This window comes from Elgaria multicarinata, chromosome 5 (genome assembly GCF_023053635.1).
Source record: "Elgaria multicarinata webbii isolate HBS135686 ecotype San Diego chromosome 5, rElgMul1.1.pri, whole genome shotgun sequence".
Classification (NCBI taxonomy): Eukaryota; Metazoa; Chordata; class Lepidosauria; order Squamata; family Anguidae; genus Elgaria; species Elgaria multicarinata.
The window spans coordinates 20,122,709-20,411,066 of record NC_086175.1 but is presented as its reverse complement, the minus strand read 5'-3'; the positions used below and the strand labels follow the sequence as shown (position 1 = coordinate 20,411,066).

The 288,358-nt window shown below is 42.3% G+C and overlaps 5 protein-coding genes across 6 annotated transcripts; 2 read left to right on the top strand and 3 right to left on the bottom strand.

Moving 5' to 3' along the window:
• Window positions 1-26,745: 26,745 nt before the first annotated feature.
• KLF5 (KLF transcription factor 5) lies at window positions 26,746-60,633 on the bottom strand. The gene is made up of 4 exons (XM_063126003.1): window positions 60,454-60,633; window positions 54,831-55,701; window positions 52,912-52,971; window positions 26,746-27,316 (listed from the first exon to the last, which is right to left on the bottom strand). The coding sequence occupies exons 1-4, from the start codon at window positions 60,631-60,633 to the stop codon at window positions 27,138-27,140; spliced, it is 1,290 nt and encodes a 429-aa protein (XP_062982073.1). The 3' UTR covers window positions 26,746-27,137.
• Window positions 60,634-100,342: 39,709 nt separating this feature from the next.
• Window positions 100,343-232,552, bottom strand: PIBF1 (progesterone immunomodulatory binding factor 1). The gene is made up of 18 exons (XM_063126002.1): window positions 232,517-232,552; window positions 229,562-229,858; window positions 227,263-227,363; window positions 225,539-225,737; window positions 224,492-224,611; window positions 213,481-213,614; window positions 212,018-212,126; window positions 210,566-210,747; window positions 209,469-209,594; window positions 201,636-201,734; window positions 175,491-175,656; window positions 171,272-171,422; window positions 160,290-160,380; window positions 147,794-147,896; window positions 142,468-142,598; window positions 137,167-137,251; window positions 104,779-104,952; window positions 100,343-100,591 (listed from the first exon to the last, which is right to left on the bottom strand). Exons 2-18 carry the CDS (start codon window positions 229,811-229,813, stop codon window positions 100,535-100,537), a joined length of 2,280 nt encoding a protein of 759 aa, XP_062982072.1. The 5' UTR covers window positions 229,814-229,858; window positions 232,517-232,552; the 3' UTR covers window positions 100,343-100,534.
• Window positions 232,553-233,374: 822 nt separating this feature from the next.
• On the top strand, window positions 233,375-258,085 carry DIS3 (DIS3 homolog, exosome endoribonuclease and 3'-5' exoribonuclease). Of its 2 annotated transcripts, XM_063126000.1 has the most exons (21): window positions 233,375-233,676; window positions 234,781-234,938; window positions 236,857-237,050; window positions 237,977-238,050; window positions 238,522-238,686; window positions 239,896-240,066; window positions 242,528-242,641; window positions 242,725-242,862; window positions 244,129-244,275; window positions 244,730-244,846; window positions 245,569-245,670; window positions 246,283-246,347; window positions 246,654-246,738; window positions 247,257-247,384; window positions 248,083-248,169; window positions 249,929-250,085; window positions 251,413-251,627; window positions 253,701-253,869; window positions 254,882-255,040; window positions 256,016-256,138; window positions 257,776-258,085. In XM_063126000.1, exons 1-21 carry the CDS (start codon window positions 233,410-233,412, stop codon window positions 257,860-257,862), a joined length of 2,922 nt encoding a protein of 973 aa, XP_062982070.1. In that variant the 5' UTR covers window positions 233,375-233,409; the 3' UTR covers window positions 257,863-258,085. The 2 variants fall into 2 exon arrangements, with proteins under 2 accessions (XP_062982070.1, XP_062982071.1); XM_063126001.1 differs by lacking the exon at window positions 257,776-258,085 and having other exon boundaries at window positions 256,016-256,153.
• Window positions 258,086-259,689: 1,604 nt separating this feature from the next.
• Window positions 259,690-278,055, bottom strand: BORA (BORA aurora kinase A activator). The gene is made up of 12 exons (XM_063127431.1): window positions 277,963-278,055; window positions 274,598-274,768; window positions 273,669-273,775; window positions 273,458-273,503; window positions 272,400-272,481; window positions 270,672-270,737; window positions 269,073-269,129; window positions 267,230-267,453; window positions 265,285-265,438; window positions 263,736-264,316; window positions 260,704-260,835; window positions 259,690-260,078 (listed from the first exon to the last, which is right to left on the bottom strand). Exons 2-12 carry the CDS (start codon window positions 274,751-274,753, stop codon window positions 259,989-259,991), a joined length of 1,695 nt encoding a protein of 564 aa, XP_062983501.1. The 5' UTR covers window positions 274,754-274,768; window positions 277,963-278,055; the 3' UTR covers window positions 259,690-259,988.
• A 546-nt stretch (window positions 278,056-278,601) lies between these two features.
• Window positions 278,602-287,788, top strand: MZT1 (mitotic spindle organizing protein 1). Its single transcript, XM_063125999.1, has 3 exons — window positions 278,602-278,710; window positions 282,874-283,019; window positions 284,818-287,788. Exons 1-3 carry the CDS (start codon window positions 278,662-278,664, stop codon window positions 284,839-284,841), a joined length of 219 nt encoding a protein of 72 aa, XP_062982069.1. The 5' UTR covers window positions 278,602-278,661; the 3' UTR covers window positions 284,842-287,788.
• The last annotated feature ends 570 nt before the right edge of the window (window positions 287,789-288,358 follow it).

Genomic DNA, 288,358 nt, shown 5'->3' with positions numbered 1-288,358 from the left:
CCAGCTGTAAAAAGGAAATGGCCCTTTTTTAATGCTTTAACTTATGGCAGAAATACGCATTTTTCTATGCCTAAATTTGTGTAAATTTCTGGAAAGTACAAAAAAAAGTCTGCAAGTCTGCGGAATCCACGTAACTCAGGAAAGGCTGGTTGGCTGTGGAATCCATGGATTGGATTCATAGAGAGCTGAACTCATTTGATTCTGTAGTGGATTCTCAGACTTCTCTTGGCAGATGCAAGAGTCACAGACAGAAATGTTTACAAGCCTTCCCCAGTCCTCCACTGGGCTTCATAATTCTTCTTTAAGGGTCAAATGTGGAGGAAACACTTCACTGATAGTGCAACTGTGTAAACATTTATGTGCTAACATGTTGACATTTGCCAGTAATTCTACAGCAATTGTATCATTTCAGGATATAGCACACCTCTTAGCATACACTTGTGAATTAGTCATTCATTTTATTTGGGAAGAGTAGATGACCTGCCATATCTGCATTATTACATATCCCCAAAGGAAACAGCCTGGTTCATTTTCAAGTATGTCTTTATCTCTCCTTTCTTCCTGCAAGGTTAATCACCTTGCCGCCCTACCCTGTTTCCTCCAGAGTTAATCCCATTGATTTCAATGGGTTTAACTTCCAGCAAAGGCCAAACTATACACTCAGTTGGATCAAGTGGTAGAGCTTTTCCTGGACTGTGCTAACTTGAATTGCAGGGGGGGGGGGGGGTTGCAGGTCTGTTATAGTTCCCTCATGAAGAAAACTGCACATAGACAAAAATTATTCCAGCATGGAAGTTAAACTGAATTTTCTCCCTGACATAAAGACGTTCAATGTGGAAGGTTATTCCCCCGTTTCCCCATGTAAAAAACGTAAACAACAACAATCCTCTGCAGTGTGAAATGATATAGCTCAGGCCCACTCAATTCTGCTGAGGTAAACTGACACTAAGTTTGCTTTGGATTGCAGCCATGGGGTTTCTGTTCATAGAATCGTACTGGCTTCAAGCAGTAAAACGTTGGTTGTATATTTTTGATTTCAGTAAGGAAGTGGGATGTATAATTTGTTGTTTTGGATACATTTCTATAGCAACCTTTTGAGCTTTCTTCCAGAGGTTGGGGTTTTTTGTTTTGGTTTTTGGTTTTTTTTTTACTGGTTATTTTGTGGGTATGTCTGCTTTGAATGGCCCACACAAAAGACATTTCAAGACAATATCCCATTTTGTGTGCATGTATACCTTCAAATGGTAATAACTGCAGGTGTGTGTGTATGTGTGTGTGTTTAACTCTCCAGGGTAAATACATACTTTCTGAAACCTGTTTTAGTCCTTTAAAAAGCTAAGAGCAGCTCTTAAGGCCCTATGACAAGCAAAACATTTGTTAATCAGAAAAATTACAGCCTATTCATCCTTACTGTTTGATTTATTTCCATGCAGGCCTGACTGATTTCCATTGTAAATTGAGCTCATAATAGAAACGTTTATTGATTCTTTTTCAGCCAGACCTTATGAGGGCAACTCTCCTTATCGTCTAGTGATTTATAGGCATAATAAGAAGCTGTTGCTAGGTTTGGAGAAATGCTCCAATCACAATTAGTTATTCTTTATCTGCTAAGAGTTGAGGCCTGGCTGAGATAAGTCCCTAATATTAAGCATGAACTGCAAGTGTGGGTGCTTTCTTTCCTGTTGTAGCTAAGAAGTGGTTCAACAGCTTTGCCATTTCATTACATCGGATTTAGGAAGCTCTTGCCCATTCTTTGCAAGCTGAGTTATCTTGTTAATGCATTTGGAGAGTCATCATCAGATGAGTGTTTTATTGCACACTCGTTGCTGGGCACTCACGGATTTTCCCGGGTCCCTCCCATGACACCGTCTGAATCCCGCCCACCTCCTGCCCCTTTTAGCCTTCTTTGTGCAACAAAAAAACACCCCAGTAAGTCTGAGTTGCTTTTTGAGACGGAAGTTGCCGCTATCTCCAGCTGTGTGCAGGAGAAGCAGCGGATCAAAATGGGCCACTGAATTGACCACATGCACGTTTCCCCCCCCCCCATGTGATGACACTCTGAGAGAAACTTGCAACAGTTGTATATATTTGAACTCAAAACTGTGGCCAGAAACCTATCTGCCTGCTAGCCCACAAAACCTACATTTTCATTTTCTTCTCTGTGTACTTCCCTTCCTTAAGTAAACTTGGAAACACAGGGCTGGATCAACACTTAAAACAGACTACTTTAAAACAATGGAACTTCAGTTAGTCATGCCTAATTTAAGTTCCATGGATTTAAATAGGTTGGATCCAGTCATGCTTACAATAAACCAATCAATGGAAATTAAGCTAGTAATGACCAATTTCGTTCATAGATTTCAGTGCATCTATTCTAAGTATAGATAGGGATAGATAAATATATTGGACTCAACCCAATGTGTCTACTCTAAATTTTGATCTAATCCACAGATTCTAATAAGAATAACTGTTTATTATTATTGTCACCACCATAATCTTTTCTCACCATACACTGGAAATTGAATAAATGTGGAGGAGATATATTCCATACCAATGTTATTGAGGTTTATTATCTCTTGGGGTTTTTTGGTCGTTAGAGGCATCTGTTCCAGCTAGATGATTCACTTTTTGAGATTGGGCCACCAGAAATGGACACAACATTCCCAAAGTAAACGTAACATAATATATGCATTATACTATTGGCTGGTTTATTTTCAATCTCTTTTCTACTAATCTCTTCCAAGAAATTTTTCCTTTCTTATCACCACTGCACACTGAAGTAAAGTTTTCATAGAGTTGTCCGCCACAACCCCAAGATCTCTACAGACTTTTTTTGGTGTACATGTGAAGATGGGTTTGTTTCTTTGTTTGTTTTTGCCCCAGTGTGTATCACTTTACTTGCCTTGCGTTTGTATTTATTTGTTTGTTAAATTTATATTCCATCTTTCTAGCGATTAGTCATCAAGGTGGCATTTCGTTGCCAGTTTGCTAGTTTATTATCCATTCACCAATCTGGAGAGACCCTCCTGGAGTTCTTTATAGACAGCCTGGGTTTTCACCATTCTGAATATTATGGTATCATTTGCTACCACTCTGCTCATACCTGAATTCAGATAATTTATGTAAAAATTAAACAGCACCGATCCTGCCGGTTCCTGGTACTTCTGACAACGAACAGTCCATGGCTAGATCTACATTAGTGCTTTTTTGTCGGTATTGAAATGCACTGATAACTGTTGGGACACATTAAATATTCCATATGCTGCTTTTCTAACATTATTTACTGCTTTTTATTCTGTATTATCTGAAATAATGCAACAGGTGTCATTGTGTGTGCCACACAATGTATAAATGCACAAGAAAGATATAGTGCTACTATGATGGAATTGTATTGAGATGACATGAGGTGTAGATCAGGTCCATCATTACAATATGCTGCTTCCTGTTTCCCCCCAATTACTGATCCATAAAGGAGCCCATTCTCTTATCCCATGAGTTTATTGAGGAACTCTTGGTTAGGAACTTTGACACGAACTTTTTAATGTCTAAACATATAATGTCCCAATCTAATGTCCTAGATTATCCCAAACTAAGTATTTGTTTATTGACACTATTAAAAATATTAAAAAGTTGTGGGGTCAATGTTAGGGATGTAATACTGGAGATTTGGAGGCCATGGAGAAAAAACATGTTTGCCCTCATTTTTTAAAAAAGAGGTATTGCTAAAATTGCTTTTTTACTTTAGGAACAATATATATGTATAACTTGATAACTTGGTTTGCTCACAAAATCATCATAAAAATCAAAAATAATAATGTAAACTGAGGCCTTAGCTAGACCTAAGGTTTATCCCGGGATTATCCCTGTTCATGTAAATGACACACAGGGGATCCCAGGAACAGGCAGGGACAACCCTGGGATAAACCTTAGGTCTAGATAAGGCCTTAGTAAATTTGTGGTTATTGTTGGAATAAACTGCACTTTTAAATTTAATATACTAAATCTGATATTTTTATGAGCAAACCAAGGCCATGGCTAGACCCGGCCTATATCCCAAGATTGTCCCGGGATCATCCCTGTGCATCGAAATGACACACAGGGGATCCCGGGAGCAGGCAGGGACGACCCCTCCATTTGCCTGGGATAATCCTTAGGTCTAGCTAAGGCCCAAGTTATACATGATACATACATTCCTGGTTAAAACAAAAAGGGATTGTGGGGAGCTCCAAAAAGATATATCCAAACTGGAAAAAAAGTGGCATTCAAATGGCAAATGAGATTCAATGTAAGCAAGTGTAAAGTGATGCACTTCGGGGCAAAAAATTCCGATTTCAATTATAACCTGATGGGATCTGAACTAGCGGTCACTGACGAAGAAAGTGATCTTGTGGTTATGGTGGACAGCTCATTGAAAATTCAGGCATCAAAATGTGCTTAAGCACATTGATCCAAATATGTCTATCAACAGGACTTGTCCAAAGGTAATCTAAAAACATGTGAGATGGGCTGATGCACAAAACATGTCATGCTGGCCTTGATGTGATGCAGGCAGACATGAGAGTACAACAAACACATAGAATCTTAGTGTGAGCCCTGCCAATTGACCTAGGGCCTTGCTAGACGAGGCCTTAGCGTGCTTTGAGGCCAGGTTTCCCTGCTGTGCGTCCAGATGACGCACAGGGGAATCCGGGGTCAAGGCGCATTGAAGCCTCCCTTAGCACGCCATAAGCGAAGTCGTTTATGGCACGCCTTTTCCGCAGCCCCGGCCTGAGGCCAGGGCTGCGGAACGTCTAGCAAGGTCCGTGGCTTTTTGCGGCTACTCGCTTACTCGCGAGTAGCCGGGAAAAGCCACGGACTGGGCACAGCGCTCATACGAGCGCTGTGCCCATCGGGCCAGGGGGGGAATCCCAGGGGGGACATAGGGGGGGAAGGCCGGACCGGCAGGAGAGGGGGATGGCGGAGGGCGACACGGGAGACGGGAACGGGGAGGGAGGGCGGGGAAAGAGTGGGCAGGGGGCAGGGGGCTTAATTAAAAAAAGGGTGGGGGCTTAAGTTAAAAAAAAACCTTACCTTCTCCGGAGTCTTCGGGCCGCACGTGGCCCCTTTAACAAAAACCAAAAAAAACAAAAATGGCCAGCGCTGCAGGGCTTCCGTAGTCCCTGCGTGTCGGCCGTCTAGGAGGTGCGGCGGCGCGCGCTAAAGTTAGCGTGCCGTCGCCCCGCCTCCATGCCAGCTTATCCGGCATGGTCTAGCAAGGCCCCTAGTCATCACTAAGACACCTTAAGCAGAAGCCGATAAAACAAAAAGAGGAATTTGAATATTTGCATTTATTTGGTGACATGGCTAAATGTATATTGAAAGGAAATGGGTCATGTAATTTAACATCACCTTTCGTTGAAGCTGAACTTTTGGAGGGGCAAGGCAGTGTCATCCCATGAAAATGAGTATCAGTAGTCTCAGGACAGACAAAAGGAAGTACGGTTTCACTCAGTGCATAATTAACTTATGGTATCTATTGCTATAAGATGTGGCACAGGTTGTGTTTCTTAAGGATTAAGCAAGTCTGTCGGTGCCAAGTAGTCTGAATAGCCAAGTGCACCCTTCATCAACCTGATGGCCTCTAGATGTGCTGGACTGCAGCTCTCATCATTTCCAGCCAGTGTGACAAATGATGGGACTTGTTGTCCAAGATATCAGGAGAAAACCAGTTTGGCTAAATAGAACTTCCATGTGTAGAAAGAAACGGTACATGCTGGATACCAGGAACACACAATGCATTTTACACAAACCAAATCTTACTTAATTTTTATTATTATTAAAAGAAAAACTGCAGCTTCATCCAGGAAAACGATTTCAGGGTGTTATACACAAAAAACAAACATTCCATACAAAAAAAACCACCATTGAACGAAGTAAATTTAAAGGGCATAACCACTATTTCAACCAACTAAAAATACATATTTTTAATATTAAAATGCCTGGGCAATTTTTTTTCAAAATGGTTTTAACCTTTTCTAGGCTCTCTGTGTAAGCTGTTTTTGGTAATGTCAGCTAAGTGGCTTAATTTTTTTCCCCACCAGCGTGGGAAGTTTTATGCTGCATCCTATTGTTTTAAAAATACTTGCAGTCACTATTTTGTATTTTAATATTGTAGATTGTTTTGTTCTGTTCTGTCCTGTAATCTTTCCAGGGAAAATGTGTTGATTGGTAGCCATATAAATGGAGGAGGAGGAGGAGGAGGAGGAGGAGGAGCCGCCGCCGCCGCCGCCCCGGCCATGGCCTTTGTGTAAATTTTCCGAGGGGCATATGGCTGGCCACAGTTAGAGATGAGATGGAGTTTGGATCTGATTCAGCAATGCAGTTCTTATCATCTTATGTTTATTTTTCCTCCCATTATTTATTTGTTTGTACTTTTGTTTATTGTACTTCTGTGCTGCCCATAACCACAGTACTCTGAATGATGTTCCTAAGAAGTAGTTAAAATACAATATGAGCAATAAAGCTACAATTACAATAAAAAACACATCACAAAGTCTAAGCAATAAAGTTAAACACATCTTTAAATTTTTTAAAAAAAAAAACACCCTCAAAATCCAGTAAAGAGCCTTTATTTATTTATTTATTGCAAAAGATTTATGCAAAAAAAATTAATGTACATTGGTCTACTACCCCATAAGGGAGCTCTTAACTTATGCTAATGTGATTCTCCATTTTTATATTCGTGTATTTTTGTTTGCCATTTTTATTTTATGTTAAACTCACTATTGTTATTGTGTTTATATTAGCTCATCTTCTTACTTGTATTCTATCTTTCTAATTATATCAAATTGTGATGGCTTATCGCTTTTAGCAATAAAGATTTCATTCACTCATGTTACCATGAGTGCTGATAGCCCAGCTCATTTTCTGCTTTGTTGCCTCTCAATCCCCTCACCATAGAGGGGCTCATGAATAATAAAAATGTACCTCATGCATAGTGAATCCCCCCCTTTGATATTTGCATGCGGTGCAGTCCCGCCCCCTCTTTCACGTGTCCTGATTGGCTGCCTCTGTCCCCTTCTTGCTGACACTGACAGCCTAACCACATGGCTGTGCCTGGGGCCTGACTTTGCACCACACAAATTGGTTGAGCAGGGCTGTCCATCATCCTGCTGGCTACCCTACCTGTTTGGTGCAGGTAGGGTAGCCATTAATTGCTATTAAAGCTCAAGCTTTGAACATGCTCGAACTTTCAAAGTTTTCTGCAGGTCTACACTGCTCAAACTTCAGTTGAAAACAAAAATGAGCAAACTCAGTCTGGTAGTTCTCAAGTAATAAGCCTTACGGTACCATATTCTTATACAGCTTTTATTTATTTAAAATATTTATATACCACCCTTAGTCAAAACAGGTTCCAAGATGGTTTAAAATAATTTAAAAGTCCACTGAGCACCTTCAGACCTTTTTGAGCTGTTTTCAGAGGGCTCCCTACATCAGAGGTGATTTTTATCTCTGCAAACTTTAGGGTTCCCTGACTCTGCAGATACCTCCTTCTTGTACATGGGTGGTAGGGTTTGGGCTACATAAGCAATGATACTCACACCTGAACATCAGAAATAGAAGGAATAATACCCAAGTGTTTGGGGAACTGTTTGGAGATTTGATTAAATAGCTGTAAACTGCTCCTCAGGGAACTAGGGAAGGCATGATATAAATATTATTATTATTATTATTATTATTATTATTATTATTATTATTATTATTATTATTATTTATTTATATAGCACCATCAATGTACATGGTGCTGTACAGAGTAAAAAAGTAAATAGCAAGACCGTTCCACTGTGGTTATAAACTATAATCTGAATTTCATTTAGCTTCTTTCTGGTGGCAGATTGCAGAGCGCCCAAGTAATATTCCCTTTGGCTATTCTTCTGTAGTGTACATGTTTCCACCGATGGAAAAAGAGCGCAAGCCAGCAACTGCTCTCATGCAACTGGACTAAATATTAAATAATACATCAAAAGAAAACTCTGTATTACTTGATCTCCTTACCAATGCTCAGTTCCTAGAGCAGTAATTTCCAGACTGAGTGCTGTGTGAGAATGAGTATGCTGCAAGAATTAAATTAAATGATTCAAAGCTCCTCTGAGCCCAAAGTCACAACCCATTTAGATGCTGCTTGCCACATCTCTGCATGATTAATTGCTCTGGCCTTGCCGATCAGCTTCCTTTGGGAAGATAATTCTGCTCCATCCCTGAACCAGGTATGACTGGCAGAGTTGCAGCAGAAGTACCAGCCCTCACAAGAGGATGCCTGTTGTGCCTGTGCATGAGCCTATACTGTGGGCTTGCCTCTCAGGGCACATCTACCCCAAGCAGGATATTCCATTATGAAAGTGGTATGAAAGCGGTATATAAAAGGCAGGAGCCACACTACTGCTTTATAGCGGTATTGATTGAAGTGCACTGCAGGATCTACACTACTGCTTGATAGTGGTAATGAAGTGCACTGACAACTGTTGGGGCCCATTGACACATCTACCCCAAGCAGGATATAACACTATGAAAGCGGTATATGGTATGTGTCAGTGGGCCCCAACAGTTGTCAGTGCACTTCAATACATCTATAAAGCAGTAGTGTGGCTCCTGCCTTTTATATACCACTTTCATAATGGAATATTCTTAGCTATGAGCCCTTAGTCAGCCATGCCCAGGATAGTAACGTGTAGAAGCAACAAGGATGGGCTCCTCTGCAGGGAGGACCTTCTTATGTTTACACAGCTTGCTTGCAGAGTAGGCACTTATTGTGGAATTACCATGGTTTAATCATCATCATCATCATCATCATCATCATCATAATTTTATTTATTACCCACCTCGCTCTCTGGATTGAAGCAGGGAACAACACCAAACATAATGTAATACATAAAATTAGTTAAAAGAGCATATAAAACCAATACAATATTAACATGACAATCACAGCATCTTAAAATTCTTAGGTTTAAAATTCATGTGGGGAGGACTGCAGGAAGAGACTAGTCTTTAAAGCTGCCTTAAACTCAGAGAGAGCTTTAAGCTGATGAATCTCCTCCGGCAGGCCGTTCCACAGTCTGGGGGTGGCAGAAGAAAAGGTCCTCTGGGTAACAGTTGCCAGCCTAGTTGTGACTGACCGGAGTAAACCCTTCCCAGAGGACCTGAGTGTGCGCGGCGGATTGTATGGGAGAAGGCGATCCTGCAGGTAACCTGGACCCAAACCATGTAGGGCTTTAAGGGTAATAACCAACACTTTATACTTCGCCGGGAAACTAATTGGCAACCAGTGAAGTGATTTTAAAGTTGGTGTAATACGGTCACCCCTAGGTGTACCCTGGCTGCCATATTTTGAACTAGTTGAAGTCACTATCCCATTTCGGGGGAATCCATTTATAATACTCCTGTGTTTTCCTAGTGCTGCTTTCTTTTTCTTTTTTTACTACCAAACGTCTGGAAGGGTCATGCTATCCCCACAAGTGTAGATGTCCTTAGCACTACTCTTTCATCTTTTCTCGGAGGTGGGATTTTGGGAGTGACCTTTCAAGCAGGTAAACTTGCTGCAGCTCAACACACAATCAGTATGACCTTTGAAGTGGACGCCATATTATCACTAGCTAGGAAAGTGTTTTGGTTCTACTTAAAAGACTAGTTTGTAAAATAATAATAATGGGTGATTAAAAGTGGCACCCTAAAATATGCTTGTGGGGAAGGGTGAATGGTGAATGGGTGCTGAACTGTGAGAGATTCAGCTAACCAATAAGTCACTACCTGCCTCAAAACCACAGTATTTTAAAAAGTTGAAAGGGTAGTGCTAAGGGCAGAACTTAGTGAGATGTTCACACAGAAAAAGCACAATATCCCCCAATAGTGTGGAATGTCAGTTGCAATTCTGCTTGTAACTTACGGCCAAAGAGCAATGATTTATTAACACTGAATGCCCTCCATCTGGAAGCACCCACATTCTAATAGCCAATGATTAGGATGGTAAGAATGCAGCAAGCCAGGGAGAAATGCCCAGTTATCAGAAGTTGGAGAAATAACCCTATGCAGATATTTGAGCAAATGCATGAGGGCTTAAACAGGGACGGGGGTGAGGCCCACACACAATTCCTGCCCCTAATGTCCCTGTGCACAGTGACTCCTCATCCGGCATGAAGGTCTGAATGGAGCTTAGGGGTGGTGCTTGCATGCATGCTCCACCCCTTAGACACTTTAAACACACACACACACACACACCTGCCCAAGGAACCAGGGATTTGGTTATACTGTGCCAAAACATCCTTGGTCTCTTCCAGGGTTATTTTTCAAACTTTTATCTGTCTTTCACCTGATGGATTTCCAAGGACATAAGTAACCAAACAACAGATCTAGCCTACTTTGGGAGTTGGGGGGGACCCTCCCTGTAATACCCGAGACTTCACATTAATATCACCCTGTTAACTTTTAAAAGCACCCAAATCTTCCTATAATAAATAGTTTTCATAGTGACAGGTAAAGCTCAAGTCACACATTGCCTTTGAAGTTTTAATGGCCACTCCAACCTCATGATAAAGCTACTCTCAACCTTTCGTTGGTAGTAATTTTGCAAAGCCTGAAGCGGCTCGAGTCATCTTTACTGTTCAGCTCCCAAGGACGAAGATCTCATAAAACTGTGGGCTTCAAAGAGGCTGCTCCTTTTCTTTCCTCTTTTAAAAAGAAATTCCTCCTGTGTTCTACGCCGAGCTACACAAGTTAACACCCTCCTCCCATTTTCAACCTGTTCTTCAAGTCATCATAGATGTCAGCGGCCACTTACACAGCCCTGCGATTGGCAATTAAAAGGGCTCCTTTTCCAGTCTTTCTCCTGGCAGCAGTCCAGCTTTTGACACCCCTCTCAAATGTTTGAAATAAAATTGCGTTCCCCCCCCCCTCCAAAGTTGCACTGGTCTTCAATTAGTTCAGGGGTGCCATTTGATCAACCTTCTCCAAACAACCTGCACCTTCCAGATGTGTTGGACTGGATGTTTAGTCAGGCAGCTATCTGTTCTAGGAATCCCCACTCTTTGTGGGTGTAATCTACAACCCACTTACTTTACAGGACTCCACACTCCCCCTCTGCACTGCCGCCACCACCACCACCAACAACAACAACAACAGTGGAACAATGTTGTAACAAGACAGGTTGTGCGTGGCAGCCCAGATTCTAATCTTTACTTTTATGTAAAATGGCATTCTGTTAGGCAATCTCTTTGTGCAGTCAAGGGCAGGACAAAAATAGAGGCAGAGGCAGGAAAAGCAGGTCTCTTCATTGCTGAGACTACGAAGGAGTCTTGCCAGGAAGTTGTTATAGGGCGTGCGGGGGGGTGTCTGGGATTATCAACTGAACTGACCTGACCTGGCCTCTCTTTGCAAGGAGGCGGTTTTGGCTGATATGACTAATCTTCCTCCAGGTTCTCAGGAAGCCTGGGTCTGGACCAAGATATTCTGCTGCCTGATGTGAAGAACAAGATGGTGCCCCTTCCATTCCATGTATGAATGGCATCTGGCCAGCCAGATGAATCTGTCGTCAAAATTGACAATGGTACAGCATCCTCCACTGCACCAGAAGGCAGCAGGCTAACTTAGGGGGCACAGAGCAGGCTGCATGGCACACAGGTTTTTCCTCCATCACATTGTTGCTATCTCCCAAGATCTGCTGCCTGAGGCGATTCCCTCTTTCTGCCTAATGGTAGGGCCGGCCCTGTTACTCTAAATCCTGCATGCCACCACTTGTGCAAGGCCTACTATAGGCTTTAGTCTTCCTCATACATTCCCTAGCTTCTATCTCTGCCTCCTGAAGTTCCACAGTAGCTGACTTACATTATTAGTTAATTGACAGAGGCTTTTGCTTATTGCCACCCAATAACTACTACCGAGGCCCTTTCTACACCTAAAGATTATCCCAGGAAAATGGAGGGATCATCCCTGCCTGCTCCTGGGATACCATGTGTGTCTGTAGATGCACAGGGACGATCCCGGGGGGTGGGGGGAAAGGCAGGTGTAGAAGCGGCCCAAGTCACTTGTGCTGCTTGAAAGGGGGGGGAGGGAGAAGAGAGAGATTCTGGGAATTGTAGTCCAGCACATCTGGAGGGCTGATATATGTTCATATGGGGATCCACACCTGTTCCCTTGATTTATATTATCAAACTGACCCAAATCCACATGTATATCTCATCGCATAATCTTGGCTAAAAGATAAGAGAGCAGGCCAAAGGATTACACACTTCCTGCCGCTTCTGTCTTGTCATACTTAGGTATGTTTTAGCATTACATCTGCAGTAAAGTGCACCATGGTTAATGCTAGCTAGGTTCCCTCTTAACCAGGTTTTGCAAATCTGCTTCAAACCCTAGTTTCATGTCTTGGTTAAGTTGGAAATCCTGACTAATATTAGATTGTAAATTGTAACTGCACACTTTTGTGTGTGTAAAATGTTTCTTTAAAAAAATCACAGAATATTACCTGGCCTTATTAAGGACAATAGTGGACAGCTGGGGCAAAACTAATTAGCCCCAGTCCATCCAGACATAATCATGACTAGGGCATTCTGAAATCAATGAAATGGGACTAAATTGTGATTATATGCTATTTTCATTGATGGGAATTAAATTAGTCGCACCACACTTTTGTTGGACTGTGTCCTTTGCCTTTTTATAGTCTCTAGGTGAGTGGTTCTGAATATCTGTGAACTGACATGCAGGGCGTTTCCCCTTCCCCCAAATTACAATTGGAGGTTTACCTTCAGGATGTGTAAGAGTTTAGAATGACTCACACTCAGTGGAGTTCACCCCTTTGGTTTCTGCACGAGTCAAGACCAGAACAGTGAGTCATGCCAAGATACAACAGGCAGCCTCCTGAAAGGGTGAACAACATTGTGGTGCCTGAATATTGAGAAGGATCAAATCATGCATGATGCAGATATATGACCAAGGGCACGTCTACACAAAGGGTTTGCCCCAGGGTGGATTCGTAGCAGCGGTAAGTCATCTACATGATGCAGGTGCCATTGCGAACCCATCCAGGGGCAAATCCTGGAAACTCTGCTCCAAAAAAGTCAGGCACTTACCCCAACTTTTTTTGGCAGCGGAGGCTTGTCACAGCCTATGGCGCCCCCTGATTGGTCGCCATGGGCTGGACAGGGAAGGCGGCAGCCCCACGCCCCTGTAAAAAAAAAAACAGGAAGGAGAAGAACGGGGCTGTTCGTCCTTCACTTTAAAAAAAATTATTATCTGTATCTGTGCAGCTGCACAGATACAGATAATAATAAAAAAACAGAGGGGAGGAACAGGCAGCCAGAAGGAGGTCAGAGAGAGGAGAGGTGGTCCACCCGGTGTCCGGCTCCTCATGACCCCCTCTGGCTGCCTTGTTCCTTCCCCCATCTCCATTTTTTTTAAAAAAATATTATCTATATCTGCGCAATTGTGCAGATACTGATAATAAAATTATAAAAGGGGAGAGGAATGGCCCCGTTCCTCTCCACCCTCCACCCTGTTTTTAATTTTTTTTATTTGTACAGAGTGGGGAAAGTTTGCACTTGCATTCCTTCCCGTGCAGATGCCTGGAAGGAACGCAAGTGCGGAAGCCAGGCGTTTCATGGCACGAAAGCGCTGTCCCCAAGACAGGGGCCAAATGATTTGCCAGGGTGGAGCAGGATTGGATAGAAGCGATGCCAAAGCATGGAATTATGCAGAGAGGGGTAGGCAGCCTCCTCTGTGGGTGAGTATATCTTGGGCTCACCAAATAGCCGTCGGTGGCTTACTACACAGTCCTGTAGATGCTTACTCAAAAGTTGATGCTATGTTTGGACCTTGGGGCTGATGGCCAGGGCCCTGCTACGGAGCCCACCACTACCACCAAATGGCAACCCAGAGAGCAACAGGTGACAAATAGGCCTTACATCAGCATCTGAGCCAACGAGGGTATGCTGCACCCTGCCATGGCTGACACTAGTAAACCGCAGCATCCTTCCTTCCATCATCATCATCATCATCATTATCATTATTATTATTTTAAAAAAAAATAGACAGAGGATGGCCTCCTGGGCATGTAAATGGTTACAGGTGCTCATTTTATTTTATTTTTTTACTTTAAAATATTTATTATTCTTTTCTATAGCAAAATTGTGCTTATTCCAAGGAATTTTGTGAAGCATCGGGGCAGCAGAAATGCTCTCCATTTTATGCCTGTAATCAAGATGGGGGCTATGATTGAAGTGAGCGCTCAGAGTATTTGTTTTTGTTTTATTTTTTGTTTGTCAAGGTTGGAAAACTGGCCTCCCTCCCCCCCCTCTCTCTCCCTCTCTCTCTCTCTCTCTCATATCAGAAATGTGGAAGCATTTGTAAAACATGGGCTGTGTTCAGAAGACACCTTAAACCACAGCTTTAACCACAGTGAATAAAGCAAAAAGTCTTACTAACCATGGTTAAAGCCATGGTTTAAGGTGTCTTCTGAACACGGCCATGGAATGACAGGAGTGGGGGGGTGGGGAAGGGAGAGCAATGGCAGTGGTGTGCTTCACAACAGAAGTAATACCCATAAATGTTTCAAGAGCAGCTCCCATAACACCATTAAGTCTAAATGAAGGGAGAGGGGAGAAGGTGTATCACTCCAGATGTTTTTGGATTGCAATTCCCATCATCCATCACCATTTGCCATGCTTGCTAGGGATGATGGGTCTTGCAGTCCAACACCATCTGGAGGGCCACGCATTCCCCACCCCTGGTCTAAAATTACGTTAGTTGCACCACTGTTGTGCCCCATTGAGTTCAATGAAATTATTCCCAGTTAAACGTTATAGATTATTTGCTTAAGGTGCAATCCTATGCATGCTCAGGCAGAAAAAAGTCCTATAATTCTCAGCATTCCCCAGCCAGTGTGGGACTTGTAGGACTTTTTTCTGTCTGAACGTGCTTAGGATTGCACCCAGAGCTGCTTTGTCTGCTCTTGGTGCAGTTGTGGATACTAATTAGGGGTTCTCATTAGAATCCTTGTAAAGGAAATTAAATCCCACAATTCAAGCGCACGCAAACAGGTTAGGGCCCCAGCCGTTGTCAGGCGTATCCCTAAACATGGGGGTCATGCACAGCGCCTGCCTTTCCACATAGACAAAATAACATTTGCAATCACCATGACTAATGTATTTGCAGATGGTACCAGCTAACATCATTTTATAATCAAGTTTCTCAGCTCTTTATGAGGATTTGCTTCTTTGAGGCTACTGAAAAGCTCTTTTATATCACAGAAATTAGCTGAAACGTCCGGAGGCCTGGTATGTACCCTGCAAAATGCTCACATTTCATTTGATTGCTGCTCTTAATATTTCAAAGATGAAGTCAGGGGTGTGTTTTTTCCCCTCCCCCCCTCCTGCCCTAGAGGCTCTTAGGATTTGTGTGAACTTTTTTTCAAGGACAAGCGGATCTGAGCGCTGTCTTCATAATAGAGATGTGGGAAAGCCTCAGCCCCCCAAGAGTTTAAGAAATAACACTTACATAGGAAAAGCCTATTACTTTGCGTGTAAATTCATATTCATAAGCTGAAGGGGCTGAACTAGGCATGATGTTAAATGCATTTTTAAACATTGCTAATAGAGCCACAGAGTGCGAGTGGCTGATAGTTATCTGAGTGGCAGGAGATGGAGATGGAAGACTCTGATCCGTTCCTTCCCTGTTGTGGCCCCGATGGAAACCATTCTTTTGAAGCTGCTCCCTCCCACTTGCTGGGGTCCCAATAATGATCTGCACCATCTAGCAGCTGCTATTTCTGTCCCCGTAGCCAGCAGGTCACGTTGGGTGGGGATGATGGCAGTTCTTAGCCAAGCCACTTGGAGGGTGCTGAATGGGGAAAGGCATCCTAACCCTGTGCTTCTCACCAAACTAGGATTTTCCTCTTATACATGCAGTGTGGATCTGAATCACTTTGCAACCCTAAGGGGGAGGAGGGAAGCAATTTGGGCCATAGCTGGACAGGGCAATATCCCAGGGATCACCCCCCGGATCGTCCCTGTGCATTCACATGACGCACAGGGCATCCCAGGAGCAGGAAGCAATGATCCCTCCATTTCCCCGGGATTTTGCCCTACCTTTCTAGCCCAATTTTTTCCGCAGTCTCAGACTGATCCCGAAACCGTGGAACGTGTGGCTGGGCATCGCGGGTTGTCCTGGCTCCTCACGAGTAACTGTAAGGAGCTGGGCACGGGGTACAGAGCTCCTCAGGAGCTCTGTGCCCATCGGGGTGGGGGAGGGGGAGGTTTTTTTCAAAAAAATATGTTTTTTGCACAAGCGCTCGTGCGCTTCTTCTCGTTTAAAAATTCAAAATGGCGGTCGCAATGTCACGTGCCGCGTGTAGACCAGGGCGATGATCTGACAATCATAAAATCATGAGATTGTCGCCATACAACCCCCTCATCTAGCCATGGCCTTGGTTGTCGCCCCCCCTCCTTCCCGAAACCTGTTGTGTGTGCGCATGCAGGTGGGGGAAGGGGGATGGCATTTCGTTCCGGAGAGGGTCCCCAATCGCCACCTCTTTTCCTTGTCCCATACAACTGAATGGAGCAAACTGAAAGCTCTGCCGTTGGGAAAACTGTTGGTGGCAGATACATATAGTTTGAAACCTGGAGCTTCAGTATTGCTTATCTATCATCATGGCAAGTAGCCATGATGTCATTTTCCATTCACTGTTAAAAATACAGAGGCTCTCTTTTCTTCTTCAGCTCAGGTGTGCTCCTGCTTTCTAAGCTAAGTGGAATGTATGTATGTTAGGGTAAAACGTAAGGTTAGGATCTACTGATAGATCTTTGATTGATTTTCAATAGATTGGCAAGAGGCTTAGATTCAAAAGTTTTTAACAAATTGCTACAATTAAAAGGCTTCCTTTCCACGCCCCTCTGTGCGATTATATGCATGTTTACTTAGAATTAAGTCCCACTAGTTTCAGTGGGGGGGGGGGTTGCTCCCAGGTAAGTGTGTATAGAATGGCAATGTCAAATTAGGCTACTGAAATGGAGAAGTTCGAAAGAAAACCAGGAGGGGATTTTTGAGTGATAAGATTGTGAGTTCTGTCTTGGGCTGAGCATGTGCTCACAGGCATCTTGTTCCTTAATGCTCTGAGTATGATCTGGTTTGATTTTTTTTGTAAATCCTGGGTAGTTTTGAGTGAGCATGCTGGCTCCCAGCCTTCAGATCTTTCCCAAGCGCTCAAGGATGCTCTGTCCCTGGGTTGTTTAGCTTGATATCTGAATGCAGAAGTCTGGGTTGTTGAGGGAGAAACAACCCAGATATGTAACACATGGGCTGAGTTCGGACGACACACTAATCAACGGTTGTTTCCCATTCTGTTCCTATCCCCCCCCCCAGTTGATTAGCATGTTGTCTGAACTCAGCCATGGTTTGTTCTTGGGTTACAACTCTGGGTTTTCTGCCAATAACCCAGAAGTCTGAATTTGAACACCTTTTTAACCCAGGGATTGGTCATCCCTGGATTGTTTAACTACACCCAGCTGCAGTGGGAGTAATTAGATAGCAAGTATCAGCATGCTCAGTCATTCTTGCTTCTCTCACAGCAACCCGGTTTTTTAAAACCCTGGGTTGTTGTGACATCTGGCCTGGGTCACTATCTGCATGCATCCTGGTCTGGGTCAATGGCTGCACTATTTTGCACCTGTTTTGGGCTGGTGAGTCTCAGGATGCTACTAAAAACAGTTGATCCTGCAAGTCTGAGGTCTGCCCAGCTTTACAGCAAGAAATCTGTTGCATTCCCTACATACAGGCATAGTCTGTGTGTATATCTTGCTGCCTTCTGCTGGGAACATGAAAATCTGGGGAATGTGTAGACTAATCTGTTATAGTGTGTATGCATGGAGGACCTGGCTCAGTGGCCCAAACCCACCACCACCTCCAAATCCCACTAGGCATACCTGAAGTAGCTCCTTGGATCCTGGCCAGTGTCTCCTTTGGGTTAAGAGAACAGAAGTGAGATTCATCCGCCCCAACAAATAACACAAACAGCACAGCTGTTCTATCTTAGCTAAAGTTGAGGAGGCTCTCACATACGGTTGTTTTTCTCATGGGTTGGGATTTGGAAACCGCCAGCCCTTAAAGACAATAAAACCTGGCTGAAAATGGTCAGCTATTACTGAGGTTTCCAAGATATGTTCCGTTATTAGTTAGAGAATGCATAAAAAACATACCAGAGCTCTTTACAGCATTCCTCAATATGGAAAAATCCTTCATCTCTCTAAAGATTGCGTTGAAACAACTGTTGGGAGAAGGCCCATTAAATTAGAAAGGCTAAAATCTTGTGACTCTAGAATGGAAATCCCCTTGGCATCATGTTCTCTCTGTGGGATGAGGAAAACACTCAGCCATCTGGAATCCACGCCTGAAACAAACAACTTGATCCACCTTTACCACAGTATTCCTATACAGAGCCACGAATAGAAGACTGTTCCACAGAAATTATGGCGCATGTGATACAAAATATTCTGTGAGTCAAGCGAGCAAATGGAGCGGTGCAGTTTAAGTGCTGAACACATTCAGTTAACATCACTCCATTCTCACACCTGTCACTTATTACCCAGGCAGTCTGCGAAGCTGCAAATGGAACACTCCATCTAAAGTCAGACTAACGTTATTAGCAAGTATTAGTATAATAAGAAAGGCACAAGCAGAAGCTAACAGCTCTTCAGACACATTCAGAATAATTGTTTAATTATTGAGTAGCACTCCTCATGCTACTTTTGTGAACCGTCCAGAGTGCTTCGGCTATTGGGCGGTATAGAAATGCAATCAATCAATCAATCAATCAATCAATGAATAAATAAATAACATAAGAAGAGCCACACTGGATTAGGCCAAGGATCCATCTAGTTCAGTACTTTGTTCACACAGTGGCCAAGCAGCTAACCATGGTAAACCACAAGCAGGACATGACTGCAGCTGCCCCCTCTATACTACCAGCCTGAGAGCTTTTCAGATATGAAAATGGGTATTTTGGGGTTGTGGAGGTGTCCTTAGCGGAGTTCCATTTACCTGCACAATTAAATCCATGAGGGTATAGAGCTCAACATTTTCAACAGTAGCATTGAATTTATGGAATTCCATCTCAGGGAGGTCCATTCAAGCTCATTTGTTTCTCCGAAATTACCGGCTTCCTAAAAGGGATGCCTTTCAATAAGTCACTGATCTGAATGTGTCTCCTGATTGGAAGGAGTAGGAAGTCACACAGGAATGCAATGGAACACCTCATCTGAGAAATGGTAATTCTGTTCTCTTTGAGGGAAGGAGGCCAGCAGCAATGGAGAAGGCCCTGCCTTCTCCAGAACTCAACAAAGTAGAAAGTCTCACAAGGCTAGAGGGGAAGGCCCTGCCTCCTCCAACAGCTTGGAGGCAACCTCCTTGCAAGTATTTCTAATGGCGTAACACCTCTTGTAGTGTCCCCAGTGATGCTTTCCAACCATGGCCCAGTTCAATCTCCTTATGTTGTATAAGGTTCCAGTACCTCCAGTCTCCAGAGTCTGGGGAGAGAAATACCTAACCTGATAGAAGTATTCCCTGAGGGAGTAGGGCTGGCTTTAGGGTGAGCCTAGCCAGCTTCCTTCATACAAGAGAGAACAGAAATTCACAGGTGAATACAGAATTCAGAGTGGGAATGTGTAAAAGCAGTGCATCCCAGGGTGGACCAGCTGACCTCCGAAGCCAGGCCCTCTCCCTAAGGCTTCTCTGTACGACACACCTGTTGAAGGCATCCTCAGAGGATGCAAAGATCTTGTACTGAGGACCAGGCTGCAGCCCTGTATCTCTTATCCAGGGGAGTCCTTTCTCAGCAGCCATCCCTCTAAGTGAACTATCATCCCCTCTGGGATTACAAGTTGCTAGAGAAGTAAGCAAGAGCGATGCATTCCCTTAGCCAGTGGGATATGGATGAGATCTTCTTGCTCATAGAAGAAGGCTTGAAGGAAACGAAGAGGGTGCGTTTCAAAGCCCTATGAAGAGAGACTGAAAGAACTGGGCATGTTTAGCCTAGAGAAGAGAAGATTGAGGGGAGACATGATAGCACTCATCTAATACTTAAAAGGTTGTCACACAGAGGAGGACCAGAATCTCTTCTCGATCCGCCCAGAGTGCAGGACATGGAATAACAGGTTCAAGTTAAAGGAAGCCAGATTCCAGCTGGACATCAGGAAAAACGTCCTGTTAGAGCAGTACGACAATGGAATCAGTTACCTAGGGAGGTTGTGGGCTCTCCCGCACTAGAGGCCTTCAAGAGACAGCTGGACAACCATCTGCCAGGGATGCTTTAGGGTGGATTCCTGAGCAGGGGGTTGGACTCGATGGCCTTGTAGGCCCCTTTCAGCATCTTCAATTCTGTGATTCTATGATGCTGCCTGTGCAGCCTAGTCCAGTCTAGGCAGGACTTTCTTCCTCCCACTATTGTGTCCCACATGCAAGAGGGGGGCACATCTATAGAGGGGGGGCTTACTCTATGCACAAAGGCTCCTCTCATGAGGTAGAACCTGGACCACAAGTTCTAAACCTCCCCACGATGTAACTGTTAAAGCACATGAGGGAGAACTCAACAAGGAGACTGCCTCCCAGTCCCAGAAGCATGGCTTTCCCCAATCGAGCCAGCCTCCTTCCCTTGAAAGGAGAACAGGCAAAATTCTTCTGTGCATCTGTCCATCAACAGCAATTGGATTAATCATCACACCCAAGGGAGCAGAATTGCTCGCCTCCAGCTTAGCAGCAGAGCATGTGCTTTGCCTGCAAAAGGTCCCAGGTTCAATTCCGACAGCTCCAGGAAGAACAGTCTGAAATCTCGGAAAGCCGCTCTCTGTTAGTGTAGTGGACTAACTCGGTATAAGGAAGCTTCCCATATCCCTGTTATCTGAGGCGGTGCTCCTATTCATGTACTGGAGAAGTGGCTGCAAGAAGCAGGCACTCCACCTGGCCACAGGGGAGGAATCATATTAAAGAGGTATTGGTGAAGAGTTACCTGGAAGGTGGAGAGGAACAGGAATGGCATGAGGTTTACCTCATGTAAGAAGCAAAGAGCAAGCTGGACTTCTGATACGACGTTGGGAGAGTGGGACTTCCTCTTTCACACACTTCATAAATCATTTCAGGGGCAGGGAGAAATTTGCTTTGCCGACAAGAATGCAAATTGGAAAATGTTTACATGCAAGGAAGTGAGGTGGGGCTTTGTATATTGTGCTGGAGATGGCAGGGCAGTGGGGAGAGATTTCCAGGACTGTATCTGGTCTTGCTGAATGTAAGCTCTGTGGGTGGATTCTTTGGGCTCATGGGAACTTTCAATGATTTAAGTAAATCCTTACAGCTAATCTTTGTGCCTCAGCCAAATTTGAACATTCTTGCTTTAAGAGGGTTCTCCTACCTAGTGATCTTCAGATGTGATGGACTACAACACCCATCACACTCAGCCATTCGCCATGCTGGGTGGGACATGCAATCCACCATGTTGGGGAAGGTGGGTTTAGATATGAACATCCACAATGTTAAAGAACTACAGATCTATTGCAGGCTGATGAATCGAGAATGTTGCCAAAATCTTGGAATATATTTTCTCACACACACACACTGCTTTTAGGCACTTTTTTATTGTCAAAAAAAAAAGTTGTCTTTTTATATATAAACCATTTCAATCTCTTTCAACAATGATACAGCTGCTTGCTCGATCATTTGCATAGGATATATTACCATACAAAAATAAGGGGAGGGAGAGAAAAAGAGGGGCTGGGGAGGGGGGGTAAAGCAGCAAAACAGCAACCAGTATATGCTTGAGTTTTTCCATGATTAAACATTTGAAGCCTTACAAAAAAAATATGTACATCTTTTTCCATCATCTATTTACAATTAAAAGCAACACTTTAAAAAAAAAGCTATAACAAACAACTTTAATTTATCAAGTTTATGGAAAATTGTGTTCTAAAAAATTTCTACCATATACCACAAAAATAAATAAAAGACACGAACAATAGTCTGAACAAAGTTTTGCTTTGCGACTTTTTTTTTTTTTTGGCATGTCAGTTAGTTACTTTAATTTCTACCCTTTGGTTGACAGCATATTACAGCTCATTGGCTGTGATACAGAGAATCCCTGTAAGCACATGCAAGGACATTTGAGCACACACCGGGGCTTCTTGACTTGTGCCAATGGCAACTCTGTATGCAGCATTAGAAACAAGTTTGTCCAGTCAATCCCTCACACCCCACTCCAGAAACAAAAAAGCTTGTTCAATCCTCACACCTGCTTCCACCATCCCTGGGTCTGTACCGAAGGTGAGACCCATGAAAGTAGCATTAGATCCCAAGGTGCAGTTCTGATCTTACCCTAGGTACAATCCTGGGAGACGTAAGACTGCAATCCGAAACACACACCTGGAAGTAAACCCATTGAACTCAATGGGAGTTGCTTTTGAGCAGAACTGTAAAGAATTGCATGGGAAGTAACAAAATGAACAAGCTAAATGTTTTGTTTTCTGAACCAGAGTGTCTAAAGCATTTTGTTAGTTAGGAAGCGGGGAGGATTCTGAAACTCTGCAAAGTAAGCAAAGCTCGCCACGCCAGTCAACCCCCAGGATTAGAACTTTATGTGTGCGTGAATTGCTTGCTTATGGTGCAAATCATTTGACCATAAGTGTGCAACTGGAACCTCTCATTTTATACCCTTCATCCATTACTTTAAGTCAAACATTATGGGGGCAAACTCCTAGTTGGCAACAAAGAGACTGGAATTCCCATATTGCTACTCATAGTTTTCTAACTGTTTTCTAAAGAATCCTGGAAATCTATCTGGGGCTCATCAATGATAAGACTAATCATGCACACCCAAGTTTCCCTGGAAGGCAATCTATCTATCATTACTTATCCTCCCCTGTAGGAAGTGTTGGCTGTGCTTCAGAATGCTTGGAGTTCACATGTACAACAATACAAATGGAGTGTGGCCTAGGCAACACTCCATTTGAATTGGCTTTGACCCCCTAAAGCATGCTTCAGAATCCTTTGCAATGTAGCAAGGTTCTGTGAGAGAAGAGCAGCGCTTTTTCAGCAGAAGAGTCAATGTGGAAACTATTCCCTGAAAGCAGGAAGTTTGAAAACCACAACTCTACTCTTTCGACTGTATTTTGACCCTCTGCAAGACTACGATTTCTTCAAACCAGGCTCAGTGAAGGTCTTTGTTACCCTTGCCATGACTAGAGTTCTGTCATGCATGAGTTCCAAAGCCAGGAGTGCTCACAGAGCTGTATCTGCACAGCACACATGTGTACCCACAAGTATACATAGCACATCTTAGTGGTGATCCTCAAACAGGTGGCAACTAGAGAAGCGATTGAATTGTATAAAGAGGATCTGATGGGTTCAGAGAGTGTGCCTTCAACGAAAATAATCCAACACATTCTCCTGGTTTAAGGAAGTGCTCTTTCAGAGTACTGGGCCATAGCTAGACCTAAGGTTTATTCCTGGATTGTCCAGGGGTCAAACCTGTTCATCTAGGTGACACACAGGGGATCCAGTGCTCAGGCAGGGGCGAACCCTGGATGATCCCAGGATAAACCTTAGGTCTAGCTGTGGCCCTGGTTGCCCCAAAGGGTGTTGTGTTGCCTAAAATATCCATTGGCAGTATACATTGGCCAAACAGAAGAGTGCTGGAAATAAATTTGACATAAAAAAAGAGAAATATAGAAGGCATAAAACACCCATGAGTGAGTGGTTTGGCCACCCTGGACATCCCAGAAGATGGTGTCTTCAGAGGGTCCATACTCAAGAAAATAAATTCTGCTGTATATAGAGAATTAGGCAATAAAGCAAGATCTTATACATGATTTGGCTGTGGAAACTGCAGCCTAAATCAGGGCAGGGCAATTTTGGAAAGGTGGGGTGTCTGAAGCACACCGAAGGCATCTGAAGCACTCAGCTATAGAGCACTTAACAAGCGCTCTATAGAGCCCTTTTTGGTGCTCTATAGTGACCTGGATGACTTTGGTAAAAAATTGAGAAACATTTTCCAGGGGCGGGGGTCAGTGGGCTGTGAGGCTAAATAATGATCACGGGTACAACCCACCCTTGTTTTTTTGGTCTTGCTGATTTCAATGTAGGTTGCAATCCTATCTGGGCCTGTGGAGACTGTCAAGTAAATATTCATATACACTATTAAGCACATACATACATAGGATTGTGCAGGGAGTTAACCATTTATTATGTACTGCTTGCTCCCCCAAGAACAAGGACTACCAAAAGTAAACATCACATTAACTGCCTTGTATGGCCTGCTTTCAACTTTTTGAATTTCTGCCTCTAAAGTTGACTGTAACCTATGAAATCTTAGGCTGTGTTAAAATTAGTCTGAAAGGGTACTTTTTGATTTATATTTTAAATAAACAGAACACTGAGATACCATTTTGAAACAGGAGAATGTGTATCACTATTACCCTTGAAGGCAAGCCGTCATAACACAGTAGGCATTTCTATTTGATTCGTGCATTCAAATTTTGGCACTAATTTGTGGTTCACCTCTTTTTGCCTCTTTTGCCGTTTTTGGTGCTGCACTCTTCTCAGTTTTAGCCTGTCCTCGCAAGGTACTATGTGGAGCCTCAAGCATGGATTTTCTTCTGCTCTTCAGATGGTTTGAGATATACATAGGCAGCAGCATTCAAAACAATAGTGTTTCCCCACTAGCTTCAGTAGAAATAAACGGAGGTCCAAGTGTGCAAGTTTGATGAGATTGACAAGAATTTAAGTATGTGCAGAAATCGGCCAATTGGACTCTTGGCCCATCAGCTAAATTCTACCAGCAAAGAACCTTCCCTCTTGGTGTTATAACTCATTTGCACAGCATTTTTTTATATAAAAAAAGTTTACAATTTTCTTTCTTTCTTTTTAAATTACAGTATCCTTTAGCTTTGGAAATCTACACAGACTCCAAGATCTAACTATACATATTACATAGATAAATACACAGAAGGTTTTGACATACATAGCACTAGCTGGGCAGGGAATCACACATGCAAAGCATGTGCTGCACATTTGATTCCCTAACCTGACTCAGCAACCAGGACTGCACATATACACCAAATAAGCTACAATTCACACCAAAGGCCATTTCTCTTCCATTCCCCAAACAGCTGGTCAGTGCAAGTGGAGCTTATTTGCAAGGACAGGGCACACAGCCCTGGTTGCCGCACAGCTGAATCAGGGGCAAAATCCACCCAGAATTAGATTCTGTTGGTGTTGAACCAGCTTAGTGTTTTGATATTCTAAAATCACATTCTAAATCCTTCTTTTTAAAGCAATATTAAGTTTAGCTTATAGTAAGAGGTTTAACATTATGTATTATAGCCACCCTTGTTATTTAAGCTTCTGACAGTTGCTTAACAGTTCATATTTTGCAAATATTTTGTCCTTTTAAACATTTAGAGACAGAAAAAAAAACCTTGATCCTGTTTGGAAAACTCAGTGCATCATATCTGTTTGAACAAGAACAAAGTGTCTGAATGGCTAGCTCATTAAATGAAACTAAGGCGGTACCATTTTGAGAGGTATTTCAGAATGACTGAATAATAGATGTGCCATATTAAACTGTCAAAAGTAAGATGCCCGCTACTTTTCCCAGCTGATTTCTAGAAAATTCTTCTGTAATAAAACATTAAAAGCTGATTTGCATATTTACAAAATCTTTGTCGTAGCAAACATGCAACATACAGAACATTTTGTTCTATGGCTATTTATTAATTTGCCTATATATATTTTTTCATCTCCAGAGGTGGGGAAAACATTTTATAAAAAATATAACACATGTATTAAAACATCCAGTAATATTCTGACAGAAAATAAATTGTGGCTTGTCCTCTAAATTAATTTAGCTGTAAATTCAAATGTAATTAGATCTCCTAAACACTTCTTGCCAGACGAAGAGTGTTTTGGTCAGGACCGTAAAAATATAGATACCAGAGCTGCTTTTGAGACGTAATACTTAAATTTAGGGACTTGCTTCCCACGTTGTATTTTGCAGGCATGAGCTAGGACATATCCTTACAATGAATTTGCATCAGCTTTATATCAATTAAGTGCCAATGTTCTTGTGGTTTAGTCTGTCAGAGATCCTTATCGCAAAGCGACAGTACTCAGAGTTCCCTGGGGAAAGCGAATGAGCTACATCTGTGGTATAGCTGTGTCCACAGTCACTTGAGTGTTCACAGACAAGAAGTAACTTGTCAGAATGTATTGTATGATACACATATTGGCCATCTTCACAAGTCACTTAAAGCCACAAATTATGGCTTAAGAAACGAAGAATATGCTAGCAGACAGAGACCACTCACTCAACCCTCTCTTCACAGAAGTGTGTAAACCAAACCAAGAAAGGAAGAGCTTCATGTGATGTTGGAACCAGTGTTTATGATTTATTGTGTCCAGACATGTTAGAATTCGTGAGCTAACAAGAGAGCCTGGGTTAAAACAGGTTTACAATAATGGCTTGTTTGGGTACAACAAACCATAATTCCTGGTTTGGACATCACAAAAACTTCTCCCTTTACTGATTGATTGCCTGTATCAGCATGCTGCTTGTTTGCATGCTGTTTTATTAAATCATAATTCATGGTCTAAACTTTAAACTGACGTGCAAATGTAGCCGTTAACTGCCAAATCCTGGTTTCTGGACACCTATGGATGGCCCTCAAGTTTGGAAAATTGCTTCATGGGTATGCATTGCAGCTAGAAACACTAAGAACAAATTCGGACAAGGTGTTTTTGCATGTGCATATGTGGAACGGCTCAACTTAGATCTGCAAAATATATATCATGGTAGGCAGCCCCGAGATGAAACCTGTGAGGGATTAAAAGTCACATACATGAAGAATAAGTCACATGGCCTTAAAATGATAAATCAATCCAAGTATTGCAACACAGTGTCTTCCCTGTTTCCTCATAAATATACAAAATATACATTTCCAGTTTCTTTTACAATTTATTCCTGTTTTAAAATGGAGAAGAGTTCATACACAGTCAAATACTTAGCTAATTCTAACTGAATGTATATACTTGAGTCACTTGAAAGTTGCATAGATACCAACAGCCCCACGGACAAGTTCAGCCTAGTTCTGATGCCGCTTCATGTGCAGAGCCAAGTGGTCAGACCGAGAGAAGCTGCGACTGCATACAACGCACTGGAAAGGTTTGGACCCGGTGTGTTTCCTGAAGTGGCGGGTCAACTCATCAGAGCGAGCGAATCTCCAGTCACATGCTTCCCATGTGCATTTGTATGGCTTCTCTCCTAGAAACATAAAAAAGGGCACAAAAATAGTGAGTCAGTCACACCCATCCAAATACCAAAGACAAGATTCCACTCTGTTTAATGAGACATAAAAAGCTCCCTGTACGTCGCAAGCTAGCACACCAGGAACAAGATTTCATTAAGTCTTCCACCTTTATGTAGTACTTTGCCAGATGCAGGGAACTTGTTACATGGCAGAACGTTTGAGAATGCGACACCCCAGTTGCATTGTGATGTGGGGCAATCTACAGTTCTACCACCTTTACCATTTTTGTTGTACTGGTCGAATGTTGTATTTATAGACTTTTGTGAGCTACCTTGAGAGCCTTTTGGTTGAAAGGAAGCACAGAAATAAACACCCCATTTTGCATAATGTGTAGAATCGTTCACAGTGCCTCCTGTGTTACGTTTGCAGCATGTTAGTTACTGTAGCAATCCTTCTTACTATACCTCTTGGGTAATACCAGAAGCCACAAGCCATATGGGGTTGAGGAGCAGATACTGTGGAGGGTCCTTCAACATGGCCTGGACCTTCCAACATTATCCCAAGCGGCAAGAGAAGAAGCCAGGAGCTCCCACACCACTAAAAAGGTCTTTAGGAGTTTCCTCAAGTTTTCCAACTTTTTTTTTTTTAAAAAAAAAAAAACAAGCTGCAATTATGGCCATATTTACTTGCGGTTGTTACACAAAAGAACACAAGAACCACTCTGGTGGATCAAAACAAATGAAAGGCCCATCAGATGCCTCTGAGGAAACTTCAAATCTGGGCCACCCCTTTCAATCGTCAACTGTCATTTTGAAACATAATATCAAGACATCTAGAGGTATCCCAGATGTGCGCTTGTAGAGTTGCCATTTTTTTAAAAAAAAAAATACCATCCTTGACTGTCGAAGGCAAGACAGAAGGAACACTGGCGATTCAGTGACAAAGCCTAGCAGAATTCAATTCCAGTACTGATTACCAGATATAATATGGTTTTGCCTATATTATTTTACACTCACGACTGCCACAAATATGTACGTACACATATGCCAGTTCTATAATCTTATTTCCTAAATGTCCAGGGGGTGGACAAAGGGACCAAACAAAATGTATTGCCTCACACTTTGTATAGTAACCATAACGTCCATGCAAATGACGGTGCCAAAGTAGTGAAGTATAGAGAGGTGATCTGAAGGAACTGGGTTTAAATCCCATTTTATGGGTTCAAGGAAGGGTGAACTACACATTACCCCAGCAATCACAGGCTCAGCCTCCACAATGTATAACAAGTATAGCACTTTTATAGTGTTGCCTCAAAGACAAAAAAAAAATTGTAAAAAGAAAGAAAAAATCTTGCTTCCCAATTCTGGTTTTGTACACAAAACACTGGGGGTGTCCATCATACAATGTTGGCTGAAATTTGCTTTGACATTAGTGACATCATTCCAACAGGAATGTGTTTTATTGCAAAACTCAGAACATTTCAACAAAGGTTGGGGAGATAAAGGCAGGATGCAAGCGTGATACTGTGGTGGGAGGGGACAGAGTTAGGGTCACACTAAAAAAAAAATCAATAGAAAAATACAGAAGTACATCTGCCAGGATGGAGGATATCAACACAAAAGGCCACAATCCAACTAAAATCTGTACTGACTAAATGCCATTGAAACAAGTTAAGTCGCAGCTAACTTTAAGCGCCATTTGTAGCAATGGGACTTAGCTGTAACTGAACTTGTTTCATTGGTGTTTAATTACAATTAATTTTAGCTAGATTGTGGTCATTGTGTTTACATCCTCTGTTCTGGTAGGTGAACATCTGTTGAATATTTCTAGAAAGAAAGGGAGCCAAGAACTGGATCACAAGTAGCAGAGCTTATGTAATTAGAAGCGAAGGGAAAGACCACAGAACTACATTGGCATATAAGCCACACTTTTCATTACTCAAAGGCCTTTGTTTGGCCTAGGACTTTTAAACCACTACTCCCCCACCCACCCCTCATGAGTTCTAGCAACTTCTCTTGGCATGTTCTTACAATGACATTTTTTGTACACATCTTTTAAAGTTTATGATTCACTAACAGACTAAAATCTGGCCAGTATCACCAATATATATAGTATGATCAACAAGAATTATGCTCCAAATGTCTCAGTTTGGTGGAATACAGTTAGCAGCATAACTAGCCAGCTATTCTGAGGTGACAAGTACCTGCAATTCCCAGTGACTTCAACTGGCACGTACGATACTTAACACCTCTGAAATTTTGACCACAGATTTATGTAAGTGCCCAATATAGATTTAATTGCACAGCTTTACACAGTCAGTTTGGTACATGTTGTCACAGATAGCTAAATATATGGTCATTTAATTTAGTACCCTAAGTGGGATATTTTTAAGCATACCTATAAAACTCATAACTGTTTGCTGAAATGATGAGAGGAGTATTCATAGAAAGTTGGGCCAGGGAAAAGGTTTTTTTCCCCTCTTAAGTGCAAAGGAGTCTGTTCAGGAAGATCTGAGAAAGTTTTACTTATGTGGTCAAACTTCATTCATATATAGATATAACTTAGGACCATTTCTACAGCTTATATTTTACATTATACTAAAATCCACACACACACACACACAACCCTGAATCCCTAACCAGTTACGATTGTCAAAAGCTTTTCTTTTTTCTTTTGTTATTTGACTATCATCTTAGACCTAGTTCTACACAAACAGCATGAGATGCTAAATCTCTTTCTAGGCTGTACCTCTGCAGACTGCTGGTGGGAGGCTCACACGTTTGTTTGATCCACGTAGAAAACTAACACGTTAAGGAGAGTGAGAAACGGCAAGGCTAGAACCTAACATACTAACTGTCCAAGTATAGGGAACATGTTTAATGGAAGAGCATGCCGTCACGCAAGGCCCCTACATGCAGTCCAAAGTGGTACCTTCCAGAAACAGACCCACCTCTTCATTTATTGTTTGTGAGGAGTAGGCCTCATCAGCCAAGGAGAAAAGGAGCTTTCCCAAAGTATTCTACTTTCACTGTAGACCCATTCTTTATCCTCATGGCCAACTACTCCAAAACACATTTCCTCTGCTCGCACCGCCTCACCACATCCCCAGGTAATCTGCAGCAAGCATTAATGTACGCAGAAGCCATCTGTATCACACTAAATCATTCACCTCTATCAGCCTTATCCAACCTGGTACCCTACAGGTGTGTTGGACTGGAACTACCATAACAACGGCCATGCTGGTTGGGAATGATGGAAGTTGCAGTTTTATACAGCAGGTTGGAGAAGTACAATAGGAAAGCAACCTTTCAAAGGTATACTTTGGAGGTGGTAGGCATGGTTTATTACAGAATACTATCAACAAGAGAGACAGGTCCCCCAGGGAAAATCAGTGGAAAGTGGATTGAGACGAATATGCACAACCCAGTTGCATATTCGCAGCCCAGTCCTATGTGCATTTTCTCAAAAGTAAATTCCACTATGTTTAATGGGACTTCATTCTACATAACCGTGGCTTCCTTTGGTTGAGAAGCAAGACCAAGGGATAAAAAACAAAAGACTTTACAGAAGAGGTGGGCTTCAAAGAGGGATTGATAATGTCATGCAAAGGGAATGCCATCACCCTGAATGCCTCTATCCTGGACAACTCAATGAAGTTCTTGTGTTCTTCTATAGGGAGGGGGGCTGCTCCTGCTGGTTTCCTAGAACTTTGGGATGCTCAACACGGATGTTCCCACCTGTGGAACCAGCTGCACCAGGTATTTTAAAATGGAAATGCTATTCGACAGCACAAGAAGCATTTTCTTCTTTTTTATAATAAAGCATGAATAGCAAATATCTAATTCAGACAGTTACACACTTAAAACAAAGGCAACATATTGCCATCTCTATATGACATTGCACAAAAAACTGACCCCTGGAGAAAGATCGCTGATTAAGCTTCTATGGCTTGCAGAATATTTAAATTACACCTCAAGCCACTGATGCTGTACAGGTTCTTCCGGGCACAGCAAAGAGTCCTTCTGCATGTTTTATACTGGCGCACTGCCTCCCAAAATTTCCAACAGGCACTCCCATCCAAATGCAGCATTGATTCCTTGTGGTCAGACTCTGTGAAGCAAGGCCAGAGGAGTGACTTATGAAGAGACACTGCAGGAAGCCATGGTAGGCTCAGAGATTAGTTTTAAGTCTCACAGAAAACCAGCGGTTCTCTAGAGCGAGGGTGGGCAAGCTGCGATCCTCCAGATGTTTTGGCCTATAACTCCTGTCATGCCTCACCATTGGCTCTCCTGGCTTGGGCGGATACAGTTTTCCTGTACTCTTTTGCAATGCCATGCAATTTCTGGAACAACCATGAATACTACAGGCAACAGTGTACTGACTGCTTTCTGACCCAAAACAGTAAAATCCATTGAGAAATCAATCTGAGTGGTTGGTAAATGGTTTGTATGTTAAGTGAGTCACTAAGATTGCAATTCTATACCTGCCAACTCAGAAGTAAGTCCCATTGTGTTCACTGGGACTTATTCCAAAGTGACTGTGTGCAGGATTGCAGCCCAAACAAAATAAAACTAAGAACTTGCCTCTCCTCCTTACCATGGTGAATACCAGCCAAAAATATATTATAGAAAATCTTTTCTTGCAGGAAAGTTAATAGTCACAGGAATGGCATTTTCTCCAGTTTTCATGCCCACCCCACCCCCCACTTTTCCAACAATTTTTTTTAAAAAAAATATTTTGGTGAAGGAAAAAAATATGTTCGATATGTTTTTGCTACCTAAGACTCCTGTGGCATACCAGTGGAGGGTTTTTAAATAATGGAATTAATGAGACAAAACCTGAAACATTATAATTTTAAAAAGGGGGTTGGAAGGGTCATATTTTTAAAATATTCGGCTATATTCTGCCGTATAAGGGAGTCATCTCTCTCATTCATTCCCTTCTTCCTATGCCCACAGAAACTCCTTCCTACTGGTCAAAGTACATTTGCTACAGGGTGGGGGGAGCCGATTTTTATTTTGCACATGCACACAGGTTTAATCCTTCACAGCTATAATTTTAGTGATAACCGCTCCCCACACCTACCCCAAACACAGGGCTTAGGGAAAAACCCATTGCCATCATGTAGCTGTTCTGGGGGGTTGAGAAAGTACTGTTGGTAAAATTGCTGCTGGGGAAGTCAAGATTAAATCTCTACATCCCACATGGAAAGCCCAGTAAGAGTGGTGTCTTTAAAGGTGTCTTTAAAGAAACGTGTAATTTGATCCTTGATATTTGGAGATTCTTGGAAGGAGCTACAGACTGAAATGTTAAGAGAAACCACCACTATATGGAACAAATTCATGGATATATAGAAGCTCATAAGGAGCAGCATGACTACAGAATTATAAAATTGAAGGCCTTGAATAAAGGATTCAGCCACACACAAAATTGGGAATGCTTCTTTAGATATCAAGGCCCACTGGCCCTGTTACCTTAAACCATGACGGTTAAGGCTTTTAGGTCAACATGGTTTAAAGTGTCTTCTGAACAGGGCCACTATCAGGACAGGCCAAAAACATTTTGCTATATGAGGCAGAGCTGCAAATGGCGCCCACTTCCCCAAGTCATGCTGCAATCTCAAAAGCTGACATTGAGGCAGAAAAATCCAATAAGCACTTCTCCTACTTCCTGACAGTGAAAGATATAATGATAATAAAGTAAATAATTAGCAATGTGTTGCTCTTTCATAGGATGACCATATGAAAAGGAGGACAGGGCTCCTGTATCTTTAACAGTTGCATAGAAAAGGGAATTTCAGCAGGTGTCATTTGTATATATGGAGAACCTGGTGAAATTCCCTCCTCATCACAGCAGTTAAAACTGCAGGTGACCTGCCCTCTTTTAAATCTGGTCACAGTACAGCTGCAGTATAACTCCTGCAGCTTTAACTGTTGTGATGAAGAGGAAATTTCACCAGGTGTGACATGCATACAAATGACACCTGCTGAAATTCCCTTTTCTATGCAACTGTTAAAGATACGGGAGCCCTATCCTCCTTTTCATATGGTCACCCTATCTTTCATGATACCTAAATCAAGCTGCTTGAGACAGCCGCCTCATTCTGCCATAGTCTGGAAATGGCACCAAAAAATGGATTGAAGTCTGCTTACTCCTTCATTAAGAGCAACATGTAAGATATACAGACTGATGAGTTCTTTGTTTTTAACCTTCATTAACAAGATTATGTTTGCACTGGAATGCAATAGGAAATTAAGCAGAACTGAGTTTGCAGACAGGAGAAGGCCAATTCCACAATGACCTCCAACGTACAAACGGAAGCAGTGGTCACCACATTTTAGAAAAGTATACATTCTACATTCATGGAAGTATTGTGGCCACAAAACATGTATTCCTTTGGATAACCAGGGTTGGTTCTTGCTGAGGGGGTTCTTAAAAGGGCTGAGAAGACCATGATGAATATTAAAGGAAGCAGAAATAAAGAAGGTTGAGATAAAGAAATGAAGAGCATTCTTTGGTATGATCTCTCACACACATTTCCATGTATTTCTCTGTCATTTAGTTTAGGGAAACATTTGGCCCAAGTTCCAACTCAAGAACTGTTTCAAGTTATTTTAAAACTTATTCCAGTTCTTCGTTATGCTGAGCTTTAAGGAGCAGAGGAATCCGAGGTTAACAAGATTTATTTGCTTAAAAAGCAAAGAGACAGTGAACCCTTTATTCACTACTTCTACAAGCTACACAGCAACACAAGAGTCGCTTAGCTTAATGACTGTACAAAATACAGAAGCAGCAAAGTTTCTGAAAAATAGTTGATTCTCCTCCAGAAATTGAGAATGAACATGGAAAGGTCGTGAAACCCAAGAATGCCATCGGTCATCAAATGCTGGAACTCTGCTTCTGGAATATGGTCTCTTTACTAAAACAGATATTTCACTGTAGCATTAAAAAAAAAAAAACCACCAGCAAAACTCCTCCACTTCCACAGGATTTGTTAAAATGTCAACACTGCTCAACTAAAACAGCATGGAGGAAGCTGGTACCAAGTTCTAGCCAAGCAGCAACACTCCAGCCCTTTCTTCCTAAGCCAGAAATATTATACACATCACTTCTGGGAAAACAGAACTGCTTTCCTTTTAAGTTATGTTTCAACAGGACTTCCCCCCCACCCCACTACATAACTTTAATTGGATTTTTGCATCATCCTCATCCAATCTCACAGATTTCAAATATTTTGTTAGGCGTGAATCAATCATGAAATTTATTTTAAGTCCTTGAATTTTCTCATGTGCATCTCTCCTTGCAAGTGGATTTATTTATTTATTTTTCAAAACATTAAAAAAAAAGCGTTTGGAAAGCATGTGGAATTCATTTATGTAAAACTGCTGGTCGAACACCAACATTTAGTTTGGAATGACTTTAGAACAAGACCGCACCATACAAGATAAGAAAAGGAAATTTGGGAAGAAAATAATAATAATCTTCTACATCTATTTATTGAGCAACTATCAGTGCTACAGATAACACAAATCCTTCTTTTGAAGTATCCCCAAGATGAATGCTGCGGAGTAGAGCTGCACATCCCAATCTTCCATCAAGTAGTACCCAATAGTTTAGCCCATAAATACCTTCTTGGTGCCATAGTACTGCCTGTGCTCAGTTTCAGCTTCTGAACCATGCTGAGATAGACTAAAAATATGTCCCATACTTTGCGCCTTGTAAATGATACCCTAATTTCTGATAGGATGTTGTTTTTATCAACAATGGGTGTTGTCATGGGGGCAAGAATCTTACAGTTAGAAAAGGCTGATGGATATTAGTACTATCCGCTTATATCTGAACCCTATATTGTATTTTTTTGGAAAGGCATTTCTAGGAGGAATAGGGTGTGCATGGCGCATGGTTTTGAGGGGTAGGTGTATTTTTGCATTTTTTTTTGCACACATGAAAAATTGTAAGTTGGAACCCAGATACTGGAGGTGGGGGCGATCCGATGACTGGAGGTACAGGAATGCAAAACAAATATTGCAGAGAATAGAAAAAGGCTCCACCTCTGAGCACAATGCCCCCCTCCACTCTCCTCTGCTTTAAAAACATCTATCAAACCTTTGCCACACATGTTCCGTTTCCCTTTCTCCCACCCCTTTGGAATGAGGTGTGCTTTGCAGGATTACACAGTAGGTCCCATTCCATTAACCAACCAACCCCACCCCCGCGCCCCCCGGGCCATTGCATATGGCACGTTAGAGAGCAACATAAACAAGAGACAAGCCCCTCCCCAGAGGAGATTTTAATCTAAATTTAGGCAGTGGCTTGGAATGGGGGTGGGGATGAAAGAGATCGAGAGAGGCAAAGGTAACATGGAAAGAATCCAAGCTAGTGCACTGGTATGTATTTAGGTCAATCTTTCCTAAATGGGTACCCTCCAGGTCCTTTGAACTACAATTCCCATCAGACCCAGCCAGCTTGGCCAATGGTCAGCAATGATGGGAGCTGTTGGCTAAAACATCCAGAGAACACTACATTGGGGAAGACTGAATTAGGCAGTTTCTGAGAGAGGAGCCATAAAAAAAATAATCCCATTTTTTAAAAAGTAGGTGCTGCAGCATTAAAGCCCCGTCTAAACAACAAGAGGCTAGAAGTTCTCGGTTCAATCCCACCCCAGTGATACGTTCACTGCTTGGCCTTTTTGAAGCTGCTACGCTCACAACCTCAGCCCCTCTCCGCCATCACAACTGTAATATGGGGATAGTATTGGCCTGCCTTACAGGGCTGCTACAGGAATTCCTGAAGTAATATATGCCATGCATTTGAAGTGCTTCCCCCCAAAAAGTGCTATATAAACACTTAGTATAGTGTTTATATACTAAGTGTATATAACTAAGTATAGTGTTATATACTCTGCACTTTACAATCCGCCTTGCTGTTTATTTATTACATTTATATCCCACCTTTTTACCTCCAAGGAACCCAAGGTGGCGTACATAATCCTCCTCCTCTCCGTGTTATCCTCACAACAACAACCCTGTGAGGTGGGTTGGGCTGAGAGTCTGTAACTAGCCCAAAGTCACCCAGTGGGTTTCCACGGCCGAGTGGGGACTGGAACCCGGATCTCCTGACACCCAGTCCAACACCTTAGCCACCACACTGGCTATGTCATATGTATGTTGCAAAGTTTAACTTTTTGAAGCCGCACCTGACTGCATTATAATATCAAAAGCTGTGGACTCTTCTGCCTTCCAGTTTGGGTGGGACAGAACACAAACATTTGCTTGTCTTTTCTCTGCTCAGCAACAGCAAAGGTTCAGGCTCCAAGGGACTGCCAACAGACCTTGCCTGCGTCTCTGGGCCAAGATTCAACACCGTTATTCCTAGAGCACGGTTAGTACCATGTTTGTTTTTTAAACTTAAAAAAGGACATGTTTTAAAATAGATTCATAGGGTGGAGGCTTTGTTTTCTGGAGGAATGCGAAAGGAAGATTCAAGCGTTTCAAAACAAAACACATTCATGCACACAAAGCACAGTTCTACAAATAGTCCACCAAAATGATAATTTAGTTGCCTGCATGGAGAACAGGTAAAGAGGAAGTTTATTCTATTGATAAAGGCAAGTTGGTACTTCTCCCAGAACTGTGGATAAAGTACACAAAGTTCTCCACCAAGAGGAAGAGGCGTAGGGCAACCGAGTCACTTGCGTGACCTTCTCTGTATTCTCTTCCTTCGTCTTTGTGTTCTTCTGGCTGGCTGTTCCTCAATTTGCCCCTATTTTATGTCTCTGTACTTTTTCTTATTGCTTACATATGACATTTATTAAGCCAGTCTGTCTCTGTGTGTACACCATACCTATGACACACATTAAGTAACAGTGAATACACCCATGGTGTGAGTATATGTATTCTCTTCTTTTTAAGCACAACTTAAGATTCTTTTTTCAGGTAGCCCATGTCTAACTGCTTTGTCTAAATGCTTTTACTCTTCTCATCTTATAATCCTTAGCTTTTAGTTCTATTGGTATCTAAATTAGTGATTGTAAGCCAATGGTGCAGGTTTGGGGTTTTGTCCAGTGCCTGGATTTTTTAGGTACTTCTGAAATAATAAGTATGTAGTACAGCGCATGGTCATCCTATACACCTTTCAGAATAAATCCAAGACAGCATCGCCTGTCTATTCAACATAAGGTACAGGGAAAAGAGAATTTACTGATTTGCCCCAGCCACATGAGAGGAAGAACAAGAAGGATTGTTCGAAAGTCGTAATTGTCCAGCTTTGTGCTACGGAACCCCACACAGTGAAAAGCCTACCAAAGCATTTGCTAGGGCACATATTGCCCTCAGCCAGGCGTGGGGTGTTTTTCTTTCATACCATGAATGGGCAATACAGCTCTACACACTACCACCCATTTCAGAGGAAAATTTGATAGCTAGGAATCCCAGGATGTCTCAGAACAAACTTGAAAGCTACTGTTCCAGAACAGCAGAAACCCTGTTCCCCTCACATCTAGAATCTAGATGGGACAGATTCCAGGGGGGGGAAACAAAATAACCTTCCTTCGCTTCACACAGAACAGCTCCAGGTTGGTGATACGAGATATCCTGCAGTTAATTGTGTCAGTTTATGGAATGCCATCTAATAATTAGTCAACAGCCCTATCTTACTGAGTAATTTTGGATGCCACTGGGGTTTTTTTTCTGCTACTCCATGAAACCAGCCACTATAAAGGTAGAAGAAAGCGCTTTCTAATGTATTCGTACGAAGCTGCCCCCAAGATAACAATGGAAGCAAGAACCCCCATCTTGTCACATGGTAACAACCCGTTTTCAATCCTAGCTTTACTCCCACAAATAAAACTGGAAGCGATGTTCTTGCTGAGGCTGTAGCACTAAGTCTAATTATGGTTATTGAGAACCGGTGTGATGTAGCAGTTAGAATGTTGGGCTGGAACTCAAGAGATCCAGATTCTAGTCCACACTCAGGCCAGATCTACACCGAGCAGGACATATTTACTTATTTATTTATTTAGAATAAATATATATCACTATGAAAGCGGTATGAAAGCAGTATATAAGAGGCAGGAGCCACACTACAGCTTTATCTGAACTGATCATAAAATAGTGCCACTGAGGCCTCATCTACACCAAGCAGAATATTCCACTATGGAAGTGGTATATAAAAGGCAGGAGCCACACTACTGTTTTATAGCGGTATTGAAGTGCACTGACAAGTGTTGGGGCCCATTGACACATACCATATACTGCTTTCATAGTGCTATATCTTGCTTGGTGTGGCTCCTGCCTCTTATATACCGCTTTCATAGTGCTTATATCCTGCTTGGTGTAGGTCTGGCCTCAGTCATGAAGCTCGCTTAGACAGTCACCGACTCTCAGCCTACCTGACAGTGTTTTCACGAGGAGAAAATGGAAAGGAGGATCATATAAGCAGTCTTGGGTTCCTTGCAAGAAGAAAAAAGGTGGTGTATACATGTAATAAAATAATAAATAAATAAATAATAATAATTATTATTATTTTATTTCTTACCCGCCTCTCCCTCTGGATTGAGGCGGGGAACAACGATGAGTAGGAAGACCTTTCTGCTGCATCTGGCATGTTTTGGATCTGGCTGAAAGCGTACATTTGGGAGACAAAATTATTTGCTTTTTAAAATGGGGCAGGTATCCAAGGCATTAACTGAGGGGTCCCATGGTCACATCAGTAACTTTGCAATTAGAGAGGTGGCATGATCTAGAGGGCAGTGTGTTAACAGAGGAATTTGAGAGACTTATACAGACACCACCACAAAATGGCTCCCATGGATGATGTGGGCTAGTTACATAAAGGCTGTCATCAAAAGTCAAGTAATTCAGCCAAGAAAATGACTAAAAGCAGGGAAAAGTACTGAAAGAAATAGTAAGATAAAGAGGTGCTCCAACATTTTTCAAGGTTTTTAAAAAACATTTGAAATAGAATTTTGAAGGAAGCAGGGGCTGTAGAGCTTTGTGGGCACTGTTAGTGCTACTGGTAGGTGTCATGCATCTGTGGGCGCCATGTTGGGGACTCCTGCACTAGGCAGCCTTGCGCAATTCCCTACCTCTCAGCCCAATTCCCCCTGCAGGATGGCCTCGTGTATGCCAACCTGAATTCCTTGGAGGACAGTCAAGAAGCAAATGTGATAAGTGCATGTCGGATTACTGTAAGCATTTAAGTTGTTAGTACGATGCCCAAGACAGAGAAAAGGGGTCTTATGCATTTTTTCCCCAGGGCCATTTGGTGAAGCAGCGTTCACACCCGGAAAGGGCAGGCAAATAGAAACATCTACTACAGCTATTAGGCAAATGAAAAAACAATAAATCAGAAAATGTTCGCCTGAATAGGATCAGCACAACTGCAAGCTTCTGACCTCAAGAAGGTCCAAGCTTGGTACATGCTAAGCTGTGAGATGCATTTGTGCAGGTACAATCGCTAAGTGGACCTGGAAGGGATCTGCCCTCCTACTGCCACCCTCCCCAGCTCACCCAATCAATATGGTTGCCAACTGGCCCAAAAAAGCCAGGGAAGCCTGCTCCTATAACATTAACAATTTGATCTGCAAGAAGTAGCAGGTGGAGATAAAAAAAATTGTCATCATCAAGTGCCTGAAGATGAAGCTGCCGTTAAAAGTACTAGTCATTTCAGAAGTTGGCAACCTTCCCCATCCCCACTCCCAAAAAGGGCAATTGCTATTCCTCGTAAATAACTCTTAAAAAGTCTGTTTCTCCAAGTGAAAAAAAAATCAACAGTTTGGACTAGCTATGCACAAGTGGTCTTTCCCCACTTCTTTTGGCTGTTAAACTTTAGTAACATTTTTACATATCCTCCATTCTTTGAAGCCAACCATTATTATTTCCATTTTACAAGCGAGGTTCAAAGACCGCAAGGGCACATGGCCAAACACCAAACCACGGGGACTGAGCTGGTGAGAAGTTTTATTTCAAATCTCTTCTCTTCCTCGTTCTCACAATTCAGGTGCATTCTCTTATCTCAAGAACATGTGTGGGCATTTTCTCTCCTCACAAGCAGATGAGGAATCAATCTCACTCTGAAGTCCGCGTTTTATCAGGAGTTGTCCAGTAAAAGCCCAGGATTATTGAAGAATCCCCCAACAGGCAGGAGAATTCTGCGGAGCATAACGTTATAGTGGAAGCAAGTCTTTTCCAGCAGACATGCAAACACAAAAGAGGCTGTCAAATTTTAAAAAGAGGATCTGTAATAAATCCACACCATCTGGCATGTGTATTTATATGTCTGTATACAGGGAGAAGGTTTCCTTGTATATGGTATGGGTTCCACAGCTGCTCAGCTGCGCTCTGCCATTCTCACACTTCAAGCTTCAAAGATGGCACTTCTAGGCTAAAAGCCACCACTGCCCCTTCCCTTTAGTGGTGGCGTTTATATTGTTAGCGTTAGAGACCACTACTCATTAGGCTGGACATAGTGACAATCTAGGCAAATCGAGATCTGCTTCATATGCCTTTGTCAGTTCACCTAATATACATTTCTAAGAAGAGATATGCAACCACCAGATGTTTTTCAACTGCAACTCCTATCAACCCTCACCGTTAGCTATGCTGGCTAGGGCTGATGGGAGTTGCAATCCAAAGCCTAGAGGGCCACATGTTCCCTAGCCCTGAGATAATGCTACCCATTTTGGCTTCTATTAGTGCACCACCTAAAATTAGTCTAAAAGACATCCAGGTTTCTTTTTGCTTCTGCTGTTTGCCTCACAACAGATATATGTGGATTACATGTGGTCTCTGGTTTTGGCTGGAAATCGAACTGATCAACTTATTTTGTCTTTTCAAAAATGGGGGAGCAGCCATTATTGCATTCCCCCCCCCCCAGTAGTCTCAAGTACATACTGAAATTTGTCTTGCACCTAGTGAGGTTAACCTAGGCAGGATCTACACTACTCCTTTAAAGTGCTTTATAACAGTTTTGACAACTGTTGGGGCCCAGGACACACTCCATATACAGTTGTCAAAACTGTTATAAAACTGTTATGATGCAGAAATCAACACTTCAGGCAACAGTATCACTCCCTCATTTTGTTTACTATCCAGTCTGATGAAGAGCACTGGGAAACTTGAAAGCATGCTCATGACGCGGAAACCATTCGCCTGGTCCTAAGATACCACCATTTGAGGCACTGGGATGTTTTCCTAACAGACAAACACAGCTACCTACAATTTGACTTCACTAAACGTTGCCAATTTTTCTTTTGTAGGAGGAGCAGAACAGCAAGCAAAGGCCAAGAACGTTTGCTTTAGAATACGGCCCAGGCAATAAGATCCCAACCATCCAAAATTAGTCACAATTAGGGCGTCTTGAGCAAATAATGGAAAGTGTTAGTCGCTGGCGATTCCTCCTGTGACTCTTAAGGCCAGATTTGCTGTTTTTCTGTGAGGCGCTTTCAGAAGGAACTGTGCTTACAGTCAGCAAGAGCCTTCCTTATCAGGCATCAAAAATCCTGGAACTAGAGCTTACTTAATCCCTCTTAGAGAGCAAGTGACATGCTTTCAAGAGACATATTAGGCATTTAATTAAAAACCATTTTTGTTGGTTGGAAGAACTAAAAAAACAACAACCCACAGACTCAGGAGTTGGCACTGTTGAATGCATGTTGGCAAATAAGAAGGATATACATGCACACCTCAGTAAGCCTCCTACCCCCAAAACAAAAACATTGGTTTCTAAGACAGTAACTGGATACAAATGAAAAAGGAAGATTAACCAAACACTGGGATGGTCCACTTTGAATTCTTGGCAGTCACTTTATCAGCCAAGCCCAGCCTTCCCCAACCAAGTGCCCTCCAGATGTCTTGGGTTGCAATTCCCATCATTCCCAGGCAGTGCAGCCATGCTGACTGGGGATGATGGGAACTGCAATCCAAAACCTCTGGAGGGCATCCAGTTGGGAAGTCCAGGCCAGACAGTAGTCCATGGCTGCAATACACTTTGAAACCCCACCCTGAAAGCAACCTGTGTCCATAATACAGTTGATGCCATCCTGCTGAACAAGAGTAAAAAAGAGACATCGCATTAGACAGCATGGGATCTCTCTTGCTACTTGAAAACTTCACTTGCATGTAAAGTAACTTGTGCTTTGAAGATATAAGAGAGACCATGCTTGGGGCAATGGTACACCATATCTTGAATAAGACTTGGTGGTTTTCTTTTAAAAAAAAAAAAAACACCCTGGGCCCTCCAAATTGGGCCTAGTTAGCCAGATTCCCTGATCTAAAGTAACAAAAAACCCTGCAGTCATTCAGGGAATACATGGAAGAACAAGGTACATTTTTGTCATTTTCACATGTGCTCCACCAATTCCCTCCCACGGAAGGAATAGGTTTACATCAGTCATAAACAAGAACGCCCAAGCCATTTGCCATTATAACACCTACCCACCCACAAGAACTTTTTCAAACATTATTTTGCATTCGTCTCTTGCACGCCCTGTGTCAGTGAAGTTATTTTAAACTTTTGCTCCATTCTTCACTTTGTGATTTTCAGGGAAGTCTTTACAGAAACACATCTAATCGCCATGACTGATGATCTAACAGACAAAAAACTAGAAACCCTTCCCCTTTCACAAGACAAGTCTTTCACTGTTATACCTGGATCCATTTGAATTTACTTCACTAGTGACAGGACAGCATCTTCCACTGGAGCTGAGGGCAGCAGGATAGCTATGGGGTTGTAGGCCGGGCTGCTGACACATGTAGCTCTGTCCGCCGCCACCTTGCTACTGCTCTCCGTCCCCCAATATGTGCTGCCTGAGGCAGGTGCTTCTCCCTGCCTTATGGTAGGACCAGCCCTGACCTCTTTAAAGTGAAGGAATGTTAACTTTGCCATAACACATACACTTGCCGTTTTGTATTCAAGTAGCTAGCACTGTTTAAACATTCACTATTATTTGCAAAACGTATGTTCTCTAGACTAAAAATGACTATTCTGTCTACGAGGGAAGAGTTGCATGAACAGGAAGTTCACAGCCATTTTGTTACCTTATCCCTGAAGTTCAGGGAATGGTTCTCTCCTACAAAGAATCTCTGTGCCTACAACTAGAAAGCATGGCAACCATAACAGTAATTCCTATTCATGTTTTCAGGTTCTTTGGCCACATTCATAAGGTTAGTCCCTTCTATTCAATTGTTTTACCACATTATTTTTTAGCATTGCTGCCTCCCAAGAAGACTGACAAAAGGAGAGATTTGATACTTCTAGTTCCATGCTCTCTATGTATGTCCTTATACAACCCGTAGGTAAGTTCATCAAGACTTTGGTAGAAACAACAGGAATGAAATGAAGATGTCATGGATTTTCTTGCAATGCGCCCAACTCTATGCCACTTCCCTGCCTTATTCGTTATAGTGTGGAAATGGATAAGACAGAGAGAAAAACATCTCTGGAGGATGAGAGGATATCATGACAGGCATTAGGAAACCCCCTTCAAAATTTATTACTTCTGCCTTCTTTGTAGTGGACCACTCAACACACCACAAATGAGTGTTCATAGAGAAGGAAGTCAGCAGAAATGTAGGAAGATAACAGGGGAAGAAGGGTACATATGAAAACAGTTGAGAGAGAAACAGCCAAGTGGGATTAAAGGTGGAAAACAAGAATACTGAACAGAGGGTGGGTGAAAATCAAAATGAGGGATTTTAAAAAATGGCACAGTGTTTAAATTGTACAGTATTTAAATTCATATATCCATTTAGCTCATGAATTCAAGGACTTTGTGGTGTCTTCATCCATAAAATATCCCGTTATATTTATCCAAGTTCAACAACACTATTTATGAGCACATAAGCTTTTGAAACACATGTAAAATGTTTGACTGAGCAAAACCCAGTTTCAAATTGCCATAAACAAATGGACCATAGACACTAGTTTTCCATCTGTCTTACCTTGGAGTTATTACAAGGGGGAAATGTGGGAAGAGCCAAGAACCATGTATGCCTCTGCCCCTCCAAAGAATGGTGGGATAAAAATTAACTAATAAAATAGGTATGATGCAAGAACCTTTCCAAATCTTTTGGATCTATATTAGTTCTTGGCTATAGGTCCCTTTTAAGGTTTTATGAGGGGCTACAAAAAAAAATATGAAAAGCTGGGATGGGGTAAGGGGAGACGGTTTAGATTACCCACCCTTAATTAAAAAAATAACTAGGATCATGCTCATCTTGTTACAGAGATGCCACTTTCTCCTAAAGTATTCAGGGGCTTCCATTTCCCAACAGCAAATACAAGCTATAGCTATAGATAGATGAAAATAGTCTCTAGCAATAACTGCAGGACTATTAATGGCAAAGCAGGCATGTGCTCCGAGAACATGCCTGCTCTGGAGCTCTCTGTGCAGGAAAGCCAACAGGGTGCTCAAGAACATCTTCCATGCAAGCGGTCAATGGGAGTAAGGGCAGGGCGGCCGCTTACACACATTGCCAAAAAAGAGAAAATGTACAACCCGGAGGGGACAGAGTTGCTAAAATTTGTGTATGTTCAATTGTGTGTGTGTCTGGATGCAAATGTAGAAATACTTCCTAGAATTCAAATAGAAATATGATATATTCCACCATGGTGGGGAAGATTTTGACAAGGCAACCTATATGCCTGCCCAGACTGCTGTCCAGGTGCGAACAGCTGATAGTCAATTTCAAGGCCTTTCTGTCCCTTCTTAGGAGATACCTCTTTTGGAACTGGACAGCCCTTCAAAAGGACACCTTCAGATAAAACAGCCTTCCCCAACCTATTGCCCTGCATACGTGCTGGTCGGCAATTTCCATAATTTAGGGTGACCACATGGAAAGGAGGACAGGGCTCCTGTATCTTTAACAGTTCCATAGAAAAGGGATTTTCAGCTGGTGTCATTTGTATATATGCAGAACCTAGTGAAATTCTCTCTTCATCACAACAGTTAAAGCTGCAAGAGCCCTACCCTCTTTTGTATCTGGTCAAGAGGGCACGGATCCTCCAGCTTTAAGTATTGTGATGGAGGGAATTTCACCAGGTTCTGCTGCAATTCCCTTTTCTATGCAATTGTTAAAGATACAGGAGCCCTGTCCTCCTTTTCATATGGTCACCCTACATAATTCCCAGCCAACATGCTGTCTGGGAATATTAGGAGTTGCAGTCCAAAACTTAGGCAGGACAACAGATTAGGGGAAGCTGAGATAGAGGACTGTCCTTTGTAAAGTGGGATGCATGGCCACTGTGTGTGTGTGTGTGTGTGTGTGTGTGTGTGTGTGTGTTTGGGAGGAAGGCAACTGAGAAGTCAGTTCCCCATTACACAACAGTTTACAGTGCAATCATGTACATATCTATTCAGACTTAAGTACCGTTAGGGTTACTCGCAAGTAAATATCTAGAGGATTGTAGCCTTAGTCACGCAGGCTGGGACAGAAGAACAACCTCCTGACACGTCTCTTTTCAGAAATTAAGCACCAGCATAAATGCTGGAGAGCTATTTAGGGGTGCAGCCTTGACTTCACTTAGAATGCTCTGATGGTTGTTTTAAACCCTTCTTGTGCAACTACTTGGTGGAAAAGTTAACTATTTATTTTTGAAAATACAATTAACTTCTTTTTATTGGCTTTCGGCAAACAAGTTCAAGTCAAGTACCCAGCCGACAGTGCCAGAAGATGAAGGTTTATGGCACTGTAGCCTTATAACAGGTATTTCCGTCATGATGGTTGCATAATGCAACTTACGAAACTAAAGTTATACCTATGTCTAATAAGGAAAAAAAGATCTGTGATCAGTGGCTCCTTGTTCTTTTAAAGCAGTTATGGGCAACTTGCAGCCCTCCAGATGTTTTGGCCCACAACACATGTGGAGGGCCACAAGTTGCACAACTCTGCTTTAAAAAGATATCTTGCCGTTAGTTTTACTGTAAAAGGCAAGGCTCAGTCATTTAAAGACAGCACATTGCATATTAGGCATTAATAAGGTGTGCCCAACAAGTCTATGGATGAATGGCGATTTTAACCCCATATGGCAAATTAAAACCTCAGATTTCCTACAATTTTGCAATAACAGGGCTTGCTTATGTTTGAAATATGGTGGCCAGACGCAAGGGCAAATAGGGTAATAGTGGTGCACAAGAGAGCATTTCACTGGGTGAAATTTGCTTGTACACATCTATTAAAGGTGTAGGAGCCTTGTCCTCTTGTGCATCTGGCCACCCTAATCAGAAACAACCTCTGCATCAAACACACTTTTATTAAACCACCTCGGAAGCTCAGGGCATTTTAAAAAATGGGATCATCCCATGTTAGTCTTACAATAACCTCTTTTCCAGGCTTACTCTGAAGCCAACCCCACTGTATTCAGTTGGAGCTTACTAAAAAAACCTGGATTTAAGGCTGCAGTCATGTCCATACAAGTAATAGTGACTGGGCCAAATCCTCAGCAGTGTCATTCGTCACATTTATTTATTTATTTACAATATTTATATACTGCTCCCCATTCAAAATTTCATAGCAGTGTACAAGATAAAATAAAATAATTTTAAAAGAAGCAAAATGTACAGTGAACCATGGCTGGTCATTAAGGAAAGGCTTCCTGGAATAATGACATTTTCAGGAGGCGCCGAAAGGAAGACAAAGTTGGCGCCTACCTGACCTCCAGAGGAATTCCACAGGAGGGGGGCCACCACGCTGAAGGCTCTTTCCCTGGTGGACTCCAATCGGAGGATGGGTCTCTGTGGAACCACCAGGAGCAGGCCCTCGGATGACCTCAGTGACCGGGCAGGTTGGTAGGGGAGAAGGTGCTCTCTCACGTCTCCTGGTCCCAAGTGGTTTAGGGCTTTGTACACAAGTACAAGAACCTTAAACCTGGCCTGGTAGCGAATAGGCAGCCAGTGCAGTTCCCTCAGCAGAAGGAACACGAACCCAGGTCTCCCTGATCGAACACCAATGCTCTATGTGACTCAGTTAAAATGCTCTCTACAGTTGGAAAGTCCAGCTGAATTTGAGAAAGCTAACCATTTCAGAACTGGGAAGAAGCCATCGTTACAGTGTATGTGGGGGGACACAAGGCCACTCGGTGCAGCCCCGCCCACTATTCTCCAAAGCCCATGTGATCAGCCGGGCTACAAACAGCAATCTTCATCAGGATCGCTTGGTGGCGGCGGTGGGGAAACGGGTAGCGGGGAGAAGTTTAAACCATCACCGCTATAGCAATTCCTGCATTCTGATAGGGTGTGTGTGTGTGAGAGAGAGAGAGAGATGGGTGGGTTTGTCCTGGCCCTACGCACCAGCAACTCCACCCAAACATGCAGCCCTCAAAGAGTTCTGCAGCTGCGAGTATGACCCCTCACTCCCCACCCCACCCCCAAGGCTGGCCACCTCTGCATTACAGTACCCTGCTTAAAAATCCTTTTAGAGGAAAGTGATCATTTCAACTCACCAGACCCTGGCATATTACCACTGAAATCCAACCGTCTTTCCCTATTAGGTTTGCCAACTTATCAGGCTTGGCCTGCTCCAATGCCTTTAAAGTGATCTGCAGAATTCAGTGTGATGCTTGTTTCATGGCACCGAGATAAGACATCACCTACTTCATCCCTGCAGATAAAATCTCTGTTAAAGGCACAGCTACAGAAACCAACTGAGAAAGTTAAGCGGCCCTAGACCCACATGCACGACAATGGTATATCTCAGAGAGTCCATTCCTACCACTCCCACACTGCAAGCAAGCTGCACGTTTTTATGGTCCGTTGCCAATTTCCTTTATTTCTTGCAGTTTATAAATCCTGCCAGCTTGTTCCTATCTGAATGGAGACATAGCTTGTTGCTGCTGCTGCTGCCCACATTCCATCTCTCACCACCGCTGCCGCCTTTAAGTTTGCTCTGAAAAGAATGTCATTAAACTCACTGAAAGCCATTCAGGTGGAGACAGGTTGCTAAATACTATGAAAAGGCCCAGGGTTTCTAACACAAAGGAAGAGGTATATGGTCTGTTTTGACTTCTAGAAACGCAGGTTGTTGCAGCAGGGCTTTCTTTCTTTTTAAAATGTATTTTAAAGTGACAGATTACTCGAGAAGGGTGGATAAGAGTTGGTTTAAGACAGATTGTTGGGAACAGAGCAAACAACCAGTGGTCCTCCACAGATACTACAGAACAAGTTGAGCCAGATAAACAGGTCTGTTAAACCCCTAAGGGGATTGGAAAGAGTATCACACAAAACTTTAATAACCTGCATTTCATGACCTACATTTTATTAAAGCTTTCAAGCTAGGTTGTTCATAAATAGCTTTTTTTCCCATAAGAAAAACGTAAGCTAAACGTACTTCGAATGAAAGGATGTTTTTGCAGAAACAGCTAAATTAAGCTTCATAGTTCAATTGTTATTTGGTCATAGGACTCCCATAGCCTTCTTTTGGGAGATTTACCATTACCAAGTCTATATACTTTCAGTTTTGTTTGTTTTTTATTTATGCTATATAAATTACTGGTAGCAGTAAGGAAATATAGGGATTTTTGATATGCAAAAGCTCACATCATACAATTATCTTTTGTGATCAGGATGCCATCCAATTTTTTGTAATTCTGTCAAAAACCTTTAGAAGGCACAGTATTTCAAGATGAGAATTCACCAACTTGGGGTCTTCTGGTTGTGTTGGTCTACAACTCCCCACATCTGGCTGGGGGAATTCTGGGATCTGTAGTCTAGAAAGCACCAAGTTGGTGAAGGCTGGTTGGCAACTGAAAGGCAGCACCTATCACTGACTAACATATCATACAGAAAACTTGCCCTAAGAAATTGGAGCTACCTCTATAAAAAAGGAAAATTTGTCCAAATGAACATTGTGTACATATGCTTAACACCACCCCATTTTACCCAAATTGGGCTTACTTCTATGAGCTTCATTGACTTTCTATGAAGTAGATTCTAGGCCATGTAGAATGTAGTCTTTAACAGTAACACAGGACTTCTTTTTGCAGTAATTTTTAACAGTGCAACCCTATATCTCTCTCTACTCGGAAGCAAGTCCCACTGAGCTCAATTTGGCTTACTCTTAGGTAAGTGAGTCTGTGATGTTACCTTCCTACGGACACATACAAATAGTGTTTCCTGTAGCTCAAAACATCAGTATAAATTCTACTTCCATGTACACAACAGCACACTTTCGTACTGAATAATCAAAGAGAAATGCCTTCAGTGCATTTTTTCGTGGTAGAAACAAATGTACCCATATGTACCTGCCCGGACCCTAAGGTCCTCCTCAGGGGTCCTCCTCCATGAGCCAAAGGAAGTGAGGCAGGTGGTTACCAGGAGGAGGGCCTTCTCTGCTGTGGCAGCCCGGCTGTGGAATGAGCTCCCTAAGGAGGTTCGCTTGGCATCTACACTATATTCTTTCAGACAACAGGTGAAGACCTTTTTATTCTCTCGGTATTTTAACAGTCTATAAATTTAATTTAAACTTTGCTGTTTTAAATTTGTATTTTAAAATTGTATTTCTGCACTGCTGCTGATTTTATCCTGGTTGTGCTTTTATATTGTATTTTATATCATGTTTTTATACGGTTTGTTTTATACTTTGAATGGCTTTAATTTTCGTGAACCGCCCAGGGAGCTTTGGCAAGTGGGCGGTATAAAAACGCAATCAATCAAGCAATAAATTTAAAAAATTAACTTTCTAAATCTTTGTCTTTACTGCCATACAACTACTGCTATGATATATGTCAGGTTAATAAATTTGTATCCTGCTGTTCACACAATAATTTTCATGCTGGCATATACAACTTTCATTACAGTAACTTGAAAGTTATCTGTCACAAATTTAAGAGTTATACTTTTACTTCTCTGCTCCTCCATACATATGTACCTTAGAACAGTATTTCACAAGCATCCATTCTTTTATGGAGGAGGGGGGAATCTGTGGCTGATAATGGACTCCAATGTCCATCAAGCCCCCAGCCAGCATGGCCAATGGTCAGGAAGGATGGGAGTTGTAGCCCAACAACATATGGAGAAGCCATAACCCAGTGGCAGAGCACATGTTTTGTACACAAAAGGTCCCCGGTTGAATCCCTGGGATCTTCAGGCAGAGCTGAGAAAGACCTCTGCCAACAGCAAGTGTAAATGATGTTGAGCCAGATGGACAAATGGTCTGGCTTGGTATATGTTAGCTTCTTTGGCTAGTCAAGGCACACTGAATGAAATACAAAGGTACATTTCACTGTTCTACTCAAGAGGAGGTTACTTTAGATCGGGTAAGGCAGGGTCGGGAAAGTTACCTATTCTCAGAGGTATCTCCTCCTATATTGCTTCATGAGTCACTAATCTGGGCGTACCTGCCAACTGGACGGAAGCAAGCCCAGTGTAGTAGCTTGTGCAAAGACACAAGAAGCATGGTCCTCGGAGGATGGGCAATTCTGCGCTCTCTCTCTCTCTCTCTCTCTCTCTCTCTCTCTCTCTCTCTCGGGAGCAACTGAATGATCCAAATATACTCAACACAAAGAGCTGCAGCAAAATTACCCACCCCTAGCAGAGTCTGACATAGGATGAGGAAAGAGCAAATTGGGCAGCTCTCTCTGTGGGTGGGTACCTTGTACTCTTAACTGTACACAGTTTGGGAATTCTTGGCTTAGAACAACAGCTTTTAAGACTTTTTTTAATTAAACACTGTTCCTTTTAGAGACAACCGCTTCGTTTATCAAAACTGCATTTCCATAGTAACATTTTTGCCTGGAGATACTCAATCTTTCGACAATGAGCAAACACTGAATACAAGCCCTTGTTCCATAGATGAAACGAGCCTCAGATCTTTACTCAATTTAAAAACAGGCTTCTGACTTTTTCTTTTCTTTTTTCTTTTACAATGATGAGGAAGCTACTAATGTGCATAAACTACCAAAAAGAAGCAAGCAGCAGTGCAGTTCTGCAAACTCAAAAGTGCTTTGATGCATACATATGCAGCACTCAGAGCTCATTTGGCATATTCCAAATAAGTGTTTGGCACGACAATTCTAAGGCTCTATAGTAGCATCACAAGGATGCTTGAAGAACACTTTATTTTAAACGTTGTCCATTAATCTAAGTTTACATAGGAAAATCTAAGAAGCTGCCTTACAACAAAATGAGATCATTACTTCATCTTAAGCAGATGGACTAATCCTTGCAGCCCTATACCTGGTGACGTCAGTGGTAGAACCTGGGATGTTTTGCTTGCAAAGCATGTGTACATTCTACCACTGGAGCCATGGCTAGGGTGACCCTATGAAAAGGAGGACAGGACTCCTGTATCTTTAACAGTTGCATAGAAAAGGGAATTTCAGCAGGTGTCATTTGTATGCTTGTCGCACCTGGGGAAATTCCCTCTTCACCACAACAGTTAAAGCTGCAGGAGCTATACTGTGACCACATTTAAAAGAGGGCAGCGCACCTGCAGCTTTAACTGTTGTGATGAGGAGGGAATTTCACCAGGTGCTGCATGCAAAGAAATGACACCTGCTGAAATTCCTTTTTCAATGCAACTGTTAAAGATACAGGAGCCCTGTCCTCCTTTTCATAAGGTCACCCTAGCCATGGCCCTTCCTCCAATGTACTTCTTAACAGAATTCCTCATGCAAACGTTTATTGGTTAGGTTAGACCAGCCTTCCCACCCTGATGCCCTCTGGGTGCTGGACTACAACTTCCAATGCTGCTGGGGGATTATGGGCATTGTACTCAAATATGTCTGGAGGGCACTAGTTTGGGAAGACTGAGTTAGACCAACAGGGCTCAAGAAACTTTAACACTTGAAATTATCTACCCAATTTATTCTACAGATTGGATCAATGAGGGTTTTCTCCCCAGACATGACAGAGAACAAAAATGATAGCAAACAGTGGAGCTGATGAAAACCGCAGTTACAAGTATGAAAGCCAATTTAACTGTGCCTATATATATATATATATATATATATATATATATATATGCTTCAGAGTTGATTTATCAAGTTTATCTCTCTCGCTCACATGCGCACACGCAAGCACACCCCATAATAAAATGTAACTAGTAATCTTAAAGGAATGTACATCTAATTTTTGTAGATGTTTTATAGCTGAGGAAATAGCAAGTTGGGGACCACTCTGGAGGAAAATAAACAACTGTTGGGAAAGTTATTCTTATGAAACAAAATGTCCAAGTTTTACTGTGCAATTTTATGTATTTCTACTCAGACACAGCCCCACTACTTTCCTCCCAGGTAACTGTTATGGGATTGCAGCTTTAATTTAATTAAGCCAAATCAGAGGCAGATTTCATTTTAGGTACATGGATCCAACCCACCCCGCACAGAAAACACAGGGACAGCCTCCACCCAATCATAACATAATTCTGCTGGAAAATGTTTGAGGAGGGGTAGGGGATGATAGGGCTTCAAAGAGAGTATTTATTCACTGCCTAAATTAAACCTCTTTATTTTAAGAAGTTCAAAAGTGTCAGTTTTCATTTTATTAACCACTCTGTTTGGCTGATTTATCACTCTCAGCTTGAAGCAAACCAAGGGAAACCTTTCAACCAAAGCACAGAAAGAAAGATGGCCAATTTATATTTATAGGACATTTAAGAACACAGTAAACACATACCAGTATGAGTTCGCAGGTGCGCTTTTAAGTGAGAAGACTTCGTATACACTTTAGTGCAACCTAAGATAGAAAACCAAGAAGAGACATAAGGGTTGGGAACATTTATGTCTAGAACACATTCAGATTCATCACAATCGTCAAAACACTGCCAGTAGCTCTAATTGATGGCACTGTGTTTTCTTAAGAAAACTGTTCAAAACTCTGTTGTGCCATATAGAATATTCCTCTCCATATTAACAGCAAAAGGACAGCTCCTAGTACTCATAACATATAGTGGATAAGTCCACGTAAGGCACAACTGACCACACCTAGAACTTTTAATTCTATAGCTTTCTAAACATGCATGCTAAATTATATTAGTTCACCTGAATCTTATTACTGTTTTCCTTGTCTATATTTCACCAACTTTTCACATATACTTAAACTATGCTTTTAGCAATAAAACAAAGTAACAGGCACATATAGATCAAATAGTACACTATTATATTGAGGACTATACCAGGAAGTATAGTTCTCAATATAATAGCCTACCGAGTCAGAAATCAGTACAAGTGCATCAACCTCTAGTACTACATTGCTACCAGTGCCAACATGTCAGAAGACAGTTCTATGGTTTTGGGGAGGCAAGTGAGAAAGACATAAATTGGTGAATGCAACTCCAGGAACATGGCTCCTATGTAGACCGCAGAAAGTACCCAAAAATGAATCAAGTACACTTTGCAGAGACTCCCATCCAAAACTACAACCACGTTCTGCTCTGCCTGAACGATCAGCCCATCATGCCTTGTGAAGAAGGCAGGCCTCGTAATCTCATCTGGACCTCCCAAGAAGCACAATGCCACCCTGCCCCAACGTGGTGCCCTCCAGATGTTTTGGACTACAATTCCCATCATTCCTGCCACTGGCCATGCTGGCTGAGGCTGGTGGGAATAGTAGGCCAAAACTTCTGGAGGCCACCATATTGTGGAAAGCTGAGTGGTGCCGTGCTAGCTACCTTGAGCTGAAAGAGGTTGAGCGGCAATAAAAAATGACTTTCCTTAAAAGGCACAATGGAAGCATGCATAGGCCTTCCTGCGAAGGAAGGAGGAGTTGGCAGCAGACAAGGCAGCTTTGCCCCAGGGTATGAAGAGAAGAAACCCTCCTCTCGGAAGCAGCCAGTGGACTACGCCAGCCTTCCCCAACCTGGTGTTTTCCAGATGTGCTGGACTACACCTCCAATCATCCCCAGACAGCATGCTTCCTGGGGCGATGGGAGTCTGGACGGTACCAGTTTGGGGGAAGGCTGGGCTATGCCATTAGCACTTATTGCTCTCACATCAAGTTCATATTAGAACTTTGAGTCTGACTCTTGACTATGTATAAGGGCAGATTTACATAAATTATCCCTGTGGTAGAACTGTTGCTGGACTGTATCACTTCTGATGGCAGAGGAAGGAAGTCAAAGAACTGAAAGCTCCCTCAATATAAAAGAGATGTCAGGGAGGACTTCTAGCCTAGAGTTTTCTGAGCGGTGTTTATTTTTTGACATGGAGGACATTTGTACATGCAATTCCCTATGTGGATAAAATGTACAGTCCGGGAACATTTTTTACTATGTCAACCATTTTACTAGGCACAGCCTAGATCAGTCTACCAAAGTTATCTCCCCACAATAGCCCAACATTTTCTTAAGGGTATGATTTTTTTTAATGGGATTTCATTATGAAGATCGAATGTTCTGGAAGATCCTAAACAGTAATGACAAATCTACCATGATGTTTCTCTTCTATGAAAAGAGTCAGGTAGAACTAGCTGGGTTTGTTGTTATTATTTTCAGTTTTGCTGTGGTACACAACTATCATCCATATTTAATCTATTGCCAACAGAGAGAAGCAGAATCCATAACCGAACCACAGGGTTTTAAATTTCTTTAGGCATACCTGGATAATCACAGTAATGAATACGTCTCTTCTCCAACTCTGGGTTAGTCCTCCTGTTGTATCTGACCGGTGGGACGGGCGGCGAATTCATTGGGATGTTTGTGGGCAAACTGGGATTGTGAATTGCCAACTTGGAGGCAATCGTAGCAGCATAAGATGGCGGAGGGGTTAAATTCTGCATCATTTCGGCTTGTCTGTCCGGACTGCCAGGCTCCGAACTTGGGGGAGAAGGAGGGAAGTAAGTGGCTTGCTGATGCTGAAGGAACTGATTGGGCATGGTGTATGTACACTGGGAGAGCCCATGGAACTGTTTCATGGTGGTCTGCGGCATAGCAGAGGAGAGGGTATTAAGGCCTGCCATGGCCGAGGACATGGACACGTTCAGTGAGTCCATCACTGCAGCTTGTGTCGTGGAGTTGGGCATGTCGAGATCTGGAGAGCTCAGGAGCTGGTATAGTTGGCCCTGCTGGGGCGTGGAGATGGAGAGGTGAAGATCCGGAGAGGGGAGCTCTTGCTTGATGAAGAGGTTGTTGACATCAGGAGTCTGATGGGAGCTGAAGATGCTCGTAAACTCAGGAAGCGCCTGGGTGGGGTTGGGGGCCGGAGGAACCGTCTCGCTCTGGTGGCTGAAGACGGTCACGGGCTCTGTCTTGATGTGGGTCACGGGGGGCCTCTGTGATTTGTACAGGCCTGTCCTCAGCTGGGAAATATCGGGGAGGTAAAGATTCATGTTGACGCTGTAAGGCACCCCGTCGCTGTTGAAGAACTGATCGATGCCTGAGGCACTGTCCCGACGGTACTTTTTATGCTCTGGGACACTGGGGACAGGAGGAAGCTGGGGAGTCAGATACTTCTCCATTTCACACCGTGCCTGAGTGAGAATAAGATTAGCACACACACAAAAGGAAAAGATTATTTCTGAGAACATAGATGAATCTAAATAGATTGTAAAAGGAACTAAACCTAGCATCCTGATCAATTTAGATTCTGTAGACCCCACCCTCAAATGTATTATAATCTGGAAACCATTCTTCCAAATCTCAGCTATGTGGGGATTTTCTCTATTTACTCCGGGATGGGAAGGCACTGTGAAACCTGCCCAAAGGCACTTTCATCTATTCTGAGATTAAGCCCTAGCACTGAAAAACATATCAGGGTTGAACCCCAGCCCAAAATGATCCCCGAGCCTGCCTAAGTACATTTATCTGTTGTTGTTTTTTTTAAAAAAACATTATTTATGAAATGTATATATTTTATTTATTAGTAGTACTTATATGCCACTAAAAATAGCAAAATCTCTATGAGGTTTCAACTGGACTTTATTTCCAAGAATTTTGTTAGGACTGGAATACTGAGCTATGTCAGCCAAGAACACGGGCAAGAAAATTGCGGTTATAATCCAGCCAAAATAAATTACTTTTAGGCCTTATTGATTTCAATGGAAGCAATTTAAGCATGCACTTATCTCTCCCATTGAAATCAATGGGGTTTAGAAACGCTTCACTTTGGATGGATCATGGCACTTCCATTTTTGGCAACTGACACTTTAAAAAAAGGGTGAACTACATCAAAATAAGGCCCTTTATAATAAATATTAAAAGGTAACAGTAGCTTTTTTACCCCAAAATTCCTATTTAATAAAACGTTATCCTCAAAGACTTCAAAGTCTACCAACCACAATAATGCAGCTATACAGAAAAGTGTTTACATCAAATAGAGTATCTCAGGTCAACGCAGCTGCAATTAAAAGCTTAGTGATGTGGTTTTAATAAGGGCTTTCACACATGCAAACCCCATGCTCATTTGGTTAATTAAGAATTAGGCATGTTAAACAATACACTTCTTAGCGCATGAAACATTTCAGAAGGTAAAGCGATTTTATAGGAGCGGGGAGAAGACTAAAGTGAAAATGAGACCTAAAAATTGAAGAGCCAACGGCCTCTGTGCAAGCCCATTCCACCCACCCACCGACCCCCGGGAACTTGTCAGGCAGTTAAGAGTAGATTCACCTTTCATTTTTAAAAATGTTTTTCAACTCTCATGCCTACAGAATGAAAATAACAGAGTGTACAAATACTCTGGAACAAGTTAATTATGAGTTTCCAGTCTCATGACTTCCAAGCTCAATTCCAGAAGAAGAATATCAAGATTTGCATTGGAGCGGCTATTTCCATGCAGCAATCTAGGAAGACTTGACCCTGTGTTTGAGTTGTACTACTTCAGGGTACAGGTGGGGGCTTCCCATGATTGAATGGCTTCTCCATACAAAACAGTTACCTGCACACAGAAAACTAGCATGTGAGGAGAAGGGGAGGCAAGAAACCTCCCCAACATGCTAATTTTCCGTTTGCAAGGAACAATTTTGTCATGTTTAAAACTCCATCCCAAAGCTTTCAGTGGACCTAAAGGCAACCAAAAGCGGCTGGATTTTGCCAAGACTGGGACACAAGGCTACAATTCTAAAGAACCAAAACCTTGCTCATGTGCAAGCCCAACTGAACTTTCAAGACAGGACACAAGCATGTATGGAAAAGTTCTTAAATGCAATAGTTAGATGCTTCTTGGTCATCACCAAATGCATACAAGTAATCAATAAATGGCATTTCCATGTACCTGAAAGGTGTAACTGAGTGACAGCCCTTTGCATTTATAGTGTTCGCCCGCCCCTGAATTGGAGCAATAGTTTTCTAATGTTACAGTGCCTATAAACACAGACCTTATGCATATATTCCTGTCCTAGAAGATAGCTTTCATTACCCTACCGGGGGGCCGGGGGGGGGAATCATTTGACTAGCTTAGCAGTGCTAGGGAATCCGTGGGTGGAAGCAGCCCGATACATTACAAGCAGAGTCATCAGTAAAACATTTATCGTCTGCTTTCCAGTGAGCAAATGCAACATTCCCCTTCACTCTGTAAGGAGCCCATTCATGCCAGAACCCTTCTATACCTCTAGAGCAAGGGTCTGCTGACAAACCAAAGATTGGGTAAATAGTTTATTTTCAGAGCCTCTCCAAAGCCACAGCCACCACCAAAAAAAGCCCTCACCAGAAAGAAGAAACAGCAGCCCTCTTGTCTGCCATCTAGATCTGCCCCAACATGCAAAGCGACTTTTTCCAGCTCTTGTTTACAACCCCAATGTAGCTTGCTTTGATGACAGAAACACTTATTCTTGGGGGGGGGGGAGTCTCACTGAAACCAGACTGCCTTCATTACTCTGTATTTCTCTCCCATTTCCTCTCCCTTTCAGTGACTTGTGATATTCTAATAAGATCCTTCTGCAAATCAATTCAAGCATATATTTCTCCTACATGGTGTGTGGGGGGGGGGGGTTGCAAGGAGGAGAGAAACATGGCTTTGTTTAGGTCCACTACAGGGTTCTCCCCCCCTCATTTTATCCACTGACATTTGTGCCACATAAAAAAAAAATCACCCAAAGGGCTTGCAAACGATAAAACTTACAAGGAAACGTTCAAATGGAACAACCCAGAACTAGAAATAGTTTCAAATTAAAACCGTTTGTGCACTTTAAAAAGCAGAAGAGGGGGGGAAATCACATTGTGGTTTGCGCTTTCCCGTTTTAGCTCTTCCAGCTGTTTGCATGTGGATCTGTTTCCAACCCGTTTTCTGGGGTTGGAAACAGGCAAGAAGTCGCCCTCAGAAGTTTCTCTCCCACCCCACCCCTCGCCCCATCTAAAATGACGGCGCGTGGGCGAGAGGGACAGGCAGTTACTCTAATTCGGCTGCTGAGCAAGTGCATAAGGTAGCAGCTGTAGCTTTCAACAGTCAGAGTGCCATTTTTCCCTCAGCCGCCCACTCCTTTGCCCACTTGCTGCTGGGAATTAACTCAGAGAAGATAAAAAGAAAAATGGTCTGTCTAGTCACAGATGAGAGTGCTGACACTGAAGAAGGGGGAAATGATCGGAGCCACAGTTTAGAGGCCCAAAACTCTGCCAATCCCCACTTTCAAGAATGGTTAAGGATATGGGGTTAGATCCAGATTGGAGTCAATTCTTCAGAGTAGACCCATTCAAATCAAGGCAACTGAAAGTTAGCCGTTCGTAACTTCAGTCTTATCCATCTGAATGGCTCTACTTCCACCTTCTCTGACCCAGGACCCTCCAGATGTGTTGGGCTGCAACTCCCATCATGCCCAGCCACCCTGCTCATTTGGGTAGGTTGGCTGGGGATGATGGGAATTGCAGTCCAACACATCTGGAGGGCCCCATGCTGTGGAAGGCTGCTCCATGACCAAGTCTGGATCCAACCCATTCAGAATCCCACACTGGCATGCTTCTCTACCAGATCAGAGGGAAATGAGGGCTTTTATCCAGTGTTCGTCCTACTTGGGGGAGGCCCATTGAAATGAAGGGAAATTGAGATTTAACACTGGACACAGCCCATAGGCTACAACCCCAGGGTGGCAACTGGTGTGGAATTAAGCAGGGCCAGACTCTATAAGAGGAGCTGGCTCTGTTGTGTGGCGATCCCTAAACACATGTGCTCCAGGGAGGAGGGAGGCGTCCCCTCCGCCGGGCTCTGGAGGAATGGCATGGGGCAACTGTGAAGTCCACGAGTTCCAAACGAACTGCCAAGCTGCTGCTGCTGCTACCGCTGCCGCTGGGATTTGCCCGGGCACCGGGGAGGGCTAGCCGGCCACACGCCCAAGAACAGCGTTCTTTCTCCACACCACTCCGGAGTGAAGAGGGTGGGAAGCATCCCTCTGCTCTATACCGCATGAAAGGTTAGGGAATCATTGCTCCCGCGCTGCCTCTCACGAGGAGCGCAGCCTTCACTTTGCCCATAAACATGCCCTGAAAGGAGCCCGCCTGGTGGGTGTTCAGACCGCTTCTACAGCCACACTGGCCACCACGCGCTGTTGCTGAAAAAGGTAGCTCCGAAATAACCCATGGGCTGGGTCCAGAACGAGCCGTGCTTGGAGCAGACCAAGGGCGAAAGAAGTTAGCCGTGACGAAGTCAAGTCCCACTGATTTCCAATCTAAGCATGACAACGCCTGGCTCCAACCCCTGGAATACTCACGCCGGAGCGATAAGGAACCGCGTCTTCAAACCCCCCCCCACTCACCCCCACATGAAACTGAAATAACGCCTCGAAATATAAAGGGACTTCAGCGTCCGTCTAGGGTGGGGCACTGCCGGCCTGGGAGAGCGAGCGAGAAGGACTCAGCCCTACCCTACCAGGAGGCTAGTAGCGCCCACCTTTCTCCATCGTGGACCAAAGACACGCGATTTGGCTTCCTTCTACTCCCCTTTCCCCACCCCACTCCCCGCAAGCCTCCCCCTGCTGCCAGAGCCCTCTTGCCCGGCCCAACGCAGCCCCACCCAGGGCAAGGCAGAAGCAGAGTAAGGGCGACGGGGGTGGGGTGGGGGAGAACACCCAGGGATTGCCAAAAACAACACAAAAAACGGTCCGGGGACTCCAGATACGTGGAACCCCGACCGCCAGCCCCACACGCGGCGTGGCGCTATGCCCTCTGCCCATGCTCAGAAGCACTCTAATGTTCACATTTAAAAGAGGGGGGGGAAGATGCAAGAGCTTCCCTCGGGCTGCGACCGATCTCGGGACACACCAAGCCAAAGAAGAGTGCGAGGGTTCTCCGTTTACCTGCGCCATTTCCTCCCCGGAAAGCCTGGGTCCTCCACCTGGCTGCTGGTGCTTGATAGCTTCGGGGCCCGGGCCCGGGAAGAGCGTGGCATCTCGGCCTCCCAGCACGGGCTTGAGCTGCGCGAAGACGGGCTCCTCCGGCCCTAAGCGAGCGCTCATGCTCAGCACCCGGGTGGCCATGGGAAAGGCGCGCGGAAAGTCTCCGAACCAGGAGGGGTGGAAAGAGCCTCGCCTCGCCTCGCCCGGCCACGGCTCAGAGCCTCCCGACGACACCGGCACGCTCGCAGCTCGGGGCTTTCTCTACCTGGCCTAAGACGTTCCTGCCGGCCCACCCCGGCGACATGCCCGCCTCTATTTCACCTCCTCCTCCACCCAAGGGGCTGGCGCTGCGAGGCGGCCCCGCCCAGTACAAAAGCCGCCGCGCTTTTTCGGCCGGCTCCGCCCGTGCCAGGCAAGCGGCGCGCTGCTGTGCTGGGCTGCCGACGAGAAGTCCTGCAGGGGCCGAGTCGGCGAGCGGGCAGGCAGGCAGGCAGGCAGGCGAAGAGAGCCCCGCTCCGCCTGATCAAAACAAGCTGGTGAGCACGTTGATCGAGGTCTGCCCAAGATCCCTCCTCCTCCTCCTCCTCCTCCCCTCTCCTCCTCCTGCCTCCGATTCTTTTTCCAGAGCGAGCTGAACGGCCCCTGCGTCCCGACGGGTGACAGCTGGCCTAAAGAGGCTGCGGCGATGAAAGACCAAATCCAGGCTGTACTTTTCTTTGGAAACAGCAGCACTAAATACAGGAATTAAGCGCGGCCAGCAGGAATTAAGCGCGGCAGCACCGTGGAACAGGGAAAGGAGGGCTCTGGGAGCACGTGGGGAAATAACGCGCACGCTGGGACGGAGTGGGACGTTTCAACAAGTCAACGTGCGTAAGAGGAAATAATAATAAAATAATAATAATAATAATAATAATAATAATAATAATAATAATAATAATAATAATAATAATAATAATAATGCCATAAGAAATATTCAAAAATCCAAACAGTGTAAAACCTTAGGCCAACTCAAAGATCACCAACAAATGTGCAAGCTTTCGAGTTCTCCAGATCTCTTTGTCAAAGTTACAACCTGACTTTGCTAAGGTCTTGTCTGATGAAGAGATCTGGAGATCTCAAAAGCTTGCATATTTTGAGGTGATCTTTGAGCTGGCCTAATCAAAGTATTACACTTTGAATTTTGGCATACATAAGGGGGCAGTTACATCTCCCATGGAATCAAGGGGGACTTGCTTCCAAATAGACATATGTCAGCCTTCCCTAACCTGGTACAATCCCATCATCCTCAGTGAATGGTGCAGCTGTGTCATTTCAGACCCTGCATTTAATGGCCTTATGGGGGACTTTCCTTTAAACAACCATGTGTTCAGTTCTGAAGCACAAAACCAACATTTCTGTTTCAACCACCACCATCTCCAGCTGACATCCCATGCTTTACAACTGCTTATTCATTCCTGATATGTTAGAGAGAGAGAAATTAAAAAGTTGTCAATGCTGATTTTAAAAAGGACAAAGACACTCTTGAGCACATGCAGTTTTGCATTTTAAACACACTTAATTCATAGCACCATTGTGAGGAAAGGAATAAAATGGGAGTTTGCTTCTGCTGCCCTCATGCTAAGCACATTTTGTTGTAGAAAAGGATGTTATCTATTTTAAAAGTATTTTAAAAGCCTTGGCCCCAAGTTCCAGCCCTAGCTGCACCACTGTCAGCTGGGAATGATGGGAATTGTAGTCCAATACATCTGGAGAGCACCTCGTTGGGGAAGGCTGATTTATACAGATTGGGTGTTAGAGCAACAGGCCAGGAGGGTTTCGCCCTCCCCACCCCAGTACAGTAACAGGTAGGGCCATGAGACATCAAATGGGCCCCAAATTACATTGTTGTTGTTGTTGTTGTTATTATTATTATTTATATAGCACCATCAGTGCACATGGTGCTGTACAGAGTCCTATATTGATCACTTTTATATTAGCGTTAACATATGTTCAGCTTATTTTCAGTATGGAATAATGAAGATTGGCACTGGAAAGCCAAATGTCAGCTTGCGCTGAGGCTTAATTAGGGCAGCATGCCAAGCCCAAATGCCAACTGTTGCAACTTCTTGGTGCTCCTGTTCCAATGACCTAACATGTCAAAGCACATTTAGCAGCCACTGGATACAGCTAGTGTGGAGAGGACAAAATTAGAGACATACTATTGGATGGCAGTTCTCCCACCACCACCCCGCTCCCCTGCACTATAGTTTTGAGTGGGAGCAGTCTATTTTTGAATTTCTTTGAATTTCAGCACCCATAAAGTTCCACAGGCATTCTTAACACACTCTGGAGTCTGCCCTGGACATAAACATGAATTATAGTCAACATTGTTGGGAGGGGTCTGGTCAGATTGGTTCATTCTTTCGTCTTTGGTGTGAATGCTCAACAGTACAGGGGTTTTGGAACATGGTTGCTCCATGTTAGACCACTGGTAATTACTAAAACCCTTCAAACATTTGATCAAATTCCAACCAAGTACACTCACCTGTATTTCTTCCTAATACACACAAAATAACACACACTCCTTCTATATGTTGTATAAATCGTATTTTTTATTCTCTCATTAGATACTGAGCTCCTACTTAATTTTTTGTGAACCACCCAGAGAGCTTCGGCTATTGGGCGGTATAAAAATGTAATAATAAATAAATAAATACTTAGGCCATTTTACTGTAAATTTTCCACAAGCATATCAGTTACAGACTTAGAACTATAATTATTTACTTTCTTTGTTTCTTTATTGATCCTGCTATATTATTATGTATGTTCTTCTTTGTGTTGCTTTTATTTGGTTAACTTTATTTTGAAATAAAATAAAGTTTCATGAGAAATAAAGGACATGGTTAATTGTGGGACTGGCTGTAGTGTAGAGGTTCATGAGGGGATTTCCAGGAATGTATTTCTGTTGGAATCCAGGATGATATTTCCCCCCTAGAACATAAGAAGAGCTGTGCTGGATCAGACCAAGAGTCCATCGAATCGAATCAACCAGCTGTCAACCAGGAACCCACAAGCAGAACACAATGCAACAGCACCATACCACCCACGTTCCTCAGCAACTGGTGAATATAGGCTTCCTGCCTATGATACTAGAAGTAGCACATAGCCATCAGGACTAGTAGCCATGGATAGCCTCCTCCAGGACTTTATCTAACCCCCTTTCAAAGACATCCAAATTGATGGCCATCACTACATCTTCTGTTAGCAAATTCCATAGTTTAACTATGCGCTGTGTGAAGAAGTACTTCCTTTATCTGTCCCAAATCTCCCACCAATCAGACTTGGTGGTATGGTTATTTATTTATTTATTTAAGGATTTTTATGCCGCCATTCAGCCAAAAAAGGCTCTCACAGCGGCTTACAAAAGTATTTCTTGACAGTCCCTGCCCACAGGCTTACAATCTAAAAGACATGACACAAAAGGAAAGGGGATTGGGAGGGAGGAGGAGGGGGAGGGGGAAAAGGAAAGCAAATTCAGGCACTACAATCTTAGTTGCAAAGTTCAGCAGTTACAGTTGACAGCAGGAGGGAGGGGGCTCTCAGCTGGAGCTGGACCCAGGCACGGTGGAGAGGTGCCCGGCTGCTGCTTCCTCCCTCACTGGTGGCCTCTGCAGTGACAGCTGGTGGCAGGAGGGAGGGGGCTCTGAGCTGGAGCTGGACCCAGGCACGGTGGAGAGGTGCCTGGCTGCTGCTTCCTCCCTCACTGGTGGCCTCTGCAGAGACAGTTGGTAGCAGGAGGGAGGGGGCTCTCAGCTGGAGCTGGACCCAGGCACGGTGGAGAGGTGCCTGGCTGCTGCCTCCTCCCTCACTGGTGGCCTCTGCAGTCTTAACATGGTTAAGGCATGTGTGCTCATTGCATACCATACATACACCCCTCAAAGAAATTAGTGTTTACACCACATACCACCAACTCACTTTTAAAAGCCACCAACTCACTGTTGTCAGTCTCTAGTATGAGAGTGTACATAAATATACCCTTGGTTACACAAATTCTACAATGAATGTAATACTTAGTATATTTCAAGAGTTTGAAGTGGTTCACATGCATCAGCTTTCTCCAACCTGTGTTGGGCTACAACTTCCATCAGCCCCAGCCAGCACATGGGAGTTGTAGCCCAACTAGGGAAGGCTGACATACATTATCAGTCACCATTGGGGGGACTGAGGGAGGAAAGAGGGCAGAGGAACTGTCAAATCAAACGTTGCGATGGATTTTATTCAACTCCACGGTAGCCCATAGTCACACAATGGTGGAGATAGAACATGTGTGGGGAGTACCCCCTAAAAACTCTTTAACTTTTGTAAACTGCCCAGAGAGCTTTGGCTATGGGGCGGTATATAAATGCAATAAATAAATAAATAAATCTTTAACACCTTTAGACTGCACAACATCTGACCCACCCACCCCAAGGTTTGCTCATCACATCTTGACCATCCGCCATCCCATGCACACACTTTGGAGTCCCTGCCCATTGCAGAAATGGTTTTTCTTGACTCCCTTGTAGTAATGCACTTCAATTTAAGAGTGTGCTTCTGCACTTTTTTTTCTTTTTGCAAAATTAAATAGCAAAAAAAGGTGGGGGGAGGAAAAGCACTGGACTTTAAGATGAATCTCAAATAGATATGCATATGCATGGATATAAAGGGGCAAGTAGGTGGTAAAAAGTGGGCCCATGGAATACAGAATAGAAAAAGCTTGTGACAATTCTATGCAAGTGTATGTGAGATAAACATGTGGGACCACTTACAACTTTAATTGCAGTAATTGATGATTTCACAACAGTCATTAATGGTTAACGTTTTGTTATGCTAACTTAGCACCTAACTTTGTTGTGCTAATCCAACACTTGTACTGTTATGTAACAAAACCTTTGCTTCTATTAAGAACTAAACAGATGCCCTCAAATCTCTTTATCAACTCTAGTTTGAATTTTCTTTGTTGAAGAATGACAGGTTTCAGGTGAGCCGGAGATGTCCTGAGGCAGCTGAAATGTCCTCCTATTGCTGTTGTTTATTGGTTCAGTGGCTTCTGACTCTTCGACTCTTAGTGACTTCATGGACCAGCCCACACCAGAGCTTTCTGCTGGCCATCGCTACCCCTAGCTCTCCCAAGGTCGAGTCCGTCACCTCCAGAATATAATCCATCCATCTTGCCCTTGGTCGGCCCCTCTTCCTTTTGCTTTCCACTTTCCCTAGCATCAGCATCTTCTCCAGCGTATCCTGTCTTCTCATTATGTGGCCAAAGTACTTCAGTTTTGCCTTTAATATCATTTGGCAAATGGAGCATTGCATTTTCTGATGATGGGTGCCCATTGATTTGTTTGCGTAGAGACTGGCCATTTTTTCCTCTACAGCAGGCGGAAAGGCAATGTTAGCATGCTTTGCCACTGGGCGACAGGCAAGTGAATGAGCCCCTCGTGTCATGGCTGATGTTATTAGGTACTGTAGTAGCGTTGCCAGAGTAGGTACCAGGAGAGAGCTGGCATCTGGGTTTGTGGCAGGTGTTCTCCCTAAATGTGTGTGAGTCTTGATATGTGGCTTCTTGTTGTTGAATAATTAATACAGTTGAGACCTGCAATAAGATAATTGTTGCATATTCTCACCTGCTTGCAGGAGTATTCCTGTTTGGAGTTCCAATCAGGCAGCGTCTATGGCTTTATCTACACCTACACCTCGTTTTCCAATTTTGTTTTCCGTCTGACCCTCAGTATTCCTTGGCCCCTGAGCAAGCTCGACCCTGTGGTTTTTATACCCCTGAGAATGATGATGACGTCTTAAAGACTGAGCATGTGGAGACCTCCCTCTTTGTTTCTCATTTTAGTTACATTGCCATCGGCACATACCATCTGAGTTGGCTGTTAGAAGGAGTGATAGCCATGGGCCCTGTTCAGAAGACACCTTAAACCATGGCTTTAACCGCAGTGAATACGGCAAAAAACCTTATTCACTGTGGTTAAAGCCATGGTTTAAGGTGTCATCTGAACAGGACCCATGGTATCTATCTGGTTGAACAGCCCTCCATCCCCACCCCTTAATAAATAAATGGACTTGTGCTTTTGAAATACAGAATATAGGCCCGTGTCGCGTGCAAAGAACCAGCAAGTTGGGCAGAAACGTATGAGATCCTGCCCGTTCTCCTGAAATGTTACCAAGAACACTCAATGGGCTATTTATGATTGGTGGGATTGCAGTTAGCTTGACGGAGCAGAAGTGATGGTGTCCTGGCTTAGCGACATGTTGCACAGAACACACACACACCCTCCAGTGTGTAGGAATATGAGCAATTACACATGGGCAGGATCTGTGTTATATCCTGCTTGGTGTAGATCTGGCCATGTACTCCTGCCCAGAAAGGGGCATATATGGCTTTATGTTGACATCAGGTTTAGGTTAATGAGCCTATGCTAGCTCCATTATTATTCCCCTCCCCCATGTGCAGTGTAGGCTCAGCACAGAGTACAGCTGGCTTGTGAGACGTGTTGGCTTCAGGTTTTGAAGGGTGCCCAGGCCAGACACCTTCCTTAAGGCCCTCCTCTCTCAGTGTGGGCTCACTTCTTCCTTGCTGCCAGGAGCTGCTGCTGTTGCTCCTCCTTCCTTGCTTGCTTGCTGAGAGAACTGGTGGGCAAGACGAGCAGCTTGGCACTGGGCCCATTGCAGAAGTGTGGGCCTCATCATGTGCCCAATCAGGCGAACCTCTGGCGCCGGCCCTGCTGCTGAGGCTGCTATGGCTTTTCCCGATGAGGGCATAAAAAACTGGGCATCGGTTTCATTATCCACCAGTTCAGGCTGGACAAATCTGGACATCATTTTGAAACTGGAATCATGGTTTCATAAGTGGGACCAAATGTTGGGGCACAAGCATTTGGGAAATGGACGTTGGCATGCACAAAGAAACGCCTCTTCCACCACACAGAACGACAAGAACAAACTTGCAAGTGATTGGCTGGCTGGAGTGAGTATAAAATAGAACGGAACCACAGGACAAAAGTGGAAAGAAGTGCTGGCTGCTGTCAAAAGGGTGGCAATCTGAATATGTGAAGAATGCCTACCAATGTGTTTAGTCACCAATGACAGTGCACAAAATACTCCACTCTGGGGGAGGAAAGAGAAGGAGAACTACAAATGGAGTGTCAATATTTGAAGATATTTATGTTCCGGGGGGCTAACCCTGAGTGGATGAGTACAGTTCCTTTGGAATTTCTGGTCATTGCATTCCACATTTTCTCCTAACCTACTAGGTGAGATGACACAGCTCTGAAAGAAATGTCAAGTCTTGTCTTCAGCTACTGGGCCTTCTCACTAAAGCTCTCACGCTTGGTTCATTTCTCATCCACAGTCGTCATCCATAAATTGGCAATAAAAACTATCTACCTCACAGGGTTTTTTTGTGAGTGGTGGCCTGATGTACTTACTAGCCATTAGCCAAGATTGGGTGCCATGTGCTAGATATCCCCAGTTCAAATCTCGCCTTGGTTATGAACTTGCATGGTGGCCCTAGACCAGGGGTCCCCAACCCCCGGGTCACGGACCAGTACCGGTCCGTGGCCTGTTAGAAACTGGGCCGTGCAGGTGAGCTGCTTTCGCACCTCCACCCCCACCCCAGCGTACCTGGGCGCAGGGCGCCATCTCACTCACCCAGCCGAAGCAAAGCCAGGATGCTGGAGTGGGGGGGTGGGGGCTTCCCAAAACCATCCCCTCAACCCCACCCCACCCCCCGGTCCATGGAAAAATTGTCTTCCACGAAACCAGTCCCTGGTGCCAAAAAGGTTGGGGACCGCTGCCCTAGACCATGGCTAGGGAACTTCATTCAGCTTGAGGGCCAAATACAATTTCAGAGAGGCTCCTGGGAAGCCGCATTCCAGAGGTGGGTGGAGCTAAAAGCAAAGGGGGTGGAGCCAAAATACAAAAACAAAACAGTAACTTAGCCTTTGGAGAAGCATTTCAACCTTTTTAGAATGAGGGAGGAACTGCACAAAAGATGGAAAACCATTGAATGATTAGTGAATGGGGGCCGGGGGGAGGGGTGTGGCCATCTGGGGAACCCTGAAGGGCTAGAATGGGACCCCAGTTGGGCCGAATTTAGCCCACAGACCTGAGGTTCCCCATCCTTGTCCTAGACAGAATCTTTCAGCCCCAATCCTCCATTTGCATGAGGGGGACAATAATATAGTCCTGCCCTACAGGACTGTTACAATGATGGTTAAAGTAGAATACATGAAATGCTTGAAATCTGTTACATGAACTCCAGTAAGTATTATAAGAAAACGTTGCCCACCCTGAGGCTTTGACATGAGGCTTTCTATGAAATCTAAATGAATAATCCAAGTATCTCAATGGCAGTGAGCTGTAAGACACCCAGCTTGACAGTGCAATCCTGTAATTGTGTACTCAGATGTAAGTCCCTCCAGATTCAGTTGAGCTCCCTCCTGAAGAAGTGGGTCTAGGATTATGGCCTTTATTGGTGAAATTGATAGGTTAATCAACGGAAATTTAATCTGGTGGCATAATCAATAATGATTCATTGAGCTGGTTGATTACTTAACTGAAAATTGACTGATTTTCTCAATCTACTGATTAAAATAATTTGATCAAAGTCTAGTTGATTAATCAGTGCGGGCCAATTTTAAATGGTGTATCTGAAAACTCCAGGCACCTCTTTTATGGAATTGTAATAAGGAACGAAAACAAAAGGATTAAATATGGCCTTCCTTTCTAATAATCAGTGGCAGCTTTTGTGTGATAAACAATATGTGCATCCCCTTCAGTATCTTAAACACACGTATATTGACATTTTGGTAATGTGCCTGTTCATTTAAATTTAAGTGATTTATTTATTTATTTATTTAAAAATGCGCTTTTAGCTCTATGGAATGATAAAAGATTGCGGACTGCTACGGAGTGGTTTGGTGCTGGATTTCAGAGGCAAATTCAATGATTTTTTAAAAAAGCATCAGGACACTCCATGGACTGCACAACACCCTGCACAGTGCAGCCTGCAAGGTGGGGGGGCTGCTCTGGGGGACAGAAATGGCCCCTGGACCTCCCACAGTTCCCCACCCCCCTGATGTAGATGGACAGCGGTAATTTTTTAGATGGTTAGCATATTCATTGACCTACACTGATACATGTAATCCTGCTGAGCAAAGCATTTCTGCGACCTAAAGGGGTGTAAATTTTGAATATCTCCCTTATGCAAAATCAGTTGTCAGGTGGATTTTGGCCTCCCATTTGAATCCACTTGCACTGTACATCTGTAGAAGGGAATGCGAACATGTGAGCAAAGAATGATCCAAGGAGCTGAACAGCAAAATTACTAAAATTGATTTGAGAGATGCACAGATGTGGAATTTGGAACTGGCTTTCTAAAATGGTACCACTGGGAGAGGCAACCACAGATTACACTCATCAAAGGGATCCAGAAGGGACATCATGCGATCATGAAGTACATTTTCCTGCAATAAAAGTCGTGTGTGGTAACATTCCCCCCCACCCCACCCCTCGATTAAAGGAGAGATGTCCAAGGGAGAATTATTAAATGGTAAAACAGAACCAAACAAAAAGCAACAGTCTCCTCCTACTTGATTTGGAGGCTAAAATCCTAAGCAAGCCTACTGGGGAGTTAGACCTGCAAGAACATAAGAAGAACCTTGCTAGATCAGACAAGGGTCCATCAAGTCCAGCATCTTGATAATCACAGTGCTCAGCCAGATCCTGATGGAAATCCCACAAGCTGGATATGTCTGCAACAACACCCTCCCACTTGTTTCCCCCCAGAAATTGGTGTACAGAGTCATAGTGCCCCCGATACTGGAGATAATGTGTAGCCGTCAGAACCAGTAACTACTGATAGCCTTATGCTCCATGAATTTGTCTAATCCCCTTTTTAACCATCCTAGCTGGCAGCCATCATTACATCTTGAGGTAGCTAATTCCACAGTTTAATGGTGTGCCGTGTGAAGAAATATTTCTTTTGACTGCCCTGAATTTCCCAGCATTCAGCGTCATTGATATTCTAGTATTATGGAATAGTTTCTCCACACCATACATAACTGTATGCACTTCAATACTAACACCTTTTTTTCTAAGCTAAAAAGCCCTAAACATTGTACCCTTTCCTCATAGGGGAGTTGCTCCAGCCACCTAATCATTTGGGTTGCTCTTTTCTGCACCTTTTCAAGCTCCACAACATCCTTTTTGAGGTACGGTGGCCAGAACTGTACGCAATACTCCAAGTGTGGTAGCACTGTTGATTTGTATAAAGGTATTACGATTTTGGGAATCTTTTATGTGGTCCCCCCCCCCACCGGTGATTCCTTTCCACACACAAAAGGCAGGCCTAGAATTGGCTTTTTTCAGAGCTGCCACATATGGGGTTGACCTTTTCTTTAAACTGTCTACTACAACCCCAAAAATCACTTCAAATGTTTTCCTGGTCAATCAATGCCAGCTCAGATACCATCAGCTTAAGTGTGCGTCTTGTTTGCGTTGAACTGCTTTTGCTCTTTTAAGGCCCATTCACCCTGTTTGCAGAGAACCTTTTAGAGCTCTTCTGAATCCCTTTTTTATTTTAACCACCCTAAATAATTTGCTGTTGTCAACAAATATGACCACCTCACAGCTCACCCATAACTCCAGATAATTTATGAACAAGTTAAAAATCAGTAGGGATGTGCTCCGCTTCTAATCGGACCGGCGAATTAGAAGCGGAGCGGGGTGCTTCGCCTCCCCTTAAGGCAGAGGCGAAGAAGATTGGGGGGCCGGCGGAGCATGGCGAAGAGGATCGAGGTGAAGGCGGATCCTTCGCCTCGATCCGGAGCTCTGCTGGAAAGGTAAGTGGGGTTTTCCGGGCCCTGCCGCTGTCGCCCATGCGGCGACAGCGGCAGGGCCCGGTAAACCCCCCATCCTCTCCCTTACCTGCCTCCGTCCGCGGTCCCTCGGCTTCTTTAATTGAGCCCGTGGTTCAACCAGGAAGTCTAGGCCGCACTTGCAGCCCAGACTTCCTGGCTGAACCGCGGGCTCAATTGAAGAAGCCGACGGACTGCGGACGGAGGCAGGTAAGGCCCCCCTCCCCCTTGGTCCCTTACCGGGCTCTGCCGCCGTCGCTGCACGGGTGACGGCGGTGGCGGCAGGGCCCGGTAACCCCCCCGCCCTCCTCTGCCGGCCTTACCTGGCACCACTCCCTTCCACTGCGGAGCTCCGATTTGGAGCCGGAGCTCCGCGGCAAAGAGGAGCGGTATGGGTGGAGCGGCGTGGAGCGGAGCGGGCCGATCCAAAATTTTCGGATTGGCCCGCGGGGCGGAGCGGGGGGGTCCGTGCACACCCCTAAAAATCACCAGTCTCAACACAGTTCCTTGAGGGGACCCCAATGTTTACATCCTTCCAGTATGAAAACTATCCCTTAATTTCTACTATCTCCCTTCTGTTCTTAAACTAGTTATTGGTCCATAAAAGGATCTCGCTTCTTGACCGGACCCAGCAACAAGCCCAGTTGCTGACTCTGTCTCCAGATCTACTCCAGCAACACTATTATTGTATTCTGCACTGTAATTCTCTGACAATACTATTATAGTGACATAAATAGTTCATGATTCACCTGCACATCTTTCAATGAGATATGTAATGTCATCTGACAACAATGCCCTTCTGCATTGTACACAGGATAAACAGGCCGGTTGCAATCCAGCAATTGCACAAAAGAATAAATGTACACAAATCTGAGATCAGAAATGGCCATTTTTAGAAACCGGTTGGAGAACATTTCATCCTACCAGGTCACTGTGCTGCTGATTTTATTTATTTAAAGTATTTTTATGAACAAACCCCCCCCCCTAAAAAAAAAGGCTCCCAGAGCAGCTTACAATCAATCAGTTAAACATAGGCCCTGCTATCTAAAAAGACAACACACAAGAAAAAAGGATTGTGGACGGAAAAGGAAGAAACAAGATGTGGAATAGCCCTGCTTCACCTCTTATCTTTTGCTAGGGGCACTCCAACTGCAGCAGCCACTGAGGTTTCCACAGTCTGCTCCTGTCTTCCTCACCATGGTAGAACAAAGGAATTTCAAAGGGAAAATCCAGCCTGAAACTGCTCATTTGCAAGTCATTCAAGACACTGATTTCTATATTGAGTTGGTTTCTTGCCTCACCAAAAGTGTTAATTTATTCAGCAGTGCTTCGATGATTGTGTTATCTCCAGTTACTGCTGTGCTGGGCATTTTGCATAAATGAAAGCTAAGTGATTACAGATGGTAATTCTCACATTCCAGGGCCATAGCACTCCAGCCTTTACACTCCCACCCACCCCCATTCAGACATTGGTAAATTGCATGACAGCTGAGGTTCACATTCCCACGCGTCTAGCCCATGAAGGCGGACTCCAGTCAATGAAAGCTTATGCCATAGTAAAATGTGTGGCAGGGGCCCTTGAACGTCTTTCTGCTTGAGGGCTGAATCCCATTTCAGAGAAGCTCTCAGAGACCCGTTTCCTGTGGTGGGAGGAGCTAAAGCCAAAAGGGGCAGGTACAAAATACCAAAAAAGTGGCAGCACACTTTAGCTTAAAGCTCTTACTGTCAGTAACTAAAAATTAGGGAGGGGCATTTCAACCGTTTAGGTGGGGAAAGCACACAAAAAAGGCTGGAAAATACAAAATGATTAGTGCTAGGAGGAAAGCGGGTGGGTCTGGGAAAGGGGCTAGATTCGTATCTGAGCCCCAAGATTCTGCATCCCTGCTTAAGGCTGTGTACAGAGGACATTTTCCACATAGAATCATAGAATAGTCAAGTTGGAAGGGGCCTATGAGACCATCAAGTCCATCCCCCTGCTCAATGCAGGAATCCACCTTAAAGCATCCCTGACAGATGGTTATTAAGCTGCCTCTTGAAGGCCTCTAGTGTGGGAGAGCCCACAACCTCCCTAGGTCATTGGTTCCATTGTCGTACTGCTCTAACAGTCAGGAAGCTTTTCCTGATGTCCTGCCAGAATCTGGCTTCCTGTAACTTGAGCCATTATTCCGTGTCCTGCACTCTAGGATGGGGTTGGACTCGATGGCCTTATTATTCTATGATTCTATGATCAAGTAGAGATCCTGGCCCTCCTTTGTATGACAACCTTTCAAGTATTTGAAGAGTGCTATCATGTCTCCCCTGTCTTCTCTTTTCCAGGAGCCCTGCTCTTTCACAGTTCCTGACCATGCATAGAAATCCTTACACACACACACACACACACACACACACACACACACACACACACACACACACACACTTACATGTGCAGGAGCACTTTTAAACTTCATCACAAACATGTGGGGTTCAAGTGTACACGGTCCTGCTCCTCGTCCCAAATGTAGAACGTTTAATCTCATGCTGGATCTCACTGTATAGAGCCTTTGCAACTCAAAACAGTTTCAATAGCAACATTTATTATCTGCATTACACAGAGGAATGCAAAAGAAAACATGCATGATGTGTGTGTGTGTGTGTGTGTGTGTGTGCATTTGAACATTTACCAAAATGTCGATCATAAGCATGTGTGTCAGTGTCCATCTCCCCAACTATTCCGAGATTTAACTGCTAAATATCTGGTGGAAAGGATTGTAATCCAAAGATTTTGTCCACAGTAAACTTTGCATTGCACATCACTTTCATTATGGAGTGTGCAACTTAAGTCTTTTTTAAAAAAAATTCTAAGTGCTTCTGCCACTTCTCCCCGCCCCATTGGCATAAGGATCAAGTCTGTGGGAAGGGAAGGGTTAACCATCCCTCCCTAGCCTCAACCCTGACAAAAAAAATCCCTCATCTGCCCACCATGCAAGTATCCTGCTGGTTAACCATGCAGTGTGGATTATTTTACTGGAACAAGCCACCTTGAGAACCCATAGATTGTTGTTGGGTTGTTCAGGATGGTTAACAGGCCACCCTGTGGAAAATGTCCTGGATTCAGACAACACTTTAACCCACAGTTCAACAAGAAACCCACTGAGTGTGGATTTGTGTGTTTTGTGATCAGCCCCACAATGTGGATCTTCTACAGAAGTCTCCACATGTTTTGGACTACAACTCCCAGCATTTCTGACCACTGACTAGGTTTGAGGCGAGTTGAAAACATCTGGAGGGCACCCGGTTGAGGAAGGCATTTCTACACAAAAGCCTTCTTAGTATTCCTTTACAGCACCAGGTAAAGATTTGTCTGACTCAAGCCAAAAGAACTCTAAAGGTACAGCTTGCACTGTACATGACCCAAATATAGATTATTCACATAAACATGTCTTCACAGAGTTCTGTGCACGCATTTTCTCTTGTATCATAAATTCAAGCTGAGTATGTGAGTACATCCCTGCATAATTCTTCGTCAATTTCTGTGACTCAAAGGCAGAGAGTGAGATGATTAAATAACATTTCAACATTATTCCAACTCCTTACCCAGATTCAGATTCTGGAAGGACAAACTGGTTCGGACACAATCAAGGAGCTGGTTCAGCACTCCGAGCCAAATCGTGTTTTGTTTTGATTTTAAGGTCTGAGCAAGTTTTGATTAATTTGACATGAACACATTGTGTTGCAGATTTTAAAGAAAAAAGAAGAAGAAAACAGTTGCCAGTGTGAACTGTGGAGTCCCTTTTGCTGGAAGTTTTATGACACAGTAGCCTGATTTGCATGGCCATGGAGGAGAAATAAGCCATGGTAGCATGGTGCCGGTCACGTGCTGGGTGGATTAGCATAATTACCCTCAGTAGTGTGGCTTGTCATATCCTGTGAACCCAGCCAGGGTGGCTTGTTGCTGTAGCAAGCCACCCACAACCCTACAATAGCTTGGGTGACAGTGTGAACCAAGTCAACAGCTAGATATGCTCCATCAGGAGTATGGGTTAATCATCTATGGTTTAAGTCAAGGAGGATCTATCAGTGTAGATGGTCTGAATGAAGCATGGGTCAAGCTCTTATAGGCTGTTTCTACGCCTGCTTTTTTTTTCCAGGGATCGTCCCGGGATCATCCCTGTGTATCCAAGCCTGGGTCCAGCTCCAGCTGAGAGCCCTCCCTCCTGCTACCAACTGTCTCTGCAGAGGCCACCAGTGAGGGAGGAAGCAGCAGCCAGGCACCTCTCCACCGTGCCTGGGTCCAGCTCCAGCTGAGAGCCCCCTCCCTCCTGCTACCAACTGTAACTGCAGAGGCCACCAGTGAGGGAGGAAGCAGCAGCCAGGCACCTCTCCACCGTGCCTGGGTCCAGCTCCAGCTGAGAGCCCCCTCCCTCCTGCTACCAACTGTAACTGCTGAACTTTCCAACTAAGATTGTAGTGCCTGAATTTGCTTTCCTTTTCCTCCTCCTCCTCCTCCCTCCCAATCCCCTTTCCTTTTGTGTCATGTCTTTTAGATTGTAAGCCTGTGGGCAGGGACTGTCAAGAAATACTTTTGTAAGCCGCCGTGAGAGCCTTTTTTGGCTGAATGGCGGCATAAAAATCCTTAAATAAATAAATAAATAAATAAAATAAATGACACACAGGGGATCCCAGGAGCAGGCAGGGACGATCCCTCCATTTTCCTGGGATAATCCTTAGGTGTAGAAAGGACCATAGATGTGTAGGCCATGAAGAGGAGGCTTCCAGTATCAGTGCACTTATTCAGTTAAATATAAGAAAAAAAGCCAACCAAATTTGGTCTGCAGCTGTCTTGCTCGACTCATCAGGGTTTTTTCAACACTGCTGGCAAGAGATTATGTTATATAAAGCCACCTTTTCCTTTATCTTATCAGTTCATTTTCCTTCTCTTTGTTTGCTAGATAGTCGTTTGGACAATGTGGGTTCAACCTATGCACAGAGCTTCTCCAGGCAAACCCCCAAGAAAGTTTAAGCTAACACCACATGTATGGTGTAGAGAAAATGGATAAAGAGAAGTTTTTCTCCTTCTCTCATAACAGTAGAATCTGGAGTCATCCAATAAAACTGAATGGTGGGAGATCCAGGACAGATAAAAGGATGTCCTTCTGCACAGAGATGGTGAAGCTATCGAATTCACTACCAGAAGATGTAGTGATGGCCACCGTGGTGGTGGCAGGCGGCGGAGCCAGGTAAGCCCCCCTCCCCCCTTACCTGGCTCCGCTGCCGTCACCGCATGGACTGTGGCAGCAGCGGAGCCAGGTATGCTCCCCTCCCCACTTACCTGGCACCAAAGCTTCAGAATGGTCTGAATTGCTTCAGGCCGATCCAGACCTCCCCCGATCCGTTCCAGAAATGGGATTCGGAGGTCCAGATCATCCCGCTCCGCTTCAGATCCGGGGATCCGTAACAGAGCGGAGCACCCCCTTAGATTTAAAGTAATGTCTGTTTTGGCCCAAAGGATAAATTCTCAGGGCCCTGATCAAACTAGGATCCCCAGAATTCTTTGGTGGGAAGCCATGACAGTTAAACTGGTATAAATACTTGTCGCCTAGACACACTATTAAGTACAGGTTGGCGTTTACAGATCAGTAGTTCTTCTGGCTCTTGTTCCACGTCCTCTGCATGTTGTCGTACGAGCTCTCTGGGGAAGGAATCCCCAGGAGCACGTGGTAAGAGATTACACAGCGCCCTGGACACATTAGCCTCTTTTGTACAAATAAAACATTATTTATCACAGTTGCTAGAAAACAAATAGCATGCTGTTTGGCTTGCTTTTGTTAGCTTCTTTCCCACACGGGATGATATCACGCAGCGAATCCACAGCTTGCTGCTGCGGAAAGGAAGAGGGAGCTTTTGCTTGAAACAGACTCTGACTGCAATCAATTGCACACAGTTGTAATCTATTACCTGGGCCAGTGTTAGGAAAGGGTCCTGATCAGAGGAGTCTGTGCAAAAAGACCCTCCCTCCCATTGTCTTATTCCATTTGTGTTTGTTATTAAGAACACCACCACCATACATTTGTTTCACAGTTCATTCTTTCATATCACGTTCATTATTCAACACGTGTGTTTAGGGTGTGTCTGTGTGAACGTGTTAGGGTGGCCATGTGTCTTCTTTTACAGAGGACAGTCCTCTATTTATTTTGAAGGCATCTCTATTTGTAGGGTGACCATATGAAAAGGAGGACAGGGCTCCTGTATCGTTAACAGTTGTACTGAAAAGGAAATTTCAGCAAGGTGTCATTTGTTTGCATGCAGCACCTGGTGAAATTCCCTCTTCATCACAACAGTTAAAGCTGCAAGTGCCCTGCCCTCTTTTGTATCTGGTCAAGAGAGCAGGGCTCCTTCAGCTTTAACCTTTGTGATGAAGAGGGAATTTCACCAGGTGCTGCATGCATACAAATGACACCTGCTGAAATTCCCTTTTCTATGCAACTGTTAAAGATTCAGGAGCCCCGTCCTCCTTTTCATATGGTCACCCTACTATTTGAAGCGCTGTTCAGTCCAAGTCCAGCATAAGGAAGAGCCCAGGAGCCTCGAAGCTGAGCATCATCCACAGCACCTGGACAGCAGATTGAGCAAAGGCACACAGCTCACCTGGTCACAGTCTTCCCCACTATGGTGGGATGTACTGTATTTCTTTATAATTTTGCATCTATACATATACACCAGCATATGGAGATGTTATGTCCATCAGTGTCCTCTTTTGTGTCCGTCCCCCCACCCTCCCTCTCTTGGCAGTTCATAAGTGGCCACACCACCCTTTCACGAGAGTAACTCTGACTGGCCCTATTCTCTCTCCTGAAAGTAAACGCCTCCAAATGAAGTTGAATCTGTGTCAAAACCATTCCCACCACACCCAAATGTCTGTCAGGCCCTCTTCATTTCCGAACACATGAAGGGGCCTCTGGGAAGGCACAGACCTGGCTGCATCCCTCTGGTGATGCCGCATGCACTAGCAATGCTCCTGAGCCAATTGGCTGAGTCTGAAAGGCACACCTTCATTGCGCACATGGCTTCCAGCAAGGGGAGGGGAACGGGAACCTTAGAATCATAGACTAGTCGAGTTGGAAGGGGCCTATAAGGCCATCGAGTCCACTCAGTGCTAGTTCATAGGATGACCAGCTTTTCAACCAGCCACTGCAGCTGCGTAAGGGCTGTTTGGTGTACAGACACTAGCAGGAAATAATGCTGAGCTCCAGGCTGCAAAAAACTTTATATGGAGAAGCCTCCTGATTCAAATGTCAACTCTGCCACAAACATCCAAAGTGGCCTTAGGCAAGCCTGCGCACCCACCCCCACTCTCTGTCTCAGCCTCAGTCTAGATCTCCCCAGACACACTCATCTGCATGGGAGATAATATTAACTTAGCTTATAGGGATATTGTAAAGATTACAACTAGGTAATAGATGTGAGGTGCTTTGAACATCCTAAATCACCATATAAATGCCAAGTATTTCTGCATGTCAAGCTGTTGTTAAAGACAGAGAAGTTTTCTCCTCATCCCTTGGCTACCCTACTCCATACTATTGAAAGAACCTATTCAGTATACGTGTTTTTTGTTCCCATAGGCAACAAAAACGTGTGGCTTTAAGGTTACTGTTTAGCAGAGAGTGAACTGTCCCTATTTGCAGGTACCTGTCCCAGATCAAGAAGATGGAGATGATGGACATGTCTATATCCAGGGATCGTCCCGGGTTCATCCTTGTGCATCTAAATGACTCACAGGGGATCCGGGAGCAGGCAAGGACGATCCCTCCATTTGCCTGGGATAATCCTTAGGTGTAGAAAGGGCCGATGTCTCTGTTGGAGTCAATGGAGGCTTTTCTTTTTTTTTAATCCCCGCATGGTGGTGGTGGTGATGGGAGAATTTCAGGAAGCAAACAGTTGTGGTTGTGGCGTTACACCCCACAAGTCAGTTCCCAAATGTATGTCTGCAGTGTGTAAGTCTGTGGTGCTTAGAATGTTGACCCGAGTGGGTGGAGTTAGAATGTTTTGGGAGGGGGAGGAGTGATATATAAGGGAATGACTGAGGGGATTGAGGGAGACTTTTTAGGTACTCTTAGAGTCTTTAGCCTCTAGTGCTTTAGCTCTCTGTGTGTAGAGTACTTGGGTTCTGGAGAGTTTGAGGTTCAGTGTACAGAGTGGTGTCTTTTGAGTGGGGTGTGCAGATACACAGTTTGTGTAAAATAAACAAAACCGATAATAAAATTCAAGAGTGAATGTGTGGGTGACAGGAAAGCATGTATGTGAATGGGTGAAAGGATTGGATGAGAGGTTTCAAAAAGGGTTTTAACTGTTTTATTTTGAAACAAAGCTTGTGAACTTTTAAAATAAATTTTTAATTATTTTGTTTTAACTACCACAAAAATCCCACGTATCTGTTTGGCATTTAACATCTGAAGTTTATTCATTTAGCACCCACTCTCAATAATTCCCCTCTGCACATATAATTCGCAGCGCATTATTTTATTATTGAAATCCTTCTCCATTTAACCCCTTTCTCCACATAGTTTGGAGAAAGGCGGTGTTTGTCCCTCGCCTCAGGCGTATCAAGCAGTGCCGCTTGGCTTGAGCAGGGAGTAGCCGCGGCCAGGCCTGTTGTTCAGAGCCTGTGTCGTGGCAGTGGGAAGGAAAGGGTTAATCCTCTCCTCCCAGTGCATGTTTATTTATTTTATTTATTGATTACATTTCTATACTGCCAATAGCCGGAGCTCTCTGGGCGGTTCACAAAACCGGTCTTAGTCGGAATTGGGGCCGTGTGCAGTTATTCTAAAGTAGGGAGGAGAATCTCAGATAGGCTGAGCAACATGCTATACAATTAATGTAATATGTAGTTTGACCCCACATGTCAAAAGAGGAAACTTTTATGGTAAGATAACCAGCCCACCAAGGTTGCAATCCTACACACATTTCCATGGCGGTAAGTCCCATCGAACATAGCAGGGCTTGCTTTCCACCCAACACGCATGGGATTCTATGTGTACTTATTAAGGAGTAAGGGGGCTTGACAGCAATGGGGATAGTTCTGATTAAACATGCAAAGGATTACACTGTTAACTGCAGAAGCTAATGCAGGACGGACGATAAGTCTTTATCCAATAGGATGGTGCATGAGTTTATACAGCAGCCTTTCCCAAACAGATGTTTTAGGACTACATGTCCCAGCAGGCTGTGGATGATGGGTATTGCAGTTCAACACATCCATAGGGCATCTGGTTGGGGAAGGCTATGAAAGAGTGATGCTCAGAAGGTAAATAGGAGTGTTATCTGGAATATAAGATCATCCCTGCTTTTCCCCCCTGTGAAATATTGGAGCGTGAAAGCGTGTGAACATAGATGAGTAGTTTCATTGTAACTCAATCAAAGTTAGTGTTCAATGCAGAAGCAGCAGCAGAATTAATAATATCTTGGCTTTCTTAAAATGTCTATGGCTTTTAAAACACTCCAGATTAGGGGGAGAAATCTATGTGTGGTGTCAGGTGTTTTGCCCTGGCTGAGAAGAAGCTGGTTTAATCAGTTTGCCCTCAGGGGAGTTTCGTGGGGGAGAGGACAGACCTGCATTTTGATGAACAAAGCAAGGTAAGCTCCCTCCTGCTGCGGCTTTTGTCTCCTCACCCCTGCCAGCTGGGATGGATACTATTCCCTAAAGTCCTAGGATAATAAAATAAATTCCACTAATTGCAAAGGAATGTCTGTACATTCAAGCAACATTTGGAGCACCTGTCATCGTTCTTCAAGACCTAAAAGGCTTCATCCAAATCTCATCTAATAATATCTTGGGGGAATTTGGCCCTTTGAGACTCAAGGTAGCCCACTGGGTGGAGATTCGGTTGCCACCTTTTTGTTTGTATGTTTCATGGCCCTGTTCTTGTGCCTCAAAAACATCTAGGCTGCAATCATATACACATTTTACCAGGAGAGGGAAGGCATCACCACAGCTTTAGTGTGTAGGACACCAGGTGTGGGTGAACCTGTGGCCATCCAAATGTTGTTGGACTACAACCCCCATCATGGCTGACCAGTGGCATCATTGGAGGCAGCAAGGGACCATCCCTGAAAGTGTAGGCAGAGACGGAACATCTCCGACAGTGTAGGGGCCAGACAAGTGTCTCAGAGGAGGGCATTCCACAACCAGGGTGCCATCACTGAAAAGGCCCTCTCCTTAGTAGCCACCCATTTTGCCTCATTTGGTGCGGGCATCTGGAGTTGAGCCCCAGAAGATTATCTTAAGGTCTGGGTAAATATATGTGGGAAGAGATAAGCTGCCCCCCAAGATGTTTAGGGCTTTAATGGTTAATACAGCACTTTAAATTGGTCCTGGAAATGGACCAGAGAAAATGGCAAAGCCCTGGTGTAATGTGGCCATAGCAGCCAGTCCCAGTTAAGAACCTCACAGCCCTATTTGGGCCTAACTGAAGTTTCTGGGCCATTTTCAAACACAGGCTCATCTAAAGGGGAGGCTACTGTAAGCATGCTTAACATAATGGCCTGGTTCGCACGATCATTGCAGCTTAAACAAGCCATGGTGCATGTCAGCATGTGACAGGTGTTATTTGCCAAATTACCACCCAGGCCTGCTGAGTTACGTGAGAGTTGTTTCTCTCTCAAACAAGCCATGCCACCTGGGTTCAGATGATACAACAAGCTGTGCCCAGGTGGTTAATTGGGCAAATAGCATCTGGTATGTGCTGCATCTTAAACGAGTCACTGTCAGATGATTTTCTTTCAACTTTCTCAAGTAATTAAGGATAGTATTGTGTCCTTGAGCTCTAAAGGGGAACCCACTTCCACCCGGGCCAAAGCCACAGGCATGACTGAAGGTAATGCCAAGATTTTCCGAAGGAAAGAATTTTGAATTGTTTCTAATTTGGCAACTTGAAAATCTCCCCGGTCCCATATTAAAACACCCTATGAGAATGGGCAATAGCTTTACCTTGAAAGGGAATTTTAAAGCCGGATCAATCAGAAAGACCTCTTCTGTATAATTGAAAGACGGCAGAAGAGACTAAACCTGGCAGAACTGAAAGGCCTGGGTAAATGGAAAGTCGAGCCTCCATGGGGAAAGAAGCCCAAGAACTGAGCCATCCCCTCAGATGGCTGGTGGACCTGGAAAGGGCCTCTGAAGGTGGTCTTCTGGATAGGATTGCGTTCTCCTCTAAAGCAGCCTCGCCAACTTGGGACCAGGATTCCCAGCAGACCACCTTCCCTTATATATACACCCAGACGACAACTACTATCCTCAGAGGAGGCCCTACTGGCCATTCCGAGACGAACAGAATGCCGCCATGAAGAACCTCAGCGGGGGGTCTTCTCTGTGGCGGCACCCATCCTCTGGAGGGCCCTGCCTCGTGTGGTTTGGGAGGCGGGAAATGTAATATCTTTTAAACGCCTCCTGAAGACATACCTTTTTACACAGGCTCTCCCTGTTTTATAATGTAGCTGGTTTTATATTGCCTTTTTAACTTTTTAATGTTTTAAATTTGTACTTGTTATATTTCATGGCTTTTGCTTGTGCACTGCATGGAGAGCTTCGGCTGATGGGCAGTATAAAAATGTAATAAATAAATAAATAAATAAATAGAACTATAACTCCCATCATCCCTGACCATTTGCCATGATAGTTAGGACTGATGGGTGTTGTAGTCCAAAACATCTGGAGGTCAACTGGAGCAGGGTTTTTTAAGGCTGCCTTAGAAAGCTTATTCTCCTATGAGCTCGCATGGCCCTTCATACCCCCTTAGGAGGCCATGCTGAGGGCATTAATTTTTTTTTGCCCACAGAGCTTTTGTTTAACAGGCTGTCAAACCACGGCCTTCTCAGCGGTGTTAGCCACATTTTGGAAGTCTCTCCTCCAAGAGATATGCCAAGTGATGTCCTTGTATAAACTTCAGGCAGCTTCTGACTACATTTCTGCTTCAGAAGGCTTTGTGGGTGTATGCTTGATGCTGCTGGTTTTGATATGACTGCTGAAAAAATTGCTATTGGGATTTAAGTGGCATGTATAACTGGCTATTTTACTGTTGCTGCCTTTCTCTTTTTTAAAAAAAACTTCATTTGTTCTTTTCTCTTTTATTGCTTGTATACCTCTTTGTGCATTAGGAGAGAGACCCAATGTAAATATTTGAAATATAAACAATATTATGGTGTTAAGCCCCTCATTTTGGGAAGTATGAATACACCCAAACAGTGTCCACTGCAGAATATTGGGGGCGGGAGCAGGGACAGGGTGGGGTGGGATAGGGATATTTCCAAACTAAAATCTGTAGGGCAGGGCACCATAACCATTTGGTAGCCAAGATTAGGGTAACCATATGAAAAGGAGGACAGGGCTCCTGTAACTTTAACAGTTGTATTGAAAAGAAAATTTCAGCAGGTGTCATTTGTATATATGGGAAACCTGGTGAAATTCCCTCTTCATCACAACAGCTAAAGCTGCAGGTGCCCTGTCCTCTTTTAAATCTGGTCACCCTAGTATAGCTCCTGCAGCTTTAACTGTTGTGATGAAGAGGGAATTTCACCAGGTTCTCCATATATACAAATGACACCTGCTGAAATTCCCTTGTCTATACAACTGGAAAAGATACAGGAGCCCTGTCCTCCTTTTCATATGGTCACCCTAGGTAAGGGTGCTGAGCTGTATAGCTGTGGGGCCAGAGTAGAGAAAGGTGTGTCACAGGGTCGGCTGCAGCACTCCAAACCTCTTGACATCTGCACCTGCGCTGGGTCCTTTGGGTCAGGAAAGGAATAAAGGAGCATAATAATAATAATATATTTATTTCTTACCCTGTGAGGGTCGTCACAGAGGAACACTTCACTCTTACACCCAAGAGGATTTCTTTTCACTATGTGAAAGACTAGCAGCACAATCCTATGCATGCCTTTTACAAGGTAGATTGTTTTTGTTTGCTTTTTAAATATAAAAAAAGCTGACAGGGTTGTTCGTCTCTGCCAGAATACTGGCGGCAAAAAATGGAAGGAAAAAACAACAACTCATATCAATAAGAGGGAGGGAAAGAAATCTATGGCATAGAATATTCATTAATAAGTTATCAAAACATTTGGTAGAAAACTGTTGCCTTCAAAATGTTTTGGCCTACAACTCCCATCAGCCCCAGGCAGCACAGCCAATGTTGAGGGATCATGACAGTATGTTGCCCAACGCTGCATTATGCGAAAGAAATTATATACATGTTTACTCAGAAGACCCATTGAGTTCAATGGAGCTTTCCCCCAGGAATATGGATATAGAATTGGGGCCGAAGAGTTACCCACCCTCACTGGAGACCACTGTGATGGGAAGGCCTCCTGTCTGTGGATAGATTTTTATACAGCACCTGTGTATCCATGTATACTGCCCCCAGACTGGCACAAGAGCATGCTAGATTAGCAGAATGGCCTATTCCCAGTGGAGGATGAGGAAAAGGAGGCCAGGTTCTAGGAACCATGCAGAGGCACAGCAGACCAGCCCTTTCTGTCAGTTGCTACTTTATGCTCACGAGGACTTTGAATTCTAATTCATCTCTTGCTGCGCACCGGGACTTCACCGGCCCTGGCACCCAGCGTGGGAGTTACTGCCGCAGGGGGAAAGAACACTGTAAAATTGTTGTGCAGAAATAACGGGCAGCAGTAAGCACTCGGAGAATCAGCTCTAGCTACCGCACTGAACGATTTTGAATGAATCCTGCATTGTACAGTGAAAGGAAAAATGAACCGATCTCCAGCGAAATGTGGTCACAGATTCCATCCAAGAATTTTCCTGCAATTAAGTTACATTTGCTGATCCAGCCTGCCTTTAAGTGAAGCATTGATAGAAAGGCTTTGATTCTTCACAGTCAAAAGAAAGTGGATTTTTTTGCTTGAAAATCAAAGCATTCTTTTAGAAAGGCTATTCTGGAGTTGTCCTCCTCACACAGGAACCCCTTCCGTGCATGCAAACTATATTATCATCCTCCGTCATGGGACATAGAGCTTTATCACACCAGCATTATACTGTGCAATCACTGCAAATTGCATGCAAAGGACTCTGATGTTTTCTACCTTATAATATGCTCTTACGGCGAAGTACTCTGGTGTGTCCTGCTTTGATGGTGCTTTCCCCCAAAAAATAGCGAAGTATTTTGGACCGTGGAAAATGCGATTCTTTTGTTGTTCTCCAAGCAGCCACTGGGGGTTCAGAAGGATGTCGAGGAGCAGAGTCGCCCGGCTGCCTCCCCCGGCAACCCCCAAGCAGGCGCTGTGGAGCCCGGAGCAAGCCCAGTCCTCCCAGGGCATGCACCGGAACAGGGTGGAGGTGGATGTATAATGTTGGTGTGATGGAGCTAACAACAACAACAGCTTTCATACACTATGGGATAATTCGAGAGAAATAGGTAGGTGTGTTGAAGCTCATAATCAACATTTAAGATTCCAGACATCCTGACTTCTGTGCCCATATCCTGATTCCTGACACACAGTGCAAGTGATTTCAAATTGACTGGATTTCAGCCTAATCGCTTCCCCTTCCCCAATCTTCACATCATCAGAACAATGAATTGTGTCTCAGGAGTAAAAAAAATAGCTGCTCATTTCTATTTCTCACCAACCCACAGATTACGGACCTTGCCATGATCCAAAGAACGGTGAAGCTTGTTCTTTGAATGGTTCAACCTTGTACTCTTATTGCCAGGGTTGTTAACCTTTTTGGACCTGTGGGCACATTTGGCAATTTGAGAAACTGTCTTGGGCACCACCACAAAATGGTTGTCATGGAGTTAGCAGCATCGATTTGTATTGGCTTCCACTTTTGCATGCTGGCTGATTTCTTGGGGCTTCAATTGGCTTCGCCCACAGGAGAAAGAACATGTTTTCTAACAATGGGAAGCCTGGCTAGTCAGAAAGGACAAGTAACCTGCCCAAAAGAGCCCCAACATCCTACACAGCTCCTTTGAACCCAGAGCTGGTAACAAAATGAGTTAAACTTTATTTCCCCCCCTCCACTACAAAGTGGGTGGGAGAGAGCACATTCGGAGGCACCAGGAGAGGTATCTGGGGCTGCACTGAGGCCTGCAGGCATCACATTGCCTTTCCCCATCCTACTGCTCTTGGAAATGGCTGGTGGGCTTTCAAAAGTACTTTGTGATGTGACCTGGGAGTCTGCTGTTCAAAAAAAGAAAAAGATCTACTGATTGAGCCTGGAGAAGAGAAGACTGAAGGCCAAACTTAACTTGCCCCTAATCACACATAGAGTTTGTTTCCTCTACTCTACTTCAAGGGGGCATGGCCCTAATTCAGTTTAGATTGGGACCATGGCGCTGCAGGAGAGGAAGGGTTTCCAATTCCATGCTGCCCTAGAAGAAAAGGCTAAATCTAATGGCTTTAAGTTACAGGAGGGCAGATTTCAACTGATCATTAAGAGAAACGTCTTGACAGATAAGCAGTTCTACAATGGGATTCGTTAGCTATGTAGGTGGTAGACTCTCCTTTGCTGGGAGTCTTCAAGCAGAAGCTGTACAGCCATCTGTTGGGGACATTCTAGATTTCCTCCACCCAGCAGGGGGTTGGATGAGAAGACCCCAGCCAACTCTATGATTCTAGTGTAAGCCCCTTGCATAAAACTAAGCAGCTCTTTGGATCCTGAACTTCATATCATTCCTGTTTCTACGTTGTCATCTGGGGTGTTATTTCCCCAATATAGCTGCTTCCGTATTGTGCACTCGCCATGCTTCATTCACATAATTTTACAAGGGATCCAGATGTTGATGTCATCAATTTGCAACTCCCCTGTTTTTCTCCATTGCTTCTTTTGTCTTTTGCCTTTTTTCTTACCCCACCTTCAGCAGCAGCACCCCAAATGAAAGAGCTACAAAATGCATTGTGATTGGGAGCACTAGGAGCTGGAAGCAACCTATGCAATAAAGGGGGGGGGAACACACTTTTTTTTTTTTTTTTTTAGGATAGAGGCAATTGTCCTGCACCCTAAAATGACATTAAAACAGGGAGCAGTGAAAGGAAAGGGGAGTTAAATTAACTTTCACAGGGTATAGTTTGGGCTTTGAAGGGCATATTTTGGAGAAATAATCCCTCTACTACTGTAACTCAAGGACGGAGAGCACGTGGCCCTCAGATGGTGTTGGCCTACAACTCCCATAAACCCTCACCATTGGCCATGCTGGCTTGGGTAGATGTGTGTATGTGTGTAGTCCAACAATATCTGGACTACCATGTATTTTCTACCCCTGTTGCAATAACTTGTGTCCTATACTATCTATTGGAGAACTGATAGGAAGCCCAAAGATTTCCAATTCTGGGGGATAACACAGTTGTCATTCACAGTTAACAGCAGATTAGTAATTAGTTCACAACTTCCTGCTTTGCTTTTAAAAAAAATTGCTCTAACTGCACAGTGAATTCATAGGTTGTTCCTAAACCTTCTGATATCTTCCAAATTAATACTGCTAAAACAATCAAGAGTGCATAGGTTTCATTGAGAAGAGCAGATGTGTTTACTATACAAGGCAGCCAATGGGATGACAGAAAGAGATGTTTACTTAAACCAGGGGCCGGCAACTCATGGACCTTCAGATGTTTTGGCCTACAACTCCAATCAGCCCTAGGCAAAGTAGCCAATGGTAAGGGATGAGAGTTGAAGGCCAAAATATTTGGAGGGCCCACTGCTGGACTCTCCCCAGAAAATTAATTTTGAAATGGATGATGTTAGAACATAAGAAGAACCATGTAGGACCGGACCAAAGGCCTATCTAGTCCAGTATTCTGTTCACATAGTGGCCAACCACAAGTAGGACATTCAACTGGTATCCTGAGCCATACTGCCTCTGAATCGGAGGTACTATATAGCCATCATGACTAGTAGCCATTCATAGCTTTATCCTCCATGTTGTTATCCACCACTACCAAAATGACAGCACAGTTAACAGCACAGATGGTTAAGTTGTACTGGGGGAAGAATCCTTATATAATGCAAGAATTCCTTTGTGCTATATATAGCACTTCACTGCAGCATTCTGTGTTAATGGCTGCCATCAGATGGTTAAGTTGCACTGGGGGAGAATCCTTATATAATGCCAGAATTCCTTTGTGCTAAGGTGGGTAGTCAAATGACATCTGGAATTACAGGTAAGCATGGTCTAGGAGAACAAAATGAAGTGGGACATAGGCTGATAGAATTTTGCCAGGACAACTCACTGTGCATAACAAACACTCTCTTCCAACAACCTAAAAGACAGCTTTATACATGGACTTCACCAGATGGCCGACACCGAAATCAGATTGACTACATCCTTTGCAGCCAAAGGTGGTGGACATCTATACAGACGGTAAAAACAAGACCTGGAGCTGACTGTAGTTCAGATCACGAACTTCTTATTGCACAATTTAGAATCAAACTAAAGAGAATAGGGAAGACCTACAGATCAGTTAGATATGAGCTCACTAATATTCCTAATGAATATGCAGTGGAAGTGAAGAATAGATTTAAGGGACTAGGTTTAGTAGATAGGGTCCCGGAAGAACTATGCACAGAAGTTCGCAACATTGTCCAAGAGGTGGCAACAAAAAACGTTCCAAAGAAAAAACCAAGAAGGCAAGATGGCTGTCTGCTGAGACACTGGAAGTAGCCCAAGAAAGAAGGAAAGCAAAAGGCAACAGTGATAGGGGGAGATATGCCCAATTAAATGCAAAATTCCAGAGGTTAGCCAGAAGAGATAAGGAATTATTTTTAAACAAGCAATGCGTGGAAGTGGAAGAAGACAATAGAATAGGAAGGACAAGAGACTTCTTCCAGAAAATTAGAAACATCGGAGGTAAATTCCAGGCAAAAATGGGTATGATCAAAAACAAAGATGGCAAGGACCTAACAGAAACAGAAGAGATCAAGAAAAGGTGGCAAGAATATACAAAAGATCTGTATAGGAAGGATAATAATATCGGGGATAGCTCAGACGGTGTGGTCAGTGAGTTAGAGCCAGACATCCTGAAGAGTGAGGTTGAATGGACCTTAAGAAGCAATGCTAATAACAAGGCAGCAGGAGACGACAGTATCCCAGCTGAACTGTTTAAAATATTACAAGATGATGCTGTCAAGGTGATGCATGCCATATGCCAGCAAATTTGGAAAACACAAGAATGGCCATCAGACTGGAAAAAATCAACTTATATCCCCATACCAAAAAAGGGAAACACTAAAGAATGTTCAAACTATCGGACAGTGGCACTTATTTCACATGCCAGTAAGGTAATGCTCAAGATCCTGCAAGGTAGACTCCAGCAATTCATGGAGCGAGAATTGCCAGATGTACAAGCTGGGTTTAGAAAAGGCAGAGGAACTAGAGACCAAATTGCCAATATCCGCTGGATAATGGAGAAAGCCAGGGAGTTCCAGAAAAACATCTATTTCTGTTTTATTGACTATTCTAAAGCCTTTGACTGTGTGGATCATAACAAACTGTGGCAAGTTCTTGGTGGTATGGGGATACCAAGTCATCTTGTCTGCCTCCTGAGGAATCTGTATAACGAACAAATAGCAACGGTAAGAACAGACCATGGAACAACGGACTGGTTTAAGATTGGGAAAGGAGTACGGCAGGGTTGTATACTCTCACCTTACCTATTCAACTTGTATGCAGAACACATCGTGCGACGTGCTGGGCTTGATGAATCCAAGGCTGGAGTTAAAATCACAGGAAGAAACATTAGCAATCTCAGATATGCAGAAGACACCACTTTGATGGCTGAAAGTGAGGAGGAGCTGAGGAGCCTTATGACGAAGGTGAAAGAAGAAAGTGCAAAAGCTGGGTTGCAGTTAAACCTCAAAAAATCCAAGATTATAGCAACCAGCTTAATTGATAACTGGCAAATAGAGGGCGAAAACGTGGAGGCAGTGACAGACTTTGTATTTCTGGGCGCAAAGATTACTGCAGACGCTGACTGCAGCCAGAAAATCAGAAGACGTTTACTTCTTGGGAGGAGAGTAATGACAAATCTTGATAAAATAGTTAAGAGCAGAGACACCACACTGACAACAAAGGTCCGCATAGTTAAAGCAATGGTATTCCCCGGAGTAACCTATGGCTGCGAGAGCTGGACCATAAGGAAAGCTGAGCGAAGGAAGATAGAAGCTTTTGAACTGTGGTGTTGGAGGAAAATTCTGAGAGTGCCGTGGACTGCAAGAAGATCAAACCAGTCCATACTCCAGGAAATAAAGCCAGACTGCTCACTTGAGGGAATGGCGTTAAAGGCAAAACTGAAGTACTTTGGCCACACAATGAGAAGACAGGATACCCTGGAGAAGAGGCTGATGCTAGGGAAAGTGGAAGGCAAAAGGAAGAGGGGCCGACCAAGGGCAAGATGGATGGATGATATTCTGGAGGTGATAGACTTGACCTTGGGGGAGCTAGGGGTGGCAACGGCCCACAGAAAGCTCTGGCATGGGCTGGTCCATGAAGTCACGAAGAGTCGGAAGCGACTGAATGAATAAACAACAACAAGAAGATACGTATTGCCTATACTGCAACAAAGTCCCCAAACACTACTTTGCTTCTTATGCTGGTTTTTTGCATACAAACAATGGCTGTGTAGCCTCATCCTGGATATTTTGGGTTACACTAGAGAGTGACAGAATGCTGGGAAAGTCATAAATATAGATTATAATGCACAAAGTGCCATCCATATATACATCATTACTTTGAAAAGTTCCAATAAATACAACAACAACAACAAAGCACCTCTTTCCAAAATGGTTATCTGTAGAGACAATTTCATAAAAGGTCCAGGGGCTGAACTTACCATACTGCTAATATTAATCAGATGCTGTCGGTTGAACCACATAAAAATTAAAAGTTTAGTCATTATGGGGATAAAAAATAATCAATCATTTGTGCAGCTGGGCATGACATCTAAATCACAGTATTCAAATCACTAACTAAATTTCCAGAGTAAATACTTCCTGAGGTTCATGCCAGTGATTAATCACAGCCTTCATTATTCCCACTGAAAGACAATGTATATGCAAATTGGATTTTTGTTTTTAAATGAGGGGGCTCCATCACCTTAAAAATGTGGACAGCATGTGATACAGGTATGGATTCTGATATGTGACTTTGATGTCTCCAGCATCTTTGATGAAGAGACAGAGATCAACAGAAGGCCTTATGTTGTAAATAGTGTTGCTGGCTTTTCAGTGAATCAGCTGGATTTCAAATGTTTACTGCAGGAATGCAAACCAGGCCCCAAAATATGTGAGACATACAAAGCTGTCAACAACAGTATTATTTGAGATGCAAATGGGCAGATTAACAGAACCCAGACATCTAATGGGTGTTTGATCATCCTTTCCCTGGGAAATAGCCCTTGGATATGTTCCCATAGTTACAGCAATAGTCTGTGTTACAGCAAAAATGGTAAGGGTTTGGATCTAGGATCTGCCTTCCATCAACCGAAGGGCTTTGCTCACACAAGGTGTTTCTGCCCAAATTTAGGGGAACCCTCCCTCTGTGTCCTCATACCATAACTCACTCCATTCAGTAGAGTCCCTTAATGCTCTATGTAGCACTTTCAGGGGGCTGGAGGAGCTGTCCTGGGGAGGAGGTGATCAGGGAAGTCTCCTTCTGCCAGACTACAGCTGAATGTGCCTAAAACTGGATCAAAGCCTAACACATTTATTTCATGATCCGGGCCCATTGTTTAACATTGATAGAATTCTACCACTTTTCCTGTTGGTCTTGGGAAAAGTATGGGGAAAGGCATCTGTAGAGGAGATGTAGCTTAGTGGCTAAGGTTTCAGTCCAGAAGACAGTTATTGGGGAGTAAGTCCCACTGAACACAGTGACTGGGTTCACATGAGCATGGAGGCGGAAATAAACCACAATGGCAATTGTAGGGTTCTGGGGTGGCTTGTTAACCCTGGCAACAAGCAACCCTTTCCAGTTTTGCATGACATGCATAGGCATGCGCAGCACATTTCATTAGGTGGTTCGGCCAGGGATTATTTTTTTCAAGGTCAACATTGATTGAATATACAGTAATAAAGGACTTTTTTTTTTCATTCATCAAACAAACGAAATAAATGAAAAGTGAAGTAAACTGTATTTTTTTAATTAACAAATAATCTGTACTGCACCGTTGTAATTATTTGATTGGGACTGAAGTAGAGGAGCACTAATTTTACTGTACTTATTGTCTTTAAATATGGTTAAATATCCCACAGTTACCTTGCTATTCTGTTTCTACAATTCTTTTTCTCCTGTCTTTTTTTCATCCTCTCTTCATTTTCAGGAATCCTATGCACATTTTCCTCAGAGTAAGTTTGATTGATCTCAGTGGGGCTTACTTCTGAGTAGACATACATAGGATTGTGCTGCAGCTCTGTTTTAAAGTGACACAAGTTACACACATACCATGTTTACCAAAAGAACGGCTTGAAAAAAGGGGGTTGGACACCCTAAAATAAGCAAGGGCAGATAGGAATTGTTTTAGCCAGCATTCTGAAAAAGATGCTGCTGAATGAACCCTCCTTAGCCAGGAGGTCCTGGGGGGCATTGCAGTTCTCCCCCCTTCCCCCTTTCTTTTCTCTTGCTAGAGTCCAGACTGGGGTGGGTGGTGGGGCAGTGATGAGGAGAGAAGGCACGTAAACATACAGCTTCTCTCTCTCTCTCTCTCTCTTTCTCCCAAATATTACAGTACCTGCAGGGCTGATGACGAGAGGAGGGCAGCAGCTCCGAAGGGAGGAGGGCAATCTTACTACTTACAGAAACAGTCCCCTCCTCGGCTTCACCACGTGCTGCTTCCTGGCTCCAGTGTGGCTGCTGCTCCCACCTTGTTCAGCAACTATCACGAGAGGTCAGGCAGAGCAGCTGGGAGTAGGGAGCGGCTGAGTGAGTGAGTGAAAGAGCGAGCGAGCTGGGGGGTGCAGCGGCTGCACTGGTGAAAAAAGCCTTCCGGAGGAGGAGCGGGGTGGGGAATAGCTGAATCTGTCGCTCTTTCCTACAGCTAGCACTGGCCCTGCTACATGGCAGCAGCAGCGGATTAGGGTGTTCAACTGAACCCTTTGAACCTGTTGTCCGCAAGCCAATGAGACATGACAAGCCATGCCGCGAGGCTAGTTATGCATGCACGGCAGGGAAAGTAAGACAACATGACTTATGTCCCCTTCCGTGATTGTGTCACCAGGCCCAGTGAGACTTACCCCTAAATAAACATGTGTACGATATGAGCTGGAGTATCCAAGATTAAAATCCCTGCCCAGCCACAAATTCATTAGGAGTCCACAGCTTGTATTCAAAGTTAGTGTAATTTAAGTCTATTCATTTCGATGGATCTATTCTAAGTAGGATTAATATTGGATACAACCCCACAGAAGTCCACCTCTACAACATGGGGATAAACCTGGCTTCTAACTTAACAAAACTAGTGTAAAGGTTACTGAAAGGGTAGAGTAGAGCCATCAGGACTAGTAACCATTGATAGCCTTCTCTTTCAGGAATTTGTCTCACCCCCTTTTAAAGTAATCCAAAATGGTGGCTGTGGCGTTACACCCCACAAGTCAATTCCAAATGTATGTCTGCAGTGTGTAAGTCTGTGGTTTTTAGAATGTTGGCCTGAGTGGGCGGAGTTAGAATGTCTTGGGAGGCGGGAGGAGTGATATATAAGGGAATGACTGAGGGGATTGTGAGTTCTTTTCAAGGTTCTTTTTCAGGAAAGCTTTTCAGGGAGACTTGTTAGGTACTCTTAGAGTCTGTAGTGCTCTCTGTATTTATGGTACTTAAGTTCTGGGAAATTTGAGGGTCAGTGTAGTGAGTGGTGTCTTTAGGGTGTGGTGTGCATGTAGTGGAAGTATATTAATCAATACTGATAATAAAGAAAGTTCAAGAGTGATTGTGTGAGAAAAAGGAAAGCGCGAATGTGAATGAGTGACCGGATTGTATGAAAGGTTTCAAAAAGGTTTTTAAATGTTATTTGAAACAAAGCTTATGAACTTTTAAAAATAAATTTTGATTGTTTTGTTTTTAAACTACCACAAAAGTCCCACGTGTCTGTTTGGCATTTATCATCTTAAGTTTACACATTTAACACCCACTCTGACAATCATTCACCTAAGCAGATATAACTCACAGCGCATTATTATATATATTAAAATCCTTCTCCATTTTAAACCCCTTTCTCCACATAGTTTGGAGGAAGGTGGTTTTTATCCCTTGCCACCCAAGCGGTGGTGCTTAGCTTGAGGAGGGAGTAGCCTCGGCCGGGTCTGGTGTTCAGAGCCTGTGTCGTGGCAGTGGCCATCACTATGTCTTGTGGTGGCAAATTCCATAGTTTGACTATGCACTGTGAGAAGAAGTATTTCGTTTTATCTGTCATGAATCTAATATTATGGGAGAGGGAGAAAAGTGTCCACACCATGTATAATTTTGTACCCCTCTATCATGATTCTCCTTACTCACTCTTTTCCCCAAGCTAAACAATACCATCTGTTGTAACCTTCCCTCACAGGGAAGATGCTCCAGTCCCTTGATCATTTCAGTTGTCTTTTTCTGCACTTTTTCCAACTCTACAATATTAATGTTTTGTAATATGTTGACCAGAACTGTACACAGGGGTCTAAGCATGGTCAGACCATACATTTATGTAAGAGCAGTACGATATTGGCTGTTCTCTTCTCAATTCCTTCCGTAATTACGCCTAAGATGGCATTCACAGCTTATTTTTTTAAAATGCAAAATACATAACCAAACCCTAACAACATTTAATATAAAAATCGTTAAAATAAATAATAAAATAGCACAAATAAAATAGCAACAGAAGCTAGAACCTTATTAAAAGTACAGTACACTAAAATTAACAACAACAACTAGAATAATACTTTCAAATCCTTCTAAGGCCAGCAAAGAAGAGGCTATGCACACTTCCCAAGGAGAGGGTGTTCCAAAGATGCAGGGCAATGACAGAAAAGGCTGAGGTACTTTGGATGTTTGAAATGCATGATACAAATGTTAAATGTGATTCTTACCATCATTGACTAACGTGTGTGTTACTTTAATCCATGGGATAATAGGGAGGTCACAAAAAATCATGCCATATTCCATTCCATTTCATCAACATGCTTTCTGTGAAATGTTAGTGTGTTTGGGTTGTTGGGCTATTTGATTTTCACAGAGTCCTCCTTGAAGTTGATACAAAGGCAGTATTTTACTCCAACATATTAATTAAACCCTCTTTTCTAAGCCAATCTACCCTATCAGTTAAACATCCTCCAACATATTAATTAAACCCTCTTTTCTAAGCCAATCTACCCTATCAGTTAAACATCCTCCAACATGTTAATAAAACCCTTCTTCCTACCTCTACCTGCTGAAGAAGAGCAGGGAATTCTTCTTTGATGACCTTACCCCCTACATTATAGTATTTTGGAAATCTGTTTCGGAGATAACTTAAGAGATAGTGGAACAGCCCATCTAATCAGAACAATGGCCCATCTCTAAATAAAGGATCACCAAGATTTCCCCCCCCCCCCCCACTGCCCATCCCCAGGCAATATTTGATGTTGAAGCAGTCCCATGATTATGTGTAGGATTTGTGGTTGTAATGTTAATTCTTTTTGTTGTCAAAACACAATAAAAATTGTTGTGGGGGAAGGGAAAGAGTGAGCAAAGGACAATGAACTCTGCATGAATCAGAGAAGGAAGGGAGATGACTTTTGAGGTTTTCATATAAAACAGGGATTGGCAGTGCTCATGACTGCAGGATCTACAGAAGACTGAGGGGAGACATGATAGCACTCTACTTGAAAGGTTGTCACACAGAGGAGGGCCAGGATCTCTTCTCAATCATCCCAGAGTGCAGGACGTGGAATAATGGGCTCAAGTTACAGGAAACCAGATTCTGGCTGGACATCAAGAAAAACTTCTTGACTGTTCGAGTAGTACGACAATGGAACCAATGACCTAGGTCGTGGGCTCCCCCACACCAGAGGCATTAAAGACGCAGCTGGACAACCATCTGTCAGTGATGCTTTAGGGTGGATTCCTGCAATGACTCAATGGACTCAATGGCCTTATAGGCTCCTTCCAACTCTACTATTCTATGATTCTTTGAAACTTTGTGTTTCACTTAAGCACCACAATGCACCAACCAGTCAGGTGCAAAATTGAGGGGAGATCATAGACTTAAGGGAGAGGATACCTTTTTGTTATCACCAACACAACTGAATTCACAATTTGCCCACACAAAAATCCACTATCTGGTTTAAGGTGCAGAATAACCCTTATTATTATTGCTGTCATTCAGCATTTGCAAGTCAGAAACTCTTGCTGACTCAGAGTTCTACCAATCTGCCTCTGATATTAAGCCCTAGATAGAAATGCAATACATATCAGCTTCAAGTTCTAGGCCACTGGTAAAAAAATCATTCCTGTTCTGGAAAGCACCTATATCTACCATGTGCGTTTGCATATGCCCTGATCAAAGTCCTCTTTTACTATGTAAGACATGATTGTGTTAATTAGGATTCTGTTCTCAAGTACAGAAAGAATTCTCTTATCCAAAAAAGCAGCCAATACACAAAGGAATTGGGGCGGGGCTGGAAGGGAGGTGAAAAGGGTCAAAATTGTCCCTACTATTTGGCAAGGTGAGGCAGCTGCCACAGGCAGTGGGTTTTTTGGTGCCATTACGGACAGCATAACAGGAAAGATTTGTCCTATTGAGATTCCAATGGAAAGTTCTCCTGTGTCAGCTGCTGTAAAATGGGCGGGGACTGTAGTATTTTAGCTCAAGGTCCCATTCATTTCAATGGGTTGTGCACAGGAGATCTTTCTAGTAGATTGTGCTTCATGTTAATATGTGGGAAGAGTACTATTAGGATATTCTGCCTGAAACATGGACATGTTTTGGGCTGGCTCTGAAGATGATCAAAAGGTTTGAGACTTACCTGCCATTGAGCTAACTTTGTTGCCATCGGCTATCAGGGACAAGATGGTTCTCCACCTTCCCCATCTGTAATGGAAGTGGGTATGAATGACTTCGAGATTTTTTTTAAAAAATAGTAGGTAGTCTAAAAATGCTTTGAATAAATAAATACTGTAGATTTGTTAGCTGTCTGGGCAGAGACTAGAATTGATACAGCATATTGTAAAATGTTAGAACTATGTACAATATTAACAGTAGCTATTTTTAAAGAAACTGTTTAATCCCTAAATGTCCAGACAATTTAGATCCCTAATGACCTCAATTTGTATATTATTATTATTATTATTATTATTATTATTTATTTATTTATTTATTTATTTATATAGCACCATCAATGTACATGGTGCTGTACAGAGTAAAACAGTAAATAGCAAGACTCTGCTGCATAGGCTTACAATCTAATAAAATCAAAGTAAAACAATAAGGAGGGGAAGAGAATGCAAACAGGCATAGGGTAGGGTAAGCAGGCACAGGGTAGGGTAAACTAACAGTATAAAGTCTGCACAACATTAGAGCCCTAATGATTGTACAGGCAATGCAAAGCAACAAAAGGATAATTAATACAATCTAGAAAGAGAAGCTTTCTTACTGATTTCATTGAAATATAGATGCACCCACCTTTCTCAGGGGTATTTTCAGTTGAACCAACTCATACACCCATGTCTGCCCAGATGCACACATGAATCCCTTGCAAGAAATTGAATTAATAAAATAAAGTACGGGCATCTCCATTCATTGTGATGGAGGAATCTGATCAACAGGTGCATTTCTTTGTCCACTGAAGTGGGTGATGAAGCTGTTGAAACAGAGGTTAGGTAGGTTGGCATTTTGTGTGTTACAACAGTGGAACATTGATAATCTATCACCTTGTTGCAGGAACACAATAGGTCAGACAGACAGGAAGCTGGGAGTTATTAGTGAAACAATTGAAGTATCCTAACCTTTGGGTGCAGTTGCTCTAGTTGAACCTTACTGGGAGCAATGGCATTGCTCTCTACTGTAGGCTTCTTTTTGTTCCCACAATGCTTTGCTTGTATTTTTGTAATTAAAAAAAGATAATTACGAAGATCATATATTTCCAGTGCTTTCTTATCCAAAGCAAATGAAGGCTGACTCTAAAATCTTCACTACTTAGGGAAATTGGGAGTATTTTAAGATGTATGTAAACTTGGGAGCCTGGCCCTATCAAAATTTCTATTATAGGCTACTTAGGTTGAAGAATTCATTGATAGTAGACAAGTCAGTTTTGTCAAGTGCCTGAAATCTGCCACAGCCATGAAAGTTATGTTAACGAAATGCAAAAGACTCATAAGAGAACTGTAGCATCATGATCATTTCTAGTTTACCTTTAAAACAACCCTTCTGAGAAAAATAACCCCAATGTTTAAACTGGCAGCCATTCCCAAGAAGCATACCAACCACGTTCTCACATGCAGCGTCAGAGATCCTGAGCATCATGGAGTTCATACCTGATCTAAAGGTTTTGCCTGCTTCTTTTTCTGGTAGAGGTTCTGTGTATGTAATACCTGCATGCCAGCAGAATTGTGAGAGTTACAGGTTTTCCAAGCAGAAATACAAAAGCTTGGTTCTGGTTTGGATTATAGTGATGCTTTATATATGGGCTGCCTTTGATAATTGTCCAAAAACTTCAGATGGTCCAAAATCGGTCAGTAAGATGAACTGGGACTACATGGTATGATCTATTATGCCAATGCTTTGTCACCTGCAATGGCTTTCAGTCCGTTTCCAGGCCTGATTCAAAGTATTAATCTTTAAAGCCCTAAGTGGCTTGGGGCAGATGGCCTCCTCCCACATATTCCTACCTGGACCTTAATATCTTTGGATGTCTTCTCCAAGTGCCCCTCTCAAATGAGGTACATTTCTAGTGGTGGCACCCTGGATGTGGAATGTTCTCCCCAGAGAGGCTCACCTGGCACCAAGGCTGTGGTCCTTTTGGAGCTAGGTGAAGACCTTTTAATATTCCCATTTTTTTCAATCTTCAAACCTATTATTTTTTGATACCTTTAAGATCTGTGAGATATTTTATGCTGCCATTTGCTTTCTGTACAGATGTTATCTTCTGTTGCTGGTTTTTAATCTGTTTTAGATTCCACGTTTTGTGGTATTATTTTTGTATTTGGGGTTACATGAACCCACATTTCTTCCTTCTGCCTTTGCATGCTCCAAATCACTTACAAATTTGCTGGTTCATGGCAAACCATAGTTCTACCTGTGGTTTCCAATTCTGGATTAGAGGCAAGAGCAAACCAGGAATTAAGTAAGTGAATTGGAGCATGTGAGAGGAAGAAGAAGGGAGCATGTGAGCCTGAGGCTATTGGGTGGTATAAAAATGTAATAAATAAATAAATAATAAATAAATAAATACCATGGATTTGGATTTATCTGAACTAAACCAGTGATAGGAAAACTGTACCTAGTGAATTTCTGCTTACCTTCAGTTATTAAAGGTACAGAACCTGTCTGAAAAAAAGTGCTCTCTTAGGTGGATCCACATTTTAGTAATAAGTAAAAAAAATGTTGTCCTTTCAGTTGAACTTAAACTCTTGCCACCAGCTAGTGATTTATCCTTACAAAGCAGGATATCTATAAATATTACCTACAATAGTTCAGACAAATTTTATGTTAAGTTTCTGTTGGAAGATAAGTCCTCAAGAGTAACTTTGGCTGTTGCTAAATTTCTTACAGTGGCGGCCAGGATTAGAGCTCTCTGTGTATTAGACGAAAGTTGATAATAGCTCTAACTGTATGATTTCATGTTTGATTCTTGTTTTTTTCATGGATCTATGGATCGTAATAAAGAAGTATGTATGTAATATTACCTACAAAGATATCATTTTCATTCCACAAAGTCAGAGTAATAGAAATGGGGCTTGAATCTCAGTACTAAAAGTTATTACATAAAATGAATTCCTAAATAAAATACAATCTGAGCGTATTAAATTCAAATGTCTTTATTAGCATCATTTAAGCACATGGATTGGTGTATGAACTCTGAAATATCACAAATGTAGCCCCGCAAGTTCTCTTTAAACTTGTGTTGCCATAACCGTATTAAAATAAAAGGAGTTAAAATGCTGGTACAAAAATAGAGTTGCTTAAATAAGACGTTTCAGTACATGATTATGATGATCCACATTTTTTCTTGGAATAATAATCTAGGATGCTTTTTTCTGCTTTGCCTTCTTCAGCCATTGTAGTGGAGCTTCATTTGTCTGTTAAAGAAAAGGGATGTATAGTTGAGATAGCAAACCAATAGGCAACAGTATAAGCGTACAACCTGCCTAACACTTCTGCAACTACCTTCTTCCGTCACAGACCATCTCCCTATGACCTACAATGCTCTGCAATACCAATAAACTAATAATACCCAAAGTCTACCACCATTCCTAGTTTAACATATTTCCCAGATTGGGTCAGGGAAATCTGAACACAATAAGCAGAATTGAGAATGAGTCATCATGGGGTAAGTCTGTGAGGAAGCAAGGCATCTTTAAAATCATGCCTCTGGATCTACGGAATATCTAACAGTAGTAGTTTTGTGCCTTCAAGTCGACTTCAACTTGTGGCGACCCTATGAATCAGCGATCTCCAGCATCTGTTGTAAACCACCCTATTCAGATCTTGTAACTTCATTTCTTTATGGAATCAATCCATCTCTTGTTTGATTTCCCTCTTTTCCTTCTACCTTCTGCTTTTCCTAGCATTATTGTCTTTTCTAATGAGTCATTTCTTCTTATCATATGTCCAAAGTAGGATAGTCTCAGTTTCACCATTTTTGCTCCCAGTGAGAGTTCTGGCTTAATTTGTAATAGAAGCCACTTATTTTTCTTTTTCATGGTCTGCAGTATCTGCAAAACTCTCCTCCAACACCACATTTCAAATGAGCTGATCTTCCTCCTATCCACCTTTTTCATTGTTCAACTTTCACATCCATACATGGAGATCGGAAATACCATGGTCCGAATAATCCTGACTTTGCTTTTCCCCAGATCTCTCATAGTGCCCTTCCCAAACCTAACCTTCTTCTGTTTTCTGGACTATTGTCTCCATTTTGTTTAATGGCTGACTATCTAAAATGGGGCTTATTTATTGATAGGGAAAAAGGCAGGTCTCATGGATGGAAAACAAGGATCAACATGCAGACTTGCTACAATCCTTAGCTACACTAACTTGAATCCACACCACCTTCTCTCTTTCTCTAACGCTAACTGCCTGCTCCGAACTGGCAAGTTCCAACTGATTGTGAGCCTGGGATCTCTTCCTCCCTTCTCTGATTCTACCACAGAGGAGGGGCCTTCTTCTTGACAGACAGCTCCTCAGGCCCAGCTGTCTAACCTGCTACAGAACTTTGCCCAAACACATTTGCATGTGTTTGCTCATTTTCTGTAATCTAGTTTGGTTGTACAAGTCCCAGGAAGAGCCAAAGAACTATGCAAAGCAATGAAGACTTCATCGCTGCTTTGCGTTCAGCCTCATCTCTGAGATTTCAGCAGGCATTGCCCATACATTTTCAAGCTGATCTTCACAGTCTTTGGGGGGGCTTCTTCACTCTGAATTTCTTTGGTCATGGGTTACCTGAATTAAATTGCTGATCCCTTGCCAGCCACACATTTACGAGGTGGGGACAGGGTGTGTCCATCTGTGTTCCAATCACTGTGAGTGTACATGAATGAACATGCTCAGCAGCAGGAAGGTTATAAATAACAGTGATGGTTTGAAACCTCCAGAAGAAGTGCCCGGTTTTGTTTGAAAGGGCTGCCTTCCCACTATTATCACTCCTAGAAGTCTGAACATGTTTTTAGGCTGTAATCCCTTGGTCTCTGGGAAGGTGTCCCAGTGGAAAGAATACAGATCTGCTCTTGCAAGCCTCCCCGTTGTGAGCACGGAAACAGTTGCAGCCTTTGCCTCACCAACAGCAATGCTCTGACCTTGGAGAGGGCCAAAATGAGGCATGTTTGGGGCAGATCAGGGAAAGGCTGAGATCCACAGGATCCAAAGCCCTTCTGTTCCCCAACATGTCCCCAAAGCAGCAGCAAAAATACATCAGCCCTGGAACCAATGGGAGGGGGTGTAGGAAGCTAGATCTGGGGTCCGAAGTGGAGGAGAGGGTAAAAAGACCCCGCCCACACACGCACACACATTCCACTGAAAAGGATGTTGAGTCACTTTAGATTCTCCCTCCCTTATACCAATGGATTTTCTGCTATTCTTAGGATGCTAAATTCTGCGCTTAACACCATATTTTGTGCACAGAATCTGAGCTGAATACACACAATTCTGGGAAGAAATAGCTTTTTAAGCTTTAATAACAAATCATAGTAAATTTTAAGTAAAGAATACCAAAAAATCTTTAACTCAGGAGGATACTAAGGAAAAGTTGAGGGAAAATACAATGAGGTGAAACACACAGAACTACTAAATAATGTAGTAATCAAGATGTCGGGGGAATGCTTAAAAGTTAGTGGTGCCAGTTACAAAAGGTAACAATGCTATGCCACTACCATTTTTTCCTTTAAGGCTCACTGACAAAAAAAGATACAGAGGATACGCAAAGCAGGCCCACACCAAAGTCAAACAGGTACCTTATGCTCAGATTGTGTTTAACAGAGATAATTCCTTCTGATCTCTCTGCATCTCCTCCAAAATTGCCCAAGGTTTTGAAGCTAAAACTACAGAATGGCCATTTAACAAACATCGTACTATGGACTAGATGACATAAAATTATAGAGTAGGAAGAATCTTCAAAGGACTTCTAGTCTAACCCCTTGCTGATGCAGGAAACCCATTATTACAGCATCTTTAACTCTATGCTCCACCAGCTCTGCATTTTGGTTAGATGGGCTTTTTTGCCCATCTAGCTGGGGTGTTGTGGAGGGGGAGGGAAGGAGGGTGGGGAGGCCTTGGGATACATTGTATCTTAGCTTTCCAAGTCCCCATCCCTCCCCAGCCACTGGCACGCCCCCTTTATCCCCTCTCCAAGATCACCTCTGTGACCTCAGAGAGGCAGCTGGCATGGTTCACTCTACGCCAACTGTGAGGAAAAGGGGACGCGGAGCACAGATTTCTGGATCTATGGTTGGAGTGCAGTCTCCGTCCTCCAATCCAGGTATCCAAATTATCCTATGTCCCCCGAGACTCTCTCTAGAGGCTATAGGATTGCTCTTCTAAAACCTCTAACAAAATGTAAATTGGTTGTGACATGTCTCATTCTAAGAAGTGAAACAAAATAGAGTCCACCACCTTACAAGGCAGGCTGTTTCACCACTGATAAAGCTTGTAGCATCATTTACTCATTAGTCAAAGAAGTCTAATGAAGTGCATTAACTGTGATGTCCACTCTGTATCCAAGGCACTGTTACATTGGACTTATGTATTATTTCCTAATCACCTTTGCTATCTATTTTGGCAGGGATTTTCCTCCCACTGTTGCAAATCCATTTCCCAGCATTATTTTTTTGGCCACTCCTTAACTCACCTATTTAACCTAAAGAGTTGTTTCATACAGGAAGAATGTTCCATTCATTATCTCAGGCCCAAATCGTTACATCATGTGTTACATGTGACAACTGCTTGTGTGTCTTATACCGTGTATTCTGTGGAAGTCTGCTGTGATTTCAGGCTATCTGCCATGTGTTCACATAGTGAAATAGACTTATGTGCACTTACCCCATGGCAGGGTATATGCAATTTTCTTGTGAAAAATTGTAGGAAATTAACTTTGTGTGAAGCAGCCCCAATATAAAATAAGAGTTCAAGTGACATACCTTTTCCTTTCCATAACAATCATACTTTATCAACAGACATTTATACACAGTCATCGGTTACTGGCTACTGGTGGATTCTGTCTTCAGCAACCAATTACTCCTTGGAAGGAGCTAATATTTTGAGCTAAGAAAGGGTAAAAAACTATTAATTGGATTACTCTGCTTAAAAGATTGCATCTTCCAGAACGTTTTGTGGGGTTTGGTTTATTAAGAGTCAGTCTGGTGTAGTGGTTAGATTGTTGGACTTAAACTGGGGACACAGATCACCACTCTAAGGAAACCTATGATTCATGTTGGTCACTTGAGCAGCCTGCTTAGGAACGCTTCACTGAAAGCCAGTGTGGTGTAGTGGTAACAGTATAGGGGGAGACCTGGGTTCCAGTCCCCAGTCAGTCATGATGTTCACTGGATGACCTTGTGTCAGTCACTCTCTTTCAGCTTAGCCTACCTCACAGGATTGGTGGGAGGACCATGTATGCTGCTTTGAGCTTCCTGGTGGAAGGGTGTTTTAAACATATAATTAATAATAATTTTAAAAATGTACTTTTTATCTTGCCCATTCCACTGTATCCAACCTCACCAGCTTGTCACGATTGAAACAAAATTTACAGATCTTTAAACGTTACTGCACTTACAAATAATGTTGGTTTGGGTGCAAACACACTTCCTTCCTCATGTTCTAAAGGTAAATGGGCTGATGGACTAGAAATGGATTTTGCAGGCAGACTTCTGTTCTGTTTCTGAGGCAAACTGTCTCCTTGGGGTTTGCCATGAAGACTCATCAACATCTGTTTCATCACAGCAAGTTCCTAAAACAAATAAAAATAAACCAAACCTTAAGACCAACTACTAGAGATAGAGTATGCATTTTCTATTCACCGAACCAAACTATGGATCCATTACTGCAAAACAAGAATGGTTATCTTCCTTTCTGGTCTGATTACTTATGTGAAACCACTACATAAAGGAAGTAATAAAACAAAAGGCACATAAGATTTATATAAATAGCTCATCATTCTGAAATGCTATAATAGAAAAAGATTTACAGAGCACTGTTAAGCATCCCACTAGCTTCTTTTCAATTAAGCTGCCATTTATTTTAAAACAATTCTTTTTAAAGGTTTGTTTTGAAAGAGAAGACCAGCTTGGCTAATCCAATCTGCATGCTTACAAATAACAGTCAGATGGTTGGAATAAAGCAGCACATATTACAAAGGCAGATGTATATGTAAAAGGGAAAAAATACTTTATTACTCCCAGAAAAGAAGGGAAGGGTACACCCAGGAGAAAAACGCAGTGCAAAAATAAAAGTACAAAAAAGTGTTAAGGAGATGAGCTTCCCTCTCTGGTACAGAAAAGCCATTTCTGAGAAAGCTTCAAGACCACTGAAAAGTACAGTGACAACAATATAGTGCACAGCAGAAATTCTGTCCTTATTAAATACATTATTTGGTTAAGAAAGGCAAACTTTCATCACTTCTTTAGCTGACACAAACAACATGTGGAGTGTATGGTAAAACATTTCATGGCATCACCATAAAAGCCGAATTTTGTAACATACCTGTAGTAATCACACATTGTAGTAAACCATGTTTTCTTCTGTTGGGGCAAAGAGAATTTTATTTATTACATTTATCCTCATGACAACCTCATGAGGTAGGTTAGGCTGAGAGACAGTGACTGACCCAAGGTCATCCAGCGAACTTCATGGGCGGGCCATGATTTGGGTCTCCCTTCTGCAGGGCCGGCAACAAGGCCCCACTGAGAACAGCCCCTTGGACTTGCTCCTTCTCTTCACCATTGCTTGTTCAGCTGCTCCTCACTCTGGCCTGGGCAACAAGGGCGGTGAGAAAGAAAAGCAGTAGATGACACTGTCTACTTGCTCATTGGCTCTCTGCCTGTCAAGCACACAATGATGAGAAAGAGGATGGGGGACCAATAGCAGCTGGTGAGAAGGTAGCCTATCACCTGATGGGACCTGAGCTGGCGGTGACCAACCAAGAAAGCGATCTTGGGACAGTGGTGGACAGCTTGATGAAAATGTCAACCCAGTGTGCGGCAGCTGTAAAGAAGGCAAACTCCATGTTAGGCATTAAAAGGGGCATGTCTACACAAAGGGTTTGCCCCGGGGTGGCTTCTCAGTAGCGGCATGTCACCTACATGATGCAGCCGCCATTGTGAAGCCATCAAGGGGGGGGCAAACCCCAGAAACTGCGGAAAAAAGTCAGGCACTTAACCCGACTTTTTGGGCAGCGGAGGCTTGTCACAGCCCATGGCGCCCCCTGATTGGTCGCCATGGGCTGGACAGGGAAGAGGGCGGACCTCAAAAGCGCCCTGTGCCTTGTGGAAAATAATAAATTAAAAAAATGGGGGGGAGAGGAAAGGGGCCCGTTCCTCCCCTTTATAATTGTTATTGTCTGTATCTGCACAGGTGCACAGATATAGATAAAAAGCAGGGGGGGGGGGCAGGAAGGAAAAGGCAGCCAGAGAGAGGTCAGAACGAGGAGAGGTGGTTCGGGCGCCCGGTGTTCCTCTCCTTGTCCTCCTGGCTGCCACTGGCTGCCTCGTTCCTGCTCCCTTGTTCCTTTCACCCTCAGCGCCGCAGGGAAAGTTCGCACTTCCCGTCTGCCGGGAAGGAACGCAAGTGTAGGAGCCAGGTGCCAAAGCGCCACTGTCAAGACGGGTGCAAGAAAAGGAATTGAGAATAAAACGGCCAGAGTCGTATTGTCCTTATGCAAATCTATGGTGCGACCACAGTTAGAATACTGTGTACAGTTCTGGTCACCACACCTAAAAAAAGGATATCATAGAGCTGGAAAAAGTGCAGCAAAGGGCAACTAAAATGATTAAGGGGCTGGAGCACCTCCCCTATGAGGGAAGGTTACATTAGGTGGGATTGGTTAGCTTTGAAAAAGGAGGCTAAGGGGAGACCTGATAGAGGTGAGCAAAACTATGCGTGGTGTGGAGAATGTGGAGAGGATACTAGAACCCAGGGTCATCCCAGGAAGCTGATTGGTGGGAGATCCAGGACAAATAAAAGAAAGTACTTCTTCACAAAGCGCATAATTAAATTATGGAATTAGGCGAAGGCTATCAATGGCTACTAGCTCTGATGGTTATGTGCTACCTCCAGTATCTGAGGCAGTAAGCCTGGTATGCACCAGTTGCTGGGGAACATGGATGGGAGGGTGCTGTTGCACCGTGTCCTGCTTGTTCGTCCCTGGCCGATGGCTGGTTGGCCACTGTGTGAACAGAGTGCTGGACTCGATGCACCCTCGGTCTGACCAGCATGGCACTTCTTATAACCTTATGAGTCCACCGAGGCTGTTTTGCCCAAGGGCCACCCGAAACCGGAAGCTGGCACTGTCCTTTCGCATCTCCCTACTTCCCACATTATTTTTTTCATTGTTCCTGAGAGCACCCGTTGCAAAGTTTCTTGTAGCTCTACATGCTTTTGGATAAATGGAACTGCACTGAATATGTTATGGGTATGAGCAGTTAACACAGTAATTCCCAAACTCTGTGCTGGGGCACATCCATGTGCTGTGAGGAATTAGTTAAATGTTAAAGACATCAGTGGGTGCACTGCATTTCCTCCTGGTGTCTGCCGCAAAAGAACGGTGACATGAGAAATGTATTGAAGTCTCTTATGAGCACAAGGACTCTATCCATGGAGGAGGCTGCCTGCAGTGTCTCTGCATGACTTACTGCTGTGGCTTTGCCTCTTCTCAATCAGCTTTTGCTGAAGGTAGGCAATTCTGGTATATCTCCATTAGGTATGACTGGATCAACTAATCATCCCCAATGTAAAGCCACAGCAGATTTCACCACCCACACAAGGCGGCTGTCATTTGCATTTCTGCATGAGTCACTGCTCTGGGCTAGTCTCCTTTCGTTCAGGAAATCTGATCAGAAAAGTGATTCAGACAGAACTATATTGGAGGATAATCCCAATTTTATCATATTCACTTCTAAGTGTGAGAAAGACGCATGCCTTCAATTCCAGTTTTTTTAAAAAAGGTGCTCTCTCTTATCAGAAATTGGGGAATAGTAAGTTAACAGAGCCATTCAGGCATGAAGGCCCTACTTTGGGTTTCAGTCTGTCATTTCCCATCTCTGGAGATGTTATTCCATTTTACAATGATTTGGTCTTCAGGGAAACATAAAGAGGCTTGAATTGGTCATGAGACATCGGTGTCTAAAACAAACATTTACAGTTTGATGACAGAAGATGGCAAGAAGATCTCTGCAAGTTGTAGAAGAATGTGCATTAACAGACATCTTAAGTTTGGCCTGAGCTTTACACTGATTCACACATTGCTTTAGTTACAGTAAGGAAAATGCGCCTTGAAGGATGAAAGCATACCATTCCTCATTCACAATCGCTTATAAGCAGTTCTATAATACCATAGGATGTACATTCTTTTGCTGAAAAGGTAAAAATAGGCAGGCTTTGTTGTAGCGATGATTACGTCTACTAAATTAATGCCCAATATTTCAGTTATGAGCTCCTCGTGCTACCATCCCAAACCCTAAAGCACACCAAACCACTTCATCCACTGGGTGCATTCTTCTTATTGCTCAGTCATTTAATATTGTAACTATTTGCATAATTCAGCCATGTGTAGTGGCATGTCAAAACAGCTCAACTACACAGCAGCTGTTTCAAAGGACTGCATAACTGATACCAACATGTTGCTGAAAGTTGTAAACTCTGCAGAGATGTTGCCAAAGCAATGCATAGACAAAATGTCTTGATGAAAATAACCAGGACAATTATATTACAAGCACATACTTCATCTTTAAAGGACCAAGGTTGCAATCCAAAGCATACCTACTACTTGGAAGCTATGGAAATCAACAGAACTTCCAAATATGTTCAGGATTGGGATGCAAACAATGTTTTTTTTTTATAGTAGCAACTATGCTAACGAACAGAACTTTGCTGCACCTTATGGTGATTGAAGAGACGTTGAAAGTAAACTTTAAAATGACAGTAGTAAGTAATTCTCCGGCTGATAAAAGTTTAGTTTCAGAGAAGACAAAGCAATCTTTTAATAGCTATTTGGCCAACGTATCTCCTGGAGAGAGGCCAACTCAAAGGCAGCAGAGAGAAAATCAAGCTAAACCTTTCTAACTCTTTGTTAATCAGCATAGCCTTGTATGAGACATAAAGGCCTTAATTTTCACCACAGAATCTGAGCTAATAATATTTGAGAAAATAAAGAGTGGTTTCTGTGTGTGTGTGTGTGATTGAATGCTCTTTTGATAGGGGCCGTGGTTCAGTGGTAGAGCACCTGCTTTGCAGGCAGAAGGTCCCAGGTGTAATCCTTGGCATCTCCAAGTAGGGCAGGAAAAACTCCTGACTGGAACCCTGGAAAGCCACTGCCAGTCAGTGTTGACAATACTGGGCTAGAAGGACCCATGGTCTGTCTCATCATAAAGCAGCTCCTATTCTATAAAAATACTGAAGATTGTAACTTATTCTTTCATACATCATTTAAGAGACCCGGTTCACACGCAACAACAACCCAGAGTATAGGTTGTTGCCTTACCCATGATTAGTCTACCAGATGATTGTGAAAACTGCAGGTTATTTTTTCAATTACTGGGTTGTTAGATTCCCTCTTTCATTGCCCATTCCCTTCCTGCATTTCCAACGCCTTTGTACTCCAGTAGTACTGGCAAGCAGAGTGGCTGTTTTTTGTTTTTGTTTTAACCACTCTTGCTCACTACCTCTGTAGCCGGGTGAAACAACCCATGATTCTGGGTTTGAACAATAAACCAACAAAAAGCCATGGGTTATCTCCCCAGGGTTGTTTCTGGTTAACAATCTATAGTTCTGGGTTCACACATAATGAAAACCCAGAATTCAACAACCCATACTCAACCCACACTGTCGTTACATGCAAACCAAGTCAGTGTCCTGCAGCAAACAAACTTAAAGCCCATGTCTCCGAGAAGTGATGTAAAACACCGTTGTTTAAATTAACTTTTGATAGCCAAGAGTAGGTGGGATAAGGCAATATACAGTTAAATAATTCATGATGACAGCATTATCACCCACCCCAACCCTTACGGGGTGGGATATACATTGAATGAACAAACAAAACAAGCACAGTTCCTACACAATTACAGGCCTGGTTTGCATTTAATGTGGATGTATTTCCCCACAGGGTTTCTCACTGTGGTGTTGGCCACCATTTTGAGTATTTGAACTGCGCTGTAGCTTGTCATCATGTGCAAAGCCAGCGAGGGATGGTTGACAAGTCACCCACAACCGTAAAACAACCCATTCTCGCTGTGTTCAGACGTAATGACAAACTAGGTTGTGTCCCCACTGTGGCTCAAAATGGCAGCCACCGGCATGACGAGAAACTGTGGGGAAATTCACCCATGGTGGCTTCTCGTTATGTGTGAACTACGTCAAAGAGTCTTGTGGCCCCTTAAAGACTAACAGATATTTTGTAACGTAAGGTGTGGTGTACCCGAATGCACGTCATCAAATGCGTGCAGTGCTCTTAGCCCTAAGCAAGACATAGGGATCGGTGAATTTGTCAAGCGTAACTTTGCTCAGGTTCTTATTTTTCCAATATTAAATTCATTGTGCACGCACACACACGCGCGCGCACACACACACACATATATATGCATATGCATTTTGGGTGATGCTTTTTCTCTAAGTGTATGTATTTTAGGTGTATTTGTTTTTGCAAACTGCATTACAAACTTTGGAACTGTATAGGTTTTCATGGCAAATTGCCTTCTGGTTCTTGTTTGAGTTTGAAAAGTGCAAATTTGGTCAGTTCGCATTGAAAATTGAAATGCAAACCAAACTAATCTCTCAGCCATTCCTAGCAGGTCATGTGGTGTATTTGAGAGAGTGGGGGGGGGGACGGAGCTAAGGGCAATGGAAAGAAACAATGACATCAGCTGGTGATATCTGTGAAAGACAAAGTAACCATTCACTACAGTAATAATCAGCAATAACCCAATCATCCCAGCTTTGATGTGTTAATTTACACCTTTAGTGTCACCCACGTATTGGTGACATGGCACTCCAAGTCCCAAGATGTCATTTCCTAGCAGTTTCATGTTGATGCAAAACACTTGATCTTACTTTGTCCTATACAAAAGTAAGCATTAGGGCGGAACAAAAGTTATAAGTTTTGCTTTGAGTGAGTAGCAGCTGGAAAAGGGGAAACTGAGATAATGAGTGTGAAGAGGAGGGGGGCATCCACAGTCACATGAAAGCACTCCTTTGGACCCACATTCTCCTGTTCTAGCAACAATTCCTATTGTGTAGAGAATCAAGTGGAAGGAATGCACACAGCCATCCTTATCCTCGTCCATGTCTTCATCCTCATGACAAAAGTCTCAGAGCCCCATTAAGGAAATGGCCAAAACACAAAAGAAAAGCTGTGTTTTCTTTAAAGGCAAAATAAAAACCAAAACCAAAAGGAGTTTGCAAAGATTTTAAAGTAACCCCCCAAAATCATAAAAACCTGTTCAGAACCCTTCCTTCCTTCCTTGCCCGGTCTCTCATACACATAAACCCCGAAACAAAAGAAACACGCACACAAAGACAGTCACCGCCACCACCACAAATCACAGACACACAAACACTTAGCCAACGCCCACCACATTAGACAACCCCACACTATCATCATCATCATCATCATCATCATCATCATCATCATCATCATCATCATCATCCCGCCTTTTCCCTAATACTGGGAGCCCAAGCGGCTTTACAAATTAAAACATGTACAGTTAAAACACAGAGATATACAAAAATTAAAAACAAAAATTTAAACATGCTACAATATTAAAACATTTAAAATATTTAAAAACATTTAAAATAGGATTATTATTAATTTTTTTTAAAAAAGTCAAATATATAAACAATGCGTTATCTGAGTTCCAGATTATCTCCCAAAGGCCAGCTGGAACAGAAAAGTTGTAGCCTGCATCTGGAAACACACCAAGGAGGGAGCTAATCTAACTTCCTTGCGAAGGGAGTTTCAGAGCCGTGTTCCCACCAGTCATGCCTGTGATGGTGGAGGGACCGAGGGAAGGGCCTCCCCTGAAGATCTCAGAGGACGGGCGGGCTCGTAAGGGAGAATACTACCCTCTTGCTCTTGTCATCTCCTCTCTCTTTGGGCAGGTACTGTAGCATGAGTCTTCCATGTTTATTTTTATTTTTATTTATTTAAGGATTTTTATGCCGCCATTCAGCCAAAAAAGGCTCTCACGGCGGCTTACAAAAGTATTTCTTGACAGTCCCTGCCCACAGGCTTACAATCTAAAAGACATGACACAAAAGGAAAGGGGATTGGGAGGGAGGAGGAGGGGGGAAAGGAAAGCAAATTCAGGCACTACAATCTTAGTTGCAAAGTTCAGCAGTTACAGATGACAGCAGGAGGGAGGGGGCTCTCAGCTGGAGCTGGATCCAGGCATGGTGGAGAGGTGCCTGGCTGCTGCTACCTCCCTCACTGGTGGCCTCTGCAGTGACAGTTGGTAGCAGGAGGGAGGGGGCTTTCAGCTGGAGCTGGACCCAGGCATGGTGGAGAGGTGCCTGGCTGCTGCTACCTCCCTCACTGGTGGCCTCTCCAGAGACAGTTGGTAGCAGGAGGGAGGGGGCTCTCAGCTGGAGCTGGACCCAGGCACGGTGGAAAGGTGCCTGGCTGCTGCTACCTCCCTCACTGGTGGCCTCTGCAGTGACAGTTGGTAGCAGGAGGGAGGGGGCTTTCAGCTGGAGCTGGACCCAGGCATGGTGGAGAGGTGCCTGGCTGCTGCTACCTCCCTCACTGGTGGCCTCTGCAGTGACAGTTGGTAGCAGGAGGGAGGGGGCTTTCAGCTGGAGCTGGACCCAGGCATGGTGGAGAGGTGCCTGGCTGCTGCTACCTCCCTCACTGGTGGCCTCTGCAGTGACAGTTGGTAGCAGGAGGGAGGGGGCTCTCAGCAGGAGCTGGACCCAGGCACGGTGGAGAGGTGCCTGGCTGCTGCTACCTCCCTCACTGGTGGCCTCTCCAGAGACAGTTGGTAGCAGGAGGGAGGGGGCTCTCAGCTGGAGCTGGACCCAGGCACGGTGGAAAGGTGCCTGGCTTGGAGACACCTAACTGGCCATTCTCCTAGCAAAGAAAATGTTTGGTCTTCCATGGATGGAGGAGAATGAACCATATCTATTTATGGAAGGCAAGGAGAGTGCTCCTTACCAATGACCTCACCTCACTGACCCCTTCAATAACTTTTAGCTAGTCCTGCTGCTAAACTGGGGGAACGTTCAGAGCCAGCCCCTGGCATTGGCCCAGTGCATGTCACACTGCAATTCCTGGATTGCAACAAGTGAACCAATTAGCACGCTGCCTCCTGCGTGCTTGCTGTTTCCACTCTGAATTCCACAATTGCCCATCGTTTTTTGTTGGGTTAACTCTAGGATATTTAACCCATATACTACCCAGAATTTCCAGGTTTGCATGTCACAAAACAACCCAGGAATGGGATGTTCCTACGTTGTTAAATAGAAAGTGGAAATGATGAACACGCAAGGGACAATGCGCTCGTCGCTTTGCTTGTCCCTGGCAATTCCTGCGTTAAACAACCCAGGAATTGAAGCTTGATATGAGAACTGGGTAGGGAGGAGGATATTGCTGAGTCATGTACATCAGTCCCAGTAGTGAACGTTGTGTGACCTCCCCCTTTTAAGAAGAGCACATAGCAAAGGTTTAGGAAATGGACACTGTTTTGCACATGGAAGTAGATCATCACCCACAGTGCACATTTACAGAAAGAACAAAGTGCTTTATTCTGTAAAGTGGGGAAGCTGATCTTTTGTAAACTTTGAATATGTAGTATAGTCAGAAGGTTGACATAATTTTCAGAAAAAGTGTATGAATGTCAACTTGCAGGACATAGCAAATGGGTATGTTCTACTTCTTCTGTGATGCTTTAAAGCTTTTCAGTGCAGGGTTGAAAGTGCAGTGGCTAGAACCTAAAGAAGTGTAGGGCCAGGGTTTTTTTGAACTTATGTTTCTTTAACAACAGACTCTCATGCCAAACTGCTGTTGCAATTGAAGGGACTTTTTAAAAAAAGGGGGGATGTGGGTTCAATGACAGAATGGTCCTGTTCAGACAACTCGCTAAACCATGATGGTTAAGTATTTTGAGCTATACATTATGGCTTAGTGGGTCGTGTGAACCATTCCTAATCATGGTGGTTACATAACCACGGTTGGTTAGTGGTCTAACCAGGGCTGAGCAGGTCAACTCAACAGGGTCAATGTGTACATGTAGCTAAGTGGATCCCACCCACTGAACATATCCCAAATTACTTGTACAATCTCAAAAAAATTTTTTATAATATTTTCAGGATGCTGCATTAAAGAAACAAATAAAGGTGTACACTATGTTCGCTATTTTCCTATAATGGGGCAGGAAAGATGATAATATGTAAGTGTTTACATTATAATTCAGTGATATAAAAAATGGCTGGTTTAAGAGCAGAGTTAATAATAATAATAATAATAATAATAATAATAATAATAATCTCCTCCAGCAGGCCATTCCACAGTCTGGGATCAGCAGAAGAGAAGGTCCTCTGGATAATACCTGTCAGCCTAATTTTGGCCAGCTGAAGGAAGTTCTTCCCAGAGGACCTGAGTGTGCGGGGCGGATTGTACAGGGGAAGGCGATCCTGCAGGTAACTTGGACCCAAACCATGCAGGGCTTTAAAGGTGATAACCAACACTTTATACTTTGCTCGGAAACTAATTGGCAGCCAGTGAAGAGATTTTAAAACTGGGGCCCTTCCGCACGTCGTCCCCAGAGCGCATCTATTCGACCCCAGTGCACTCTGAGGACGATCATGTGACTTGCCTGTAAAAGAAACGACGATGAGACGTCCTCGCCGCCGCCACTACCCAGCTTCCTGCTCCCCGCACGGGACGGATAGCTCGGTGGAAGAAAGCGGAGGAGAGAGCGGAAGAAGCTCTCTCCCCCGCCTTCTTCAAAACAAGCTATCCGTCCCGGGCGGGGAGCAGGAAGCTGGGTAGCGGCGCCGAGGACATCTCATCGTCATTTCTTTTACAGGCAAGTCACAGGATCATCCTCAGAGTGCACTGGGGTCGAATAGATGCGCTCTGGGGACGACGTGCGGAAGGGCCCCTAGTTTAAGGGTATCTTATGTTGGCTCAAGTACCATAAACCCAGGAAACTGAAAGATAAGGCTGACACCTTAACCGGCATGCCCCATGTTCAGTGATATTGTTGTGCAATGTCACAAATTGTATTTGCTTACAACTTACCCCCCCCCTGCACCCCCACTTTCCTAGGTCTTTCAGGCCCAAATCTAGGTGGGGAGGTTTTAGTGCCTGGGACCAGTAAATAATCTCTCGATTGTCCTAGCAAAGATGCTCCATTTTTATGAAGCATCTGAACCTTACTGTAATGCTAGAGGAATCTTCCTGTAAGTTGATCTATACCTACAATTTGTGACATTGCACAACATCATCACTAACCATGAAGCACATCTGCTAAGGCACCTTCCAATTTCCTGGCTTTGTGGAGCTTGAGCATGAGATAGCCTTAACTCTTGTTTAAACCAACAGGGTTTTTTGATCACTGAATTTCCCTGTTTTTTATTAAAAAGAAATTTATTATTGTAGTGTTTTGAAAGAAAACACACACACTAAAAGACAAAACACAAACAATTCATTCACTGGGTAGATGAGTACAAATGAATAGATACATTCATAGAATCATAGAATCATAGAATAGCAGAGTTGGAAGGGGCCTACAAGGCCATCGAGTCCAACCCCCTGCTCAATGCAGGAATCCACCCTAAAGCATCCCTGACAGATGGTTGTCCAGCTGCCTCTTGAATGCCTCTAGTGTGGGAGAGCCCACAACCCCCTAGGTAGCTGATTCCATTGTCGCACTGCTCTAACAGTCAGGAAGTTTTTCCTGATGTCCAGCCGGAATCTGGCTTCCTTTAACTTGAGCCCGTTATTCCGTGTCCTGCACTCTGGGAGGATCAAGAAGAGATCCTGGCCCTCCTCTGTGTGACAACCTTTTAAGTATTTGAAGAGTGCTATCATGTCTCCCCTCAATCTTCTCTTCTCCAGGCTAAACATGCCCAGTTCTTTCAGTCTCTCTTCATAGGGCTTTGTTTCTAGACAGAAATAGCTTGCTTCTGAGTAAGGTTCCACAGGATTCTAGCATAGTTTTTTCTTCTTCTCCTCCCTCTCTTCACCAGTGATCTGTCAATCAGTGAGTGTGATTCTCTCAGTCTTCAAAATTACCTTACTCTTATCTCAGTTGACAGTTTCCTGTTACCACTCCGCCACTGCCGGAATACTGACAGGAACACTGGGGTTCCTCTCAAAACTTTGAAGCACTCGCAGGATTCTAGCTTCAGAGTGAAAATGAGCATAACCAACATAACTTTGCCAGCAGCTGCTGCCATAGGCTTTCAAGGGGCAAAACAACCTTGGTAACTTTTAAACCACTGCTCAGAATTTCACCAAACCCATGAAAGGTACATCTCCTTGACGAGTCTGAATAAAGTATATCACTAGTTCCTCCAAGAATGTGAAAGAAATATATGATATACCAAGCTGGATCTTGGCGTAAAAAGTACAAATGCGTCAATTTTCAGCACTTCTTAATTTGCTGTATTTGTATTGGATCAGTTAAAATTGTGCACAATTATAGACATCATCAGGTAGCTTATTAATGCCAGGCTTCAAGACATTAGTTGAAATGGTGTCATTTTTATACGTAGTAGAATTTTGAGCTTATAATGGTGGAATCTCTCTCTTTCTCTCTGTCATGTGCCCCTTTAATACACAAATGTTTACATTTCCTATCTAAAGAGGTGTTGTGTAAAACTCGTAAGTTTGCTACTCTGTGTTTAATTGGTTTATCAAGAAGCATCTAAACCAATTACAATCTTATCTGACATATAAGTCATGTGGCCCAAACAAACTTAATTTATAACAAAAGTATTTTCTTCTTAGTTTTAATTTCTCAGTTACAAGAAGCATGCTTTTGGGATGGAAGTATACATGAAACTATTCCTTGGGGTGGGGGGAACTGTTGAAAATGTTTCCAGATGTGTCTATTTCAATTAAGTATCTCTGGCTGTTTTGGTGGTTCATAAATATATTTCCATTCATATTTTATATGTGATGTTAAAATATGATAATATGCAGGGAAATTAAAAAATTGACACAGCTGGATAGCTACTGCAACATGACTGAAAGATTCACAGTCAACATGGGGAAAATGGATATAATTAAGTACCTTGTAAATATTTGGATGATCTTACTGCCAACTATTTCCTCCTAAAATTCCTACCTTTAAAAATAAATAAAGTTTGCCTCTCTCCAAAGTACTTTTCTTATAATGAGCTGGCCAGTTCACTCTTTCAAGGCAAACAAACAAAATGAATTTTGCCTATGTTTTGTGGAACGTTTCCCTCTAATTCAAAACCTGAGGTGCTTTATGCTGCTTTCCTATGAATTTACATTACAATAAGCCTTGCTTATTTTTGTAGCATATGCAAACGATGTTTCTTGAAAACTGAATTACATTCAGCACATGTTTATTTTATATGACACAATAAAAGAAAATAGAGTTCTTTGGGGAGGGGGGGACCTCTAGCAGAAAGCAGCAAGTTATTCAAAAGTGCCTCCTAGAAAATATCTGCATGAATGGCTCTATTTGTTAAAAGCTTCCAGGTGTTATAAATTCAGTAGCTTTTGTGTTTTCACATTCAAGGAATATAAAAACACAATAAATAACGAAACAAAAAACAAACCAAAAGAAAAAGAGGAGTGCTGATAAAACCGCACAGTAGGAACCCAGAAATGTCTTGCCAATCACTTAACAGCGCAATTCTTGCTTGCTTCTCTAAGCTTCAGATGAGAATAGCTCCAAGGCTTACTTGTGATACAGAAATGTTCCTATAATCTACTGGGGGGGTGGGGGGAACCCATAGAACATTAATAGAAACTAGGATCTCAGAACAGTAACGTAGCAGAAGAAAAATGATAATTACCTTGTGGCTGAATGTTTAAAAGAACTAAGCATTGTTCATCAGCAATTTTGTTTTTAGAAGGCTGAAACAGGTTATAGCACATGTGCAAAGAGGAAGAAGTTCTCCTGAAAAACTCAATTCTGAAATTGCCTTATATCTTTTTTTAAAAAAAAGAAGGAAGGAACTTGGTTGAAGACAGTTTAACCAAAGAAGTCTGTTTTCAACTTTTAAAAACAATTGCCATAGAAATATGTGTGCTGTCTCCTAAGCAGAAAACCAATCATAATAAATGTTTAGGAGAGCACTCCAGCTGCCATAGGCCTCTTCCACTTTAGAATTTTTTATCAATTTAATCATGGGTGAGAATAATGCCAATCACTCTCTGGTAATAAATGGAGAGACGGTTATAGAAGGGAACTTATCCATCTGTCACGTGTTCTCTAGTATCAGTACAGCTAAGCCAGAGGCGTGCAGTCTATTAGATTGAATAATCAGATCATAGCCATCAACAAGACAAAGATCAAGTGGAAACAGCACCATTTACTACAGGGTTGGGGGGACCTCTTTCAGCCCAGCGCCTGAATTCAATTTCAGAGAAACTGTCAGGTGGACGCACTCTAGTGATGGGAGGCCCGAAGGAAATCTGCCAACCTAGTCTAGTTTAAAGCAATTACTGCCAGTAACTACACCTTTGGAGAGGCGTTTCAACCTTTTACAATGTGTGTGTGGGGGAACTGCACAAAAGTTGAGAACCCACCAAATGATCCATGGTTGGGGAAAGGGAATGAGGCCAGAGTAAGGGATGGGTCCTTCTGGGGAACCCTGGACGGCTAGCGTTTATGTAAGAATGGTTTTCGTTTATGGAACATGTATGGGACTTGTGATCAGTCATGGGTGGGAGGAGGGAAAAAGTATGATTTCTTCAGAGCAACTTTGAAAGTATAAAAGTATGCTGTGTGTGGATGATGGGCAGAGTTCCCCCTTCAGCTTGCTGGAGGTGAGCTTTCTCCTACGCGGGTAGTTCTGAATGAAAGCCTTTGAATCTGGACCTGCCTGGACTCCGTTCCCTTCCGAGCCCCGAGTTATTGTGTTTAAAATGCAGTGTGCAGACATTATAGAGATCCACAGGGCTTGTCTTCAGGCTGGATATTCAGGTGGGTGGGGGCGGGGGAAAGGAGTGTGGGGAGTTCACAAAGCTAAAATAGATACTTTTGAGTACTGGCACAATGTTTGGTTCAGTTCATTCCTGCCTGCATCTCCGCCCCATCCCTCTGAAGCTTGTAAGATGGAAAGAAGAGGTATTCCCAGGTTTAAGGCCAAATTTGATTTAAAAAATAATAACTCTGAATCGTATTACTTCAGACTACAGGTGAGGCCCGGAGTCCTTGAGGTCACCTTCAGCTGATCCGCCAGCTAAAGCCTTTCCTGGACAGGGATAACCTAGCCACAGTCATGCACGCACTGGTAACTTCCAGATTAGACTACTGCAATGCACTCTACATGGGGCTGCCCTCTAAGACAATTCAGAAGTTGCAGCTAGTGCAAAATGCAGCAGCTAGACTGCTGACCAGTACATCTCACAGAGACCAAATAACACCGGTCTTAAAGGAATTGCACTGGCTGCCAATACACTTCCAGTCAGAATTCAAGGTGTTGGTAATGACGTTTAAAGCCCTAAATGGCTTGGGACCTCGATACTTGAGGGAGCGCCTCTCCCTATATATGTCTGCCCGAGATTTGAGATCTGTTGGAGGAGCCCTCCTCCACGTCCCACCGACAAGAGACATACATTATGGTGGGACGTGGGAGAGGGCTTTCTCTGTTGTGGCACCCTGGCTGTGGAATGTCTCCCCCTGGAGGCCTGACTGGCGCCAGCACTGGCGGCGGCACCAAGTTAAGACATCGCTTTTTAACAAAACCTTTGATGGCTAAATTCACCAAGCCTGCACATAGTTTTAATTGTTTTAATTGGTTTTACTGTTTTTAAATTCTGTATTGGTTTTAGCTTATTAATGGTTTAATTTGTTTTTAGCTGTGCGTATTTATTGTTTTATATTGTTGTATGATTTTATCAGTATGCTGCCCTGAGATCCTTGTGATATAGGGTGGGATACAAATGTCTTAATACATATATAATAAATATTACATGTAAATGAGGCTAAGGCAGCTGCACCCTTCTGCCTGAATTACTAGTTTTGCAAATGCAGGGAGGAGGATAATTGAAATGTATGGTCTCCCACCTTTTGTGGTGTAGTTCAGCTTGATTCTACTGCATGTACATAGAATCATAGAATAGCAGAGTTGGAAGGGGCCTACAAGGCCATCTAGTCCAACCCCCTGCTCAATGCAGGAATCCACCCTAAAGCATCCCTGACAGATGGTTGTCCAGCTGCCTCTTGAATGCCTCTAGTGTGGGAGAGCCCACAACCTCCATAGGTAACTGATTCCACCATCGCACTGCTCTAACAGTCAGGAAGTTTTTCCTGATGTCCAGCTGGAATCTGGCTTCCTTTAACTTGAGCCCGTTATTCTGTGTCCTGCACTCTGGGATGATCGAGAAGAGATCCTGGCCTTCCTCTGTGTGACAACCTTTTAAGTATTTGAAGAGTGCTATCATGTCTCCCCTCAATCTTCTCTTCTCCAGGCTAAACATGCCCAGTTCTTTCAGTCTCTCTTCATAGGGCTTTGTTTCCAGACCCCTGATCATCCTGGTTGCCCTCCTCTGAACACGCTCCAGCTTGTCTGCATCCTTCTTGAATTGTGGAGCCCAGAACTGGACACAATACTCTAGATGAGGCCTAACCAGGGCCGAATAGAGAGGAACCAGTACCTCATGTGATTTGGAAGCTATACTTCTCTTAATGCAGCCCAAAATAGCATTGGCCTTTCTTGCAGCCATATCGCACTGTTGGCTCATATTCAGCTTGCGATCTACAACAATTCCAAGATCTTTCTCGTTTGTAATATTGCTGAGCCAAGTGTCCCCCATCTTGTAACTGTGCATTTGGTTTCTATTTCCCAAATGTAGAACTTGGCATTTATCCCTATTAAATTTCATCCTGTTGTTTTCAGCCCAGCACTCCAGCCTATCAAGATCACTTTGAAGTTTGTTTCTGTCTTCCAGGGTATTAGCTATCCCACCCAATTTGGTGTCATCTGCAAATTTGATCAGCGTTCCCTGAACCTCCTCGTCCAAATCATTAATAAAAATGTTGAAGAGCACTGGGCCCAGGACTGAGCCCTGCGGCACCCCACTCGTTGCCTCTCCCCAGTTTGAGAAGGTTCCATTGATAAGTACTCTTTGAGTCCGATTCTGTAGCTAACTGTGAATCCATCTAACAGTTGTTCCATCTAGCCCACTTTTAGCTAGTTTGTTAATCAGAATGTCATGTGGTACTTTGTCAAAAGCTTTGCTGAAGTCAAGATATATGACGTCCACAGCATTCCCACAGTCCACAAGGGAGGTTATCCTATCAAAAAATGAGATCAAATTAGTCTGACAGGATTTGTTCCTGACAAATCCATGTTGGCTTCTAGTACTCACTGCATTGATTTCAAGGTGTTTACAGATTGACTTCTTTATAATCTGCTCCAGAATTTTCCCAGGGATGGATGTCAGACTGACTGGTCTGTAGTTCCCAGGTTCCTCTTTTTGCCCTTTTTGAAGATAGGGACAACGTTAGCACTCCTCCAGTCGTCCGGCACCTCACCCGTCTTCCATGATTTTGCAAAGATAATAGACAAAGGTTTTGAGAGTTCTTCTGCTAGCTCCTTCATTACTCTAGGATGCAGTTCATCGGGCCCTGGAGATTTAAACTCATTCAAGGAAATTAGGTGTTCTTTGACCATTTGTTTATCAATCTCAAACTGCAATCCTGCCCCCTCAACTTCTGCTTCACTTTTTCCAGGGGGGTCATAGACCCGCTTTTGGGAGACGACCGAGGCAAAGTAGGAATTGAGCATTTCAGCCTTTTCTTTGTCGTCTGTCATCAATTTGCCATCCTCATTAAGCAGTTGAACCGCCATTTCTTTCCTCTGCCTTTTACTACTCACGTATCTGAAGAAAGCTTTTTTATTGCTTTTAGCATCCCTGGCTAATCTCAGCTCATTCTCAGCTTTAGCCTTCCTGACGCCATTTTGGCACTTCTGCGCCACTTGTCTGTACTCTTCTTTTGTAGCCTGGCCTTCCTTCCACTTCCTATATGTATCCCTTTTTGTTTTCAGGTCATCTCTAAGCTTTTTGTGGAGCCACATTGGTTTCCTCTGTTGTCTTCTATCTTTTCTCCTTGTTGGAATTGTTTGTAACTATGCCTTTAAAATTTCCTTTTTTAAATACTCCCACCCATCCTGCACTCCTTTTCTCATTAGGCTCCCTTGCCACGGGACCTTACTTATTATAGTTCTGAGTTTATTAAAATCAGCTTTCCTAAAATCCAGAGTACGTGTATGGCTACGCTCGACTTTTGTCTCCTTCATAATCAAGAATTCAAGTATGACATGGTCCTCAATTAGCTTAGGTCAATCCATGTACTTTCAACATTAATCTCTAGCACTCCAAGTAAAATATAATATGTAACTTTTATGTTATGCCATTCCCTTCCTGTCAAGAATTCTACAAACTCTGAACAGTGCTGGGAACAGACATGTCTTCCTATATGCGTATATGTTGAATGGAGCAGGTGCTCTATGATTGGTTTGCCCAAGAAGGTGTGTGGGTTACTTGGAAGCTCAGCACATGGTCTCGCCTTCTACAAAAGGATCCAGTTCTCAAGGATCCAGACCACATCCCTTCCAAGCCATTGCAATCCTGTTTCCTTGTTGCTGCTGCTTTTAAGTGCTGGGCTGTAGGGATTTTCGAAGCTTCTAATGCAATTGCTGTGTCATTCTTTTACAGAAGGAGGTGCAGACAGGAGACATTTTTAAGGAGAGAGCTCAATGGTAGAGGCTATGGGCGAATCCACTCTTTTCCCCTGCTGCAATTGCTACAGCTGCTCTGAGAAAAGATTTTTTTTTTAAATCCCTTTTTCCATACACACCAGACCAGGAAAATCTGCTGCTGCTACTGTCCCTTCTTGTTCCCCTCAGGAAGTTCCCCCTGGTGGGAGCAAGACTGTGGTCTGGGAGTGTGCTGTCTCCTCCTCCCCACACCCAACCCCCCAAATGAACAGATTAGCAGGAGCACTAGAAGCTTTCAAGCGGTCGTCATGCACAGGCTAAAGAGCATCAATTGCAGAAGGAGGAATACGGGGCAAATGCTGAAGTGAGAGGACTATATAAAATGCTCAGTAAACATGAAACAGGGCTAGTGCATGTAGAGTCTTAGAGAAATATTATTTTGCTTTTCCATTACCTTCTGAAAGCATGCGGTGGTGCAGAACCAGCTGCCTCCTGCCCTGGCTTGAACATACAACCTGAGGAATTCTTGAAAGCCCACATACTGTCACCTAGCCGCACTATTCCATTGCCTCTGCTGAAAGGGCAGCTGTCTTTGACCTACCCTCAGCTGCCCCCTATCCACAGCCATGCCAGCAGGCTACCTGAACTGTTTCCATCCCAGCTGGTCATGATAAGAACTGCAACCTGTACTTGCTTTCCCCCTCCTCCCACCCCATCCATTATTCCTTGTGTGTCATGTCTTAAATTTAGATCATAAAGGGCAGAGTATAAATGCTTTGAATACCTAATACATACATCGCTGTGTGAACTCATGCTCACCGTGTGAGTTGGCTCTAATAAAAGGCATTGACCAGGTTTGGATGCCATGTTGGTGGGTGCCACGTGGCATACGCAAACCCCACTCGGGGGTTGTCATGTTGTGCGAACCTGACAAGCGTAGGTTAAACAACCCTCGCATAACCTTAAAACAGCATAACCCATGTACACCAGGTTCGCACAACATGAAAACCCCGAGTGGGGTGGCATATTCAAAATGGCAGTCGCATGCACCACAGCCTCACTGTGGCTGAAATAACTCATGCTGGGCTGTTGCGTTGTGCGAATACCCCCATTATCTCACTTTCTCCATGTCTTTTGTTAAATATAAAGTATTTTTTTTCAAGGATTCAATTAAAAAGGAAATGTTTGACTAGAAAGTTATCAGAGACCACACAAGCACTGGCAGGGGGAAAGGCTATTTTTCAAGTCCTGTCATACATTCTTTCATCTCACATGGATTTATTTTGACTGAATTTGAATGTGGCCGTATATTTTCCATGGAGAACAATATAAAACATTATTAATATGTCAAATATATTTAGGCAAGTGGATTATCCATTGAGTAGCCAGATAGACAACAGTTCAAAAATAGTATAGTGGTGACTCTTCAACATCAAAGGGGAATATGACAGAGATAAGGGGTTTCCAGACTGACTTGGAAGGTGATTCTTCCCCCCCCCCCTTTTTTTTTTTTTTAGATTGAGACCTTTTGATACACATTTTGTGTAGTAAATACTGTTATCAGAATTGAGCATCTGGGCTAGGATGGGCTATTATTCTCTTTCCAACCCTGCTCTGCTGCACTTGAACTGTTGTTCCTTCAGGAAACATAAACCACTCCAGTTGTGCCTAGCTCTGATAAAGCAACAGAAGGCTGCTTCGAGGCCATCTGACAGTTTACTCGAAGTTTACTTCTGAACTTGCTTCTGCTTATCTGCCTCTTAAAACCCAGACCAGCCTCCTTCTTGAATCTTTCTCACTCTTTTAGTCTAGGCCTTGGGACTCAGCCACCAAGTTACCAGGATGACCTTGGGCAAGTGACTAAAATGGGAGTATGGGGGTGGGGATCATATATGCTACCTAGAGCCCCTTTGAGGAATGATGGGATAGATTTGTACTAAACAAATGAATGGTGAGTCTCCACAATTTGCCTGCAACCTATGGCAGAGGTGGCAAGGAGGTGGGAGTTCAGACATGCTCGCTCTCTGATCCTGAGTAGCTGTGTTTTGTATTTTTGTTGACATTGTCCTGACACCTTGGCTCAAGAATCCATTTTGTTATGGAAGCAGCAGCACAGCCACAGGCGTGGAAGGCTGCCAGGAACAAGAGTAATGCCCTGGGAGGCTACAGAGGGGAAAGAGTGATGGTATATGTGCTTCCTCTGTTGAGTCAAGGGAGCTGCTCCCATGCAACTATGGGGCCATGCAACTGCCTGACCAGTGAAATAAATCGTTATTCCAATTGTATGTAATTATATTGTACTAAACTAACTACATTCAATACAATAATAATACAAGTCAATCACAATTAACTAATCACAACCGTGTACATTCAATTTCATTTCTGTGTAACATTCAATTATTGTTAACGATCATTCAAACCAAACTCAGTCAATGCATTGAAATAAGACCCCATTTTAAATAAATAAGAACAATATAGACAGTCAGTAGCCCAATTCACATAATAACATGACCTGCACATTTACATCAAATTGGTCATAGTTTCACCAAATAATATAACAAGGTTCATGCTATTCCTTGTTTCGAAGTCTCTTTTTCAAAACGTTGGTCTTAGTAATCACCAACCAGCAGTGAAATGCTCATATAATCTCTCATTATTTGGTTTTTCCAAGATGAGACCATCCTCTGGTATCGTATCAAGTCTAGTGAAATGTACTTTGCTTCATCACATTGCTTTCTGTTCCTCAACTGCCTACCTGACTGCCAGCTAACCCATATGTAAATTGCCCGATCCAGATCCCTGGTGGGGAAACATGAACAAGGACAGAAGGCAACAAAAAGTTCTTCCATTCTTATGTAATTCTCTGAACTGTTTCCAGATGTGAATTTCCCATTTTTCTTTACAACCAGTGGCAACTTAATGAATGAACGACAATACGTACTTTATGTGAGTCACATTCTTGCATTGGTCACCAATTCAATCTAATCTACATAAGGATATTAAAAGTATATCCTGATATCTTAACCCTCCAATACTTATAAAATGCACTGTACTAATCTTATATTGAGGTCAGGAGGACCTCCAACTTATTCTTATTTATTTTAAATGAGATGTCTGTGACATTTACTGGAATTTAATATAAAGTTTGTAGTGTAACTATACAATGAGGGTATCTCGAATCTATAGTTTAACCCCATGTTAAATCCTCTAAGGGTCCCAGAAATCTCTCACACACCTTTCCCTTTAACTCTAAGCCCCCAAGAGGTATGTAGTAACAAAGAAACAATATGTAATTGCTAAATTAAAACCATCTTGGGGTAATTTATACCCCAAATACTATGAATGTGTTTCATCCTTTCCAATACACTTCAATTTAGGTCTGACCTCAATGCTGTTTAGTGAAACACTCACATTAACCACACACACTGAGGGTGGTATTTGAAATACTAGAGAAAATGAACCCCTAAACGTCCAATAGGGCCTCCTTCAACAAAAACGTTTTTTATAAAAAATTGAAAAATGTTAAGACATCAGGTTCTCCTTCCTGTTCCTGAATCTGCCACTGATCAGCTGTTCAGCGGGCAGGAAGAGAGAGGGGAGAGAAAGAGCAAGGCTAGAAACTAGGAGGGTGGAGAAATACTGAGGTAAAGAGGTGTGAGAAGAGAAACAGCATGGCCAGAGGCTGGGAATGGAGAAAGAGACAGAGCAAAGGAGAAAGGTCTGTGTGGATAGAACAAGATCGGGTTGGCCAGGAAGCAAATCTATCCATTTCCTCTTCCCTCCCGGCTCAGAGCAGTTTCTCAAATTTCAAAATGTGCCTGTGGGTCCAGAAAGGTTCGGAACTTCTGGTATAGCTCACTTGAGGACAGCCTATCACACTACTGATACTGGAATGCAAGGTTAATGCAAGGCATATGAAATTCAAGTGGCTTTCGAACTGCCTGGAAAGGATACAAGATGGATGCATCGTAGTGATTCATTAAGGTACTTTCAGTTAGTAAATGAGTAAATACTAGAAGAGAAAGCCTTTATAGTGTATTGATGCGATTCAAAGTGCTGGTTTTTACCTGTGAAATTCCACAAAGCTTGGGATATTGAGACCAGGCGGAAAACCTCCTTCCCATTTATACCTACCTATGCCTTTGGTCATCTACAGAGGCCACCCTCCAAGTGTCCATTCAATCTGAAATTCTGAGGTTGGCCATGAGAGAGAGAGGAGGGGGTGAGGTCCTTTTTGGTCATAGTTCCACTGGCTAAAGAATGCTCTTTCTTGGGAAGCTCGCATGGCTTCCACTTCGTTGTTTTTTTCCTGGGCTAGGTTTAAGATTGTTTTATTATCCCAGGCCTTTTAAGATCTGCGGCCTTGTTGGTGGTTTTAGCCCCTATACTGAACTGGAAGTTTTGGAATCTTATGAATTTGTATTGTATTTTACTCTACTGGTATTTGTGCATTTGGGTTTTTTCAGGTTGGATTGGATATTGAAAATATATTGTTGGATATTTTTATTTTATTATTGCCATGTTTTTAAATGATTTTGTATGACGCCTAGGAAACTTGTTCTACAGACACCTAACAAATGTATTAATAAATGAGGGAAGTTGATTTTGACAATGTTTCCTATCAACAACTGTTATTCAATAAGTCCGGTATAAGATAGTACCTGATATATTTCCTCCTCCTGACACAAGTCAAGTAGGAATAGTTGCTGAGAGAAATTTTGTGAACAGTTTTGGAGGGAAAGTTTCTGAAAATGCCACTGAAAACATGGGGCATATTTAAAATTGTTAGCATCTTGGAAGACAAATTCAGAAAATGTTTTGAAAGCCAACATGTACTTACCTGTGTTGGAGAATGTTTCAAAATATCTTAAACTGATTATAATCTTTCCTTAATATAAAGCTCATCACCTTTGTTTCCGCATGTGTTTAAAGAAACAATTCTTTCACACGAGGTGAAATGAATGAGTCCTCTGTTAATACTATGTGACACCATATATTCAGAACACAATAAAAAAAGTATAATACACCTAGTATAAGTGCTAGCATATGTTTTAAACAGCATGTGCATCACAACTTAACAATTTATTACACATCCAAGACAATGGCATCCAATAAAACTATTAAGAGACAGCTGGTGACATTTAATGGAAATTAATATACAACGAGTTCTTGACATAAAGTACAGTTCTTTGTAATTTAATAGACCTTTTCATTTTAGCATCTGAAAATACTTTCCCAACAGTTAAAGTAAGAAGACATTTGTAAAGCAGGGTAAAGGGCAATATAAGAACTTAAAAGGTGAAGGAATTAACAGAATAGATTTTAATTGCTCAAGTGAAGTAATATATGCAGGTTGCTTACCTGTAACTGTAGTTCTTCGAGTGGTCATCTATGCATTCACACATATGGGCTTTGCGCCTGCGCAGAGACCGAACCGGAACCTACTATAGCTGAGTGGAACGTTTTTGGCGGGAACCCCTCCCCCACGCTACCGCGCATGTCCCTGGGGTTCCCACCCTTACCTCAGTTTACAGGAGTCCGACATTTTGCCCCCATAAACATGAGTGTAAAATGAAATAAAGTACATTCCACATATAACTGTGTCATTTATAAGTCTCACACCACCAAGTGGGGATGGTGGGTGGGTTGTGTGAATGCATAGATGACCACTCGAAGAACTACAGTTACAGGTAAGCAACCTGCATTTCTTCTTCGTGGTCTCTATGCATCACACATATGGGCGAGTAGCAAGCTGACATACCTTTGGAGGTGGGTTGGTGCATCATCTGAAGATCTCCGAGAGCACTGTCCTCCCAAACGAGCAGTCTTGTCTAGCACGGGTGTCCAAACTGTAGTGCTTGACAAACGTGGATGGAGTGGACCACGTTGCGGCTCTACAGACTTCTGTCAAAGGAACACCTCTGCTGAAGGCAACAGATGTTGAGACGGCTCTAGTAGAATGAGCTGTCACAGGCTTTAAAAGGTCTAGTTTAGAGATAGAGTAGGCAAGTTCAATTGTCTCTACTATCCAGCGTGACTGTCGCTGGCAAGACACAGGAAGTCCCTTAGAAGGCTCTCCATAACAAACAAACAATTGATTTGTTTTTCTAAATTCCTGTGTCCTAGCTCTGTAAAACGCAAGAGCTCTCCTTACATCCAGTGTATGCAATGAAGACTCAATAGGTGTCGTAGGATTCGGGAAGAAAGCTGGCAGAGTGATATTCTGGGAAAGATGAAAAGTTGACACTACCTTAGGCAAGAAGGTAGGGTCTGTGCGTAACACAACCTTATCCTTGTGAAAGATAGTGTAAGGAGCATCTATCCTGAGAGCTTTCAGCTCACTTGCACGTCTAGCCGATGTAATGGCTACTAAAAAGACAGTCTTAAATGTTAGAAGCCTAAGGTCTGTTGAAGCCATGGGCTCGAAGGGTGTACGTGTCAGTGCTTGTAGCACAACTGACAGGCTCCATGGTGGAACGATACACTTCACCGTCGGTATCGTATTCTTAAGCCCCTTTAGGAATTTTCTGGCTGTTGGATGTGTAAAGGGTGAAAACCCATCCATGCCACGATGGTAAGCCGTAATAGCAGCTAGGTGGACTCTGATGGAAGTGAGTTTGAGTCCCTGCTGAAAAAGTGTCAATAGGTAATTGAGGATCAACGATAAATGGCAAGATTCCGGTGCTTGATCGTTCTCTGAGGCGAACTTTTGGAATCTTTGCCACTTACTGTATAAGACTTCCTTGTGGAAGGCTTCAGTGCTGCTAATAAAATATGGTCTACAGTTAAATTTTTGGTACGAAGGGAGGAGTGGTTGTTATCCTCCACGCCGTCATCTTGAGGGTCGACAGATTTGCGTGTCGAACCCTGCCCTGGTGTCGAGACAGTAGCTTCGGTATCGACGGGAGTCTGATGTAATCCCCGTTCGATAGTCGAAGGGCGTGTGAGAACCACGTCTGTCGAGGCCACCATGGCGTGATCAAGATGCAATCCGACTTGTCCGTCTGGATCTTGGCTAGTACCTTCGTCAATGTGGAAAGGGTGGGAAGATGTAAAGAAGATCTCCTTTCCATGTTCTGGTGAAAGCGTCTCCTAGAGAGTGCTTTCCTCTTCCTGCTCTGCTGCAGAACCTGGAACAAGCTGCGTTTTCTTCGGTAGCGAAGACATCGACAGCAGGGCGGCCCCAGTACCGAAAAAGATCGTCTCGGACTTCGGTATCGAGCTCCCATTCGTGGTCGACGTGGAAGGACCTGCTGAGGGAGTCCGCGATGACGTTCTTCTTCCCCGCTACATGGATTGCAGTCAGGTAAGTATTTCTCTTTATGCACCAGTTCCAGATTCTGAGTGCAGAGCGGTTCAGAGGGTGTGATCTTGTTCCACCCTGTCTGTTGATGTAAGCCACTACGGTGATGTTGTCTGTTGCGATCAGGACGTTTCGGCCCTCGATCATTTGTGAAAAGGTCTTTATTGCATTTTCCACTGCTAAGAGTTCTAGGTGGTTGATGTGATATTCCCTTTGAGAAGGAGGCCAACGGCCCTGAGCAGTGAGGGAATCGCAGTGTGCTCCCCATCCGGTTAAGGATGCATCCGTCGTGATCGGAGCTGTAGAATAGAAGTAACCGTTGTCATACGGAACTTCCTCGGGGTGATGTATCTGTTTAATTGCCTTAAGTCCATGATTAGTCGAAGACCTCCATCCTTCTTCGGGACCGTGAAGTAGCGCGAGAAATACCCCTGGTTGAGTTCCTCTGCGGGCACAGGAGAGATGGCTCCTTTCGCTAGGAGGGTCTGTACCTCGAGAAGCAGAGGAGGGGATGGCGCTGTTACTCTCACCCCCGAAAAAGGAGGGAGGACATCGAGCTCGATGGCATACCCTGAGTTGATGATAGTGAGCACCCAGGAGTCCAATGTTATTGACTCCCATTGATGGTAATATGGTGCCAGGCGGTTCGCAAAGGGAGGTGGATCTGGAACCGAGAAGTCAAACCCGCTGCTTCTTAGAGAAGTCAGGCTGGTGCTTATCTTGTTGGAAACGACTTTGGTATGGCCGTTTCCTTTGAAGTTGCTGTTGCTGCCTCGGTTGTTGATATTGAGGGCACTGTTGTTGTTGCTGCTGTTGAGTCGGTGGCCTTGACCAGCGCTTTGGTTTGTACTGCGGAGGTGGAGCGGTGAAACCCATCTTTTTTGCCGTCGTACGGGCCTTATATATAGTGTCCAGTGTTTCATCTGTTTTTGTGTTGAACAAACCCTCGCCATCGAAGGGCATGTTCTCAATCCTTGCCTTCGTCTCATACGTCAGGTTCGCCGATCTTAGCCAGGCGTGTCTCCTCAAAGCTACTGCCCCCATCATGTTTTTGGAGTGGCAGTCGACCTGATGTCTGGCGGTCGATAGCTGCTGTTTAGCTATGGCTGAGGCTTCAGCTTGGAAGACCCGAGCCAGCTCCCTTTTATCCTCTGGAAGGTAGTCACATAGTGACCCTACTTTCTCCCAGAGGAAGAGTTGGTATCAGGCCATGGTCGCCTGGTAGGTCGAGGCCCTGATACCAAGGGATGCAGAAGAATAAATTCTCCTGCCTGCAAGATCTAATTTTCTGCCCTCTTTGTCCACCGGGGCGGAATGCGATTTTTGTGATTGGCCCTGTGCTGACTCCACCACGATTGAATTAGGTTTAGGATGTTGGGCGAGGAAACCAGCATCTCCCTCCTGGATACGATAAAGAGTCTCAAGTCTCCTTGAAGTGGCTTGAGTGGACGCAGGAGTTTTCCATGAGAGCTGTGCTGTCTGCTTCAGGGCCGGAGGGAGAGGAATAGCCACTGCAGCATTACTTTTAGTTTGGAAGACGTCGTAAATGGGGTCTTCGACCGGATCATCGGGTTGTTGTATGTCTAAGCCTAATGCCTGAGACATTCTCCGCATATGCTCTGAGAATCTTCCCATATCGTCAGAGGGTGAAGCAGGGTCTTGCGAATGGAGGGCATCCTCTGGCGACGGTACCGAAGGGGCAACCGATGCCCTAGAGTCGGTATCGGACGGATAGTCATCCTCGGGGGAAGATACAGTAACTATTTGAAGTTGCTGTAGCTCAAGTTCCGATTGTTCCTGATGGGCCGGTACCGTAGCAGCCGCTATCGGTATGGAGCCGCTATGGCATCGATGAGCTGATGCTGGCGAAGGATGATGCGGCGGAGGGGCCAACGGAATATGAAGGACCCTCGACGTAGGAGGAGGCTGGGCATAGCAAGCCTCTGGTGCATACTGGTAATCCCGATCTTGTGGGAAGTACCTGTGCGGGCGATAATAATCCCAGTCATAGTATTCATGCCTGGGTTGGAATTCGGAGTATTGGGAAGTTCTATCCCACTCCTGCCTTGGCCTTTCTGCAACAACTGGTCTGGGAGACGGCTGTGTTAGAGGGATAGGCTCCTCCATGTCCAGCACTTGTGGTGGGTCTCTCACTGACGCTACCGAGGCCGAATCTCTAATCTCTCCCTCAGATAGGCTTAGCGGCCGCCTCGGTATCGACGGTAACTCAGAAGTCGGTCTCAAATGAGGTCTCGGTACCGAAACCGTTGCAGGGGCTGTTGGTATCGAAGGAACCGATGTTTGAATAGGCTTAGAAGGCCGTGGGGACTTTTTGGAGTGTTTTTCTCTGTCCCTCTTCTTCTTTTTCTTCTTCTCGACCTCCGAAGAAGATTTGGGAGTCCGGGCCTTCTTAGTAATCTTTCTGGCCACGGAGCTCGCCAGTGACCGCCCAGGCGTTAGGGGTATCAATGCCCTATTGTTCGCACTGGTATTGTCGCACTCCTTTGTGCTGCGGTCTGGAACGGACTTACTTGGTGCCGTTTTATCCATTTTAGCCTCAGTTGGCTTTGAAACTGTGGTGCCTGTGGCTCTGAGAGCCTTTTCCCACAGAATAGCACGCAAACGGTCTGTCCTGTTCTTCCTCGTCTGCTTGGTGAAGGACATACAATGATGGCAGGTTTCCACCTTATGACTTTCGCCTAAACAAATAACACACAAAGAGTGTCCGTCGGTAGGGGGAAGTTTTGCCCCACACTGAACACACTTGCGGAATGGCGCCTTCACTGCCATTCGGCTCAGGCCGCTGCGACGAAAACGTCGCTGAGGGAAAACAACTACTAACTATCTATCTATCTATCTATCTATCTATATATATATATATATATATTATCTATAGGAAGAAAAAGATATAAGAAAGAGAATATACAAGAATTTGAAGGATTTGAAGGATTTAGGAGAAGAAAAACAGGAAAAAACGCTAGAGGTTGGTTCTACAGGTCTAGGCATAATGGCGGACGACGAAGAACTGAGGTAAGGGCGGGAACCCCAGGGACATGCGCGGTAGCGTGGGGGAGGAGTTCCCGCCAAAAACGTTCCACTCAGCTATAGTAGGTTCCGGTTCGGTCTCTGCGCAGGCGCAAAGCCCATATGTGTGAGGCATAGAGACCACGAAGAAGAACCAAGGTGGCACCAAAGTACCAAATAAGGAGTTTGTCATATATAGAAAAAAAAAACATACAGTCGTGTGAAAAAGAAAGTACACCCTCTTGGAATTGTATGATTTTACATATCAGGACATAATAACAATCATCTGTTCCTTAGCAGGTCTAAAAATTAGGCAAATACAACCTCAGATGAACAACAACACATGACATATTACACCGTGTCATGATTTATTTAACAGAAATAAAGCCAAAATGGAGAAGCCATATGTGAAAAAGTAAGTACACCCTTACTGCTTCCATAGGAATTAAGATGCTAAGTAGCAGACAGGTGCTGCTAATCAAATGCCCGTGATTAATTGATCATCAGCAAGTATGAGCACCTCTATAAAAGCCAAAGTTTTTTCAGTTTGCTGGTCTGGAGCATTCAGGTGTGTGTTAACACAATGCCAAGGAGGAAAGACATCAGCAATGATCTTAGAGAAGCAATTGCTGCTGCCCATCAATCTGGGAAGGGTTATAAGGCCATTTCCAAACAATTTAAAGTACATCATTCTACAGTGAGAAAGATGATTCAAAAGTGGAAAACATTCAAGACTGTTGCCAATCTTCCCAGGAGAGGACGTCCCAGCAAAATCAAGTATGGTTTGTTTGGAAGGGTTGCCAGGAGAAAGCCTCTTCTCTCTAAAAAGAACGTAGCAGCACGGCTTAGGTTTGCAAAGTTGCATCTGAACAAACCACAAGATTTCTGGAACAATCTCCTTTGGACAGACGAGACCAAAGTGGAGATGTTTGTCCATAATGCACAGCACCACGTTTGGCGAAAACCAAACACAGCATATCAGCACAAACACCCCATACCAACTGTCAAGCATGGTGGTGGAGGGATGATGATTTGGGCTTGTTTTGCAGCCACAGGACCTGGGAACCTTGCAGTGATTGAGTTGACCATGAACTCCTCTGTATGTGTATTCTAGAGTCAAATGTGAGGCCATCTGTCCGACAGCTAAAGCTTGGATGAAATTGGGTCATGTAACAGGACAATGATCCCAAGCACACCAGCAAATCTACAACAGAATGGCTGAAAAAGAAAAGAATCAAGGTGTTGCAATGGCCCAGTCAAAGTCCAGACTTCAACCGGATTGAAATGCTGTGGTGGAACCTTAAGAGAGTTGTGCATAAACAAATGCCCTCAAACCTCAATGAACTGAAGCAACGTTGTAAAGAAGAGTGGGCCAAAATTCCTCCACAACGATGTGAGAGACTGATAAAGTCATACAGAAAACCATTACTTCAAGTTATTGCTGCTAAAGGTGATTCTACAAGCTATTGAATCATAAGGCGTACTTACTTTTTCACACATGACTTCTCCATTTTGGCTTTATTTCTGTTAAATAAATCATGACACGGTGTAATATGTCATGTGTTGTTGTTCATCTGAGGTTGTATTTACCTAATTTTTAGACCTGCTAAGGAACAGATGATTGTTATTATGTCCTGATATGTAAAATCATACAATTCCAAGAGGGTGTACTTTCTTTTTCACACGACTGTATCTCTGTGTTCTCTCAGTTCAGCATGATCAAGAAACGGAATGCAGTATAGTGGGGGTGATAATGTATTACAGAACAGTGCCTCCGTCTTATTTCAGGTAGCTCTTTCCTCGATAAAGTTTCGAGGCCAGCATGGATCAGGTAGCTCCATGTGCCTATCTTGTCCAGATTACTTTCTTTTCCCTATTTTGGCAAACTCTGGGCACTAGTTGGGTGAAAGAGAGAGAATGGCCTAAATTGGATGGAACACTAAACTATGGCCGTAGCTAGACCTAAGGTTTATCCCTGGATCGTCCAGGGGTCAAACCTGTTCATCTAGGTGACACACAGGGGATCCAGTGCTCAGGCAGGGGCGAACTCTGGATGATCCCAGGATAAACCTTAGGTCTAGCTGTGGCCTATGGTGAATGAGCCTTGGGCTCATATTCCTTCCTCCCTTCCCTCTGGCATGGCTGCTTTTGCTTCCTGTGACAAATCCCTACTTCTGATATAGCTCAGCAGTGCCCCCTAGAGCATCTGGTAAGCTGGCACTGTGCCAGGCCACCTGAACACGCTTACCTCACCTTATCTTACTTTTTGTCTTCAAAAATGCCACCCAAATCTTAAGCTATTTTTTTTTAAAGAATAATCTGACTGGTTCCAACCAGTTGGCTTTATTGATATGTAAGTTTATAGTCATTAAGAAGGTGGGTCAGTAACTAAATAATTTTCTGATTTGCTGATATCAGAGATGGAGGCTATCACGTTATTGGACAAACCAATGATCAATCTCTGCTAAGATCCCTTTAGAAGTAAAAGTTCATTCACTCCTAGAAGTTTTCCATATACTATCTAACTGGAGACCAACATGCTCTCTTTCAGACCATCTTTGCAGCGATAAACTTTGCATGTGATCTGGAACCCAAGACTCTACTCAAGGAGGTAACAGGTTACTAGATTAGTTAGATTGATTTTATTGATTTCATTTGGAATTCTGTGTATGTGTGTGATTGTTTTCCTTTCCCCCCCCTTTCCCCTAAATATATACATTTTTTAAAAAATATTTGAACGTTTGGCTGTGCTGTTTCAGAATGGATTTTTCACTAAACTCTTCCACACATGAAAGATGGTATGGTTACAAACCTACTGCTTTTGTTTTAAGGATTTTTAAGGGTTTTGTAAAATTCTGTATTTATGGGCTTGGGAAAGAAAGTCCAAAGCACCTTTCTATTATTTTTCCTAGGGGCATGTTGTAGGGAGAGGCCCTTAGCAATAGGGCTCAGAAACTCTCCAAGAAGCTGGACAGACTATGGTGTGTTCGTCCTGACTATGTGAAATTCTTTCTTTTTTCCCTGGGAAACCCTTGTAAAGAAATGGTCCACCAGGAGGAAAAGTCCCAGTCTCATAACACTTCCGTTTCCAAGTAACCCCCATTTTAAGTTACATCTGGCCATGTTAGAGGAGGGCAGAAGAGCATATGAATTTGAGGCTTGCTCAAGCTTTTTCATGTAATGTTAAACTATACGGACAGTCACAGGTCCCCTTGCTTTTCCAAACATTCTGGGGAAAGCAAAGCTGTATCAATCAACCCAGCAGCTTTGTGAGTAGCAATATTGAAGGGATATAAAATTTCCAAATAATAAATGCATAAATAAATGCTCTTCATGGTTTTAATTTTTGTGAACCGCCCAGAGAGCTTCGGCTATTGGGCGGTATAAAAATGTAATAAATAAATAAATAAAATAAATGTCGAACAGTGAAATGACCAGGCAGTGAATGGTCCCTCTCCTTCCCTGATTGTGGTGACATTGGAAAGGTGTTTTTGTAGGTGCTGTAAGCTACTACCACTCATAGAATCTATCACCACCTAAGCTACAATTGAGTTGCCTCAGTATCAGCCATATGACACAACAGGAGGGGCAGAGGATGTGGTGATGGTGCTGAAGAACCTGGGATATGCACTTTGTTGGGCATTTCTTTAAAGTATATTTCTGAAACTAGCAGAGAGAAAAACAAAACATTCCCATGACTAACATGCTGGGGGAAAAAACCTATATATGGTAATAGCTATGCTAAAACAAGAAGATTACCTCACGTTGATTTAGAAGTCTTTCTAAATCTGCTGCCATTTGATTCTTGACACGCAGCAAAGCTGTCTTTTCTTTATTTAAAAGTCTGGTAGAAAGAGGGATAGTGTTAGGAAATGCAGTAATAGCAAAGGATAATTTCTTTTAATCTTGTATTCTGGTTGCAACATGAATTTTTAAAGCAAATTGTTGGCAACAATGAATATATGCTGAAGCAACCGCGTAAAGAAAAACTCTGTCCTAGTTAAAACCTGTGTGTTTACATTGTTATGAAAAGGAAGACATGAATGCTTTCTTTAGGCTGTGAGCAACAGACCATTTAAACTAGGGGTTAAAGGCATTGTAGATGTTAAATATACTGGCTTAAGTTGTTCAGCCTCTGTACTATTAATCAAATGTGAAAGCTGAGTCAGTTGAGCTAATTTTCTTTAATATTACTCCATACAGAAAAAGCACAATAAATTAAAAATTGGGTTGATTTATAGCATTGTTCAAGACATAGTTCTGAACATCACAGTTCAAGGAGGCTGTGGAAAGATTGGATGGGATTCAGCAAAGAATTATGAGGGAAATGCTGAAATAACCGTGTGTGTGTGTAGCGCAGAGTTCAGGTTTACAAGGAAAAAGTAGAGGCACTTCATTTGGGGACTCTTTAAATAATGTGAAGGAATTATTATGCTATTCTGGTTCAAATTTTTCTAGATGTAACTGAGATGAAAAAAAGAAAGAAAAGAATCAAGCGGTAACACTTTTGACGATCTTTCGTCTAGGCGAGTCAAAGTAAGGAATGGCATCATATGGGCAAGATGAAAATTTTTAAAGTCCCAGGGATACTCATCCTGGAAATGTCAACGATGGGAACTTTTTAACACTCACCCCCACCCCAAATTGTCCAGCAGAAGCTAGCCTTCCTTTTGGCCCTCAAGATCATGATAATAACTGGAATAGGTGGGATCAAGGAGGAACTTGAAACATTCCATAATGACTGCTATGATAACATAACAGGAAAAGGCCTGTAATTAGTAAAGTCTAATTTAGGGCAAAGATTAGAAGAGCAATTTCCTTACCCATAAAAGTGGTGGCCTGCTATATCTTTGTGTGTGTCAGTATTCTGGCTTTGCCCTGTTCCAATCAACCCATCTGGAATTGGTTAATTCGGCTGCGGGTCTGCAACATTCAATCACTTTTGATGCGGACACACAGAATTATCTACATTTGGATGAGGCTGCTCCTCATCTCTCTGCACAAGTCAGTGCTTTGGGCTTGCCTTTTTCTAGTTAGGAGGCATACCCAGAACCACCGTATGTGGTTTTTATACACTAGAAGTTAACATTTGGGGTTGGAACCAATGTTAGTCTTCCTTAAGTCCTATTCATTTCAATGGGTCTATTCAAGGTAGGACTAACATTGGATACAACCCTTGGTGTGTAAGAGAGAAGCATGCCTCCAATTTTACACTGCCTCTTACTGACTTGATAGGTATAACTGAAAATTGGTGGGATGACTCCCATGACTGGAATATAGCAATTGAAGGATATAACTTGTTCAAAAAGAACAGAAGAAATAGAAAGGGAGGTGGAGTTGCACTATATGTTAAAAATACCTATCCCTGCACAGAAATACAGGCGGATGAGATTGGGAGCCCCGTCGAGAGCGTCTGGATTAAAATAAATGGGGCTAGGAATAAAAAGAATATGATAATCGGAGTCTACTACCGACCACCCAATCAAGGAGAAGACGAGGACGAAACTTTTGAGAAACAAATTGCCAGTGTTTCAAGGAAGTGTGATGTAGTAGTGATGGGGGACTTCAATTACCCTGATATCTGTTGAGAGACCATTACTGCCAAAAGCGGCCCTTCCAAGAAATTCCTGACATGTATGGGTGATAACTTTCTCCTACAGAAAGTGGTGGAAGGAACTAGAGGATCGGCAATCCTTGAAAGAAAAGGAGTGCAGGATGGGTGGGAGTATCTAAAAAATGAAATTTTAAAGGCACAGTTACAAACAATTCCAACAAGGAGAAAAGATAGAAGACAACAGAGGAAACCAATGTGGCTCCACAAAAAGCTTATTGATGAACTGAAAACAAAAAGGGATACATATAGGAAGTGGAAGGAAGGCCAGGCTACAAAAGAAGAGTACAGACAAGTGGCGCAGAAGTGCCAAAATGGCGTCAGGAAGGCTAAAGCTGTGAATGAGCTGAGATTAGCGAGGGATGCTAAAAGCAATAAAAAGGCTTTCTTCAGATAAGTGAGTAGTAAAAGACAGAGGAAAGAAATGGTGGTTCAACTGCTTAATGAGGATGGCAAATTGATAACAGACGACAAACAAAAGGCTGAAGTGCTCAATTCCTACTTTGCCTCGGTCTTCTCCCAAAAGTGGGTCTATGACCCCCCTGGAAAAAGTGAAGCAGAAGTTGAGGGGGCAGGATTGCAGTTTGAGATTGATAAACAAATGGTCAAAGAACACCTAATTTCTTTGAATGAGTACAAATCTCTAGGGCCCGATGAACTGCATCCAAGAGTAATGAAGGAGCTAGCGGAAGAACTCTCAGAACCTTTGTCTATTATCTTTGCAAAATCATGGAAGACGGGTGAGGTGCCGGACGACTGGAGGAGGGCTAACGTTGTCCCTATCTTCAAAAAGGGCAAAAAGGAGGAACCTGGGAACTACAGACCAGTCAGTCTGACATCCATCCCTGGGAAATTTCTGGAGCAGATTATAAAGAAGTCAATCTGTAAACACCTTGAAATCAATGCAGTGATTACTAGAAGCCAACATGGATTTGTCAGGAACAAATCCTGTCAGACTAATTTGATCTCATTTTTTGATAGGATAACCTCCCTTGTGGACTGTGGGAATGCTGTGGATGTCATATATCTTGACTTCAGCAAAGCTTTTGACAAAGTACCACATGACATTCTGATTAACAAACTAGCTAAAAGTGGGCTAGATGGAACAACTATTAGGTGGATCCACAGTTGGCTACAGAATCGGACTCAGAGTACTTATGAATGGAACCTTCTCAAACTGGGGAGAGGCAACGAGTGGGGTGCCGCAGGGCTCAGTCCTGGGCCCAGTGCTCTTCAACATTTTTATTAATGATTTGGACGAGGAGGTGCAGGGAACGCTGATCAAATTTGCAGATGACACAAAATTGGGTGGGATAGCTAATACCCTGGAAGACAGAAACAAACTTCAAAGTGATCTTGATAGGCTGGAGTGCTGGGCTGAAAACAACAGAATGAAATTTAATAGGGATAAATGCCAAGTTCTACATTTAGGGAATAGAAACCAAATGCACAGTTACAAGATGGGGGACACTTGGCTCAGCAATACTACAAATGAGAAAGATCTTGGAATTGTTGTAGATCACAAGCTGAATATGAGCCAACAGTGCGATATGGCTGCAAGAAAGGCAAATGCTATTTTGGGCTGCATTAATAGAAGTATAGCTTCCAAATCACGTGAGGTACTGGTTCCTCTCTATTCAGCCCTGGTTAGGCCTCATCTAGAGTATTGTGTCCAGTTCTGGGCTCCACAATTCAAGAAGGACGCAGACAAGCTGGAGCGTGTTCAGAAGAGGGCAACCAGGATGATCAGAGGTCTAGAAACAAAGCCCTATGAAGAGAGACTGAAAGAACTGGGCATGTTTAGCCTGGAGAAGAGAAGATTGAGGGGAGACATGATAGCACTCTTCAAATACTTAAAAGGTTGTCACACAGAGGAGGGCCAGGATCTCTTCTCGATCCTCCCAGAGTGCAGGACACGGAATAACGGGCTCAAGTTAAAGGAAGCCAGATTCCAGCTGGACATCAGGAAAAACTTCCTGACTGTTAGAGCAGTGCGACGGTGGAATCAGCTACCTAGGGAGGTTGTGGGCTCTCCCACACTAGAGGCATTCTAGTGTGGGAGACTAGAGCTAGTGTGGCACACTAGAGCTGGACAACCATCTGTCAGGGATGTTTTAGGGTGGATTCCTGCATTGAGCAGGGGGTTGGACTAGATGGCCTTGTAGGCCCCTTCCAACTCTGCTATTCTATGATTCTATGATTCTATGACTTATAGGGAAGGAGGAGCTAACGGGAAGCCATGTCTGAAGAGCACTTAGCACTCTCAGCAACTTGCCACACCTGAATTCTCTGAAAATAAGAAGCCAGTTCTAGTATGAAGAGTGACTTGGTTGGTTTTTTTTTAACTCCTCTTGTCCACCACCTCTGTAACCTGGTGAAACAACCCATGAACAATCCATGTTTTGGGGTTCACACGTAATGACAACCCATGGTTTAAACAACCTAAGTTCACGACCAACAATGAACTCGCTTTCTGAGTTGTTCATGGTTAACATACCATTGTTTGTTAAGTGCGGTTGCATTCACACATCACAACAACCCAGAATGCAAAAATACATGGGTTCACATTATGTGGAAGCTAGATGGATGTCTGAGAAATGCAGGGAAGGGCCACCCATGGAACCTTTACTTCCTAACTCAATGACACTTTGGGCCAGTTCACACAATCAAATAAACTACTGTATCATTATAAATATTCAAGCCAAGGCTTGTCATGTTGCTCGAACTCGGTAGGATTGTGCAAGGGTAACCAACCCTCACATAACCCATAGGCTGTTCTAGTGTTATGAGTGGGTTTCTAACTCTCGCATAACCTCCGCCACCTGGGGTCAGACGACACAACAAGCTGCAACTTGAATATTCAAAAAAAAGCCATGGTGAAACATTATGATTGTGTGAACTGGGGTTTTGTGTATTTTTCTTTTCTTGGGGAGAATGTATAGTATCAAACATTGAGGGATTGATCTCATTACTCAGAGATATTAGACCACTGACGTGTGATAAAATCTTCATTTAGGTGCTAGCATTGCAAGAGGGTAGCATGAGTTATTTATGCCCCATGGCACTCAAGAAGGCATAGGAGGAGGCATGTGTGCAATTAAGATGGCAATACAGCTTTTAAATGTCTGTGTTGACTGCCACTTTGAAATAGTTATTTAATGCAGAGTAGCAATGCTTTGTAAAAATGGCTTGCTCAACAGGAAAAGTAAAATTGCTTGTGCAATTATAATGGTGTGCAACCAGCCAATGTAATGCAATGAAGTGCAAACAAATAATGCAATAGTTTTTATTATGTTGGCAGTCAATAAAAACCTTCAGCTAAACCTGCTGTTGCAAACAATGTTTGCTCATAATATGGTCTGCCACTAAACTGGATGTAAGAGAACTTTTTTAAAAAAAGATTCCAGAATCCAACTAAAACTTTCTACGACAAAATTTTGAATACTTACTCAATATCCTTCTCAAGCTGTGCAATACGTTCTTTCTGTAAAAGTATCTGAGAATCTCTCTGTTGCACAGACTCAACGAGGTACCTGTAAGGCTGCTGTACTTGGTTCAATAAGGAATTGCCTCTGTCACGCTGGAAATAAATAAATAAATAAATAAATGTGATTTTAGAAAAGAGAACTTAATGCTCTTTATTATTTAAAGAATAATCTGGTGTACAGCACCATGTAAACACCATTTTGAAAGTTGTACCCTGAAGCTAAAGGTGTATTAAACTTAACAGTGCAACTGACTCATGACTCAGAATGATCAGTAAAAAGGATGCTAACCTAGGTCATTTTAATGCTGTTGGAATATTTACCGGCTATAAAGTTCATTAATACTGCCAAAAATAGTATGAAATTGCTAACTGGAAAAAACTGAAATATACTTTCAAAAGTAGAACACACAACCTATGCTTATTATTTGTATAACTGTGGCATTTGACAACATTTCAGAATTATGTATACCACAAGAAGAGAGCAATCCATAGTAGTCTCAGGGTGGGACATAGGATAGTTCGGATCCCTGGATTTGAGGTTGGAGACAACGATCCAACCTTGGCCCCAGGAGTCCAAGCTCCCCCCAAGCAGGGAGAGAACCATGCAGGCAACCTTGGAAGGGAAAATAAAGGGGGCATGCCAGGGGGCAGGGGATGGTTTATGCTGTATTCCCAGGACTCCCCAGCCTCTTTCCCTCACCCATGCCAATGTCTCAGCTAGAAAAAGCCTGTCTAGCGAAAATATAGAGCGGGAGGAGTGCAGAGATGAGGTTCGCCTCCGCCTTGCCTCCCACTCTGCTTTGGGTGGCCGTAAGCCTCCGAGTTTGGAGACACATGACCATCTCCATAGGATTGCGCCTTTTTTATTTCATTAATTGTGAAAGATGTATCCTAAGAGTTAAGGCACATAAAATCCATGCTACATATCAGTATAGATGTTTCAAAATTCATGGCCCTTTCCCCATTATTTTCCAATCCCTACACAACTCTCATTTCTGATAATACACTATAGTGTTTTTCTTACACCCCAATCAACAAGCCAGTTAAGCTTTGGAGCAAAACTAGCTCCCTCCAATCAAAATGGGCAAAACATGTTTAAATTAATCTAGTTTAGCTTAATTCAGCTGCAAATTGGGTTGCAAACATGAGTTTTCTAGAACAGACCTGCCCAGTACACCCTGTTGTACAGAGCATACCAGGGGGGATTTTTTCCTGGTAGATCGCATCTGCATGGTTGACATGTAAACTAATCCTGAAAACCTAATGATATGGATCAAAATTCATTCTCAGACTATTCCTCAGTGAAAGTATAAACAAAAGGCTGGTTCAAGTGTTAACCCTCTCATGTGAAGGTCACAAAAGGAATATGGTCTAGCCACCTGCTTCACTCCATGACATGGAATGTTTCCATAGCAGGACATGTGGTACTTATACAGACACAGACCACATGATAAACCCTAGAGATGCGAAGGTTCAGAAAAAAACCAGAAAAATTAGGAAAAAAATAAGTTGTTTCCCCTCACCCCCCGGACCATCATTGTTTTGTTTTTTTCTGAAAAATCGAACAACTTTGGATTATGATATATTTTATTTTAGATTTTAAGACAAAATATTTATATATTGTTACACATTGTAACCCAGCTTTTACTCCCCACAAAATGATTTCTAAAAACTATGTAATAGGAACACTTTTATCGAAAGACTAGAGATGTAAAATGTCTGGAAATAATGAAGCCATTGGGGGAAATGTTCTTTAATCTTCTCTGTAAGATTCCCAGCATAGTTATTTCTTTCTTTCCTTATTAAAATGATTGATTGAAAGTATATTTTACTTATCGACATTTATGCTCAGTTTCCCAAAATGTGAGTAGAGCCACCATTGTACATTCTTGTTCTGTTGAGTCCCATGTTTCTGATGCTGTCATTTACTGTTGCTGTAATCTATTCAGACAATGATTACAAATTTACTAACTGAGTTTACTTTTAAAAGTTTTAAAATATAATGATAATTTTATATAAAAATATATTCTGGATATCAGCTGCTTGAGGCTGATGGGAGCGGATATCCAAAATATCTGGAAAGCAACAGGCTGGGGAAGGCTAACTTAAAGCAACAAAGTGACTTTAGATCTATAAAGAGCGCTAAAAGAACTATTGCTTATTTTTATTTTTATTTTCAAGATTTCAGGTCCCTTCCCCCCTGGCCAAAAAGTAAAAACAACAACAACAACAACACAGAGACAAAAACCTGTGTCCCCCCCCCCCCACACCCACAATTGCATCAAAATTTCCAGAAATTTTACATCTCTAGTAAACACAAAATATTACACACTGCTATAGAGAGTAGACCACAGAAAAGCATTTTCTAGCACCTTCTACAAAGGTGGGAAGTATTTGAAAAATCCTTTGAAAACTAAACCTGGAATACATAGACTTTTCTTACTTTTCTGTATTAAAGAAGAACTATGAGCTACAACTGGTCTAACTGCATTATTTTGGTTCAGGTCTTCCCAGAAAGAGAACTTCTACTTAGAAGTCCCCACCAAACAAATACAGAAGACGTGTCTCCTGACAGAAGCTTATTAAAATTTAGAATATGCCAAATATTTAATCACATTCAAAGACCCACAGGCTGCTGTTGGGTTATTTGAGGGTTGTTTCTACCTCCAATAAGCCATGCTGCCTGGGTTCGGATGACATGGCTGCACCCAGGCGGGTGAATAGGCAAATGGTATCCGGCACATGCCTCAGCTTAAACAAATCACCATGGTGTCAGGATTTGAGACAATAGGAGCTATCCTCTAAGCTCAATTAGCCTAACAAAGCAAGGCAACTGCCTATCAACTAAATGGACAGTTTCCTGCCATGGCTGACAGGCTTTTAATCCCTTCAGGGAGGCTCCTCCTGCCGTGACACTAGTCTGATGGACTACCTCCCACCTACTCTCAACTCCGTCTACTTGACCCTGCAGTAGAGTCTGTGATTTCTCAATTGCTACGCTCCCTCCCCCTCTGACAAAGTTCCTAGTGTGGGGAAGCGGGTAGACAATATCTGAGCCTTGGCCTCCTGTTCAATAAGCTCCTTGGAAGATTCCTCCCTGACTCCTGGAGAGTCTTGGAGAATTTCTTCCCCAGCTTCCTGTCTTGGCTGGTCTTCTACCTCAGCCTCCGAGTCGGATTCAGAAGCCAAACCAGGGAGACCGAGCCTCATCCTGACACCTGGCTTGTTTAACTCACAGTGACTGGGTTCAGATGTCACAATAACCCATGGTGGGTTAAATAAGTCACGGTGGTTTATTTAACCCATTGTGGGTTATTGTGTCATCTATCTGTTGTTGTTTTTAATGCACAATGTCTTATTTGGCCAAAATAACTCACTCTGATAACCCACAGTCTGCAGTAGGGGTTATTATCCCACCACGGATTGTCATGTCATCTGTCAGCTCACATCACTGCTGCCCTGCTAATCCCTGGCATTCTCTGTATGACAGCAATGTCTAGGGGGTGAAATGTGCAATTTTGTTTAGCTCTAAAATGCTATAGCACTTTAGCGACAACAAACAAGCTTCTATACCAGCAATGGTTGGGGGGGGGGGGGATGCGCCAGTTTGCTTTAGAACACTTAAAGGCATCCAAGCCAATAATAGCTATGGGGAGGGGAAAAGGAATTGAGGGTGTTGATGACACATCTGGTGCCTCCTGACTAGGAGAGACTGTGTGTGAAGTCTGGTCCCAATCCTGTAAACTTCCAAGGGTTTATTTGTGCCATCCCCCTTTTTGGTACACCCCGTATTTCACTCCTTGTAGCCCCTGCTGCGATATAATGAATGCACAATAGTTTAATAAGCTACGCACCGTAGTTTATTAGTCTGGTGGTGCATCGGGGAATTATAGACTATTTCAAAAATAAACCATTGTGCGTATCTTAAGCCATGGTGGACTAAAAAGACGTCTGAACACGGCCAGTGATTGTGCAAACCAGCACAATGTTTTTAAAGCCACAGGATGACATGTTCAAAGACCAACTAGTACAAAAACAAAGGAAGGTTATCCCACGTTTTTATTTCCAGAAAATGGAAAAGCACTGCATTTAGTTTGTCCTATTGGCGACTCGAGCATAAACTAATTATGTGAGGGAAAATGCCATGAGATTAACAGAATTTACTTCTATGGACTGTTTTTAGGATTAAGTTGTTAGGAGCATTTTCTATACATGAAGGAAGTGGCCAGAATGGCTGTTATTAGGAACTGGATGACAATTCTGCTACTTCCTTCTAGTATTCAAGTTGTTATCACGAAAAGCCAAATAAAAGAAACTAGCACTTCGTTTATGATACTATTATCCAGCTATAATGAACTGTGAATATGAGGAATTTACTGTATTTTCTGTTTTTGCCATGCACCCAGACATTTCCCCAGGGTAAACTCTGCTATTATATGGAAACCACATTTTCTCATTCCTCAAAATACTATGTTTTGTCTCCCATCAATTTCCAAGCAAGTAAATTAAAAGACCTACTGAGTACTCTTTGATGCCAGAATAAGTCATACTCACAGTAGACTCATGACTAACTTTTGTGAACCACCCAGCGAGCTTCGGCTATTAGGCGGAAATGCAATAAATAAATTAATAAACTTAAGTCCCATTAATTTCAATGACTCTGCTCTGAGTATGACCAAGTCTGGATCCAACCTATTGTATTGTAACTAATCAAACCATATATCCCAAGTATCAGTAAAAGTGTATTCCATAAAATGTCAGCTAAAAGCAAAATTTGAAAGACAGTAAATCCAAAAAGAATTTTGTGATTTTATCAGTGATAGCAATTAATGAGTATTGTATGTTAAACATCTCAGGAGACTGAGCAGTATAGGAAAACTGGCAAGTTGGCAGATAAGTCTGCCTTTATGGATAAGGAATCTGAAGAACAACTGTATAAAAGCAGTGATGGATAAGGAATCTGAAGAACAACTGTATAAAGGCAGTGGTATTACAGGAGAAAATAAAATACCTCAAGAACATTGAACCAGTTTTGCTAGTTCTTCCCTGTTCAGAAAACAGAGACTTATCTGTCTAGTCTGCATTTTTGTTTAGTCTGCAGAGTAATCTGTCTTTTCATCTTTGCTTTAATACAACATAAATTGCTCTGAAAAGGATTAGCAGGTATGTGTTTCCTTCAATTGTCCGAACTAATACATTAAAAATGCTGCACTAAAATTCCAATCCATACATGTGTGTGTGTGTGTGTGTGTGTGTGTGTGTGTGTGGTGTTGTTGGTCACTGTATACCTCTTGTGAAATGTGGGTAACTTGTTCCTTCTGGCGCTCCAGATCTTTTGCAAGCAACGTGTTTTGCTTTTCTAGCTGTAGTAACCTTCTTGCCAAATGGACACTGTGCCAAAAGAAACAAAGGACATCTCAAATAGAATCTATTCCAAAATATGACAAATGAAGCCACACAGAACTTATCCTTTACTTTTCATTAACATATTAGCAAGCAAAATAGACAATACAATATTATTTACAACGCTATTTCATTAATCCCACTTAATAGAACTGTCAGGTGCGACTCCCCTGGTCTCCCCTGGTCTCCATTTGTGATACACTGCAAGAACACAACAGTCACTCTCCTGGGCAAAGGGTCTTTTTCAAATTGAGTTGCTTATTCTGTTATATGTGTGAGATTAGCAAAACATTTTTGTGTGGGCTAATAATTCTGATGGACTTATTTTCACGACTGTTGTAAAGCTGATTAGAAATGTTTGAGTGCAGAAGAACCTGCTTTAGTGTTTGGGCCAAATTGGATTCTTTTCTAGCATTACTCCTGGAAGCCCATAGCCCACACATGCAGTTTTAACTGGGTTAGAACAACAATATTCAATACTCCCCCCTCTTTCCCATAGCATAATTGTATTACTTTGCTTACAGCAGCAACTGCCTCTATCTGTTGCATTTTAGATAATTATCAGAAAGCATCCACGGACCACAAAATTACCTTTAGGCAATCATTACAGAAAAGCATCTCTCCCACTTGCACTTATCTAAGCCATAGTAAATTATAAAACCATTGGAGTAAACATATGAAGTAATTTATTTTTATAAAAGAAAGAAAGCATGACACAAAATATTGAACAATACAAAGTTTGTTCAGTACTGCGAAGGCTTTTTTTCGTAAGTGATATGGGCTTATAGCAAAGCCATGTGACTCAACTATTGCCAAATAAACAAATAAATGTAGGATGAAGGATGGAGAATATTTTTATACGCAAAAATAATGGCAAGTAACTATGTTCTTTTTTTTAAGCACCAGTAGTCTGGAAACTTACAGTGCACACACAGAAATCTCTCTACAAATCTTATTCTGCGGGCTGGACTTCTTCTTCTTCTTCTTCTTCTTCTTCTTCTTCTTCTTCTTCTTCTTCTTCTTCTTACTTCTATTATTATTATTATTTTGTTGAATGTTTTCGTTTGCAACAAAGATATCCCATAATTCCTTTTGGACACAATACAAACAAAATTAAGCTCGCTTAACTCCCACTAAATTTAACTGGGGCTTAAAAGTGTGCTTAACTTCCTTTGGATTGCACCCACCGATAGTGACGCAATGGCTTTAATACAAGAATGGATCTCTGTGCATTAAGGGACTTTGCCATTCTCTTCTGTGACTAGGAGAATACCATGTGCGGGCAGTAGAGAACCCCTGCACATGGATAATTTATCTTTCTAGAAGACCTATTCTAATAGATGTGGGCAAGGTGAGAAGTGAGACTTCAGGTTGTATTCTTTTGCGAGAATTCAGTGAAGGCAGTTCGTGCAGGAAGGGAGTTCTATGGCAGAATTTGAGACTGTGTGGGCGTTTCTTTTGCTTGAGTTTATGTATGGAACACCCATCACCTGTTTAATTCAGGCCTTCCTTCCTTGTAGCTATCTGTTTGGTGGATGTGCATGTGCAGCAGCATGGAATGATCTGTGAATCTCTACGGATGCAATTCTATGCATGTTTAGACAGAAAAAAAAGTCCTACAGCTCTCAGCATTCCCCAGCTAGCCAACCATAAAATACAATAAAATTCCAAAATAAAATTCCGTTATAATATAAGCAGAGGAAGGTCCTGCAGATAATACAGAGGCATTAGATAGAATTGGATAAAATGTCTCTATTTAATAAAACAAAAGAATGCTTAAACAGAAAAGGGTTTGCCATACGGTGAAACGCCATAAAAGGGGCCAGTCAAGGCTCCAGGGGCAGAGGCCCACAATTTAGGTGAAGCCCATTCTCTCATTCCCATCAGTTGAGCCTCTTTTTTATATATATAAATATTTTTTTTTATTTTCCAATACTTAAACATACTCAGTTGAGCCTCTATCATAGTTGGAAAAAGGTCTCTCTATCAGATCTTAGGGTGCAGAGAGGCTTGCTGTCAAGGGTCCCAACCTGGGTTTGGAGGTGTGTCAACCAGTTCTGGATGGGGCTACACTCCCCCTGAAAGACTGCGTTTGCAGCTTGCGGGTTCTTCTGGGTCTGTTGCTCCAAATGACAGCCCAGATAGATGCGACGGCCAGGAGTGCCTACTATCAGCTTCAGCTGATACACCAGCTGAGACCCCATCCTAGAGTTAGAAGACCTAAAGACGGTAATGCACGCACTGGTAACTTCAAGGCTTGACTTCTGCAATGTGCTCTACATAGGACTACCTTTGCGCCTAGTTTGGAGACTCCAATTAGTTCAAAATATGGCAGCCAGGTTGGTCACTGGTGCATCCAGGGGTGACCATATTACCCCAACATTAAAATCACTCCACTGGTTGCCAATTAGTTTCCAGGCAAAGTACAACGTGTTGGTTATTACCTTTAAAGCCCTACATGGTTTGGGTTCGGATTACCTGCAGGATCGCCTTCTCCCATACAGTCCGCCCCACACACACAGGTCCTCTGGGAAGAATTTACTTCAGTCAGCCAAAACTAGGCTGACAACTGTTACCCAGAGGACCTTTTCTTCTGCTGCCCCCAGACTGTGGAATGGCCTGCCGGAGGAGATTTATTTATTTATTATTAATTACATTTCTATACCGCCCAATAGCCGAAGCTCTCTGGGCGGTTCACAACCGAGATTCATCAACCAAACTCTCTCTCTGAATTTAAGACAGCTTTAAAGACCAGCTTTTTCCAGCGAGCCTACCCAGGTGAATTTGAAACCTAAGACTTTTTTAAGATGTGTTGATTGTTATTTTGTATTGGTTTTATATGCTCTTTTAATTAATTTTATGTATTTGATTGATATTGTATTGTTGTACTAATGTTGTTCCCCGCTTTGATCCAAAGAGAGAGGCGGGTAAGAAATTATTATTATTGTTGTTGTTGTATCCTGGCCCTAAACCGTTTATGGCTTTAAAGGTCATCAACAACACTTTGAATTGTGCACAGAAACAAATGGGGAACCAGTGCAGCTCTTTCAGGAGAGGTGTAACATGACCCACCAGCCTTTTTGGTGCTGCATTCCGGATGAATTACAGTTTCTGAAGACTCTTCAAAGGTAGCCTTTTCTAGGTGTAACTAAGGAATGCCTCACCATGACAGGGCTCATCTTGTCAAGAGCAGATACAGTTGGTGCACCAGATTAGGCTGGTCAAAGGCACTCCTGGCTACAGCCCCCACCTGGGCATCCAGGTGCAAGGCTGAGTCCAGAACCATCCCCAAATTGCGAGTCTGTTCTTTTTTTTAAGGGGGACTAGTATCTCCATCCAAATCAAGTTGAATTCCTATTCCAGAGTCAGTCTGTGTCTTGCCAGGAACACCTTTGCCTTAGCTGAATTAAGACTCTGTTTATTAGGGCTCATCCAGACACTGATAAAAAAAGGTGAAACAGAGCTGTCTATTGGTGATATACACCCTATAATCACCAGCAACCCAAATCCCTGGATGATGGTGCTTTCTGTCCATCATATAGATTTGTTGCTGCAGTAGTCTTACACTTAAGCTGTAAAACCAGCCAATCATATGCCTGGATGGGGCATTTTTATCTGAGAGGTATTAGATGCTCCAGGAGCTAGAGCATTTATTGGCTCTGCTGTGTCCCTATTGGTTCTGCTGGACCTCTCACTTTTGATACCATCAACCATGGTGTCCTCCTGGACTGCCTTGCTGGTCTGATGGTGGTTGTGGGACTGTTTTGCAGTGGCTCTAATCTTTCCCTGAGGGTAGGATTTAGAAGTAGTGTTGGAGGACTTGTGACTCATTCCTAGGTGGATGAGGACCCATATGGTTCATTTCTGTCCTCTGTGCTTTTTAACATCTCCTAAAATCACTGTGAGAAGATCGTATAGGGATGTGGAATGGATTTTCATCAGTATGCTGATTATACTCAGCTTTGTATCTCCTTTCCATTGTATTTTGGGGAGGCTATTGAAGTTTTGAATTGATGTTTGGCTCAGTGTTGTGGTGGATGAAAGTAAACAAACTGAAATTAAACAAACAGCAATGCAAATGGAAAAAAAAGAGGAAACTACAGATACTACTAGAAGCTCCGACAATTACAGTTTTTGTGGATATCACTGAAATAAAGTATGTTTCATTTTTTGTACATAGGAAAGTTGTTTATACATGAATGATCTGGTAGAGGGGTGGTTTCTCCCTTGTTCCACACAGGGTTTTCTCAAACTTTTATTATTATTGAATTTTGGATTTAATGATGTAGCTATTTAAAGTCCTTTGGTTGGTTCTGTAAATGTTTGCTGTGCATAGTAGTTACAGATTGCAAGAGCATGATTTCTTTTTACGTAAGAAGTGTTTAAAATACTTATATAAGCCTTCTAAGTTGCATTAGATATGTTTTCATAGCAGTTTTTAATATGCTGTTGGGATGGATTAGAATATTGTCATATGTTATTCCATTCTCTTTTGTATATTATGTATAGTCCCTCTGAAGAAGGATTTACAATACGAAACAAATTGGGCTGAGAATAAAGAGCCTTTTACTACTAGCATCTGGAGTTGCCTCCTTTTTTACTATTGGTTCGGAGGTCTGCCAATCTAGGGATAGAATGCCAGCCTGCTCTGGCTGTGGTTGCACTCTCCTTAAAAGATCATGTTCATAGGCTGGGAGTACTCCTGGACCCAGCCTTATTGCTCAGACATCAAAAGTGTGGCCAAAAGTGTTTCTGTCCAGCTTTGGCTGGTGCACCAGATGCTCCCACTCATGGTACAGTCAGACATGGCCACGGTCCTACATGCATTAGTTGCATCTCAATGGGACTACTGCAATATGCCCTACGTGGGACTGGCCTTGAAAACCACTCAGTAACTTCAAATAGTCCAGAATGCTGCTTCTAAAACTTTGACTGGGGCAAAACGATCATTTCATGTGACCCTTCTATTGTAACAGCAGATCAGCTGTTGTCTCTCTCTTGCATGTTTACCATTGCTTTCTGAGGTATGGCTGGTGACAATATGCAAGAGGGCGTTCTCTGTGGTGAAGCCTCTTATGTGGAACTCCTTGCCCAAAAGGTAAAGGTTATCTTCCTCTTTATTTGTGTTCCATTGGTAAATATAGACGTTTCTTTTAGGGCTCATCTACACCAAGCAGGATATTCTACTATGAAAGTGGTATATAAAAGGCAGGAGACACACTACTGCTTTATAGCAGCGTTGAAGTGCACTGACAACTGTTGGGCCCTATGACATATACCATATACTGCTTTCATACCACTTTCATAGTGTTATATCCTGCTTGGTGTAGATGTGTCATGGGCCCTAACCATTGTCAGTGCCCTTCCTTACCACTATAAAGCAGTAGTGTAGATCCTGCAGTGCGCTTCAATACTGCTGTAAAGCAGTAGTGTGGCTCCTGCCTTTTATATATCACTTTCATAGTGGAATATCCTGCTTGGTGTAGATGCCCACCCCCCCACATTTCATGTACTGATGGTTAGTTTTGGCTCATTGTGTTTTTTCGTCTTTGACACTGTTAATAACTGCATTTTAATGGTGAATTATTGTTATTTTTCTGTCCATTTTTATATTTTGTAAGCCATTTTGGGCAAGTCCATTTTGGAGGGGAAAAGTGGGGGTAATTGGCAGCGGGGCCTATAAAAAAAAATCAAAATAACGAGAGCCAAGGTTTGATTATGTAACCACCACCACTCAAAGTTCAATGTGGCTATGTCAGCTTGGATAAACCATGGGAAAGTATGAATTTCCCAGGCAGAGACACCTTGTTGCATGATCATAAAACTAACACCATGGGCATATTTTTTGCAGCAAGTGTGATTGCTGCTGATAAACTTGTGTCTGCAGTGGTAACACTGAAAATTCTCAAGTAGAGATGTTTGTTAATAAACATACAAGCAGAAGAGGCAAACAGTGTTGGGAAGCCATGAAGGGTCACAACTCCATAGTGCATGTTTACAAACATCTGCTTTCACATTTTACAGTGTTTACTAGTGCAAATATAGGCATATAGGTGACAAACGAGCTTCTTGTGTAAAATGTAAATTGGTTCTTTGACCAAAAAAAACGCAAGCTGTATTAATGTGGAAAACAATTCATTTTTCAAAACTTTTTTCATGCTGACTCAGATATTTTGAGGCTATTTTAAAAGCAAACTGATAATAAGAAAGACAGGTTGCTTACCTGTAACTGTAGTTCTTCGAGTGGCCATCTGTGCAGTCACACATATGGGCTCTGCGCCTGCGCAGGGCCCATATGTGTGATGCACAGAGACCACGAAGAAGAACCAGCTTTTTCGCTTGAAGGTTATATGCAGAACAACAAAAATGCATAGCCAGGAAGTCTTCTCTGCTGTTTTCAAACGAAATTTGACTGGAATGAACACTTTATATGCTCAAGTTCAGTCAAGCATAGGTAAATGGTTTTCTGTTTCAAACAAGTAGGCCTCTTGGAATGTGTACAATACTTTAGTGTGTCGAGGGAAGAGAGAGTTTATACCAATCATTACCTCTTTGGGAAATGTTTACTTGTACTTAGTGCAAAAAGGCACACAGTACAGGTAAGTAGTGTGCATTTATTGCAGCATGTCCTGAAACTAAAGTGTTTTGTGTGAGGCATGAAGGGAGAAAAAAAAAAACCCAGACAACTAGCCATAGGTAAACACAAGGTAAGTTTGTTGTTGCTTTCATTTTCTATAGACAAGCACAGCTTTCAACAGCCTGAGAAATGCTGACTTACTGCAGCAGCACAGATATGCTTTTGCTTTTCGGCACTGATTTGTATAGATGAAAAGAATAGTGCCAGACATTTCGCCAAAAATGGCAGCTTGCTGCAAATCAGCTATATTTTTCTTCAAATGGAATTGTCTACAATGACAGACAGATAAACTTTGCCACAGTGAACCTTGCTTAGCAGGCTCTTAAAAGACACAGATTTTTGTTGTTGTTGTTTAGTTCGTGTTAAATTCGGGTTGAGTGGATTCTTTTGTCAGTGGAAGGATATCCTGTCATGTAATGAAGGGTGGGGGGATTAGACTTGCTATGAGGAAGGCATGGTGGGGAAGAGCTGTTGGCCAGCCTTGTGGTGTTTTTGGTTCATGAAACAACAGAAAAATTCCAAATGCTAAAATTAAGAACTGTAACACCTGCGTCAACATGCATGCACCAACATGCACACAAACAAGGAAACAAGAAATTCAAAAGATAAATAATGGGTGAGACACTGCCGTGCAAGAGAAGGATGGCCTTAATGGGCACATTTTGGATTTTGCTTTAAAAAGAAAATGCGGGGAACATAGAGCAGGGGTGGTCAGAAAGTAGATCTCCAGGTGTTTTGCGCTTCAACTGCCAGCATTCCTGACCACTGGAAGTTGAAGTCCAAAACAACTGGAGATCTACCTTCTGCCACCTCTGACGTAGAGCACAAAGGTGGATCAGGTGTGTCCTATGGGCACAAGCACTCCCCATCCAAGGCTTTCCCCTCCTTCATTTCACTATTCTGTGTGCAAATTCCCACTTCTCTCGCACTGCGGTACTGATAGCGGGTCACTGGTGGTTGCTGTTTTGTTTGTTAAGCACTAGTCATCTCTCTAAGCATGCAATTGTAAACACACTATTACTATAATACGTAGTTTACCATGGATCGCCTTGTCGTGCAAACCGTGTCATGGAATTGTTGGCGACACACATATATAATTGATTTATTTCCTGCCATTTTATTATTTATATTTATTTCTTGAGGCTTCAGGAAAGGTTAAAATATAAAATCTGCCTTTAACCTTATGCTTCCCATGGCTTTATATCAAGCAGCCTTCCTGCCTTTTATTTAATTTATTTATTGCATTTGTATACCGCCCTATAGCTGAAGCCCTCTGGGCGGTTTACAAAAATCAATATAGACTGGGCATGAAAAATCAATATACAAAATGTAAAACCATAAAAATATAAAAGCAGCTAACGTTTCAAACAATTTTGAAACTCTCAGCCAGGCCAAAGACAGTTAGCAACATATGCTGTTAAATGCCTGGGAGTAAAGAAAAGTCTTGACCGGGCGCCAAAAAGATAACAGTGTTGGCGCCAGGCGGGCCTCATCGGGGAGATTGTTCCACCATTCTCCCTCCCATCCCAATATTTTCTTTTCTTCACCTCTCTTCCCACACCAGTGGGCTCATCCTCACACCCATAATGCAGCCCTGTTGAATTATTCTGTTATAGTGAAGCAATATGAATTTGACATTAAATGTTTAATATCTTTATGACAGAGAGTTTCCTGAAGATATGGATTTCCCTCAATCAACTGTGACAGTAAAGTGAACTGCAAACAGAGGAAGTAAATACAAATGAAACACAAAGAAAGGTTAAACATAGAAGACTGAGAAGAATACCTTTGAGTGAGAGCTGAAGTTCTGTAATCTAAAGATGCCTGTGAATTGCCCCCTTTTCCCCTTCTGGAAGCATCCCATCATGCCTCATGCCACTCTGGAGGGTCTCCTGACTTTTGAGGGCAGTTTTTTTGAGGGGCGCAGCAGGCTGTAGCAGGAAGGGAGGTGAAAAGTCCTGAGGTGTGTACAGACTATGGACATGGGATCCTGGCCAAGGTAGACAAGGTAGATCAAGAGAAAGAACTAGTGTTCTACTGATAATAAGTGATGGCCCCTAGTCTAGAGGAAAGTGGGGGAAATCCTTGAAATGAATTACACATTACTCACAAATGTATGTAATAAAATCCTGAAGACTCCTTCTCCTAAGGAGAAGCAGGTTCAGAAGGGAGCAATTTTAAGTGAAGTAGCAGTAGTTTGAGGGGAGAGGAATACTTAGGCCTTAGCCTACTCACTACAACATCCCCTGCAGGCATTCCTTCATCACCACCACCCTCAACCCTGCCCCATGTGCAAATATAGGTTTGGAATACTGTGAAAGGAGTGGAAATGTCAGGGTGGTGGTGGTTGCAGCAGAAAAGCAGTAGACAGGAAATAGAGGTAAGCATCCTTTCCTTTCCCACTCCAAATTGCATCCTACAAAAATGCAGTTTTTCCTTAGAACCAGGGACCTCTGGGTTTTTGTGCAATTCAGCTCTAAGTCTTCACAGTTCTGTTGCTAGCCCATTACTGCAAAAACAAACTCTTGTGGCACCATAAAATCTAACAAATGTATTAAGGCACAAGCTTTAATAGCTTAGATACTCATCTGATGAAATGGACTGTATCTCACCAAAGCTTATGCTATAATGCATCTGATGATTTTTAAAGTACCACAACGGTAGTTTTTACAGTCTTTTTTGGGGGGGGGGCTATGAAAGAACATGGCCTTTTCAGACAATCCCATAAGGCATTAGTTGTTCAAAGTCCTGAAATAATACTAGAACCTATCCATGAGCAGTGAAGGGAATATTTTTGCTTCAGGGGGAATATGGTGGGTGGTGGGGAGCAGAAATCTGCACTCTAGATAGAGGAAAATAAAGTAAGGTTAACTTATTAACCTCAGTTAAAGTCAGGGTATCTTTTCTTATTTTTCGAATGGAAGAATCGACATGTGTTGCTATTGTGGTAGAGTCACATCTGCTCTATGGGTGCCCTAACGCTAAATGAACCATAATCCAGAAAAGAACAATGACAGATTGGTAATGAGAGGAAAACAATTGCTTTTTTCCCAGCAGCTAAACAACTAAACCTTCAGACCTCTTCAGATCTGACACTCTATATTTATTTATTTATTTATATTATTGTTATGCCACTTAATATATTAAAATCCCTGAGTTGTTTACATTAAAATACTATATCACAATACAGAAACAAGATAAAAGTAATATATAATTAAAAACAGTTAAGAATATTTTAAAAGATTATGTTATCATCATAATAAAATAGGGTGTTAATAGAGTTTCACTTGTGAGGGAAAGCCTGTGTGAATAGGTGTGTTTTCAAGAGGCATTTAAAACTTGCCATCTGGAATCACATGTGGGAGCCAAACCATGGGTACACCACTGAGAAGGCCTGTTTATGCACCACTACCTGGTGGCATTCCATTGGCTGCGGAACAACCAGTAAGACTTCCGCAGAAGATCTCAGGGGTTGACTGGATAGATGTTACGGGAAAACGGTGAGCTAGGTATCCCGAGTCATTTAGACATCGAGTATTAACAGCAAAACCTTGGGCATGGCTCAGTAGCTAATATGCAGCCAGTTCTTTTAACACAGGCGTAATATGTGTATATCTAGATGCTCCAGTGAACACCCTAGCTGCTGAGTTCTGCACTAGCTTCAGCTTCCAAAGCAGGCACAAGGGCAGCCTCATGTAGAGTGCATTGCAGTAGTCTAACCTTAGACTACCAGTTCATGGATCACAGAGGCTAGGCTACCTTTAATCAGGAACGGGAGTAGTTGGTGGATCAGCCGAAACAGGTAATGGGCACTCTGAGCCATTGAAGTCATTTAGGTTTCTAGTGACAAAGATGGATCAAGAAGACTAAAGATTGTAATTTCAGTGCCAAGGAAAATATGATTGCTCACAATTAGATGCACTAGCTTGAGACAGTGGCGCTGGAATCTGCATCACACCACCCCAAATACTGATAATAATGGCAGGTTCTCTGCAGTACAACTTGCCATCTGGAAAAGCACATTGTTTCAAAGTCGTCTGATTTTCCACTGATTGAAACAGCTCTTCTAGTTAAAACATGCTGCAGGTGTAGAGTACAAGTAAGGAAGATGCTGGAGGGGGGGGGGAGGAAAGTGGATTGTAATATGGGCAGGAATATTGAATAGTTAAATAAGGGTAAAAAATTCTTATTTTGCTGAAAATGAAGTTATTATCTGGATAGTGCTGAAGAAGTGTTAATATTAGACATGTTCAGGATGTGAAACCTAATAGAGAAAATGTTTAGATATAGTTTATGGGAAAAGCTATAAAAAGTGTTACAAATAATCTTCAAAATGCTTTATAACACAGAATAAAAATATCAGCTTTATTCCAGATGGAATATGTAGGCAATTAAACTTTGGCCACGTAATGAGCTAAACAAACTCTCCAAATCCACAAAATAATATTGTGTTTGTTATTTGAAAGTAATGTGTGTGTGTGTGTGTGTGTGTGTGTGTGTATTTACATTTAACAGTATAGTATAGCCCTAAACAGCTTGGGACCTAAATACCCAAAAGAACACCTTTCCCCATACCAGCCTGCCAATGCCTTAAGATCTGCTGGAGACTCTCTTCAAAGAGAGAGACCCATTTTTGTTATTGCATGCCATTTGTGGTATTCCTTCCCTATAGAAGTGTCATTGGTGCTGAGGTGCCAGGTTAAAACATTTTTGTTTGCCTGGGCATTTTAGCTGGTTCGTTTCTCCTTTTATATTTTACTGCCCTTTAAATTGTTTTGCAATTGTATTTTTTATTTCATTTTATTTAAGGATTACATGTCCATTTGAGGGTTTTTTGTTTCGTACACCTCCCTGATATCTTTAAAGAACAGTTTAAAATAATACTAATACTAATATAAGAACAACAAAATCACAAGTGGTACAGGCAACAAAATGTTACACTGCGAAGTACTTCTGTTCAGGATTCCAGCCATACCCTCTTTTAGGACCCATTTCATTCCCATTCCTATCCAATTTTATTCCCGCCAAAAAATATTCAGTTAGCATTCCACGCTCACTGAGCATACTCAGGAGGGAACCAGAATAGAGTATTGTGGAGGAGGGCTTGCTTGACTGTATGGTGAAGGCAATCTACATTTTAATGGTTTTACATTAGAACAATCAAGCACACATAAATGATATATTAACTTAAAAAGATACTCCTACACACACATCACTTACCATAGAATTTGGGTTTTTTAAAAGTAAGAATTAATGCATCCATTGAAGTTGTTTTCGATATTTAAAATGAATTTTTATGCAAAAGGTATGACAGAAAAGGTAGCAGGGCAATTATGAGGATTATGAAAAAGCCATTAACTCTTGTTCAGCTATATAGAATAATGGGGTTTGAAAGAGTTGTTAGTTTATCGAATCAGATTGCCCCCTCTATGGCAAGACCCTCCAAACATCAACTCCCCTTTCCCCCAAATTAACCCATATTATCCAGATCACAGACTATGACAAACAGCAAGCAGGACCACGCATAGGGCACAATGCTAGAAGTGCCTGAAGAAGGAAGAGAAGCTGCAAGATGAGTCTAGCAAGCAAACCCAGCCAGACAGTACCAGGAGAGCCACAATCGACTAGCAATTGTCCGCAGAATGGATTTTCACAGATCTCCTTGTCACACACAAACTTCATAATGGGGGGACGACGACGACAACAATGTAGGGAATACATTTGCAAGCTGACATGGATTTTACCTTTGCTTCAATCGCCTTTTGGCTGTTGTAGGAACGTTTGCACCATATCCGTAGGAGAACAGAACTCTTTCTGCTTCATCTTCATTTTCTACTGTAGAAATACGAAACAGAGCTTCAGAAGAACATCTAGGAAAAAAGAGGACTGATACCTCTGAAGAGCTCTATCAATTTTATACATACATATGGTACAAATAAAATCATAACACAGTATAAACCACAATACTTCATTTTACATCAATGAAATAGCTTGATTTCAATAGCCACTTCAGTTAATTTGAGTTTGTTCATGAGAATCCTTCTTTTTCAAATATTTCAACTAAATATTAGATAGAAAGGAAGGCTGAGTATGCAAGGGGCCAAACTAGCAACAGCCAGCTGGTCTCGTACAAGTATTAAGGATTAGGGAGTAAATAATATAGAAATAAATATGGTAACAAATTAAGTCTTGGCGTATACTCAGTCAGTTAACTTAAAATAATATGTGGGAAGTCTCTGTACAGATGATGATAGCTCCTTATTTATTTACTACACTTTTAAATTTAAAACATGTTTATACTGCCCTTGATCCACTTTCGGGGTTCAGGGCAGTGTACAATAAATAATCATTGCAAGATGCAATAATCACACAATGTCAGAAGAATACGCAGCTCCAACTGACAGTTGACCTGGCACTGCAGAGCGGAAGGGCAGCACACTCTGGCCCAGGGCCAGCCCAAGACATGTTGCTGCCTGAGGCAAAGGACAAGATGGTGCCTCTCCCCATTCCATGTACTGAAGCTGACTAGATGGGCAGTTGAATTTTATTTCAACTAGCTGTACCCGGCATAACATACGCCGTTGTAGCACATCTTAAAGTTCATTAATTAAATATCATCACGGGGGCACGGGCTGCTTGGAGGCTGCCGATACAGCGCCGTCTGGCAGACCTGGGGGGCAGGGAGGTCAGAGGGAGGGGGAGCAGGTGTCTCCCTCTCCCCGGGGTTCCTGACAAGCCTTGGGCCGTCCGCCCAGCTTGCATAAGATTAGGCCGGGGCCTCGGCTCGCAGCAGGCGAGCGACCTCCCACCCGGCCACTGGTGGATTTTTGAAGGGTGATTTTTTGGGGAGTGACTTTCTTTTCCTTTCTCCCCTCTCTCCTTTCCTCTCCTTCACCCCCTCAACCCCCACTCGCTCCCTCCCTCCTGTCCCCCACAAAACTGTCTTTCTTCCCCCACAAATAACCCAGCAGCTCTGCCTCGCGCTTACCCTAAAGGTCTGACCACAACCAGCCAAGCTCACCAAACTCCTTTGCATTGCATGGGACTCAGGCAGCCTGAGGAGAGCACATGCGCCTTTCCTTGCTGTTGTTCCTCTTCTACGCATCTGCAGGCGCAATAAGGTGAGTCACGGTGAGTGACTCAGATGAGCCTGTGGAAGAGCAGTGATGCTCTGGGAAAGGCGCTAGATTGATGCGCCTTTTTCTCTGCTGCCACCGCTCCATTGAGCAGGCTCAAGGCACCATTTTGGAGGTCAGAATTTCTCCGGCCAGCTGGACCAGGAATCCGGGATTCTTGCCCAGCTGGTTGGGACATTTCAGAATCTCCTGGAAATCGGGACATTCCCGGTTTTCCGGGACGTATGGCAACCCTATATCCGTGTAGCTGGTGTTCTACACCCTGCTCTCCAGAGGGGTTGGGGGAGCAACATCGTGCCCTTTGCAATAGTATGCAAATAATAAAAACAATTAGGTGGAAAGTTTAAACGTCTCACAGCAATATCAGTGTGCTGTTAGAACTGCTCCCCTTTAAAGAGCTATTCATTAATGAAATACATAAATAATCTCTCTCCCCCCCCATCCGTCCCCCGTCCTATGATATAAAGGAGCAAACAAGCACTATTTAGCCCTGGAAGCGAGTGTTCTTTTTTCCTGGCAGCCTATGCAACAGCATAATTATACATGGTAAGGAGAATAATTATGAGCACAAAATGTACAGGACAAAATATTTTTGGCAAAAGGCCCTCAATTTGAATGCTCTCTCTCTCTCTCTCTCTCTCTCTCTCTCTCTCTCTGTGTGTGTGTGTGTGTGTGTGTATACATACACACACACACATACACACACATGCACAATCACTCTACAAGCTCTAGAGAACTCACTATAAGAACATAAATACAGCTTATTTCAATAAGCTTTTTGACAACAAAAGCTAACAGCATAGATACTAAACAAACTGAAGTGATATTTCTGAATATTCTCAACATGGTAAATACATATAAGCATACCACTGAAAAAGTTGCTAAATTTCTTAATCAGGCAATCCTTACCAGATCAGTTATGGTGGCAGGACTTCTTTTTGCTTCTAGTACAGAACTTTAAGGAGGCTTCATGCAATCACACTCTGTTTTAATTCCATGTATTTTAAATATTTATTATGTGTTTTCATACGTTTTATTGGTCTGTTGACCCTGCAAAATGGTTACTGTCGGACCCAAACCGTGAAAATTAAAGTTGCACCATGAATAAACGCCTTTCTGTAATCATTAAAATAAGTTCTGTTCATCTGTACACAGGACACACGCATGAATGAAATGTGTGCTATGATAATATCAGTACAAACGCCAAGTCTGGCAGAGACTGATTTCATAGAATATGGGCAATAAATAGAAGTCTGAAATAATTAAGGAGTCTTCCCGCTTAGAAAGACAGCTATTTTATACATGCATGCAAACAGCCACCCTGTGAGATGGCATTTCATTGTCCCATTTTATAAATGGGGACTGAGTCTGACCAAGTAATTTTGCCAAAACTACTGAGTGAAGTCATAGCTAAGTAGAAAATTTAAAACAGATTTTTTTAAGCTCCAAGTGTACTGCTCCCTTCATGCTAAGCCACTGGCTATCTTGCTGTGATTAAAACAAGTTTTCATTGATTGTTTGAAATCCAAGCAGTGTCAATGGGCCCGTTGAGAAGACACCTTAAACCATGGCTTTAACCACGGTGAATAAGGCCTTTTGCTTTATTCACTATGGTTAAAGCCATGGTTTAAGGTGTCTTCTGAACACAGCCTGGCTTTCTGGCTTAACCACCTTGGTTAAAGCCATGGTTTAAGGCGTCTTCTGAACGGGGCCACTGTCAGGGAAGGGCTGTAGTTCAGTAGTAGAGCACACATCTGAAATATGGAAGATCTGCTCCCAACCAGTAAAGTAGACAATATTGAGCTGGTTGGACCAATGGTCTGATCTGGAGTAAGAGCAGCTTCTTATGTTCATATTCTCTTCCCTATGTCCAGATAAAATTATACCATATTGCCACTGTAAGCATGCAAGTCCAACTCAGAAGAGGGAAATGGCTATTATCAATATGAATTCGCAAGAGACTGGAAGGAGGCTTCACTGAAGAAAATGGAGAGTAAGGGTGGGGGATGCTGGTTCACCGACTGCATTGGTTCGTCAAGGTGTCAAAGGAAGTGAGACACGGGGCTACCAGGAGCAGGGCCTTTTGTGCTGTGGCACCCTGGCTGTAGAAGGAGCTCCCTAGAGAGGTTCACCGGGCACCTACATTGTACTCTTGCTGGCACCAGGTCAAGAGCATTTTATTTCCCCAGTATTTTAGTAATTTACTATCCTAGTCTTTTAACTCAGCTGTTTTAAATCTCTGTTTTAAATCTATATTTTAAATCTTTGCATTGCTGCTCAATTTTATTCTGGTTGTGCTGTTGTGTTGTGGTTTTATATTGTGGTTTTAAGCTTCCATATATATTGCTGCACTTAAGTTTTTTATTTTAGTGAACCACCCAGAGAGCTTCAGCTATGGGGCGGTATAGAAATGAAATGAAATAAATAAATGTCAGAGCTAGCCACAGTACTAGGTGAAGTTCCTGGCTGGCTGAGGAATGCTGGGAGTTGTAGGACCTTTTTCTGTCTAAACATGTATAGAATTGCACCCTTAGTTGCATCAAGACTAGAATACTGCAATGTGCTCTTTGTGAGGCTGCCCTTGAAAATCATCCTGGAACTTCAGCTAGTGCAAAATGCTGCAGCGAGTCTTCTGAGTGGATTTTGTGCTATGGATCCTGTGAAAACACTGTTGATTCAACTGCAGTGGCTACTGATACCTTTCCGGTTCTATTCAAAGTGCTCACTCTAACCTTTAAAGCCCTAAATTGCCATTAATAATTAAAGGAGTGCATTCCCCAATATGAGCTTGCCTTTAGGATAATATGCAGAGGCCCTGCTGCGTGTCCCATCTTCATCCCAAGGTACAACTGTCCCTGACTGGGTCTGCTTTGTCGTGTCTGGACTGCAACCAGTGGGAGGGCTCAAGGCAAGATGCATGGAGCAGGAGTGTGTGTCGGCGTGTGTATGTATACAGATAGGAAAGGGTGACGAGTTCAAAACTTGTCTAATCTTACTTTGGTTATTGCCACATACATTTACACTTCTTATAACCTGCTCAAACCCTCTGGAATTGAGTAGAAAAAGCACACACACACAATCTAGAGATGCTCAAAGGTAGTTTCTGAACGGAAGGATCCCATCAGCCTCCCCACACCAGCCCTGAACCAATTATCAGAGCTCTGATAATGCTGATCAACAAGCTGGCAGACAGGAGAACAAGATGGCTGCCTGGGCAGAAACCGGTGTAGCCTCCCCTCCACAGTTCTATCTATCTGCACTCTTTGTCTGAGTAACACCATGCACATTCCCCACTCTTAGATGTGTGCACTTTGCTGTTCATGTTGACAGAAGGGGAAATTGTTTACTAGAAACTTATTTCCATCATAGTTTACCCTTCCTTGTTCATGGCAAATTAAGATATACGCATTTTGGGGGCTTTCCTCGTTTTACACTTCAACAGCCTCCATGTGAATTCTGCCAAGCAAATACGATGGAGGAAAAAAGAAAAATGCAGGTTGCTTACCTGTAACTGTAGTTCTTCGAGTGGTCATCTATGCATTCACACATATGGGCTTTGCGCCTGCGCAGAGACCAGACCGGAACCTTCTCTAGCTAAGTGGAACGTTTTTGGCGGGAACCCCTCCCCCACGCTACCGCGCATGTCCATGGGGTTCCCGCCCTTACCTCAGTTTACAGGAGTCCGACGTTGTGCCCCCATAAACATGAGAGTAAATAAAATAAGGTACATTCCACAATAAAACAGTGTCATTTGTAAGTCTCACACCACCAAGTGGGGATGGTGGGTGGGTTGTGTGAATGCATAGATGACCACTCGAAGAACTACAGTTACAGGTAAGCAACCTGCATTTCTTCTTCGTGGTCTCTATGCATCACACATATGGGCGAGTAGCAAGCTGACATACCTTTGGAGGTGGGTTGGTGCATCATCTGAAGATCTCTGAAAGCACTGTCCTCCCAAATGAGCAGTCCTGCCTCGCACGGGTGTCCAAACTGTAGTGCTTGACAAACGTGGATGGAGTGGACCACGTTGCGGCTCTACAGACTTCAGTCAGTGGAACACCTCTGGTGAAAGCCACCGACGTTGAAACAACTCTGGTAGAATGAGCTGTTACAGGTTTCACTAACTCTAATTTAGCAATAGAGTAGGCCAATTCTATTGTCTCCACTATCCAGCGTGAAAGTCGTTGGCAGGAGACAGGGAGTCCCTTAGAAGGCTCACCATAACAAATAAACAGTTGCTTTGTTTTTCTAAATGTCTCTGTCCTGTCTTTATAAAAAGCAAGAGCCCTTCTTACATCGAGAGTATGCAAGGAAGACTCAAGAGGTGTAGATGGATTGGGAAAGAAAGCAGGCAAAGTAATGTGCTGGGACAGATGAAAAGGTGACACTACCTTAGGTAGGAAGGCTGGGTCCGTGCGTAGCACAACCTTGTCCTTATGAAAAATAGTATACGGGACATCTATCCTAAGAGCTTTAAGCTCACTTGCACGTCTTGCCGATGTAATGGCTACTAAAAAGACAGTCTTTAAAGTAAGCAGCCTAAGGTCTGTCGACACCATGGGCTCGAAGGGCTTGCGTGTCAATGCTTGCAGCACAACTGACAGGCTCCAAGGCGGCACGATAGTCTTCACAGTCGGTATCGTGTTCTTCAGACCTTTCAGAAATTTCTTGGTTGTTGGATGGGTAAAAGGTGTAAAACCATCCACACCCCGGTGAAAAGATGTAATCGCAGCAAGGTGAACCCTGATGGATGCGAGCTTAAGTCCCTGCTGGAAAAGTGTCAATAAATAATTAAGGATGAAGGGTAAGTGGCAAGATTCTGGTGTTTGATCTTGTACTGAAGCAAAGTTCCGAAATCTTTGCCACTTTGCTGCATAAGTTTTCCTAGTGGAAGGCTTTAGTGCTGCCAATATAATGTGATCCACAGTCAAAGTTTTAGTTGCAGAGGAGGAGTGGTTGTTATCCTCCATGCAGTCATCTTGAGGGTCGACAGATCTGCGTGTCGAACCCTGCCCTGGTGTCGAGACAGTAGCTTCGGTGTCGACGGGAGCCTGATGTAATCCCCTCTCGATAACCGAAGAGCGTGTGAGAACCACGTCTGTCGAGGCCACTACGGCGTGATCAGGATGCAATCGGAGTTGTCCATCTGGATCTTGGCTATCACTCTTGTCAAAAGTGGAAAGGGAGGAAACATGTACAGGAGATTCCCTCTCCAAGTCCTGGTGAAAGCGTCTCCTAGAGAGCGCCTTCCTTTTCCTGCCCTGCTGCAAAACTTGGCGCAGACTGCGTTGTCCTCGGTAGCGAAGACATCGACAACAGGGCGGCCCCAGTACCGAAAAAGGCTTTCCCGCACTTCGACGTCGAGCTCCCACTCGTGGTCGACATGGAAGGATCTGCTGAGAGAGTCCGCAGTGACGTTTTCCTTGCCGGCTACATGGATCGCAGTCAGGTAAGTCCTTCTCTTTATGCACCAGTTCCATATCCTGAGTGCAGAACGGTTCAGGGGGTGTGATCTTGTTCCACCCTGCCTGTTGATGTATGCCACTACAGTAGTATTGTCTGTCGCGATCAAGACATTCTTGCCCTCGATCATCTGTGCAAATGCTTTTACTGCATTTTCTACTGCCAGGAGTTCGAGATGGTTGATGTGATGCTCCCTCTGTGATCGAGGCCAACGACCCTGAGAGGTTAAAGAGCTGCAATGGGCTCCCCATCCTTCTAAAGATGCATCCGTCGTGATCGTTACCGAAGGCGCGTCTTGTTGGAATGGAACGCCTTCGAGAAGAGTCGACATCGAGAACCACCATCTCAGGGATGCCCTCACCTGCTTCGGTATCGAAAGGTAAGTTCGTCGAGCATTGTGTCTGAGGTCGAAAGTCCTCAAAAACCAGGCCTGCAAGATCCTCATTCTGAGCCTTGCAAATCTGATGACCGCCGTAGTAGCTGCCATCAATCCTAACAGTCTCTGAATTGTCCATGCCGAAACCTTCCGGCGGCTCTCGGTATCGATGGCTAACTGCTGTAAGGTGTTCGCCCTGGTTGACGGTAAGTATGCCCTCCCGTCTCGAGAGGATAGGGTTACCCCTATGAAGTCCAATCTCTGCTGCGGAGTCAAAATGGACTTTTCGTGGTTGACCCACAGCCCCAACGAGTCCAACAGGTTGAGGGTGGTTAGTATATCCGACTGGAGCGCCTCGCTGCTGTCCGCTACGAGAAGCCAATCGTCCAGGTACGGATACACGTAAATGCCTTTCTGCCTTAGGTGAGCACATACCACCGCCATAACCTTCGTGAAGACCCTCGGCGCCGTGGCCAATCCGAACGGAAGAACGGTGAACTGGTACTGGGACGCTCCGATCGAAAACCGAAGGTAAGCTTGATGCGACTTCCTGATGGAAATGTGGAAGTACGCATCCTTCAGATCCACCACTGCAAACCAAACTCCTTTCTGTAGAAGCTGCAGAATTGAAGTAACCGTTGTCATACGGAACTTCCTCGGGGTGATGAACTTGTTCAGCTGTCTTAAGTCCATGATCGGTCGAAGACCTCCATCTTTCTTCGGGACCGTGAAGTAACGAGAGAAAAATCCCTGATTGAGTTCCTCTGCAGGTACGGGAGAGATGGCTCCCTTCGATAGTAAGGTCTGTACCTCGAGCAGCAGAGGAGGGGATGGAGTCGTTGCTTTCACGCCGGAAAAAGGAGGGAGGGCATCGAGCTCGATGGCATAGCCCGAGTTGATGATAGTGAGCACCCAGGAGTCTGTTGTTATTAACTCCCATTGATGGTAATGGGGTGCTAGGCGGTTCGCAAAAGGGGGTGGATCTGGAGCCGAGGAGTCAAACCCGCTGCTTCTTAGAGAAGTCGGGCTGACGCTTTTCCTGTTGGAAACGGCTCTGATAAGGCCGCTTCCTTTGAAGTTGTTGCTGCTGCTGCCTTGGTTGCTGGTATTGGGGCCGTTGTTGTTGTGGAGGAGGTCTTATCCATCTCTTCTGTCGGTATTGAGTCTGTGGAGGAGGAGCAGTAAACCTCATCTTTTTGGCTGTTGTTCTCGCCTTGTAGATAGAGTCCAGCGTCTCGTCGGTCTTTGTATTAAATAGACCTTCGCCATCGAATGGCATGCTCTCTATCCTCCCTTTCGTTTCTTGAGTAAGATTGGCTGATCTGAGCCAAGCGTGCCTCCTCAAAGAAATGGCCCCCATCATCGACTTTGAGTGGCAATCCACCTGATGTCGAGCGGTAGACAATTGCTGCCTTGCTATGGCTGTCGCTTCATTCTGGAATACTCTTGCGAGCTCCTTCTTATCCTCCGGAAGATGTTCGCATAGAGAACCCATCTTTTCCCAAAGGAAAATCTGATATCTCGCCATAGTTGCCTCGTACACCGATGCTCTGATGCCCAAAGATGAGGACGAGTAAACTCTCCTGCCAGTTTGGTCCAATTTCCTCCCCTCTCTATCGACAGGTGCAGAATGAGTCTTTTGTGACTGTCCCTGTGCCGATTCCACTACAATGGAATTCGGCTTAGGATGTTGAAGCAAAAATTGTGCATCCTCTTCCTTAACTTTATAGAGTGTCTCCAATCTCTTTGATGTTGCCTGTGTCACTGCAGGGGTTTTCCATGACAGTTGAGCCGTTTGTTTCAAGGCTTGAGGAACAGGAATGGCCAAACGTTGGTTCGTTGTCGACTGAAAGACATCATAAATTGGGTCGACTACCGATTCATCTGTTTCCTGTATGTCAAGTCCCAATGCTCTGGACATCCTAAGCATATGGTCCGAAAAACGAACCATATCGTCCGAAGGAGAGGACGGGTCTGTATCATCGATTGCATCGTCAGGTGAAGGGGCAGCTGGAGCAACTGAATGTTCAGATTCAGAATCGGAAGGATAGTTATCCTCTGGTGAGGATAACGTCACCACTTGCAGACCATGTTGTTCATCTTGCGGTAGCACAGTAGCAGATGCAGCAGATGGTATTGCTTGCTGTGCACGGTGTCGAGGCGTCGATACCGTCGACATTAACTGAGCGGATGGAGAAGGCAGAGGCAACTGGCAGACTCTTGTTGTTGGAGGAGGTTGTGCATAATAACCTTCCTGCTGGTAGTAACCTTGATCCCCTTGAAAATATTGTTGAGGACGGTATCTTTCCCAGTCATAATATCTAGGCTGGGAATCAGAGTACTGCGATGCTCTGTCCCAATCTGTTCTTGAGGTCCGTCTTGGGGAAGGCTGTACGAGTTCTTGCGGCCTCATAGGTTGCCGAGCGGACGTTACCGACACTGAATCCCGAATTTCACCCTCTGATAAACTTGGAGGACATGTCGGTATCATGGCCGTCGGTACTGACATAGATCTCGGTACCGAAGGTGACCTCGGTATCGAAGTGGTCGGTACGGCAGGAGGCGTGGAATGGCTCTTGGCCGATTCCCGATGTCGAGGTGACGGTACGGTGGATTTCTCCACATCCCTCTTTTTCTTCTTCTTCTTTTTCTTCTCCGGCTCAGAAGAAGATATCAGAGTTCTGGCTGTTTTAGGGATTGTCTTAGCCATAGAACTCGATAAAGACCGACCAGGCGTGAGGGGTATCTCAGCCCTATTTGCTCTGGTCTGCACTTCAGTGCTATGGTCTGACGGTTTCTCCGCAACAGTCTTTGTAACTGCCGTTTTACGGGCAACAGACTTATGAACCGCCGTTCTTTCCATTGAAGGGGCCTCTGTGGCCTTGAGAGCCTTCTCCCAAAGTACGGAGCGGAGTCGGTCTGCTCGGTGTTTTCTGGTTTGTTTGGTAAAAGACATACAATGGTGGCAGGTCTCTACCACATGTCCCTCTCCCAAACAGATAATGCACAAAGAATGGCCGTCAGACGGAGGGAGCTTAGCTCCACATTTGACGCACTTTCTAAATGGTGCTTTGATTGCCATAAAGGCCTCACACGACCGAAGTCGCTGAGGAGAAATCTAACTACAAAAAACTTTTTTTTTTTTTTTTTTTTATATAGATAAAGAGAGAAAAAAGGGACGAAAAAGAAGAAAGCTGAAGAAAAGGTAAGCTAGAAAAGTATTTTAAACAGATCTACAGAGAAAACGCTAGAGGTAAAGTTATTCGGTCTAGGCACAACGGCGGACGACGAAGAACTGAGGTAAGGGCGGGAACCCCATGGACATGCGCGGTAGCGTGGGGGAGGGGTTCCCGCCAAAAACGTTCCACTTAGCTAGAGAAGGTTCCGGTCTGGTCTCTGCGCAGGCGCAAAGCCCATATGTGTGATGCATAGAGACCACGAAGAAGAACCAAAACACATCTGCAGATAGATCTGGCATGCATGTCCTGGGGGATCACAGCCAGTGAAAAAGTATTTAATACAGAGTAATTGAAGCAAATAATCAAAATGCAACAGATATTCTGACTGCCAATTAAGGCATAATAAAATACATACGTTACGTTAATTTATATTATATCGTTACATATTGAATATGTACTCAAGATTCCTGGAATTTAAAACGTTCAAAATCTCATTAGCAGCTATCAGATTTTAAATATATTCCAGCACAGTACCACAGGAAAAAACAGGGTAATTTAGAAGGACTTACGTTCTGCAGTTTGCATTATTATCTCATCAAGTTCTTTTTCCAGTTTTTCATACGTGTCAAGCCTTGCCTGGTACTCAGAATTGTGTGCTTGAAGTTCTGAAATTCGTTTCTCACTCAGTGCTTGCAGATTATAAAATTCTTTGGTTAAAACCTATGAGGATGATTTTTTTTTTTAAAAAAAAAGTTAATTAGTGTAGGCTATAAATTATTTGCAGAGACAGAAGTACAAATACTTCAAAAACTTGTAAACTTAGTTCAGTTGCTATTTAGCTGAAAATTTAGGCTAAGAATCCTGTACTTTATTTAAAAGCCATTACTAAATATTTGCATCGTGATTCTTACATCCCAAATCAGAATAGATTGGTTTTAAAAGGAATCCAATGTTTCTCCTTAGTTTCGTGGTTTACATAACCCCTCTGTTCATTTCTTAAGGCCACGTGGCAAAGTGTGCAAGAAACAAGAAATTGGCTATCCTTGCTTTGGGTTACAAGCTCCAGATTTTTTGTCATGTGGAAACAGACATACAGAGAGATAGGTATGCAAATAGACAAGGACCTTGGCCTAGAAGAACCACTGGGTTTATTAAAAGAATTAACCACCTCAATGGATAAACTGAGAGAGATAAAATATAAATTCTGAAGTGATCATACGTACACCTGCATATTTATATCATGTACCACCATATTTATACCAGACGAGCATGCTCATGTTTTAACATCTTTGAGGAAGGGTTCTTCTCTTGGTACTGCCACCATCGGGTGGGGGTGGGGGGGTTGGTGGGGACGTGAGAGTGGGCCTTTCTTGGTGGCTGCTCCTTGGACTTTGGAACTCCCTGTCGAGGAAAGCTAGATTGTCCTCCTCTGTGCTATATTTCTGCCAACAGTCAAAGACGGTTTTACTCAGGCAGGCCTTTGGCATGCAAGCTGGTCTATTGAATTAGATGCTGATTTTATTCTGTTATTGCTGTGCACCTGTGATCCATCTGGACCAGTATCCTGTCTGTGACCATCAGATAGTGAAGAAATTCATAACAACACAAAATAATAATGGTGGATGGCTCATTAAGAGCAGCTTGTAAAATTATATGGCAACAAGTAATCACCATGTTTTGTTTTGTTTTCTGGCTAGAGGCCTTTGTTTTATTTACTAGAATGCTCACAATGTTTTTTAACAATAATTCACAGTGGACTCATCTATTCATTCATACTTGTCTCATTAAAAAAATAAGTTCCATTATGAACCCATGACAGCCTTTCCCAACCTGGTGCCCAATGGATATATTGGACTACAGTTCCCATTATCCCCAAACAGCATGCCCGTGGCATAGGAGTTGTAGTCCATCACATCTGTTGGGCACCTGTCTGGGGAAGGCTGGCCTACACCCTGTAAAGATACGTTCTTGATGTTCCGTTCCTACAGTACAGTGGTTCCCAAACTTTTTCAGGTCACCGCCCCCTTGGTTCCACAAACTCATGCCCAGTGCCCCCTACCCTATAAAAATCATTATCCAGAATAGCGGTTTTCAACGACCCACTAAGGAAGATAATAACAATAAAATTAAAAACAGCAACAATTAATTGAATATTTATTCAAAATCCAATTACATTTTTTAGTTTATTCAATTAAACATTATTGATGAACTTGATCCAGTGATATCATCTTTTCAAAGTCTGATAGTCATTTAGCAAGGATATTAGATATCACATTTAGTAACTAGGGTAGAGTACCTCACTATTCTGTAAACTCTTAACATGATGGATGGGCTTGATGAAGTGATACCAGTTTCCCAATGTCTGGTTTAAAGTCACTTAACTTGAGTCTTAAATCACCATATTTAGTAATCTGGAGTTGATTTCTTTGCTTGGAGAGAAGTAGGCAGACCACACTAAAACCACATTCCACCAAATATGATGTTGGAAATGCAACCAGGAGCTTCTGAACCACTCTCCATAGTGCAGGATAGTGATCAGAAATTTCCTTCTGTAACCAAAACTCCTGGTACGGAAAAGACCACTTCGAGCGCCCCCCTGCCGCCCCCTTGCCTCTTAGCGCCCCCCTATGCAATCCCACCGCCCCCAAGGGGGCAGTACCGCCCACTTTGGGAACCACTGTTATAGTACATTCTCTCTTTTGCTAAAATTCTTGCTCCTGACAGTATTCCTTTATGACAGTATTTTGTGCTTTGTCTGGCAGCAGCCTCCTAAAGTTCCAAACAGAATGGCTTGGATCTCAAATAGCTGCTATTGAGAGGAGCAGGGCTCATGCTGGAATGGCCTGGGCTGTGGCCCAAGGAGCCCCAGCTAGAGGGGAGAATAATCGGAAATGGGGGAAGAGGGAGAGAGCGTTACTCAAAGAAGTGTCTCCTTTCCTTGCAAGAAGCTCTTTCAATCCCAGCTATTTCACTTAAATGATCAATTCATATAAATATATCGATACATATTTCCCTCCCCCTTTTAAGAGTTGAAGGGGGAAAAATGTCCCTTTAAGAAAAGGTAATGCGAAAAGCAAAAAAAGACAATGTCCTTAAAGCGAGAGTGAATGCCTGTGTCTTTACTACAGAACACAGCCTACGTTATCAAAGCAATATTTATCTCTATTTCCATGACACTTCCTTTAAAGGCAGAAGGTGATGTAACAACAGTTGAAGAAATGGATAGTATAATAAATTGGGTAAACCCAATTAAATATGTATATAAAAATACAGAACCTAACATTTCTCCACATTTACTTAATTGCAGGTCTGAAAAGCCAGCCCAAGCAAGAAAGTCTTACAAAGCTTCTGCAAGTGTGACTAACTTAGGCTGCACTTCTATACTCAGTTTCCTGAGAGTAAGCCCCAATGAATTCAATAAGGCTTACTTCTGAGTAGGTATTTATAGGACTGCGCTAGTCTTGGGCCAGCCCCTTATGTGTAATTGCAAGTGAGTTTAATTGCACGTTATACACTAATTATTACTGTGCTCAATCGAACGCTGCATTTTTCTTCTTTAGGATGTCAGATGTTTTTGCTTTTAATCATACATAGTAACAGTTAAATTCAGTTCTCTGAACGCCATTCCTTATGTAGCCAAAATGGCATCACCCACAAACCAGAGGGAGGATTCGAACGGCTCCAGGTTTGCAAAAGTACAACATATCTTTAGGGGGAAAAAAGGGCCACCGCACCCAAGAGGGCCACTGCACCCAAAATAGCCCAATGCCGACTGAGCATGCAGCAGGCACAGAATGTTGTCCGTCTGCTGGGAGGGAAAAAATGGAAAACAGAGGATGGAAGAATACACAGCCACTCCGCTGAAACACTGAACAGGAACACTCCACCAATGCAATTTTTCTTGCAGGGCCCACTTGTCATCTCTAGGTTCTCTTTTCCATCAGTATTCTATGGTGAGAAAAACAGAGGTTCTCAGAATAAATAAAGATGGCAAGACTTAGGGCATGGCTAGACGAGGGGGGTTGAGCTCATGATTTTATGATCGCGAGATCTACACACGGCGTGTGACGTACCAGGAGGAAGAGGATGTCGCGCCCGCCATTCTGGATTTGTCTTTTTAAAGGAAAATGAGTGCACGAGCGCTTGAATGGAACAGTATTTTTTTTAAAAAAACACCCCTCGCGCTTGCCCCACCCCACCCCCGATGGGCACAGAGCTCCTGAGGGTCTCCATGCCCCGTGCCTGGTTCCTTGCGTTTGCTTGCGAGGGGCTGGGACAAAACCGCAACGGAATTGAAGGGTAGGGTGATATCCCGGGGAAAGGGAGGGATCGCCCCTCCTTGCTCCTGGGATGCACTGTGTGTCATGTGGACGCACAGGGATGATCCCGGGACGACCCCCGGGATATCGCCCTGTCTAGACATGCCTTATCCTTAGGACTTCGGGAATCTGTTTTTCTCAGCCAAAAAAACACAGCAATTGTCTTCTTCAAAGTGACCTACAACAACGATCGATGAAACAATTCATCTTCATTTGTCTTAGAATTGATTCAACAATAATATGGCAAGGTGATGACCAACAACTGCTTATGCATGCAAGCAAAATCTGTTGGTTCCTCTTTGGGTTTTTTAATGGGTTACCAGAAGTTGTTCTTATGATGGTACAGCCAATCAGTACCCAGATGGAAGGAGGGCACCATTCAGGTGGTGAGAAACCCACATCACTGGCCCTGTCCGTATAACTTCATTAGCAAATGATCCTTGCAACAGGCTGCTGAAGCTTTTCTTACTTCGAGTTTTCGCTGATATTTTTCACATTCCAGCTGACACTGCGAAAGGTTCCTGGCAGTTTCTTCTTGCATGAGCTGTACACGTTCACTTTCAAAAGACTTCAGTTTACTCTGATGGAGAAGTTCAGCCACTTTGCTTTCCGTGCTAATCTGTAGCTGCCTGTACCTAAAAACACCCAAAGGTAGCATAACACAAAACAGTAAGAAAGTGAACAAACCCAACTAAAAAGCAGCACTACATCTTCTCAATACTATGATGTGTTTTTCATGAAAGAAAACACGGTTGAGTTTGACAGAGCCTGGAAAGTTTATGTCTGCTATTACTGCTTCTAAATACAGATAAAACAATTTTACGGTGTTTTATTTTCAGAAATTTAGAGTTCTCCATCCATGAAAAATATAAGTTGCAATCCTATGCACTTGGGGATGCATCTTATGAACTCAGTGGTGCTTTCTTCTGAGTGAAGATGCATAGTATTGGGCAGTTAGCTTTTGGTTGCACCCACAAATTATATTATTCATGTATTCCCCTCCTACCCTACAAGTCTCTGGAAATAGAAATGCCCTGTCTAGAACGGCCAGCTCTTAATTAAACATTTTCCAGCAAGGTTACAACTGGGCTCTTTAAACACTATGAAAATTAAAGAACAGCAATAATCCTGCTAATCACTTATCTTTCTCTCACACCCGCGCAAGCCAATGTAAATGAGATTAAAAGAGTAAAGAACTCCACCTTTCTGCAGTCTTTAATCCCGTCTACTGACAACCATCCAAAAAAGAGTTTTCTCTGCTTCCACAATGGTGCTCAAAAACAACTACCACCTGGGCTTTCACAAGAACCACTATACATATGGTGAATTTCACACCCAGCAGTTGCTCCTGTGGATTCTATGTGCAGATAATAACATGTGACCATTGCAAATCCACGTGTTTCTGAGATGGTGTGTCTGGAGTACACGCAATATGTACGCTGTCATCATACATCAACACACTTTGTCGTATGATATGCAGAAAAAAAATGTCCGCAAAGGAATTTTGTCCTGTCATGTAGGAAGTAGTCCTGACTTCCCAGAAAAATGGAATTCCACAGCTGTGGGTCAGACAAGATCGCTCTCGGTTCATCATTTATGAACACTGCCTTTGTTCATACATGGTAACCTCAAGAACGCGTTTTCAATGACAGATACATTTCAAATAAGCTTTATTCATTTACGTTTGCAGAAATACTCTGGGAAAATAAGGATTATTCAAAAACATGTGTTAGAAAATAGAGTGAAGAGTAACTGTTTTGAATTATAAGAATAGAAGATGCCACAGACAGAAGGAAAACACATGATTGAGGACCTTCTGCCACTGAACATGTCATTTCACTCTTAGGCCCTTTCTACACCTAAGGGTTATCCCAGGAAAATGGAGGGATTGTCCCTGCCTGTTCCCGGGATCTCCTGTGTGTCATTTGGATGCAGAGGGATAATTCCAGGATAAATGGCAGGTGTAGACAAGCCCTTAGAAGTGTTGAATCAATCATGAGACTGGGACTGACACTGATGTCCATATCAAGGACGTTAAGAAGTAGCCTTAAGGAGACAGACACACACACACACACACACACACACACCAGTGAACATGATCACATGGAACGACTCCCAATCAACCGCTAATATTGTCCAAACAAGCTGTTTGCTTGTTCCCACTATCCCTTTTAGCAAAAAATAAAATTGTTTCAATGTAACTGAAGTACTGTGCATTCTGTAGCAATGTTCCAGGGTAAGTGAATATATAATGAATGACTCAATAAGAAGATGATTTATACAGCTTTTTATGTTATTTTTTCTTTTTGGCAACAATTGCAGTTCCCAATAGATGGTAAACTCTTACTGCATGTTATTTTCTTTTAAGTACTATTTCTGTAGCCCAACACAGTAAAAGTGATTTAAACTGAAGCTCTTGCCAGATGTTCCATTGCTTTCCATCTAGTAATTAAATATAGAGAGTATTTTGCATTTTGGTTTAGTGCAATCTCTCTTGCAGTGTGAGGCAAAGCTTACAGCTGTTTAAATCTACTTCCTTTAAAGCAGATTCCTCCCCCTGCTTTATAGCAATATTTTCTGCACCATAATCTTTGCTATGACGAAAATATCTCCATCCTGCACCAGGAATCACTAGGTCAGAAACTGTGAATTCAGCAAGCCAACCAACATTTAGAATGGAAACAACAACAAAACTAGAAATTAACTTAACTTTATCCAAATACCATCATTATCCAGAAGAGGAATGCAATTTTAGAATACTATTAACAGGCTGAGACCATTAGCCTGTAGAGAAATTGAATGAGAGCTCCACTGAAAGCAGTAGAAATTACACAAGCCCAGATATGTGCAGGACTGTAGCCATCCATTAAAATAAAATTATGAATAGTTAAAATAAAATACATAACATTTATTTTTTAAAAAAATAAATATGAAATTAAGCTTTTATTTCCATTTCCTGCTAACTTTTAACAGGAACAGAAAACATATTTGTCTGGAGGTCACACTAACAAACAGAAGCAAGAATAAGATATATATTTTAGTAACAAAAGAAGTGTCGACTGCACTGATATTTCCCCAAGGCATTCCCAGGAAGACATGGGCCCTAAGGGTTATCCCAGGAGAATGGAGGAACTGTCCCCTGCCTGCTCCTGGGATCCCGTGTGACATTTGGATGCACAGGAATGATCCCGGGACAATGCCAGGATATAGGGCTGGTGTAGACATGCCCAGTTTACCTCTAGCCTTTCTTTTGCCCACATATGCCATAGGGTTGGATGCAGAGAAAAGTGCATGGACGACAGTGTTTCCCCACTCCCTCCAGAGATGCCACTGCCTTCCCCCTCAGCTCCCTGAACTTCTTCTCACGGCCTTAAGGAGGGTCACCTAACCCTTAGAAGATAAATAAGTATATTAGGAGAGCTCTGCTGCATCAGACCAAAGTCTATCTTGTCCGCAGTCTATTCAGTGGCCAACCAGATGCCTACGGGAAAGCCCACAAGCTGAACATGAGTGCAACAGCCCTCGTCCACTGTTGTTCCCCAGCAATCGGGGTATGTAGGCATACCGCTTCTGATACTGGAGGTAGCACATAGCCGGGACAAGAAGCCATTCATAGCCTTATCCTCCCTCAATTTGTCTAATCACTTTTTAAAGCTATCCAAGTTGACGGCCATCACTGCATCTAGCGGTGGAGAATTTCACAGTTTAAATATGCGCTGTGTGAAGTGCTTTCTTTTGTTTGTCCTGAAGCCCCCACCATTCCACTCCACTGTTCTAGCATTCAGAGAGGAAGAGAAACTTTTCCCTATCTACTTTCTTCACACCATGCACATTTTTTTACCCCTATCTCATGGCTCTCTTACTTGTTTTTCTAAGCTAAGGAACCCCAAATGTTGTGACCTTTCCTCATAGGGGAGATGGTCCAGCCCCTTAATCGTTTTGGTTACTCCTTTCTGCACCTTTTCCAGCTGTGCAATACACTTTTTGAGGTGCAGTGACCAGAACTTTACACAGTATTTCAAGTGTGGATGCACCACAGATTTACATAAACATGGCTTTTGAGGGCCCTGGCAGGAGGGAGAGGGTGGGATCTCAGACTTCACCCAATGGCATGCAATGATGATCTTAACTACGGTTAAAAGATTTGAAGCAAGCTTAGCGGTAGCTTATGGGAATAGCAGCATTAGTTTGTTGCAGTAAAAACATTTGGGATAAATAATTCCAATTAGCCTCTGAGAATAATTCTGCACAGATAGCTAAAAGAATGATCTGATCATTCCAATTATCTCCTTCCAAACATCTTCAAAACTGGGGAAAGTTATTGCCACCTCTCCTACATAGCAACCCTAAGTTGCAATCCATTCTGACAAGTGTTAAACATACCAATTACAGATTTGTTGTTTAAATTTCATGCACAGAGAAAAGTCATAATATAATCCCTTCCCAGATTTCTGCCTAATGTAAATATCTGACATTTAATCCTCCAATTACTTAATCTCGTCACAGTTTGTTTAGTTAATTCTAAAGGCACTATGTATATTGCGGATAACCCCCCAAAAAAGTGGGGGGAGACATTCAACGTTGCACAAGTGGACTTCAGCTCATGCAATTGAGCCTTCCTTTCTCTTTATCCCTTCTGCAGCCCCCAACCTTCCAGAACAGATTTGGGGAGGGGTGACAGAAGGAATTCTGCTAATGGGTTGCACTAGTTGGATTTAACCCAACATGCCAAGTAGCATTTCCTTTTAAAAGGAAGGGATCATATTATACTGTCCCTCAAAAATAATGCTTAAAGTTTGAAATAGACAGTTTTTCTTCAGCTACTGCGTACAGAGGATTAGTTATTTTTGCGCTGCCCATTTCCTGTGACTGGGAAGGAGAGTGTCAAGGGGGCCGGGTTTGCCACGCTCATCAGCCATATAAGATCAAAGAACTGTTCTAGTATGGGTCTCTCTGGAGACATGACTGGATTTGTGCAAGACAAATATTAAATAGTACAATAAGACAGAAATATCTATATAGTTCAATATAACATAGCCTTGATATCTGTATCTTGATCTAAACCTGTTGAAGTTAAAAATATCAAGTCTTTCTTTTTTTTTCTTTTTTGTTAAAGGTGTTTCACTCTACAGACTGCATTTCACATTTGCTAAAATCACTGGTCCATCCACATTTGCATAACTATGCTACATGTTTGAAGACTTCAGGTGTTTCTGTCGCAATGAAAATAAAACAGAAATATGTTGTTTTGACACTTCATAATGACCACTGCTGCCAAAGAAGTCTGGATTACAACACAGGTATGAGAATTCTTGGAAACTGGCCATTTTATGTGCACCTCCCTGAATGACTGGAAATCATTGAGTCCATCAGCATTCTTCTAACACAGCTCCATCCACCTTTGGCAACAAGCACCTGCTTGCTTTGCAGAATGGAATGATGTTGCAGTGTAATGAAGGTGAGGAAAGTGGGAGAGGTTGTGGCAAACACATAAATGGTTGAATATAATAAGACATTCTCCAACAATGGCACAACTCCGAAAGCAAGGACAGATAACTTGCAGTACATTGATAATAAGAGATCTGCCTGTGCTTGGGACTACATGCTGCCAAAGGAACATATGTGGGTTGCTTTGTTAGGAAACAAATTATAATGCATAAATTAGTTGCCTGCCTATGGATCAAAATAGCAACCACTTTCCCTCCCATTGTCATCCTATAATAAAAAAACCCACAAGCTTCAGCAACTGGCCTGCTTTCATTGGCTGCCTATATGTTTCCAAGCCCAATTCAAGGTGCTGGTTTTAACCTATAAAGCCTTACACGGCTTGGGACCACAATACCTGACGGAACGCCTCTCCCGACATGAACCTACTCGTACACTGCGCTCAACATCTCAGGTCCTCCTCCGAGTGCCTAGTCCGGGAAGGGAACAAGGGAAAAGGCCTTTTCAGTGTTGGCCCCCCGATTATGGAATGTTCTCCCAACATTGTTATCTTTTCGTCGCCAGGTCAAGACTTTTCTCTTCTCTCAGGCATTTAACAGCATTTAACAACATATGCTAAGTTTGTTTGTTTTTTAATGGCCCCCAGAACTATTGTTGTCTAAATGGATACTGTTGTTTTATACTGTTGTTTTTATATTTTTGATAGTTTTAAATTTTGTATACTTTTTAATGTTCACTGTTTTTAACTTTTGTAAACCGCCCAGAGAGCTTCGGCTATGGGGCGGTCTCGAAATTTAATAAATAAATAAATAAACAAACAAACAAACAAACTAAAATAATTACAGAACAACAGGCAACCACAACAGAGAGGGTCTGATAATCTGTACCAATCTCACTTTCCTTATCAATGACATGAGCTGGAAATATTCATCCTGGCAACTTTATATTCTTCATGAGAACCTTATCTATATTTCCTCATACCTCCCGATTTGGTAAGGAACCTTCTTTTGCCAAAATCAAGTACCGCAAAGCGGCTATTACTATAAAAGCATCTGTGATCCTTGGCTGGGAAGCTAACTGCTGAATGAATGCAAAGTTATTTATTTATTTATTTATTTTTGCTGGGCTGAAGATGTCTAGTATGCTCAGCAAGCGTAGTATGGCTCTGCAGGAATCCCAAACACACATTTAAAGAAATTCAATTCATCTGTCTCATCATGATCAAAAAAGGAATGCAATGTAATTAGTAAAATGAAAAAAAGTTAGTAAAATGAAAAAAGAGGGCTATATAAATCCTAACTATGCTTCATATGGCATTTAAACCAAATAGGCAAGCCTGAAAAATGTTGCAGCTAGTGACTTAATTTTTTTTTTATAGATTTAATAAAATATATTTAGATATTTTAGCCTGCCCAGTCCCAGGGGCTCTGTATATAGTTGGGGTCAAATGAAACAATATTGTGAGTATTTTGTCAGAGAATTGATATGTTAGATAATTAGGTGAGAGGTTGCAATGATTTAAACTGCAATCAACATTCCTTCTTTAAACACATTTACTGTTTTAATACCCAATCAAATCCAACGGCATACAGTTCTGGTCAGGAACAAAACAGATATTTTATGTGTGCCCAACAGCTTGGGTGTGCCCAATGGGATGTCTGCTTTTCCTTCCTCCCCCTTTGAACAGCAGGCTTACAGCATATCCACGAGGTGCTTTTGAAAGTCCTCTCCATTTGCTACATAGCATGGTGGGGCTGTTGTTCAACCAATTCAAGCCACAACACCCCATGGGCTTCAGGAATTCGTTACGTGTTTCTTTGGATCTCAGCCTCTTCTTCTATTCTGTTCAGTTTTCTAGGGAGCAAGTGGGAATAAGCTGTTCCTTAAGTCACTGAAAAGAATCTGAATACTTGATAATCTCCTTAGCAAGAAGGCTGGATGAGAGGTTATGTTAACCATTCAGCATACTCAGGTAGAGTGCAGAACGACATCTACCAGCTCAAATCTGTATAGGTGAGTACGTGATGGAGTAGTTTAAAATGGAACAGATGGGCTTCTGACATTCCTCTCAGCAATGAAACCTTCCCTCAGATGCCCTGTGTGCCATGAGAGACTCTCTTGCTATCTCACAGAGAATTCAGAGGTCTTCCATTTTCTGCCAAGAATGAGTCCCACTTCGCATCAGGACTTTAAATAAAGTAAAAACTAGCAAGAATCACTACATCAGACTTTTCCTGGAGCCTACATCAAGTGACTCTCTTGTGTTTTGTGCCAGATGTTAGGTAGGTCAGAAGCTGCAAGACATACTCATGTAGCTTCTCACTTTCACTCAAGCCAGTAAAAAATGTGAGAGAGGACAGGCCAAAAAAAAATAAAAATGGCTGGTTGTAAGCTGAGTTAAAATTTGTGAGTATCTCCTTATCCCAAAGAAGACACAGACAGTGCTCTCACACAGTAAACACTATAATATGCCTGTTTGTAGGGAAGGTTATGATGAAGGTATTAATGTTAATACTAGTATTCTTATCTAAATGGGAAAAAAGTTATTCATATTTGTCATTATGGACAGATATTTTGAACCACAGATGATTTAAACTACATCGGAAACAAACATACTAATGTAAATAATGCTAGAACCTTTCAAATAAAGCATTAAAAGCCACCAGCGTATTAAGAAGTTCAACAAAATTTTGAAATGAACATAAATGTTAACCCTTCCTTCTCCAATTGTTTTTCATTCTTATGAAGTAGCTCTTTTTCCATATGCTACAAATTCATATGCTAGAACGAATTATCCTGTTGAGCGCCAAGTGTTGCTAATGGAATGGCAAGGTGAGGTAGACCATCCACACAATCACTTCTGAGCACCCTCTCTGGCATTGTAGAGCCTAAGTTGTTCTGTAGTTTTCTGTAGAGCTTTGGGTGACAAGAGAGTCCAGACAAAGGCTAGAGTACCTTTGGTGTAGGACTCACTGCAAGGATGACCGAACATGCCTGAGCACTTAATTCTGCTACTGCATGGCACTGAAGTCAGCAAAGAAAGATTACTTTGCTGACTCCATTGTGTCCTCAAGTACCTGGCCATTTTGAGTGATACAAGTCTAAGTGTCATCTACTCCAACAATTAGTATTCTGGTACCCTCAGATGCCAGCTGTGTTGAATTTGGCAGGCATTTTGAGGACAAAATTGGTTGTCTCCTTAGCCATCTGAATGTCAGGGTTGAGACAGGTCCTGATGAGGTGTCCAATGCACCATCTTGTCCAGTCTTGTTAGATTAATTTAAGTTGATGCAACCTGAGAACAAGGACAGGGTACTTGGAAGTGATACAGCTGATGCCCATCTTGACTTAGCCAGGGAAGTTTGGCCAGGTAGTCTAGCAAGTGGTTAATACATTTTTATACAAGGGAGTGATGCCAACTGCCTTTAAAGAGGCAATTGTGCAACTTCTCCTGAAAAAGCGCTCCCTGCACCCAGAGGTTTATTACAACTACAAATACCCTCTTTTTGGGCAAGGTGCTCAAGAGGGTGGTAGTGGGAGAAGGGCAAGGGAACTATGATCCTGTTCCATTCCTGATCTCTCAGAATCTTTTGATAACAACAACCATGGTATTCTCTTAGACCAGCTGCATGAGGTTGGAGTAGGGAGCACTGAATTGCAATGACTCTGCTCCTACCTGCAGAGCCAGTTCCAGACAGTGGCATTGGAGAATTGTGTCTTGGTCCCTAGGCAACTGTGCTGTGGGGTGCCACAGGGCATGATCCTGTCACTGATGCTTTTAAATGTCTTTATGAAGATCTTGAGTGCAGTCAGTAGAATTTGGGGTGAGGTATCATCAGTACATGGAGAATACCCAGCTCTCTTTCTGTTACATCTCAGTCAAGGAGGTCGTGCATGACCTGGACTGGTGTCTGGATATGGTAGTGAGTTGGATGAAGTCCAACCAACCGAAACTGAATCCTACTAGGACAGTCTCTGTGGATAGGTGGTTTCTGGGTCTGGGAGTTGGGTAATTTCAGAACTGGTTCCATGTTTTTGAACCTTGGGCAAGACTCCGTCAATGCCCCCTCTCCTGTGTCTACCTTTTCACCAACATTATTACCGCTGCTATGGCTTCTCATCCTTTCCCCCCATCATTGCTACCACTTGCTTTGTTGACAGGCAGAGTAGGCAGTGGCATCTGTTACACCTTCTTCTCATCACCAATGTTCTCTTGGCCAGAGAGAGGCAAGGGAACAAGCACGGTGAGGAGGAGGATCAATGCAGGGGGCTCATGTCAGTGGGCCCATGCTGGGATGTGGGCCTTTGCTATGTGCCAAGCCAGGCCTACTTTCGAGGCCAACCCTGGCTAATTTATGTTCTGGATGGGGATGTACAGGGGATGTACAGGATGTACATTTCCCTACAGGGAAATATATGTATTCTAAGGTGCTGTTGGATTCGTTTGTCACTGGAGGCTAGGTGCTCTCAGTAGAAAACAGCAAATAATTTACCAGCTATGGCTGGTATGGCAGCCTTCCTGGATAGGCATAGCCTGGCCGCAGTGATCCATGCATGGGTAACCTCAAGATTGGATTACTATAGTGCTATTACTTAAATCCTGCCTTTTGACTAAGGAAATGGTGCTCAAGGTGGCTAACAATCATAAAAACATTTCTAAAAATGTAGTTAAAAACAGTAATAAAACAAATACATTAAAAACGCATATAAAAATGTTTTTCCTACCATGCACTTAAGTCTCCTATCCTGAAAGCTCTGCACTGACAGCAAATTAGCTACCACCCCATGTTCAAGGTGTTATACTCTGCTGAAAACTAAAGGTATATTTCTATGTCTGGGTGCTTTTTTTGACTGCTAACAATGCTAACTACTCTTGGTTATTTTAATTAGATATTTTATTGTTTTGTCACTCTTACTGTTCGGTTTTATTGAATTCTATCATAGCTTTACTTTGTGAACTAGTTTGGGATTATTATATGTTTTTTCAAAAAATGAAAAGTGATATAAAAACTTTTCTGAAATAAATAAATAAATAAAATATTTGCAGACGGACCAGAATCCTCTCAAGGGCAGCACCTATCAGGTCTCATTGCAGATACAGGGGTCATTTAAAACGTAGGGTAGGACTGTTTCTAAAGTTTGTCCGTGTTTGAAAATTGCTCCCTCTTGAGACTATTGTGAGCTTTTATGTATTTTTATCCACGAACTTTCAACGCGGACATCTCTAGTAGCCAGACTTGTGGTCTAATCTAGTGTTTTAAATTGCAAATATCTGAAAGCATATTCAGATGTTAACTATTCTAGTGTTATTTGTTTTTCTATATTTAATATCTATATTAAATATTCGCTTGTACATTCCCTGATGCCTCAGACGTCCAGCTTGCCAAAGAATTGAAGTCTAGTGCTCAAAAAAGAATCAGTAGATCCCCACTGCATATTTTTGGCTGCATGCACTCTTGAAAGATAAACCTAGAAAGATTAAATTAGAGAGATTTCAATTCCTAGTTAGACACACTGTGACCTTTTCTTTCCTCTACACAATCTGTTATTGTGGTGATACATTTCTGTCATTCCTATCCCCCCTTCCCCCATGGCTGGGTGAGGAATCCCTGGACTTCATGTGCTGTCCTAGCTTCTGCCACCAAAGAGGCACTTGTGTTTGGGTTTCTCCAGTTTCTTCCGTCCTGTATTATACGGCACAGGCATTCAGAGAGCCCATAGGAGGAGTTGTGTAAAGGGAAACCCCCCACAAAGGACCGATCTTTGCCATTCTACTAATAATACAGAAAAACTGAGCAATATGCAGCATTTCCAATTCAGTAAAGCAGGCATATGGGGGGAAAGAGGTTTGTCTGAATCAGCTTTTACTGACAGTAAACCCTGTAAAGATTTAGATCTTTTACATTTTTTTTTAAAAAATGGGGGGAAATTAAATGCATAATAAAAACTGAAAAGCATATGCAAAATTCAAAAGAAAAGTAAGGAAAAGGTAATTATTGAAATGATTTAAAATGTCTTTATTGAGTAAGATCACAATAATTCATAAGCAGCCTGGTGAAAACCAATCCTAATGCAACAAAAGAATCTGCTGCAGGGGGCATCTGAGACTACCAAACTCACAGAAGAAACATCCTGATTTGTCATCAATACACACAAAATTCTTGTTTCCTGGTCTCTATCTGATGGAGTCTAATTCAATTGCTGCCTAGACTCTCTGACTCCAGTGTTACACAATGTTGATACCTGATACTTGCTTGATACCTGCCTGACCCTATATGCACCTGCGTGTGACCCTTGCTTCCAATTTCTCTAAACATTACCCCTATAGTTTTGAAATCTTTCTCATGGAGCATATTCCTGCCCTATCTTAACAAGCAACTATTTGCCTCTTGTTGATATGGTCTTTGTAGTAGGGTGCGCCATGGATTTGTCGGTCTCTTTGGTCAAAGATCCAGCTCAGATACCCAACAGAGACCATCCACTTGGTGACAAAGCGAGTGGTGACAACCCTAAAGTAATGGTGCGGGGAGAGATTATGCAAATCAAGGTTCTCTTATATACAGATGTCTATATCATACATTATGTTTGGCATGTGACGGAAGTGAGGTTTGCACACTGGCTGCTCCTCATTACAAAAACCAATTCCCGGTAACTGTCAAATCAGACCAAAATTACTACCGATCTTAATTAAAGAGCCAGCCTATGCAGACAGTACCTACTGTCTGTTCTTCTAATATAGGAGTTGGCTCCTTGGATGTTTGGGCCTACAAATCCTATCAGCACAGCCAATGGTGAAGGGTGATGGGAGTAGTAGGGTAAAACACCTGGAGGGCTACAGGTTGTCCACCTCTGCTCTCAGGGCTTCTAATTTTTTACTGATCATGGGATGCTGAGCATAACAAGACTAGGACACATGCTAAATAATGTAAAGTTATTTAGAAAGCAAATAGGAAGTATTCCTTTATGAAAACACATTAAATTCATTGAATGGAGTATCAGTAAGCAATTAATCGGCAATTCCCAAATAAAAGCCGCTTTAAAATGTTGATGGCATCCAGATGTTAGCATACACTGCTAACAAAAAAGTAACATCTGGATCATCATTGAATCTGCACTGATCAATAAAACAATGCAGAACACTCACATCTTGAACAGAACACGCAGTCATCTTAGTTTAATAAGTGTAAAGTTGCAGTTAAATCCAGTGAGACTTGGCCACATTCATATTATAAAAATAGTTCTGTTTAATCCTCATCCAGATTTTTAAATCTAGCAGCATCCCTTTAAACTGGGTGCGGATTGAAAGAATAAAACCTAATTTCCAAAGGAGGTTCTGCATTGCTTAAGATAGCCAGGGAAGAAAATATATTTGGACCAGTTCTCTTCCTTCCTTCCCTGCAGATGAAGATCATTTCCAGCCCTTTCCTTGGAACATCCACGTTTCTGTAACTTCTTCTGTTTTCCAGTTTTCCCCAATTCTCCATTCTCACAACATATTGCAAAGCACAACAGAACTAGTCTGCTATTACAGTTAGGACTGCTATTTTACAGCTGGCCTCCCCAATAAAACTGTAATATCCCGACAGAGACAGACACAAAAATAAAGCACACAGTGACCTGACATTAACGTCTAACAAAAGACAATAACAGTTATTGGGTTTGTGTTGTGGGATGAGAGAAAGACATTGTTAAGTTATTCCCCATTCTCCCTGGAAGAACCATCATATCACAAGAGAGACATGGTGGGGGGAAATGAGAACAAAAACAAAAAATAACAACAAGAAGACCAGTGGCAGTAAGAACCAATACACTCATTTTTCTTCCCTCCCCATTTTCTATAGCTTCGTTTTTTTCCACTAGGAGCTAGGAGCCTCCTTCATCCTCTGAGAATGTCTGCTTAGTCCTAGAATGTAGCCCTTTACTAGCACCCACATTATTATGATGTACTAAACACGCAGTATTTTTGAGAGCTTCAAGACATCTAAACTGTTTTCATACCTCTATGAAAATTATTCTGGGTAGGAGTCATCCAAGCATAGTATAGCCATCTAGTATAGAAGTGAATTCATACAACATCATGCTTGTCTGAAACAGACAATGCAATCTGTTGAGAGATAGCAAGGAGAAGCGGACCACCCTCAGAAAATGTGCATCTATGGGCCATCAGAGAAGGTCCTCAAGGATCTTATGTAGAATGTCACAAATCTGTTGGGATCATTTCTTTGTGTACTGAAGGTTCAAGGAAGCAATAGCTGGAGTAGACGTAAGTGTAGCCTCATCCCCAGGCCATGAACACAGTAGATGCTGGCACACCTATGAGCATTTGAATGAAAAAAGCTTGAGGGAAAGGGCTGTGACAGAAAGCTGAGTTCTATTGTATGGCTTGAACAATAAAAATTAGGGTAACTCAACAATATTCCTAGCTGAGTGTTGTGTAAATAAAAGTTTCTATTGAAAGAAAAACTATCTAAAATACTTATATAGGAACCACTTTGGCTGTAATACATTCTAAGCACTGAGCTGGAATGAAGTGCAGTTGTAGGGCACAGGACTTGCTGTGAAATCAGTGTGCTTAGAATTGAGTTGTTAGTTGCAAAACTACTAAACATAGGGCCTGTTCAGATAACACACTAACCCATGGTTATGCCGCTAATCCTTTTGCAGAAAATGGTTAGTGAGTGTGTTTAAACCATGGTTATGTAAAACATGGTAAATCATGATTCACATGACACACTAAGCTTAGCTCAAAATGCTTAACCACAGCGGCTTAGCGTGTCATCTGAACAAGGTCATAGATATACATGCAAATGTAGCACTAGCATTACAGAAAACCACAGGGATAACAAAACTAGAAACCATCTCTTAGCAAGTTTTCTCAATATTATTCATCCTACAAAAATGCTTTCTATACTCCCAGGCTTCCCTTTTGCATTCTCTCTACCAGTTGCTTGTGAATACATATGTGCAATTATTTAGCACGTTTGAGGGAGTTCAATAGATAAAAGCCCTTTATTTCTTAGCTGTGAATTAATAGTGCCCAGTAGAGCAGAATCACCATTGTATTCAGTCTTATGTAGATAAAAAACACTTAAACCAAATACATGATCCTTTTAATATTCTCATAATCTCAATCTATATAAACTGGAGGGGTTAACAGAAATAGAGACCAGTTACTCCTGCAACAGCCCATGATTTGTACGTTTTTAAAACAGGGTGAAACATCCACATGTGGTGCGTTGCCAAGGATTAAAATGTTTTTGGAGTTAAACTAAAACATGTATAAGATGAGTCATTGTGGCGGTAGAATATGTACTGTAGGAAATAAGAGCTCATTTATAAGCGGGAGAAACGTACTCACACTTCATTGGCAGTAACTCATGGAACTTCCGCTCCAGTAAACATCATATTTAAAATAATTCTGGAAAATATGTTTTCACTGATGTTTTTATTCATAGATCTAGGATGTCATTACAAAACAGATTTTATGGTTATAACTTTTGTTTTTAAAATTCTTTGAAAATTTGCCAAGGTTCTCATTAAGTATTTTTCGCGACTGCCATGGTCTTGTTTAAGATTAGGTCAATGTGAGGAAGCAACACTGAGTAGTATGCAATGTTACTCCTATGTAAAGCAGACCCATTAAAATGAATGGGCCATATGTTAGTTGTGAGTAACTTAAGTCTCATTCATTGAAATAGTTCTACTCTATGTAGGACTAATATTGGATACTAACTGTCACCTGAAGTAAGGGTCCAAATTTTCTCAAGTTAACATTTGTGTTTGTATAAAACAAACACAAAAAACCCCTGCTGGAAACACCTTAATGCTCTCTGGGAGTAGAAGGGCCAATTTCATTCACAAGGACCCTATGAAATGTCTTTGCAATATACAGGAACTCTCTTTGACCTTTTGTCTGCTCCACCCATCATGATGATGGCCCATTTGGCTAGTCTAATACAAACATAGAGCTATTTAGAAAAAGCAACTGTTAATCATGTTGCATTATTGCTCCTATACATCCAAAATAAGTTCTATTGTTCCAATAGCTTCAGCTATTGGGCGGTATAAAAAAATGTAATAAATAAATAAATAAATAGTTTTATAAAGCATTTTAAGGCCTGAGAGCAGCAGCAACCAAAATCACCTTTAGAATGCTTTAGTATCCAATCAGGAAGGCTATATCCATTAAGATATAGATAGGGTGACCATATGACAGGAAAAACCCCGATTTGTCAGGATTTTTAGTAACAAATCCGTGAAGGGGGGGGGGAATTATGAAATTTGAAGAAAAACCTGTATTTTTCCCATCCTTCCCAGCCGAAGGGCAGCTCTACTTTAATGGGAATTAACGAAAATGCTTATATCTCCTTCACTTTTAAAGATAAAGAGATGGAAACTTGGCACAATGATAGCTCTTAGATAGGGCTTTAGCCATGCCAAATTTGAAGCAGATCCATTTATCTGTTCATTTTTAGATTTTTTTTAAAAAATTGAGGTTTTAGAATTTTTTAAAATTTCATTTTTAAAGGCAAAGCGCTGAAAGTTGGCACCATGATAGTTCTTAAGGAGAGATTTAGCCATGCCAAGTTTGAAGCAGATCTGTTCATCCATTGATTTTTAGGATATATATTTTTAAGTTCAAGGGTTTAAAATTATTGTTTTAAAAAGCAATATCCCCAGCCACAAGTGTGCAGCCCAGCTGGACTGTCAAAGACTGTGGCAGAGAGAGAGGGAGGGAGGGAGGTAGACTGTTTGAAGCTGGGGGCTTTGCTTTGGCTACAATGACTTAGAGAGAGACAACAGAGGCTGCACATACAGCCCAGAGACACCTGTTGAAACTTAGCCCCACGGTGCTGGCATGCAATGCAGGGCATTAGAAAGAGGGTCTCAGAGTCGCGTATTTGTGCAGGAAGTAGACAGGAGTTCAAAGTCTGGATGTGTGAAATGGTGCCAATGCACAAGCCTTGAGAAGCTAATGTGTGTAAGTGAGAAGTGAGGATGGGCAAAGTGGTATCTGCCACCCACAACACCCACTCTAATGTTAGAGTAGAGAAACTTGTGACAATTGTACACTTTTTTTTTTTAAAAAAAATGAAATTTAAAAATAAAAAAGCCAGCCAGCTGGCTGGCCATCAACAAACCCTGTTAACAGCAGAGTGAGGATACAGCCAGAAAAGATATTTGAGGGAAGGGGAGAATGTATCACACAGAGTATAACAAAAGCTTCAAAGTACAGGAAAAGCTACAAAAGCAGGAGTGAGTGAAGTTAATTTCAGATAACATTGAATGCCTCACTTGTTCTTTATATCAGTGATTTTAACGTTAAGATGTTATGTAGAACAGTTTTTTTTATTAATTGTGTGCTGTAAAATCAGACATATGACCAAGGCTATGGTCAGGTGGGCACACCCCCTTGGTGCTGGACATCCCCCCTGGGGCTGGACATGTTGGGCATGCCCCCTTGGGGGCCGACCACGTTGTCCTCCTTTTTGGTTTCCAAAATATGGTCACCCTATATAGAATACCAGTATCTTAAGAAGTCCAGGAGAGGCACGTACAAAAAAGACGTTCTAAAAAAAAGCATGAGCAGCAAACAGAACAACATTGTCAGAAGATCAACCTGGGTTTTGTAGAATAGGGAGCACTACCTACCACAAGACATAAAGAATAGGATCCATGGCTTGAAGTTAGCAATGTTAAGCCCTCGAAAGATAAACCAGATGGCTAACTTACATGCCATCCTAAACTTAAACTTACTTGGAAATATGTTCTAATAAAAGCAGTAAGACTTGCTTCTAAGGATAGGATTGGAGTACAAGCCATGTTATTGGTGTCCAATGGTAAAACTATTTTTCCTAAGAGAACTTCTCCCCATGGTAGACAATTGCCTATGAATGGAAGTTCTCAAGATTCACTTTTTTATAACGCTTTTTTAATTTACTGCTTACCATACAAATCTCACAGGGAGCCACGCAAATCCCATGATGAACAGAGAGGTATTCAGACCAACTAACAGTTGAGATTTGTGAAATGTGGAAAAAATAAAGTTTCAAGTTTTAAGTGCTTTAGTCAGTTTTAAAAGTAGGCTTCATTATAACTCTAAAAATAGATCCCATCACCAAAATTAACTGCTTTTAACCACTAAGACACAGACTGGATTGTGGTTTTTGAGGTGTGTGTGTGTGAGGGTGCTATATCATTCATCTACGTCTCCTAAACATGTCCAAACCTCAGAAAGCAAACTGAGTATCGTCAGCCTTCTCTTCAAACATATTTATTATTTTGCCAAAAGTTAAAGCAGCAGGCACACAATCCTATAAAGCTGCTTTAAACAGCATAACTTGCCTTGTAATTTAGTCCTTTTAAAATCATGGGATACTCACAGGTCCTGCAAAATCTCACATCACAGGAATTATAACCCACTGACTGTGGCAATCATCTTGGTTTCTGTCCAGTTGGGCAGGGAGTCACCATGACTCTTTTTGAAGTTGTAAATGTTATTACGTTTTGAAATGTCCATTTGTGCATGCTAAAATAGACATTCTAAAATAGAAATAGAACATTTCAAATGCCAATGGTGCCTTTTTCCTTCAGAACAGTAATTAATAACAGTCACAGTTCACAGAAATTATCCTAGTTTAGGAACACTTTTTTCTCCTTTTTTGCACATTTTTTTTACAATTACCCAGATAGCTATTTAGTACAACAGATTATATCTGATTTCCCATTCTTTACCTCTGTCTTGTTGGGTGATCTGCTGTTAAGGTCATTAGCCCTGGTGAAGCAGATTTCTTACTCCTTCTGTGGCTGCGATTAGCTTACTGTTCTGGTGTCACAGTATACTACTAGGCTGGCTGCTTGGGGGAGTTTAGGAGGTATTTTGCAAATCTCAGTTCTAAATTCTGTCAATCTCTGAAATTAACCCTAATATATGGGGTTCTAGACCTGGAGTCCCCCGCACTCTGGACACCTCCCTTGGCACCCACCAAGTTTCCCTGCCTCTCCTAGTTTTTATTTTATTTTTTAAAAGAGTTTCGTTTTTTTGTTTTAACTGGGAGGCAGGTTGATCTCCAGGATCATCTCTGAATACTTCTGAATCCCAGAGATATTCTTAGAAAATAAAAATGGATAGCTGCAGCCCAATGCTTCATTTTGGCATGTGCCCAGCTGCTCGCTCCCCCACCCCACCCCAAAAGGGTAAGGTGGAGTGGTACAAGATGTCTGGGCAGGGTAGAGGGAGTGATGAGGAGTATCCTGGCAGCTAGAGGGGTGGAGCACCAGGAGTTGGAGCATTTTGCTTGCTCTGTGTGTGTGTGTGTGTGTGTGTGTGTGTGTGTGTGTGTGAGAGAGAGAGAGAGAGAAAGAGAGAGAGATGGTTTCTTTGGCATGGTGTGAGTTTTGCCTGGTGTGTGTGTGTGTGCTTTTTTTTTGGTTTGTGGTGTGGTTAGTTGTTTTGCCTCTGGTGATGCTCTCTCTGAACATCACCAGTTTACCTGTTAAATTACAGGGAAGCACCTTTGGAGGGCACCAGGTTGGGGAAGGGCTGCTCTAAACAAAAAAAGAGAAGTAGGTGGCCCTAAGTTGTTCGTCATCAGTTTTCCACAACCCCACAGTCACCTCTGCATATCCTATTCTCCATCCTGTCCTCATGGTTTATATCTGCTTTGGGAGAATGAGAATTTCACTGGCACTTTCTGCCTCCTTAGGGAGAATGTGGTGTTAAAGGCTTGTGAGCCTTAACTCCCAATTTCCCTGCTTTTTGGAGTTTGGTTGAAAACTGTAGAGCCTTTAACGTTGTTTTGTAAACCGTAGGTTTTTTGTTTATTGATTTATATTTCATTGTGTTTTGTGAGGGCATATATAAGATTCGGCATTTGAGGATCTGACCCCATCTCTTCCTTGTACACAGTTCCTCAGCCAAGTTATTTATCACTTATTTATTTATTTATTTATTTATTACATTTTTATACCGCCCAATAGCCGAAGCTCTCTGAGCCTCATCAGTTTGCTTTCTGTAAAATGGTGTTGAAGTAAAAAAAACTGTGGGTTCAAAAGAGTGGTTTTCTAATTTGAAGCTCAGACCCCCACCTCTGCCTTGTCCTTAGGTTCTTGTGCAATTTTATTTTCTCTTAGGCCTTAGCTAGACCGAAGGATTATCACAGGCAAATGGAGGGGTCGTCCCTGCCTGCTGCCGGGATCCCCTGTGTGTCATTTGGATGCACAGGGATGATCCCGGGATATAGGCCTAGTCTAGCTATGGCCTTCGTCTCACTAGTTTGCCTTCTCGGAAATGGGTAGTTGTAACTGGCTATATCTATCATGGTAGCCATTTTTTGAATGAGTAAGCCCCCATGGCAGCCTGCAACACTCTTTCAAAATCCAAATGTGCCCACTGACCCAAAAAGATTGGGGACCACTGCTACAGACTAGATTTTGACAGTAAAGTAACAGAATTATTCCATGAAACAGATGGAGTAAGATGGCTCAACTGTCCAGTTGTGTAGAAGTTGTTCTGATAAATGAAAGAGGGGAATCTAAGGGAGGGAGAAAACGCCAAGATTGTTCGGGATCAACAGTATGCAGTGATTTTTAATAAAGGAACTGGAGTTCCTCTGATGCTTAGCCACAACATCTAATGCTGTGTTCCATCTCCAAAATCTAAGGTAGTATAAAGACAAAGATATTATGCTATTATATCTGCACTGGAGAACTTTCTCCAGGTACTTCAGCAATCAAGAAATTGTTCCTCTGTTAACTATGGGGGTACAAAAACCTCATACCAAATCCTGGTAATCGTGTGTTTCAGGTATCTTCACCTATCTGCATATAAATGTATCTCAAAGTGGCAGTTACCTGAGTCTTATGCCAGTGTGAAAACTAGTTAGCTCACACCTTCTCTTGTATGTTTTAAAAAGAAACCCACTGCAGGGGTAGCAAGAGAATTCGTGACCGTGAGACTTTTCAAATCACTCTAGATAGACTTTGTGTTTGTCCACAAACGAACTCAAATACTTGCAGAGAAAATTTCTCAAGCCAGTTTCCCTTACTGGTATAGGCAGAAAGCCCACAAAAGGAGGCAGGGACAGACTTATTTATGGAGACATTTTCCACAAAAGTTGTCCAGGAAAACTTTTTGGTCTCTCAAAGCAACAACTAATAGACAGGTCCTTGATGTCGCTACGTTCTCTAGCAGTTAGTTATAGAGAATTGAGATGGAGCCAGTGTCAGAGGTTGTTGCTCCATCTGCATTCTTGCAGAAACTGTCATTGCTGCTAAAGATGTACATTCATGCCCTATTAATAATATTGGACAGATCCCCTTTCAGTAAAAAGCCAGATACCACTTTATGGTAGAAAAAAGGTAGGACAACTAGCATAGTATTGCCTTTTAAGAGTGCATGGATTTCTTTGAAACAATGAGGTTTAGGACCAGACTAATTAACAAATAAATATTAGTTAGTTCAGAGATGGCCATGCTAGCCCAGCGCCACTATCACATTTTCATTATGGTGTGCTTAAAGGATAGTCCAGTTTCACTCATAATAAAAGATATTTTCAAGTTGTAAGAAAGAGATATTCCATTCCTCTATGTTCCAGCTTCATGAATGTGTCTGTAGTATTTTCATAATATGTAAGTGTACATATTTCTATGTAAAACTATGGCTGAACATATGTGCTACAATAACTAGGACACTCTTATTGCTGGATGGTGCCAACTTTATTATGAAGACAGATCACTCATAAAGCGCTCAATAATTTGGCTTCAGAGGTGCTTAGTATGAGCAGAAAAGTACTTCTGCTTATGGAAAGGAGGAGGATTTCCACCATCTCATGATTTTCACTGACTCTCACCTCCATTTGTAGCCGTCTGCACCGTATCTCACACCATTCTCAAGGGTCCCCCAATCGCAGCACTGGAGACTGCACTGGGTTAGTATATTTTGTACTGAAGCCTTACAGTTTAGGAAGCATTTTTTTCTTAATTAGTATTTTCCTTACTTGGTTATCAACACAGTTTTTCCTTACCTGGCACTCATGATTCACCTTAGGCAATAGCTTTTGCAGTTGCATAAGCACACAGAAAATACTTTTTCAGGCTGATGCAAGCAATTAATTGCCTCATATACAGAGAAAAAATGCAGACTATATGACCGAAACAGCAGATTCTTAAATCCTTTTTTTTTTAGTTTTAAAATAGGCAGAATTACTATTTTATCTATAGTACTAATTTGTATTTCACAAACAGGTATTGGACTCCGAAATTCAGCTACCAGTCTCCAGAAAGAATAAAGTTATAATAATTGTACTTGACTAGAAAATTAGGTGTTAGTTACACTCTTCATCACAAGGTTTGCCAGAGGCATTCTTAACTGCCAGTCAGGTTAGGCAACATTCCATATACTTTGTATAAACAAATATGTTTGAAAGTTTCAGATTATACCAACATTGGTAACTAGGGTCTGGTAAGCACAATATACTTTTTGTCTTTGTGATCAGTCTTGACCATCGCTGGAATGCTCTCACACTGGCAATTGGTATTTATTAATTTGAATGCACACTCTATGCTATCCTGTAGGATCAGGGCAGCTTAAAATAATTTAACACTCCTTTCCCTTGGTTTCTGCTCTCTCTCTCTCTCCATACCTTCCACAGACCAGTAGCAATAAAACAAACTTGTAACAACTTTTTCTCCCTCCCACTCTATTCTGCTCTACTTAAATTAAGAGGTGATGTGCGAATGAGATGTTCTGTAACTGAAGGAGCACAACCACAACAGCTGGAGACAGCAACCACAGTGCTATGTAAGAGCCCAATATAACACCAATTCTTGAAATGGGATTCTGGGGTGGGTGAGGGATCCATGAAAATACAGTTAGTTTAGCATTCGTTCCGAGTAAGTTGGTGGAAAGCATCATTAACTTGAGATGATCACGCATACCAAAAGGGGACGGGCAACTTCTTGGCGTCCATGTCCCACCCCCGCCTGCTGAATCCACTGGGGCCCACTCACCCATGGTTTTACACAAAACCAAGGTGCAAAATCACGGGGGCTTTGCCGCCGCCACCACTGCTTTAGCAGCATGAAAATTTTCTGTAGGGAGCAGGACCATGGTCCCAGGAGGCATCTGGGAACATGATTCTGCTTCTAAACAAAGCGTGTTGCTCCCTGATATGCCATGTCAAACAGCAGGGTAGCATAGGGCACAAAATCAGCAAGAAGGGCCCACATGCAATGCACAGGCTATGCGTTGCCTACCCCCGAAGACGACTTCGTGAAGAAGAAAAATAGACATCACTTCTGTAAAGGAAAGTCATGTCTCACAACCTTTTAGAGTCCTTTGAGAATGTTAGCACGCATGTAGCTAGAGGTGGGACAGCAGATACTGTAGGCTTTCAAAAAGCTTTTGTCAAAGTTTCTCACTAAATGCTCTTGAGTAAACTTAGAAGAAATAGAAGAGGATGGGCTCCCAAGAATTAGTGACAAAGAATAGGAAACAGAGGGCAGTATCCAGCACTGCCCACTGCTAGAGCAACGAGAAGCTAGCAGTTCCTGAAGCAACCAGAAATTAACAGAAATGCTTGTCCTAGAACATGGCAAGTCAGCAGAGTTCACAGAAGAGAGCTCCGCTGATCTGTCATGTTATGGAAGGGTTGCTTTAGGAAGTGCTAGCTTTGTGTTGCATTAGAGATTGGTCCCGTGGGTGTAGCAGAATTAGCAGAGGTGCAACGGTGATATTGGATATTGCCCAGAAAGTAGGAATAAATGGACAGTTCTCACAATGAAGCAATGTAAAAATTGTGGTTCCCTGACTATTGGGACTGATACTTTTAAACTTGTTCATAAGAGACCTAGAGTAAGGGGTGAGAAACGAGGTGGCCAGGTTTGCTAATAATACTAAATTATTCAGGGTACTAAAAACAAAACTGTGATGATCTCCGCAACACTATCTTCAAACTCAGTGAATGAAAAATGAAATGGCAAATGTGGTTCAACAGAAGTGATACACATAAAGGCAACCTCCCAACTGAGGTCCTTGCTGGTGGTGATGGACCAGAGAAGGGATCTTGGATCATGGTTAAATGAAAACGGCCAAGTGGGTAGCAGCTGTGAAAAGGGTGAATGCCATGTTAGGGATTATGAGGAATGGACCGAAAATAAAACTGCCAATGCTGTCATTTCATAAGACACAATTACAAATCTATGCTACAACCACACTTAGAACACAGTGAACATAAGAACATAAGAAGTGCCATGCTGGACCAAGGCTGCATCTAGTCCAGCACTCTGTTCACACAGTGGCCAACCAGCCATCGGCCAGGGATGGACAAGCAGGACATGGTGCAACAGCACCCTCCCGCCCATGTTCCCCAATTGGTGCAAACAGGCTTTGTTGTTGTTTATTCGTTCAGTCACTTCCGACTCTTCGTGACTTCATGGACCAGCCCACGCCAGAGCTTTCTGTCGGCCGTCACCACCCCTAGCTCCCCCAAGGTCAAGTCTGTCACCTCCAGAATATCATCCATCCATCTTGCCCTTGGTCGGCCCCTCTTCCTTTTGCCTTCCACTTTCCCTAGAATCAGCCTCTTCTACAGGGTATCCTGTCTTCTCATTATGTGGCCAAAGTACTTCAGTTTTGCCTTTAGTATCATTCCCTCAAGTGAGCAGTCTGGCTTTATTTCCTGGAGATAGCACACAACCATCAGGGCTAGCAGCCATTGATAGCCTTTGCCTCCAGGAAGTTATCCAACCCCTTTTTGAAGCCATCCAGATTGGTGGCCATCACTACATCTTGTGGTAGTGAGTTCCATAATTTAACTATGCACTGTGTGAAGAAGTACTTCCTTTTATTTGTCCTGGATCTCCCACCAATCAGTTTCATGGGATGACCCCGGGTTCTAGTATTTTGAGAAAGGGAGAAAAATGTCTCCCTATCTACATTCTCCACACCATGCATAATTTTGTACATCTCTATCATGTCTCCCCTTAGCCTTCTTTTTTCCAGGCTAAACAATCCCAGTTGATGTAACCTTCCCTCGTAGGAGAGATGCTTCAGCCCCCTAATCATTTTAGTGACCCCTTTCCCAGCTCTATAATATCCTTTTTTAGGTGTGGTGACCAGAACTGTACACAGGTGTGGTCGCACCATAGATTTGTATAAAGACAGTATGAGACTGGCAGTTTTATTCTCAATTCCTTTTCTTATAATGCCTAACATGGAGTTTGCCTTCTTTATAGCGGCCGCACACTGGGTGGACATTTTCATTGAGCTGTCCACCATAACCCCAAGATCTCTTTCTTGTTCGGTCACCGCCAGCTCAGATCCCATTAGGTTATACTTGAAGTTGGGGTTCTTTCCTCAATGTGTATCACCTTACACTTGCTTACATTGAATTGCATCTGCCATTTGGATGCCCATTCTCCCAGCTTGGAGAGATCCATTTGGATCTCTTCACAATCCCTTTGTGTTTTAGCAACCTTAAACTTGGCCACGTCACTGCTCCACTCCTAATTCCAGATCATTTCTGAATAAGTTGAAAAGAATTGGTCCCAATACTGATCCCTGTGGGACCCCACTATTTACTTCCCTCCTTCGGGATAATTGACCTTTTATTCCTACTCACTGCTTTCTGTTCTCTAACCAGTTACTGATCCATAAGAGGACCTCTCCTCTTATTCCATGACTGCTATGTTTGTTCAGGAGACTTCGGTGGGGGACTTTATCAAAAGCTTTTTGGAAATCCAAGTAAACAATGTCCACTGGATCACCCCTGTCTACATGTTTGTTGACAGAGTATAGTTCTGAGTGCCAGTTCTGGAAAAGGTGCAGAATAAGGCAACCAAAATGATTAGGGGGCTGGGAGAACTCCCCTATAAGGAAAGATTACAACATTTGGGGCTTTTTAGCTTAGAAAAAGGGCAAGAGGTGACATTATTAAGGCTATATGGTGTGGAACAAAGTAGATAGGGAGAAGTCTGTTTACTTACTTGTTAAAACCTGATTCAAGCAATTTTAACTTAAATGCTGATTTCAAATAAACAGCTAGGGGGCAGAGTTCACTAATATGTTAACTGTTTTAAAATGTTTTAATTTCATTTTGACCTAATTCTGTGGTTACATTCTAATCCTCAGTTTATATTGTTTACTGCTTACATTCAAAAATGCAAAGGATTACACAGACAAGATGTTGCATCCTAGGAAAAGGCCAGAGAGAAAGTATAATTATTTCGAAAACTTTCACATAAACACAAAAGTATCACAATATTTTTGTCATGAAATTTCAGAATCTTTCACATCCAAAGCCAAGTGGTGTTAGTAACTAATAAAATTGCTATACTTTTATGTTCCCACTAACAATCTCATGTATAAAAATGACTCATGATAAACCAAGACCATCTTGCCAAGTTCCTTCTCAAGAGAAAATATATGCTCAATAGCATGACTTCTGTTACATTTTTTAAAAAAGCCTGTACCACAGATTCCATTTAAACACCAATATAACAGTCTTAAGAATGAAGCAATAAGTGACTTCTGACTTCCTATCGGATTACAATTTCCATTTGGGAAGCAGAATGAGAAAAGAGACCCCAAGATTGGAGGAGCTAAGAACAGGGAGCCATGCGGCTAACTAAAGGAGAAAGGGAAAGGACCAGCAGTGAACTGTATTAAAAAAAAACCTTGGGGGGATAAATTAACAGTTGTGATGCAGAACGTCCAATCTGCCAATAAACATTATGTTCCAAAGCTCAGTATAGGCGCCAAAGGAAATCTCTAATCTTTGCTAATGCATTCAAGATGGCAATACAGACAAACTACCACATTATAGTTTAGGCAAACTTATACATTTGTTGGAAGCTTTGGGTTTTTTCCGCTACGTTTTAGAATAGTTGATTAGAAACTTGGCGTTTCTAATTCTCCCCTCCAGTAACAACTTCTACTGGTTCTTTCAGCTTATCAGAACCCAAAATATGAAAACCTGGACAGGGTGAAAGAAGTTGGAATTCTAAAACAGAGCGGCAATTCTGAGCAAGTAGCGCCAGCTGTCAATGATTTCATTTTTTTTTAAGGAAACAGAAAAACCCAAACCTTAGCTGTAAACATTGTCAAAATGTTTAATTGTTTCCTCTTTTTAAATATACATGCACGTAAAAAGAAAGGTGAAGTACTTACTGTTCTAAAAGCTGCTCATGTTTTCCAAAAGCATCTTTTTCAGCTGCCACAGCTCTCTCTTTTTCAGTCACAGCATTATCTCTAGCTTCTCTTAAATTTCTGGAATTTAAAATGGTTGCATAAGTAAACATTCTTTTTATTCTCAAGAACAAATTCACAAGTATGCTATGGTCTAGTTTGTCAGTAATTGATCTCTAATACGGCATAATTTGATGACGTGCATACATTTTGATTTCCGTGCTCCATCCTTCTCTCGCCTTCAGACTTTTATTTAAACTTTCAGTCCATAATCTGATACTTTCCTCAAACATACTTGCCAACTCTCATTCCCTCCATGCATGTACACACACACACACGGAAGTAAAAGAGATGGGAAACAGATTAGTACAAGGGGTTTAAAAGGCAGGAGGAGCTAAGACCAGGGACCCAAAGGACAATGGAGAGGAATGGGTGCTTCGTGGAAAGAGAATGATGTCAGGGGGTCGAACATTTCCAGCTATCTTGTCCCCATCTTGGAGCCTAATGGGGCCTGCTGCCTAGAGTTTGGGGTGTGCGTGTGCTTCAGGCCTGCTGCCTAGAGGCTGTGTTTGATGGAGAGAGATTAACATCAGAGAGTTGGGCATGTCCATCTGTCTCATCCCCACTCCCCAACCTTGGAGCCCGATAAAAGCCTGCTGCCAGAGGATGGCTGATGGAAGGGCTGCTTGGTGGAATGACTGCCATTAAGGGACTGAGCATTTCCGTTTGTCTCACCACACCACTTTGGGGCATGGTGGAATGTCCTGCCCGGGCATGGGTGCCTGGAGTTGGTTCTTAGTGGGGAGAAACTAAGTGATGTGAAGGCTTTGAGAGTGTGTCAGGACTGAGGGGGGGTGGCGGTGGTTTTTGGTTTCCCAAGTAGGTGGGTATAGATGCCAACCAGTGTTGTAGGCAAACTGCAGATAATCTTCTTGTGCCTTTGTGGAATGGAGATTTATTTATTCTTGTACGGAATGATTTTTATATTTCTATGTTACTCTTTATTCTCTCTCCTGTTTAGTGCTAAGATGTTGGATTAGGTTAATTCATTTGTACTGTTCTATTTGATACTGTATTTGATATTTTTTTAATCGTGTATTTATCAACCAACACTATGGCTGTTTGTGTTCCTACTGTGTATTTTGAATGCATTGGCTGTCATTCATTTGATATGTTGCTGTAAATTATATTTTCTGCTCCTCATTTGTTATGCTGTGAGCCACTTTGGGTTCAGTTTTGTAGGAAAGTGCTATACAGATAAAAACATGACGGCTGATGACAGAGCTGGTGGTGGGCTAATAAGCAGTTTGGGAGATTGGGGTTTAGGGGGGCAGCTTGTCTTGGACGGTGTTACACTTCCCCTAAAACATTAGATCCATAGTTTCGCTATGCTTCTTGACTCAGCGCTCTCGTTGGATGTGCAGGTGGTGTTGGTGGCAAGGACCCCTTTTTCCATCTTCAGCTGGCATGCCAGCTACAACCTTACCTGATGAAAGAGGATTTCACCGTGGTCATTTATGCCCCAGTTATCTCCAGGTTAGATCACTGAAACATGCACTATGTGAGGCTGCACTCAAAAAATATTTCAAAACTGCAACTAGTGCAAAAAGCTGCTGTGAGAATATTGATTGCGGTGAGGCGATCAGAATGTATTATGCCTGCTTCGTTTGTTCTAGGCTGGCTGTCAATTTATTTCAAGGCCCAATGCAAGGTTCTGGTTTTAAACTTTAAAGCCCTAAATGGCTTGGGACCTGGGTACCATGAGAATTGGCTACTTCCATATGTATTTCTCTGCCTGCTCCATTCACCATCTGCGGCCCTGCTCCAGATTCCTCAGACATCTGAGGCATGGTGGACAACAAAAAGAAGTGGTGGCACACACCCTTCCGGGTGAGATTCACCAAACCCCAACGCTTTATGGTTTAGGTATTTGGTCAAACCCTGGTTGCTTAAGGAAGGCTAAGGCCTTTCTCTCACTTTGGTTTTGGGGTTTCAGAGTTGTTATTTTTAGTGATTTTACATTTTTACTTTGGTTATGATGTTGCTATTTTCTAATGGTTGGTTATTGTATTTTGCACCACCACTGTGGTTTGATATTATATGCCTACTTTATTGTTGTAATCTGCTTTGTTTTCATTTAAAGGCGGGATATATATTTAATAAACCAACCAACCAACCAAGTCAGCAGTCTGAGGGAATGAGCGGGGACTATTCAATACCACTGACCAACACACACACACACTAGAATAATTGTGCTCATGGGACCTACCTCTAACACAACAGGAACTGGCACTTCTTAAAACAATCCTTGAAATGAGAGAAAACACTTGGAATGGGGCAGTGCAAACAAGCAAAGTTTGCTGACCTCCCCCATTCCAGAAACAAGTGTTTCTGCTTGCTTCTGCAACTCCTAGCTTACCATCACACTATGGCAGGAACTACACTACTGCTTATAGCGGTTTATAATGGTTATGACAACTGTTCAGGCCCAGGACACATGACATTTACAGTTTTCATGCCGTTTTAAAAGTGTTATATCGTGCTTGGTGTAGATCGGCCCCAGCAGTGGCATTGGATACTGTCCAATGGCAGAACAGTTGGGGGTGCTGGGGGTGGCCACAAGATCTAGCAATAAAAGATGGAGGCCAGAGACAGAAGCACTTGCCTACAAATTTCTAGTTTATTTCATTTACAGTGCGATCCTATGCACGTGTACTCAGAACTAAGTCCCACTGAGTTCAATGGGTCTTATTCCAAGGTATGTGCGTATAGGATTAAATCCGTAGTCACCATTTATAATATAGGAATTGCTGCGCAGATCAAATCAATGTCCACCAGGACTAGCATTTTGCTTCCAGCTCAGAAAGCTCACAAGCTGGGTATGAAGACAAGGGCTCTCTCTTGTTTTCTGCTCTCAGGAGTATAGCGTCTCTGACTATGAAGTTCCTGTTTACCTACTATGGGGTAGTATCCAATGTTAGTCCTACATACAGCAGACCCACTGAAAGAATGGGACTTAAGTTAGTCCTGACTAGCCTGTCTCATTCATTTCAATCACTCTACACTATGCAGGGCTTATATTGGATACTATCCATAGCAATTATTAATTGATTAGACCCACCCAACATAAATATAACAAGAATATTTTTTTAAATGATCTACATCACCACATTTTCCTCAAGTCTTCGCTGGAACAACTCTAACCCCATAGATAGGTAGTTTATTTATTCACATAGGCGCCTTGAAATTAGGAGTGATGTTAATCAATAGCATACAAAATGTGTGTGATAGCCCTAGACACAGCAAAGAGGTTTTTCTTTCTTTAAATGAATCCAACTTGAACATAAATATTCTGTTGTATCTTTTGAGATGTCTTTACCTATTTACTAAAATATATTTATGTAATAGGTAACGAGGTGAGCATTTTATGGAGATTTTTTATATCCCCTGTGAAAAAGATCCTTTTCACTGATTTTTTTGAGAATGGGGCTTACAAGTGGGTGAAAATGTTTGTTCAGGGCTGAAGCTTTTGCAGGTTTGACTATATCACATGATCATCAAAGGTAAACAAATCCAATTCAGAGTGAGGGTAATACAATCCGGGAAGAATTGACCTCACTTTCTTTTAGCTTCACTTGCTCTCAGTCAGTGATGTCATCATATAGCCAAAACTGTCCAAGTATTCAGTTCCCATGATGAAGAATGATATTGGGGGCAGGGAGGGGGAGAGAACTTATCAAGTCTGCTAAAAAGTATAAACTAGGTGAACAAGGGGGATAGAGTTCGCAGAATATTTCAGTTGCACTGAAAAATCCCATTCATGTCAAAAATATCTGTCTTAAAAACAAATTATTTTTACAGTTATACTTCATATTGTTTATTTTGAGACATCACCTGTGCTGAACTGGGCAGCATCATGAGGCAGGTATACTCATTACACTAAATTTATGTTTATAACATCCAATATTCATTTATTTCATGAAGATGCACTTTAACATGAAAGATTTCACCTTTGAAGTTTTATTGTTTTTGTTCAGGAGGATAAATGCTACATTAAGGACTACTATTTTTAGATCAAAAAGCATTTCTCATTCAGCTATAAGGCTTTTAGCTTGAAAACATTGGGCTCAATTCTCACATTACTTTTTGATGTGGATACTTCTTCACAAGGTGACTTTTACCATATCAGTATCTTAAAGTGATATAGTGCTTTGATGTGGTATGCTAGATGTCACCATATAAAACAATAATCGAACGAAACATGCCTCGTGGCAAATAGATATGTTTTAAAGTGGACCGAGAGGAAAAGTCACCACATAAAAGTATCACTGGTTCTAAATCATTTGAACCAGGTTTTATATTCTCCCCCATCCCCAAATGCTTAACTTTCCTTAATTTGTTTCCTAGAATACTCTGAGAGAACATTATCTGAACTGATCATAAAATAGTGCCACTGAGTCCTCATCTACACCAAGCAGAATATTCCACTATGAAAGTGGTATATAAAAGGCAGGAGCCACACTACTGTTTTATAGCGGTATTGAAGTGCACTGACAACTGTTGGGGCCCATTGACACATACCGTATACCGCTTTCATAGTGCTATATCCTGCTTGTGGTAGATGTGTCCTGGGCCCCAACAGTTGTCAGTGCCCTTCAGTGCCACTATAAAGCAGTAGTGTAGATCTTGCAGTGCGCTTCAACACTGCTATAAAGCAGTAGTGTGGTTCCTGCCTTTTATATACTGCTTTCATACCTGTTTCATAGTGAAATATCCTGCTTGGTGTAGATGAGTCCTCAGCCAGATATCATTTGTTGTTACACTGATTCTCTTAGGGGCTTTTGATTGGCCAGTGTCTGCTACATATTTTTTTAAGAAATTATAAAATGAGAAAGAACTAACTCGTGGCATACCAAGTAAATTGTGACCAACAAGCATGTGCAGCAGCTCACCAAGGTCTTGACGTAGTTCTTGATTTTGTTGCATGGTTGAGACTAAAGGGCAGACAATTTAATTTACCTATAATGCAATGTAAAGTACCTATGACAATCTGAGAGAGTTTTGATCTGGTAAGGCTATCATGCTGAGTAGGAAAAAGGTTCCCAGCCACTACAACTATTCTCCAGATCCATCTTTTGGGAGATTAAGAATTGCACAGTGATGAAACCTCTTTGACAGCTATATTTATATCAAAAACATAAAGAATAATCAGATTTTGGCAGCAGAAATGTTATCTGATGTAAACACTGGCCACTATTTCTTTTTCAGCAACAACTTTGGTGAACATAGATTTTAAATGGTCTGTAATGTATTGCTCTAGTTGATTCAGTGTCAACTGTCTGTCATAAACATATATCTTAATTGTGTAAGAAAGAATCCAGCTATAGTCTCTAATGCTGTATTCACTGTTCAGCTGGCTTGCAATTCTGTCTCTGGCTCAGTTCAGACAACACGTTAGTCAACGCAGTGTGAAAACTCCACTCAATGGTTAAGTTTTTAGAGGGTACTCCCTACACAACATGTTCTAATTCCACCGTTGTGTGAATGTGGGCTACCATGGAGTTGAGTAAAATCTATCGTAATATTTGATTGGCAGTTCCTCCGCCCTCTCTCCTCCACCGGTCCTCCCAACGGTATCCCATCAGCCATTGCTGCAAAAAACCAATCCCGGCAGCTCTTCTAGAGCTGCACTCTCTCCTTTCACCGCTCTTGCTAGGGAACTCTGTAGCCAATGAGAGAAGCCAACTAAATGGAAAATTCCACGGAGCCTGCCACGCAACACAACCCTTTTGCAGGAACTCTCCTCTGCACAGTGTTGATATTCTGCATGAATTGGTGCCAGAAGCAAGAAATACTGTTCGTTGTCCTCCTTCTCAATATGGTTGACAAAGGTTTACCTGAACCAACAAGAGTCTATATCAGTACGTTTGTCAGTGTGAACATGTCTGTCCATATGGAGAAAACCCTATGGCTGTGAACTGGGCAGCCTCATTCTCGACCTGGACTGGCCAATTGGTGGCCCTTCAGCTATTTTGGGCAAAAACCCAAAACCAAATGGAGGAAAGCATCCAGTTCAGCTCTGCACAAATCCATCTGTACAAGCTCTGTACAAATAAATCTTTTTGCATCCTGAGGACCTGCTTCTCTCTTCTTTGGATCCTCCAGATATTTTGGCCTCCAGCCCTTGTCTAGACTATGAGAATATGAAATTCTTTCTACTTGTCACACCAGTGTCACCTCCACCATTTTCTTGCTGCTGTGTTTGTTGCTGTTGTTCTCCATGAGCAGAGGGAGGGGGGAGGGGAGAAATGAGAAGGATAAAGTTGAATATAAAGTTGCAGAAAATGGCAAATGGGTTTCCTGTTGCAAGTTGGGGTTAAAGTGAATTCTGGCTCTGCAAAGGTTGTCAATGTCTGGAAGCATTTGTCAAGCGTCCAGACTTCGTGATGTGGCCTCAGGATTGCATGCCATGCGACGGGGCACTGGGTTGTGGGAAAATAGGGTATGCATGTGCTAAGGAACAAGCTGAGACAGAATGACTGACATCCAAATCCTAAGTACATTTACATAGGAGAGCGTCCCATTATTTTCGATCAAACATGCTTCCAAGTTAGTGGGTTTAGGAACAGTGTGTCAGAGTGGAACAATGACAGCGTGACAGCTTTGTTCACCCCCTTCAAAAGCCTACAAGTGGAAGCTAGTGATTTAAATGCCGTAACAAGGTACAATTTCAAAACACATAATGCATTAACAGAAACAAAAAAAAGCACGTACATTTATGAACAGAAATACAAAGGAAGTGTGGATGATTCACTGATTCACCACACCCTTTTTGTTCCAACAGGGATAAAAATAAAGCATTGTTTTCAAGTTCCTTATTCACAAATATTCTTTTAAATCACACAGACGTTCAGGATTTAGCAGTAAATAAACCATAACTTCAAGATGAGGAACAGAATTTCTGCCAACTGGTTCCAGACCAATATTCTTAGGCATATTCCATGCAAGCATTTTTACATCTGTCAAAGCTCCATAAACAAGCAGATCTTAAAGCTGTTTTATGTAATGCAATACAAGTCTGTACATGGGAAGCAAAGATTTCTGTTAACCTCCATGATGCAATTAGGTGTTGGCATAATTTTGCTGACTGGTGGAGGGTAGGGAAATAAGAACTAAATGCAACATACATTCTTACCTAGAATAGTTGTTCAATTTTTACAAGACAATACGAAACGATTTAAAATCTGACATTTCTTTCACATCCATGCAAAGGAAATTGATTACACAAACCTGCATTCTCTGCATCACTACTTGTCATTATTTTTATTTTCTCAGTATTTTAACCGTTTGTCATCTTAGGGTGTTTTTTTTAACTTTGCTGTTTTAAATCTTTTTCTTAAATCTGTGTTAATCTCTGCATTGCTGCTCAGTTTTATCTGGGTTGTGCTTTTATATTGTACTTTTATACTGTGTTTTGATACTGCTGTTTGTTTTATACTTTGGATAGTCTTCATGGTTTAAATTTTGTGAACCGCCCAGAGAGCTTCGGCTATTGGGTGGTAGATGTCTAGTAATAAGCTATACACTGTTGTTTTCTTATATAAGATGCTCTGGGTTAACATGGGTCCCAGAAGAAAGCTGAGGAGAAGGAAGAAAATCTAGAGGTCTGCTGCTTTCCAGATACACAAAGATTTTTTTTTAAAAAAAAAAATTAAAATAACGAGAAGACATCAGGGGCCACATGCAGTCCGCAGGCAGTGTGTTGTCCACCCTGCTTTATATGACCCATTATTTCTAAAAACAGTATTTACCTACCTGTTTTCACGTTCATACATTTCCTTTGTGGCTGTTCGTAGCTGTTCTATTTCTTGGGATGTTTTCTGTCTTAATTGTTCCAATTCATCATGCAGTTTGTTTTCATACTCTGTTTTGTAATGGTCTCTTAAAAATATTTTTAAAAAACATAAAGCAAAACTTGTTAACAAAATCATTTATCTTTCCTAAAATCACCTGACTTTGACAGACGTTACTGATTTTTTTAAAAAAGAGTCTGGCCCCATTCAGAAGACACCTTAAACCATGGCTTTAACCATGGTGGTTAAGCCAGAAAGCCAGGCTGTGTTCAGAAGACACCTTAAATCATGGCTTTAACCATGAATAAGGCTTTCTGGCTTAACCACCATGGTTAAAGCCGTGGTTTAAGGTGTCTTCTGAATGGGGCCACTGTGTTTTTCTCATTCCTAGATAAAAAGTACCAGCTTCTTGGATAAACTTCTTACTGTTTGCTTATACATTACCAATCTGAGTCTGAGTTCAGTACTAACTAAAATGATAGGAAGAGTTGCTATTCCCTAAAGAAACAGAAGATTTCTGCCTATCTGTTGCTACCAACTGAACAAATACTACTTCAGGATTTACACTGATTCCCTTTCATATAAATCAGTTTGCACTAATGATGATATTATGGTGTAAGACTGCAAGTAAATCTATAGAAGCTTTGCCACTAAGTAAGTAAAGTAAAAAAAAATTGCAGTATCAGTCTTTGTAAGCTATTTTGGAGATTTTAAAATCAAGTTTGGTTACTGAATCCAATTTTTAAGACATCAGGGTAAACTATCTTTAGCAATATAAATACCCCAAATCCACTCAAACAAATATATTCATTAATTTCTGCCCATGGTCATCCTCCCATAATAATGGGGAAATGATCATGATATGATCTGTCAGTTATGATTTTTCGTTATGTAGAAACTGAGACCTAAAGACTCATCCAGAATATGATTTTATTTACACGGTTATGGTTACCTCTGATAAATGGAGCATAAGAATTATGTTTCATATCAATTATTTGTCCGACAACTTTCTAATGCAATCATTTGTTGACACTGAAAGAATTGAATTGAATTCTATACCTGGATGTGACATATTTCTCATACATTTCTTCTCTGGCCTTTTTGGCATCTTCCAGCTGAACCTGAAGCCTTTCAAGACGATCTTCTTCATGAGCACAACGGACATTGAGTTCCATATTTTGACGGTTGAGGTAATCCTTATCTTTTTGCAGCAAGGTAACAGACTGCTGTAGTGTTGCAACCTTTAAATTAAAATATCTATCTATCTATCAGGCAGTCTGTATGTAGAATCCCCCCTCTCCCAGAAAGATCTTTTATTATAATTTCATTTTATTTAGAATATTTATGTTGATCTCCCAGGGTGATTTTCAAAAACAGGATGCAATTGTAACTGGTGGGGCAGCTAACTTATTTGAACAACCTGGATTTGCATTTATACATATTCCTTGCCTTGCTCTTCAACTACATTATCTGTATTGGCACCTGCTAATTTCTCTTTCTCTGCATATGATATTTTTATTTATTTATTATTGCATTTATATCCCACCTTTTTTCCTGCAAGGAACCCAAGGCGGCGTACATAATTCTCCTCCTCTCCATTTTATCCTTGCAACAACCCTGTGAGGCGGGTTGGGCTGAGAGTCTGTGACTGGCCCAAAGTCACCCAGTGGGTTTCCATGGCCAAGTGGGGACTAGAACCCGGATCTCCCAACTCCCAGTCTGACACTCTAGCCACTACACCACATTGGCTCTCAGTGTGGTGTAGTGGCTCTATATGATACACTATAATCTAGGTATATAACCGACTCTAAACCTATTTGATTATAATCTTATAATATATATTTGGTTAATTCATGGATTTTTATGTGTTACAGTTGAGAGTCCCCATGCTTTCCTTCCTAATATCTGAGCAGGGGGTTGGACTCGATGGCCTTGTAGGCCCCTTCCAACTCTGCTATTCTATGATTCTATGCATGGACAGTGAAAATATGGGATCAAATTAACTTCATCCCACTCTACTGAAGCAGCAGTATTCTCTATAATCCAGCAGATTATAGAGAATAATGAAAAGAATGATCCTTTCCGAAACTTCCTCATATGGATTAGGACACTATTTGGCAGATCTAGAGTGTTGCAGGTCAGAAATGTATTAAGTACATCTCATTTAGTAAAACAGTACAGAAGCTATCGGAATAATGAATTCTGATTTAGCTATTTGAAAATGATACTCCCAAAAGGCAGGAGCACACAAGGCTACATGGCAAACTAAACACAGTGGTTTTATTATTTTAGGAAAACCTGGTCAGAGAAGGGATCCCCAACTCATGAGTCAGACTGACCAGAATTACGTTGTGCCACGGAGCTCCATCTAAATAAATCATTCTAGGCATATCCACTACTACTGTAGTAAACTATTTGAGGATTGTTTCAAAGGAAACTCTAGTTTTGGCACTCCTGTTAATTTAAATAGATGTTTTGAATAAAGCCCAAATAAAGATATGAAGATTCTACCTCTTTTGATAAATCATTTCTTTCTTTTGTTAGTGCTTTCTGTGACACTTCTAATATTTCGTATTTTCTTCGGAGCTCTGAAAAGTCATGTTCAAATGCATCACGCTCACTGTTGAAACAAAAGCATACTATGATCCGTGGATGTAAAATGATGTTCTCAGTTCTCAATTTCATCAGTAATCTGTTTTTCTTGAGCACATCTAACAAGAACTGCCCTTCAAATATTCTTGTACTAGTTCACGTTTAACTTAATTTGGCCCCCATTGATCTGAATTTACTCCAGTAGCAATATTTGGGTTCTTTTAGAATGTTTTCTCAAAACTTCAGGTAACAGAAGCCAGCAAGCTATCAAGACTTTGCAAGATCATACATGTTCACTCACACTTTGAGTTTTGACATCAGTTTTCTGCAAACGTGCAACACAGGCGTTCAGCACAAATCCTGCAAAATTCTCTGGTTGACATACTAGCTCTAACATGATTTAGGTTATTCTTCAGAAATATGCTATCCACCTTCCTATACTTATTTTCAAAATGTGAATGGAAGTAAAATAAGAAGTACAGAATCAGATGAAAGAGACATCAAAAGTCTTCTAGTTCACTCTCCCTGCCAATACAGGAAACCCAATACTACGGCATCCCCAACAGGTGGCCATCTAGCCACCTGTTGGGAGTCTCTAACAAAGAAGAGTCTACCATTTTCTAAGGCATTCTGTTCCACTGTCAAACAGCATAGGAATCCCATTGGTGGAATGATGGAGGAAGCCATTTTTGTTGATTTCCTCTCCCATGCCTTGCCCCATCCCCCTGCTCTGGAAGGTTGCAGAGGAGGGGGAAATCACCAAAAATCATCTTTCTCCACCTTTCCGCTGGTAGAAGACTTCTGAGCAGAATTCTGTTCAGGTGATGCTACCGTTGGCAGAAGCAAACTTTGTATCCATCCCACTAAAGACCTACCACTTATTAGAGCGTTCATCAAATCAAAGATTTTAACTGTTAAAAGATACGTGACTAGCCAGTGAAATAAATGAACATGCTTCAGCACCTCAAACACCTTTTGACTATCTGGAAGGAACAGGACAGGTCCTCTTTACCATAAGTGCAGAACCTCAGGCCTGGGGCCAAATCTGGCCCTTCTAGGTTCTCCATTCTAAAAGGTTGAAATGTGTCTTTTAAAGCGTCATTTCTGGTAGTAAGCGATTTAAGCTAAAATAGGCTGGTATTTTGGTATTTTCGCTCCCTGTTCTTTTACTTTTGGCCCTGCCCACCCACTACTGGAATGTGACTACACAAAAGCGTTCCGAAGTGGAATATGCATCTCAGACTGAAAGGGGTTCTGCAGCCCTGTCAATAAGGGCCCATTCTCACCCACAGGATATAGGAGCTGACTTGTGAACAGGTTCCATTGAAAATGTTGTGTTAAAATTAAAGTTCATTCTATGATCTTTACTAATACACACTTACCATTTCACTTTATCATAGTTCTCTTGCCTATAATCACCTTGATGAATCATTTGTTTTGTATCAGCTAGTTCAAGTGTTAATCGTTGACATCTAACTTCCAACTCTGAACGATCTCTTCTCTCTACTTCATAGTTCTGGGGAGGGAAAAAAAAGTTAAAGAGTGAAAGTGACCATAGGCAAGTTCGCACATCATGCTACGCCACCCTGAGAATAAGCCACCATGGGTTGGTTGTTCAATGAATAACCCAAGTTACTCCCGACAGACGATCTTGGCATGGCTGCTTTCTCTCTCAGTCCTCCCACCTGCGCCCTATACATATCCCAGCTGCCTTTGCAGCACAACCCCTCTCAGCCAAGAGCTCCCACCATCACCCGATCACTACATAGCTGTTAGGATCAAGCCTGTTCTCCTTTGTGTGGGGGAAACGGTTTCAGGAGGTCAATCAAACTCAGAATCCGAAGAAGACAAAGAAGCAGGACTAGAAATTTACTAGCTAAGACAGGAAGCAGGGGAGGAGATCCTCCAAAACTCTTCAGGAATCAAAGAGGAATCTTCCCAGGAGCTTATCGGAGAGAATGCTAACAACTCAGAGCTCATCCTCCCCTGGGAATTCAGCTTCTGTTGGAGTGTGAGGGGATTTGGGAGTAGATGCCGGAGTCCACCACAGAATCAAGTGGGCAGAGTTGAGAGCAGGTGAGAGGCGCTCTACCAGGCTAGCCACTTGCTAAAAACTTCTCCAAAGACCCTCCTTGAGCTAAAGTGGTTCTTGGACTGTGTGGGAAACTCTCCCTTTAGTTAAAAGAACAACTGCCTAACTCAGTTAGTCTAATTAAGCTTAGAGGAAAACTCCTAGCATTCTCACTCCCTTCAGGTGTGAAGAGATGTCTATTTGCTGAATAAAGCTTTGTAGGTTACACAGCAAACCTCTTTATTGTATCGGAACTCAGTGGGAGGACTTGGAATCACAACAGCAGCTGTCAAACCTACAAGATCTCAGAGTCTAGCATTCCCTATGGAGGAATACCCCCCCCCTCCGCTGCCTCAATTGCTATCCCTTTCCTGAAGAATTTTAACACTGGCAACTTTTTTTTGGGGGGGGGGGGAAGGGTTCCTTCCTTCCAATTGTGCAAATGGAATTGTTGGGGAGGGCTTCAGTCCTTCCAATTTGTGCAAATTGTATAGGTATTTAATTTTTTGGTCCAAATTTGTGCAAAAGACAGTATGGTGGGTTGTTTTTTAATCAGTCTTTCAAATTTGCACAGATGGATTCACTCCCCCTCCCCCACTTCCATTAGCGGGAAATGGTAACCAGATACCACCCATTAATCCCAAAAATAAATCGAATCAAATTAGTAATATACCGATATTAAAGTTCCCCCCCTATTATACACTGTTTTCAAACTCACCTGCACTGCATAGTTCTGCACCCTGTGCTAGCTGTGGTTTTTCTACTCTGAGTTACCAGCTTAATTATTTTATCATACATTATGTGTTAATTAGCTCACAAATTCCAGGATGTTTGCATTATCACTAGCAATGGTTTTTGTGATGGCCACTGTTAATAACGTAATTATCACTGTCTGTATTATCTGTACTCCGTTTCCCTCTGACCTCGCTGGTTACAATCCCACCCACCTTGTCCACCACCCAGGACAACCCTTCTTGCATCTGATGAAAGCTTACGTCATAATAAATGTATTAGTCTTTAAGAAGCCACAAGTCTCTTTGCTCTTTTTGTAGTACACTATTTTACTAGAAAATGTATAAAGGTATTTCTTCCTTTTCATTTATTTGTTTTTACCCTAGAGAAAAATGTATGGTTTTAGGTCTATTTCTTCTTATTTTAGCAAACCTATGATCTAGGTCTATTTTCTCAAAAATTACTTTTGAGGCAATCCCGCTGCCTGCCACTGTGGTAAAAGTGACAGCTGTGTCCATAGATCATATTCCTAATGGAAAAATGCAGAATTTTAATACAGATGGAATTGGGCAGTAGCATGCTATCTTCTGCCCACAAAGACAAAACGAAAACAGGAGTTCATGCTCTCATTTTTTGTGAATTTTGAAACATTTATAAATTGTCCTTCAACTGCAGTTGACCTAATATGTCCTATTATACAGCGTTTCCCCAGTTGCTCTCCTGAGTCTCTTATGATCATTTTACTTCAGGGTACCAATAAGACTATTACTGAGCAAGTGGCCAAATTTTTGAATCTGGCTATTCTCATTAGACCACTCATGGGTGTCTGATCATTATTTTAAACTTACTGATTAGCATTTTTACAGATTATGTATCCCTTCTTCTTTACCATCATGTATTTTTATTACGTCTGTGCACTTATATGTTGTAATGGTGGTCTGTTGACTGTAAATAAAGATTGATTGATTGAATATGCAGTTACAGTACATATTTATCCAAAATTGCAGTATGGAGCTTGACTTATGACAACCCTGCAATGCAGTCTAGTGTTGTTGTGTAGACAGTGTAGACGTGAGTGGGTCCAGGAGAGGTAGCCACTTCTAAAACTCTCCAAAAAGGCCTTAATAACGATCACATTCTCAAACTATATTGGTTAATAGAACATCACAGTTCTACAACAAAAGTAGAGGTACTTCATTTAAAATGTTCAAAAGAACACAACATGATGGCACTGGGTTTGAATATCATTTGAGGGTTTTAGCACAAATCTCATCAATGAAAGGGTGTGTGGTTAGAATTTATTATTATCCGCATGATGTGCTTCAAGTTCCCTGAACAGATCACAATTTGGGTATCACTTGTTTGTAATTTCCCATGCCTTTTGGCAGTATGTTATCCCTCAGATAGTATATAAAACATTTCTCAGTGAACTGACATACCTCTATGACATCACTTGAGGGAGCAGAGAGGCCAGTAGGTTTTTATGATTAACTAGCTGTACCCTGCCACGCGTTGCTGTGGCTCAGTCTGGTTAAATTGAAAAGAAAAAAAAGACAAAGCGGATGTTTCTAATATGTTTAATTTCACAATGCTTGTGGATATACAATATTTTTAGTTGTTCCATTGTCTGTGTAGATATAGAGATTGTCTGGTTTGCCGACTCTAGAACACGCAACATATAATTGTCCATGTGAGAAGCAATCTGTGTCTAGATCTAAACCGCACAATTCTAAAGATTGGCCCTGAGCTTTGTTGATGGTGATTGCAAACGCCAATCGAATTGGGAATTGCAATCTCTTAAATTGAAATGGCATATCTGTTGGAATCATAGGAATGCGAGGAATGAGGACATCTTCACCTTTGAAAGGTCCTGTCAAGATTGATCTCCGACTATAACAATTGCCACTTCGTCTATAGTTGGAGCATTGAATCTTCGCACATGTTCTCCAGCAGGCGTTTTGTCAGCATGAATAACAATCTTGTGTGTATCAGATGGCATCATGTCAATTGCTGTTTTGAACAAATGTACTAAATTGTTTTTTTCGTGAAGTAGCTGTTGAAGTTTTGAAACGATGGACCTTTTTATGCCGGTATAAATTCCGCAGCGTGCATTTAATTCATCATTGCCATCACCAATGAAATACATTTGTAGGAATTTATGTTGACTATGAAATACAATGAGTTGTATTTCCTGATGTTAGATAGGAAATGCTTTGATTCTGCGGTATATCCGGCAAGCAAAGTTTGTAATGGCTCTGGTGGTTCTCCAAGTTGAGGCAGTTTAATTTTTCCAGCAGCGCAACACATTCCTTTTGTTTCTCCATTAAATTTAAGAGCCTTGCAATAAGGACACACTTCAGTCATAGTGCCAATGAGAACATGCCACCTCAAACTATAATCATCAGCTGGGTTGTAATCGTGTGATTGTTTACCACGGAGTCGTGTTTGATGCTGATGTGCTGTTTCTCGTTGACGTCTTTCAGCCACTCTCAGCCTGTCGCGTTCATTCTGTTGAGAACAAAGCAGATCTGAAGCTGTAGAATGCGATTGCAGTGCTCGCAACCGTGCATCCTCAAGTCTGGCTGAACGTTGCTTGGCTGGTTCCTTGGCACATATTTGAGGCATTCTTTTTCTTTTTTTCTCGTTTGCTGATGCCCGTTCTTCCAGGTTACTGGAAACTCATGGCAGTTACCTTTCTTCTGAACGTGTAACTGTCACAGGTGTGACATTTATATTCACTCAGCCAATTGCGAGAGAATTTTGTGTCAAAATTTCAAAGCAATCGGTGAAGAACTTTCGGAGATATAATGACAGTAACGAATGGTCTTTTTCATTTTTATTTATATAGATGAAGACCCTATGCTCTACAACAGAAGGTTTGGCACTCAGTGACATGGTCATGCTAATGGATTAATTGGAAAATAAAGCAGGAACCACAACGTTTGGAAGCCATTTATTTTATGAATAAAGTTATGAATAATAAAATGTATATATAAATATTGCAACACTGAGGCTGGAACAAAGGGTTGGGGCCAAATTGGATGTCACTTTTGACAAACACGTCGGACCAGCTCTGCATTTAAGCAGACAGTAAAGAATCCAGACGTGGGAGGATCAGCATTGTTGCCCTGAGCTGCCAATCATCTGATGGTTCCTGCTGCTTCCTCCCTTTGAACCTTCTGACTGAGGGAAGGGGTGTAGCTGTTTTAGCTGTTTTTAATCTTTGCTTTTGGTCCTGGACAGCAGTAGCCTCTAGACATCATAATTCAAGATACTGGTGCGAGAAAATACACAGAACTGTAATAAACCGAAGGTGGGAGTGGCCAGTCAGGAGGAGGTGGAATGGGGTAAATGTGGCCAGCTGGGGAGACAGGGAGTTAGGTCAGTTAGAGTGGACAGTTGAAGAAGAGGGCTGGAAAGTGATGAAAGGGTCTGGAAAACTGGGAGCTATAGTGTTGATTTTTCTGTGAGCATGTTATTTATGCTGCTGTTCTTCGACCAGATTATTTTCATATTCCTTGTTCACCCAAAAATGTTCTCATCCTGTTATTTGTAAAATAAACCCTACTGTTTTTGAGAAAAGTCCAGGAGTGTGCTATTTTTTGTGCAGACCCATATTAGCAGGGTTTGGGACACATCCTCCCCGCAAGGAAATATTAAACTTTACAGAGGTTTGCATCAAGAGACACATGTACTGTCAATAAAGAGAACCCTATGCTTGAGCATGGCTAGCACTAAGATGGAAAATCCAATCTTAGTGCTAACCAAAATCAAATTCCAACGCCAACAATGGAAGAATGCCTATTGAAGATATTGAAGTTGGCAGAGATGGCAATAATGAGAGATAAATCAACAGCTACATTCATATCTGAATGGAAACCTCTGATAGAATTTTTGCAGAAAACAGAGAAAAACGATGTATTTGTGGATTCAGTGTATGAGATATAGTTAACTCAGAAGAAAGAAAAGAACATGATTATTGTGTTAAATTATCAAACAAGGAGAGAAAATAATTCACATTTATGATATGTAGAGAGCCGAAAATATAACTTAACCTTTGTGTGTGTATTCTTTTCTCTTCCCTCTACACTTTTTTTCTTTCCCCTTGGATGTAATGTCGTTATGTAATGCTTTTATGTTATGTATGTTTGCGAAACAATAAAAAAAATTGGACTGTAAGAAAATCCAATTTTCTAGATCAGCATTGCTGTGACTGGACACCGTAAGGTTCATACCAATGCAGACCGATAGGGTCTGGCCACAACTAACCCTCGAACTGTGAGAATATGAGCTGCATGCAAGCCGCTTTTAGTTTCCAGCAATAACCTATAAATATGGGATTCATAGATTTTTACTATGAAGTCCAAACATGGGTACTTCAGGTGGTTTGTGGATTAAACAACCCAAAGTTAACCCATGGGTTGTTCGCACAAGTTGTGGGGTAATTAACCTACAATTTGCCACTGAACTACAATATGTGTAAACAAGATCATACCGTACTGTCCTAACACAGGACAGTACTGTCCTGTGTTAGGCAGCATGAAGGCACCATCTTATTATCATGTTTTAGAACAAGTTCTGCCTACATGGTGATTTCATATTAGCAAAAAAAGTCCATTAGAATGACCCATGAGTAAATCTCAAGTCAAACTAACAATAAAAAAAATACACACTACTTGTGCTGCTTCAGTTTCGTAAAACCTTCCATCCTTCAATGCTGCATTTTCAACAATAGCTGTCCAGGATACAGTGCACTTCTTAAAAAGATACACTTATTAATAGGTAGAACAAGCCCTATGTTTACTGCAGAAAACTCTCAAAAGTTCTAAACAGGAAGTAGAGTTAGGAGGAATAAAATACATGATCTCCTATTGCATATAAGAACGCTCTCCTTATATGGCCACTTTAGGATGAAATAAAATTATATCGTTTGGGATGAAAGGTAAATAGTTCTGGTACACTGCAGTACAGAGATCTATATAGGTTTCCTCTGCCTTCTATAAAATCCAATTGTATGTTATGATTGTTAGCAATCACCACTCCTGAGTTTTTCACTCCAGAGTATCGTGGAATTCCCATCAAAGTGTAACATGAAAAAGTAAATTTATTTTGAAAAGAATAAGTAGTGATCTTAGCAACACCAGCTACTTTTTTGTTTGTTTGTTTGCTGGCTGCTAAAAAGCTCATACTACTTTTTACTTACCTTTATATCCTCCTTTCCTTTTAAAATTGTTCTATTCATGGGATTTTGTTAATGTTATTTAGTGAAATCAGATCCTTTTAAAATGTATTGTGCGTATTTCAGGCCTTGAACTTTTAGAGACATCTCCCTGCCATCCTCACGCTCTAAACTAATCCCCATCACTGGCAAGATTGTTTAAACTAAAGTGATTTCCTCAGCTTTCCCCAAAGACACACACACACACACATGCCTGCACTGCTACCATTTAGGGATTCAGAGTGTGTGGGGTGGGGATGAATCTGCAGCATACTTTTTAACATGTTGGTTGTTTTATTATGGTTTTAATTTTTGTGAACCGCCCAGAGAGCTTCGGCAATTGGGTGGTATAAAAATGTAATAAATAAATAAATAAATAAAATACTAATAAACTGTTAAAACTCTGCCAGTCCTAATCAGTAATTAAAACAACCACCACTGATGTCACAAGAGGGTACAATTTCCGACCTGTCCAGTTGGATCAGTGGTTACCAAACTTTTTCAGGTAACCGCCCCCTTGGTTCCACAAACTCATGCCCAGTGCCCCCTGGGATTCCAATGGGGTCAGGGAGGGAGGAGGAGGGGAACGGCGGTGGCTAGCCTCACGCCAAGGAGTGCCCGGAGGGGCCAAAATGCTGCTGCAAAAGAACGCATGTGCTTAAAAAGCAGGTCAATCACAGCAGTACCCTAATTTAATTAAAAAAAAAAATCTCCATTTTTTGCAAACCTCTGCTAGGAGGAGGCACTTTGAGGAGGGCCTTAGATGATGAGTGTAGTATATTTGGGTAGCGTCATGCCGGGAGAGGCGCTCCATCAGCCCGAGTTGTCCAGAGCCATGCTGCCAACAAGACCCACTTCAATCCACACATGTATTAATACCATTTAAGAAGAGTCCTTTTAACAGTGAATTGAAATGTTTCAAAAAAGCACCAAACGTGAATAAAGAAACATACCCTGCTTGGTGTGCCCCGCCACGCCGGCTGCAAACAGAAGCGTTCACTCTCTTTTCCCTCCATCCCTCGGCAAGCCTGGGGCGGGTGCTTCCCATTTAAAGAGGCCATGCGCCTCTGGATCCTGCTGGTCTGGGCCCCCAGGCTGAGCAGCAGTGGCAGCGGCCAGGCAGAGGAGCTGAGCTGAAGAGCTGAGAATGTAAAAGGGGGCGTGCTGCACGCAGCCCCTTTAAATGGGAAGCACCCACTGCAGGCTTGCCGAGGGAAAAGAGAGCAAACATTTCTGTTTTGCAGCCGGTGTGGCAGGGCACACCAAGCAGGGTATGTCTCTTCATTAGCATTTTGGTGCTTTTGAAACATTTCAATTCACCATTAAAAGGACTCTTCTTAAACAGTACTAATACATGTATGGATTCTTCTCCTATATGGCTTGGGACCAAACTACCTTCTCCCATAAAAATGTCCCTGGGTTTTAAGACCTTCTGGAGAGGCACTTCTTGGAAAAGACCACCTCGAGCGTCCCCTGCCCCTTAACACCCACCTATGCAATCCCACCCCCCCCAAGGGGGCAGTACCGCCGACTTTGGGAACCACTGAGTTAGATGAATCACTATTAAAGCAGGTGGATTTATTAAGTCCTGATAAATGAGTTTCTTTAAATTTATTATGCATTTCATTTACAAAGGAAGGTTCCCTAAAATCAGGTGCCATAAAATTGGCTGATTTTAACAATTTTAAGAAATGTGAGAGGTTTGCAATACCTGAAAACCCCTTACAGTTTTCTAGACTGTTTCACAAAGGGAGGAGCCATAGCTCAGTGGCAGAGCGCATGTTTTGCGTGCAGAAGATCCAAAGTTGAATTAGGGATCCAAACTGAACCACTAACCCCAAAATCAGTTCAGAGAAAGGTTTGTCTACGGCCTTCCCCTTTCCATGTAATTCATCGCCTATTAGAAACATCTTAGTAAGCAGCTTTATAAAATTGCTTTTGAAAATTGCATGCAACCTTTTCCCCAAAATGGAGCAATACCAAATATAAGTCAGCAAAATTTATGAAGCAAGATTAAACTTATTTCCAATAATTCTTGGAACTATTTTATGGCATTTCCAGTAATTATAGCCTTTCCAACTTTGATAAGAAATAATGTCACATTCTTTCCCAATATATAAATTAACTGCTGAAGTGGACAATCTTTTTCTACATATGGCAGTTAAAATTGACTTATTTTCATTTGGCAGAATCAGGATTTCTTCCTTCAGGTTATGAATGAGAAGAAATGTTGAGCTGAGTTTCAAATTTGACACCCGTAAACAGCTCCTTCCCATAGATATATAGCATGGTGTCTAAGAAAATATATTTCAATAGAGCGAGTTCAGTTACAGCAAAGCACACCTGGGAAAACAGTCTGCATTCACAGTAACTGCAATTAGAACCAATTTCATTCATACTCTGGAGGGCACTAGGTTAAATTTTAAGCTTTTGCCAGGAACTGAATTCTAAATATTTTCAATGTCTTCTGGGCAGCACCCTCTACTTTCCCTGAGCAACATCCTCAGCCCTGATCCTCTTTAATTTATGGAAGCAAAAGCATAGGTTCTAGATGTCATGCCATTGCCACAAATACTTCAACCACTGTTGAGTAGATACTGACACCAAGTGGTAAGAATTAGCAAAGGTTCAGGTTTAACTATTTCTTCACCTGCTCTCAAAAGAGAAATCAGGCAAGATAACCTATCCTACAGAGTGAATGGGCTTGGATATGGAGAAATGTTCCATCAAGTTTGATCTCAGCAGAACTGAAGGAAAACTTTTATAAATAGCAGTGTTATTTGCCACCTCATTGGATTTCTAAAATTTTTAGATCTAGGAATATATATTGGGAATGTTTTGCTTTACCTACAAACTACAAAAGCTGGGCATTTGTGATTTTGTTACATAATTTGAAAGACATAGCATTAGATTCTGAGTTACAACTTTTAATTGATTTATGAACAGCAGCTAACATTTCTATTGCAAGGTACTTGAAGACAGCTGATATCCCACTGATCTGAACATATGGCATATTGCTGTTGTGTCTAAAATAAGCTACTCTTAAGGAATAAAGGTAAAGTTAATGCTGAGTGATTTATGGCAGAGATTACCCATCTCCGCTGTACAATCATCTGTATTTTACTCTTTATTGTGAACTAATATTTGGAAGATTGAAAAAAGAAAAAGGTTGATGAATAATAACCAACTTTTAGCTTCTGATTACTACATAAAGAGAAAGGAATTTAAACACACAGCATTTTTACTGATATCCAGCAGAATTTGTTTTGTATTACAGAAATTAGTTATGGGTTCAGCTTTGATGAAATTTAGTAACAATAAGCCACACTGAAGTTTATTATTCTGGTATATTCAGATACAGGAGAGTTTTTAAAAACATGTTAGAAGAAACCTAGTTCCATCCTATCTTTTCTGAAACGGTGTTCCAGCGAGCTAAACATAAAGGTTTTCAGTTGACTTTGGTCCAAAACAGAACAAATTTTCTCATTTCATTCAAAAAAATGTAAGTAATTTAGCAAATAAGAACTTCTACATAAAAAGTAAGAAGTCTACAGTCTCCCATTAGGCACTGCACTGGCAATACAGCCAAGTTCACGTAGCAATGGTTTTCCATTCACATGACTGTGAGCTACGGGCTCATACAGTCCCCTCCTTTATGTGCCTGCAAGGAGAAAGAAAGCTTTTGAATTTAAACCACAGTTGCCTGTGACATTAGAACTTGGGGAAACTGTAGCTCCTTTAAATTAGTTAGCGAGAACAAGTCAGTATCAAACCGTGGTTTCAGAATATGGTTTGATCACTATCTAACATTTAAACAACACCACAGTTCCACAACTTTAGGTATTATAGGGAATTGTGGTTATTTAAAACCAGAAGAGGATGCTTCCTTTGGCATATGAAAGTAAATGGGACAACAGACTGTGTGAGCATAAGACACACCGCAGTTAAGCTTGCCATTATCTCTGAATAGAATCCGTTTATCAAATCTTGTGCAACAAGTCTTAGTTGTGGTGTGGTGGCTGCACACAAAGCCAATACTTAGTATAAAAATGGAAGGGACAACAACAGGCTTGAACTTAACACACCTGCCTATGCCCCCAAGGGTTTATCAAATCTTAGTGCATAATATGTTTCAGTAAGCAGTTTACAAAATTTCAGCCAATAAGCGAGTCAATAAGACAGTTTTGACTGACAAGTATACAAAGCTGCCCTTTGTATACTTCTCTGGGACTGAGGTATTGGTCAGGAAAAAGCAAATCTGTGTATGTAAATACCCAACATAAGCAGTGTGCTACACAGAAAGCTGCAAAGTTCAATTCATGATACTATTACTGCTTTGAAACATTACTTTAAAAAATATTAATCTACAGACCTCCATCAAACGTTTCAGCTGAGATTTGTAATCATTCAGTTCTTCAGATACTGTTTCCTTCTTCACTTGTAGTTCGCTTAGCTCTTTTCTTAAGGGATGTACTGCTTCATAGAATCTAATCTATAAAGCACAAGGTAAACACAGTTATTACTCTTCAAATGAATAAAAGGGTTATAAATATTTTATACCGTTCTATCCTCCCCATCCACTTCCTCCTTTGCCTTGACTTCACTTCACTTTGTAGCTTTCAGGCATAGGCTTGTCTTTTTAAATTCTGTATAAAGCACTTAAAATAAACAAAGCACTATACCAGGGTTGGTGAACATTTTCTCTGCCAAAAGCCATATTTCACTTCTCCCTTTCTGCTACCCACTTCTCTCTCTCTCTTTCTCCCTTCCCCCCTGTCCATCAGGCTGCCTGGGGGAGGGACAGATCACTCTTGCCAGAGGTGCAACATTGTGATTAACACCTTTGGCAGTATGATTTTTAGAGAAGATAATACTAAAACTTAGGATGAATATCAGAGGACTCCTACATCTGACTGCCTATAATTCGATTAGATGGACCATCAAAGGTCAGAGGCAACAATGCAGTTCCCACATTTTCTGATAAGATCTTGGGTGAGAAATGTATCCTACACATGTCTCTTTGAAGCGTGATCACTGAAAATAAAGGTCAGGAGATCAACAACACAGATCAGAATGCTACCTCATAAATTAAGCTAAATACCAAGGATGGTGCTCATTACACTGACAGGTTATGGGTACTAGAGGGAATCGGGATTTGTTATATACATAAAATCATGTGATTGCGAGGAAAGCAGACTTTTATAAAGGTTTTTTTAAAAAATGCAAAAATACATTTTATATAACCACATTGTTCCAGGAACCACATTTATATAATGATCCCAGAATACATTTTTCCTGCATTCACAATTTTTTTTTCTTGCACTATTATCTCCATCAGAGTGAACTCTCTAGCATTGACAGATTTAAGCTTCTGAGATCTAGTCAAACTACTCAGTTCACTGTAAGTGCATGTACTTACAGACACATATTCAGGAATAGAAAGTTCATCTTCTGGAAGAGATCGGAGTTTGGTGTAGTATTCATCAGTCAATTCAAGGTCACGCAAACTGCGACGGATATCTCCGGACCGTTCTCTTAACTGATGGTTATTCTTTTCTAGCTGCTTCTGGCGCAACAAGATGGTTTCCATTTCCTGTTTCATTAGTTCTTGATGCTTTCTACAAAAACAGATGAGCTATTATTCGTGTTTTACCTAACAGAACCTACCGTACAAAGTTAATAATTTTAACTCCTTTGAATCCGCTGTTTCATAAACACTAATATCATAAAACGATCAGAACTAGTGTTACTTACTAGAAATTATAAAAATGAAAACTAGTGTTGCTTCAATACTTCTTAATACTTTGCATGGTATTAACACTACCAATTCATTTGCAGAAGCCAAGCATAAAAAAACCAGATAAGCATTAAAGTCTTCAGATAACTCAAGGTTAAAACCACCATTGTTACTCCACAAATGGAAGGAACTGGAAAGAGAGTTGTGCTCATATTAGGATTCCTTTCTGTGACTGCAAATCTATTTGCATTCATGGACCGGGCTTGGGTGGCACTCTGGAGCTTGTTGTGGGCTATTTAACACTTTACATATCCAATCTCCACTTGAGCTGTTTAAACCTTGCATAACCACTTTAGCTAGGTGTGCATGACACAACAACACCATAGAGGGGGTGGGGGGGGTGTCACACACCACAGCCTCATTATGGGTTATTTAAACAACCCATGGTGGGCTGTTGTGTCATGCAAACAGCCCCATGGAATAACACTGCTGGGCACAACTCAGAATAATTAAGCATAATTAAGCGCTTATGCTCTTTTCCCAGTGCAAGCTATCAGGGAGAGGGACAGATGTTTTCTCCATTTTTGCTTTTGAAACCGTAAGTAGTTCTGTGTAATTTAAAAGCTCAATTCTAATAATTTCAACACTAGTCAGTGCAATGAGAATATTGTTTCATGTTGACCGGAGTGGGCAACTTGAAACAATATGAATGTGCTCTGAAATCCTTAACGCATCAACACCACGCTTATATTTATTAGAAAATATTACTGAGACAAGAACATTAGAGGTCCAGCTTTCCAAGAAATATGCTTTTTCCCTTCATTATGTTTGTTCTGATGACCTCTATATAAGTACCCATACTATCTGCTACAATCTATACAGGTATTTGCAGGAATTAAATAATGGAGTGGTTCAGAAATCACCAAACCATAGTTTGGCAGTACTTGCTCTCTCTCCTTCTTACTACTGTTGCACACAGCAATTCCATCACTAATTTCCTGGTCTGAAGCAAATCATCTTTTCTCCAATTGCAGTTTGTACTTAATCTGAAAACCAGAATGGGAAATTCAGAGTTTAACCCTAGTTACCAATCCTGGTCTACAAGACAAGCACAAGCCAGTTTTCTGGTTTGGACAAAATTAGTTTGCCTAAAATCAGGAAAGGGGAGCAGGAATCTCTGAGTGCACAAGGCAGAGGAAGAAGCATACTGGTCTGAGGATCTGGGCCAGCTCATTCACATGTGTTAATGATAGTATGGCATTACGTCTGTACCTCCTTAGAGATTTGAAGTGTAAGTACATAACTTAATGCAAAATTTGCACAAAAGATTGACAGAAAATTATAACTGAGCTTCTACTTCTGAGTTCAGAATATATTAATTTTCTCTTTTTTTTTCCTTTCCATACCGAGCATCTTCTTGTTGTAATGCCAACTGGTTATCTAGTCGTAAAGACAGCAGCTGTTTCCCATGGAGAGCATCATTAAGTTTTTCTTCTAATTCTTCAATCTAAAGAAAATATTTAAATAGAAGAAAATAGGATTTCTTGAGGTGCGCCAAATTTAGTGTTTTTTTTAAAGAGCTTACAGATTATGTGGAAATGAAAAATGAAGGCATTACAGTTCTGATTACAATTTTACCTATACTTTTATGTGCCACATAGCATTAACAATAAGGACTGTATTATTTAGGCACCCCACACACAATTTTAATATGTCCAAAATCTCCACCTTACTCATCCATCCCCTTCCTTAATTTGGGCACTTAGTGGCAACCACTCCGTCAGGCTACTGAACTGTTTCCATCCAAGCTAGTCATTGTAAGAGATGGAACTTTAAGAACTGGTGCCAGAGTTTGCCTTTTCCCTCATCCTTTCTTCTTTTCACGTTGTGCATTTTAGTCTTGCCGTTTTTTAAAAAATAGATCTCTAAGCTATCCCGAGAGTCTTTCTGGCTGAAGAATGCTACAAAAAGGCCCTCTAAATAAAAAAAAAAGAAATAGCCATTTCTGATGATCATGAATGGCAGACCTTCATGCCGTATTAAACGCTTGGGAAAGGAAAGGAACCTCTCGTGCAAGCACTGCGTCATTACTAACTCTTGAACGGACGCCAGCTTTCACTGACGTTTTCTTGGCAGGCCTTATAGCGAGGTGGTTTGCCATTGCCTTCCCCGGCCATTATTACCTTTCCCCCAGCTAACTGGGTACTCATTTTACTGACCTCGGGAGGATGAAAGGCTGAGTCGACCTGAGCCGGCTGCCTGAAACCAGCTTCCGCTGGGATCGAACTCAGGCCGTGGGGAGAGTTTCAGCTGCAGAAACTGCTGCTTTACCGCTCTGCGCCACACGAGGCTCTTTAAAACGCTTACTACTAAGTATTGCCTTGAAACATATTCAAACACTCTCATCAAGGGATTCTAGTCATATAGTTCTTTGAAAGTACACCACTGTATATGCATTTGGGAAATGTCACTTAGGGCGCAGTCTTATTGGGATTTCTATCAGCCTCCAAATGCAGAGGCTGATGGGAATCCTATGCAGAATAGGAGGAGCGCGGAGGTGACTTTTGTCTCTGCGCTTCCCCCACTCTGCATTTTAGCTAGATGGGCATTTTTGCCTGTCTAGCTGGGGCTCTAAAGAGTGGGAGGGAAGGAGGCTGGGGAGGATTTTTCATAAGCTGGCCACCCTGGTCCCTTCTCCAAGAACTGCGCCCTTTGCCTCCTGTCCAAGCTCATGTTTGCAAGCTTGTACAGGCAGGCAGCACAGTTCTTTCCATGCCGGCTGCATGTGTGTGTGGGAGCTATCTCTGGCCTCGGATCCAGGAATCTGAATAATCCTACACTGCCCCCACCCCTCAACACTGTCTAATGGCCACGGGATTGTTTTCTTACTTAGCAATTTTAAAGATATGATTGGGCTGTTAGCTCTCCAGGCAAAAATCAAGCTGACATTTATAATGCACAATGACCCTGTTTGGAGAACAAGCTGAGCCATGGTGGTTAAGCATTTTGAGCTAAACATTATGGCTTAGTGTGTCATGTGAACCATTTCTACCCATGGTGACTACATAACCGTGATTTAAACACGCTCACTAACCTTTTGATGCAAAACGGTTAGCGGCATAACCTTGGGCTTAGTGCTTTGTCTGAACAGGCTCAATGATAGACTTACAAAGTTGTCTTGTCACAAACACATAACTTGGAAGTACATCCCAATGACCTCAGTGTGAATTACTTCCAAGTAAACATGTTTAAAGCAAGTTCTAAAGATAAAACATGCAGAGCACGAAAGTAGATTTCTGTATTATTTCTTGTATGCAATGATAATTAAAACCCATGATTCTACTATGCCAGCATAACCTTTAACAAGTCATTTAGAACAGCCTTATTTCACAGGTACTGTGGACCTGTGTACTGCAGACACACATCTAAAGGACAATATTCTACACTTTAAAGTTTTATACTTTAAATTGTACTTTATGGTTTTGATTTGTGTGAACCGCCCAGAGCATTTCTGCTATTGGGCAGTATAGAAATGCAATAAATAAATAAATAAATATCATAGGTAAAAAATTATGCTGGGAAAGTGACAAGGGATTCTTTTTTTAAAAAAAAGATAATTAACAACTACACATCACTATAGCTACCAATAATTACTTTGTTACTTGCAACCCCAGAACATGCACACACACGTGAATGAGCTCTTACTTTTGTCAAGTATTCCACCTTCAGGTTATCTAACATCAAGTTCTTCTGGGAAAGCTCTATTTTCAGTAACTGGACATTATGAAGCAGCTCTTTCCGTTCAATAAGCTGTCTAGTAATTTTAACTGGGCCTTCCCGATCTTCTGAGGAAGAAATATCATCAGTGGGTAGTGTAGTCTCCAAACTAATATCTTCCAATTCTAAAGAGCTGGACACGTTAACTTTTTTAGATTCCCTGGAGCCTTTCCGTGACATTCTTCTGTCAGTGTGGAAAGTTTTTCTACTAACAGTTCAAGCAGCCTGAAAAGTAAAAAAAAAGAAAGAAAAAGGAATCACTGATAAGCAGAATGGCTTTATAGATTTCATCTTGCACCATCTGAAACATGGCAAATGTACAATTATACACAAAATCAAAAGCTACATACTCACATTTCAGCTAGTATTCATGAAATTATCTTCTGTGAAATAAATGGTTTGTCAAACATTTCTTGCATCCATGAAGCTCTTGTTATAATCTGGGATGCAATGCTGTAGGGATTACACTGTGTAAGAGCACGATCTTATGCACGTTTAGACAGAAAGGAGTCCTACAATCCCAACATCCCCTGGCTAGCATGGCTGTTGCTGGTAGCTGTAGTACTTTTTTCAGTCTAAAAGTCCGTAGGATTGCACTCTAACTCAAATATTCATTGCTTAGCCAACAAAAGAACATAAGACTGCGGAACAAAATTGATAGTGATTCAGTTATATAAATCTAGGAGAGGTATTGGTTATTAAATTTTCTACTTCACATTTTCCTAGGCATTCCAAAAGCTTATTACATTAAATGAAAGTACAGTATTTATGTTCTCTTCCTTTTTGCTCATATTTTTGAGTTACACTTTTTATTTATTCCTAACTTAAGCAGAGTAAAAAGTAGGCTGCGTTCTGATTTCATGATAAATCATGGTTTATTGTGGTAGGAATAAACCTAGGTGAGTGTTGGGCTTGCATGGTTTCCTCTTCTCCTCTCCTCCTCTGGAAAAGCCACAAGGCATTCAGCTTTCACTACCACACTATCCAAACCTAACAAAGGACCTGTTCAGGCAACACACCAAGCCATGGTTAGGCTAATAACCCTTTTGCTGCAAATGGTTGGTGAGTGTGTTTAAACTGTGTTTATGTAGCCACCATGGTTAGGAATGGTTCACATGACAGACTAAGCCATAATGTTTAGCTCAAAATGCTTAACCACTGTGGCTTAGCGTGTTATCTGAACAGGGTCAAACTGGGCTTAATCTTAACTATGGTTTGTTTGAAACAAGCCAACGTCAAGCTATGACTGAGTTTGGACGACACACTAATCAACGGTTGTTTCCCATTCTGTTTCTATTACCACCCCCACATTGATTAGTGTGTCGTCCAAACTCAGCCACTGGCCTGGTTGAGACAACACGTTAAACCATGCTGCTTAACCACAAAATGGTTAAGGGCATTCCCTTAACCATTTTGTGGTTAAGCAGCATGGTTTAGCGTGTTGTCCGAACCAGGCCAATGTGTTATGAAGTTGGTATGTTTCAATAAACCATAGTTAAAATTTCGGGTTTAGAAGTAATGCATGCCACAATTTCGGGTTTAGATGTAATGCTACTAGTCACACAACTGTGTTGGGAAGGAAAGGGAGATTGTAGTGGGCTCGGAACTCATTCCTCCTCAAAGAGATGTTCTGGAAAATATACTTGCAATTACCACTCCATTCTCTATCCCTTAGTTGCCATCCTTGTGGCAAGTTGTTGATTGTAAGCCTATGCGGCAGGGTCTTGCTATTTACTGTTTTACTCTGTACAGCACCATGTACATTGATGGTGCAATATAAATAAATAGTAATAATAATAAACTGCAATATGGGAATAATATTACCTAGGGTGACCATATGAAAAGGAGGACAGGGCTCCTGTATCTTTAACAGTTGCATAGAAAAGGGAAATTCTGCAGGTGTCATTTGTATATATAAAGAACCTGGTGAAATTCCCTCTTCATCACCACAGTTAAAGCTGCAGGAGCTAAACTAGAGTGACCAGATTTAAAAGAGGGCAGGGCACCTGCAGCTTTAACTGTGGTGATGAAGAGGAAACTTCACCAGGTTCTCCATATATACAAATGACCCTTGCTTAAATTCCCTTTTCCAATACAACTGTTAAAAGATACAGGAGCCCTGTCCTCCTTTTCATATGTTCACCCGATATTACCAGCTCCTGCCATCTGTTCTGTTACAGGGGAGGTTTCCGAAAAAACAGTTCTCCTGATCGCTTATGCCCATGTGGAAGCAATGAAATTGAATCAGTTATCCACGATCTACTCTGCTGCTCTTTTTATAGAGAGATTAGAGAGAAATTGTTGCTTGACACCAGATTAGAAATCAATGCCACAGAGGACAGAGACACAATTGAGGCTTTTGCAAAATTATTTTTGAATGCTATGAGAATTAGATCTCTTTGCTGCATACTTCTCAAATTTGCATGTAGCTTCGCCCTACTCTTGTTTGTGCAAAGTCTAGTCGGTCACGTTAATAAAGTTGATAATGAGAATATTACCGGCCTGCCTTACAGGGCTGTTGCAAGGGCTGTTGACAGAACGTATGTGAAGGCCTTTGTTCTCAAATCCATGTTAATTACTACTACTCATTAGCCAACCTTCACTTGCTCGTTGATCAGCTACACAACGAAGAGGAAAGAAACAAAAACTATCCGACAAGGAAGACTGAAAGTTGGGGGGGGGGGGGTGCGGAGAATTCAAGGCGGAACGACGGCGTCCCGAGTGGGACATTTATGCCCCTTAAAGGCCGACACGTCTCCTGCGCCCTTCCTGGCTAGTCAAGGCGTGAGCAGGAGCCTCCTCGCTGTACTATGGTGTCATGCCAGCAAACACGAGAAGAGAGATGGGGAAAGGGAAGAAAGGAGCGCGCAGCCCACCACTCACCTCACGGCCCCTCAAGTAACCGACTGCGCACGCGCTATCTGCTACTGATTCGCGCATAACCTGGAGAGAGAGAGAGAGAGAGAGAGAGAGAGAGAGAGAGAGAGACGCTGTCACCATGGTAACGAAACCAACGGTATGGCCAGGAAAGCTCGAAACGGTGGTTCTCCCGCCGATTCGAAAGGCATGCCGGGAGTCCTTGTTGACCATAGAGATAATAAAAAAAGAGAGGGGAGCTTAGAATGACATTGTCATGGAGATAGAACGTGAAGTAGTGAGGTGTAGTGGTGGCTAAAGTGTCGGACTGGGAGTCGGGAGATCCGGGTTCTAGTCTCCACTCGGCCATGGAAACCCACTGGGTGACTTTGGGCCAGTCACAGACTCTCAGCCCAACCCACCTCACAGGGTTGTTGTTGTGAGGATAAAGTGGAGAGGAGGAGGATTGTGTATAGCGCCTTGGGTTCCTTGGAGGGAAAAAAGGCGGGATATAAATGCAATAAATAAATAGTCTGAATTTCCGGTTCTAAACTGAAAGCCCCCGTTGATTGGGGGAAAGGGATTGGGGGGGGAATTCCTCAGCAAGCGAACATCTGTGCCCGCAAGGGACATTGTTTTGCCGATGAAGAAAAAAGTGTGACGCGTTTGAGAATCCACTTCCGGTTCCTCTGTCAACGTGAGTCTAGGAACTGGAACAGGGCACCGTAGAGATGAGGTGAAGAGAGCGGCCTCGCGCGCCCGCACGCATTCATCTCTACGGTGCCGTCGTTGCCCTCGGACGTTCGCTCTAGGGGGCGGAGACGGGATCGCGCGCAGTGCATACTGGGAGGCGCGAGTGAGGCGATGCTGCTGCTGCTCCCCTTCTGCTTCTTCTCGGTTTGGGTCTGAGGCGAGGCGAGATGCTGACTTCGCGCACGTTCCTCAAGCGCACGCGGGGCGGCGCCGTGATGAAGGTGGTGCGGGAGCACTACCTGCGCGACGACATCTCGTGCGGGGTGGCCGCCTGCGAGCTCTGCGGCGGAGGGAGAGAGGAGGAGGAGGAGGGCGGCGGCGGCGGCGGCGGCCCAGGCCGGTCGGGCCTGGAAGCCCAGCCTAGCGGAGCCGTCAGCAGCCTCTGCCCCGGCCCTCACTACCTGCTCCTGGACACCAATCTGTTGCTGCACCAGGTGGAAAATACATTTCAAAGCCATCAGAAAAGCCCCGCTGGATCAGAACCCAAACCTCACCTGTTTCCCAGGCGCCTCTGGGGCAAGCAGGCGTTGTAGTCCCAACCCACGTGGGTTGGACTACAACTCCCATCAACCGGAGCTAGCCCCTCCATTCCAGCTGGGGATGGCGAGTTGTAGTCAGCACATCTGGAGGGCGCTGGGTTGGGGAAGGCTGCCACTTCTTTTTTCTAAAGCTTTTAAAACTTGATTTTGATCTGACTTTTATACTGTTAGTTTTACTCTACTCTGTGCCTGTTTGGTGCATTCTCTTCCCCTTCTTATTGTTTTATTATTGTTTTATTATTATTAAGCCTATGCAGCAGGGTTTTGCTATTTTATTGTTTTACTCTGTACAGCACCATGTACACTTTTGGTGCTATATAAATAAATAAATAATAACTGGCTGAGTTCCGATGACATGCTAATCAACAGTTGTTTCCCATTCTGTTCCTATTACCCCCCCCTTGTCCAAACTCGCCTTCCTCAACCCAGCGCCCTCCAGATGTGTTTATTTAAGCATTTCTATCCTGCCATTCAGCCAAGAAAGGCTCTCACGGCGGCTCACAAAAATATTTCTTGACAGTCCCTGCCCACAGGCTTACAATCTAAAAGACATGACACAAAAGGAAAGGGGATTGGGAGGGAGGAGGAGGAGGAGGAGGGGGAAGAGAAAAAAAAAGCAAATTCAGGCACTACATTCTTAGTTACAAAGATCAGCAGTGACTGCAACTCGCCAGTGGCTGCCTTCCCACAACTCCACTCATCTCTCAACATTAGCTATGCTGGCGAGTGCTGATAGATGTTGTAGGCCAAAATATCTTTTTGGCCTTCGGTCTGATCCACCATGGCTTTTCTGTTGTTTTTATTTATAACTAATTTACAGTCTTTTGACTTAGCTTGTTCTATCCAGAGTAGGGTAGATGTAAACTTTTTAAAAGTACAACTAGTAGGAGGACTTAAGAGCAGTAATTTGCATTCCAACAAACTTCAGTGCCTGTCTATTTTTTGCTTTTGTTCATTAAAATATGATGAGGATTTGCTCACATATATTTTTCTTTCCAGATTGATATACTTGAAGACCCAGTTATTAGAAATGTGATCATTCTTCAGACAGTTTTGCAGGAAGTAAGGAAGAGGAGTGCACCAGTATACAAGCGAATAAGAGATGTGATAGCTAATCCTGAAAAGCATTTCTATTCTTTCACTAATGAGCACCATAAGTAAGCAGGAGTAGCAGCAAACTCCTTCATTCTTTTAACACTTGTTTATTGCTTACAGATATATTCAACATGTGCCAGTAGTTTGTTATGTACTATGAGCATTGTTTAATGTGTAATAATGTTTATTTGACTAACAGTTTCATTAGAAGAAGGTGCTGAAAATACCACAGTACAAGAAGAGGGAGGCCCCACTAGTTAAATTTCTTTGGTCAGCTAAGCATGTTTGGCTTTCGTATCCACATTATTTGTTGCCTGTAACAATAATTATACATTACTTTTTTAAAAAAGAAAATTATTATTATTATTATTATTATTATTTATTTATTTATATAGCACCATCAATGTACATGGTGCTGTACAGATAACACATTAAATAACAAGACCCTGCCGCATAGGCTTACAATCTAATAAGTTGTAGTAAACAATAAAGAGGGAAGGAGAATGCAAACAGGCACAGGGAAGTGTAAACAGGCACAGGGTAGGGCAAAACCAACAGTGTAAAGTCAGAACAAACTCAATATTTGAAGGCTATAGGGAAAAGAAAAGTTTTGAGCTGAGTCTTAAAAGCAGTGATTGAGTTTGTAGTTCTCAAGTGTTCTGGAAGAGCGTTCCAGGCGTAAGGGGCAGCAGAAGAAAAAGGACGAAGCCGAGTAAGGGAAGTGGAGGTCCTTGGGCAGGCGAGAAAAGGAAGAGGCCATTCCTGCCCAAACCCTCACAATATAAGAGATGGGAAAGAAGGGGAGTGTGACCCCCAAAAATTAAGGGAATGGAGAAGGAAATTATCAGAGAGGGCAAAAATTGACAAAAGAGGTGGGCCTTCAGCTGCAGTTTAAATAGAGGTTTGTGTATGTCTGGGCACTCCACATGAATGGAACAGATTGTGCAAAGAACTGGAGACAGGAATTTGAAGAACATTGGCTCAGCTAACTGGTCTGCATGATGTGGTTCTTGCTGCATTTTTGGAGAGGATATTGAATCTTATGTCCTACTGCAGCGGTTGGGTGGATGTATTTTGCCTGTAGATCCCTGGGGAACAATTCTATGGTTCCTGGGTGAGCATCCCAGGGATTGCTTGTAAAATCCCTCCAAGGTTGGAGACAGCACTCCGACTTTGAAAATGGGGGATTGGAGATCCATGTTTTCCATGGGGAAAACTGGTTTAGGATTACGGAGTTCTTTTACAGCTATATATGGGACTCATTTTAAGAAGTGCCTTACTTACAGAACTGTTTTGGTGATTCCACCTCAACTGGAATTTGGGCTGGGTTGACATGTGTCTTGTCAAAGGATTCCGACACATTGTAGGGTGAAATATATAATTTACCCTGCAGTGTAACAGATGCTTTTGTCCATTGAAGCTTTGAGAACTAGATCTTACTGTGAATTTACAGAGGATTTTACGGGTTTGATAGCATCATTTGAGGCCAGCGTGGCTAAAGTGTTGGACTGGGAGTCTGGAGATCTGGATCTAGTCCTCACTCGGCTATGAAAACCCACTGGGTGACTTTGGGCCAGTCACAGACTCTCAGCCCAACCTACCTCACAGGGTTGTTGTGAGGTTAAAATGGAGAGGATGAGGAGAGTTATGTATGGCTGTGCCTTGGGTTCCTTGGAGGAAAAAAGGTGGGATATAAATGTAATAAAGAAATAAATGAAATAAATTTGTCCAGTGATGCACAAGTGACTTTTCCACATATACAGTAAGGTCCAGTGGCCATTCCAGCACCTGGGAGGGCCATCCTACAAATTATCAGATTCAGGAAGCCTTCCTGGAAGTTTGAGTAGAATCAGGCTGTGGTAGAGGGGATTGGTTATATTGAAATACGTATGTTGCCGTATCGAGCAGCTCCTGTCTCTAATCAATTGAGTGTCATTTTTTAATTTGTAAGTGGATTGTTGGTTTTGTTTTTTTTACTAGGGAAACATATATTGAACAAGAACAAGGGGAGAATTCTAATGATCGCAATGACAGAGCTATCAGAATAGCAGTGAAATGGTACAGTGAGCACCTGTTGAAGCTACAAAGTGAAGAGAAGATTCAAGTGATCTTGCTCACGAATGACAGAAAAAATAAAGAGAAAGCTGAGGAAGAGGGAATAATTGCTTATACTTGTAAGTCGAGTTTTCAACAAAAGCGCTTGCTAACATGTCTGGGCCAGAACCTTTTTTTATCCTAGCAAGTTAGAATGCCTATGAGGCCAGATGATCAAATTGTGATGCTAATGGATGGATCCCATGTAGGGGAAAAGGAAAAATCCATACAGAACTGCTATAGAGAGAGGAAGCAGGTATTAAAATGTTCTGGCAGAAAACCTGGAGTAGGTTCCTTCTAGAGTAAAGATTGCTGAAAAAAGATTTCTGCTAGAATATGCTCTAGCACAGCAGGGGCTGCATGCTTTTGTGCCAGTCTGTCCATTGGTAGTTCTGACTTCTGAGTTTCCTCACCAGAATTCTTCGTGCCTGTGCCTTCTGCAGCAGAGTGCTCGTAGTTTCCCTCTCATCTCCCAGCATCATCAGTGTTGTCTTCCCAAGATTGATTAAAAGTGGGAGAGGAGACCCAAATGGAGCTGTTGTTGCTAAATGGGAATTCTGCGAAACAAAGAGTGGATTTTTGGTAGAGAGTGTGTGTGTTCTCTAATTATATATAGAGTACTTGCTATATAAGTGGGAGGAGTATCTAATTTCTAAAAAAGCAGTGTACCGACACTTGTGAAGGAGCAATTTGTCTCTCCTAGAAGGCTTTCTCCTTAATTCTGTGTGGAGAGAGACAGGGCAGGTTGCATTTAGTGGAAAGGGAAAAGCATTCTACATGTACTCAGAGGCACTCTTACAATATTCCTGCTAGCTAATTCTTGGCTACCAAGCCTAGACATAATTTGTGGAGCCCAGTGTTAAATCTTGTAGTTCAAACTGAAAATTTGCTGCCTCGGTAACAAATTAATACAAACACGATGTTATTGAATTATTATGTAAATTACTATTGATTAGCTTATGATTATTGTGATGTCAGTATGTCTTTTCATTGTATCTTTTTGCAGGTGAAGAATACATAAAGAGCTTGATAGCCAATCCTGAACTTGTAGATCGACTTGCTTGCTTAAATGATGATGGGGTATGTTTCAGACCTCTTGAGTAAAAAACCTCTCCAATGTGAATGGTTCATAGTAAAACTTCCCTATTGTAAAATATTTGCTGCTAAGATTTCTCAGAATATTTTGTTTCTAAGATATTTGGGAAAACTCAGAACAGGATGTGCAAATAGATCATTCTTTTTGCTATTTAGCAATGGTCTATATTTACCTTTGCTGCCACTCTTGTTGTGTCAAAAAGCAGAAGAGAGGGTAAGAAGGTTGCAAGCTGAGGATTGTTGGCATGAAACCACTTCAAAACTCAAGCTAAGTAAAAGGCTACTGTCAACAGCACTGAAAAGCACAGTGCCACCATGGAAAGCACAGTTATGCATAAACTGGTGCCGTTCAGCATAGTCACTCTGTTAAGAATTTGCAGTTAAATTCTGCATTGCTATCTGATGGGTTGAAACCTATACCGATAACTCTTTCTTTTGTGCTTGTGGCTTTTACAGAAAGAGATTGAAAGTGGGAGGATCATTTTCTCAGAGCATCTTCCCCTCAGCAAACTGCAGCAGGGCATTAAGTCTGGCCTTTACCTTCAAGGAACCTTCAGAGCCAGCAGAGATAATTACCTCGAAGCTACAGTGTGGGTTCATGGAGATGGGGACGAGAGAGAGGTTTGTTTGACGCACAATTGCATGTGAAACCCGTTATTGCAGAAAAGGTGTATCTTTTTTGTTTGTTAAGAGAGTTCCTTCCCTGAATTTCTGCACATTTAAATAAAGGCAGGCAGATGGAGTGGTGGGAGTGGCAGAAGTGTGCATGTTACTCTTCTTTTTTCATAACATCTAGTGATTTTAGTACATTTTGCTGTAATTTTAAAAACATTTACCAGAGACTGATTCACATTTATGCCACTGGGGCATATTTCAGAGTAAGCATCCTTAGGCTTGTGTTGTAAAGCTGCATCCATAGGGCATATTTCTTGGTTAGGACATCAGGTTAGGATTTGCTTGTTTTCCGTCTCCACCACTCTATCATGTACCATTCTGACCCTCAAGAGTGATTGTGGGTGGCAGCACTACAAGGGCCTGTAGTGGAAAGGACAAGAAATCCATGTGTGGTTTTTCTACCTTGGAAGGCTAGATAACAGTATTGTGGCAGGCAACCTGTAATTTTACCCTATTAGCAACAGGTCAGTGCAAATTTCCAGACTTGTTTTGGGAGTCATCCAATCTCTCTGCTTAGAGATATCACTTCAGTGACATATGGTTAACTTCGTTTATAACAAGGATTTTTTCTACTGTTTTATATATATAATTCAAAATCGGGTGTTTGTTGGTCATCCCTTTATGACTGCCTTCCTGTTGACCGATTCTCATGAAAAATACTTAATTTGAAAGCTCTTGACATGCAGATTCCACGGATAACAATAGTTTTCACTATAATTCAAAGACTAAAGTTTATTCTGTCCATAAAGCTTTTTTTAAAAAAAATTAGGCTGTCTTCTTTAACAATGTACTATAAAGTTTTATTTTTAATATCAAAAAGTATAATTAAACATAATTAATTGCAAATTGGAGCAAAATGAGAGCACAAATGTATACCTTTAGAAATACAAAATACAATGATATCCCAGTAACATGTGGCCTGTAAACAAATCATGAAGAGATTAAGAGACACCTACAGTTAAAAGTAACCCGGTCAATGTTTTGTTTAACAGTCTCTAGCTGTTAAATTTAACACACTAACATCTAAAAGTCTCTGTACACCTTTAGTTAAATTAAAGCTTTTATTAGAGTTGAGGGAACCAACTGGTTTTTTATTTAATTTCATACTGTAGCTTTATTAACATTTAAACCTGATGGTTGACTTCATGCTAACAGGTAATAATACAAGGACTAAGAAACCTAAACCGTGCAGTGCATGAAGATGTCGTAGCAGTGGAACTTCTGTCGAAAGATGCCTGGGCTGCACCATCCTCCGTGGTCCTGCTTGATGATGAGGGTCAGAATGAAGATGACGATGTGGAAAAAGAAGAGGAGAGAGAAAACAGTGTATGACATGAACATGCCAGGTTTCTCTCTTATTCTGCACTTACCTTCTCATTCTTGCAATTAAGTCTGCTTATTTATCAGTGTGTGCATCTTAATTCTGTTTGATGGTTGGTGATGGTGTGCATATCTTGTCATTCCATGCAAGCTCAGGAAAAAAAGCCCACAAATTTGTGCAAAACTCAGCTTCTTGAGAATTTCAGCTTTTTTAAAACCACCGTTTTAGCCCTTATGGCAATAAAGATGGGCTTGACACTGTAGACAATGCTGATTGAAGATGGGATCCCAATAGAATTGCCAGGTTCAGGGATGAGGCATATGTGTGCTGCATAGATCCCTTGGCCCCTCTCTAGGACTGACAGATGCAGAATTAATGAGGTAAACCAAGAAGGCCTATTGACATGGTCTTCACTTCCACATTCTTAAAACTGCAGAGTACTGTTTTTTCTTCACACAGAATTTGGTTTCGTTTGGTGCTGATTATTTTCTTCTCCTGATAGTCTTGGGAAGGCGTAATGAACTCCTCAAGCTACCAAAGCCTTGGCGACTAGAAATCTCACTCAGTCTTCTTTTCAGGCAACAATTCAACCAGGCAACAATTCACATGTTTTTGAGCTACCTCTGGAGCTATAAAGGCTAAAAACTAGAGATGTGCAAGCCCAGGAAAAAAAACCTAGAAAAAATTGGTGGTGAGGTGTCCGTCCAACCCCAACTACTGTTTTTGCTTCTTCTTTTTTTAAAAAATTTGAACAGCTTTGGATTATGAAATACTTTTATTTTAGAATGATGAATGAAATATTTAAGACAAGTTGTTTAGATATTGTTATCCAGCCTTTACTCCCCCCTCTGTAAGATTCCCATTCAGAGTTATTTTTTCTACTCCTTATTAAAATTATTGATCAAATGTATGTTTTACTGATAGACATTTAGAGATACTCCAAGTCATGTTCTATTTCCCATATCATTACAGGGGGAAAAAGTGCATTCTTGACAGTTTGGGTTTTGTTCTATTGAGCCCTGAGTTTATGGTAGTGTTCTAGTTATATGCTGGAGCAGTCAATTAATGTAGTTCTACATTAAAGAAAGTAACACTGTAGGTTATTCCGCTGCTGCCACCAGATACGAAAGAACAGCATGTGGTCTGTCTCACTTTTTTTTTTAACTTTGAAGCTTGGGTCTATAGAACTCAGCGCCACAGTATTTAATAAAGTTCTCCATTCAACCTCTCCGCTAGGGAATGTTGCCTCAGCTATAAAACCTTTTAACGGCTGCCGCTAGAATAAACTGTCTCTACCTAAAAGGAACACAGGGTTCTTATGGCACAAGCATAGGATTGAAATCCCCGCAAGAGACAACCTTTCAAAATGAACAAAAACAAGAAGTTCTTTAACGCAAATTATTTGCAAAAGTGAATTAATGTGACTCTCCAAATAATAGGTTGATATTGCTTAGAAGTTCTTGAATTAAATATGGTTGCTTACCTAGCTAAATAAAATCTTAATAGCTTTTACTTCAGACCCGATTTTCCTAAATTCCATCTCAAAAATAAGAACAGGTTTACGAATTTCTTTAAACTTCCCTACATACAGGAACAGATGGTGTATACCAGTGTTCCTCTGCCTCCAGTTCTTCCTACTTCTGGCATCTAGGATGATCCAGATGTTTCAGGGACTACTTGCTTGAAGTTCCTTCTGGTCAGACATAAAATAGGAACCTAAAATGTGCTGTGTAGAACCTTGCTTTGCTCATAAAATTATGTTTGATATTTTAAATTTAGAAGTAGTTTATTCAGGCAATAGTTACACATTTAAATCAGTTTACTTTTAAATATTTTCAATTTTAATGATAATTTTATGAGCAAATGAAGTAATTCATAAAAAAAGTTATGCTCCTAAAGCAGTCTTTCCCAAGCTGATGCCCTCCAGATATTTTGGACTACAACACCCAGCATTCCTGACTATTAGCCATGCAGCATGCATGGGGCTGATGAGAGCTGAAATATCTGGAGGGCAACAGGTTGAGGAGAGCTGTCCTAAAGTGACTTCAGATCCGTAAAGAGTACTAAAAAAATAAGTATGGTTACTTTTTAGTTTTTCCACAACATTTCTATGGTTTACGGTTTTAAAATTTCTGGAAATTTTACATCTCTACTAAAAACATGCTTTGATTTTCTTTTCTTTTTCTACTGGAAATTTTCAAGATACTTAATTTGCGACCAACACCAAATCCTGTGCTTGCATAGAATTCAGCATGCACAGCCAACCTTGCTCTGGATTGAGTCATAATAGTGTTTTTCTCTGCTTTAAGGGCAGCTTATGCAAAAGACTGGTTCAAATGATGTCATAATATAACATGTGATCTGGAACATGACTGTTCTACCACTAAAGCATGACAAAGTTGAGTTACCTGATCATCAAAGCAGGAGTTTAAATGCAATTATGTATATATGTCTTTTTAAACCTAGCTGAAAACCTCTGTGAGCAAGAGTATGCTGCGACCAACTGGCAGAGTCGTGGGCATTATAAAAAGAAATTGGAGACCTTTTTGTGGCATGCTTTCTAAATCACAAATAAAAGAGGTAAGAGCAATTGCGGCTGAATATTTTCTTCATCCGCTGCTTTCTGAATTTTAATAAAAGCTGTTGTTCCTGCTGTCTACCAGGCGAGGCGGCATTTGTTTACACCAGCTGACCGCAGAATCCCTCGAATTCGAATAGAAACAAGACAGGCTTCAACACTTGAAGGACAAAGAATTATTGTTGCTATTGATGGTTGGCCTAGAACTTCAAGATATCCTAATGTAAGTCTAAATTGAAACTCCTTAGAAGGGAGCCTCCAATCTTGGAGGCTTCTGAGTATCCAACGCCCTGCCGAGTTGTTGCCAGTAGGGCTGGAGGAGGGATGGAGATGACATGAGCCTCTCTGTCCTCCTAATAACAGTGGCTCAGATCAGACAACACATTTCTCAATAGTCGTTTTAGAAGTCCACAGTGGAGTTGTTACACCACCATTGAGAAATGTGTTGTCTGGCAGTGGAGGGGTTTCTTTGGAAAACACTCCACGCAGAACATCCACTCTATGCAGAACAGAGTTTCTGCACAACTGTTGTGTCGTGTGGCGGGTTCTGTGGAGGTTTCTGTTGCGTTGAGTTGACTTTTCCCACTGGCTACAGAGTTTTCTGGCAAGAGTGGCGAACGGAGCGAGTGCCGCTCTAGGAGAGCCGCCAGGATTATTATTTTTTTGAAGCAGTGGCTGATGGGATACCATTGGGAGGATCAGGGGAGGAGAGAGGGCAGCAGAACTGTCAATCAAACATCACGATGGATTTTACTCAACTCCACAGTAGCCCACAGTCACACAACAGTGGAGTTAGAGCATGTTGTGTGGGGAGTACCCCCTAGAAACTCAATTGTTGAGTGGAGTTTTCACACCGTGTTGACTAATGTCTGAACTGAGCCCATGTTTTATCTTTAGAAAGGCCTTTGAGCCTGTCTAGCGAAGGCATGCTGCTGGGAATAAGCTGAGGCTGGAGAGGCCATAGGAGTTCTTGTATCCCAGCTTTTTCCCTGCATCTGAGGCTATGTTTGTGACCTTGCGAAGCAGCCAGCATGGTTCTTTTCACAGTGGAGGCAGTGAGGGAAAGGGATTGGAACTTTGTCTACAGCGTCGGAGGGGGATTTTAAACAATCGTATGTTCCCTGGAATGCTCTTCCAGGGACCATAGGATTGCTCTATATTGTACTTGATTGCCTCTGAAGATTAACAAATCAACTCAGTGATTAAACTTTTAGAAGAGAAAACAGAGTTAACATAAACTATTTTAGTTACATGTACTAGCAGGCAAAATATGCCGTTTCTCATAGCTTGTCGTCCTGTTTCCAAAATTTGTTTCTATTGTGCCCCATTCTGCTATGGAACCTGAGCTGCTCCTATACCTATTCACAACCACAAATTTTCTTGTTGTACTCAAGTTAAAACTTAAGAAACAGCCCAATCCAATGTGTGTTTACTTAGAAGAAATTCTCACTTTGTTTCATAACATTAATTAGGATGTATATTGGTTTAGGGCCATTTTGTAAAGAATTTAGGAGCAGCTGGAGATAAGGAGACTGAAACTGAAGTCCTGTTGCTTGAACATGATGTCCCTCACCAGCCTTTCTCCCAGGCTGTTCTTAGCTTCCTGCCACAGATGCCCTGGAGCATTTCTGATCAGGTACAGTAACAGCACCAATTACAAGCAAACCCGCTAATTACCTCCCATAGCTTTGCAGTAACATTTACATTACATTGGGAACAGATATTAATAGTGGATGTTGAATAGGAAAAATGATTCATTGTCCATAAAGTTGAGGAACTGCAATCTCTTTCCTTATCTCTGCTTCCTTGCAAACACTGTTTCTTCTTCGTGCAGTTCTGATATACCTTAACTCTCAAGCTTTCAATTTGAATAGACTGGAGTGAGCCAGAAACGTAATGTCGATTTCTCTATGATAATCAGAGCGATATCAGTGGTGTTGTTTTTCAGTCTATTTCTTCTATGAAATTAGCATGAACTAGGTGTCTGCTTACCCACCCACCCATCCCGATATGGCCATCAGCAGTCTGATAATCCTAACTGAATTTCTGTAGTAGCTTTTACAACATATTTTGTGGGGGAACTATTTCAGGATATGAAATTTAGAGAGGACTTGAGACATTTGTGTGTATGCAGCGTGGATCCTCCTGGCTGTACCGATATCGATGATGCATTGCACTGTAGAGACCTAGAAAATGGAAATTTGGAGGTAAGTTCCATCAGAAGTCAATGAGAGGCTCAAATGCATTTTTAGTTATTGACTGAAATATTTTGCTAAGTCTTGGGCATCCTATTTTCTGCATGCAAAAGAGGAAGAGTGAAAGAACCAAGGGTGGTAGGTAAACACCTATCAACCATATTGCAAGCAATTAGCCAACAATTTCTTCTCATGTGGATATATTTGTTAGGGCCTTGATTGTTGACGACTATATGCCTGAATTTTGTTCTGTAGACCAAAATTTTGTTCATGTCAGCTGCAGTTCTGTAGCCAGTTATACACACAGTACATTTGAAGGCAAGCTTGCGTAAGTTAGTACAAACCTTTTTGTATTTTCAGTTCAAAACCAATTTTTTTTGCATGTGCAGTGTTTCAGTACATGTTTTTCTATGTCCAGACCTAAACTTGAGCTGCAATCCTATACAGACTTACCTAGGAGGAAGTTCTATTGAAAGATTTGCTTCTGAGTAGACATGCATAGGATTGCACTGTTACGTTGACTTTGTCTGAAACATGTGCTGCTGCACAGTTGCAGATCTAGCAAATTTGTCAGCCTATCTCAAAACAGTGTTCTAATGGCATTAAGATATGTGGAAAGTTGGAAGTAAAATATAATGTGCATGAAAGAGAGCATAATAGGTCCCTTGAAGTAGGGAGAGATTTTATAAAATGTCTACTTTTGAACATTCTGAATAACCTATTTTATTTCCTAGGTTGGTGTACATATTGCAGATGTCAGCCATTTCATTCGACCAGGAAATGCTCTGGACCAAGAGTCTGCAAAAAGGGGCACAACTGTGTATCTTTGTGAAAAAGTAATTTTTCCTATTGATAGTTCTTCTTGTCTTGGTTATAGCTTGGTTTCTCCCACACATGAAATGCATTCCAACTTTGAACTAGATAGAACTAAAGCTATAGATATTTGGGGCATACTTGTGTGATGAAAGCGATGAAGTTCCCCAGAAACACCAGCTTCCCACTCAGGTCCTGCTTGTGCGTTTCCTGTGGGCAACTGGCTGGCCACTGTGCGAAGAAAATGCTGGACTAGATAGACCCTTGGTGTGATCCAGCATGGCTCTTATGTTCTTATGAGTGTCTTGCTTTCTTCTTAGAATTTCACTGGAAATGTTGAAGGCCCGAGGTTCACTCCATGTAGGATTGGGAAGGACCCTTATCTGAAACTAGGGGAGCCATTTGTGGGCAGGTTCTAGTTATGGGAAAGTCCCATGAGATTAGACTTCAGGTGTCATTTAAGTTGAAACCCAGAAACATCCATGCCCAAAGGTAGGATTAAGACTTGTAATAGGAGAAAGGTAGTCTTAGGTGAAAAACATAGTCTTTAAGAAATTGAGTATAGTTCCATAAATGCATGGTATGAGAGTATATATGGAAAATACAATTGAGGTCAACTTGTGTGCTTCTTGCAGAGGATCGATATGGTTCCAGAGCTGCTTAGTTCCAACTTATGTTCATTGAGATCCAACGTTGACAGGTAATTGTGGGGAGACAGATTCTTAGATATTCCAAACATTAGCTAAGATTCGAACTTCTCTTCTGTGAATGGAGAGCAGTTCTGTTCATGCAGTGGGGCTTTTCCCACCTCCCCCTTCCCTCTAAAGCAACCTGGACTCACCAAATACCTGCTTTTGAGGGTTGGGCATCCGCTGAAATAGGATGGCAAGTGGTGCGAGGGACAGTAGCAGGAAGGAAGGATTGATGAAAATTGCGGCTAGCATCAGTAGAAGCGTCTTGGATCTGACTTCAACGAAACTTGAGTAACTTTCTTCTCCTTTTCTAGGCTTGCATTCTCATGTATATGGGAAATGAATCACAATGCTGAAATCTTGAGAACTAGGTTTACGAAAAGTGTCATTAATTCCAAGGTAAGATTCAAATTTGGTTTTAGAAAACCATTGTTGAGTAACAGATTTTGAACTCTTGTTAATCCTGAAAAAGGACTTCATTAACCAATACCAAATATAGTACCAATAGTAACGCCAGTTATTTATCTCCTCATGGATTTTGCTGTAAATCAGTGAAGGTTGGTCATATAAACCTTCAGCAGATTTTGGGAACGGTGCATCTACTGTGGTATAGTGGCTAAGGTGTTGGAGTAGGAGTCGGGAAATCCGAGTTCTAGTCCCCACTCGGCGACTTTGGGCCAGTCACAGACTTTTAGCCCAACCTTCCTCACAGGGTTGTTGTGAGGATAAAATGGAGAGGAAGAGGATTATGTTCGCCGCCCTGGATTCCTTGGAGGAAAAAAGGCAGGATATAAATGTAATAAATAAATAATAGCAGAAATGAATTTTTGAATTCTGACATACTCGAATTGGTTGTATTCAAGATTTCTCATCCTACATTTATTGCTTCTCTTTTATTTCATGTTTTTTCTTTGAAGGCTTCTCTTACATATGCTGAGGCACAGATGAAAATAGATTCTGCCAGCATGCACGATGACATTACTGCTAGTCTACGTGGATTAAACAAATTAGCAAAAATTCTTAAGAAGCATCGGATAGATAATGGGTAAATAGTTCATACTGCATGTCATGCGCTGCAGGATCTTTCACTCTTGTAGGTTTGCTACAATTCAGTATGGCCATCTACTATTTGCCAGTATGGATCTCTTTGTTGCCAGCTATAAGTAATGATAATGACAAATCTACTTTAGCACAATAGTTTGTATTCTGAAGTTTCTCAAGCCTGTCAGGGAGTTCTCAGTGACGAGATCAATGATAAAATATAAACTTCTCAGAAAGATGGCTTGCCCCCGTTACCAGCATTGCCAATCATTCCCTGTAATGTCCAACAGAAGGAGAATGAGTGTCTGGTGTGTTTCTAGTCACACACTTGGTTCAGGCATGACAAGATGACAACCAACAGGCCAGTCACCTTGTAGGAAGTGTCTATCCTGCAGAACATGACCCACCCAGATTGTCTTGCAGTGCTCTGGTTTTCATAGTGGGTGCTCAGGGGGTCCTTAGCAAATAGGTTTATATGAAAAAGGTTCTTTGAAGGTAAATGATTTAGAAAAAATAACTATACAGGCTTAATATATATATATATATATATATATATATATATATATATATATATATATATATATATATTTGTGTGAGGGCTGTGGTAGAAATTGAAGTGTCTTTGATGTTAATTTTAAAGCTCTGTACATCAAAAATAGGTTCTGTAAAATGTTTACTTCATTCAAATACGTTACCTCCTAGGGCTTTAACGCTTTCTTCACCTGAAGTTCGTTTCCACATGGATAGCGAAACCCATGATCCTATTGATTTACAGACAAAGGAACTCAAGTACGTTTTATCTTCTGTCATGGTCAAATTATTTGGTCACAAGGGTCCTTTTTATAGTGCACCATTGGATCTCTACATTTCCTGATGGAAGTTTGCGGTGCAGTGTTTCACACACTTTAAAATCTTGGAAGAGTTGCACGTATCTTTGTTCTGGGTGGATGCCATCAATGTAATCTTCAGAACATAGATGTGAACATGTATCAAAAGAAATCATGAGAACTGAGAAAACGGGCATGGAGTTAATAATACATTATTATGTATATCACTGTTAACTTATAGAGCACAGTCCGTATATATGGCACTTGACAAATAAGCAAAACAAAAATGCAGGTGCCTTTACCTAAATTGCATCAGCTGTATTCTAACATTTGCAAATGTGCACACCTTACGTTGGCAAAACGCGTCCAATGAAATGGTGGCATATCTCTTGTCAGCCAATTCACTAAAGTGTTTCCCATCTGTAATTTCAAGATAAATAGTTCTCTCCATGGAAAGGAATGAGTGAGGTGTGCTGTTACTGGGAATGTCCTGAAACTGGCACTGGTTGCTGTGGGGTACAGTCCCCCTTTATTAAACTTCGTGGGAGGGTCTGTACATGTGCTCACTATCAACAAACAATTTGGGGATGAAAGTCGATTAGACTGCTTGCTCTTGCATAACTCATGTGCTTGGCATATAACTATTCAAAGCTAGAGCAATGCAAAGGTCACTATACCCAATAGTTTCACTACTACTTGTATTTTAAATGGCTTACTGTCCGAAGGAGCCACCTTTGTTTTGTTTTCGATGTCTGCTGAAGACATTTTTACTTAAACAATCTTTCTCTGATTTACCAGCCATGGTTTTATTGGCATAATTTGATTTTAACTCTGGTATTGTTTTTAGTTGTGTATATTTATTGTTTTATATTGTTTATATGATTTTATCTGTATGCCGCCCTGAGATCCTTGTGATATAGGGCGGGATACAAACGTTTTAATAAATAATAAATATTTTGATTCTATTTTCTTCCTTTTTATTGTTCACCGCTCGGAAATTTTATTAGTTGTAGGGTAGTGTATAAATCTTGTAAGTAAATAAATAATAAACGAATAAATAGTACATTTCCCAGACTGACCCATACGTTGCTCTAACATTGCTAACAAGACTGACAAATTGGAGTGGGCCCCCAAACCAGCCAGAAAAACTCCATAGGGCATCTCTCTGAGGATGTAATGTGGCGGAAATGTGCAGCTTCACCACCGTCTTTGCCACAGAGTAGGCGAGGTTATAAGCTGTGTAAATAAATAAATGGTGGGAAATTGAATATTTCCATAAACCTATTTCCCGGTCTCTATGGCGTGTCCAGACCTTGTGAAGTTTGCTGGAGCCAGCTGGAAAACAGACTTTGAACAGAAAAAGCAATATTCTGAACAATGAGTTGGTGACCTGGGCTGTCCTCTAGAATGTGCGCACGCACACAAAGGAGCCAGCCGGGAGTGGCAACAGGAGGGATTGGGGGTTATTGAGGTCACAGGACCTGTGGGAGCCAGTGCTGCTAATAGGATTTGCTAGTCCCGGGGCTAGTTGCAGAGTGCATAAAAGCGCTGACACTAGATCTCCAAGACAAAAGCCGTGTCTAACGGGCACTTGTGTCTCATGTACAATTAATATGAATGTTCCTGCTAAAGGTCGCTTGTGTTGAGTTCCTCATGTTTGCACAGAACGTACCAGATCTTTTCCCATGGCCTCTCATAAGTCTAATATTTTTCGTTGACAGGGAAACCAACTCCATGGTTGAAGAGTTCATGTTACTGGCTAATATCTCTGTGGCACAAAAGATCTACGATGAATTCTCGGAACATGCCTTGCTGAGAAAGCATCCTGCTCCACCGCCATCCAATTATGACATCCTTGTGAAGGCAGCCACGTCTAAGGCAAGTACTCACGGCTTGGTCCCAAAACAGATAAAAGGCCATGCTCTGATTGGAATTGTACATTTCCTTTAAAATATTGACTGGCATCCAGAGTACCGTATTTCACACGTGCTTTTCAGGCCCTATCCTCACTCGCCAAAGCCTTTCATCTGTCCCTCCCCGTCATCCACACCCAGTGCCACTTATGAATGCCAGGGGATCCTGTGGAGCAGCATTTGGTGGTAGTGCAAGCGGTTGCCTCCCTATGTTAACAACAAAGTATTTTACATCTGCACACAAGCCTCTTTGAATCCTGGCTCTCATTTTCTGATCGTTGAATAGGCTCATGATTACTTGATTTGTGGACAACAAAATGATGATGTATATCTTGGCCTTCTAATGTTCTTCACCTTGGTTTTGAACCCATGTTGAGAGCTGCAGTCCTGACTCTTAAGACTGTGAGGAGTTCATTAGATGCTGTTAAAGACAAGAAGCATACTGTATTTTGAGGTTTATTTGCCACCTTTTAAATGCTACCCTTACTCCAAGGAACTCAAGGCATCATAATTCAGATTCCTGGATTGCATCCACAGTGAGTTTAGTAATAACCTCTCATCTTGATTACTTCAATACAATATACAGGAAATTTCAGCTAGTCCAATTTCGGGCAGCAAGATTGTGATCATAGATTGTAAGCCTATGCGGCAGGGTCTTGCTATTTACTGTGTTATCTGTACAGCACCATGTACATTGATGGTGCTATATAAATAAATAATAATAATTATAATAATCCCAGTAGTTTCCGGTTTGCATTGGCTGCCCGTCCATTTCCAAGCCTGATTCAAAGTGCTGGTATTAACATCCAGAGCCCTAAATGGCTTGGGGCCAGGTTATCTGAAGGATTGTCTCCTGCCATATATACTTCCTGGATCCTATGATGGTCTTCAGCAGTCCTTCCCCGGGAGTCCACACCAAATGAAGTGAGGCAGGTGGCTACTAAGAAGAGGTCCTTTTGCGTTGTGGCACTCCAGTTGTGAAGTGAGCATCCCAGAGAGGTTCATCTGGTGCCTACACTATGGTCTTTTTGGCCCCAGTAAAGATCTTCTTATTTTCTCAGGCATTTTATTCTTTGTTCCTGTATTTTAAATCTTTATGCTGCCAAGGTTTTATTTTTTATTTTATACTGTAGTTTTAAACTTTTATGGTGTATTTTATCGTATTTTATGGTTTTAATTGTGAACAGCACAGAGAGCTTTGGCTATAGAAATGTAATAAATAAAATACATATTTAAACTATGGCAAACTGTTTTGAAATAATTCAAAGCATGGTTTTGTCTCTCTTCTACAGGGTTTGGAAATCAAAACTGATTCAGCGAAAGCTCTGGCTGATTCCCTAGATAGTGCAGAATCTCCTTCTTTTCCATATCTGAATACTCTGTTACGCATCTTGGCTACTCGCTGCATGATGCAAGCTGTTTACTTCTGCTCTGGAATGGACACTGATTTTCATCACTACGGTTTAGCGTCACCTATTTATACACATTTTACTTCACCAATCAGGAGGTACTGTTCATGAAATGTTCAAATGAGAAAGAAAATGATTGGGTTTGGACGACACGCTAACCAGAGGTGGGTTAAATAGTCAATGGTGGGTTATTGTGCCATGTGTCGGGGCTTTTTCACACTATGGTTGGTTATTCGTCTAAAATAACCAGCGCTGTGCAGAGTTGATTATTTGAAAAAACTTTGGTTGTCATGTTGTGTCCTGGGCACCGTTGACTGTTTCATTGCACGCTGTTGGTTATTTTTGGTGACTACAGAGTCTCCTGCAAGAGTGACCGAAACAGCAGCTGCCACTCTAGTCCAGCCGGCAGAACTCACAATGGCTGATGGGATACCAGGGGGAAGAGGGGCGGATGGGTCAATCAAACACACCATTGATTATTGGTCAACTCGACGCTAGTTGATTATAATCCTGTTGTGTGGGGAGGACCCCCTCGATAATCGTGGAGTTGACTATTAACCCGCCATTGACTATTGTGTTGTCCGAACACAACCAATGTGTATATTTCAGCCCTAATGTAGCACCTTACACATTCCACCAAATTGTTTTATTGGTCTCAAATTTTGAAGTTTTGCTGAATTATGCAAATATGGTCAATTTTGCTTTTATGCTTTATTCTGGTTATTTGGGCCTCCCTTGCAGAATGATTTACCCATTTCAGCATGTTCAGGAATAATAGAAAAGGATTGGAATGGGGTTTTGGGGGAGGGAATCTTGAGTCCCCTTTGAGCCCTCTAAAGAGCTAAGGAATGTTGGTGGCTGTCAAGCCACTGAATATTGTAGGTATCAGGTGAGAAGAAAGAAAAAAGGAAGCAGAGGGAGAGGTTGGCCTGCCCGACCCCCTAATGGTTTATAGTAGGTGTCCTGGAGATCAAGATTAGTGGGGATGGGGATGGGGGGCATATGCACAAGGAAAGAGTTAAGTACAAACTCATTTTTTAATAAAGAAACATACCACACTAGGCTGAAGACTTGAAAAACGCTATCCAAGAATCTGGACAGCTGTTCAGTAAATCATTGGACTCCATATCATAAAATGTACTGGGCTAGAAGAAGGTTTTTCATCGCTGGTACTGTATTATATCGCGTGCGCCTCTTGCGTTTGCGTGTATGTTTATGTGTGCCACACACACAGTTCTACAGACCACAGGCAGAGGCATATAGGAGAAGACTCATGGGGTTGTCTCATTCACATCTGGGCCCTAGCCACATGGGGTTAGGTCACAGGGGGAAAAATAGTCCCTACGTGACAGTTCCAAAGGCACTTACATGAAGACACAAAGAAGGGCTACTAAATTATCTTGAATCTGCATCTTAGGAAAACTTAACGAAACAATGGTAAGCTTGTTACTTCCATAAAGAACATGTGCTACTGAAGCTAAATGGCCTGTTCCATCAGAAACTGCAGCAGAAAAGCAAGTTCTTCAGATCTGGAAATGCAGTGGTATTTTTCTATAGATCTGTGGATTCTGACATTTCACCCAGCATAGCAAGCCTGTGTTCCTCGGAATGAAAGTACCATGCAGTTCAAAACTGTCCATCCCTTGATATGGAAAGGTTTTGGGAGGGAGAATCCCCCATTCCAATATACAGCAGTCCTGAAGAGGGGATTAGGGTGGTGGAGATGTGTTCCACAAGGTTTAACCTCCCTGCTATTCAGGAAAGTAACAGGAAGGACACAATTTCTCACGGCCCAACGTGTCTTCCAGCAATATAGCAATTAAATATTCAGGTTTGGGGCTGGAGTTCTTAGCACAGCAGAGAAAAATCTCAGGAAGGTGGGAAAGGAAAGGAGCCCTTTCCCTCCTCTCCTAAAACAACACCTCTGTGGGCTCTAAATATGGCGGTGGGGATGTGTACACCTCTATTGTTCATCCACTGCTTGAAGTTAACATTGGCAGACACTGAAAAGATTCTTCAACAAAAATGTAGCTGCTACTATTTAATTAATTACATTCTACGTAACATTTCAGCTGGAAAATCTGAAGATTTAATAGAGAGAGGTTTTGTACTTGAAAGCAATGGCAACGGGCTCTCATTTATCGCTCTGAATGTTGTTTCTTTCATTGCAGGTATGCGGATATTATAGTACATCGACTGCTTGCTGTGGCTATAGGAGCAGACAGTACTTACCCTGACCTTACAGATAAACATAAATTGGCTGATTTGTGTAAGAATCTCAATTATAGGCATAAAATGGCCCAATACGCACAGAGAGCTTCTGTTGCCTTCCACACTCAGGTGAATGATTTGTCTTTTGTAAAATAATAATAATTTAAAAATCTATCAAGCATATGGCTGAGGAATGTTGGGGGTGATGGCTGGTTTTATCATGATGCCATATATAGATTGTAGTGTGCAGTTTTTAAAAATGCTTTTATATTGTCAGTTTCCTTGGGAGCTCCTCGAGCCAAGTGGTAAAGCTATAAATGAAGTTAGTAACATGCTGCTCTTAAAGTCAGTGTAAATCCTCTTTTTTCTTTGGGAAGGTTCCAAAACTAATATGATGTTCCCAGTGACCCCCCAAAGCATGCATGAACAGGTCCACACCTATTTAGCTTCAACGGACCTTCAGTCAGGTGCTCCCAGACCAGTCACTTGGCATATCTTCTTCACTTTCTTGTTTTAAATACATTCTTAATAAATATGTTATGATTGCATTATGCTCATACAGGAAACTCAGGGTTTAGTCTCTACTGTTGTTCTGATTAACCACATGTACTTATTGAATCTTTGGAATGTTGAGGAAACAGTTCTGGGTGTTGGTATATTTTAAAGAATTAAGGACATGGCCCAGCCCAAGTTAATCACTTTTCTCTTGATTCTAATAAGAGAAAGAGTTTTAAGCCTGTGTTTAACTTTGCCATTGATATCATTCGAACTGAAATGGTCTTAACTTTGGGTAGACGGTACTGTAGGTTTTACATAGTGTCAGCACTATTCTTTCGTTAGCCAGAGGAAAAAGGAGGTCTCCCTCCTCCCAGGAAGAAGACTGCCATTTTGGGATGTTTTTCTGTTTTAACATAAAATTCTAAGTATTTGTATAAGCTACTCATAGCCTTTGGAACTGTGGGATTTTTAAAAAAGTTAAATAAGAGGAAGTGGGTTTTGCCTGTACTGTAGGGAAGTGTATCTTAGTAATGTTCACGGTGATGGTGTTGAGTGAGGAAGCCTTTTTTTCCCCTTTTGAACTAACACTGATAATTTCTTATAGCTTAAACATTTTTAACATGACTTTATCCCCTGCCCCCAGTTATTTTTCAAAAACAAGGGCGTCGTGAACGAAGATGCATATATTCTGTTTGTAAGGAAGAATGCAATTGTGGTTCTGATTCCCAAATATGGCTTAGAGGGCACTGTCTTCTTTGAAGAGAAGAATAAACCGAAACCAGCACTTCTGTTCAATGATGAGGTAAACATCTTCGCTTTTGGATGGGATCTCTTTTAGTTTGGAAATCACACTCATTCTAGTTCTATCTGTACGAAATGTGTCTTGCACGGTTCAGTTTTAGGATTTTTCTATCGCATGAAAACCCTTGCATATTTTTGTGCATATTTTCCCAAATGTATGCATTAATCATGCACATCTTTGAAATGTTTGCATTCTTCCCCCATTGATTAAAGCATATTTGTGTGCATTTTTCAAAAGCACCCTTTTGTCTTGTGTATTTTTCTAATGTATGTGTGCTGTCGGGTTTTTTGGTTCACAAAGCACATTGCAAACTCAAAAATGTAGACTTCAGCCATAGATTGAGTCCAAGTCAGTGTTCGATCTGGAAAGTGTGAACTGGGTAAATCCTGATAAAAAATAATAATGAACTGAAACGAATTTCTCATACATCCCTAATTATGTGAGAGCAAAATCGAAAGGCATGCTTTGGGAAAAACTCCCCATCACCAAGCTGCGTTTCAGACTCGCTAAATTTAAAACACTTTTGTAAGGAGCATGAGATTGCGTCAAGGGGAACTGATTTGAGATGGCTGTAGCTTGAAGGAGAAAGCTGCCTGAATGGAGTCCAGCCACACTGTTGGTGGATGTGTAGCTAAAAAGTGTATGTGTCTTTGGATTGCAGTCCAAATTTACGTAAATCAAATGACTTCTACATGACTGGTAATTTCTTTAGGATGTGGTATACTTGGTCTGTTTTTGGAAAGCCAGAGGCCCTGTTCAGAAGACACCTTAAATCATGGCGAATAAGTTTTTTTTTTTTTTTGCTTTATTCAACATGGCTAAAGCCGTGGTTTTAAGGTGTCTTCTGAACAGGGCCAGAATTTGAGATTCTTAAAAGTTTTTACCTCTTTGTGAACTGAATGTATCAAACAAGATAAATTGGGAAACTATACGTTTACTGCCATAAAGTGGAAAAATATGGTGTTCTTTTTGTAGATTCCCTCTCTTACTGTGGAAGGCACAACGTTTTATACATTTGACAAGGTTAAAGTGAACATCATGTTAGATGCTTCCAACGTCCAACACCAGAAAATCCGTATGGCCCTGGTAGAGCCCAAGGTAGGTGGCATATAGCTGAAAGCAATATGGTACCATGAAGAACTCATGGTTTTGTAATGGTCAAGTAATGATTTTCGGGAGGTACTAGCACAAAGTTTGAAATGTATGGAGGTTCCTTCTGGACAAAAAAACTATTATTATTAGTAGTAGTAGTATCCTGCCTTTTGCCCAATACTGGCCCTAGGAATTTTCAGGAGACTAGCAACATTTCCTGAATGTGAGGTGCATACCTAGCTATTTCTCCAGAGTTAGGGAGAGGTTTAAATTTTGTGGAAGAACCTAATGAAAGATATAAGATGAAGCAAGTTTCGCTGTAATGTAATTCTGCTAACACTACTTTTTATTGTAGATTAACGGGTTCTGAAGTATAATTCATTCTTGCTAGCTATTCATTTTCATTCAGAATCATTCTGCCAACTTGTGTGGTTTAAAGTTTTGTACAACCTTAAGTATTTGGCACTCCTGCAATGATCATAATAACCAGGTTCTCACATAATGACAGGTCAAAGCATGGGTTGAATGGTGGGTTGCTGTTGAATCGTGAGCTATGTCCAAACCCTGCACTATGGTTTCACTATGGGTTGTTAACCAAAAACAGACCAGAATTCACACTCCAACGACAAACCATGGGTTTTTCTTGCTGGGTTGTTCATAGCTAATAACTCAGTTAAAGCACAGTGTGGATTTCACATAATGACAGCCCACGATTTAACAAGAACCCATACTCTGGGTTGTGGTATGTGTAAATCAGGCCATTATGTTGGACTGAAAGTTGAGCTGCTTCCTTCTCTAATTTCACTAGGACTTCCTTCTCTGATTCTAGGATAATGTGAGGAGCCCGTGCTGCGGCACCATGCCATGATGGTGTGCCCAAGTTTCTGAACAGTATTGGCATGGGGGGAGCTTTAATATAGGATGCTTTCACATGTCCCTGGAGTTTTTGCATTATCTTAATGTAGGACGGCGCTTCCCTGCAGTAGTTACCATTCCACTTGCATAAAAATTGGGCTTAGATTTCAAGCCAATCGACTCTCTCACTAGCAAAACTCCTCTGCTAGCAGAGAATGGAATATGTGTAAAGGGAGGGCTTGTATATTGGAACAATCCTTGGAAGAAGTCTCTGTATAGAATACATTGCACCCCTGGCAGTAAGGGCCAAGTGAGTCCACCCAACGTCAGGGGCAGAGGACATGTCTTGCTCTCACTGTAGCAGTGCCCCCAAGCACAGAGCTTTGCTTTCTCCAGTATTCAACCCTATGAGCAGAAGTAAAGGGTTGTAAATGTTGACACTATTGGGTTTGGGGCTAAAACATATTTCCATTCCCAAGTGGTTTCATTCATGAAGAATCAAACCAGCTCCTATCTGCATCATAGGTTCTATTCCTTGGTCACTCTCTAGGGTGTGACAGAACGTTGGGAACTGGTTTTGGATGGGGTGGCTGTTCTTTTTAACAAGTACTGACAGCTTTTGTTCATTGACATGTAAATGATTCCACAGTCTTTTTCTTGAAGGGCCTCAAAGAACATCTTAATTTGGAGTTTTGAAATATGTGTTTTTCAGTCTATTGATAAACTAATTCATTTTTTAAAAATGTTATAGCCAAGTTTTTCACGACTTTTTTTTTCTTCTGTGTCAGCTGCTAGGTGGTGGTGAGCCAAGTCAGGATGTGAAACTGAGCAGGAACAATGAGCCAGAGAAAAAGAAGATGAAACTGGGAAAATAGCTTCATTTTAGCAATGAATAAATTGTTCAAATATAAAATGTTTTATAGTTTTGGAGAGAACTTTTAAAGAAATTGTTATGTGATTTGTACCTGTTTAAGCATTCTCTCCTGATATAATGTAATTTTAAAATACTGTTCATGTATTGTATTAAAAGCACCACTTACAACATGAAGCTTCTGCCACTCTGTGTGTCCACTGAAGCAATAAACAGATTTTTTTTTTCCCCTGGTGCAAGTTGGTCTATAATTGATTTCTGGTATTTAGAACATTTGCTGTGTTGTCTAGTATTCAACATGCAAGAGTTTGGAACCACTTCCAATCTGCAAAATGAAGCCCATTTCTGAATTTGTTTTCGCTATATGTGTTTCTCTGTCCCCTGGCAATCTTTCTTCTTCCCCAAGTACAGGAGAAATGACATTGGTGCCACAGTAGATCAGAATAATGAAAGTGATTAAAATGATTCATATAGAAGAAAAGTATAAAAGGGAAAGGCCTTTTGGCTTCTGGTCCTTGCCTGGTGTTTTCCAAACTCAATTAGGTGGTAGTGCACTTCCCTCTGCCCTCTCCATTGCTGTTTTTGTGCTGCCCACCCCCTCTTCCTGCTCAATTGCCAAACTCAACCTTGAAAAGAGAGTGGTGCTCTTGAGTTCTCCGTACATTTCAGTGCTGACAATGTTCCCTTTTCACCTTTGTAGTGAGGATTAGGAGCGTGTAAATGCTTCTCAAGTGTTGTGGGAGGTCTTTGCACAAGGTGTCTATCTTGGGGACACCAGGTATGAATTCTTAGAAGAGGTTAACTTGCATTATTGGTGCTATCATGTGGGTTGGTGTTGAAACAGTGGGTAAGCTACCCTAATAAAGCAGGGATGGGAGAGAGGATAATTTAGTCTGAGCACACAGCAGGGCTTAAGATGCAAAATCTGTGACTAGTTGTATGACTTCAGCCTGCAGGTGGGTGGCTCAACTGCATCCATCCATAATGTTTAAAGTGTTCAGAAGACACCTTAAACTATGGCTTTAACCACGGTGAATAAGGCCTTGTGCTTTATTCACCATTGTAAAGACGTTGTTTAAGGTGTCTGCTGAACGGGCCGAGTGTATCTAGTTAGTACTCTGCAGAAAAGAGTAAATGAGAAGAACCTAATTTTAAAACAGAATAGAGCCTTAAAGATCAAGCATTTTTGAGCTATAAGTTGTTCAGAATTCTTACATTGGATTACTGTAATGCGTTGCACATGTGGGCTGCTCTGGAGGATGATCACCATATCCTGCCATGTTCTATGCTGAGTCACTGCACAGAAGGACAACATTCAGCCTAGGTGCCTTTATTATATTGATCAATATTAATTAATTCTAACATTTTTAAAAAAAAAATGGTACAGGATCATTGTGCAATAGTTATACATTAATGTATTTAAAAGTGTAGTGCTTTCCTAGTTTCTGTGGTAGTTGTAAACAGAAAGCAGCATTTCACTTAACTCCACATTTTTGTTTGTAATAGTTTTTTTTAAAAAAAGCACAAATTCTTTATTAAAAACAATGCACTGTAGCATAGTGGATAGGCTTCTTTGCATAATCTTCTGACAGGAGATTTCAAAGAAATGCCGTTGTCTACCAATACTATTTATTTTCATGGAAAACAAGCACATTGCTACTAATGGTGCTCTGTAAGTTTCATTGGGCAACTGTTCTATGCTTGTGACACCCAGTTCAGACGGACAGCCCCCCGTGTGTGCTTCAGAAGAACAGAGTTTAGTTGGGGATGGTATTTCTGTAAATGTAAAAATTGGGAGAAATGAATCTGTTTGGAGGCTGTTTATGCGGACACCTGATCTGCCCAATTACGGCAGGCCTTTGTTGTGCAAATTATAGTGGGCAGGTAAACAGCCATCACAAACAAACATCATTCTTGAAAACACCATCTCTACCTGGGAACCGGCAGGACTATATACTCCCCAAATACTAAGTGGCTGCTCATAGATCAGGCCGTAGCTTCTCAGGTGAGAGTAGTTTCCCATGCTATTTGTTTAACAACAACCCTTCTGATTGCCTGTCAGGTCCGTCATATGTTTCTGCAGGCTCTCTGCCCGTTCGTACAGAAGTACAGACATGCCATGCATGGGGATCACTTTGACAAAGGCATTTCTAGGAGGTGGCTGCCGGGTTGACAAACAGGTTCGTTTTCAGCCCAGTATCTAGGAATGGCTTTTCCATGCTGAAAGAGAGAAAGAAATACAACATACACTAAATTAGATAGCTATTACAAACAAAAATGAGTTAGCTTTCTGTAAAGCTTCAGCGGCAGCCTTAACCACCCCCTTTCATTGAGTCCATCAGCTCAGCTCATGGCAACTCATTCCCAAGGGCAATAGCCACTTTTTGCTGCCTGAAGCCTCATGGGGATGGAAGGGCCAGGCCCATTTTAGAGTCTTCGCATGTGAAACAGGACAAGGCCACAGAAATTAGATTAACAGCTTTTTATATTTTTGAATAAAATGAACATGGGGCAGGGAAGCAGAGAGGAATTACACATTTGTATTAATTGTAAAAAAGAAAAGGGAAAAAAAGAATGTAACTGTTAATGAAGTGACTTTACAGCCTTAGGCTGCAATCCTTTACTCACTCCCCAGGAAGTCCCAATGTACCTACTTCCGAGTAGACATTTATGGGATTGCACTGCCTTGTGGCTTCAGAGATTTCAACCAGCCCTGCCCACACTTTCAAGCATGTCCATGCAGCAATGAGGGCTAGAAACTTTTTTTAAAAATGGAAATTCTTGGAAAACAATGCTGCGCCCAATACCAATCTCATGATTTTGGACACAGCCTTGATGACCTTACCTTTGCTTTGAAAACATGAAATTTGTTCTGAGTTTCATAAGCGTGCACATCATTCTCTCTGCAACTGGTCTCAGCTCCAACTGTATCCATAAGGCTGCTAGTGTATGTCTGGGTGTTGTAACCACTATCCACCTAGGAAAAAGACATTGCGGGTCAAGAGAAAGGATACTGGAGGGTTGTTGATGGAGAGGACTACCAGATCCTGACACACGGGAAGAAGTAGGAGAAAAAGCAGCATGTAGACAGGGAGCTCAGCACAAACTTCTCCCTGGCAAATGATTATGGACAAACAGATGACTTGGCAGAGAAGACCAAGGGGAGGAAAGCTTGCTTCCTCCATCTCAGTAACATGAGCTATAGCAAAACTAGAGATGTGAAGGCTTAGAAAAAACCTGGAAAAATTAGGAAAAAACCGTTTTTTCCCAACGCTTTTTGGGTTTCCCCCCCACCAAAATTGGAAAAATGATGAATAAAATGTTTAAGACAAGGTGTTCAGATATTTACTTCTCCAAATGATTTCTAAAAACTGTACAGTATCAGATTATTACAATTTCTGTGCACTGAGGACAAGCAAGTCCAAGGTTGCAAACTGAGACTACAGCTCTCAAATGCAAGAGCAAGATGCATTTCTGCCTCTAGAGGCAGAAATTGAATTTCACCACTGAAATTGAAGCAGAGACTGAAATTGATAGTGATAGCTATAGCTCAGAATATGAGTCTGATTAAATTTCATGCATATTCATTGAACCTTGGTTTCCCCCTTTTTCTCAGTTCTTTTTATGGGAATGGGTGCTTTACGTCTTGACACTGGAGGATAGCGGAAACATAAATAATTTTCTTTGTTACTAATGTTGGTGGTTTCTTCTGTTGTTGTTTTAAACTGTTTTTTGCCTGCTCCTCATAAACTGGCAGAACCAAAGTGGTTCCTTACAGTTCAGTTGTTCCTAAGCATTCAGGTGCTTGTAACTCCATTTGTTACCAAAAAATAAAATAAAAATTAAAGTAAATTAAATTTGTAATAATTGTTTGAATACACTGTACTTTTAATATACCAAATGTAATAATTTTATGCCAGACCAACTTGGACATAATTACATTTTATGTTCCTAAAGTAACAAAGTGACTTTCAATCTGTAAAAAGTGCTAATATTGCATTATTTTAATTTTTCTGAAAATTTTCGTTTTTTCAAAAAAAACCCACGTTTCTTCCCCATTGCTTCAAAATTTCCAGAAATTTTACATCTCTAAGCAAAACCTGATGTTACATGACATGTTCTAGTCCTAGGATAAACATTCTTAGCTGAGACGTCTCCCTCGATCCTTTTGCCCAAGCTCAATGAAACAAAAACAGAGGGTCAATGAATATAGCTGAAGATAGTGAGACATTTTTCTTACCATTTTAACTAATCTGACCCCAGAATGGAGTACTCCAGGGTAGCAGGGCCCACTTCATTGGTTCAGCTGAGCGACCAGCTGCTATTTTGTTCCTCCCCTCCATGAACTATTTCCATTCAAGGTAGTAATTATGATGACCCTGTTCAGAAGACACCTTAAACCACAGCTTTAACCATGGTGAATAAGGCCATGGTCAAAGCCGTGGTTTAAGGTGTCTTCTGAACAGGGACGATATCTACTATGTGACTTTTAAGAACTCGTGCCTACGTTTATTTTCCTCTGCCTTTCTCATCCCTTTCTCCCCCATTTTGAGTCCTACCTTTCAGATTGTAAAGCACACAGGCAGGGACAGTCATGTTTTTTTAAATCTGTACAGCCCATCCATCTTCTCTCTATATATAAAACACTTAGGTATGTTTCCGTAAAGGCTTCAGCTGATACAGGTTGCTCGACTCCTCCGGGCTTTCCAAGGTAATCCTACCCCCCTTTCTGCTTCTTCACTCCCCACTCCCCGAAGGGGGCAGCACCACGGTCCGGAGCATAAGTGAGGCACGGCTGGGGCCCTTGGTGGCCGGTCGCTCGCCTGCTGCGAGCCCAAGCCCCAGCCTAATCTCATGCGAGCTGGGTGGGCGGCCCAAGGCTGATAGGAACCCAGGGGAGAGGGGGACACCTGCTCCCCCTCCCCTGACCTCCCTGCCCCCCAGGCCTGCCAGACCACGCTGTATCAGCGGCCTCCAAGCAGCCCGCGCCCCCGCGATGATATTTAATTAATAAACTTTAAGATATGCTACAACGGTGTATGTTATGCCGGGTACAGCTAGTATCATCTATAAAATATCTAAAACATTCTAACAAATTTTGTCTGTTTGACTGGGGCAAGAAAGGAACTTCAAGCAACCACACAGCTGGTTAAAAAATATAAAAGATCCCACAACCATTTGGAAAACAGCTGGACTCTACCAAGTCTCCAAGGGGAAGTACAAATTACTTTGCAAGGTCAAACCAAGGTCCATGTAGTCCAGCACTTGTATTCCCAACAGCAGCCAAGCAGATGCCTCCAGGACATTCACAAGCAGAGGATGGAAATAATGGCCTCCCCCCCACGGGGGTTTCTATTTAGGTATATCATAGAAAACAGCTGCCAATAGACCTACAGTATTCCCTAGTTGTGGGGCAGCCCTTGCTATACAGTCATGGGGTTGGATACTGATTTCGGCATATGCAACAGGGCTCACAGAATCAGATTTCCCAGCTCCCTCCAGCCCAACAAAAATGCTACGCAGACGGTTAAGGACCCTGCTCAATAGGGTAGACTGTGGTGCAGGGGGCTGAGTGGAAACCCCCCCTTTCAAAAAAAAATAATCAGGGAAAGTCACTTTCTGCGAGCACATGGGACTTTTGGTCTGATCCAGCGAAGTAATTCTTATTTTCCCTTGAGACTTGAGCATTGCCTAGATGTGTTGTAGGGCTGCCATGGGGGAAAAGGGGGCAGGGAAGTCCATTTTCACCAACGCCGCTATACATGCAGAAATCTGGATCGAACCGATGATCTCCAGGTGGCAAATTCAAAAGAGCACCAACAGGACGTAAGGTAAGAAGGGCCCAGAATGCTTTGGGTTTCACCCCACCAGACTTACCTGGAGGCTGCTGCTTTCATAGGGACTGGCACTGCTTTCAGCCAGAGGCGACATGCAAATGCAAGAACTGTCGAGATTCAAGCCAGCCACGGGCGCGCCACCGTTTTCAGCAGCTCCCTTGACCGAGTGCTCATCCAGCATCTCCTCTGGATCCACCATATCCACCGTAAGGTTTTCCTTGAAACTCTCAAGGTTATGGAGCAACGTCAACCCTTGTTGGTTGGTCTGGGAATGGTCTGGTGAAATGGACACCGTGGCAACCACCAAGCGAGTACCAGGCGCAAAGGCATCCCCATTCAATGGGCGCAGGCTGATGGTTGCCTCCGCCGGCAAGGGCCTTTCTGCCGACAAAGCCTTTGCTCCCTCCTGCTGCTCTCCGCTGAAACTTTCAGGCATCGAAGCTAGGTGGACAAGGGGGGCCTGATACAGTGCGGCTCCCCTGCATGCCACCAGTCTCATTGGAGAACGGTTCTTCAACGGAGAACATTCTGCATAGGAACTCCTAGGGCCAGGAGGAGCCGGCCGGCAGGTGCTTGAAACAGAAGGGAGTTCTGGAGAGCGGAAGGTAAATTGCCTTTGGTCTGCATGTGTGAGGGGGGAAAAAAGAGAAAACAAGACACAAACACACCAAGAATAAGTCAAACCACTCCCAAAGAAGTATCAAAACGGTTATTTTCTTAAAGGAGGCTACACAAATATGGGTCATGTAAATATTCTGGGTTGTAAAACAAAAGACAAAAAAAACCCCACCTTAGTGTTGATTTGAGGTGTGCTATGTTAGCAAATATAAAACACAGCCCTAATAGAAGAGGGCCTTTTTAACCCTCATGAAAAAGATGTGAAGGCCCAGGAAAAATATATATTTCTCCACACCCAGGAACGTATTTTTCCCCTCTGAAACATTTCGGAATATGGAATATTCTCTTTTAGAATCAAGAGGCCCGTCTAGAGGAAGAAGTAACAAAAAGAGGATGGAGAGGCGAAAATCACCTCCATTGCTGCTCCTGCCCTCTGAGGCATCCTTCTAACAGCAGCGCAAGCCACAGGATTGTGCCCTAAAGTTACAAAATGACTTTATAAAGGGGACTAAAAAATCCAGTATTGCATATTTTTATATTTCTCCCAAAGTTTCCTGGGAAAAGCCCCTCCCCCTCCCCAATGACTTCAAAATATCCAGAATTTAAATATTATATATATATATATATATATATATATATATATATATATATTAGAACAATCAGCCTTAACTCCCCCCCCCACTGTACAGTAATAGTAGTACAATATGCATTATATACATTCATCAATAAAACAAAATTTCCAGGAATTTCACATCTTGGTACCATGTCCATAGCAGATCTACTCTAGATAAAGTAGTCCTGGTTCTGTTCTGATTCAAAGATTAAGGCTGCAATCCTATGTATGTTTAGATAGAAAAAAAAAGTCCTACAACTCCCAGCGTTTTCCAGCTAGAGTACTGGGAGTTGCAGGACTTTTTTTTGGTCTAAACATGCATAGGATTGCCCCCTAAATGGTGTAATCCAAGGCATACCTGATAGTGGTGTCTTCCTTATCTGAAAACCAACTGGGGAAAAAGTTGGAGAAGCAATATTGGAAGGATTTCCCTCTGGAAATGAAGGACTGGGTAGGCTACCCAGGCTATAGGTCCTTGCACCTCCCTGAATAGGACTGGAGGAAAGTTGGCCCTTTCAACGTACAAGAAAAGTTCCAATTAATGTCAAACAAAAGTTGCACAACTAACATGTTAATGCAAGTGAAACTCAAACAATTCTGCCAAACAGCTCTGCCTATTCTTACAGCTCAGAATGACTCTTATTCCATCATAAGTCTCTTCAATATTAAATACGTTTCCTTGATTTAAATAAAGCCTCTAACTTTAGCTTATGCAAAACTTGAAATGTTTGGAAGGAAGAACTGTAATAATGTAATTTCAGTGTATGAATTAAATATTAAAATAGCCTGACCGAAAAGGCTCAGCATAGGCAAAAAGCAATGTATCACCAATATCTCGTGTTACAGAAAAAGAGTTCTGAGCATTTTTTAAGCGATGGACAGTTTCTGGTTAATGCTGCTCTGTACTAAACATGCAAAAGCATCAGTTAATCATAACTTGCACTCACAAATTACATGCACTCTGTCACCAAAGGAAAGCATACAGCCCCAACACCACTGCTTCCAACTGTGTTGATAAACCATGACTAGATGATATCACAATGACTGTGGGACAAGACACTGCACAAGTCCTGCTGTTACAACATGCGTTGAGCGTACTCATGGGCCTGAGCCAATTCCTCGAGGTAGAAACTACATCCCCCCAGTGGAACATCAGCATTTCAATTCCCCTCACCTCAGAATATGAGCTTTTAAGTATCGGCCACAAAACAACACAAAAGGTCACAAAAATGGAAATTTCAAGTGTTGTTACCTGAGCTAACAGCCAACATACTTTCCCCTAGAAATGGATTGTTCCCCAATGACTCTTACTTGAATACCAGCTGGGCTCAACCCAGGGTTCTCTCAGTGGTGGCCCCCACACCTCTGGAACTCCCTCCCCAGGAAGATACGGATGGTCTCATCACCTCTGGGTTTAAACACACGCACACCTTGGCTCAGTTCAGACAACACGTTAAGTCAACGCACTGTGAAAACTACACTCAACGGTTGACTTTTTAGGAGGCATTCCCCACACAACTTGTTCTAACTCCACTGTTGTGGGACCGTGGGCTACCGTGGAGTTGACTAAACTCCATTGCAACATTTGATTGACAGTTCCTCCGCCCTCTCTCCTCCCCTGATATCTCATCAGCCATCGCTGCAAAAAACAATCTCAGCAGCTCTCCTAGAGCGGTACTTGCTCCATTTGCCGCTCGTGCCAGAGAACTCTGTAACCAGTGGGAAGAGTCAACTCAATGCAACGGAAAACTCCATGGAGCCCACCATATAACACAACAGTTGTGCAGAAACTCCCCTCTGCACAGCGTGGATATCCCATGTGGAGTGTTTTCCAAAAAAACCTCCACCGTTGCATGGAGTTTTCCTGCCAGACAACACATTGTAAGCCTATGCGGCAGGGTCTTGCTATTTACTGTGTAATCTGTACAGCACCATGTACATTGATGGTGCTATATAAATAAATAATAATAATAATAATAATAATTTCTCAACGGTGGTGTAAAAACTCCACTGTGGAGTTCTAAAACGGTCGCTGAGGAATGTATTGTCTGAACTGAACCCTTAAATCACATTTAATCCAGTCTGATGCTTAAAAATCATTAGCTGCTGCATGCATGTGTGTAACCGTATGTTCATGTTTTCAGATTATAAGGTGCTTTGGTGACTGCAATGTGCCCTGAAAGGTAGGTTTAACTTCTTTTAAATAAATAAGTAAATAAAACGTTTTCTAGGCAGACTGCCACGCTAAAAATGAATTCTGCATGCCTCAGCACACCCACGTGTGCCCAGAACAAACACCTTACCGAGCTAGATGTATTTAGGGGACTTCGACAGCGGACCGGAGAAATGTCGATTGAACAGAGGATTCCAAGGGAGGCTGGAACATTGTGTGGGCTTTGAGGAGAAGGGGATAGGTTCTCAGAGGAGAGGCTTCCATTCTCATCTAAAAAAAGCTTTCTTCTCAGCGAGGAAGTACTCAGGCTTTCCTGAGACTGGTCGGCTAATTCATCGGGTTTATAATATTCACCTGAACAACAGTATAATCGGAGGTGTCAGGAAATTTATTTCTGCATACTTGCAAGTCAAGTTATCATCGTTTATGTAGCTAGCATTACATCAGGCTCTGTTGGTGTGAAGGTTTGAGGCCTACACAGGCTTGGGTTTGGTTTAAGCCCAAAAATCTCCTGATGGGGGAGGGGGGCATTCGTGAGTTTTATTTCCCCCCTAAAGAAGTTAAGTTTCATTTCCCCAGTTTTAAGTTACTTGATTATATAGTTTCAGTTCTGGGGGAGGGTATAAAAAGGGGTGGAGTTAGCCCCATGTGGCACAGAGCGGTAAAAGCAGCAGTTTCTGTAGCTGAAACTCTCCCCGCGGCCTGAGTTCGATCCCAGCAAAAGCTGGTTTCAGGCAGCCGGCTCGGGTCGACTCAGCCTTCCATCCTCCCAAGGTTGGTAAAATGAGTACCCAGCGAGCTGGGGGAAAGGTAATAACGGCCAGGGAAGGCGACGGCAAACCACCCCGCTATAAGGCCTGCCAAGAAAACGTCAGCAAAAGCTGGCGTCCCTCCAAGAGTCAGTAATGACTCAGTGCTTGTACGAGAGGTTCCTTTCCTTTACTTAACTGCACAGGGAGATAGGGAAGAACTACAGAGAGAGCTGCAGAGAGAGTCTCTGAGGAAGAACAGCTGGGGGGTTGGGTGGGGGGTGTCCCACTGATGTGTGAGACCGAAGCCCAAATACCAGTATGTTTTATTTATTATTTTATTTATTTAATACATTGATATACTGCTTACCATATTTTAAAAAATCTCTAGCTTAAAGCTCTTACTGCCAAATCACTTATTGTTATTTACATTTATATCCCGCCTTCTTTCCTCCAAGGAACCCATAATCCTCCTCCTCCTCCTCTCCACTTTATCCTCACAACAACCCTGTGAGGTGGGTTGGGCTGAGAGTCTGTGACTGGCCCAAAGTCGCCGAGTGGGGACTAGAACCCGGATCTCCCGGCCCCCAGTCCAACACCTTAGCCACTACACCATACTGGCTCTCATTAGGAGAGGCACTTTAACCTTTTACAATAGAGGAAAAAATGGCACAAAGGCCAGGAAATCACCAAATGCTTGGTGGTTCGGGAAAGGGGGGTGTCTAAGGAACCCTGAGGGCCAGATTGGGACCCCAAAAGAAGCGGATGCTAGCCCCAGGGCCAAAGGGCTTGCACCGCTGCAGTAAACAAAGACGTTTAAAAAAGCCCCAGTAACTGGTTTAGACCACTCCTTTCACGCGAATAACTTTTGCTGAAATCCTGCACCGTTTCAGCTGATTCAATCCCACGGACTGCAGCCAAGTCACAGCTGGAACTGTGCTATGAAACAGGCTCGCCTTCTCCCACTTTGAGTTCTCTAAGCATGTTGAACTGCGACTCCCAGCCCGGATGGCCATACTGGCTGAGAATGATGGGAGTTGCAATCCAACTGCAGTAAGGATCATGAAGATCAAAGCATGTGAGGTGTTTGGGGATGTTAACTATTATATATTCTCATTAGATCACTATCTGCATAAAATGCCATTCCTACTGTAGCCCTTTTTACTGAGATTCATTTCAAGTTGAAGGACATCAACTAGATGGATATTTTTCAAAGTTACATACCTAGTATTTTTTCCATGTCAAAATCTACAGGGAGAGATAATACAGTCTGGCAAGCAGCTGCAAAAAATAAACAGAACATGAGGGGCAAAATCAGTAGGATCAAAGCAGGAAAAAAGAAACTAAGTCCACCAGTAATTAAAGAATGGCTATGTTCGAATATCCATATTTGATGAAACCATGACTCATCAAAACAGGAACAAGCCTAGTCAACCCTTATGCTCATATGTTCCGCCTTCCCATTTCTTCTTTCGGCAAAACTGTGAGGAAATTGGAAGCTTTTGCTTCTGTTTTTCATTAACCACAGTTGGGCATGTCATCCAAATTTTGAACTATAGTTAAACTTAACTATGGGTTGTTCAAACAAGCCATAACCCCAATTGAAACTGGCTTGTTTCAAACAAACTTTAACAAAGATTCACCATAGTTTGTCAAGTTTGAAAAAAAACAACAACAAGGAGCAGTTAATCAAAAATAGCAGCCCGCTTCCAGTCTTTTCCTTTCAACTGTACCAGAAAAGAACCGGGAAGCACATGAGCCAAAAGCTCAAATGGGCCTCATTTCCATCATGATAAACCATGGTTTATCACAGGAGTGAGCAACCTGTGGCCCTCTAGATGTTTTGGCCTACAATTCCCATTATCCCTCACCATTGGCTATGTTGTCTAGGGCTGACTGAAGTTGCAGACCAAAACATCTGGAGGACAAGTTGCCTAGTCTTGCGTTATCATGTCCAAACACAGCCAAAGCAAAACCTACATTGACTGTGTTTTGCCACAGCCTAAAGCACCCTTCCCCAATGTGGTACCCTCGAGATATTTTGGACAACTGCCATAATGATTTGTTATCTGGCTGTGGCTGACAGGAGTTGTAGGCCAAAACATCTGGAGGGGACTACACTGGGGCAGGCTGACCTAGAGTGAGTCAGTAGGTAGCCTACCCTGCCCCACCTACCCCTAAAAATTCTTCCTGCATTTAGAGAGTTAGCACCTCAGGGAAACTCTTCTCCCTGACAGGTATGTGCAGCAGCATGCAAACATGTAATGCCCCCCTGACCAATCGAGGACCAGCTTTACTGCATGATGAGCTGTGTGTCTACTAGGCCTTAGATAAGTGAAATTTACATAATAATGGTAAATATCCCAAAATTGGACAACTGAACACACGTTCCAGAATAATCAAAAGGCATATATTCTTCTTTCAAGCTTTCTGCCCCCACCCAAAGAAACAAAATAAATTTTGCACAAGTGGGGAATGCAACCTATTCAAGGATCACAGGAGTGGAGGCCACAGAGAAAGTCTGTAAGAACATGCCTATCCCCCCCCCCCGCCCCTTCTGTTTCTCCCTCCATCTGGGTAACGGAACAAATATATTTCTGACTCAGTAATTTACGGAACTGGGGGCTTCTTAGAATCCCACCAATTTCATGGGAACTCACAAATGAGTTTTAAGCCTTCATCAATTCTAGCCAGGGCACGAAATGTACACACTTCTGATTAGGCAGAGAGACCAACATTTGGGAAACCTTTTCTTAGCTTACAACGAATGGAGAATCTATTCCACTGGGCATGTTCCCCTTTCTCATCTTGTCTCATACAAACCATTACTCTTCCCAGCCTCCACGACTACTTCTCTGCCAACTGGCGAAGCATTACTTAGATCAATACCTGCAAGACAGTAAGCGCTCATATAAAATCTGAACTAATATTAATACAGAAGCGGTAAAGAGGATAATTTAATATGCTTAGCAATACACTCAAAACTTCACATATTTTTGGGAGTCAAGTTTGGATAGTTCAAGCAATAAAGTTAGCCAGATGGAAGCAGAAGCAAGAACTGTTTAAAAAAAAAGAAAGTCTGGAGTAAAAAGGCATCAAGAATGGGTTAGTGGCTATCTTGTTAGAGATGGGCCTGATCCGCACATTTACAACAAGACAGAGTGTGAGTTGTTGTTGAATCGTAGGTTGTGTGTGAAACCTGCACTATGGTTTAACTCTGGGTTGTTAACCACAAACAGGCCAGGAAAAGAACCCATGGTTTGTTACTGGTTTGTGATAAACAACCATAGTGCAAAGTTTGCACATATCAACAACCCACGGCTCAACGATAATCCATGATTCAATAATAACCCCTACTCAGGTTTGTCATCATGTGCAAACAAGGTTATGGTGTCACTTCCCTTATCCCTTGCACCTCCCCACCCCTCAATTTTGTAGTTGTATTGAGGTTGTTGTTTTTAATTTAAGCTCAGTATTCTCTGTTTTGGTCTGTGTGTTGAAGTCCTTTGGCCTCTGCCAAATACCCACATCCATACCTGGCTTATCAGCATTTTCTGTAACTTTGATACTACTTTCTGTAACTTTGATGCCAACTGGGCAGAAATTAAGAGCACATCAAACTCTATCCCATTCATCATAACTCCTTAGCCAATGCCCCTATCTTTTGGAAATTCTGGCAGGTTTCTTCTTTAAAGGGCACCTCTATGCAGTCATTTTCATAGAAATTGCCCCCAGGAAAAGGGTTAGCAAATCCCTTTTTGTTAACTTCCGAAGTATAAATGTTGCTCATCCACAAGAATTCATGCCACTATCATTCTTGGCAGCACCTCTACAATGTATATATAAAAAATGCCTACAAAACCACAGCAGAGGGCAGGGAGGGAAGGAGGAAAACCATTTTTTAGTCCATCCCCTCCCTAAAATTTAACAGGCACCCAACACAGAAAATCCTAAACTTATCATTCTGAAATGTTGCAGGTTTCTTTCTTAAAGGCACCTCTATGAGAAAATTCCAGGGGGAACATTTCCACCCAATTTCCCAAAAATCCATGGGAAAAAATGGGGGGAAATGGTATTAAACCTCCCACCCACCCACCCCATTTTTCTGCTGTTGCTTTCCAGGTCTTCACATCTCTAATAGATCTAGATCATCCATATGCATCTTTTTACAAAAACCAAGCCAAAGACGCATAGGGTCCTATATGTCAAAAACAGAAGCTTGAAGACTTTTGCCAGCAAGCCTTTATGAACAACTTGCAACACAGCCCACTTTAGCTGGTGGACATTAGCCTGGTTCAGACAACACGCAAAACTATGCTGCTTAACCACAAAATGGTTAACAAAATGCATTGACCTTAATGTATTCCATTAACTATTTTGTGTTTAAGTAGCATTGTTTAGCGTGTTGTCTGAACCAGGCCATTAAGCTGCTGTTTGGCTCCACTGAAACTAACAAGATGAAGGCCAGTTAAACGTTTAAGTACCAAGACCATTGCTGTTTGCATTGGAAGTTTGAACCTTTCCAGTTCTGATAACAGAGGTGGTACTTACATCGCGTTGAATTCAGTTGTGAAACCTGTTTGCCGTTGTGATCGGTCCAAGGAGATGGAACAATGATGCTTTTGGTGAAGAACTAAAAGGAAAAGGATTAAATAGACGTGCACCATGATATCACAGCCATTGCAGTTGGCAATCAATTTACAGAGCAATCCGACGCACGTCTGCTGAGAAGCAAGACACTTGGAGTTCAGTGGGACTTACTCCTGGCTAAATGTGCACAGGATGGCACCCTAACAGCAAAAACACCTGACATTGCTCTGTACAAGACTAGTGTAGGACCTGACAGCAGCAAGTTTTTAATAGGGGCTAGCAGCATTGATTTTGCCACTGTCTCACTCCTGTGCCAGACAGGTAAAGGGCTCCAACTTCCCCCTCTTTAGTGCACTCATAAGTAGCAACAAAGGCTCAACAATGGGCACTTTCTACAATTGTCTACACAGCATTGCCCTGTCCCTTCTGTCCCCCTCACCACACACACACACACTGTAGCCAATACACCTTTATCCTCACCACTAATCAATCTAGACAAACAACTCATCACATGGGCAAAGTCCTTCCTGGACTGTGCCACTTTCCTGGACTATGTGCTAGGAAGCTCCCTGACAACAGGAAGAAGGAAACAACAACACAGCCCCATAGGAACAAACTATGCCAGGAAGAAGACTAGGCTATAACTCTTTCTCACCTTCCCCGACGTGGTGCCCTCCAGTTTCTTTGGATTACAACTCCCATTGGCCCCAGCCAGCATGGCCAATGGGAATTGTAATCTCAAACATCCAGACAGTACCATGTTGGGGAAGACTGAGCTAGGCTTCCTATGTGTAGAAAGCTTTTGTTTTAAAATTGAGGGAAACATTTCTATCTCCACCACCCACAAAGATAACCCACCAGCAGCATGAACTTAGATATTTCTTGCTCACGTTTACTACGCAATAGGCGCCAGAGCTCAACACCATCTCTTAGGATCACGCACCTATAAATACGTGTTACAATATGCCCAGTGTAATGTCAAAACATTCATTTCAAGAGGCTACAGTACTGATCATTACCTCTTCAATGGCTTTTTGTCTTTTGTCTTCCATCTCTTTATCTAGTCTACAAAGTGTGAATAAAACACAAAATGAAACAGCGTTCTTAGTTCATTGCATCTCACACAGAAGCAGCAGCAGAACAGGCCAGATACAGTATAAAACGAAAGGATCTTCGCTTTCTGTTTTGATCACTGGTTCTGTTTGCTACATGCAACAGAAGTCAACTGACCTGGCTTGGCTTAAATACAGTGCTTGACGGCGTATGTCTTCAGAGTCTATTTCCACAGGATTTATTAAAGCAAGTTCATCTATAGACCATGTAAATTTTCCTGGAGTCTAGAGAGGGAAAAAGAACAGAAAGACATACATTGCAATTAATGTCGTGTTTTCTGAAGAAAAGCATGCGCACACACAAATATCTAGTAGTTTTAGTACAACAGATTCCTTTACTGTGGTTTTAAAATTACAGTGGGGTTACTTAGAAGCTTAGTGGAGGTCCCCCAGTAAAGAAGACCAGTAAGAGCAGACAAGCTTCTCCAACAGCTCCCAATCATCTCCTGCAATGCACAGACACAGGAAAACGGGTTCTATAGCACCTCAACTCCAAGAAGCCCCTTCCAGCATAGCGAATGGCCAGGAATACTGGGAGTTGGAAGTCCAAATCAGCTTGAGATCTACTTTCTGCCCACCCCTGTTCTAAACTGAGGTCTCAGGGGAGACATTAAAATACCACTGTCTAGTCTCCATCCTGGCTCAGGAGACATAGAGTTCATTTTACCCAGTTCCTCCTACCCAACAACCTTGGTGCTGGTGAGTACAAGGTTGGTAAAATCAAAAGAACAAATATCTCTCTTCCATGACCTAGTGATAGAAGAGCAAACTGATCTGGTAGGTTTCAGATTATGGACATATGATTGGATGAGGTAGGAGGGCTTGCACTGGCCCACCAAAGGTTGCATGGCCCACCATCAACCTTGAGTCAGAGGTCAAGGAAGTGGAATTCAGAACTGGACTCTATTTGGAAGATGTGAACCATATCCAAAGTGAAGAAACACTTTCTAACGCGACTTAGGAAACCTTAAATGCCATTTTGAAAATGAACCTTTGCATGAGCTAAAGGAATGCATACAGCAACACAAGGCAAATTACATGTCTTACCACTGAGGATTTTGTGGATTTAAAAATTGTCGGACTGGACACAATCTGTTCCTGTAGGTGGCTATAATCACTCGGACTTTCAAAGGGGTTTTGGACAGTGAGCTGACTAGGTGTTCCTGGTGTAATCTGCATCTTAACATCTTTTGTATCACTCATAACAGTTAGCTGTACCTAGAAAGTAAACAAGGAAGTTATTTCCATTAGACGTCTTTAAGGGGCCACAAAGATTATGCACAACGGCCATCAAATTTCCTACCCCCGGGGAACCCTTTGCACTTTAATTAGTCTGCTGTGGAAAATATGTGCACCCTGCAAGTTTCAAAAGACCTGGAGACACATTGTAGGAGGCCACACAGTTGGTACGGAATGTAGTCAGTACTGGTTGAAAGAGGAACGCACCCTGGCATAGGGTGACCATATGAAAGGAGGACAGGGCTCCTGTATCTTTAACAGTTGTATTGAAAAGGAAATTTCAGCAGGGATTATTTGTATATATGGAGAACCTGATGAAAATTCCTCTTCATCACAACAGTTAAAGCTGCAGGTGCCCTGCCCTCTTTTAAATCTGGTCACTCTAGTATAGCTCCTGCAGCTTTAACTGTGGTGATGAGGAGGGAATTTCACCAGGTTCTCCATATATACAAATGACACCTGCTGAAATTCCCTTTTCTATGCAACTGTTAAAGATACAAGAGCCCTGTCCTCCCTTTCATAAGCCTACATTTGCAGGATTTATCCTTCGCCCTTTAGCCAAAAACACTTCCAGGGTAGCTTACAAAAATAAGTAGCATGGCGGTCCCATATTGCTATTTAAAGGCACAGGACCAGGGCTAAGGGGGGGGGAGGGGAGGGCGGCAAACCTGTATTCCAAGCTCTCTTGCCACTACACACTGCAGGTATTGGAAGAAAAGCTGTCTTGCAAGGAATGTTACCGGCTGTCTCTGAACTTATTAAGGAACCCCATAACTCCTCAGAACTGTTTAAAACCCACTGGGGCTCTTTACACAGGAGGAGGAGACTTTTGCTATTAGCAATTCTACAAAGTTTGAAAAGTGATTCAATAACCCCGTTCAGACAACACACTAAGCCACGGTGGTCAAGTATTTTGAGCTAAACATTATGGCTTAGTGTGTCGTGTGAACCATGACTTAGCATGTTATGTGAACCATTCCTAATCATGGTGGCTACATAACTATGGTTTAAACATGCTCACTAACCTTTTGCTGCAAAAGGGTTAGTGGCCTAACCATGGCATAGTGTGTTGTCTGAACAGGCCCAACGGGTTGTTAGCCGGTCACCTCCATACACTCCCTACAAGGCACTATCAGTAACTGTGGGTAGGATTACACTGGATCAGTTTCAGTTGGTGAGTACTGATGATGTGGACAAGCTGCTTGGGCGAGTAAGGAAGACAACTTGTCCTCTCGATCCCTGTCCTTCTTGGCTGGTCGCCCAGGGAGGAGATGCAGTTAGACTACAACTACAACATATTATTAAAGCATCTCTTAGAGAGGGGAGTTTTCCACTATGTTTAAAAGAAGCAGTGGTATGGCCACTTCTAAAAACAGCCCTCCCTGGACCCCCTGGATCTTAATAATTACAGACCAGTATCAAATCTTCCATTTTTGGGCAAGGTGATTGAGAGGGCAGTTGCCTTCCAACTCCAAGCAGTCTTGGATTATACAGATTTTCTAGACCCATTTCAAACCAGCTTTAGGGCAGGATATGGAGTTGAGACAGCTATGATCGCCTTAGTGGGTGATCTCCGCATGAGTATTGACAGGGGGAGTGTGTCCCTGCTGGTACTTTTGGACCTTTCAGCAGCTTTCGATACCATCGACCATGGTATCCTTCTGGAACGCCTGAGGGGTTTGGGAATCAGGGGCGCAGTGCTTCTGGTCCTACCTCTCAGGTGGATTCCAGATGGTGATGCTTGGGGATAGTTGCTCAAAAAAGGAGCTGTTGTATGGCGTACCACAAGGTGCCATCCTATCCCTAATGCTGTTTAACATCTACATGAAACCGCTGGGAGAGTTCATCCGGAGGCATGGGGCGGGGTGCTATCAGTATGCTGATGACACCCAAATATATTTCTCTATGCCTTCAATAACAGCATCAGCTAAGGCTAGTGTGTCTCCTCTGAATGAATGCTTGGAGGCGGTAATGGGCTGGATGAGGAAAAACAAACTGAAGCTGAATCCAGACAAAACAGAGTGCTTGCTGTCAAGGGCTCTGACCTAGGTTTGGAGGTGTGTCAGCCAGTTCTGGATGGGGCTACACTCCCCCTGAAAGACTGTTTGCAGTTTGGGGGTGCTCCTGGGTCAGTCGCTCCAAATGACAGCTCAGATAGATGTGACAGCCAGGAGTGCCCACTCTCAGCTTTGGCTGGTACGCCAGCTGCGCCCCTTCTTAGAGTCAGAAGACCTAAAGACAATAGTGCACACGCTGGTAACCTCAAGGCTTGACTTCTGCAATGCGCTCTACATAGGGCTACCATCGTACCTAGTTCGGAAACTTCAACTAGTTCAAAATATGGCAGCCAGGTTGGTCATCTAGGGGTGAGCATATTACCCCAAAATTAAAATCACTCCACCAGCTGCCAATTAGTTTCCAGGCAAAGTACAAAGTGTTGGTACCTTTAAAGCCCTAAATGGTTTGGGTCCAGGTTACCTGCAGGATCGCTTTCTCCCATATTGGTCCTCTGGGGTGAACTTACTTCAGTCAGCTAAAACTAGGCTGACATCAGTTTCCCAGAGGACCTTTTCTTCTGTCGCCCCCAGATTGTGGAATGGCCTGCCGGAGGAGAGTTGTAAAATTAACTCTGTGTGTGATTTTAAGGCAGCTTTAAAGACTAGCCTTTTCCAGCAGGCCTATCGAGATCAATGTAAAATCGAGAATTTTTAAGATGTATTGATTCCTGTTCTAATGTTGTTCCCCACCTCGATCCAAAGGGAGAGGCAGGTAAGAAACAAATTTATTATTATTATTATTACTATTACTACTACTACTACATTCCATTCAACAAAGTAACACTGACAGAATGATCCTGCCTGTTTTTAAAACCACGTTAGTCAAGACCATAAAAAAACCCTGCTGAATCAGACCAAGGGTCCATCCATCCCACCACTCTTGTTCCCACAATGGCCTACCAGGGTCCCACAAGCAGGACCCAGTGCAACAGCCCCATCTTTCCAATAGCAGCCTAGCCGAAAACTAGGAAAAACGGCAGTCTTAAAGTGGGGTGCTTAGCCAGGAAGGCAGTATAATAAGCAACGGCAGGTGCGTTGATCTCCAGGCGAGTAAGCCTTGGCCCGCGAAAGCCCCCGAAGGATGAAGCAAGCTTTCAAAGCCCCGGAACCTTTTACCTGCAATCCTGCCGACGACCCTTGGAACCCCTCGCCGGCCACTTCATTCAGGCTCAGCTCTTTAACTTCTCTTCCTCCGCCGACCAATCAACGAGAGCGGCTGCCACGGGCGCGACCAATCACGGCTCAGAGCGGGAGCTTTTTTGTATCCATTTGAACGATCGCCCTGTTACCGACCGGTTCGTGAGAGTAAAAGGACTGGGTGGCGGTGGGTGGATCTGAGAGGGGGCGGGGCCTCATTCAAAACAAATCGCACCTTCATTGGTTAAAGGGGCCCAGAAGGCGGGGCTTAGAGCGAGCTCTGCGAACGAGGGAATAAACGTTTGCACATGCGCACTACATAAATAGCTCATTTATAGCGGAGGGCAGCGAAAACACAGAGATAAGAAAAGGGTAGAGATATAATGTGTATTTCCGGTCACAGACAGAAAGCCTCCATTGGCCACGATCCTTCGTAAGCCCTAGAGCTTTTCCGTGTGAAAGGGAGGGAGGAGCGCAGTCCATGGCTAAGGGAGAGTCCTCTCTGCCCGGCGTTAGTGACGGGCGCAGGAGCCGGTTCAACGGGATACCGAACGTGGTGACGAGAGTTTAGGGAGGGGCAACTCACATATGTCTGCGGGCGCAGGCACAAGATGGCTTCTGCATCCGGGGTATAGGGCTTCGCCAGTCGCAGTGAGAGGAGTTTTGCCCGTCTCCGTCATGGCGAACCCCGCAGCCAATTTAAACGCCGTGAGAGAGACCATGGAAGGTGAGGCTGTGGCGGCGACAGTAGTAGCAGTAGCAGCTGCGCTTGCTCCCACCCTAGTTTCTTTTCAAAGGGGCGGGGAAAGGCGAGGCCCACTGGGGCTGCGAAGCCCTCAGCAAGAGGCTCTCCGGCATCACCCGCCACCACCAACGATGCCTCAGAATGATCACCATCCCTTATCCAGACATTTATTTTTATTTATTTATTATTGCATTTAGATCCCGCCTTTTTTCCTGCAAGGAACTCAAGGCGGTGTACATAACCTTCCTCCTCTCCGCTTTATCCTCACAACAACAACCACCCTGTGAGGTGGGTTCGGCAGAGAGTCTGTGACTGGCCCAAAGTCACCCAGTGAGTTTCCACGGCCGAGTGGGGACCCGACTCCCCGTCCGATACTTTAGCCGCTATTAGGGTAACCCTATGAAAAGGTCACCCTAGCCACTATGCCACACTGGCCGTTCTCTTGAGGGAGATTTCCCAGTCTCTACCCCCCTCCCCCCCAAAAAAAATCTGGCTAATGATCCCCAAGGGCATCGTTGTTGTTTTTAACTGCTCTAGCATTGCTCTCCTTAACAGCACAACCCCACCACACTGCTCCCAACCCATCTAGTCCATTGTCCTGTTCATTTGTTTATTCATTAGACAGGGCTCCTGTATCTTTAACAGTTGCATAGAAAAGGGAATTTCAGCAGGTGTCATTTGTACATATGGAGAACCCGGTGAAATTCCCTCTTCATCACCGCAGTTAAAGGTGCAGGAGCTATACTAGAGTGACCAGATTTAAAAGAGGGCAGGGCACCTGCAGCTTTAACTTGTGATGAAGAGGAAATTTCACCAGGTTCTCCATATATACAAATGACACCTGCTGAAATTCCCATTTCTCAACGGTGGTGTAAAAACTCCACTGTGGAGTTCTAAAACGGTCGCTGAGGAATGTATTGTCTGAACTGAACCCTTAAATCACATTTAATCCAGTCTGATGCTTAAAAATCATTAGCTGCTGCATGCATGTGTGTAACCGTAACTTTAGTGTGACCATATGAAAAGGAGGACAGGGCTCCTGTATCTTTAACAGTTGTATTGAAAAGGGAATTTCAGCAGGTGTCATTTGTATATATGGGGAACCTGGGGAAATTTCCTCTTCATCACAACAGTTAAAGTTGCAGGTGCCCTGCCCTCTTTTAAATCTGGTCACTCTAGTATAGCTCCTGCAGCTTTAGCTGTGGTGATGAAGAGGGAATTTCACCAGGTTCTCCATATGTACAAATGACACCTGCTGAAATTCCCTTTTCAATGCAATTGTTAAAGATACAGGAGCCCTGTCCTCCTTTTCATATGGTCAGCCTACATTTGCAGGATTCATCCTTCGCCCTTTAGCCAAAAACGCTCCCAGGGTAGCTTACAAAAATAAGTAGCATGATGGTCCCTGCCCTCAGTTTCGATCTAAATTTAAGACATGAGACGTAAGGGATAACTTGAAATTGTACAAAGAGACTATTTGAACGGATGGTAAGGGTGACTTCTTCCCCGGCTGCTCACAGCGCAGTTGTCTGGAATTGGCTGTAGTGGAAGGACGAGCCCAGACCTTGCTTGCTTGGTGAAGCAGCAATTGAAGAAGACAGAGATACTAGTTCGCTTCTTTATATATTGTTGCATTTATATCCCACCTTTTTTCCTGCAAGGAACCCAAGGTGGCGTACATAATCCTCCTCTCCACTTTATCCTTACAGCAACAACCCTGTGAGGTAGGATGGGCTGAGAGTGTGACTGGCCCAAAGTCACCCAGTGGATTTCTATGGCCGAATGGGGGCTAGAACCCAGATCTCCCAACTGGCAGTCCAACACTCTAGCCACTACACCACACTGGCTCTTCATTGTTTCCTACAGTGGCCTTGTAGGAAACAAGGCCTGATACAGGCCTTGGAGCCAAAAGTTCTTGCTCCCCAGGAGCAGATATTCTTTAATATGGAGGCTCTACAGTGGCCTTGAAGGCAATCACTTTCTCCTGCTGTTGCTCCCCTGCAACTGGCATTCAGAAGTGTGCTGCCACTGAGTGTGGGGGTTCTGCAGTGATCACCCCAATGGCTCTCAGCTCTGGTTTCTTCCCCAGTGGTTGTTGTTCAGAAGCCTGCATACTGCTTCTGAACATGAAGATGCCATCTTTCCTCCATGATTTGCTTTTTAGAAGCCATCTAAGCCTGATTTGATCTCAAGCCTTAAGCGAAAGACCAAACGTGTGAGGGGATCCTCTCGTAAACTGCCATTTTAGTAGGAAACACAGCCTTAAAAATGCCTGAAATAAATTTTATGGTCTGGGGAAGGAGTGAGGAGTTTTGCACATTCTCAGAAGCATCATGTTTTCAGGCTTCATGTATTCCCAAGCTACACTCTGGCATACTTAAACACTTTTAAAGTGCTTATTTTTTTCTAAGCATTGAATATGTCTAAGGTTCATAGTCTAATAGACACACTACAAAAGGAAAATGGGATGAGGAAAACAAGCATTGGAACAGCAGCTCCTTTTTTGGCTAGGAGGCAGGGGGTGAAGGTAGCCCTTGGTCACATGCCCAGAGGGCGAAGAAAGAGTGGACTGCTCTTAGTTCTCCAGTGCTGAGTTTTGAACCTTCCCTGACATGTAAAGGATAGGGTTGCCAATTTGGGGTGCTTTTTGAGCCCCATTGACTATAGGGGAAGCTTGAAGTGAGGCTTAAATCTCTCCCATTTAAATCAGCAGGGTGAACTCTGCCAGGATTTCCCCCTTTTAAAAACCTGGTACCTATGGTTGAATGGCTGTGTGAAGGAGTTGGCGTCTTTTTTCAAACTATGAATGCAAAGGTAGAGTGCTGCTGATAATATGCTGAGGGACTTCCCCGTTATGACAGTAAACAGTGTACAAAAATCAGTGTAACAACAAAGGTCCTTTTGAGCATGCACAGAATGAATTTACTTGCTACTGCTGTAATTTCACAATGCTACCAGTATGTGAGGCATCTGAGTACATCTCTATATGTGTCTTAATGCAGCCTTAAACCCCAAATAAGGCAGAGTGAAATTATCCATATATATAATGGATAGAATTTTAACAATTTATCAGGTCCTGGATGGCTCTTATTGTTGATTGTTTGAAATTGTTTTAGTTATATGTTGTCTATGGCTCAGTTCGGACGACATGTACTATTTAAGCAACCATTGCTTAAATAGTCCACCGTTGACTGTTGTATCATCTATTGGGCAAAAACCATGCCATGGTTGGTTATTTTCAAAAAATAACCAACAGTTAGTTTGCAGAGTTGTTTTTCTACACAACCGTTGGTTATTGTGTTGTGTGGCAGGCTCCGTTGACTATTTCCCCTGCCGACAGAGTCACAAGGCAAGAGCAGCACAAATCCCAGGCAATGACAGGGGAGGCGGCGTGCTTGTTACCGGAGCAACAGCCGTGGTGGCAGATGAATCCCAGCTCCTGTCAGGAGGAGAGATGGCTCCTCCGGGTCTTCTTTCTCCGATGACAGCCATTGCGAAACACGCACCGTGGTTGCCGGAGAAAGAAGCGCTGGCAGAGCCATCTCTCCGCTAGACAGGATTCATCCGCTGCGGCCGTCGCTTGGCAACGATGCACCACATGGTGCATCTCTCCTCCCTCCGCTCCTCCCCATGGAATGGTGGCGCCCCAGTAAGGTAAGTGACAACCAGCGCCATTCAGTGGGGAGGGCCTAGGGGGTTGGGAGGTGACAACTCAAGGGAGTGGAAATAATCCGCTCCATAGAGCAGCACTTCCATGTTGCCCAAGGGCACCCTGGGAATAGCCATCCTTGGAGTGGGCTATTTACACTCTGTGGACTAAAATGTCGTCCAAACGCACCCTATGTGTGTGCGGTCTGTTTATATGGTTGTAAATAGTTTTAACTTTGTATAATGTATTTTTAATGGTTTTTAATCTTGTAAATTGCCCAGAGAGCTTTGTCTATTGGGCGTTATAGAAATGTAATAAACGAAACAACCATTATGACATTTCTTATGGTACTTCTATTTTATTGGTGTATCTGATATTTTTCACCCATCTCATTTTTTTATGAATGTGCATTTGAAAAGAACATTTGTGTGTACAAGAAATTATTGGTAGCCCAACTCAGACATCCAACTTCAATGTGAAAATGTTTTTTTCCCAGTTCTGCTTGAGATATCAAGAATACTGAACACTGGTTTAGATATGGAAACCCTCTCTATTTGTGTACGACTTTGTGAACAAGGAATCAACCCAGAGGCATTGTCTGCTGTAATTAAGGAGCTACGCAAAGCTACAGAAACTTTAAAGGTATGACAAAATTATAGAAAACCAGAATCCATTCAAAACTTTCAGGACATCGCAGTATAAGCAATACCAAAATATCTTCCCATTTAAACTGCACATATTTATCTTACTTTCCACAATGCCAATTTTCTGAGTCTTTGAGCTACTTGTAACTAACTGTCTGCTATCGTTCATATGAGGGCGATTCTTTCCTCTGCCACTTTTTCTGCAGCTAGTAGGCATCTCTTTTGTATGGACATGCATGAATTTAATTCATAATATTTTTGAGGGCCTTCATAGAATCATAGAATAGTAGAGTTGGAAGGGGCCTATAAGGCCATCGAGTCCAACTCCCTGCTCAATGCAGGAATCCACCCTAAAGCATCCCTGACAGATGGTTGTCCAGCTGCCTCTTGAATGCCTCTAGTGTGGGAGAGCTCACCACCTCCCTAGGTAACTGATTCCATTGTCATACCGCTCTAACAGTCAGGAAGTTTTTCCTGATGTCCAGCCGGACAAATATACTATCATCCAATTAAAAAGAACTTCCTTTTAAATTTACACCCCAAACTTATGCATGCTTATCGAGAAGTAAGTGCCACAGTTCAGTGGGAGTTTATTTCCAAACATATACATGAGATTACAGCCTTAGAATTTGTTTCTAGCTCTATAAGACAATGGACCTTACGTCCATGAAAGATAATTGGTATATCAAATCACATTTAAAGTAAATTAGGCTGCAGTCCTAAGCACACTTACTAGGGAGTAAGCACCATTGAACACTGGGATTTACTTCTGAGTAAACATGCATTAGATTACACTCTTTGTTAAGATTCACATTTCAAAGTTAAGTTATATTGTAGAATAATACTGTCTGTCTCAAAAAAAGTATCTTGGGAAGAAGTACTTCCCAGCAGAAGTTGATCAGACTAATAGTAAGATCCTGTACATGCCTACTTAGAAGTAAGCCCCATTGAGTTCAATGGAACTTGCTCCTAGGTAAATGTGAATAAAGATTCACCCTTAATAGAACATTCTTAAAATTCATGTTTCAATAATACTGCATTATCTGTCATTTACATTTTATTTTATATATCCTGTATTACAAAGTTTTATGGAAATCTCCATAACTGCAACATTCATAACAGTTGACATTATTTTGTTTAGAATTTGGCTGAAGACATTATACAGTAAAATAACGCTTTATTTTAAAAATGAGGAACAGGGTTAGGGTTCTCAGGAATCTGAGAAGCCCTATTCAGATGTCTGTCTTCCACACTATTATCATTGTAGAAGAACAAAGTTATGTTTGTTAGCCATACATTGGGAGGGAAGTTCTGAAGCAGAGAGTTTGCTCTAAATTTATAAGGCTTCCTGCCTGATGTAGAAGTCTGTGTGATCAGACTTCTAAATCACATGGAGTGCTTATACATGTAGATTAGAGTCCCTGCTTCACATCATCTTCCCCAGTGCAAGGACAACCTGGCAAGCAAGGGCTCTTCCACTCATTCAATAGTTATCAGGGATGGGGATGAACACCAGTATAGGGCTACGGTTCTGATCATTTGTTTGAGGAGCAGTTTGTGGATTGAGTCCAAGGTACCTCTACAAGCAGATGTGTGATTAACTGCTTAGTGTAGCTCTGTTGCCCTGACTCCAGGACTCCCATCCCTGTCATCCTTTCAGCCTCTGGGGGAAAAGACCAACTCAATCATCTTATACAGGTAGAAATGGCTATCATAAATATCCATGATGTTGTTAGTAGCTTTAATTTGTTTTTGTTTTTTTAATGAACCCACTATAATTAAGTTATTCTTCCTAGGCAGCTGAAAATATGACAAGCTGACTCTGTGGGAGAAGATTTTTTCATTGAGATGAAACTTGACGTGGGAGGCTAGCAGATGGTTTGAACACTGTCTGTTGTTTAGCACCATAGGACATTATTATCGGTTGCATTGGTTTCCACAGACTCCTAAAGTCTTTACTGAAGCAGAAGAAATATAATGTAAATAATTTTTAAAATGCTTATTAACTGATGCATGCTATTTTTTTGTTTTTGTTGTATATGATGCTTTGGAAATTGTAATTATGTATATCACAAATCTGAGACTTAATTTTATTGGCTGTTTTTCAGATATTTCATAACTCTTATATACTGAACGTATGCTCAGACATAACAATATGATGTAAAGCCAGCACATTTTAAAGATAATACATTGCAAAACTGTCTTTTGAATGAAGGACTTGAGTTATGATGGACTTCTTTTTAATTATACACAAAACTTGGCATAACATTTTAATGATATTTATCTTATATTGCATAAATCGTAGCCTATAATTAAAAATTTCATTGCCGTTTCACTAAATTTGAAAAGCAACTTACTATACTGTAAAGGAAGCTGCTGTTTAGAAAAATTAATATATATATATATAAATATACATCCATATTGCATGTGTGCAATATCTTACATGTATGTATAGGAGCTCACAACTGGAACACTGTTGTGAAATATGAGCAGCATCCAGCTATAGCTAAACGCTCTCCTTGATTTCAGTGGAAGAGTTAAGCACTTCTTAACTTTCTTCCACTGAAATTAATGGTAACTTAAAGTGCTTAATTGTGACTGCATCATACTTTGTATGACTCATTATGTCATCTTTCTTATACATGCGCTACAAACAATAATAGAAGATTATTATACCAAGTCCCTTGAAAAGGTTATCAAACTTTAGTTATGGAAGATCAAATTACATTTTTATTTATGGGGATAGTTTGATCCTTCAGTTTCACAGCAGAATGTTCATTTAATGACAGTGAGAAGATTGCACATAAATCAGAGGTAGAAAATGTGTGAACTGTAATGGTAGTGATCATCACAAGAACATTTTTATGTGTTCAGTGATAAAATATGCCTGCTTTCTCTTTTTCTCCATTCTATACTTTTTACATTCTTCTTTTTCAAATGGCCTTTGTATTCCGCTTGTATTCTGAGTATTTAGGAAGTAGCCAATACTGATATTAAGATAGTCTCAGTGTGTGTGTGTGTGTGTGTGTGTTTTACAGTTAATAAGGAGCAAGATTTGAGTTTATATTCCAGGATGTGTAATATCTGAAGGGAAACAACCTTGCTTTCTTTAACAGAAAGAATATTTTCACAATACAGTTCTTGGAACTTGTACTAGAAACATGACTTATTTTGCTGTTAAGGATTCAAGAGCATTGGTATGCTGCTTTTATAAGAAATAAACACATTGTACATCCATGATATTTGTCTGGTGATGTGTTAAGCATTGTCTTAATAAAGTCTAAGTCATTGTGCTCTAACATTTGGGAAGTACCCCCTTTTGACTTGTCCACATTTTGTTGTGTATTTCTTGGTATTCTGCCCCTGAGCCAATATTTGGTAGAAGCACCTTTAGCAGCAATTACAATTGTAAGTCTTTTGGGGTAAATCTCCACCAGCTTTGCGCAGCTGGATCCTGCACTATTTGCCCATTTTTCTTGGCAAAATCGCTCAAGCTCTGCAGGTTGGATGGGGACTGTTAGTGAACAACAATTTTCAAGTCTGGCCACAAATTCTCTTACTAAGGTTTGGGCTTTGACTGGACCATTCCAAAGCATTCAGTTTCTTCCTTTTATACCAATCCAGTGTAATTTTAGCTGTGTGTTCAGGATCATCGTCCTGCTGAAAGTTGAACCTCCACCACAGTTCCAGGTCCCTTGCAGACTGAAACAGGTTTGTTCTAGATTTGCCCTGTATTTGGCTACATCCATCTTGCCCTCAATCTTGACCAGCTTCCCAGTCTGTGCCGATGACAAGCATTCCCATAACGTGATGCTACCACCACCATGCTTCATCATTGGGATTGTGTTCTCAGGGCAAAGAGCACTGTTGGCTTTGTGCTACAAATAGCATTTTATGCTAAGGCCAAAAAGTTCAAGTTTAGTCTCATCAGACCATAGACCCTTTTCCCACATGCCTTTGGGCAAAATCCAATTGGGATTTGATACGGATTTTTTTCAGCAATAGTTTTCTTCTTGCTGCTCCACCTTTGTGGAGCGTTCGGGTGATAGTTGTCCCATGGACAATTTCTCCCATCTCGGTTGTGAATCTCTTCAGCTCCTTCAGAGTTACCATTGGCCTCTTGGATGCTTCTCTGACTAATGCCCTCCTTACCTGGTCACTGAATTTTGGTGGAAGGCTTTCTCTAGGCAGAGTTGCGGTTGTGCCATATTCTTTCCATTTTAATGGATTTAATGGTGTCCCAGGGATGTTCATAGTTTGGGATATTTTTGATAATGCAACCCTGATTGGTGCATCTCCAGAACTTTATCCTGGACTTGCATCTATAGCTCCTTGGTCTTTATGATACTGTTTGTTTAGATGTGCTCTCCAACAAACTCGGGGGGGCTTCCAGAAATAGGTTTGTTTTATCTGAGATGATCTGACACTTGAATTGCACACAGGTGGATTCCATTCAACTAGTTATGCGACTTCTGAAGGCAGTTTGTTGCACCCGGGCTTATTTAGGGGTGTCACTGCACAGGGGATGAGTACTTAGGCAATCAAGACCTCTCAGTTTTGTATTTGTAAATCATTTTGTAAAACATGTAGATCCTTTCCCAGCTTCGACATTATGGACTATTTTGTGTAGATCAGTGAGAAGAAGTACTAATTCTGTTTTAATTCCAGCTTGTAACACAACAAAATATGGACAAGTCAAAGGGATGTGTGTGAATACTTATGCAAGGCACTGTAAGTCAATAAAGTTGTGGCCAATTTGTTATCCCAGTTATGCCCGTGTGTCTCTTTGTTCTCGTCCCTTCCCCAACCAGACTCAATTAGGTGCTGCCCACACAATTAGCTGGAGCAATGCAACTGTAGAAGCAAAGAATACCCATCCTTGGTTCAGAGTGGAGGGAAAGCCATGAGGTAGTTGTGACAGCATGGCTAGTTGAGAAATTTCTGGATAATTGGCCCAGCACAGCGCTGAGTGGCTTTGGGGCGCGGTGTGCAAATAGGGCTGACCAGAAATTTCTCTGGTACACATCTGCAAGTGAGACCGTGACCTTATCCAGGTAAAGACAAAATAAGCAGGTTGCCTCCCTTCTTGCTTGGCAAAATTGTTTTAACTTTGGGGGTTTGTTTGATTACTTGCCTTGAGCTTTATTTGATGCCAGACGACAGGGCTAGTAAGGGGTTTTATAAGGCGTCTTGATTGGCAGCTGGGCACGTGGCTTTTTGCCTTGCTTATAGCAAAAGATTCATCTTCTCCATACTTGACTGTTACAATTATTTGTGGGTTTTTTTCTTTTGCAGCTCATAATCAGGCATTGGGTAGTGAGCAAGGATGGGCTTTCT

Coding starts and splice junctions, on each gene's coding strand:
- KLF5 (XM_063126003.1), bottom strand. CDS start 60,633: ATGGCCACCCGGGTGCTGAGCATGAGCGCTCGCTTAGGGCCGGAGGAG. Junction 52,972..54,830: donor TCATTACTGTGATTATCCAG/GTATGCCTAAAG, acceptor TTTCTATCTTAG/GTTGCACTAAAGTGTATACG. Junction 27,317..52,911: donor GCACCTGCGAACTCATACTG/GTATGTGTTTAC, acceptor TTATGTTTCTAG/GAGAGAAGCCATACAAATGC.
- PIBF1 (XM_063126002.1), bottom strand. CDS start 229,813: ATGTCACGGAAAGGCTCCAGGGAATCTAAAAAAGTTAACGTGTCCAGC. Junction 225,738..227,262: donor TTACAACAAGAAGATGCTCG/GTATGGAAAGGA, acceptor CTGTTTTTGTAG/AAAGCATCAAGAACTAATGA. Junction 100,592..104,778: donor CACCCAAACCAACATTATTT/GTAAGTGCAGTA, acceptor TTTCTTTAACAG/ACAAATGAAGCTCCACTACA.
- DIS3 (XM_063126000.1), top strand. CDS start 233,410: ATGCTGACTTCGCGCACGTTCCTCAAGCGCACGCGGGGCGGCGCCGTG. Junction 240,067..242,527: donor AAGAGGAGAGAGAAAACAGT/GTATGACATGAA, acceptor TTTTAAACCTAG/CTGAAAACCTCTGTGAGCAA. Junction 244,276..244,729: donor CCTGGAGCATTTCTGATCAG/GTACAGTAACAG, acceptor GAACTATTTCAG/GATATGAAATTTAGAGAGGA.
- BORA (XM_063127431.1), bottom strand. CDS start 274,753: ATGAGTGATACAAAAGATGTTAAGATGCAGATTACACCAGGAACACCT. Junction 269,130..270,671: donor GGAGGCTGGGAAGAGTAATG/GTTTGTATGAGA, acceptor TATTTTTTGCAG/CTGCTTGCCAGACTGTATTA. Junction 267,454..269,072: donor TGACATGGAAAAAATACTAG/GTATGTAACTTT, acceptor ACTGTTGTTCAG/GTGAATATTATAAACCCGAT.
- MZT1 (XM_063125999.1), top strand. CDS start 278,662: ATGGCGAACCCCGCAGCCAATTTAAACGCCGTGAGAGAGACCATGGAA. Junction 278,711..282,873: donor CGTGAGAGAGACCATGGAAG/GTGAGGCTGTGG, acceptor TTTTTTTCCCAG/TTCTGCTTGAGATATCAAGA. Junction 283,020..284,817: donor AAGCTACAGAAACTTTAAAG/GTATGACAAAAT, acceptor TATTCTTCCTAG/GCAGCTGAAAATATGACAAG.